This window comes from Melanerpes formicivorus, unplaced genomic scaffold (genome assembly GCF_026170545.1).
Source record: "Melanerpes formicivorus ecotype bairdi unplaced genomic scaffold, bMelFor1.0.p_v2 SCAF_29, whole genome shotgun sequence".
In the NCBI taxonomy this organism is placed as follows: Eukaryota; Metazoa; Chordata; class Aves; order Piciformes; family Picidae; genus Melanerpes; species Melanerpes formicivorus.
In genome coordinates, this window is record NW_027142381.1 from 7,978,369 (window position 1) to 8,255,358 (window position 276,990).

The following is a 276,990-nucleotide window of genomic DNA, read 5'->3' on the forward strand; positions in this document are numbered from 1 at the left end:
GTGGACAAAGGTTGAACCTAGCCTTAGAAACACAGCATGACTGACAAGGAGATCTGTGGAGCATGTGCCATCTCCAGAGAGGATTCAGTGACAGTTCCTTGGGTTGGAGGAAGACAGCTGGTGACAGCTGATGAGTTGATCCTTTTATCATGGTGGCTGTTAATGCTACTGTTCTTCCTTGGGTTCCATTGCCATGCATGTCGGTGCTGCAGCTGTGCTGATTGAGTGCAGAGGATGAAGTCACTCCCCTGTTAGTTCAGCCTCTTGTGGCTCCAGAGCCTGTGAAATGGGCCCACCTGACAGAGGCAAAGAGGAGAGTTTGGGGAGGGTTATCTCTGTTTTGCTCACTCTTTTGTAATGTAGTTGGTCACAGGTAATTCTACAACTCAGATTTCAGCCCTGCTCAGGCTACAGTGGCGTGCTTAGCAGCCTGCAAGCAAATGAATGCACATTGCATCCAGCTCTCAGGATTAGTTTCCCATCTGTCCATCTGCATCACAGCACAAAATTAGAAACCAGTCCTTCCACCATGCAGCTCTGCCCTGCATTTCCCCCAGCTGAGCCACTCAATACCCCAATTCCCAACTTTGTCATCTTCTCAACTCTTCTTCCCAACAAACAAAGCACACGTGAAAAGGAGCTGTGGAAATACAACCAAGCCCTGACTGAAAGCTGAGCTGAGCTTCCTGGCCTCTGCCCAGCTTTCCTGCCAGCCTCCTTGGCCTCACTGCTGCTGTTTTCTGTGGGAGAAAAGAGCCTGGAAAAGCTGCCCAGAAGCCTTAGCTGGCAAGGACGGAGCAGCTTTCCTCCCCTCAGCTGCAGGGTTTGTTACCCCTCTTTGGCATCCATAATGGTGTGCTGAGCTGAGTCAGGGCTGAGACAGGGACAGAGGAGTCTAAGGGCTGGAGTCAGCTGCCATCAGCAGCCTTTGTGCCTCAGGCCTTCTTTTATTGCCTCGTTTTTGAGGCCTTGGATGTACAAAGCCCCTTGTCCTCTCAGGGGAATAAAACTCCTCCCTTCCAGCCTTTACCTGCCTCTGTGGCACATTCAGGGGACAGGCTGTCTCTGCAGGAAGCAATGTGACCCTGCAAGGACCCTGGTGTGGTGGAGTCAAGACTGCCATAAATGGAAGACTGCACTGCTAAAGTTACCCCAAACAGTGAAGTGGAGGAAAGAGCCAACTTCTCCCTGAGGACTGCTGCCTTCCTCCTCAACAAACTTACTGCTGTGGTTTGCAGAGTTCTGGTGATGAGGTGGGGAGGGGGCCCAGACAGAATGGTGCTCCTGCTTTTCCTCCAGCCATGTGTCCCAGCACTACCTGGCTGCCTTTGGTAAATGTCTGACTATTGCCAGTTGCTGCTGCAGTCAGTGAGTGACTCCAGGGGGACCTTAGAGCTGCCTTCCAGTACTTGAAGGGATCCTGCAGGAAGGCTGCAGAGAGGCTTTTCATGAGGGTGTCTAGAGACAGGACAAGGGGGAGTAGTTTGAAGCTGAGGGAGAGAAAGTTTGGACTGGATCTGAGGAAGAAGTTCTTCAGTAGGAGGGTGGTGAGACTCTGGCACAGGCTGCCCAGGGAGGCTGTGGCTGCCTCCTGCCTGGGGGTATTGAAGGCCAGGCTGGATGAGGCTTTGAGCAGCTGAGTCTAGCTGAGAGGTGTCCCTGCCCATGGTGGGGAGGTTGCACTCTGAGGTCCCTTCCACCCTCAGCCATTGTAGGATTTCACAAATATTAATGATGTCTTCTCTGTCATACAGGCTCTGCTGCAGCAGCCAAAGCACAGCACCTTTGTCCAGGGTTGCCATGGGCTGTGAGCATCTTGAACACTCAGCATCTCCCTCCAACAGGAGACATAATGAAAGCAGCTCTCTGTGGAAACATAGGGATGGATGGCAGCAAACATAGGGATGGGAGGATAACAAGCCAGAAAAGCAAAGTGTTTAGGGAAAAGGGAATCCTAGTGGGGAAAGACAAACCAGCACACAGGCCAGGCCAGTATCCAAACTGTGGGAATCTTACGTGGCAGACAGGAATGTGTTAGAGGGTTTGTGCGTGCCCCAGGAGCTCGTCAGCCAGCGTTATCAGACAGGAAAGCCACTATCAAGCCCTGTCCTGATAAATGGTCTGAGAGGCCCAAAGAATCCCATCATGGAAGCTGGGGTAGTTTATGAAGTGTTTGTGGAATGCAGAGAGTGATAGTGGAGTACCTAGCAGCAGATGACACCCGAGGTATGAGCAAGAACATGCCGCTGCTGTCCTGACATGCCAGAAGCTCCCCAGATGCTTAGCCAAGGTGTTTCTGAGAACGACAACAGAAGCAGAGTGCAGTTAGCTGATGTGGGGGCACAGCACTGGCCCTTTGGGCTGGGCTTTTGCCTCTCTTCTGGCAGCTCCACAGGAGCTGCTCCCCAGCCACAGACTCGGTGCAAGCAGAGTCCCAGGGTGATGGAAGCTAAGCAAGAAGCTGTCACCTTCTCACAGCACTGCCCACCCTGCTGCCCTCAAATGTGGAGTCCAAAGGGCAATCACCACAGCAGCAAATTGTCATCCTCCCTCCCGGGGATTTGCTTGTGAGACCCTTGTCCTGGGTCACTCTCACAGCACACTAGAGCCCTGTCAGTCTCAGGGTTACTTCTCCCTTTTGCCCACCTCTGCCCCAGATTCAGAATTTCCTCTGGTGTCACCTCTGCCCCCCCAGCCTAGGCAAGCTGAGTGCTGTGGAAAGTAAAGGCTAATAATAAGCCCCGTTGTAAGGTGCTGTGCATGATGAAGGAGGTGCTGAGGAGAGGACGTGATTGAGGAACTGGTTTGGGTGAAGGGTCCACAGATTTTTTCCACCACTTCTGTAACAGAGTGTTTTGGGACAGGTGCTGACAAAAAAAAATGTCCCATCACTGAGGTCTCCCCCCTCAGCTGGCAGTCCCTGTGCAAGCTGGAGCCAGGCCAGAGCATTGGGTTACCTTCTGCCATGAAAAGCTAGAACTCTGCTCTGGAAAGTATTGGAACTGCCCGTGGAACGCCGGCAGACACACGATCGGGCAGGCGCTTCCTGAGGAGAGGGTGACCCAGCCTCACTGACACCTGAGAGCAGTATTGAGAAAACAAAGTTTGCAGCCATGGCAGCCGCTGCTGCCGCTGCTTAAATGTTACCCTTTCACAGGACTTGGCACCCTGATGTGCACCAGAGACTCTCAGTCCTCCTTGTGGGGAGTGACCACGGCCAGAGGAGCTGGAAGGCCTTGCAGAGAGTGGGGAACGGAGAGAGTGCTTCTGTTGCTGCCTGGGGCTGGTGTGACTGAGCACATCCCTGCAGGTGATGCCTTGTTTGGGTGCTCTGCTGCTGTCATTTCAGCCTTGTGCTGGTTCCTAGTGCCAAGCAAGGGCAACACAGGGAAGTTACCTGTCAGTCCTGTTAAACAGCTGAGGCCTCTTGGCTCTCTGCCCACACCAAGTGATTGTTGTCTCCAGCTGTTTAGAAACAAGCTTTGCAGATTAGAACTGACGACCAAGACAAGTCACTAAGGACATAACTGGTTTTAATCTTGAGAATATTTGTGCTCCTTTAGTTGCTGAAATGTTGTGATTTCACGTGGCATCAGGTTGTGAAACTCCATCAGAGCAGGGCATCATATGAGGAGTGGCTGAGGGAGCTGGGGCTGTTGAGTCTGGAGAGGAGAAGGCCAAGAGGAGATCTCCTTGCTCTCTACAATGGAGTTGGTTTCTTCTCCCACGTAACCAGCAATAGGATGAGAGGCAATGGGTTGAAGTTGTGCCAGGGGAGGTTTAGATTGGGCATTAGGAAAATCTTCTTTACTGAGGGTGGTGAGGGGTTGGAACAGGCTCCCCAGGGAGGTGGTGGAGTCCCCATGCCTGGAGGTGGTTCAGTGTTTGTGGTAGTTGGGCTACAGTTGATGATCTTAAAGGTCTTTTCCAGCCTTGATAATTCTGTGATTGGCTCTTCTGGATAATTTGGCAGTTCAGTACTAATTAATGCCCATTGGATCGCAGCCCACAGTGGGAAAATCTTGTGTGTGGTTGAGGGTGTGTGTGTGCACAAGCTTGTGTGCAGGAAGGGATGAGTGAGCCTCCAGCACGCGTGTCTGCTGGTGCTGGTGAGCACACCCCTGTCCCGCAGCCCCCCGTGCCCCTCAGGCCTTCACAGCCCTCGGGCAGCTACGACCAAACCACTGCCCCCGCCCCTTCTCGCTCCCTCTCCCACCGCTGCCTGATGAAATTACATCTCCCCGTTTGGAGGGGCAGAGGCTGCGCGGCCAGCCGCCCCTTTCCCCTTCTCCCCGGGCGCTCCACCCCGGGCTCTGCGGAGCTCTATTCTTCGCACCATGAGAGCGGGCCGGGGGCCAGCGGCGGCGGGGGCCACCCCGCACGGGGGCCGGCCTTAGGCACGCCGGGAGGCAGAGGGCGCCCTGGGGGTGCCGAGAGGGTGAGGCGGAGCGGAGCAGGCGGCCGCCGCTAGCGACTACCGATCGGCGCTCTCCCCGCAGCCACCATGGCCAGCGAGGTGGAGGATGCGGACAGCCGGGAGGCACAGACGGTCTGCGAGGCCCTGGGGCGCTACGAGGACAGGCTGCGGGGCGCCGTGCGGGAGATCCATGCGGACATGCAGGTGTTGAAGCAAGGCGTGGGCCGGCAGGTGGAGGAGGTGCTGCGCCTCGCCAGCCCCCTGGCGCGCAGCGTCTCCGAGCTGCAGCAGGAGAACCGGCGGCTGCGGGCGCAGCTGGAGCGCCTGTGCCGGCAGGTGGAGGCTCTGGTCCGCTCGGCCGGGCTGCCCCCGGAGTGGGCGGACGAGGCTGCGTGGAGCTCTCCGGAGCGGAGCTTCTCCAGCCACGCCAAGTTAGCGGCCGCTGGCCGAAGCCAAGTAAGTGCTGGGCACAAGCTGGGAGGCGGCGGGAGGTGGAGGCAAGAGTGTGCTTGAGCTTGATGGGCAATGCCGGGCTCTGCGCGGGCACGGGAGAGCGTTTAGTGACTCGGGGAGCTGCTTTGGCCGGGGGAGGGCAGTGAGCTTTTGGAAGGTGCTCTGAGAAAGGGACTTAGCCCTGATACCACCTCGAGATGCTCCTGATCATGGCTTGGTCAGACTGGGATCTTTTCAGAGTGGTAGCAACCAGTCAGTTCCCTGCGGTTAGGAGAAGCTGAGGCAGTCTTAGCTGTCAATATCCTTGTGTACATGAATATCTATGTATCCTTTCTGGAGCCGATTCAGGGGGCTCTGTGTGCCAGCAATGCCGTTTGCCAGTTGGCAGGCTCACAGAGGAGAACAGCTCAGCAGATGGCAGGCAGTAAGATGTTTTCCTAGCATAGTGACTTAGCATCCCACGGTGAGGCAGTTTTGCTGCCCCACAGGGATGCAGCCCATCCCTGAAAGGTGGCCATCCCACAAGCTGTCCTGGTCTCCATGACCTAAACTGGTACAAAGATGTGTCCTTGCCAGTGGTAAAGCTCTTCCTGCGGCTTAGTGGAGCCTCATAACTCGCTGCGTGGAAACCCCTGTTAGTGGGAAGCTCATCTGACACTTGAGACTTGTTTAATCTGTGTGAGGAGCTGAGAGCTGCAGTGCAATGCTTGACACCAGGAGGTGGCAACCAGACACTACACCACGATGCACTCACTTAAAACTGTGACACTAGGAACTTGGCTTCCCCAGGTGACAGCCTATTTCTTGTAATCTTGATTAAGCTCTTCTAAGAGGTCTTTAATTCTGTTGGAGAATGGGAAGGTGCTCTGTGGTGGAAAAATCAAAGCTTGGGAATGAAATTCCCTCAAAGTTAAAGCAGAGTGAATGAGCAGAGTCTGTACTGCATCCCAGCTCTCTTCATTCCTGCTGGCTCATGAATGGGGGCAGAGGGTGTCCCCAGCTAGGCAGGTGAAAAGGTAGAGCTGCTGCTCAGTGCATTGTGCCATGGCAAGTGCTCCCTCTTTGCCCATGTGGCGAAGGTGAGCAGCACACAGAGCCTTGAGATCCATTGCTTTCTGTTACCTGGAGCCATCCCACATGTTTGTGTTGGAAGGAACAGAGGCATCATGGAGAGGACAAGCTTCCATCGCAGCCTTTACTTCATCCCTGGTGAAAAGTCTTGGTTATGGCAACACCTAGCTTCAGGCATCTGTCTGTGTTACAGCACAGGATGAGCTTTTGTTTGGGATGGAAGCTTGCCACTATGCTTTGGGGGTTCAGAGAAGATCACTTAGTACTGACAGTTCTCCAGTGCCCTCCCAACAATTTTCTGCGGAAGGCTGGACAAATTCCCAAGCCAGCCTAGCTGACCCAGGAGGAATTTCAGTACTGAGAACCATGGGAGATGCAGACAGAAAGATGAGATGCAGTGAAAAGAGGAGTTTGTGGGTAAGGCACCGATCTGACTCTGCTCAAATGGCTACAGAGCAAGCTTTGGGTTCCCCCAGGGTCCCCTCGGTGGCTTGCAGCCCGTGGTTACATGACCAGAGCACTTGAAACAGAGAACGCTAATGGCACTGTGTGTGTGCTTGGAGAGAAACAAGCACCTGTGCTGAAGCTGCTGACACCTCTTGCCTGGCTTTAAGTGTGGGCAACAAATAATACTGACCTGGAAACACTTGCAAATCAATGTAGCCTTTTGCTTCTGAAAAGAGAAATTGGTTGGCTTCCTTTTTGCCACTTGATCAACGCAGTCTTTATCCCAACAAAAGGGATCAAGTGCAGGTCACATAGGCATGCATCCAGATGGGGCTTGAAACTCTCCACAGAAGGAGACTCCACAACCTCTCTGGGCAGCCTGCTCCAGTGCTCTGTGACCCAGTTCACAGTGAAGGAGTTCCTCCTCATGTTGAGGTGGAACCTCCTGTGCTGGAGTTTATATCCATTGCCCCTTGGCCTATCCCAGGGTGCAACTTCTATTCCCTTATGCTTCCTGCAAGTGTCCTTTTTGATCCTTGTCCAGATCCCTTCGTTGTTGTTGTTGGGTTTGTTGTACTTCACTGTAACAAAGCCCTGGACACCTGCTGAAGTGGCCAAGGTGGAGTATTTCTCTGGGGTCTATTTTTATCCAGCCTTGCAACAAAAATGGTTCTGTGGCAAGTTGGTTTTCTTTGGTGATTACTCCAAGTGCCAGAGCTTTCCTGATGGTGCTCCAGGCTTTCTCTTCAAGCTGCAGGGTCAGCTGCAGGTAGAGAACGTTTGTGTATGCTGATGGGCAGCAGCTCTCTAGTAGAGACTGAAGGTGTGAACATGGAGCAGCTCCTGCTGGCCTCTTGCAGCCTTGTTTGCATTTCCCACACACTTCTTTGTTCCTCATTTCATCAATCATCTCTTTCTGTGCGAGGAGCAGTGTCAGGTCCTTGCCTTGCAGCACTCAGCAGCGATTTTGCTGTTCACCAGAGCGAAGCTTCAGTTTCATCTGGCATGTGTGGCAAGAGAGGGAGGTTCCTCTCCCAGAGGAACAGCATCTCTAGAGCCAGTGATTTTCTCATGGCCCTTTTGCTAGCTGCTGCTGTTAGGGAAGACTTTGGATGACTGAGATCTCTCATTTGAGAGAGGGGAAGCTCCATTTGGCTGGCACTTTCCTACAGCTTGGCCTTGTTGCAGGCAAAAGCTTGAAGGTGCAACAGAAATGTACCTTAGAGTCTCAGGGAGGAAAAAAAGAGTTGTATTTTTTGTCTTCCTAATCTCATGATGGTTAAACTCCTCCTTTGTTTTCCTCTTCATGTGTGTCTCTTTAACTGCTGGGTTATGATGTTTGCCTGCTTCATAGCAGCTTCCAGTTCTGGAGCCCCCAAGGCCTGGCTTCCTTGCAGCGAGGGAGGAATTCCAAGCAGCCCTATAAGCACAGAGTTGTTACCATTCTACATTACATGGAGACTGCTGAGCCACGGAGAGATTGGTTCTAAGGGCAAGCCTGAGACATGCAAAACATTAGCCTTAAATTCCTTCTCTTTGGCTTCCCCACCTCCTCGTCCTGTTGCTCTCAGCTGAGTTGTACAAATGACACTTCTCATTATTGAGCACAGATTGGCATCCTCTGCTGTTGTCCAACCTGTGTAGCCAGCACTGGCAGAGGGATTGGCACCACACCTGCATGTGGCAGAAGGTTGGCATCTCCAAACCAAGTGGGATTTTAAAGTGCTGTAACCTGACAGCACTAAAGGCAGGGCAGAATCTCGTCCCAGATGCTGCCAGGGTTTTCCCCATCCTCCAGCATGGGGTCAGTCTCTGCCCCAGCACTGCTAGCCATAAAACAAAGCAGGGAAGCCAGTGCATTGTGTAAGGTGCTGCAGGATGCTACACAACCTCCACAGTGGCCTCCTTGTTGCACTGTTTTGCTCACCTCCAACCCCAGCTTATAAAATGGATCCATGGTTGCAGCCTGCACAGGTGGTTGGCACATTCAGGTCATAGTGGGTGACACAAACAGCTCTGACTGTGCCACAGGAGCACTGCAGCTCTGGATATGGGCAGTAATTGTTGACTGGGATCTCAATCACACCCTTAGGTCAGAAGGGACCTTCCCCAGCCTTCCTCTGGGATCAGAACTCATTTTGTGGGATGCTTTTACAATGCTTTATGGGAATGTCAATTCCTTTGTCCTGCAGCAAACAGAAACAAACAAAAGCAGAGCATGAAGTAGTCTCAATCAATCTCTCACTCTGTGTGTAGCCTTCTGTTTATCACCTTCACAGTGGGTGGTGATAAATGCATCCAACAACAAGGAAGACCCCTTCTAGATGCTAAGGTCCCTGAGGACAAGTCTGTGAACACTGATGCAAGCTCTGCATTGCCAGTGCTCAGTTTGCAGGTTTGCCTTTGGGACTGGGTGATTGTTCCCTCCTTGTGTGGTGGTCACTGGCACAGGGAAGCCCTGCCCCTGGCCTTGGGCAGCTGTTTCTGGATGCTCTTCCACCTTTTGCTGCTGTTTGACGTTCAGCTGCTGTGTCTGTTGTCTGTTCTGACAGAGTGTAGACCTGGATGACCACCACAAACCTGAGTTTAGAAGAGTGTTTAGCTCTTCCATCATTGAAAATGGGCATCAGTCTTCATCAGGTAGGAAAGAGAGCATGAAATGAAGCAGCACTCCCTGTAAAACACCTGCTGGTGGCAGTCACAGAGCCAGCCTCACGCGAGGGAAGCGCCAGGAGCTGCTGTGGTTTCAGCAAGGCCATCGGGCTGTGGCAATGTTTATCTCCTAATGAGGAGAGTCAGCTCACAGACCTGAACTCTCTTGTCCAGCTTGCACTGGAGTGTTCCATAAATTAGAGGCCATTACTGTCACATTATCTTGAGGCAGTAGTGATGATAAGGCCTTCTATTCTGAGTGGCATCTTAGCCTCGCATCCCAGAACACTCTGGAGATCATCTGTCCACTTCCATCACCTCCAGTGGAGGAAGGATTTGCTGTCTCCAGCTTAGGGAAGGCTGAGGCACGTGGCCTTTCAGAAACTCATGAAAAGAACAGGGATGCTGACTCCTAACCCACAGCAGGAGACTGGGGGCAGGAAGGAAGAGGAAGGAACTGAACAAATGCAGACGTAAGTGGATGAATCACAGAATGGTTTGGGTTGGAAGGGACATCCAGAGCTCATCCAGTCCTACTCCCCTGCAGTCAGCAGGCACATCCTCCACTACATCAGGTTGCCCAGAGCCCTGTCAAGCCTGACCTTGAATGTGTCCAGGGATGGAGCCTCAACCACCTCCCTGGGCAACCTGTTGCAGTGTCCCAGCAGCCTCCTGGTGCAGAACTTGTTCCTAGCATCCGAACTCAGTCTGCTCTGCTCTCATTTCAAACCATTGCCCCTGGTCCTGTCCCTGCAGGCCTTTGCAAACAGTTCCTCTGCAGCCCTCTTGTAGCCCCCTTCAGGTACTGGAAGACTGCTGTAAGGTGTCCCTGGAGCCTTCTCCAGGCTGAACACCCCCAGCTCCCTCAGCCTGGCCTCATGGCAGGGATGTTCCAGCCTCCTGATCATTTTTGTGGCCCTCCTCTGGACCCAGTCCATCAGGTCCGTGTCCCTTCCTGTGCTGAGGGCTCCAGCTGTCCTTGCTGATTCCTGTAAGAGAGGTCTGCTCACTGCAAGGGTCCCTCACACTGGGACTGGGTCTGCAGTGTGCTGTAAGGGGGAGCTAGGTTGGAACCATTCCAAAGATTGGTAAAATGAAGTTGTTGCATGGAGATTGCTTTGTGGCTCTGGCACAGAGCTGCCAATCGATTCACCTCCTCTCTCCTTGTCTTTTGATCCACTAGGTCAGGCCAAAGTCTCTCAGGAACTGACCTCTTTTCACAAGTCAGACTCTTCCCTCGAAGCCCATGCCCCTGCAGTCAGCTTACAGATGCCTCACCTTCCTGTTACTGCAGTCACCAGGACATCAGAGAGGTTTTCAGGAGAGGCCACAGGGGCAGCTAATGTGGCTGCTGGCCTGCTGGGACAGGGCAAGGACAGAAATGCAATGGCAGTGAAAACCTTCAGCCAGTCAGGTAACAGAGACAAAACCATTTGTTTGCTGAACCTCCCTGGGCAGCCTGTTCCAGAGCCTGCCCTGATGCATCTTGCTGCTCTTGTGTCTTCCTGCAGAGAACACTTCTGCCACCAAGTGTGCCTCAGCTGTGGGCTATGGGACGGGCAGTGGCAGCCAGCCCGGTGAAAGGTAAGGACCTTCTCTTGGCCTTTTGGTAGCCCCCTGTGGCCAGCATAGCCTCAAGGGAGAGGTGTGCTGCTGGCCTAGAGGACAGGTGAGTCCCAGATGCTGTATTTCCAGCTTTTGAAAGGCTGTAAGCTTTCCTGAGGGCTGACTGGAACAGAGCTGGGATAAAACTCCTGTGTGGAGCAGATCCAGGCAGCCCTGGCTGTGAATTCAGCATCGCTGCAGTAGGGGCAGTAAAATTCTCAGTGCCCAGGGTGGAGTTTTGTTAGGAGCAAGCTGCCAGGTCCTTGTACAACACTTTTTAAACTGCTCAGCTGTACTGAAAGTTGTACTTTGGGCTAATACTCTTGGAAACCAGCCCATGGCTGCAGTCAAGCATCCTTAGTGCGCCTAGCCGAGAGCTTGGTTTGCAGATGAATTCCATGCTGAGAAGTGAGGCTGTGTCTTTCAACACATCCTTTTTTCTCTGCTCTCTTTGCCCAGTGGCACTGACAGTCACTGTGATGTGAGCCCCAGCTCTCACTCCTCTCCTCCCACTGTGCATCGACAAGTGGAAAGGAGGAGGGAGCTGGTGCGGTCCCAGACGCTGCCGCGGATCACAGGAGCCCAGGGCAGGAAAGCTCTGTTTGAGAAGTTTGAGCACGACGGTGGCAGGTGAGTCACAGCCTCCAGCAAGGCTTTGCCAACGGGAAACTGATTGCTCAGTCCTCAGCAGCAGTGGGGAGCTGGCTGGGAGGACTTCCTCAATGTAGGATTTCGAGCTCCAGGACAGTATGAGGTCAGGCACAGCTTTGACAGAGTCAGCCCTGGAGATTCACAGCTACAGATTCCTCTGGCTGTGGAGTCCAGCTGAACAAGCAGGGGTCTTGGAGCAGGAAGGGCTGCTGTGAAAGCTGCCTTCTCCATCATCTTTAGAGACTGGGCATAACACAACCAAGAATGACAGAATGGCTCAGGTTGGAAGGGATCTCAGAGCTCATCTGCTCCAACCTCCCCACCATGCCCAGGGACACCTCTCAGCTAGACTCAGCTGCCCAAGGCCTCGTCCACCCTGGCCTTGAACAGCCCCAGGGAGGAGGCAGTCACAGCCTTCCTGGGCAGCCTGTTCCAGAGGCTCACCACCCTCCTAGTGAAGAACTTCTTCCTCAGATCCAGTCCAGATCTTCTCTCCCTCAGCTTCAATCTATTCCCCCTTGTCCTGTCTCTAGACACCCTCATGAGAAGTCCCTCTGCAGCCTTCCTGTAGGATACCTTTAGCTATTGGCAGGCAGCTCTAAAGTCCCCCTTGGAGTCTTTTCTCCAGGCTGAACACCCCCAGCTCCCTCAGCCTGTGCTCATAGCAGAGCTGCTGCATCCCTTGGATCATCTTTGTGGCCCTCCTCTGGACCTGCTCCTACATTTCTGTGTCCTTATGATGGGGACACCAGAACTGGATGCAGTATTCGAGGTGGGAAGGACCAAAAGCATAGACTGTTCCTTCTGGGTTATGATTTAAAGAGAACAGGCTTTGGAATCTTGCCTTTAGTGAAACAAAAAGGAGTTTTTGTTGTGGGACCAACGAATTGAAGTTTCAACAATGTGTTTCTCAAAACCCCACCTGGACAGGGCCTGACCTGGCCAAGGTTGCATAGATGTTGCTGACAAGCAGGTTGAAACTCTTCTAGAGTGTAGTTTCATCTGATCTCTCTTCATTTTCCAGAGGAAAAGGAGAATCCAGAGCCAAGCTGAAGAGGTCACAGAGCTTTGGGGTTGCCAGCGCCAGCAGCATCAAACAAATTCTGTTAGACTGGTGCCGCTCGAAAACCCTGGGATACAAGGTGAGGCCATGCCAGAGCCTTCAGCTCTCTTTATCCAGGAGAATGTGCAAGTAAAGCACCCTCAAAAAGTGAATGTCAGACATGCCAGACATTGACCTAACTTCCTCAAGGCCCTCAGGTTTGGTGCAGGTACCCCAAACGTGGTGGTGTGTGTGGGCAGCCCTTCGAGACAGCGGCAGCAGGAGGGAGGTCCTGGGTGTGTGTCAGAGCAGTGCATTGGTGCTGGGCTTTGTGATCACAGCCAGCTGCCCACCACTCCAGAGCTTTTTTCATGGGCTTGGCTAGGAGGCCTAAAGCAAGAGGTGACCCAGTGATGTGTTTCCTGTGCAAGAATCAGGTCGGAAAAGACCCTCAGGATCACCTGGAACCCAGAACCCTACTCTACAAGGGTCACCCCTAAACCATATCCCCAAGCACCACATCCAAACCACCTTCAAACACCTCCAGGTTGGTGACTCCACCACCTCCCTGGGCAGCACATTCCAGCCCCTGGGCACTCTTTCTGTGAAAACTTCTTTCCTCATGTCCAGAAGAGGTGTTTTTAAGAGAGGGTTTTCCTCCCTGCTCCCCCATGCTGCTCTAACGTGGCTTTTTTTTCACCCTGCCAGCACATTGACCTGCAGAACTTCTCCTCAAGCTGGAATGATGGGATGGCATTCTGTGCCCTTGTGCACTCCTTCTTTCCTGAAGCTTTTGATTACAACAAGCTTGACCCAGCTAACCGCAAGCAGAACTTCGAGCTGGCCTTCACCATGGCTGAGTGAGTATTGAAGTGCTCCTAGCCCAGTGCAGCTGGGGCAGCAGTGAGGAGTTCTGTAGCTTTCCTTGTAGATGCTGGATCAGTAGCTTAGCTCTGTCATGCCCCCCCCCAAATGATGATAAAGCTCTGCACAGGAGACTTGGCAGTCTAAAACTAAATCAGGATGTCCAAAGTGTGCCAGCAGTGAGCACTGGCAGCCCAGAGAGCCCAGCAGAGCCTGGGCTGCAGCAGGAGAAGTGTGGCCAGCAGGGCCAGGGAGGGGATTCTGCCCCTCTGCTCTGCTCTGCTGAGACCACAGCTGGAGCTCTGGGGCCAGTTCTGGAGCCTCTGTGCCAGGAAGGATCTGGAGGTGCTGGAAGGTGCTCAAAGAAGGGCCATGAAGATGAGCAGAGGGCTGGAGCTGCTCTGCTGTGAGCACAGACTGAGGGAGTTGGGGTTGTGCAGGCTGGAGAGGAGAAGGCTCTGAGGAGACCTAATTGTGGCTTTCCAGTATCTGAAGTGGGCTACAGGAAAGCTGGGGAGGGACTTTTGAGGGTGTCAGGGAGTGACAGGACTGGGGGGATGGAGCAGAACTAGAAATGGGGAGATTCAGATTGGATGTCAGGAAGAAGTTGTTCCCCATGAGGGTGGTGAGAGCCTGGCACAGGTTGCCCAGGGAGGTGGTGGAAGCCTCATCCCTGGAGGTGATTGCAGCCAGGCTGGAGGTGGCTGTGAGCAAGCTGCTGTGGTGTGAGGTGTCCCTGCCCATGGCAGGGGCTTGGAGCTGGCTGAGCCTTGAGGTCCCTTCCAACCCTGACAATTCTATGACTCAATGACTCTAAGTGCCTCAGTGATGCTGAAATCAGAGCAGCAAATCCGCCCTGGAAGCAGCTCCAGGCCTTGGATTTACCTCTTGATCCGCTGCTGCTCCCACAGGAAGATGGCTCACTGCGACCGCCTGATAGAAGTGGATGACATGCTGCTGATGGGCCACAGGCCAGACCCCATGTGTGTCTTCACCTACGTCCAGTCTCTCTACAACCACCTACGACACTTTGAGTGAGAGCTGCTGAGACCTCTCCAGCCAGCAGGGTCAAGTGCAGCGTCCTGGTGGGCAGAGTGGAGTTCTGCAAACCGAACAGTGCCGCTTCTTGCTTCTCACTATCCTTTGGCTTCCACCCGAGCTGCGTGGCTGGCTGAAGCGTTGCTGAGCAGTGCCACGAAGTGTTGATCACCTCAGCATGGCAGTAAGACAGAAACACCTTTGAAAAAGACAAAAAAAAAACACCCCAACCCTTAGGGAAAGGCAAAATGCTGTCGTTTTGGTGCTGGTAGTGGTTTGGATTGTTCATGTCCCTGTGTTTAAAGCCCACAGGAAGCTAATTTGCTGCTCATATATATCTGTTTTACTTCTTTGTTCCTAATGCAGTGACAGGGAACTGCTACAGAAGCCTTCCCTCTCACAATGCTGCTGAACCTCCAGAAGGTAGCACCTAGCTGGTTAGATGGTGTTGGGTGATGGGTTGGATTTGATGATCTCGAAGGCCTTTTCCAACCTGGTTCATTCTGTTCTGTTCTATTCAGGGCCACTTCTCTGTTGAGCACAGCACAAAAGAAACAAGAGATGGCCAAGTGAAATTCCAGTCAGCAAATAATAAGCTAGCAACAGTGCTCAAACTCAGCCAGTAGGGCAATACTGCCTCTCCCCCAGCCCTGCCCTTGCACTCCAGCACATCTGCTTGCAAAGCCATCAAACAGGCAGTGCTCTGTTCTCAGAGCAAACTAAGATCATGGGCTCTGACTGGCGGGGCACAAGCATGGTCAGAGCTAAAGTGACTTGCTTAGAGGCTCTGCTGGAGCCTCCACTGGCAGTCCTCAGTTTCTTCATCATGAAGAGCAGCAGCAGCTGGGGCTGGTCTGTGTGTGAGGCTGTGTGTATGCATGGTTTGGGTCTCCAGCAAAGTGGGTGGCTGGCAGAGCACAAACTCCTCTCACCTATTCAAATAAAAGCAAAGCTGGGGTGTGCTCTGACCTGGACTCCAGGTGGAAGCAGCTCTCCAGTGTGGACAGGAATAAATCTTTTAAGCCCTGCTCAGTGCTCATTGCTGACTACAAGGTGGACAGGCAGCGTGGAGGGTATGCAAGTCTTGAAGTGCCTCAACAAACTTCTGTTTTCAGCTGAGTTAGCCTTAAACCCAGAGTACAGGGACATCATTCTTGATTAACGAGACAGAAAGGCTTTGAGAAACCCACAGAGCTTAGTTTTCACAGTGAATGTTAAAACCAAAGCCACTGAGCCAGGATGGGTTTCAAACTGAGTATTTTTAAAGCCTTTTAAAAGTATTTTTTCCTCCCCCTAAGAATGAGGCTCACAGGAAATAGAAGCTGAAAGCCATGAGCCCTCTGCTCATGCTGGAGAATGATTTCATGACTTTGAACCTGCACTTGTAGATATTTATAAAGATGATTTTGGTTCTGTGTTGGTGACCCTTTATAATAAAAATCTGTCAAATGCTCCTCAGATTCACTGCTTCTCTTTAGAAACAAAGGAAATCAGGGGGGGGAAAGCCTTGCTGCAAAGGTTTTTGTTCCAGTCTTGATGCTCTGAGTTTCACTTTAAACAAAAAAGGTGCAGAAGATCAGCGGCATTTGGAAGAGGATTTTAGTTCAGCCCCTCCCTTTCTAGTGAGGTTTACTTCAGAACCCATGAACAGATCCAGCAGGTTGTTAGCAGTCTCAGGGGGGGAGAAAAAAACAACACAGCAAACCAAACACACACCAGAAGTGTACAAAAGGAACATAGGTTAAGTGATGAAAGCCTGGATCTGCTGTGTGGACAGGCTGAGGGAGCTGGGGTGGTTCAGCCTGGAGGAGACCCCAAGGGACACCAGAGCTGCCTTTCAGTACCTGAAGGGATCCTACAGGAATGCTGCAGAGGGACTTCTCCTGAGGGTGTCTAGAGAATGGTTTGAAGCTGAGGGAGAGTAGGGTGGGACTGGAGCTGAGGAAGAAGTTCTTCCGTGTGAGGGTGGTGAGACTCTGGAACAGGCTGCCCAGGGAGGCTGTGGCTGCCTCCTTGAGCAGCTGAGTCTAGTTGAGAGGTGTCCCTGCCCGTGGTGGGGAGGTTGGAGTAGATGAGCTCTGAGGCTGCTTCCAGCCTGAGCCACTCTGTGATTCGATGAAGCTGTGTTTGAAGTGGGGCTAGGCTGTTGCTTGGCACTGTTGAAATGGTTTGAAGGGCTTTTCAATACCCAATATAAACATCTGATATTTGGTCAAGCTAGCAGAATCCTTGCTATAGCTAATCTGAGCTTTCATGCAGGTGGACAGAGGCTGGGTGGGATGTGCATGTTTGTCACACAGCTGCTATTGCCTTCACTTACTGATTTGTCTAGAATGGCCTCAGTTCTGTGGAGGAAGTGTGCAGCTGTTGCTCCACCAACTGCACTGTAAGGAGAAACACTGTTCAGGGGTCAGAGACATTATACTGGTGTTATGAACTCACTGTCCTGGTGTCAGAAACACACTCTGCTGGTGTTTTGGCGAAGTGCTGGGAGTGTGGTGAGCAATCTGTCCGCAGCTGGCAAGCAGGATACACATTTGCATTCTGGCAGCAGAGTGCTTTTCACTGCCCAGCAGAGCCAAGTTCCACCCTAGCTGCAACAAGAGGGCAGTGCCGGCTGTGTGCATCTCGTTCCTTCACAGTCCCAGCTCGTGGCTGATTTTGCTGCGTGATGCAAGTGCCAGAGCCACAGGTAAGTGCTCGGCCGATTTAGGCTTAGTACCGAGTACTTAAATAAAGGTCTAGACAGCAACCATATTGCCAGTCCCCAGGGGGAGCCTGACATGCTCGCCAAGAGGATTTGCTCTCCTCCGGCCACATCTGTACTTTAGGATGTTGTATGGGGAAGGTGCTGCAGCCTTCCACATCCCCACCAGAGCTACTTGCGGCGAACACAGCGCAAGGCGCTGCCGACACCATGCCGCCGCTGCCGCCTTGCGCACGACGAGCCCGGGGGCACGGCCGACTGGCCGAGGCCACAGCCCATTGGCCCTGGAGACAGCCAGTCGGCCGAGACCACAGCCGATTGGCCAGAGAGACAGCCAATTGGCCGCGGCGGGTGGGCAGTTGGTGGGGGGCGCTGGCGGCAGGAGCCAGGCTGAGCCACGCCGGAGCAGGGCAAGGTGGAACCGTGACTGCCTCGGGGTCATTTCCCATCCCCCCGTGAACTGCTAAACGATGGCAGGAATTACCAAGCCTTTTCACTCTCATTCCTTTCTGAGTGCTCCTGCTCCTTGCCTCGGTTTTCCCGCTCTTCTTTGCTGAGCAGCACGCTGTTGGCAGCTTCAGGAAGGTTGCAGTGATTTAACCGCTGGAAACCTCCCAGTTCACTGCCTCAGTAGCAGCATGTGTGATGTCTCTGTAATCCATTCTGAGCAGTGTTCAGCCTCGGCATACTTTAGCTCTGCCTCGAGAATCAGGAGCCTGCTGAGTCTCTGTAGCCACAGCTTTCCATCCCCTGCAGCAGTTCACAGCTGTCATTCATTTTCCTTGCTTGCTTGGCACTTCATTCTCTGCTGCTGCTTCAATCTCTAGGGCCTTCTCCTTTCAGTTCCATCAGCCCTGTCTTCTGAAGCTTGTCTTTTTTCTTGGTTAACTCTGAACTACCTGCATCTTTCTCCAGCTGAACCCCTGTTTGCTGTTTATGTGGCAGCTGGCATGAGAGGCACTGTGGTTGTCAGTTTTTATCACCACTCAGAGACTTGTTTGAAATGAAAGATCATTAATTAGCTGCTTTCTAGCTGCCACTGCACAGCCAACAGTTGCAGTTGCTTCCCAGTTTTCTGTCTTGGCCCAGCTCAGCTTTTGACCAGCAAGTATCACTTTGCACTCTTCCTTGAACCATGTTGGGAGCTCTGAGACCCCCTGCTCTGATCTGAACTACAGCAGGGCTATACAGAGGGGGCATTACTGTACCATCTGATGGCTCCTTCATTTCATCTGTCTGTCTCTCAATTCCTTTTAGCCCAGAAAATAACATAGTTGTAACAGGAGCATATTGCTAAGGATATTTGATGGCTGATACTGGAGGTGCCTGGGTGCTTAACAAACCTTCCATTTGCTTTCACGATCCTTATGCATCTCTGCAACAAATGCCTCCGGCCAAAGCTGTGGGAACTCTCTCCATGGATGTACAAGGAGTAAGTTTTTCTTTCCAGACAGATCTTAACCGGGAATGGGAGAAAGGAAGCACAGCTGCCTTGTGTGTGCTGTGCTGTGCTGCGCTGCTTCCAGCCGGTGCAGCGGCAGCAGGCTGCGGGAGGCGCCGTTGCTGTTCCCATAGCAACCGGTTTGTTTACCTTCCGTGCTCTCCCGAGCCACCTCCTGCAGGGTTTAGTCGCACGTGTGACAAAAACCCACAAAACTCTGTGCTGCTGCTGCTGCTGCTGTGGAGCTTAAGGCTGGAAGACAGCTGGGAGCAAACACCACCACCCCTCAGTGAAGGAGACGAGGACGTGACACTGCCTGAGCTTGACCTTGGAGGCAGTCGAGGCTAGGAGCAGCATCAGCCAAGAGGTGTGTGAGGGAGAAAGGGATTGGTTTATGGGTACCTGTGCTGGAATATGGGCAAAGATGTGTGTGGCTGTGGAGCAGCTGCCTGCAGGAGACTATTTATCTTTTGTATGTGTTCATTTTTGCTCAGTGTGTCCACCCAGTGATCTCATCCTTCCTCACAGGGCTCCTGTTGCAACAGCCAATCTTGTACTCCCAGTTCCACTTTCAAGCCTTTTACTCTCTCTCCTCCTAGCTTCCCTTCCCAAATTCTTCTGTTTCTTCATTTTCCCACTGCAAAATCTCTCCCTCACACCTTAACAAAGCCTTGGGAAGCCTTGAGCAAGAAGTCTTTTCATGCCTTTGTAATTTTGCAGGTAAAAAGGGGCAAGCATTTTCCTCACCCTCAGGGACCTGCCTTCTCCTTTTGGTGCTTCTGCGGGCAAACAGATCATGCTGCTCCTCTTTTCAGGTTCCACCTTCCAAGAACTGAGCTGTGTAACATCCCAAATCTTCCCCAAACTCAATGGCCAGGCTGCTGCAAGCTCCACCCAAGTTTCACCCCTCAGAATGGGACCTTGCAAACCAGATGCAGCGTGCCAGCACCGAGTCTCAGAAGTGCAGGTCCGAGCGCACCGTCGCCGAGAGTCAGAGGCTGCTGGATGAAATAGAAAAGACAACTCAGAAAACCCAGAGTGATGTCAACAGGAAAATAGGTAACCCCCCCTCCCCCGCCGTGTTCTGCAGCTGCCCAGAGCTGTTACCTGAGACAGATGCTTCAGGTGGAACTGCCAGGAGGTGGTTTGTAAGCTGTGTGTTTAAGATGGAGTTAGAACAGCAGCTGGTGCTGAGCAGGAGCTGTGTCCCTGCCGTGCTCCCTGAGCTCGTGGAGAAAAGCAAAACAGTTCATCTGTTGGTTTGTTTCTTTGCTTTGGGCAGATTCTTTGCTTTGTAACAACTGAATTATTAATGCAAAGCACACAGGAAGCTATCCCAACCAAACAGCTGCAAAACTGTCTCCACACAGCAGCCCACAGCACTCCATGCACTCCACAGTTTTTATCCATAGGTAAGACCTGACCCACGGTGCTCTGGCAGGTAGGAGGAGTCTGCATTAATTCCTGCTTGCCACTTTGATTCTGCAGAACAGAGGCAGAAAGAAATAAAGTTCTGGAAGCAAGAATTAGATAACAAACTGGAACAAATTGTTCAGGAGACGGAGGTGCTGTTGACTTTCAAGACTAGGCTGGAGAAATCTTTGGAGAGCTGCAAAGAGCCACTCATGATTGCCCAAAAGTGTCTCCTGAACAGGTGAGATGACTGAGGAGCATTCAGAGACAAAACCAAATCAGTAAGGAACCTTTAACAAATAATTAAAGAGAGGCCTGCCCCTCTCTGCAGTGCAGCTTTAGCTCTGTAACACTGGGGAACCAAGGCCATGGAAGGAAACACTTCCCTTGTGGCAAGGAAGAGACTTCCCTTTAGGAAGCTGGACATGAATGCCTGCATTTGAACAGTGTAACTGATGGCCTCTCCTCCTCTTCTTCAGGCAGAGGCGAACTGGGATTGACTTGGTGCACGATGAAGTGGAACAGGAACTGGAGAAGGAAGTTGAACTCCTCCAGGAGGTTATTGCTTTGCTTGGACGTACATTGGAACAAACCAATGAGCAAATCAGGTGAGGAGGCAAAGAGCACAACTGATGAGATGACAGTAGGAGGACAGCCAGCCTGAGATGTTGTAGGGTCAGGCTGAGCACAGGTTTAAAGTAACTGTCACAGAATTCTGGACTGGCTCAGGTTGGAAGGGACCTCAGAGCTCATTTACTCCAACCTCCCCACCATGGGCAGGGACACCTCTCAGCTAGACTCAGCTGATCAAGGCCTCATCCAACCTAGCCTTGAACACCCCCAGGGAGGAGGCAGCCACAGCCTCCCTGGGCAGCCTATTCCAGAGTCTCACAACCCTTGTACTGAAGAACCTCTTCCTCAGCTGCAGTCTAACCCTGCTCTCCCTCAGCTTCAATCCATTCCCCCTTGGCCTATCTCTAGACACCCTCATGAAAAGTCTCTCTGCAGCCTTCCTGCAGGATCCCTTCAGGCATTGGAAGGCTCTAGACTTTTGGACTTTGCAACCAACAGCTCATACATGAAGAATTCCATCCTAGCCTTTGTGTTACCTCAGGCATTCCTGTTAGGGACAGCTGGGAGCCCCACACCTTGGCTCAGGGTCTGCTTGTTCCTCCTCCTAGACTAAACCGCTCAGAGAAATACAGCCTGGAAATGGATCTGAAGGACAAGTTCACAGCTTTGATGATTGATGATTACTGTGCTAACCTGACAAACAACACTCCCAACATCAGCTCCTGTGACAGTGCAATGAAAACAGAAGGAAAGTAAGTGATCATTTAGTTCAATGGTACTAAGAAACTTCTTCCTCAGCTCCAGTCTAACCCTGCTCTGCCTCAGCTTCAAACCATTCCCCCTTGGCCTGTCTCTGGGCACTCTTATGAAAAGTCCCTCTGCAGCCTTCCTGGAGGATCCCTTCAGGTACTGGAAGGTAGCTCTGAAGTTCCCCCTCCCAGAGTCTTTTCTTCTCCAGCCTGAGACCCTGAGCTCCCTCAGCCTGTCCCCACAGCAGAGCTGCTCCAGCCCTTGGATCATCCTCGGTAGCCTCCTCTGGACTCTCTCCAGCAGCTCTGTGTCCTCCTTGTGCTGGAGACACCAGAACTGGAGGCACTATTTGAAGTGGGGTCTCACAAGGGCAGACTCCCCTCTCTTGTCCTGCTGCCCACACTCCTCTTGATGCAGCCCAGCACATAGCTGCCTGCTGGGCTGCCTGAGAGCCCTGCTGGCTGGGGGTGAGCTTCTCACAATGAGGTGTTCTGAGCAATGTTGCTCAGGACCTGACTTTCCCCTGCTACAACTCCATCTTGCATTAGGAAAATTAGAACAAAGTTGCTCTGTGACTTGTTTCCACCTTCCCCTGGTCTGGAAGGTTTGCAACAGGAGAGGGTCTTTATTTTGTATCTGCAGCTCTCCCAGCAGCAGTGGCAGCCCCTGGGACCTGCAGTTACAGCAGGGCACAGCTCTTGGTTTCAGGGAGCGATGATCATAGAGCTGTGAAGTCAGAGGCCCTGATGGCAGCTGCCAGCTTCTCCTCTTGAATCTCTCTTCAGTTTTGTCAGCCCTGACGACTGGGTGGATTTCTCCAACGTCAATGTCGAGAAGGCTGAGAAGCAGAGGAGCAATTCCTTGGCCCTGAGGGCACTGATTGACAGCATCCTCTCACAGACGGCCAGCGACCTGCGCAAGCAGCGCGGGGCGGTGAGCGCTGCCTTGGCAAGCAGGGTGCAGGAGGTCAAGGCTGCGAAGCACCAGCTGGAGACACTGCTTGCAGAGGTAAGGGCTGGGCAGGGCTTGGGGCACCTAGCACTTTGCTTGGGCCTGTGGCTTAAGATGCTTTGCTTTAATCATAGAATCAATAAGGTTGGAAAAGACCTCAGAGATCATCAAGTCCAAGCTGTCACCCAGCACCTCCTGACAACTAAACCATGGCTCCAAGTGCCACATCCAAGCCCTTTCTGAACACCTCCAGGGATGGGCACTCCACCACCTCCCTGGGCAGCACATTCCAGTGGCCAATTACTCTTTCTGGGAAGAACTTTCTTCTCACCTCCAGCCTAAACCTCCCCTGGCATAGCTTGAGACTGTGTCCTCTTGTTCTGGTGCTGGGTGCGTGGGAGAAGAGACCAACCCCCACCTGGCTACAACCTCCCTTCAGGGAGTTGCAGACAGCAATAAGGTCTCCCCTGAGCCTCCTCTTCTCCAGGCTAAGCAACCCCAGCTCCCTCAGCCTCTCCTCACAGGGCTGTGCTCCAGACCTCTCCCCAGCCTCATTGCCCTTCTCTGGACACCTTCAAGTGTCCTTCTTAAATTGAGGGGCCCAGAACTGGACACATGAGTTCACCTTTGCAGCACTGGCAGCTTCTGCCTCATCTTGTTCCCTTCCCTACATCACTACAGAGCTGAATGTGTGGAGTCAGTCACTTGATGTAGGTGCTGCAGTAGGCAGCAGTGGAGTCAGGGTTTCTCTTGTGAGTTTTAGGCACGTGGGACTCCTGTGGAATTGTCACAAACTGTGATGAGAACTTAAGAGCATCAAGGGCAATGCTCTCAAAAGCTCCTCCATGACAGCTGAGTGTTAATATGAGAAATGAGTAGCTGAGCAGAAGTGTCCTGAACACTCAGAACGGTGCCAGCTGCTTTCCAGTGAAGGCATCACAATCCTGGCTGCCCTCTGTGAAATAGCCTTTGATGAAATAACCTCTCAGCAGCAGGAGTGGGGCTGTGATTGCTCTTGCTGCAACTGTTGAAGGTGCTGGATGAGACTGCCTCACAGGAGAGGAACATTGCAGCCTTGAGGAAAGCAATTGCTGACAAAGAGGCACCTGCTAAAGTGGCTCACAGCCGCCTGGAAGCCAGAAACCGCCGGCCCAACGTGGAGCTGTGCTATGACCCAGTGCAGCACAGGCTGACCAGGGAAGTCCAGGAGATCACACAAAACATTCAAAGGTAAGTGGAAATGATGGAGAAGTAGTTGTATAAATGACTGGGTTAATTGAAGGAGTCAAAGTAACACCAAGTCTCAGCTAGATATAGATTCATGGACTCACAGAATGGTTTGGGTTGGAAGGGATCTTAAAGATCATCTGGCTCCAGCCCCCTGCCATGGGCAGGGACACCTTCCACTGGACCAGGTTGCTCAAGGCCTCCTCCAACCCAGTCTTGAACACCTCCAGGGAGGAAGCATTCATGAACCCCCTGGGCAACCTCTTCCAGTGCCTCACCTCCCTCACTGTAAAGAATTTCTTCCTCATCTCCAGTCTGACTCTTCCCTCTTCCAGCTCAAAGCCATTGTCCCTTGTCCTGTCAATACAAGCCCTTATAAAGAGTCCCTTCCTGCCTTTCCTGTAGCCCTCTTCAAGTACTGGAATGCTGCTCTAAGGTCTCCCCAGAGCCTTCTCCCCAGCCCCAACTCTCTCAGCCTATCCCCACAGGGGAGGTGCTGCAGCCCTCTGATCATCTTCCTGGCCCCACTCTGGATGCACTTCAGCAGCTCCCTGTCCCTCTTCTGCTCTCCCTGAGAGGCTGGGAACTACTTTTCCTTTAAAGGCAGGCCTCTTGAAGGGAAGCTGTTGTCAGTCTGAATCCCTTTCCATCTCTTTATTTTTCTCTCAGAGAAAACAATCTGTCTGTGTGCTGTCAGCTAAAGCCTCTCTGTGTTTCCCCTGTTAGATTACAGGACACCCTGGCAGAGGCTGAGACGGTGTTGAAAGGCCTGAGCCGCCGCCAGCTTTCCTTGGAGGAGGAGATCCAGGTCAAGGAGAATTCCCTGTACATTGATGAAGTGCTCTGCATGCAGATGAGAGAGTCTGTTTGCATTAACAACTTCTGAAGGCAGCATGGGGGAGCTGGTGTGTGCTGCAACGAGCTAGCTCCTGCTGGAATCCTATTGACAAACCTCCAGAGTTAATTGGTTTGGCTCAATGCTGACCTGGTTCTAGTTGTGCAAAGTAATTAAAACCTAGCTGGTAATTACAGCTACCCCTTTCACAGCTCTCTGTGCTCTGAATTGGGTGGCAGTGTTGATCAGCTGGGGGGTAGGAAGGCTCTGCAAAGGGGCCTGGACAGGCTGGATCGATGGGCCAGGGTGAGTTGTATGAGGTTTAACAGGACCAAGTACCAATCATTTCCCCACCCCATGCCTCAGTTTCCCTCTTGGTAAGATGGAACCAGGGAGATGAGCTCCTTGGCAAGGTGTTGGAGGCTTTACCATGAGAAGTGGCTTTCTTTATACTAGAGAAGAGTGGAAAAGAGCTCATTGCTTCCTTGGGTTCTGCTGAAGAAAACCAAAGCAGGGGCAAGAACAAATGCTGCTGGAGGCACAGGAGAAGAGTTCTTCAGTCCAGCACTTTAATGCACAGAGTATAAAACTTTGCTGCACTGGCATCTCACTCTCAGAGGCACTGCTGCCAAGATTCAAATGCCTTCAGTGCCCTCCAAAAGGATCTGTTCCTTGCTTGCAGATGTCACTGGGTGTTCTCTCTGCCTGTGGTTTACTGCACTGTGTAGGTGGTGGCAAAATAATTGAGCTCTGAGTCAATCAGGTATTTGAATTTCCTGTAGATATCACCCAACAGCTGATCCTTCTCAGTGGTGTCTTGCTCAGCTGTGTAAATCTTGACCTGTGCATCAATGACAGTTGGGTCTCTTAGATATGTGGAACAGGCACAGCCCATTGCAGCTCATGACAAGAAGCAGCCTCTGTGACTAATGAGGGAGCCAGAGAAGGCAAATTCCATGGGCTTGAGTAAAATGCTGAGGTTTGACCCTCTTGTCACCCCCAACTGACTGAAAACATCATCTCCTGACAACTTTTGGGAAGAGCAAGGTTCCTTTTACTCCCAAGAAGTGATGCATCCCAGGGGTCTGCACAGATCTGGGAGGAGCTACTGAGTTCAGAACCTAGCACATCAAGCAGCATGACAGCATGGTTCACACCAACTGCAGCTATGGCTTGGCCCCACTTCAACACAGCACCCTCAAGAGTGAGATGTGTTTCTGCCATTTTGCAGTGCAGGGGGATCCAGCCCACCTGCCTCAAGTTAAGCAGAGGTGGAAGCACTGGGCTTGGGAGGTGACTGAGAACTAGAGGTGACAGAGGGCACTCAGCCCAGGAAGGACTTGCAGAATTGCTGAGGCTTTGCATTAAATTTCTGTGGTATTCTGTACATGGCCAAGTAGGTTGGAAGCTGAGTGGTTCCCAGGCTCACTATGATGCTAAATAGAGGGAAAGTTGTTCACCATTTCCATAAGTGACCATTCTATGGGCATGGGGATCTCACCTGTCTCTGGGGATCTCACCTGTCTCTGGGGATTGCAGAAAGGAAGGGAAGAGGAGTTCTGAAGCACAAAGTCTTACCTTTATGGTAGTCAAGCTGCATTTCCCTTCTGCACGGCTCTGCAGCAGCCTCTCCAGAAAGGTGACACTGAGAAATGCCCAGACCTTCAGGTATGACAGCCTCCTGCATGCTAAGGTGAGCTGTAGCAGCTCTTCATCCAGCAGCTCACAGTCATTGTTTAATTCCAGAGTCAGTTTCTTGAAAGGGAAGGAACACTCTTAGTGCTGCTGCAGACAGCCTGGAGCACAGGGACTGGAATTCAGCAGGGAGGAGCTTCCCCATTTGACCCAAAGAAGTCAACTAGACTCAGCTGCTCAAGGCCTCATCCAGCCTGACCTTCACCACCCCCAGGGAGGAGGCAGCCACAGCCTCCCTGGGCAGCCTGTTACAGAGCCTCACCACCCTCACACTGAAGAACTTCCTCAGCTCCAGTCTAGCCCTACTCTCCCTCAGCTTCCAACCATTCCCCCTTGTCCTGTCTCTAGAGACCCTCATGCAAAGACCCTCTGCAGCCTTCCTGTAGGATCCCTTCAGGTATTGGAAGGCTCTAAGGTCCCCTTGGAGTCTTCTCTTCTCTAGGCTGCACCACCAGAAAAAGCCTAAATCTTTCTTACAAGAAAAGATCTTTCCCTGCCTCACAAGTGCTTTCTGCTCACAGATGGCATTGCAGCCTCCAATGCTTTGGGTGTTTTAGCTTTCTGTGAGGGCAACTTAAGATCAGCCTGCCAGTGAGGACTAGCATAATGGGGACTGTAATCAGACAAGGCTAATTACCTGAACTAGACTACAGCTGGGAGAGCTCACTTAGGGAAATTACCCTTTGAACATTCCTGCTGCTGAGTGCTGCTATGCAGAAGGCCTTTAGGCTTAGCTGTGACCTTTGTTTCCCTTTTCACACCCAGCAGTGATTGATTTGCATTTTCCTACTTTTCTGCTCAAGAGCTGTGAAACATTTTTAAAGGCATAGCCTAAAGCTACCACAATTTGCTTAGCTTTGGGATGCTGCAGTAAGAGAGCACTGTGGAGCCCCTCACCTCCAGAACATGGCGGTAGGCTGGGAGGAGGCTGGTGAGGGTAGGTCTCATCAGCCACTCCGGGTCATTGGAATAGCAGCTCCGTAGGCTGATGCTCCTAACTGGGATGTCTACCAGCAGCATCCTGGCTAGGTGATCGTGCTTCAGGATTCTTTCACAGACAAAGTTCACAGTCAGTTTTGGGGCACTCTTGGCCAGCTTTGCCCAGGACATTCCCCAGACCGCTTGCCCGTGGGGCTCGCTGACGTGACATTTGATATTCAGGGTGCGGAGGGAACGAGCGCTGTGCTCCTGCAGTGTGTCCAGCAGCTCATCGGAGAGGCAGCTGTAATTGAGGGACAGGATGACCAGGCCCTGGAACTTGGACATGGTTTGGTGGAACAAGCTGCTCCTGTAGACATGAAGATGGTGGCTGAAGAAATCCTCGATGTTGAGCTTGCATATGATGCTTCGACTGGTCACACAGCTGAGAGAGTTCAGCAGCTCGCAGCCGTCCTCCGTGGTCGTTCTTGCTCCCTTTAAGTCAAGAGACTCCAGGTGCTTGCTCATTCTCTTCAGGAAGATGGCCAAGTGCTTGACCATCTGAGCCCTGGCCACGCCCCTCCAGAAGTAGCGGTCTAACTCCAGGTACCGGATGCTGAGGGACACCAGCTGATGGCTACACTTGCCCAAGTGCGAAAGAAGGTCTCTCATAACCACCTGAAACTTCTGGGTGAAGGCAGTGCTGTAAGGGTTTGGCAGCTTGATCTCGAGGTGCTCCAGATACCTGCCAAACTTCTTGGCGTAGAACAGCGCCCGCCGAACCTCCGCCACGTGCGCCCGCGAGGGGCGGCTGAGGAACGTGATGCGCCTGGACCTCCAGAGGCATGCTGAGTGCATCACCTGGCTCCATTTCACACAGACCAAGGCAGCCTGAGACCTGTCCCTGTCATCCAGCCAATAGAAAATATTCCTCAGACAGACATCAGGCAGATGAGCCCAGGAGCTCTGCTCAGGGTCACTGTTGTCATCCATGAACGCAGCTTTTCCACCTCTCCTCTGGGTGTTGAGCCAAACTTAGACGGCGACAGCGGGGGGCAGATTTCTTGCCATTCCCAACAGAACAGCTGCCAAGCAAATGGATCAGAGTTTGCCTCTTGACTTTCACAACCAGCAGCCCTTTCTTTGCCTCTGTACTCAAGCTGTCAGAGCCAAACAAGCTGCTGGCTCTAAACCACAGCCTAACCTATCTCAAAAGGACCAAAAAAAAAGAGTGAAGAACAATCACAGCATCAGCCCAGGGCACAGCTTTGAACTTTTTGGCCTTCAGTCTAGCCAAACAGCAAAATGCTAGCAAGAGCTAACAGAGCAGCCACAGCCTCTGGAAACCTTTGGCTAGCATCAGCTGTAGGTGATAATGGTTTGTGGTGTGCCTAGAAGCATCCTCTGCTTTGGGCTGCAGCCATTTGACCAGCACCCTCAGTGCAAAAGTAGTGCCTGTTCTCACCCTCCTGGGGTACTCTGCCTAACAGCCACCTGAGGTAGCATCCTGGCATTAAGGTACAATACCTGCTAGAGAGTAAGAAACACTGGGAGTTGTCCCATCATTTGGTTTGAGCAGGACAGTCAGTCATGCTGCAGTGGCCAGGCAGAAGGCTGGTGAGCCAGAAGAGCAACTGGGTATTGGTAGAACACATAAGCAAACAGCCACAACGCCAGGAGTTACCAGTTCCACTGCCAAGGCTCGACTCCCTCTGCACTTCAAACAGCTCTCATAGTCTGCCTCCAGAGTTCAGGACTTGATTTCCCTGCCTCTGAGCCCTCCCTCTGCAAGCGCAGTGGTTACCATGGAGCAAAAGAGGTAACACTTGTGACGTCGTGACAGATGACTTTATGCAAGAGCCGACAGCTATACTCACCCACGTTACAGGATGTGAACACCGAGAGGTGCCAGCACCGTCCTGTGACACACAGCTCTGAGGAGCTTTCCTAGAAAGCATAAGCCACTGGGGGGACTCAGGAGGTGTCCTGCAGTGTGACTGGCTCGGCCTCCCCATGCCTCCAGGCCAAATCTTAGCAGCGGAGGTCTCTCTAGCTCTGAAGTGGCAGCTCCAAGGTTAACCTGGCAAAGAGCAAGCAAGCCAAAAAAAACAACCCAACAACAGAATTTGCTGCAGCTGTTCCCAGAATGAATTGTCAGGTGGAAGTGCTTTAAAGACAAACGCTTTGCAGGTCATCTTTGCCTCCGGGGGAGGATGAGAAAACCCCCACCAAGGGAAGAAAGCTCTGCAGCCCCAACGAGCCACGCTGCCTGCACTTGGCCTTTCTTTGCTGCCTGGTTTGCCACGGGGAATGATATCCCAGACTGCTTCCAGGGCAAGCTGTGCAGTCCCACAGCTCTCCCAGCCAGGCCCTGGATCTCCAGGCCACAGGGGCACTAAACCGGCGGGGGGCAGGGAGGAGCTGCAGTGCTGCCGGGCTCGGGCACCAGGCGCCAGCAGCATCTCTACAGCAGGCTCAACTGCGCCGCGGGGATCGAAGGAGTGGCGCCTGTCCGTTATCGCGACAAGCTGCTGCCGCCGCCTGTCCGTTATCGCGATAAGCTGCTGCCGCCTGTCCGTTATCGCGACAAGCCGCCGCCGCCGCCTGTCCCCTCGTTGTCCCCCGCCCTAGGCGCCCCCCGCGGGCAGGGCAGCCCCGGCCGCGCCCTCGGCGCAGCGGCCTCACCTCACGCGCAGGCGCGAAGCCAAGTAACGGCGGCCGCGCGTGCAGCGGTGCAGCCAATAAGGATGGGCTATGGCAGCAGAGCAGCCAATGGGAGCGGACCGCGGCAGCGGCGCCAATCCGAGCAGCCGGGGTGGGCGGGGCGTTGTTTAAACGCGGCGGCGGTGGCAGCGGCGGCCGTGCGAGGAGGAGGTTTTCGGGTGCGGTGGCTGCGCCTGGTCCCGTTCGTCGTTGTGAGTACAAAGCTGAGCGGTCTGCCGCAGGGGGCTGGCTGTGGTTTATGCTTCCCGGCCGTGTGGGAGGCCTGAGCCGCTCTCTTCCGGCCTTGGCATCGTCTTGGGTACTTGTCTTAGCACCCGGCGGGCCAAGCAATGGTGCCGGTTGGGCTTGCCCGGTGCCGCCGTGTCAGCTCCCGCGGTGCAAAGCCGGTTGTGCTGGCCGGGCCCCAGCTGTACGTGCTCGGCTGTCGGTAGCTAGCACCAGGGAATGATAGCCGCGGGAGTGGAGCCCTGGCTGGCCAGCGGAAGTTGCTTGGGATGAGCTCCCGAGGCAGGGTCATGTCACTGCGACTGGCCCGGCAGCTGCCTGCTTTGCTGTGGCTTCCAGGGGATAAGCTGCGAGCTAGTAAGGGAAGAGACTAAAAGGATTTTAATGAGCCTTACTGCTTTCTGATATAAATAAGAACACTTGTGAGAAACGGAGAGACTTTGGGGCGGTCAGAAATAGTAAGGAATAACTCACAGGCTTTCCTGAAATGTATAATGATGGTAGAGACCCTCCAGCTTGCTTTTATGAATGGTAACCTGCAGTGAAGTATTGGTAGCATTAATCCACTCTTAGTTCAGATTGCTCAAATACATTTGCATTTTCAGTTGCTGTTTACAAGTCATTTTCTCGGGGTACCCTAGCCTCCCAGCCTTGAGCCTCACAGCTTTCTAGGTCTGATGTCCAGTGCTGGACATGCAGTATGACTTCTTCATGGGCATGCACAGACCTAAAGCTGTAGGCATCAGTTGCATTCTCCTTCAAGCAGAAGTGTGCTTAGCTCTGATTTAGTTGTTTCAGGCAGATGTCTTGTACAACAATTTCCATCTCTCCTCGTTCACCGTGCTCTGTGCCTTCCTCTTGTTCCAAGTGATTTAGGAATAAGGTTGACCAAGAATTGGAACAAGATGGCATCTGTGCTACAAAATGTCAAGGCCACGATGTCCTGGCGGAAACACCAGCTCCTGGGTGACTTTGATGAGAATGAGAGCCCTGTCCCTGACAAATTCAAGACCAGGGCTTCTCTGAGCTCTCTCAATACCATCCGCATGTCTCTAAGGAAGCGAGTACCACTGAAGCAAGTGGAGATGAATTTTCATGAGACCCCAACCTGGGAAAGCCTGGAGGCAAGACAGAAGTGCCAAACTCTTCAGACTCTCAGAAGAACAGCAAAAAATGCTTTTGGAACAGTGTCCCAGGTACTTTGGCTTTGTGGTGGAGCGAGCATGGGTAGTTTGCTTTTTTGCTTCAACTTCAGTGCTAAGATTTCTAGGCTCTGTACAGAAAACTGCGTTCCAGGGAGCCTGTCCCATGCACTTGCACACCATAGTGGTTGTCTCATAGCCTTAATGTCCATCCTGAATTATAGAAAGGCAAATTACAGCTCTGACAGAGCAGGAAGGAAAGTGAAAAGAAGAAATGTAAGACATGGCAATAAAGTCAAAGTTCTGCTGAAACTAAGTAAATGCTCTTCTCCTGCTGTATGTCATCATGTATGGCAAAGCAGCCTTCTCAAGGAGGAAGGTGGGTAGAGGCTGCCATTGCTTGTTAAGAATTTTCTGATGCATATGTGGTTCTTTGGATTATTTCAGTATGTTTCCTCCTTTTCCTGTGCCCATAGTATTTATTAGCATGTCCTTCATTGCAGTCAGTCCGAATCTGGACTGACAAAACCCACTAGATGGTATCAGGGTAGCAAACTTGAGCTTGCACTTTCCACCAAAGGGTGGAGACCTCTGATTGGAACTTGTATGTTAGGGAGCCTGGCTCTTTCCTGCACAGGAGCTGTGTTCCAGTGCCTGGTGAAGGAATGACTTCCCCAACACAAATGGGTACAGAGGTTGAGAAGCGTTCATGCTGGGTTAAAACTGGTATGAGTGTGAAAGCCAAGGGTTCAGCTCAATTTTGCCTTGTCTCTGGTTTCAAACTCCAGCCCAGGTGAGTTAATTTAGCATAACATGTATGTCTAATGCATCTTGCAGAAAATACAGAAGTCTTGTCAAAACCCACCGGACTCCAAGGTGACCTTTCCAGCTGAATCCACCAGCAGAAGCTGTGCAACCAATTCTGCCAAGAGAAGAAGCACCACACCTCGAGCTTCTTGCTGTAAGGAGTCAGCAGCCAGTTCCAAAGGCACCCCAAGATCCAGCAAAAGAGCCTTGCTTAGGCCAGTGAGGCTGTCAGAACGCAGAGGGTGCAAGGGTTTGTCATCCTGGTTTGGCAAAGATGCTGTCTCTCTCCGGAGATCGAGAAGAGCAGCAGCACTGAAGAGCCCTTATTCATCCCCTGCTCCTGGCAGCAGAAAGATGTAAGCCCCATTCCTTTGTAAACCTTATTCTGTTGGGGGTTTGGTTTGGTCTTTAGTAATGATCACTCTGTTTGCAGAGAGTTTGACTGTGAGCTGGAGCTGGTCTCCTCCAGGATGTGCAAGCTGAAGCACATCTCCCAGGCGTTTGATGATGCTGCTGTGCAAGAGGAGAGGTAAATGCTGCTGTCAGCTTTTAGCAACAGCTTACCTACCACTTGGACACTGCCAGTTGCAGGCTAAGTGATCCCTTTAACTCTGAATGTGGAATAGTTGCAGAACACTCTCAGCTGTGGTATGGCAGAGCCTTCAAGATACTTCTGCAGGTTAGATCTGCAGTGGGACTTGCACCTTCTAAAGCCTGCCAAATGCTCTCTGGTTTTAGGTCTCTTGCTATGGAAATGATTTTTCACAGCAAGAGCCTACCTTTGGCCTTGTGAGAACAGCATCTCCTTGTCTCTTGTGTAAAAGAGATGCCAATCCAGGCTGGCAAAGGGGGAAATCCCACTGCACTGATGCTGTCATTGGTGCCTGCACAGTTATAAGAAAAGCTTTTTATTAGGCAATATTATCTTGACAAACAATCCATGCTACCCATAACTCAACAATTCAGGGGATGCAGAAGCCTCTTGTTTAATCCAAGAGGTAGGCTGCTGTGTTTGTAAAAGTTCTGTCCCTCTCAATTAGACACTAAAGGTCAGAAGTGTTGTCACAGGGCAATTCCCTAAATCTCCTCCTCCCTTGGAACACTTGATGACTCTGTCAAACATTCAGTAATTAAAAGTCAAGCATCTACAATCCAGAGAGGGCTTAGCATTAAGTACTTTTACCTGTAGAGGGAAGGACTTAAAATCCTACATAATTCCAGAAAGCTCAGTTTTTACCAATGGGACCATTTCTAGCTAACTGGAGGTTAGATCTTGTGTGAAGTTAATGATCATATCCATTGAAAGGTCATTAAATCTCACTGCTAATATTCTCCCATCTGTTAGTGATATGACAGTTTCTCTCATTGGTAACTGAAGATAGTAACAACCAGGTAAAGTAGCTGTTCCCTTACCTTGTCTGTGCCTGCATGCATCTGTGAGGAGAAAACCTGCTGTTTGCAGAGGGAAGGGCTGCTTGCCTCAGGTTGCTTCAAGGTATTAAGTGGAACCACAGGGCTCTTCCCTCATATTCACTGTGTCTGGCTCTGCCACAGCAGATCACTGCAGCTGAAAACCTTCACCTCTACCTTCTGGATTAGTGAAACCTTGTGGGTTCACACTGAACCAGAAGTTTGGCTTCCATGCAAAGAGCAGCTTTTCTCACCCCAGACCAGAAAACTACTGGTACTAATGGTTTTGTTACTCCACCTCTCTTCTCACCCATTGCTAATGATGATGACAAAGCATGACAAGAACATTTTGCAGCCTTTCTTTCCCATCCCTAGCTCTGTCTTGGCAGTTAAGACAATGCCAGCACAGTAAGAGCAGCTGGGACCTGTATTGCTGGCAGTTTCAGACACAGCAATCAGTACCTAAATGGATGAGCACAGGAACTCTCTGCTCTAAGTTTCTAAACATCACTTCTAGAGTCAATTCATTGAACCATCATCAGACAAGTGCCTCTGTTACCTGCACTGAGATCTGTGTTGTGGCATTCATATCTTCACTCTGTGTTACAGTTACATTCTGAATGCTGTGTCCTGGTTTTGATTGCTGTAACAAGAGCAGTTTCAAATGCTTGAGTGAAGCTTTAAGCAGTGATGTGCACTGCTTCCACCTAAACAATTTGGACCACTTCTCCTGCAGCTGTAGGTGCAGACAATGTGCTCTGTCACCAGCTGGTTTGTAGGTTGCCTGCTGGAATAACCCAAACCCTTTTTTTGGGAGGTGCTCTTACAGTCCTGCATATGACTATTACAGTACCTAACTGTCATGAGTTTGTGTTAGCTCCCCTTTCATCTTTTCCATGATGAAACCAATCTTGATCTCTAGCTGTTTATAGTCACCAGTTCCATGTGCTAATGTTTTTCACTTTAATGGCTTAGATTTTATCACAAGAAATGCTCCTGTTGCTAAAGTACTGCAGTACTTCACTAGTACTGCCATTTATGCTCACTGAAGGTAAAGTATTTTCTGGCCAGTGTTCAGAACTGTTAGACCCTGGAAGTGTAGAGCCCCCAGACCTCTTCCTTGCTCCCATCTAGTATTTTCCCAGCAATTTGCATGACAAGCAGTTCATTAACTTCACTGACTTCATGCTGCTAATGGCAGTCTTGTTCTTCTGCAGGGACCATGCAGGATCAAACCACGGCTCTCTAATGGCACAGAACTCACAGCCTGCACATCCAGCTCAGAAACCTTCTCAAGCTGTCAGAAGCTGTGCAAGGAAACTCCATGGAGCACTTGGTACCTAGGCAGAGATAGCTGTAACTATATATGCTCATAAACTAACAATAAAGGAGAGCTCTGTGGAGCACTTGTAAAGGTGCACTCCCTACACTGAGCAAGCCATAACACTTCACAATCTTGCATGACAAAGCAGCTCAGGATTTCCCTTCCCTTGCTTTTTCTTTCCAGGTGAACAGGAGAATCAAAACTGTGTCTTTCATAGGGCAGGAAGTACTTTGAAGCTTATGTTGAACTGACCAGAGCAAGGGCCACAGACTCATGAAGGGTGATCATAGGTAGCATTTAGACTGGAATCCAATTGCCACAAGTATTAATACTCTGCATACTGCAAGTGCTGGTCCATTATGCTGAAAGCTTAGCATTTTATTATATATATATAAAGAAAGCAAAAGTTATGCATCATGTTTAACTGGAAGTCAATAAAGCAGCAGTGGTTTGGTAGAGTTCTGTCCCCAGCTGCCATTCCAAGGCTTCTGTGGACTCCTTCATGCCACAAGAGAGAAACCACATTAAGCCTCTATTAAGGATTGCTATTAGATTAGCCTAATTAATCCTAAGTAGTTAGGTTCCAGACAAATCATTGCAGCTTTACAGGAGTTCTTGCTGCTGCTTTAAACAGCATCTTGGCAGTGGAGTTAACCATGGGGTTTGTACTACAACAACTTTTAGTTCTGCACAGTAGCTTGAATTAATTCTTGGCATGTACTGACACCACTCCTGTAAAGCTTTCACTAGGATGCTGTCTTGTTCATAAATAGCTTTTATAGATGACTTGTGAGAGGGAGGGAGAGGTGGAGCTCTGTGAAGAGCCAACCTAAGTATTGTTGCAGGCATTCAGATGGATTAAACAGCCTCTATTTATGCTGCTCCCATTAGCTACTAGGATGTGTACACTGATGGCTTAATGCTTCCCCACATGGCTGGTAAGAAGACTCAGTGACACTGCTGGCTGAAAGGCAAGGAAGGTTTTATTTGACTAATCTGATTTTTAAAAACCAGCTCACATCAAAATCTGTACCAGGTGTAGAAATCTTACTCCTTGTTCCACGTTAAGAAATTCAGTATTGTACATTTTTGTTTGAATCTTTACAAGGCAGCCATAGGAAATATAAACATCTGTCACCAGATAGAACCTTCTCACTGACAAACAAGAGTTCAAAGTATGCACATCATAATAAAACTACAAACTGAAAGTAACAGCTACGGTTTTCAAGTTTCCTTGTAGGAATTCACTTGGAAGTGGACTGCTCCCTCCCCTCCCTCCCCTCCCTCCCTCCCCTCCCAGCAAATAGAAAAATAAATGATGCAGAAGGCCTGGGGTTCTGTGAGAGGACTGCCCCACACCAGTCCCCCCCTCCCTAACCTCATCTTTAAAGCTTGCAATCTGTAAAGGACATTTTTCAACAGTGTCATGTCTGGTGACCCCTCTCCCAGCATGTCACAGGAAGCCTGCACCTCTCTCTCTCTCTCTCCTCCTCCAGGAGTTCTGTGCCTCCTTTACAAATGAGAAATGAGCTGGCAGATGTCTTTCCTGTTCCCCCATCCCCCCCATGGTTATCTCCAGTTGATTGGAGCTTTTTGACATAAACACAACCAGAGGGTAAACACTAATCCTTTCCTCTTGGGCTTGAGCTACAACGAGGGAAAGGGGAAATATCAACACCTGACTTCAATTCCAGAGCCCATGACACAGGATTCTAGCTGCTCCACGACCTTCATTTCTGCAAACAAGAGCTCTTTTCACCCCCAAAAATGTGTTATTAGCTCCTTTTTTTCTTTCTTGTTGGGGGACCAAATTTAGGATCATCTCTGGGAACCTCTCTTTCCCCTTGAATGATTAAACAGCATGGAGTCTAATTCCCTTGTAAACCCCACAATTTCTGCTGAGGCTATCAGCACAGAGCAGGGGGAATCCCTGCTCTTACAGAAGCGAAGGGAGGGAAGTTGGGAAGTTTTGTGTTTAGGGGAAGTCTATCCTGTACCAGCTCTGGAGGAGGAAGGGAAGTGCCACTGCATGCCTGAAATGAACAATTCAAGGCAGATAGCTTGAGGTCAGCTACCACACTTCAAGTCCTAATCAGAAACATCATGAAATGGCAGTGTGCAAGCTCTCCTTTCCTCTCAGGCCAATGGGCTCGTTAAAAAGGTGTCCAGGCTCTGCTCATCCAGGACCTTTGAGGAGGTACTCACCTTTCTATAGCTTAGGTGCAGGGTGGTGGTGGGGGGAAAGCCTGGGGAAAACCCTCTCTGCTCAGTAACAATTGATAAACACTTTCAAAATGAAACTATTTACTGATTTTTAGGGATTATTACACATGAATTTTAACAAAGATTAGGAAACAAAATTAAGTAAGGAAAATACTTCTAATTTCCCCCCCCACCCTTGTAAATGTACTCCATGGTGCTGCAGGTTTAAGCATTGGAGCTTTGCTTAAGCACCCACAGCCAAGGAGTGCCCTAGCCTAAGGGCTGCAAACAACCAACAACCAAAAGGGACAATTTTGTTCATTAATCATGGCAAATAAAGGTTATTCTGCTGACGAGTGGAGCTTCCAGCTAAAGTGTCATGGTTCTGCTTATTTTAATAGTAGATTCAGGTAGGTAATCTTTTTCCCCCCTCTAGGTGATAGTTCCACTTCCAGAGAAGCACTTTAGCATTGACTTCCCCAGGTACTAGAGGAACAGGTGAACCATCCCCAGGTACTAGAGGACCAGGTGAACCATCCCCAGGTACTAGAGGACCAGGTGAAGTAACCTGTAAGAACTGAGCCTCCTTGTGTGTAAACAAACCCAACTGGCAGCTCTCATGAACCCCCAACGAAACACCAATTACCAAGGGCACTGTTTTATGCCTAACAAAACACTGAATAGATACAAAACCATGCCACAAAAAACCAAAACAAGGAGTTACTTTGGTCAAGCAAGAATCTGGTTTCCAAGAGCACTAAAGTGTATGCAAACACTCAACAAACAAACAGAATAATTAACAACTAACTGATCAGTCCAAAGGAAACAGATTTTGGCTCCACATCACTATTCAGATCTGTGCAATAGTCTGCACTTGGTTTGGGGTTTCTTTTTTTACACACAACAATATATTCAAACCCTAACTAGACAACAAAATTGAATCAACAGCCACTGGGGGAGTTGGTTTCATCGTGGTGGTGGTGGTGGTTTTGGTTTTTAACTGTAAAAACAATATTGGTGATACATTTGTTGTGAAAGCAGAACCAAAACTTCACTGAAGGAGGTGGGTTTGGTTTTCTTTAGTAACTACACACACACACACACACACACAATAGCAAAGCACAGTTGTGCCAGGTGTGTTTTCACAACATCTCAAGTCTACCACTTGTGTTAATCACAGCCACTTCTTTTTACAGTAGTTTAAAAGTGGATCCACAGCAACAGGGGAAAGGAAGTAAATGCTTCCACCTTTGCACTGCCTTAGCACCCACTGGAATAATGATGGTGTGGTTTACAGTTTCACTCAGGTTTCCTTCCTTCAGCAGGTTAAGAGAATGCATTTTTCTGTGACAGACTGGAGGCACTGAAGGTGCTGAAACTACTGCTTGAGTGTAACCTGTATGCCTTGGGCATCCACCTGCCTGACTTCTCTATCCCTTTTCCTTCTGTGCATGATTTAACACTTCTGGAGCCTTATAAAGCTTAAGCAAGAAGAGTGTGGGACTAAGCTTATCCTCAGCCTGCTTAGGAGGAGTGATAATCCTTCCATGAATGGTTGGACTTGATGCTCTTAGAGGTCTTTTCCTACCTGAATAACTCTCTTCTGTGAGAGTTACAAGCAAAACTGAAAGCCAGCTGCAAACTGCCTGCCCATGAACCACCACCTGCAGTTCCATGTGACTAAAGATTCTGACCAGAAGCAAAGGTTTTAAAGAGAAAAAAACACAACTGAAAAAATGATGCTGTAAACCCAGTGAGCCAGCAGGCAAACCACAGGAGCTCTCCTCAGCATAGGTGGGACAATGAAGAAAGAAAAAGCAAGCTAGTGGTTCAACATGCATGAGGAGCCCCAGCCATTGCCACTGAGTCTTGTGGGACAGGCAGCCTAGTTCTGAGATGGCTCAAATCTTGTTCATACTCTCAGCTCCAACAGAAGTTGTTTTGCCATTTTAGTGGCAATTGCCTGCTGCTTTCCCAGGCTGCCCAGGGAGATTGTGGATGCCCCCTCCCTTGGAGGTGTTCAAGGTTAGGTTGGATGAGACCTTGAGCAACCTGGTCGAGCCCTGCCCATGGCAGTGGGATCGAATCTAGCTGATCCTTGAGGTCCCTTCCAACCCAGACCAGTCTGAAGCTATGAAATGCATCTAGCCTGTGATGGTTTGGAAGATCAGCTGATTAGTAAGAAGCCTTAACCTCCAAATTAGTGCCAAAGTGCTCAGCTGGAGGCATGTGATCAGGAGATAAACCATTCTATCCCTGAGCAAGAAGTGATACTGGAGTTCTGCAAAGGCCACATGAGCTCTCACATCTGTAGGAAATCAAATCAGGGAAAGGATTTTCAGCTTGATTTCAGTTCCAGGGGTAGAAAGTTTGAAACATTACCTATCTAAATCATGCACACACACACACACACACACATTGTTTCACTACTATTAGCTCACAATATTCTTGAGAAGCCAGCACAGTGACTACTGCAAAGTGGACTCAGTAATAATAGACAAAAATCAGTTTTCATGACATTGTGTCTACAAGGGTAAAAGACAGACCTTAACAACTCAGGAGATTGCTCTAACCTTGTGCTCAGGTGCTGGTTCCTTTAACACAGTCACAGAATCACACACAGATCCCTCTTTGGAAAGGAAGGAAGCCTTTCTACTACAGCAACTTAAAAACAAACAGATCTTGGAGTCTCTTGGATCATAGAGGTAGACAGCTAAAGAAACATTAGCTTTGAACTTTGCAGCAGGAACAGTGATGAATGTCAGGAGATGTGCTACACAACACCCAGTGCTTAAAAAGAAGTTTGCAATCCACATTGCTTTCAGGTCCCCTCAGTAAACTAAATCATCTGCCTAGTGCCTTACAAGCCTTGGGGTCCCAGGCCTACTTAAACCCAGCAAGCAGGAGCGTGCTGCCAGTGAGCTGAGCGAAGGGAAATGCAGTTTGCCTTACCTGCACAACCTCCTAGCTGCAGAGGACAGGGGAAGAAATGGGACTCCATCCCTTGAGGCAGGCTGGATGGATCTCTGAGCAACCTCATCCAGTTGGGGATGTCCCTGCTTGCTGCAGGGGGCTTGGACTAGATGATCTTTGGAGGTCCCTTCCAAGGCAGTGCATTCTATGATCAGAATTAATACAAGTAACAGGGCCAAGACAGGCCACAGAATAATTCCTCTGAGTCTATGGGTTAGAGAACTAGGTGTGACACTACTGGGAAAATATTTGTAAACCTGAAGGCTGCCTCAATGGAGTTCCAGCCTGGAGAAGAGAAGGTGCTGGGGAGACCTTAGAGCAGCCTTCCAGTACCTGAAGGGGCCCTACAAGAAAGCTGGGGAGGGACTTTTTACAAGGGCCTGTGGTGAAAGGACAAGGGGAAAGGTTTGCAACTAGAGCAGGGTAGGCTTAGATTGGATATTAGGATGAAATTCTTTACAGTGAGGGTGGGGAGACACTAGAACAGGCTGCCCAGGGAGGTTGTAGTTGCCTCCTCTCTGGAAGCACTCAAGGCCAGGTTGGATGAGGTCTTGAGCAACCTGGGCTAGTAGAAGGTGTCCCTGCCCATGGCAGGGGGGTTGGAAGTGGATGATCTTTAAGGTCCCTTCCAACCCAAACCATTCTATGATATGATTCTGTGTGGATATCTTTGATTTAGCTTTTGTAGCTGGCTGGCTTGGCAACAGGGCACAAAGCCCCAGCCCCCTGTAGTCAGTGTGAGCTACCAGATGTTAACCTTTCCTGAATCTTCAGCAGAGATTCCCTTTTCCTCTAAAGGGCACATTGTAGAAGAAAAATTACTGCTGTGCCAAGAGCTCTTTCCAGAAGTTGAAACAGGTAACAGATAATCTTACCAAGCAATGCCTAAACACTTGAGCCAAAGCTCTCCCTTTACGAGCTGCTTTGCTGCCTTCTAAGGCAAAAGGCATCACTCTGCCCTTCAAAATGCACACTGAGCCTTTTGGGTGGACAGATTCAGGTTTACTTCTGCACTGTCTTCATAGCTTTCCACTGCATTTCTTGCCTTCTTTACACACCAGCCTTTGAAAGTCATCCATTTTACTGAACAGACTTGTGGAGAGGCTGCTTGTGGTCGAGCTGCACGTGAGGAAAACCTGGAAGGGGAAGGCACGACCCCAACTCCCTGAAATTAAAACCAAACACAAACCTGGAAAGAAAAAAAAATCTCCTATTGACCTCAGACTTCCTCAGTGTCAATAGTCTGGTTTTCACTTCGAAGGGAAAAGGTTTTTATGTGCACTTGTAACTTCACTGCAGGTTCTGAAAGACTTCAGCCAAGGTTCTCATGCTGAACGTGGTGCGGTGGAATTATCTGCGAGAAGAATCTGCAAACTGCTACGACGCTGAACTAACCACAACACTTTAGAAGTATTACCACAAAGGGAGAATTCCACACACTTTACTTCTGAGTAAGTGGATTGAGAGATCCAAGAGGAATATTACACAGGTAGGAAAACGTCTGCTTGGCACCTGGGATTTGGTGTGTCCGTTCTGTGAAGCTCAGAGGCTGTCCTTCTGAATGCTACGGCTTGTCTCTACACAGCAGTGGTTACAAAGCAGAAGGTAAACAATTTACTCTCAGGAATTCCCTCATTGCCTTTTCTCTCCTCCAGTGTAAAGTTTCTAGGTAGAACAATGAGGAAAAAAAGTGATTGCTCTGAAGTTTGTAGAGCCCTTAGTAAAAGGGTTCCCTTTAGCTTACTACCACCTTAGGAGTACCTGTCTCTTGGACTTGAGAGGGTCAGAGCCATCTCCTCACTGGTAGTCCCAACACACTGTGCACAGTCACCAAAGTTCCACAAAACAAATGTGATCTCTGTACACTTGCACATGACTCTGTATACAGCAACACCAACTGCCTCAGACTGTGGCAGACACGTTGATTTCTAACACGGTTGGGTTTCTCACGGTTTGGTTCTTAAGTGGAGCTCTCCCATTTACTCGACGTCCAGCACCTCACACAAACACGAGTGCCCACGTTGGGGGTCTGCTGACCAAGACTGCAAGCTGCAAAGGAAATCTGGGGCTTAAGGCACCCAAAAAGCATCTTGCTCCACAAATCCTGACCGCTCGTTATTGTAGTCCCCACCTCTGCTTCCCCTTGCAAGTGAAGTGGAAACAGATACCTCTCTTTCATGTCTAAAGTGCAAACCTCTGTAACCTATGGGACCTACTGTTTTGGGTGCAGCTAGGTAGCTGATATGAGACTCCTCCTTTTGAGGAAGGTCAGCCTGTTGCAGCTTTTTCTCTTATTGCACATTTTTCTTACATCTGTTGCAAAGAAAAAAAACAATAACCAAAGAGATTTCCTGTTGCTCTGATGCCATGGGTTCAGGTTTAGCTTTAACATTTCTCCATCAACACATCAAGGGGAACAGACTGCAAGCTCCCCACTTGCTGTAAGAAGGCAGATTCCAGAGCAGGGAAGACTCTGAGGTACAGGTTCCCCTCCACATCTCTTAGTTTCAAGCTGCCTCAACATTACCTTTGAGGCAGGCCTACGAGTTGGATGGGGTGCACCCAAGATCTATGTTCCCAAGCTTCCTAGGGGATAGACTCAAACTTGTGAACTCCACCTCGAACCCAGGCAATGGAAGGCAAGTGCCTGTCGTGATCTTTGTCTGATTCGGGCTGGCTCTGGGCGCGCTCTGGCTTGGGGTTGGCAGAAGGTGGCTCAGGCTGCTGCACAGACATAGTCCTGCGGAGGTGGTTCCGCTTGCGCAAGAACTCCGGCTGGGAGTGGAGGCCAAAGCTTCCCTTCCTCAGGATCATCCGAGAGCTGTTCTTCTTGGGTCGGGAGTGCAGACTGAACTCCAGCGAGGCCAGGTGGGCTGCGTACCCTTCACTGAGGAACTGAGACAGGCAGGAACGAAAGGGAGTGACAAATTGCGACTGCCTGGACCCTTGAGCTCAGCGAGGAATTCGATTCCTATCTTCAGCATCCCAGTTAGATACCTACAGAGCACTAAAGCTCCTCTCCCCTCGGTTTTGCTTTCCAGTGACCTGTTCCATTTTGTCATCCTGCAGTTTGTGATGCATGCACTTGCAGATACAACCTATGGCCACCCCATTCCCTTTACACTCCTCTCGGGATAGAATCATAGAATCAACAAGGTTGGAAAAGACCTCAAAGATCATCAAGTCCAACCTGTCACCCCATTCCCTTCCTACTCCTCTCAGGACCACCCCATTCCCTTCACCCCTCTCAGGACCACCCCATTCCCTTCACCCTCCTCTCAGGACCACCCCATTCCCTTCACCCTCCTCTCAGGACCACCCCATTCCCTTCACTATTCACCCTGCCAGCAAAGCTCTATCTGAAGCCAAACCTGCTCTTCTTCCTCTGGTCCTTCCCTTTTCGGGGTGAATGCATGTGCAAATACACACACACACACACCACCCCCCCTGCATCTCCTTATTCTCCCCAGGACTTCCTGGTTGAGCAAGAAGAGTCACTTACTTGACACTGTGCCTGGTATTTCTTGGTTGATCGTCCAACTATGTAGATCTGGGATGGTGCCAGGGCCAAGACATTGTACACAGAAATGTCCTTCATGGAGCCGTACGCGGCACAGATTTTGATGTGGCACTGAAACAAACATTACTCCTGAAGTGAGCTCTCCACTCAACACCTGCACTTACAAGGGTGGCACATGTTCTGCAATCAAGCAGCAGCCGAGTTCATTGCTAACAGCCTCATTCTGTAAGCCACAGGAAGCTCAATCTGCCTGCCTGCGTGGCAGCAAGGACTGCAGGTACGCACAGAGGAAAGAGCAAGCAGTTCATCTATCTGTCACGCCAGGAGGGCCCCTTTGGATGCTTCATCAGCATTCCTTGCTCCTTAAAAAGTGAGGAAGGAAGTAAGGAATGCCAAAAAGACTTTGTGATGGCCAGTGAGATTTACTGTCCCAAAGGAAGGGAGATCTTTAACCTTGTTCTCGGATCATAGGAGGTTAGGGGTTGGAAGGGACCTCTGGAGATCTTCCAGTCCAACCCCGCTGCCAGAGCACGGCCATGGAATCCAGCACAGGGTCCAGCACATAGAATCCATCCAGGTCACACAGGAACAAATCCAGACAGGGCTGGAAAGGCTCCAGAGAAGGAGACTCCACAACCTCTCTGGGGAACTGTTCCAGTGCTTGGTGACCCTCACAGTGAAGAAGTTCCTCCTCACATTGAGGTGGAACCTCCTGTGCTGGAGTTTATGTCCACTGCCTGTTGTCCTATCACGGGATGCAGCTGAGCAGAGCCTGTCCCTGTCCCCTCCCTCCTGACCCCCAGCCCTCAGATATTTATAAAGATTTACTAAATCCCCTGAAGGACATTCCCTGGGGCAAGGTTTCAAAGGCTACAAAGAGGTTTGTGGTACCTCCTGCATGAGATTCCGGAGGAAAATGGTCTTTTGTCGCAGGGGGTCGTGAACGAGGCCATCCGAGAAGAAGATCATCCCTTGTGGGAAGTTGTGCTGAGACAGCCACGAAACCACACGCTGCTTCTGCATGTCTGGGCGGCCAGTAATGTAGATAATCAGATAGCCCAGGTCCTGCCAGTGCCTGGCAGAAACAGCAGGGAGGTTATGGGGGTGCAGGAAGGGAAATGAGACTCGCAGGGTGGCTCAGCACTTCTCTGCCCAGCACAGACCCCAACAGAAGTCAGATGTTATCCTTCAACAAGTGGAAAGCAGCATAGCTAAGTCCCTGCTCCTACCCTAATAATTAAGTATTAATGTCTGCATCCTGAAGCAGATAGAGAGAAGCAAGAGCAATCCTTATCCAATGATAGATTAAATGTGAGAGCTATTTAAAAATGTTTTCAGAAGAGACATCAAGTCTGGGACTTCAAAAGCGTTAGTGAGAATTCCTCCTGCCTCTGCTCTAAGGAGTGGAAACTCTGGAATCATAGAATGGCTGGGGTTGGAACAGACCAGACCAGAACAGGCTGGAAGAGACCTTTGCTATCATTGAGTCCAACCTCTCACCCAGCACCATCTAATCAACTAAACCATGGCACCAAGCACCCCATCCAGTCTCCTCCTAAACACCTCCAGGGATGATGACTCCACCACCTCCCTGGGCAGCACATTCCAGTGGCCAATCACTCTCTGTGAAGAATTTTCTCCTCACCTCCAGCCTAAACCTCCCCTGGCACAGCTTGAGACTGTGTCCTCTTGTTCTGGTGCTGGGTGCCTGGGAGAAGAGACCAACCCCCACCTCGCTACAACCTCCCTTCAGGGAGTTGCAGAGAGCAATAAAGTCTCTCCTGAGCCTCCCCAGCTCCCTCAGCCTCTCCTCACAGGGCTGTGCTCCAGACCCCTCCCCAGCTTTGTTGCCCTTCTCTGGACACCTTCCAGCAGCTCAACATCTTTCCTAAACTGAGGAGCCCAGAGCTGGACACAGGACTCAAGGTGTGGTCTAACCAGTGTGGAGTACAGGGCAAAATGACTTCCCTGCTCCTGCTGGCCACACTGTTCCTGATCCAGGCCATGATGTCATTGGTCTTCTTGGCCACCTGGGCACACTCCTGGCTCATGTTCAGCCTACCATCAACCAGTACCCCCAGGTCCCTTTCTGCCTGGCCACTCTCCAGCCATTCTGACCCCAGCCTGTGTTCTTTCCTGTTAACATTCCACCAGGAAAGTCAGAGGTTTAAGAAGTGAAGAGTGCAAACCTCACTCACCTGACCACATCAACGGCCCCAGCTCGGACCTTGGGGTCGCTTCCCATAATTGAAACACTTGCTGCAAACGAACCATCGATGCTGAACACCACACACTCCATCCCCCGGGGCAGCACAGTCAGGTAGCTTGCAGCACTGGTCTGGTCCCCTCTGGACAGTCCAAGCAATCAATACATTTAAAAAGGGGAAAAATGTCAGAGCATATTCTAGTTGAGATCTGAAATTAGGTCTGTCTGGCCCTACAGCTTCAAAAGCTGCTGTCAAATAAGGCTCCAGGTTTCCATCTTATGCTGGGCAATTAAAACCTCAAGCTTTTAAGACACAGCTTTCCAAAGAGATGTGTGGAAGCTGACTTCAGTAAGAAATCAGATGTGTACAAACCCTAGAATGGCTCAGGTTGGAAGGGACCTCAGAGATCAACTCCAACCTCCCCAGTATGGGCAGGGAGACCTCTCAGCTAGACTCAGCTGTTCAAGGCATCATCCAGCCTGGCCTTGAACACCCCCAGGGAGGAGGCAGTCACAGCCTCCAAACCAGCCTGAAGTAACTAAACTGCTACTCAAATATGCTGTGTCTGTATATGCCTATAGATGCACTGAGGATCTGTGCTGCAGTAGGGATAAACTCCTTGTTCTGAGCACCTCCAGCCAGGCCAGTGAACAGAGGATTGCTGCTTCAGGTCTAAGCTGACAACACAGTGACAAGACCAGGAAAAGATAACTAACTGACCCAAATCCCTCTCCACCCCCCCTCCAACCTGAACACACCTTGGTGCCTTTTCTGATCACAACACACCCTCATCACAGCTCTAGTTGCAGCTTGGAGCTATTACCTGACCACCATTTTGATGGGATAGACACCAACTCTCAGCCTCTTCTCCTTGGGGATGCTGTAGGATATCCTGCCACTGCTGTTGGATATCTCTGTGTCAAAGTACACCCACCTACCCGAGGAGGGCTCGGTCATGATGAAGATATCCACCTGCAGAAACCACAAACAGCCACAGGCTAACCACTGGACTTGATGGTCTTAAAGGTCTTCTCCAATGCAGGCAACTCTGAGATTCTGTGGCAGACAGCATCCCCCCTTTTGCAAGGCCCTCCAAGTCTAGACCCTGTTACTATCTCCAGCTGTGGCTTGTACTCAAAGCTTCCAAGTGACTTGGCTAGTGACACACCTTCCCCTCCCTGTAAGGCTTTTCCCCCCTGGTTCTGTACATCTGTGCTACACTCCAAGTGTTTTCCAGTCAAAGCTGGTTTAGAAAACTCAGGAATTTCATAGACTGGCTCAGGTTGGAAGGGACCTGAGAAATCAACTACTCCAACCTCCCCACCATTGGCAGGGGCACCTCTCAACTAGACTCAGCTGCTCAAGAGCTCATCCAGCCTAGCCTTGAACACCCCAGGGAGGAGGCAGCCACAGCCTCCCTGGGCAGCCTATTCCAGGGTCTTCCCACCCTCACACTGAAAATCATCTTCCTCAGCTCCAGTCTAACCCTGCCCTCCCTCAGCTTCAGACCATTTCCCCATGTCCTATTGCTGGACACCCTTAGGATTTGATTCCTTGGACTTTACCTTTTCACCTGTTAAAGCTACCATGTCCAGAGGTCCATACATAAAGCGCCCAACTAGTACCTGAGGACCATCTTCTGCTGCAATGACATCATTGGCTCGGTGATTAGCAGTCACATTCTGAAAGAAGAGCAGGAGGTAAGGGGGCTGGTTTGCTTTGGTACCCAGGCTCCTGCCTCTATTATGTTATTAGGAGCAGTGCCACAGCAGCAGAGTCCTGGGCAATGCATCTGAGGTATGTCACAGAGCACCCAGCAACGCTGCTCCCACTTCATGTGTCCACTAATGGCAGGCTCCTGAACAGACTGAATGGCCAAGTAAGAGAGAGCATTTAAGGGACTTTCCCTTCAAGTGGTGCCACGGAGCTGCAGAACTACATGCAAGAGAGATGCATCTTCACTGACAGCTCTGACTAAAGTGGCATCTGAAGAATGCAGAAGATATTGTTCTCCTGGAGCTCTGGATTCACCTAGCATGTAAGAAAACAAAAGAACAACCTCTTTGCCTAACTGAAATGTAAAGCCTCTCTGTCATTTAAATCAAGATACTCTCTCCAAGCCCACAATGATCAGGAATCACAGCATGGCTTATGTTGGAAGGGAACTTAGGCATCATCTACTCCAACCTACCCCACCCCAGGCATGGATGCCTCTCAAGTTGTTCCTATTCCCTGCCTGTTAATTTGTTTGCCTCTGGATGGTGTTTTCAGCTCTTCAGTAGTATCTGGTTATGCTTTGGGAGATCAAACTCCATTTGAACTGCTGCCAACCCCCAGGTGCTGCTTGCCCCAGGGATTCACACTTACTCTCAGCTTGACGTGGGTCCTCTTGCGGAGCCATTTTTCCGGCGGGTTGGAAGGATTCAGTGTTGCTGGGTCCAGGTTGTCATTTTCCTTGAAACTGACATTTTCATACCTCATCACCTGAAATCACAGCAATTAGTTTAATCAAAGTCTGGCCTGGGGAGTCCTGCTAGGTGGGCAACCAAAAAAAAAAGGTGGGGGGAGGAGGAGAGGGGAAGTACAATGCTGCTGCAGCTGAGTAAGGGCTGCAGAGCCAGAAGCACAAAGAAAGCAGAAAGAGATGAGCCACACACTGACATGAATCATCCAAACTGCTTTGACCCTCTTGGCCAGCACTTCAAGCACTTCTTGCAAAGCTTTTCCACAGAGCCTGCCACATTCCTCCAGAGAAAAATGGTGAAAACATAAGGATGGTATCAAGTGACAGTCAGGGAGGGGGGAGAAGAAAACCCAACAACCCAGAGATCAATGACCTGTCTTAAAATGAAGGCCACAACATCTGTTGATTCCCAGTAGCTGGCATGGAAGAGGTGAGGCAGGGCCACAGTTGGAAAGGCTGTCAGCACATCTGGACAGTACAAGGCATAATCTATTCGTTTTGTTCCCCACCACTTTGCAGTAACTACAAAAGAAAGAATAAAGTCAATAAAATCAACCAAACCAGCAGCACACTTCTGCAAGATTTCCTCCTAACAAACCTCTTTCTGCCTGTGTTTAAGCCAGATGACTGAATGAAGCCTTCTGCTTTTCTACTCTTGGCATCTGAGTCTGTTAAAAGGCATTTACCAACCACCAGAAGCCCTGTTTTCCACTGACTGCATCATCACTTCAGTGTCTGCAATCCTACAAAGTTCTGTTGGGTCCAAGAAGCCACCTGGGGCCTGATTTCCATTGGATTCTGGTCCATGGAAAATGCAGAGTGAAAGAGCAGTGTTTGGCTGGTCCTGTTACAGGGGCAAATCCTTCCCAAAGAGTGCATAGAGCACTGACCACAGAATCATAGAATCAATAAGGCTGGAAAAGACCTCAGAGATCAAGTCCAACCTATTACCTAATACCTAACACCTCCTGACAGCTACACCATGGCACCAAGTGCCACATCCAAGCCTTTTTTGAGCACCTCCAGGGATGGAGACTCCACCACCTCCCTGGGCAGCACATCCCAATGCCAATTACTCTCTCAGTGAAGAATTTTCTCCTCACTTCCAGCCTAAACCTCCCCTGGCACAGCTTGAGACTGTGTCCTCTTGTTCTGGTGCTGGCTGCCTGGGAGAAGAGACCAACCCCCACCTGGCTACATCCTCCTTTCAGGTAGTTGTAGAGAGCAATAATCTATGACTGCAGCCCAGCAACAAGGCAGCTTCTAATCATGGGTAACAAACCTTACCTATCTATTCTCCTTCCTGACTGGAATAGGCTTCTAAACCCCTTCAGTATGAAACCCTCAATGACTATTTATGAGCAACACCTCAATGCAATCCCCTGACTTCACTTGTATTACACAGCCTCACAGGAGGTTAGGGATTGGAAGGGACCTCTGGAGATCTTTGAGTCCAACCCCACTGCCAGAACAGGGCCATAGAATCCAGCACAGGTCACACAGGAACACATCCAGACAGGGCTGGAAAGTTCTCCAGAGAAGGAGACTCCACAACCTCCCTGGGCAGCCTGTTCCAGTGCTCTGTGACCCTCACAGTGCAGAAGTTCCTCCTCATGTTGAGGTGGAACCTCTCAGTCTTCTCTTCTCCTTCCAAACAGCCCCAGTATTCCTCCTGCTACTTAATTACAAACAGAAGAGGAAGACAAATTGTAGTATCCAAAACTGCAGTGACTTAGGATTCTCCCCAAATGTCCAAGCTGGTTTTCCTTTTCCACAGGTAAGGCCACAAGGGGAAGGGTTTGGTGCCATAGCAGGCAGCACCTGGCAGCAGGCTGCACTCACTGTTGGTGAGGGATGCTGATGGCAAGCTTTCTGTTGACCCTGAGTTCTCACTGTTTGTGCTGGCCAAGCTCAACTTCCTTGTTTTCCCTTGTGGTTGATCAGCTGCATTTGGAGATCCAGGGCTCTCCTGAGAGAAAGGTAGGTTCAAAGAGCTGTTCTCAAGGAACAGAGCACTGTGGGCTTGGATAGCATCACCTGCAGGGTACAGAAATGAAAAGAAGACAAGGCAAGACAATGAGGTGAACAGCATGGCTCTGAAACACTACTGTGCCTGTGTTCATTTGTACCACAGAGCTAATTTTCCTGAACAGCACCAGATTTAAGAGCCATGGATGAAACTCCCACAAGGGTGAGGAGGACAGCTAGACCTGTGAGCTGTGCAAGGGAAGAAAGCTGTGCAAGCAAGAGAGCTATGAAAACAGGCTCTGTACCTAACTGGTGAGATCTTCCATCCCCCAGCGGGTATCTCTGGTATCGTGGGACACTGAATGGAGGCAGGAGATGGAATCTTTTCTCCAGCAGAGGTTCAAGTCTGCAGGCAGAAGGGTCAGCAGAGTGGAAGAAACTGTACACTTGGCTGCAGGCTGGGCGCACCTGGCATACTTGGGTGAGAATGAGACAGAGACAGAGACAGAGAGGTCAGGGCTGGCCCTTCACAATTCTCAAGGAGTCTATACAGCAGCATGGTTGAGTTGGTCTTCTGCAAGCTTCAGGCTAGCAGACATAGTATCAGTCAGGGTTGGAAGGGACCACAGGGATCAGCCAGTTCCAACCCCCCTGCCATGGGCAGGGACACCCCACACTAGATCAGCCTGGCCACAGCCTCATCCAGCCTGGGCTTAAACACCTCCAGGGACAGGGCCCCAACCACCTCCCTGGACAACCCATTCCAAGAAATGGAAACAACTTGTTTGCTACTTCAGATGTAAAAACACTTCACTGCAACAGAGCTGACAGAGACACCACAGTCAGAGCTGCACACCTGTAGCAGAGAGGAAGAGCAGACAGAGGAACAGACAGAGGGAAGGAAAAAAGAGTTGTAACTGTATTACTGAGTCTTAGCACAGACATTACTTCAGGTATCCTTCTCAAGGACAGGTCCTTCCTGAGGTGTAAGCTTGGTGGTGTATGCCATGGAGTACATGACTGGCAGCAGAGCAAGAGACACTGCTAGGGGAGGGGTGACACCCTCAGAACAGCCCTGACCACCTCAACACCTACATCCCATCTTTTAGAGGAAGAAACTTACCTCCCTAACCCCAACCTACCTCCCTAGTCTTCAACTAGGCTACTTTATTTACCTCCTTTTATCTGACTCACTTTGTTTAAAGGGTCACCAAGCCCCAAGGAAGATCTTACCATCCAGGCCAGGCAGAACAGTACTCCTCATGGCCAGCACCAAACCAAGCGGCGATCCAAAGAGGAAGAAATCAGACACCTCGAATTCAAATCGGCCCAAGTTGACCTCTGAGAGGCTGGGAGTCACAGGAGGGAAGTCTGCACCATCTTTCAGCACACTTGAGTGGATGCTGAGAGAAGAAAATGCACTGATTCAACAATAACTAAGAAGAAAAGAGGAGGGAAAAAAATCCATTCCCAAACCAGAGCTTAGAAAGCTCTAGATGCAGGCAACAGACCTTAAACTCTAGATAGCTAGTGTAGGATAGCAGCCACTTGTCTTGATTTCCAGGGCAGCTACTCAGTACATTTACCATCTCCAGCACGTAAGAGTGTTCCACAGTTGCCCTACAGAACACTCATCGGTAAGTGACACAAGGACTGAGATTGAGGTTTACCTCCCACCCCTTTGTAGCAGCTTATTCTGAAGTAACCCAACGGGAGCACCCAAAGCAATTACCTCACACTTTACAGAACAATAGAAAGCCTGTGAGGGGAGTCAGAGGAGTCTTTAGAAAGCAAAACATAAGAGGAACTCGGAATTATAAAGCATTCATCCATCCTGATTGCTGTGGGCTGCACTGAAGCAGCAGAACTGCTTGCATGCAGCTTGGCACAGTCAGGACTCTGGGAGTTGAATAAAGATTAAACGAGGGAGTCTCCACGTGTGAGTAAGTTCACACTTAACCCACTGTATCTATGCTTTCTCTGAGGTCAAAAAAACCAACCTCTCCACATGTGAGTAAGTTCATACTCAGCCCACTCCCCCTGTGGCTTTCTCCGAGGGGTCTGCAGGGACTTTAAGCAAAGCTCCAGGAAGTCAGCACAAACAATAAAAATCCTTCTGCTGCTGCAGTGCTGCCAGGCTCCATTCCAAGGCAAAGCTTAGTGCCTCTGCTCAGCCACCCAGCAGCAGTTACCTAGACAGGAAAGCATGATGCTGGGAGATGGTATCACAGTCGCAGGTGGACGAGTCACTCTGTTTCCTAGGCAACGGCTGCCCTGGCTTCTCATCCTCCACGCTGCCCAAGATGTCAATATTGCTTTTGCTCAGGGCTTTGCTGCCACCCAGGCTGGAGTCCTCTGCCAAGAGGGGATTATCCTTCAGAGAATGAACAGGGGGGAAAGGGAGATTTAGATAGCAACCAAACCAGAGCAGAGCTTCTATGAAATGGCTTCATTTATACCTCTGACCTCACTTCTTTACCAATAAATAACCAGGGCAGAAGGGGTTAGACTTTTTTGCAGCAGCAGATGAGGGAAGAGCTGAAGGCTAAATTTCCCTGTGCAGTGCAAAGCCTAAAAGCTGGAAGTTGATTAGAGGTAGGGAGGAGAAGTAACTCCAAAGCTTTACTCCTCACAGAATCACCAAGGCTGGGAGAGACCTCAAAGATCATCTAGTCCAACCTGTCACCACAGACCTCATGACTAAACCATGGCACCAAGTGCCACATCCAACCCCCTCTTGAACACCTCCAGGGATGGGGACTCCACCACCTCCCTGGGCAGCACATTCCTATGGCTAACGACTCTCTCAGTGAAGAACTTTCTCCTCACCTCAGCCTAAACTTCCCCTGGCACAGCTTGAGACTGTGTCCTCTCGTTCTGGTGCAGGTTGCCTGGGAGAATAGTATCATAGTATCAGTCAGGGTTGGAAGAGACCACAAGGATCATCTAGTTCCAACCCCTCTGCCATGGGCAGGGACACCCCACACTAGATCAGCCTGGCCACAGCCTCATCCAGCCTGGGCTTAAACACCTCCAGGGCCCCAACCACCTCCCTGGACAACACATTCCAGGGCTTCACCACTCTCATGGGGAAGAACTTCCTCCTCACCTCCAGCCTGAATCTCCCCACCTCCAGCTTCATTCCATTCCCCCTAGTCCTATCACTACCTGAGATCCTGAGCAGTCCCTCCCCAGCCTTCCTGTAGCCCCCTTCAGATACTGGAAGGCCACAATTAGATCACCTGGGAGCCTTCTCTTCTGCAGACTGAACAGCCCCAACTCCTTCAGTCTGTCCTCACAGGAGGATTTGCAGATAAAAGCCTTCAGTACTGGCTTCTGTGCATCACAAAACTCCAGCTGCAGAGCTCATTTTCAGACAGCATTTATATACATACATATGAGCAAACCCCTCCTGCTGTCCTGGCAATTTACCAATGCCTTAATTTTTCTCTGGTTGATATGGAGCTGATTCCTCCAGGAAATGAATCCAGAGAGTTTCAGCTGTGTGAACTTTTTTGCTCTCTTCACCTGGATGCTGCTGATGCTTCCTCTCCTGCTGCTGCCTCGACTCTCATCTGCTGGATTGGAATTGTAGCAGATGGCATCAAAGCCCAAAATTCCTCCAATGCAGTCACCAATGAGACACACCTGAGGAAATCAAAAGGGTTTTTTTTGGTGGGAGGAGCTGTAACAGGCATGTTAAAAGCAAACAAAAAGCATCACAGCACTTTCTTTGTACCTTTGGTTTTTCCACACCTCCATTCCTACTGCAGCTAAAAATGTAAAGCCTTCTTCTCCCACTTCCTTTTAACTACAGACATCCTATGCCAAGAATATCTGTCCCAGGTACTGGTTTTGGCCAGCTGAGAGTTCTGCCCAACAGACAAGGATCCTCACAGGTGCTTGCAGCCAGATTCCCAGTTGAAAAAGTCCAGCTCAGTGAGCCATCAGTCTCACAAAGACTTAAAGCACATTCAATCACAGAACTGTCAGTGTCAGATGGGACCCCAGGGATCATCCAGTTCCAACTCCACTGCTGTGGGCAGGGACACTCTCCACTAGATCAGGTTTGCTTCAGAGTCATACTGGGAGGAGGAGCTCAAGAGATTAAAAGCAGACTGGTACTCCCCTGTCAGGACAAGGGAACTGAGCCTTGAGGTGAGGTATTAAACAGAGAGATTCACTCTTGCTTCACATTGCCATAAACACACAAGCTCCCTTCAAAGCAGTTTGAGTGTGGGACAATACTGGAGACAGGATGAATGAAAGTGAGCCTGGGGTTGCCTCTGCACAATGCCTTCTCAGTGCCCAACAGGGGAGAGACTTCTGGAGTCCTGTGCCAACCTGGACTAATCAGTTGGTGGAAGATGCTGTACCTTCTCCAACAAGCATTTTGCCTCCTAAGCTCTTACTAACCACAGCTGCAACCCTTGGCAATGCATGAGAGCCTCAGCTGTGTGCTGTGTGTGCTGTGCTAAGCAGTGAGACAAACAATAATCTCTCTTACTGACCTCCCCTCACACTTGCTGTGGTTGATAGAAAAGCTGGGATGTCACTGACTGCTATTTCTTTCTTGCCTCCATCACAGCAGTAAAGAGAGTGAGAGTAAAGAAACGTAGAGGACAGCTGCTCAGAGCTGGCAGCAGCGTTGCAGATTGCCTGTGCAGCTTTGGGAATGCAGTGACATGTTTCTGCTGTGACCCACTCTCCAGGGAAGTCACCTGTAGGCTTCTTCCAGCTCACCTCTCACAGTGACAGCTCCTGCACTCCACCTTTACACTACCAACCCAGCACTTAGCACACAACTAAGGCTCTCATACATTACCAGGGGTCACAGCAATAGTTACTAAGAGCTTAGGGGGGCAAAATTCTTGTTGGAGAAGGTACAGTGTCTTCTACCAACTGATTAAATCCATCTTAGCACAGGATTCCAGAAGAGTCTCTCTCCTGTTGGGCACTGAGAAGGCATTTTGTACAGGCAATCCCAGGCTCACCTTCCTTCATCCTTTCTGCAGGACTGTCCCACACTCACAACTCAACCCCCCCAAGACAATGGCTTAAAAATGGCTTTGCTCTAAGGGAGTTTTCCTGTGATGGAAGGGAAAGCAGTCATACCTGTCCATTAAAGCCAGCCCCATCAGTGGATTGGAGAAACTCATTGTAAACTTGATTGGCTTTGCTGATCACCATGGCAACTGCATCCTGGTACTGAGGGGATGAAACAGCCAGCAAGGGCAAGGCAGCCAGTGGGATGTGGTCTTCACTGCTGCTGAGACAGCTCTCATCGTAGCTGTAGGGATTTAAGCTAGAGAAGGAGAGGCTGCCATCAGGAGAGGTACCAAGGAGCAGCACACAGCAGCACAGGATGAAGAGTTGTTAACACAAATGGGCTGGGCTAGAACAGTGGCACACCACAGCAAGGGGCATTCCCTCACAGGACCCAACTGCTCAGAACAACAACAACAACATCAAAGAGTTGCTGATGTATGTGAATGAGACCATGCCAGGAGGCAACTCCTGTACTTAAACACACTCGGGGCAGTTTTGCCACATACAAGTCAGACATAACTTAAGCAGCAGTTCTTAACAGATTGTTTGGGGGTTTGGTTTGTTTGCTTTTGTCCCTGTAACAACTTCCTACATCAAAGAACAGAATCCAGTCATCACAATGCAGTACTGTGTCCTACTGTGACCCTTCAGCTATTGGAAGCTCTAAGGTCCCCCTGGAGTCTTTTCTTCTCCAGGCTGAACACCCCCAGCTCCCTCAGCCTGTCCTCACAGCAGAGCTGCTCCAGCCCTTGGATCATCTTTGTGGACTCCTTTGGACCCACTCCAGCAGCTCTGTGTCCTTCTTATGCTGGGGACACCAGAGCTGGAGGCAGGACTGGAGGTGAGGTCTGAGCAGAGTGGAGTCAAGGGGCAGAATCCTCTCTCTTGCCCTGCTGCCTGCAGCTGCCTGCTGGGCTGCATGAGGGCACTGCTGGCTGCTGGGGAGCTTCTCCTCAACCAGTACAGCCAAGTCTCTGTCTTTAGAGCTCTTCTCAACCCATCTGCACCCAGCCTGCTGAAGCTGAGACAAATGGGTTAAATACCAGTGCTGGAGCTGAGAGAAGCACAGCTCTTGTTATCTGAATGCACTGGCAGGACACTGCAGGAGGTCTTTCCAAACCATCAGCTTGGAGCTACCATACTTGTACAAGGGCTGCAGGTGGAGAGGGGAAATCACAAGGAAGAAGCTGAAGTCACTGAGTGTAAAAGCCTTGCAGATAAACTCAGCAGTGTTAGAACCCAAAGCCTCCCCAGCACAGGCAGCAAGGCAGAACTGGTCATACGAGGTGGCTAAGAGGACCCCTGGCTCCCAGGGGAGCAGTGATGGATGGCACAGCGGCAGCTGCCAGCAGGGATAACCACGACTGCACCGTGGGCAGGCAGGGTGAGAGGCTACTCACCACCTTCTCATTCCACTGAAGTACTGCATGAAATTGGTCAGGAAAAATGCCACACCAACAGCTTGCACTGCAAGGAGCATGCAAGGGGCTGAGCACTCCACAACTCACCCAACAAAACATTTTACCACTTCATTTGATCATTCAGATGCTTATTTTCCTGCACAAGGCTTTGCTTCCTAAATGTAACTCTTTGATTTGTCCTTTTCCCCTGCTCCCCTTCCCCCCCCCCAGCTTGCAATTACTATTCACCAGTCTGCCTAATACTGTAATTCAGGAGCTCCAGTCCTGAGGTGTGACTCAATGTGTGCTCATCAAATCACATGCTATAAAAAGCTTAACAGTTGATCCACTCTGGGGTATTTTTCTCCCTGAAAAGACACAAGATGGCTCTCAAAGTCATCTAGCTGGAACAAGAATGTGCCTCGTTTTTTTTTAACCCTTGTTTGTCCTTAGCAACAAAGACAAGAGAGGAGTCATGCACTGTAAATGCACACAGGTTGCTGCACAAGTGACTTTGATTTACATGAGATACAGGAAGCTGAAAGTGGTAGGAGGAGGCCAAACAAAGCCATCTGAGATGTTTACTGGATGGAGTGACTTTGCCCTGAAGGATGCCTTAGCTCTAAACCCACTGTCTGCAAAGCAGGGAGAACTGCACAGGTGCATTGAGGGGAATCCCTCTGCCCTCTGCACACAGACCCAGCAGGATTCCAAACCTCTGCCAAGGTAAACAGAGGCTTCCCCTACCTTGGCATGCACCATGCCTGCACATTCAGAAAAGGGGAGGATACATCCAAATGGGAAAGAGAAATCTTGTGCTGCTGCTGCTTACTCAGTCATCTGGCTCACCCTTAATGAAACATTACAGTAATTAGAGGCACACTTCCTCCCCCACAGCTTGCTAAATGGAGTGTTTGCCACGAGTCTATGCTCCACAACTGCATCCTGGACTTCTGTCAGTGAAAGCTGCTGAGAGGGGAGAGCAGGCAATCAGCTCTCCTTCTGCCAGCCCCAAGCAGGTACCTGACAAGCAGCTCCACAGAAGAACATCCCACAGCAATGCCAAACTTATGTCAGAGCTGGGGATGACTCTACAGGACACCCAAACCCCCTGCTCGGCTGTGTGCAGCCTGGCTAGACGTCACGTGCTGGAACGAGAGGGAGTCAAGTGCCACGGAACAAGACTGGGAGCGCTGTTCATTGGGGCTGCCAGCAAAGCCAAGCATCACAAAATGCAAATCAACTCACTTGGAAACAAGAGAGAATGCTGCAGAACAGATTGCTGGGCAGGGCACGAGCCGGATCAAGATGTGGCCCAAAGCGGCAGGGAAATGGTCTTGGGTCACCTTCTCAAACACAGAACTGAAGGTGTTGATGTCTGCCAGCTTGCTGCTCTGGTCCCCACCTCCAGGGTCTAAGATGTTTCCCCCATGAAGGATCAAAATTAGCACATGAGTTTTGCAGTTCTGGTGTTGAACTCCTTCCTGTGAGGAGAAAGAAGAGGTAAGAAGGCAGGGAGCATTTCTCTGGGCAGTGCTGGTGCCTTTGGGGTCAACACTCACAAGCAGTTAGCAGGGATTGCTTTATTCCCACCCCTGCTGTGATTTCCTTCTATGACATCTGCTGTGACTGTGTATGTGTGCATGTGTGCAGTGTTCCATTCCACTTCATCCAAGTATGCCTGAACCTGGAAGACCAAACTCTGCTTTGCCAGAAAACCCTTGAGGCACAGATCACAGAATGTTAGGAGTGGGAAGGGACCTCCAGAGATCATCCAGTCCAACCCCCCTGCCAGAGCAGGATCACCCAGGGCAGGGCACACAGGAATGCATCCAGGCAGGTTTTGAATGTCTCCAGAGGAGGAGACTCCACAACCTCCCTGGGCAGCCTGCTCCAGGGCTCTGGCACCCTCACAGTGAAAGAGTTTTTCCCTTATGGTTTCTAGCTTCTAAGTGTCAGTGCTGGTGGGTTGGTGGAACTGACAGCTTCAAAACAGGGAGGTAAAGCTGAAGTGGGTCAGCACTGCTAAGGTCACTGTTACAAAAAGCCTCTCAGCTGGATTTGAACTGTATCCTTCACAGGAGGAGTCAAAGGGACTGAAATTAATTTGCTCCCCAGCAGTAGCTCAGCCATGACAAGAGGCTAATGAGAAGGACATCTGCAGGCAATCAAAGACTGCCATAATTTTCATGGGGCTGCAGGACTGGAATTCTTCACAAATGGAAAAGTTGTAATTTCCATGGCCTGTGTGAGGCCCTTACTCAGCTAAGGGGGAGGCACACCACCCTCTCAGGTCTGTCCTGCCTGTTAAAAGAAGCAAATCTCTTGCCATCAATGCTGCTGAACCTGCTGGGCAAAACCTGCAGCACCTCCCCTGAAGTCCTCAGCAGACTGAAGAACTTCTCTTCAGAGAGCTGGGTCCTATTTCCACCTAAGTTACTTAAGCAATGCCTAAAAAGCTTGTGATGCTGTTCAGTGAGTGCTGTTCAGTGACTGCATGTGCCCCTGCTGAGCAAAGGCAAGGCACAAAGCAGGTTTGCAAATCCTGAATGAAACCCAAGAGCCCTGCCACAGGTCTGCTCCTTGGAAATCAATCTCACCTCATTGTCCTCGTTTATTTCAATACTGCCTTGTGCTGGGAACCTTTGCTTCCTCAAAGAGCCTCTATATAATTCACCTGAAAGGACAGAAAAGAGACACAGCTGAACATGTAAATATTTGGCTCTTTTGCAGACATCTCTGGAGGTAAGGCAGGCTTCTGGTTTTGAGGCACACCAAGCTGCTCACAGGAAACCCTGTGGATAAACAGAACAGCAAGCAAGGTTTCTTGCAGCCCTCAGTATTAGAGGCTCCTCTATTCTTAACAGCAACATTTAGCATAGGATTCAGGTCCTCATACAAGAGGTATTAAGTGCCAGGACAGCTGCTTCTGGTCATCTGAGCCTTTCTGGAGCAGCAGATGTTTTGCACCATCTCTGCTCATCCCTGATGCCCTGGTATGCCTTAAGTGGCACTAAACACCTATTGATTGGTTCTCCAAAGACCACAGAATTCTGTGACTACCTGGCAAAGCTGCAGAGGGACCTGCAGCGCTCCACTACCAGGGTGCAAAGCAGGAGTAACAACCTGCAGAGGCATAATAAGGAAGAGACACTCCAGAGCACCACAGCGCCCTGCTGAGACCTTGTCACTCAGGATTGTGCATCCAGTGGACTCTTAAAAGCACAACAAGGAAAGGCTGACAAGGATTAACTTCAGAGCATGACCGAAGAGACCCCAAGACCCACTTGTGACTGCTTTTTGGGGCAGACTGGCTGGGCAGCAATCTGCTCTGTGTGGTGGAACATTGATGACATCAGCTTTAAGACCATGAGACTGTTCACTGCCCTTTGGAAGCCAAGTTTAGAAAGCATTTCTTTGCAGAGAGAGTAGCCAAACCCTGGACCAGACCTCCTGGAGGGGTGGTCAGTGCTCTCAGTGTTTAAGAAGCATTTGGACAATGCCCTTAAATATATGCTTTAACTTTTGGTCAGCCCTGAAGTGGTCAGGCACTTGGACAACATGATCACCCAGTACCTGAAGGATGGAGAGAGACTGTTTCAAAAGGCCTGCAGTCAGAGGATGAGGGACAATGGTTTGAAATTAAAGAAGAGGAGATTTAGATTGGATGTCAGGAACAAGTTCTGCACCATGAGGGTAGTGGAACACTGCAACAGCTTGCCCAGGGAGGTGGTTTGGGCCCCATCCCTGGAGATGTTCAAGGGGAGGCTGGACAGGGCTCTGGGTAACCTGATCCAGCTGAGGATGTCCCTGCTGTCAGCAGATGGGGTCGGACAGGATGACCTTTAGAGGTCCCATCCAACCCAGACCATTCTATGAGTTTATGATCTTTGTAGGTTCAACTGAAACTATTCTTCTCTGTTCTATGAAAGTTCTACAGGCAGCTCTGACAAAGCTTGCCCTCTGATCAATCTCCTCTGGTCCTGAAGACAAACAGGGAGGTGATACAACACTATCCACTTTTCTTCCTCCCCTCTCCCCCCCCGTGTTTCCTCAGTCATTGAAGAGAATTGCTACAGGATCCTTCTGGTCTCTTCATGATGCAGTCTCTTTCCTACAGCTGCATGTGTTAGTTACCTAGGAAACAGCTGCAGGAAGAAATTTGATTAGCACTGTTGTCAGCTTCATTGTTACATTTATACATGAGGATCAATCTCCTCCTTACACATTAAAGGAATGTTTCACCTTCCTGTCTCGTGTAGCACTCGTGAGGAGCCTGCTTCAGAGCAGAGGAGCAAAGCTTTGCACAAAGCAAACCGAAGCCCACTTAGGCTTCAGCTTACAGAGCTCTCAACTCAGCTCCTGGCACAATGACTTCTCAGGTGAAGAAAGGAGAGGCAAGAAGGAAAACATCAAACTTCTGATTAGCTGCCGTCTCCAAGAGGTGTTCTGCTGTGCTTAGTTTCCAAGCACAAGGACAGGGAAGTGACTGCTGGGCAGAGAGCACCGAAGGAAGAAACTCAGAACTCCTCCTCCTGCGCTCACAAATCTCTTCAGTTATCTCACAGGGCAATGCTCTAGCCAGAATACTTCCTAGGATTACTTCTGTGCTGTCCCTCTGGAAATCATCTTCTGAACTTTCAGAAAGCAGAGAGAGTGGTTTGCTCTTTCCTTAATGCATCAAACGCCAGGCTGCAGGAGTGTTCCTCGCCTCACACACACACACACACACATCATAGCCATGAGGATTCCAGACACTGTTTTAGCTGCAGGTTCTACTCTGTTGTGGCAGTAGCCCTGTCACAAAACTTGGCTTCCCTCAAGACTGTTTTCTCACTGTGGCTAAGAAAAAAAAGCATGACAGCAGCTTGAAGTGTTAAGGGTTAGAGGAGCAGTGACAAGCAGATCAGCCTGGGGAAGGATGCAGTATCCTCTTCTTTCAGACACACTGATGTGCACCATCCAACTGGCTCCAGAGCACTGCTAAAAGATCAGGCTGCAGTCACAGAAACCTAGAATGGCTCAGGTTGGAAGGGACCTCAGAGATCATCCACTCCAACCTCCCTGCCACGGGCACAAATGCCTCTCAACTAGACTCAGCTGCTCATGGACCCATCCAGCCTGGCTTTGAACACCCCCAAGGAGGAGGCTGCCACAACCTCCCTGGGCAGCCTGTGCCAGAGTCTCACCACCCTCACACTGAAGAACTTCATCCTCAGCTCCAGTCTAACCCTGCTCTCCCTCAGCTTCAAACCATTCCCCCTTGTCCTGTCTCTAGGAAAAGTCCCTCTGCAGCCTTCGTGGAGGATCCCTGCAGGTACTGGAAGGCAGCTCTAAGGTCCCCCTGGAGTCTTCTCCAGGCTGAACAACCCCAGCTCCCTCAGCCTGTCCTAATACAGTAGAGCTGCTTCATCCCTTGGATGTACCTTTAGGTTTTGGGAGGCAGCACACACTGTCCTGTTTAGAAACTCTGCAGCTAGGAGCAGAGTTTTAACCTGCACAGAATGAGGTGAGCCAAGTGTTGGGTGGGTTTTTTTGGCTGATTTGCAGCACCCTAAGTCAGGAATGACAAGGGCTGGATCTCCAGCACTGCCCTGCCCAAAGCAGCAAACCTGCCTGCATTCAAGGCAGTCCCACAGCAGGGGAGGCAGTGGGGCCTGGGGCATTTCAAGGGATTTGCTGATCAGGTTTTGGGTCTGCACAGGTTCAGCTTTGTTGTTTAAATACCAGAGACTTAAATAACTGTGAGACCTCCTCTGCCCTGATGACAATGTGAAAGCTAAGGCTATCCAGCAGCTAAAGCCCTGCAGGAGACCAAAATGGCCAGCATGACCTACTGGAGAGAATGACAGGAATTTAATTAGGCACTGAAATGGAGCTGATTACAGAGACATTATGTAGTTTACTGTTTACTGAAAGGGCTTTAATGAGGTAAAATAAAAACATGGGTTTGCTGGCCTGAACCTCTCTGATGGCACTATAAAGATTGTACAGATTTTTCCAGCTGCCATCACTGCACCAATTGCTGTGAGCTGTACCAGCCTGGAAATCACAGCAACAACCCCAAGGTACCCAGACCCCACACAGAGTCAGGAACCAGGGGGCTGGGAGAGCTGGTGATGCAGCCAGGAAAGGGCAGGGTGGTGGGGTAAGACTAAAAACTCTCTGCTCCTTTGTTTTGCCTTGGGTTTTAATCAGCCTGCAAGCCACAGGGTCCAGCAGACCTCTCAAATCTGGCACAAAGAGAGGAGATGGAGCAACTGGAGAAGGTGCTGAAATCTCATTCCTCAAGGCCAGCTCCTCTGTTGGCACCCAAATGAGCTGAGCAGTAGTGGGCAGGGGACAGCAGTGGCTAGCTCCAAATGCTGTCCTGCTGCCCAAGTTCACAAAAGCAAGGTCTCCAAACACACTGAGGGCTCTCAGGAACCCAGCCTTTGCTTGAATGCTCTCCTGGGAGCACAACCCTTCAAATCTCAACCCAGACACAACTGCTGAGCCACTCTCTGGGTCATAGCACTGGGCAGACTGAATTCTTCATGCTACCCAGTGAACCCAGCCCACTATCGGTGTGCCTCCTGCAAGCTGGCAGGCAGAATGCACCCCAAAGGAAAGGGTGATTTCCTCTCTCCCAGCCCCATGGGAAATGATGCCACTTCTTGCCATCTGCTGTCGCTGTAAGCTCAAATCAGTCATGAGAAATGTGTCCAGATGAAGGCTGCAGCACATGCTTCCTATGAACAAATGCTTCCTATTAACAAATGATAAAGAATATTGGAACACAGAGTAGAGGCAGTTTTGCAAACTGTGCTGCTCAGGGGAAAATGCTGGCACACAGGACCGAGCCCAGTCCTGCCCTGGAACTCACACAGTGCCTGTGTTAGCTTCCACACTCATTGAGTGAGTCTTGCACACCAGATCCTGTGCATGACTAATGGGAGTCAACTACTGTACACCAAGCACTGAACTAGAAGCAACACCCAGGCTTCAGTCAAGCATCTAGACTCCAAGTGTTCCTCAGCTCCAGTCCTCAGAGCAGGCCAGGTGAGCTGGGCAGAGCCTGGTTTCCACAGGGCATGTGCTGCAGAAACAGCAAACAGATGCTTCTCTGTGAACTCCACGAGGGCAACCAGCAATTGTTCCCAGAGAGAATTGTGATGAAAGAAAACACCCTAATTACACCACTCACTTCTCTAGGGCAATTTGCTCTCTTCAGTAGGCAATGCACAGAAAAGATCAACAGCACAGTGAGTCATGAATGCACTTCTGGAAGCAGGACCCCAGCAGCAGAAGAGCACTACCAGTGCCAGGCATGGTGCTGCTTTTCACTCCCTGCTGCTGCAACACCTCTTTCTTTCAGCAGAGATGGGACAAAGAAGCCCAGAGCACAAAGCACTGAAGGTTTCTATGCTCCAAATCATAGAACCAATGAGGTTGGAAAAGACCTCAAAGATCATCAAGTCCAACCTGTCACCCAAGACCTCATGGCCACTAAACCAAGCCATGTCCTGTCCTGTATGAGCCATCATGCAGAGCAGCAGCTTCACCCTCCAGCGCCCCAGCTCTGCCACTCCAGCCAATGCTCAGGCTCTGGCTAACAGATCAGTTGATGCTACAGGCACTTCCTTGGTACATTTGCACAACCCACACTAAAAAATGAATCCATTTAGAAGAAAAACTCCAAAGAATCGTGGTCCCTCCACACCCTTCTCAGCAGAGCAGCAGCCCCATGCTGGCTAACATTTCCATTCTATCTCCAGCTGCTGAACAGCCTCAGCACAACGAAAAGCGAGAAGAACTTCAGCTCACGTTGTTTGTCCTGGAGAAAGCCAGAAGAGGAAAATGCAGACTCTTCACCTGCAGAAGGGAAAAAGCACAACATGAACCCAGACTGCTTCAGAGCAACACCAAGCTCTTCATTTTTTTTTCCTGCTCTACTGCAGTAAATGTTTTGCAGCTGAAAACTGCTCTCATCAAAATGCTTAGCCTGGCAGCCAGGTTTAACTCTTCCTTTCAAGAAAGGCATCATAAGCAATCAAACTCCAGCCAGGAATCCATTTGGTCACCCATAGCATGAACCTACAGATAACTAAGAATCAGCAAGAGTTATCTAGCAACACAAAATAGATTCTTAATCCAAATGTTTAATAAGCAGTGGGGTTTGAGAATCTTTCTGACCTCCTATTCCCTCCCACAGTCCCCTTGTCCAAGGAAAGCTGCAGACACAAAAGGATTTTCTCAGATCTAAATACAAACCCCTAAGACACAGGGAACAGAAGAGCCTCTCATTAGTTTGTGCATAAAGGTCTCCCACAGCACTGAAGCCATTCCTGCCACGGAGTGTAAACACTTTGCCAGCATCACCCCAGCCCAGAAATGAGAGGCAATGGTCCCAGCCCACAGCCACCACCAGAGCTGGGGTGGGAACACAGGGCTCTGAATCCTTTGTCTAGATTCCTTCTTCAGAGGTCTAGGCAGAATTTACTCTTTCCCCTGGAGCCTACCAACCATCTGAGCAAACTCAAACCACGTGAGGAGATTGCACTTCCCTGCTCTCAGTCTGAGCAGACAGCAGACAAGGATGCTCTATGCACTTGGAAACAAAAAGCAGACTGGTCAAATGACAGGGACCAAGGAAGCTTGTGGCCCTCCCTGAGCAGCTGAACGAACCAGTCCATGTGTTGCAATCCTCTGCCTGCTGATTTTCTGCTGTTGAGGGAAAGCTTCTCCCCAGCACCTTACGACTACAGATCTTGCATGTGCTGCCCCTCACCTCCTGAACTAAAACTGCTGCCACACTGAACTCCACCAGGGTTAATGTGCAGTGAGTAACAGCAGGTTTCACTCCTCTGATGGATGCAGCAGTACAGAGTAAGAGCTCTGCCACAAGTCTCTATTTTTTGCTCCAGCTATCACAGCTGACAACTTGGCTTTTAGAGGGAATAAACCAGGAAAAGCAGCTGACAGGCGCTGCAATATACCACACAGAATCTGCTCTCCTCCATTCTGTGTGCTGACACTGCAAGCAAAGGGATCACCTGACTTTTGAGGAATGGAAATGGCATGAATGAATCACTTTCCAAACTTCACCCACAGCCTCTTGCACTTCCAGCTCCTCGCCAGGGCGATTCAGAGCCTTGTTCTGGCACCGAGCTTGGCTCACGCTTGTTACCTGCTTTCCTCACAGGGAGAGCAGCTGCTGAGGCCAAGAGGATCAGCACAGCAGAACAGAGCTGTGTGCCTTAGCACCTCTGAGATACTGAGGGCACCCTTCTTCCCCACACATCTCCTCCTCTGGAGGCTTTCAAGCCCCATCTGGATGCATTCCTGTGCGACTTGCACTGGATTCTATGGTCCTGCTCTGCCAGGGGGGTTGGACTCTTATCTCCAGAGGTCCCTTCCAACCCCTACCACCCTGTGATCTGTGATCCTGTGCCATCCAGTCTTGCAGCACTAACTAACTGCAGTGCCAGCAGGCTTTATGGTATGCATGACTTCCTCTCTTCTAGTCATCTGAATTCATTTAGTGACATCAACCACATTAGTGGAACAAATAAACTTCATGCTCCACTTCAGAAGGTGGCTCTTGCCCCAGCAAGAATACTCTGAAATTGAACTGCCAGGCAGGAAAAAAACCAACACACTTTTGTTAACAGCTCTTCCCAAAAACCTCTTTTGTTAACAGCTCTTCCAACCTGATCTAGTGGAAAGTGTCTGTGCCCACGGCAGGGGGGCTTGGAACTGGCTGAGCCTTGAGGTCCCTTCCAACCCTGACAATTGATTCTGTGGAATGCCACAGCAAGGTGTGAGCACAATTATGTCAGACTTGGGAAACTGGGAAACAGGGGAGAGGAAAGGAGGTAATATACCTCCAGATGGTGTGACCCTCTGGATGGGAAGAGCAGCCAGGGAAACTCTAGGCCCAAAGAAGCAGACAAGAACACACGCTGATTTCAGCAGGAGGACCGGATCTTAATTCAGACTGAAAAGGCAATGTGTGGAGGCACTGCAAGGGAAGCAGCACTCCCTGCAGCAAAACTCAGCTGAAAAAAGACATCTTAGTGGCTAGTTTAATCTTCCTACATTTTGCATGCATTTGCTGCTCTGTATTCTGGAACACACAGCATCACAAAATGAAATGAGAGCAGGCGCAGGACTCTGGTAACCTGCCCTGGTGTGAACTGCTACCAGGAGTGATTTGCAGGCATCCAGCTCACTGCTTCCCTCTGAAACCTGCTGCAAGAAGTAAATCTGCTCTTCAGAGAAGCCAGCTGACATGCTTTGGAATGCTGTTGACTGTCCCCAGTCTCCATCCTTTCCTTCCACTGTTCGCTCAGCGAAGCCAAATTTTCTGTTTGCCATTCTGCACATTATTAGGCAGTGGCAGATGCTACTGCCATGGATTTAACAGCAGTGTAAATATTACAGTTGGCTATGTACAAACACCCTTTAATTAATGATATGACTCTAGGAGAACATGGCAAGGAGGGGAAGATCATGTGTTAGTGCAGGGAAGGAAGAGAGCAGTTTGTTTACACAGAGCATTAACTGTGGATAAAATTAGGCAAGGCAGGCTTCACACTGCTGAGTAATTAAGCAGAGTATGACAGGGCAAATAGCAAAGCACAGCCAGGAAGACTGCACTGAGGTCTCAAACTTGGCATTGGGGAAATCCTGAACTCTTGGCCTTGCAAACTTTTGGGACATTTGGCCACTGCAGTTACAGAGAGCCTAGTCCTGACTTCCTGGTGTGTTGGGCTCCTGTCCCTTCAGTGAAAGGCTGAGAGGGACATCTGGTCTGTCAGCCAGCCAGTGCAACAGATCACCCTTTCCACATCCCAACTGCTGCCAGTAGCCCAGGGACCTCATGGCCCCCAAACCTGCTTGCATCGTCAGAGCTTGGAAATCCACTGCTCCTCAGGTTTCCAGGGTGCTCTTCATTCAGAACAAGCAGAAAGCTAAACAGACAAGAAAAAGTTAAGCCTCTGAGCAAGAGGAGAAGTCTCTCCAAAGCAAGGCAGCCTCCTTTTAAATCAAAGGGAATGGCTATGCTAAAACTGTGGCTGCCAGACAAACAAATGGAAGGAATAGTAGGAATGGAATGGAGAGAAGTAAGACAACACAGCCCTTAAGGAGCTGAGAGCTTGGACACCTTCTTCACAGTCACAGCATCACAGAATGTTAGGGGCTGGAAGGGAACTCGAAAGATTATCCAGTCCAACCCCCCTGCCAGAGCAGGATCACCTAGGGCAGGTCACACAGGAACACATCCAGGCAGGCTTTGCATATCTCCAGAGAGGGAGACTCCACAACCCCCTGAGCTGCCCCTGGGCACTCTCCAGACAATTAGTTTTTTTCTGCAAAGCAGTTTTTTATCTGTTCATACTGCTCTTGATGACTCTGCTTGCAGAGGAGACACAATCCAGAGTCAGAGGGTACCAGAGAGCTCAGCAGATCAAAAATCTCTGCCCAGTAACTGCAACACAGTGATAAGGACTTCCCTGAGAGACAGCAGCAGCAGCTCAGCATCAAGGCTTGAATGCAAGCTGGAGAAAGCAGCCAGGAAGCAGGAAAGGCTACAGAGACAACTCCATTTCAACACAGCTGCCAGTCCCACCCCGTGGCCAGCTCCACCACCTCCCTGGGCAGCCCATTCCAAGGCCTGAGAGGAATTTCTTCCTCACAGCCTAACCTGCTGAGGGTGCCTCAGTCTCACTGCCTGCTTCCCATGCAGCTGGGTTGCTGTTTGTGCTATTTTCTGTAATGAAAAGTTAATACATTTAAATGCTGCTGCCAGTTTTTCCCTGAAGACTTATTTCCACCTCTGATGAGAAAGGTTGTGCTGGTCAAGTGCTCTCAGTTGTACTTACTGAGCATCAATGATTGAATTATAATTGCCATTTATACCGTTCCTGAGGACCCTGTCTGTCTCATGCTGGAGCTGTAGCGTTAGTTAAGTAGAGCCCAGTGGCTCCTCTGCCATGCTCAGAGCATGCTGCATCTTCTCACACATCTTCATTTGTGGAAAGAGCCCATAATTAGCTGCTTTATCAATCAACCAATTTCTCAAAGCATGAAAAAGAATCAGCCCTTCACTCTCTGCTCAGGCACCTAGCAAAGCCACTCGCCTCAGAGGCTGAGTTGTAACCAAGCCCTCTGCAACCAAAGCAATGAACTCTTTGCTCTCCACAAGCTGTAAGGAATCCAACTTCAAGGACAAACCCCCAAACATTCCCTGAGTCAGCAGAGCATTATCCTCACAGCTTTCCACTGAAGAGTGAAGTACTGTGGGAAAGAAACCACGCAGGACATCCTTCTGGTTTCTCCACAAGGTTTGGAGAGAGAGAATCCATCCAGCTGTACCTGAACTTTGATTGCTTTTTTTACTGTGAGCAGCTGGGCTAAGGCTGAAACATCTTTCTCCTGTTGCACAGAGCCAGCACAGCCTTCCTGAAGTGCATGAGGTTCAACAAGGCAAAGTGCAGGGTCCTGCATCTGGGCCAGGCCAGCCCCAGGCACAAATCCAGGCTGGGTGCAGAGAGGGTTGAGAGTAGCTCTGAAGAAAGGGACTTGGAGGTGTTGGGTCCCTTCCAACCCAACTCATAGCTTCAGCAGTAACATTTCCTTGTCAACTTTCAACTCCTATCTAAGGCAAGCTAAACATTACCTTGGTTTTCTTCCAGCTTCCCAATTGTTTCTATCTGCTCAACAAGGTCATTTGAGTTCCACTGGCTCATGCCTATGAGAATGGCACTTTTTCCTTCCACCATCTCTTCTGTAGGAGAGAAAAGGAGAACAGAATTAAACTACAGTGATGAACAAGGCGGGGGGGGAAAAAAAGAAGAGAGATGGTGAGAAGTAGTAATTGAGAGAGAAATAAACACTCCTTGTGGTCCCTAATGGGAAGAGAGAACAAGTTAGCATATCCAGAACACTCCAGGAGAGCTTCTTGGCTTCCTGACATGCCCTGCACTCCTTTATACTGTGAAAGGACTGGCTGAGGATTTGCTTTCATTGAGCAATCACCTGAAGCCACAGCTTAATGAAGTTAGAACATTAGCCAATTGTGACATGATTATCAAATCACCTTTTGTTGGGGGTGGTGTTGTTTAACTTCAAGCAACATCAGGAGTCTGAATTCTGCCTTCCTTGGGAAAAAAAACACCAAAAGGAGCTTGTTGGGGGCTTTGTGTTTGTGTTCTTGTCCTTTTGTGGGAGGTTTCTTGAAGTTGTTGATGTTGGTTGTTACTTCAGAATGCTCAAAAGACAGAGCAGAGGGAGGACTGGACACACAAACCAGTTCAAGGCTTTTCAAGCAGGTTTTTGCCCCCTGTGCTATGCCAAGCTTTGCATTTTCATCCAGGGACACAGAGATGGAAAGGAATGGCACCAATGGCAGCAAGCCACAAAGCAGAGAACCACTTCTGTTATTGGGATCCCATCCAAATAAATATTGGGAGGGAGGCAGGAAAAGCTGAAGACAAAAACACAAGCTGTAGACAATCTCTCTCTTCAAACAAACCAACCCAACCCAACCAGGCCTGGCAACTGTAGGCAAACATTTTCCTTCAATGTAACACCTGTTTCTGAGCAGTCCTCCAACCTGAGCAAGTGCTGGCCCCTCACCCCTGAGCAATTCCACTTTAAAACACTCTTAAGCAGCAAAAAACTTCCAAGTACACAGATTTGGGCTTGAGCTCTTGTTCCCATCTAAACCTTCAGCGTGCCACAGTGCCTCTGAAACACAACTTGCTTGAGAAGAATGTGAGCCTCTGGGTCTAGGCAAAACACTCCCCCTCCTCTCAGGCTTGTTTGCCTCCAGCCCTCCTTGCTGAGGTGATGGCAGCAGGAGAGGTCTGAAGGACACAGAGGGTGACTGCACATCTAAAGGCAGCTGACTCACTCTAAAGCCCTGGACTCTTTCTGGGACTGTCACAGGACCTGCAGTCCTGCCTCACCCTGGGAAAGCCTTTTGTCTTTTTCCTTGCCCACCCTCCTCCAGCTCTCCTTCCATCCTTTGCCTGGTCAAACTGTGAAAAGCTTCTTTCTTTGTTCACACCCAGCTGGAAGTTCACATTGGTATGACATTTGATACACAGGGAAAAACATTTTCAGTGATCATCATTTTTACCCAAGGAAAATCTGCTAGCATCAAAGCAAAAAGGGAAATCCATCTAGTAAGGCTGAAGTGTCCAGCATGGGAGCATCAGCCAGGCCTGCTATGAGCTGAGAACTTCCTGCATGCTACATGGAAGGCAGGAAACAAAGGGAAGCTGAGCAAAAGAAAACAGTAAAATATTGCTTCTCCCTTCCTCTGTGGATTTCACTCAATTAAGTAGCCAGCCACGGCAGATGAATCAACAGTCAAAACATGTACAGCTGCTCCATCTCCAGCACAGGTGCCTGGTTCTCTGTTTACAAGGCTGGCAGCCAGAGAGCTTTGTTTGAAGAAGTGGAGTTTGACTCCAGCTGTTTCTCAGAATGCAAAAGCAGTTCACTGATGTTATGTTTTAATTGTGCCCACTGCTGTGCCCTCTGCCTCCTACTTAAGGCTGTTTCTGAAGTGCAAATTACACATGGGTAGATGGAGCCTCTGGGACAGGCTCCAAATTCTCCCATAAAGAAACACAGGACTCCAACTCCAGCTGCACCACACACAAAGTCCTTTCAGCTGCAAGAGTAGGAAGCTCTGATGAAGCACTGGGGATAAATAACAGAGAATGGGTGAGAAACAGAGGTAAGAAACATAACAGGAGATGTAACACTGGAGGCAGAAGGAGGGGATCAAGCTGTTTCACTTCTCCAGGAGATGAAAGCTGCAGTCTCTCTCCTGGACAGCACAAACTCCTGTGGTTTCTCTGCTACTATCTTTAATCCACTGATCATGTCAATTACTTTAGCCCACACAGATGCTTTCCTCTACCAAAGACAGGAGCTCCTGCATCACCCAGAGTCTTTCTGAGCACTGAAACATCTTCTGCCTCTTGCTGGTGTCTATGCTTTTCTGCACATTTATTTTCCTGATGTTTAAACACTTCACTATTCCTCAAAGGTTGTCTGGGAGAAAACAGAGATGGTACTAAATGAGGAGGAGCTGCAGACTCCCTCGAGGGTAGAGAAGCCTAACAGAGGCATCTGGAGAAACCAGAGTTGGGCAAGCACCGAGTGTAGGACATTTAATTCTCCACCTGGGGTATGGTGATCCTGGGCATACCTCCAGATGAGGGGATGAGAGGCTGGAGAGCAGCTCTGCAGAAGGGCTCTGGAGCTTTGGGTTGTTGGCAAATTAAGGGAGAGCCAACAGTGTCCCCTGGCAGCCAGAGCCAGAGGTGACAAAGACAAGGCTGCAAAAGACATCCCTTGTGCCTTTGCAAAGGGTTTAGTACACAGAAACACAGGACATCAGGGGTTGGAAGGGAGCTCAAAAGATCATCGAGTCCCACCCCCTGCCAGAGCAGGATCCCCAGGGCAGGTCACACAGGAACACATCCAGGTGGGTTCCGAATGTCTCCAGTGAAGGAGACTCCACAACCTCTCTGGGCAGCCTGCTCCAGGGCTCTGCCACCTCACCCAGTGGGAAGAGAACATCATCTCTCCTTCTCTTTGTGCCTAGATTCCTCCAATCCACATTTCAGTTTGATGCAGAGAAGAAGTTCTCTCCCTAGAAGTCTGTGATTAGAGGATTAACAGCTCCGTAGCAGATGCCATTCACGACCTATACAGAGCAGCCACTTTTTGTTCCAAGCAACAATCACACAAAGGATTGCTGCTGTCATCAGAACCCTTTCAGACTGCTCCTGATACCAAAAAAAAAGCCCTGCAGATGAAGAAGTTTGTAATGAAAGCTGAATGACAACCTCCATCAACAAGCTTTACACACAAACGCCAGGAGGATCGTGGCACTCCCTGCCAAGAGATTCCAAGTGTGATGCACAAAAGGGTATCCATCCTCTGGCCCTCCTCCTTCCAAACTCTGGGGATCATCCTGCCATAGAAGAGCTCAGAGCATTAGAAATGGAAAAAGAGTCTGGCACAGCCATTCTGATTTTTAAGTAGTTTCCAACCAACCAAAAAGCAACAACAACAAAGGGGGTAAGAGAATGGAGGCAGTAGACTGGGACAGGGCTTGTGTGGGATTCTCTCCTCTGTTCCAGGGGGAATGACACTCACTAAAAACCAAGGCAGGAAGCACACAGACACCCTGGCATTAAAAACATTCACAAACCATCTTCACATCTTCCTACAGTTCATGTACTCCACTGAGTGGTCATCAGCTCCCTCACACCTGGCTTGAAATCGCTGCCAAAGCCCCCTCTGGATGTGCTCCTGGGCATCCTGTGCTGGATTCTATGGTCCTGCTCTGGCAGGGGGGTTGAGCTCGATGATCTTTGGAGGTCCCTTCCAGCCCCTAACCTCCTGTGATCCTGTGAGAGGCTTTCACTCAGCACAACAGAGTTTTACATCTCCCTGCTGCCTTAGAGCACCAACAGCTGAGGAGCTTTCAGACCTCCCAAACTTCCACCTTAGTGCTTGAGTAGCATTCCTAAATCATCTTCAAGTTGCTCCCAGAGCATTTTAAAATGAAGTAAATTTAGTGGATCTATTTTCAGGAGAGGAAGGTGCAGCAAATTAAGAGCAGCTCTTAATTAGCAGAGAGCTGCCACAGCTCCTGTCATGAATAAGAATCCTGTGAAAGCTCACACAGATCCTGGCTTGAAGTCTCTTCCACAGACCCACTGGCTTCAGCTGTGTATGAACAGAGTAACACAGAAGACAGTGCCAAAAGGCTCAAATTAAGAAGGCTCATTTACAGCCTTAATTAATGTTAGGGGTTGGAAGGGACCTCAATGATCATTGAATCCAACCCTCCTGCCAGAGCAGGATCACCCCGGGCAGGTCACACAGGAGCACATCCAGGCAGGCTCTGAATGTCTCCAGAGAAGGAGGCTCCACAGCCTCTCTGGGCAGCCTGCTCCAGGGCTCTGGCACCCTCACAGTGAAAAAGTTTTCCCTTCTGTTCCTGTGGAACCTCTTCTGCTCCAGCTTGCACTCACTACCCCTTGTCCTATCACTGGGCATCCCTGAGCAGAGCCTGGCTCCAGCCCTGCACCTCTTTATCCCCAGCAATGAGGGCAGCCCTCAGGCTCCTCTGCTCCAAGCCCCAGCTGCCTCAGCCTGGCCTCACAGGCAGATGTTCCACTGCCTGCAGCAGCTTTGTGGCTCTGTGCTGGACTCTTTCAAGCAGTTCCCTGAGGTCCTTCTTGGACTGAAGGGCCCAGAACTGGATGCAATGCTCCAGATACAGCCTCACCAGGGCAGAACAGAGGGGAAGAAGAACTTCTCTCAGACAAGTTGTAAACAGCCAGCCCACAATCAGGCCAAGTTAGCTGAAATGTCACAAAGTGAGAACACAAAGACCACACCATCTACAATGATGCTCCTGAGTGGTCATGGTGAGCAGTGAAAGTGATGATTTATTGCCTGTGACTATGAAGTGAAACTCTCCAAATGAGGCTGAGAGCAGTTGCAGATGGCAATGTCTGCAGGATTGGCCCCAGCCTGTCGAGTACTAACATTCAGCCCCAAGCCCCTTCTGCTACTGCCAGTCCTGGGGCCCAGGCTCTGGGAGAGAGGCAGCACAGTGGCCACCACACCTCTCTCCCTACACTGACAGCTTTCCAGTGCCTAACAGATTCACCTCGCTGTGAGTATCTGCAATGCAGAACAGCATCTCCAACAGATTTCCATGCATGTCACAGGACACTCTGCTCTCCCTTTTCACTTCAGCTGCTTAGCAGAAGCGTGCAGCTCTGCTGCAGCCAAAGCCTCTTCCCCAAAGAGCAGAATTCCTTCTGACCCACAAAGCCAAGCCATGCTTGGAGACCTGATCATCAAGAATGTAAAAGGCTTTTGCTGTGCTGGGGCATTGAATGTTTAGTAGTTCTCTCAGTGCAAGGAGACCTCCACAGACTGAGGTGAACTTCAAAGGCATGGATTTTCAAGAGACATGACACAAACACCTTGGGATCTTGGGGTTTGCCTCCAAAACACGAGGTGACTAAGCTGCCACTCTTACAGTTAAAAACAGGCAAGTAAAATAGCTGCACACACAGGCCACACAGCCTCTCCCCCAAAACCTCAGGCACACATCCACATCAGCTGGCTACCTATGGCAATTTGCAGCACCAGTTGCTCCCTCTGATGTTAAACTCCCACAACAATGAAGCACCCATGTGGGGAGAAAGAAAGTCTAGGTGCAAGGATCATCCCAGCACCAGCTGCAGCATCTGTGTGCCCACGCACTGACAATGAAGATTACAAGGGACAAATCAGCTTACAACATCCAGTTTTCCCTTCCTCTCTGTGTGCAGACAGCTGGAACATCCCTGTGCTAAGCCTCTTTCAGACAAGGTAGTCATTTGCTTCAGAACAAGGAGAAAATAATCACTGTTCAGCAGTGTGTTTTGTTGTGCATGCACACAGCCAGAGCTCTCCCACACCTCTTCAAACAGAGCTGGCTTGCTAAATCCCAGCTCAGGAGTGCAGAGCTGAGTGGATTTCAGATGGGCATGAGCTGGCATTGTGACACCAGGCAACACACAGCCAAGCTTCGTGCTCAGCCTACCTACAGATTATTTTAAACCACTCTCATTTATTTACCTATCCAGGTCACTTGTTTACTCCTCTGTGGATTGCTTCTTGATCCTCAGATACAGAACTCCTCTACCCCAGCCAAGCAGTTATTACTGTAAGCCAAGCTGTGCAGGAGCAGGGGAGAAAACTGCTATCTCATAGAGTGGCTCAGGTTGGAAGGGACCTCAGAGATATCTGCACAAACCCTCCCACCATGGGCAGGGACACCTCTCACCTAGACTCAGCTGCTCAAAGCCTCATCCAGCCTGGCCTTGAACACCCCCAGGGCAGGAGGCAGCCACAGCCTCCCTGGGCAGCCCGTTCCAGAGTCTCACACCAAACCACTTCTTCCCCAGCTCCAATCTAAACCTTCATGCCTCAGACTTCCAAAAGGTTCTCCCCTGAACACAGACAACAAAGGAGGGGATTTTGTTCCCTGGAACGTGCTGGAGTGGTCTGCATTGTTTGTTTGGGTTTTAAATGCCCACAAGAGGAAACAACAAAACAAACCCTAACACAACAAACAAATCTACCACGGGACATCCATTCCAATTCAGTAATTAAGATCATCTGCATCTCTTTTCTGCACTTTTCTTCCCCTGCTTGATCGAGGCTCTTGCCTACTGGGGGGGGGGAAGGTGGCAATTAAAAAGTACATCAATCTAACTCTTGTGTAAGCAGCTGGCCTTTCAAGCTACAGGTTGTCATAAATTCTATAGCCACAACGGCTGGCAATTTGCAGACAGGAGCGTGGAGGGTAAGTGGTGCAACCACCAGATAAAGTCATCACCATTGTCAGAGCAACTGGCAGATAAGCTGGAGGTGAAGACCCTCAGATCCCAATCTGCCCTTTGGCTATCACACACTAAGGATCGGATCAATTGCGCCCCTGCAAAAGCAGCTGGGCTGGGAAAACGCTGCAAATTCATCCTCACAGAAGTAAAAGCTCCAGAGCTTCCAAACCTCTTAAGAGCACAGAGCTGATCCTCCCACACAAGCCGTTTTATTTTCACTGCCTGTCTCCTGCCCCCTGCATTATTAAAGCAGCTAAAAAGCTCCTGACGTAACTTCAAGCTGAAGCTCAGCCCGAGCAGGAAAACACCACGAGGCAGCCACCAAGCACCCCTGCAACAATTCCACTCACAAAGGGAATTAAAGCATGCTGAAATGTGGAGTTCAGTGCAAGACAGGAGACACTGAATGCCAGATACTGCCTCAACGCCAGCTGCCCTCTGCAACAGCGCCGTGCACCCCCAGACACCAAACCACCGTGCAGCAAGGAGGCTGAAGGCAATGCAGCCCTGCCAAAGGGCATTCACTTGCTCAGAAACAGGCCTCACAGCAGAGTGCTGGGAAGGGAGGGAGCTGCTCCCAGTACCATAAACAACAAGAGAGAGAAACTGAGTAAGAATCTCACCCATGCAAATATTTGTTCTTGCACTTAGATATCAGCAGAATGCTGCTGAGGGAGCTGCTGCTGAAGCAACCAACCAAACCCCAAGGTAGATCCAAACCCCAGGCAAGTTTCCCATGGAACAGTTGATCTTTGAAGGTTTCTTCCCACCCAAACACTTCTATGGCTCTATGAAAAGCAGAGGAATTCCCTTGCCCCCAGACATTTGTTGACACTTCTGCTTTTTACAGTAAACCTGATCCAAAGTGGAAAGCTCATCTGGTTCAGCTCCAGTTCAACCAGAAAGCTGGGGAGGGACTTCTGAAGGTGTCAGGGAGGGATAGGACTGGGGGGAATGGAGCAAAACTAGAAACGGGGAGATCCAGATTGGATGTGAGGAAGAAGTTGTTCCCCAGGAGGGTGGTGAGAGCCTGGCACAGGCTGCCCAGGGAGGTGGTGGAAGCCTCCTGCCTGGAGGTGTTTGCAGCCAGGCTGGAGGTGGCTGTGAGCAGCCTGCTGTGGTGTGAGGTGTCCCTGCCCACGGCAGGGGGTTGGGACTGGCTGATCCTTGAGGTCCCTTCCAACCCTGACAGTTCTGTGATTCTAACTCCTCCTGCTGTGGGCAGGGACATCTTGCACTACAACCACAGGGATTACTCTGGATTAATGAATCCAGTTTAGTACAAAAGCCAAAGCACACTCACCAAGTTTTTTCCAGCAAACATTACTCCTGAATCCCTGCTAACAGGACAACCTCAGGCCAGTTCAGCCTCACCTCAACAGCTTCCACTGTGGAAGAACTTATAGCTGCATTTCTCAGTAGCAGCAGAATTAATCCTCCTTTGTTGGATACTCTCTTCAGAAAGGCACATGAAACATGTCAGATAATTATTAGGTTTGGCACCTGCAGACAAAACTAAAGCCAGAGCCCTCCCTCCATCTCCCACTGCAAGTAGGAGGTTGTGTGCACACCAATTTTACTCCCACTTCCCAACACGTTGAGGAGCATGCCAGGATTCAGGGTCTCATCAGATGCTGGTGGGCACACTGCCCTTTGGATTCACCTGATGAAACCCAGGAGCACTCAGACATAGCTGCTTCCTGAACAAGCAGAAAGGGAAAGGTTTGCCAGAGTGGAAAACCTAAGCCACTGGTTTGAAAAGCTGGCCAGCAGGAACACAAACACAAACTTCACAGAATCAACCAGATTGGAAAGGACCTCAGAGCTCAAGTCCAACCTATTACCTAACACATCCTCACTAACTAAGCCATGGCTCCAAGTGCCTTTTTGAACACCTCCAGGGATGGGCACTCCACCACCTCCCTGGGCAGCACATCCCAAGGGCCAATTCCTCTTTCTGGGAAGAACTTTCTCCTCACCTCCAGCCTAAACCTCCCCTGGCACAGCTTGAGACTGTGTCCTCTTGTTCTGGTGCTGCTTGCCTGGGAGAAGAGACCAACCCCCACCTGGCTACAACCTCCCTTCAGGGAGTTGTAGAGAGCAATGAGGTCTCCCCTGAGCCTCCTCTTCTCCAGGCTTATGGTCCCCAGCAGGAATTGTCAACAGGAGCAGTCCAGCTGCAACATCAGACGCCTGATCTGCAGAGAACCTGGGGCCAAGAGGCCCCATGAAGCTCTGCAGTGCTGTGGTCATGCTGCTTCTGCTGCCAGACCCAGTTTATGGCAGCTCACTCACCCACCCCAGCACTCCATACACCTCCTGTAAGTTTAAGTCCACTCACAAATCCTTGAGAGAAGACTCGAAGGGCTGTGTTTTTCTTCTTTGGATCTCAGTCTGATGAGGACAAGGTTGTCAATTCATCCCCAAAAGGGCTTAGCTACTTGCTGCAGAACTGGGGAAAGAATAGAGGGAGAGGACAAAAAAACCCCCAAACCTGTACTGACCTCGGGCATCGAAGAATTCATCATCAGAGCTCTCCACGGAGTCTTTGAGGACGTTCTGCATGTGCCACTGAGCACCACTGAAGCGGCGGGGGGCAGCTGGAAACAGAGACACTGACATTAGCCCCAGGGAACACTCACCTCCGCGCCAGCCTTGGAGGAGAAAGCAACAGCAACAAACCATTAACCAACAGCTCGCAGAGACGGCTCAGGAGCATCACCTCGGTCAGCACACACACTTTAACCTCAGCACTCAGCCAGGGCTCTCAGGGCGGCACAAAAATCAAACCTCTTCCTGCCGCCTAGCAGAAGTGATGGCAGCAAGGTCTTGTGGCAGATGAGCCTGCAGGACTCCAGCTAATGCAGCCACTTGGAAAGAGAAATCCTTCCCTGTTGAATTCACCAGGCTGCTCGATTCCAGCACTCTCAACTGCACAGTTGCTACGACCTGAAGCAGCATTCCCCCAGGTCATGGCAGCAGCTCTCCTTTAGATTCAATTTCACTCCTAGAAGAAGTGCCATCCTATTTGGATCACAGATTTACCGACAAATTACTGAATTCTTACTCACTGAGCTGTTCCCATCAGACAGCTTCCTTTTGCTGAAGCCTGAGGCTTTCATTTGAAGCTTGCCATTTGAAGGCAGGAAGGCAAAGCCACATGAGAATAGGCACAGCCACAGATCTAGCCCTGACAGCTCAGGTGGTCCCAATGGGTTTTCATGCTCAGGTAACTTGTAATTAGCAAACCAGACCTGCCTAACTAGATCAGCTCTCCTTACATCCACAGCAACTCAACACTAGAAAGCAGTGGTGAAATATAGTCCTTACCTTACCAATAAAGCCTCCCCCAGACCAGTGGGGAACCAGAGTTCAAATCCACCACTGCAGCTCTTAGAGAAAGAATTCTCATGATCAGACAGAATAGTGTCTTGGCTTTATTCATTACTCCACATGATTACATCAGACCTGAAATCTGCTGTTCTGAGGCCCTATCCACAGAGGTATTCTCCTTCTCCCAGCAGTAAAAAAATCACCTCCCTCAGGGGAGGCATCCTACCACATTGCTCTGGGGGGAAACATGCCACTAGGTCACAGCCTTAGGTTCTCCTTCCACCCCACCAACAGGCTCTCCCTCCACCCCACCAACAGGTGGCCCAATCAGATACAGGCCATCCAGAGGGACCTTGGCAGGCTGGAGAGGTGGGCACAAGCCAACCTCATGAGGTTCAATAAGAGCAAGGGCAGGGTCCTGCATCTGGGTCGAGGCAATCCCAGGCACAAATCCAGGCTGGGCAGGGACTGGCTGGAGGATAGCCCTGAGGGGAGAGACTTGGGGGTGCTGGTGGACAAAAAGCTCAACAGGAGCTCTCAGTGTGCACTTGCAGCCCGCAAAGCCAATCAGATCCTGGGCTGCATCAGGAGAAGTGTGGCCAGCAGGGCAAGGGAGGTGATTCTCCCCCTCTACTCAGCCCTGGTGAGACCCCACCTGGAGTACTGTGTCCAGTTCTGGAGCCCCTATTACAAGAGGGATGTGGAGGTGCTGGAAGGTGTCCAGAGAAGGGCCACAAGGATGATCAGAGGGCTGGAGCACCTCTCCTATGAGGGCAGACTGAAGGAGTTGGGGCTGTGCAGTCTGCAGAAGAGAAAGCTCCCAGGTGACCTCATTGTGGCCTTCCAGTATCTGAAGGGGGCTACAGGAAGGCTGGGGAAGGACTTCTCAGGATCTCAGGGAGTGATAGGACTAGGGGGAATGGAATGAAGCTGGAGGTGGGGAGATTCAGGCTAGATGTGAGGAGGAGGTTCTTCACCATGAGAGTGGTGAAGCCCTGGAATGTGTTGTCCAGGGAGGTGGTCGAGGCCCTGTCCCTGGGGGTGTTTAAGCCCAGGCTGGATGAGGCTCTGTCCAGCCTGATCTAGTGTGGGGTGTCCCTGCCCATGGCAGGGGGGTTGGAACTAGATGATCCTTGTGGTCCCTTCCAACCCTGAATGAAACTATGAAACTATACAAGTGAAAGCTGGTTAAGAGGAAGCAGATTTTAGCTGTCCAAGAAGAGAGTGGAAAAAAAAAAAAGCCCCAACAACCCCAAGTAGATATTTGGATATTAATAGCTTTAAAAAAAGATCAAATCCAAATAAATGGCTAAGAAGTCAGCGTTCATTAGCAGAGCACAGCGTGTACTGGGAGCACATCCAGTGCTATTTGGAACCTACCAGAGAATGCATACAGATCAATTACATTTACTGCTACAGATTTCTGGAACATTTAATAGCCCTAACAAGAGAAGCTGCTGCTGCTGCTGCTGCTGCTGCTTTGGAAAGAGCTCTGGGTTGTTAGAAGTGGGAAAGGACTCATCTGAGGCATGGCTGGAAGATGCAGCTACTAGGAGGAGTATCTGACTGCACCTGCTGTCAAACCACATGCAAAACCAAAAGCCAGCATCTGCACCTCGAGGAAAGAGACTGGAGATGCTTCAGAGAAAGGAAGCAAATGCTGCTTTGGGAGGAGCAGAGCAACACTTTGCACAGAGCATTCCTAGAGGTGCAGCAGATGCGGTGCTACCAATCCACAGCCCGTGTGTCACGCACTGTCAAGCTCCCAAGCCTCAGTGGAACTCATCTCCACAGCAAAGGCATGGAAGATTTGACATCTGCCTCCAGAGGCTGTCAGGAAAGCAGAGAGTACAGATTGCTTTGGGTTTTCCAGCGTTTTAGAAGCCTAAAAGCACTGAAACAGGGGAAGAAACAAACGTTAGCAGTTCTGACTATCAGTGCCAGCACTGCATGGCCCACAGGCAAACCAGCTCTGAACTGTGAGGGCTTCACAAGGAAACAGCAGCTCCCCAGAGCAGAACTGCCAGTAGCCCAGCTGGAAATCACTGGAACTGCTGGTCCCAGAAGCAAAACTCATGCTTCCAGGGACTTTGGTGAAGGGAGAGCAGGGGGAAAGTCTCACAGACCTCCAGGCATAAGTTCTGGCTCCAAGAGAAGTCCTTGGGAGGATGAGTTCTGTTACACTGCACTAGGAATGCTTCTAGATTTAGAAACAGCTTCAACACAGGCACGCTCAGGAGCAGCAGCTCTGCATTAGCCTCACTGGGGCTGCTTCCTTCTGTGCCAAGAGATTAGCATTAGCCACCTTAATAGGACTCTATTAACATTTCTTGATTGCATTATACACTGCCACTGCCTGGACTCACTGATTTGATTCCCAGTGTCAACTGCTCCATATTTTATCGCATTATTTTGGTCCAGAGCACAAAAAGGACCAACACTGCTTCAAAAAGCAGCCTAACTCCTTGGCAGGGACATGTCAGGCTTCTGTGCCAGCAAACTTTATCACTGTTGACCAGCTCTCAGCAGCCAGATTTCAGCAGCTTTTGCGAGCAGGGTAGCAGCCTGCGCTTCATTTCAATTAGTCAGCATCACAGTCGCAGAGGACTCCATGCAGAAGTGCAGAGCCCTTAACAGAAACCCACCACACCACTCCCCTGCCAGTCCCATCAGTGGCACGGGAAGCACATGTTCCTTCAGGCTTTTGAGGCAACATGACACAGAGTAAGATACAAGAGGAGCATTCTGAAGTGGCAGGAGAGTTCACAGAACGCACAGCTGCTTTTCTTCCAGAAGCAGTTCCCTACCTAAACTGTTGTCTTTTGCACAGGACTGCAGGCTGCTACACTCCCCTGTCACAGAGGGAGCAGCTTCTGATGCTATCCATCCACAGATGAGGGAAAACATCTGAGATGACTTGGTCTTAGTCTGTAAATCCACACAAACAGAGCTAAGGAGTGTCACAGAACCACACAAGCTGGGGAGGGACCTTCAGAAATCACTGAGTCCAACCCCCCTGCCAGAGCAGGATCACCCAGGGCAGGTCACACAGGAACACATCCAGGTGGGGTTTGAAAGTCTCCAGAGGAGACTCCACAACCTCTCTGGGCAGCCTGCTCCAGGGCTCCAGCACCCTCACCATAAAGGTCTCCTCATGTTGAGGTGGAGCCTCCTGAGCTCCAGCTTTTACCTCTCATTCCTTCTCCTATCACTGGGCACCCCCAAAGAGAGCCTGGCATCTTCATCTTGGCACCCACCCCTCAGATATTTATAGACACTGATAAGATCCCCTCTCAGCCTTCTCCAGGGCTCTCAGTCTTTCTTCACAGCAGAGATGTTCAAGTCCCTTCCTCAGAGGTCTTAGTTGGACTCTCTCCAGCAGGTCTCTGTCTCTCTCGAACTGGGGAGCCCAGAACTGGACACAGCATTGCAGGTGTGGTCTCAGCAGGGCAGAGCAGAGGGGGAGCAGAACCTCCTTAGCCCTGCTGGCCACACTTTGCTTAATGCACCCCAGGATGCCACTGTCCCTCTTGGCAACGGGGGCACCTTGCTGTCCACTAGGAGAGGAGCCACAGGAAAGGTCCATCCCACTTTCACCCACAGACAGAGCAGAGCAGAGCTGAGCTGGGCTCATTTTCTCATGGCTTTATAAGCAGAGCCCAACAGCACAAACCCAAGTTCTCTCTCAAGGTGCTTTCTCTTAAGAGATGTGAGAAACCAGCAGCGCTGTGACAACCAAGCAGCACATGAGTGCACTTCATTCCATGTGATCTGTTTCTAAAAGAGAGGAGGAAAAAAACCCAACCAAACACAAGAGGAATTAAAGTGGCCTCATTGGTCTGGAGCCAACGTGCTCACAGCTGAGGAAATGGAAGCAGAAAGACAAGAAGTGAAGGAAGGCCTAAGAGGCTTAAGAAACAAAGATCTTCCTCTGACAACTGAGCAGCTAATGCTGCTGATTCCCAGCTTTCAAAGTGATCACTTCCCTGGGTCATTTTAAAAGGCTTGGTGCCCCAAACCCACTGACCCTGTAAGTCCCAAGCATGCTAGCCCAGAACTGCTCCCCACTGCCACCCAGTAATTCCACACACACACTGCTACCAGCACCAAAAATGCTGTTCCAGTATCACTTGCTGGGTAAAAACTGTGTTTAAAATGTCTGTCAGCTCAGGAGAAAGAAAAGGCTTCTGCCTGTTCCATCCCAGCAGGTGGCCTTACCTCTGGCTTGGAATAAAGCAGTGCTGGCCACAGTAGGCTCCAGAGCTTTCTGTGCACAGAAGTGTGTGCAGGGCACAGCAGTCCCTCCTGGGAAGCCTGCAGGAATGATGTCCCCCAGTGGCCAGCAGCCTTTGCCAAGACACAGGGCTCTGCCTTTGCTCCGAGGAGTGCAATATTAGCTTTGCAAACACAGCAGGAGGAGCAAGCCTGGTCCTGCTGTGTGACCATGCCACCTTTCTTCACTGGTTCTGCCTTCTCCTCAGCTTGAATTAGCTTTTACAAACGCTGATTGCAGCTGAAAAAGAAAACCATGGCTGGAGGCATCACTGTTGACTTCACCAGCAGGATCAGCACAAGCACTTGAAGAATGAAACAACAGAGTTGTTCCCAGAGGTGCATTTGGAAGAGGGCAGAACAGTAGGCACGGTCCAGAGGCATCAGTTTAAGGATCACTCCAGCAGCTCCTGAAGGCTCTCATCTCCTTAACAATGCATGACTCAATGGCTGCCTCCTCAGGCAAGCAGGTTGAGCTGAGTGCCAGTCATAGCAGTCCCTGGTGTGCCCTGGCAGTGCCACTGAAGCACCAGGCTATTCCAACAGCCCACCCAGGCTCAGGTGTGCTTGTGCTGGGCCTTCCAGGAAGGTGCATTCAAGCAGCCTAAGATAAAAATGGCTGTTTTCATTGGAGATGATTGCAGCAGTGGGTAAAAATAATCCAATACCATTCACAGTGCTGTCAAAATATTAGAGGTTTTTAAGCAGGCCCAGCAGTTCCCTACATCTCTTGGTTGGTAATAAGCAATTCCAATCAAGCTTAGACATAAGCACGTCACAGGAGACCATAAAAAAAGCATTCCTGAATCCTACTGCCACACCAACCCAGTTAGCAGAGACAAAATAGCACAGAGTGTTCTCAGAGCTACTGAAAACTCGGCCCTATAGATAGCAAAGCATGGAAGGCTGAATCAATCTCAATTAAAAAGTAAGCAGAAATAGACTTTGTGGGGAAGATCAAACCAGTGCCACTTGGTCTTAGAACTGTGACCATTTGGGAGTCAGGGATGGGTCTCCTAGCAAAATGCAGAAGCACAGAAGTCATTTGTCCCTTTGGAAAGAGATGCTGGGTAGAAAGGATGACCTTTGCTGCTGTTGGGAACTGCTGTTGCATAATAACAACAACCACCACCATAATGCTTCTTTCTGTTCTGCTGCTTTCAGAAGCTTCCTGCTCACCCATCAAGTGAGTTAACTGAGCTGCCCAACAGTGTCACCCACTGACTCCACTGGAGGCCAGAATTACCGACTGTTATCTCCCACTTGTGGTTGATCTCTTCTTTGGCAAATGTAAAATTGAAGATGTGCTTTAAAAAGATGTGAATTAAACTACCAGAGCCCCTCCTCAAACCCCCTCCTCAAACCCAGGAGGCTCAGCCCCTCCTCAAACCCCCTCCTCAAACCCAGGAGGCTCACCCCCTCCTCAAACCCCCTCCTCAAACCCAGGAGGCTCAGCCCCTCCTCAAACTCCCTCCTCAAACCCAGGAGGCTCAGCCCCTCCTCAAACCCCCTCCTCAAACCCAGGAGGCTCAGGGAAGACAAAGGGGGATGCTGATCCTCTCTCCAATTACTCCAGAGCAAAAAACAAACCTGAAGCACACTTTGAGCAAGCCCTTACCTGCAAACAGACCACCAAAAAACCCAGAACCCTCCATGCCATCATTGCTAGCAGTGCCACACAGAACCCAAGTCACACAATGCATCTGTAGCAGACTGGAACTGAAATTGAATTTAAATGCACTGGAGTGGAAGGGCCACAGGAGTGTGAGGCCAAAAGGGATGAGAAGAAAAATAGAAGTGGGAGGTGAGAGGGAGGTGGAGGAGAGAAAGCACACAAGGCCAAGGGGGACAGGGAAGAAAAAAGCAGAGTGCTAGGAGGGGTAAGTGGGAGGCCAGACAGATGGAGGAGAGGAGGAAAATAAAAAAGAGAACCTGATGGAGAGATGGAGGCTGAGAGTCAGAGGAAGCAGAGGCATGGGCTGAGCAGGAGGCAGCAGAAGACCAAGGGCCAAGAGCAGCATGCAAGGCCAGCTGGACAGGGTGACCCAAGTTGGTGCAGGTGGCTGGCTCAGAGCAGACAGCCAAGGGGGAGTGTGAAAGGCCACAGGAAAATGGGAAAACAGAGAGGGGAAGGGAGAGCCCCAAAGGAGAGAGCAGGGAGAGGCATCCAAACGGCTGAGCTGGTAGCTGCTTACAAGGGATGTGATCCTGTTTCCTCCTGTGCACCAGGGAGTGCAGGCACCTGACCCTGCAGCTGAGCCTGTGAAGACTGGAAAACCATGTCTGGAAAATGAAGATAACCAAGAGCTTCCCACCTGTTTGGTTCCCAGAACTTGACTGCAGAAGAGCTGGAGAAGCTTGGGACCTGGCATAGGAAAGAGGCAGAAAGCTGCAACATTTCCCTGACTGTTTGCAACAAGCCAGCAGATGATCAAAACACCTTCCACTCATGAACCTGAAGTGCTCAGCTGAGCCCTGCCCTGCTGAAATCTGTGCACACTTACAGGCTCATCCACTGCAGATGTAGAAGCACTGCTGGCACTTCAGAAAGGACAGAAGAGGAAGAATCAAAAGGGACAGAAGTGCCAGCTTTGAGGACAAGGACTAGGAAAAAGCTTCTGGTTTAAGAAGCAGCAAGATGAAAGGCAAGAAGTTAGAGGCATGTAAGTGGGAGAAAAGGAGAAGGGAGGCAAGGGCAATAAAGCAAGCAGGGCCTTAGAGCCAACAAAGTCACTAAATCTATCAGAGAAGCTGCAGCACTGAGATGTTCCAATGCTCCCCCTGGAAGCAGTCCTGGGCTGACAGAGGCAGTCTCCTGAGACAGGATTTCTAAGAGGTGGGAACAGAGTTGAGAGGTACAAAGGAAAAACTGAGAGGTGATGGAAAGAGTAAGAAGAACAAAGTGTCCCTCCTTGGAAAGAAAGCAGCTTGGGACAAGAAGCAGAGAGGAGAGGTTGGAGATGGCCAGTAAGATCGAGCAGATAGCAGGAAAAGCTGGAAAGGGGAAAGGGTCTGGAGGTCTCTCTATTCTCATTGTGGCTGCACCAGTCCCTCAATAAAGATGAAAATAAGAGCAAAGAGCACAGCTGACAAAGCCAGAGACACAGTTAAAGGCAGGAGAACGTCCAAAATGCAGGTTCCCTTGTCAAGAAGTGAAAGAGGCACAGTCCAGACCCTACTGTGGTTAGAAGCACCCAATGTAACCAACTCCTCTCCCCCATTCCTCCTCACTCCACGGCTCTCATCTCGTAGCAATTCAACAGTGACAAGTCCCTGGTTACCTACTCTGCACATCCTGCAGCTCACAGCTCTGCAGCAGATGGTAAGGACAGGCATTTATTTGCTAATTGAGTACAGGAAACAAATCAAGAAACTAAACTGTGCAAGCTTTTAAGCCTCTCTTTTTAAGGTGCTGGTGACATTTCCAGTCCTGTGCTTTATGGGATTACTGGTGAGATGGAGGAGGCTCAGCTTGGCTGTTCAACCAAATCCTAGATGCTGTATCTGTAAACATGGTGCCTCTTTTAGAGCTGCTCCTTGATGCTTCAGATGCCAGCTTCCACACAGCAGAAAGTAACTTCACCCTCCCCCTCAGCAGTATCATCACCTCCTCCCAAACCAGGGAAGATATGAATATTCTCTAACCTTTTCCTGCAATGACTGTAGGTGGACTTTCAGATGCATCACATCTGAAAGACTCTACTTTCACAGTGCAGGGGATTTTGGCTCCCTGAGCAGGCTCTGGCAGTTTTGAGTCACTGCTCTGTTAAAAAAAAAATAGATATATATATAATAAAAAATAATAATAATGAGGTAGGAGAAGAAAAGCAGAGAGCACACCAGCTCCAAAGTGCCATGGCAGACAGAGAGCTGCAGGTGCTGCTGGATGGCTTTGCAACCTACAAGCCTGCATTTTTTTCCCCATGCATTTCTGTGCTGGAACTCTTCCAAGCACTTAAAGACCTGGAGTCCGCTAGGTGAAATGTGGGCACTCAAACGACTCAAGCTGCCCACCTCTAAAAGCCTCTCAGAAGCACTCAACAGTGACCAAGCAGCAGATTTCGTGGCTACCACAAGGATGGTCTTTGTGCTAAGGCCACAGCCCCGGCAGGGGCTGCAGGGCAGGGTACCCCACAGGGTAAAGCAGCCCAAACTTCTCTGTAGTTGTTCATAAACTCAGCAGGGCTCAGTTTATAAAAGCAGCACATTGCCCCTGCTGCTAACCCAGATCTGTTTTGCCAGAGCTCCCTTGTGCATTATTCCTGCTTTCCTTTACAGTAAGAACTTGTGACAACACCACAAAGCTGGCATCAAAAGTCAGTATTTTTGTCTACCAAGGGGGCAGAAGCACATCTGAGGACCATCCTTGAAAATGCCTGCTCAGGGGTGGGTTTGAACAAACAAGCCAGGTATGCAGGCTACATAATCAATACCACTGGAAGTGATAGCTGTGCTCCCTTAGTTTCCTGTCAAAGGAGTGCAAACCAATGTCCAACACACACACACAAATGCATAAATTACTCCACACTGGAGCATTTCTTCATCTTCCAAAGATGGGAACCAGCCACTCAGTTCAACACTGTGTTTGCATCTTCTTTAGTTATTGATGGTCTCATACTCCTGAGAACTATGCCTCTGGGCTGCCACCAATCCATGCCTGTTTGGGGAGAATAACTAAAAGAAATGAACCTTTGTGTTTATCTTTAACATGACCATGCTGTCCTAAAGCTGTGCCAAGAGCTGGCACCAAACAGTAGGCAAGTTTCAGGTACAGAGCAGCAAGCAGGCTGGGCCTTCACCTTCAGAAGCAATGAGCTCTGTGTGCAGCCTGGAAGAGAACCACTTCTGCAACAGCAAGAGGAAGAGCATCCTGCGATTCTGTGACCTGTTCTGCTGCCTGGCACTGGTCATTCCTGCACAGAGTATGTACCACGCAGTACAGGGCTGCCACCGCCACCCAGTACCGGGCTGCCACTGCCACCAGGCGTGGGGCATCAAGGCTCTGCTGCTCAGAATCCTCACACCCCCTGGCGCCCGCTCCGGACTGCTCAGCCTCCAAGGAAAGCATGGGAAGCCGAAAGGCGCAGTGGAGGCTCCATCTGCCTCTGCCTTCCAGCAAGCCCTACCTGACAGGTACACGGGAGCCGGCGGCAACGAGCGCAGGCTCCACAAGGCGGCAGCCACTGAACTCCCCCCGAGCCGGGAGACCCTTCCCGACCCGGCACCGAGGGCTGGGAGACGGCCAGACAGCGGCCACCGGCGCGGAACTCCCGCACTGTCCCTGCAGCCGCGCACGGCACTCCCGCGACCACCGGCCCCGGCCGAGGCTAGCGGCGGGGCAGAGCGGACCCCGGTGGGGAAGAACGAGGAGCGCAAACGCACCTGTGTCTCGTTGGCTGAAGTTGCGTCCACCGCTGCTGCGCCGGGCGCGGGGGCTGCCCGCTGCGGCGGACACGAACCGGAGCTGCCCGCAAGGCCGCCAGTGGGCGGGGAACGAGCTGGAGCCTCGCCCCGCTGCTCCCGGGCTCCGCGTTCCCCCCAGGGCTGCCCCCTTCCGCCCTGCGCTCCCCCCGGGGCTGCCCCCTCCTGCCGTCCGGGCTCAGCACTCACCTGAGCGCGGAGCTTTCGCCATTTCGGGGCCGCCCGCTCCCAGCCGAACCTTCGCAGCCGCCTCAGGTGCTGGTCCGCGGGACCCTCCCGGCGCACCGGCCCCCCGCGCTCCACCACCCCATCTGCTCCTGGCGGCAGCCCCACACCGCCCACTCGCCTGCGGCGCCGATAGCGGCGGCCGGGAGACGCTGCCGCACCGCTCGGTCCCGCCGCGCAGCCCACCCGCCGCGGCGCAGCCGCCGTCGTTAAAGGCGTAGCGAGCGGCTCGGCGGAGAGCGGGGGCCGGGCTGGGCCGGTGATGGGGGTGCGGCTGTAGCTGCTCATGGCTGGCGAGGTCCGAGCAGTCCGCCGGTGAGAGGCCCAGGCTGCCCACAGGGGCTGGAGCGGGATCGTCCTCCCGTGCCTGCCAAGGAGGGGTTGAGGCTCCCGTGCCGTCGTGGTGCTCCTGGGGGCCATGGGCGTGGGGAGGCCAGAGCAGGAAAAGGGATGGGGGCTGCCGCCCGCCGCCCCGCGCCTGCCCGCCCCCCGGGCTCGACTCTAGCCCCCAGCAGCCCAGGGACCGAGTTCCCGCTGGGTGCCAGGGAGCTCACCGGGGGCACGCGGTTCAGTCGCTGCTGCTGCAGCACTACCCCTGCAAACCGCTCCCGCAAGTGTTCGCTCTGGATTTTAACTGCAGAAATGCTCTGGCTGTTGCCAGCTCCTGTGTCAGTGCAGCGGCCGAAGGGCTGCAGCGCTCTGCCTTCGCAAGCAGCGGCAGGCAAGCAGCTCACAGAGTGCCGAGAGCTGAACCAGGCACCTTGCGGGGCAGGACTTGCTGCCTCCCTCCTCAGGAGCCGCGCTAGCGGCATTTCTCTCACACCATCAAGGAAAGAAGTAGAGTAGCCCGTTCCTCCAGCTCCCCCGAGAATTGGGAAATTCACCTCAAGAAGTCTCTTACATGGCAGCTTGTCTTGTGGAAGCAAGGGGAGGAGGCAGGCAGAGCCTGGGAGAGCTTGCATGTCAGGATACCACGAAGTCAAAAGCCCAGTGAAAAAGAGTCTTGCCCAAGGAAGTACGAAATTAACCAAGTAAACAATGCAAGCAAGTCCTGAAGCAGCTTTCAGGCTCCGTGCCAAGACCAACCGGGTGGGTATACAAAACAACACAGGATTTGCTCCAAGTGTTGCCAAACAGTTCATCCCAGGAGTCACAGCAAATGCCCCCGGGAACAGAGCGAGTTAAGTGGTTTTGTCTGAGGCTGTGGTGGAATGGCCACAACTCCCAGCAATTCTCACCCCCAGAGCGCTGCAAGTAAGCTTCCCTCACCTTCCCTCAGCTATGGGCGGCAGTGCCAGGGGCTGGGAAGTTTGGCTTTGAGCTACGTGGTCTCTGCTCCTTCACTTGAAGTCCCCTTTAAAAGACTTGAGCACACCATTGCTTCCCCAAAGATGCTACAGTGTCACTACACCACCACATAAAGCAACCCTAGGGAAAGGATTCCACCACATGGTCATCCCTCAGGGCTCTTCTGCACCGGGCTAGCTGCAGCGACTGAGAAAAAACAACAAACCAAGGCTGTCCATTGACGTGGCTGCCCGAGCAGTCAGCTGCTGCTGCCTTTGAAGGCTGTTAAGAACCACGATGCCTTCCCCCAGGGAAAGAGATTCTTTTCCATTGTCCTGAATACTGCAAGCAGACGACTGCCAGTCCTTGGCAATGCGAACCTGCAGATTTGTATGGTTGTTTTTTCTCTTGCAAAAGTGTCAGAGATTGAAGCTAAATCCTTAGTCACAGAACTGGAAGGGACCTCAAGGATCATCCACTTCCAACCCCCCTGCTATGGGCAGGGACACCTCACACTACAGCAGGCTGCTCAGAGCTACATCCAACCTGGCCTTAACACCATCCATGGATGAGGCTTCCACCACCTCCCTGGGCAACCTGTGCCAGTCTCTCACCACCCTCATGGGGGAGAGCTCCTTCCTAAAGTCTAATCTCAATCTCCCCTCCTCCAGCTTGGATCCATTCCCCCCAGACCTATCACTCTCTGACACCCTAAAAAGTCCCTCCCCAGCTTCTCTGTAGCCTCCTTCAGATACTAGAAGGTCACAATAAGGTCTCCTCAGAGCCTTCTCTCCTCCAGACTGCACAGCCCCAACTCTCTCAGCCTGTCCTCACAGGAGAGGAGCTCCAGCCCTCTGCTCATGCTCGTGGCCCTTCTCTGGACACGTTCCATAAAGGCACACAGGGATTTTTTTTTCCATGTAGAAGCTCTACAAGAGTCACAGCCAAACAGAAATATACTAAGGGGGTGGTGGGGTTGGACTTGAAGATCTCCAGAGGTCCCTTCCAACCCCTAACACCCTGTGATCCTGTAAGGGCCTGAGCTGGGATGCCTTGCAAGGTTTTTATACACCCAAATAGCTGTTCAGAAAAGAATCTAATTCCAAGCACATCTACTCTTCATTCTGGGCACACTCTGACTGATAACCAAAGTTCTTTTCCTTACAACAGAGGAGAGAAACTCTTCTCAAGGCAGAGCCTCTGTGGAAGGACACTCCCCATCCTTAGCAGGCTTTCTGGTGTTGCAAGATGTCTAATTATAGAACTCAAACCTTGTTCAAAACATGGTCTGCGTGCTCATTCATGCAGGGAAAGATCTGCACAATAGGCAGTGCCCTGTGTCAGAGGCAAGGCAGAACCACCTGAGGATGGGAGCTCGGTGAACAACGCTTAGCGACACAATGCACCCCCCCGGGGAAACATCTGCCCACATGGTGATGCAAACCTGCTCTAACTGGGCCATTCGGGGAGCTTTTGTTTTGGTTAAGATTTGACAGGAGGAAAGGAGCAAGCTGGAACGGGAGGGCAACGTCTGACATGTCTAGGTCTCACTGCTCCACCTTTTCACTCGCAAAAAGCAGGAGAGGAGTGACAAAAGCCCACGCTGAGAGGAAAAGGAGAAAGAAGTAAGCAAACCTAAAGGTGCAGCTTTTATCTAGGTTGCTTCAGAAACACAGACGAAATCTAAGTTAATCAGCAATGAAACACAAAAGCTAACAGCTGCCCTGCTCTGCTGCCTTGCTCTTAGTCTTTCTGGTTAGAGATCTCATTCTTTCAATATGGAACAGCTCAGATCTTGTTCTCTCTTGCCCCTTTCTCTTGTCCAACCTAGCCCCAGGATAAAGAACACCACACCCTCCCCACACTCCACGATTTCTGACACTTGCTCTGCTTTGTGGAGCCCTTTCTGGGGTTTCCATTAAAACAAGAGGAGGATGGGGCCAGAATTGTGGGGTCAGAGGGTGCTAGAATTGTGGGGCTCAAAGGGTGCTAGAACTGTGGGGCTCAGAGGGTGCTAGATTGGGGGGGTCAGAGGGTGCAAGAATTGTGGGCGGTCAGAGGGTGCTAGAAAGGAGGTGGTGGAGTCACTGTCCCTGAAGGTGCTCAAAAAGGGCTTGGATGTGGCACTTGAAGCCATGGTTTAGTAGTCATGAGGTGTTGGGTGACAGGTTGGACCTGATGATCTTTGAGGTCTTTTCCAACTTTATTGATTCTATGAACTGTGGGGGGTCAGAGGGTGCTGGAACTGTGGGGGGTCAGAGGGTGCTAGAACTGTGGGCTCTCTCCCTTTCAGTGGATAAGCACAGGTCACCTCCTTTCCCTGTGACCCCGTCTCTCAGTTTGCAGCTTCCCCCTGTGAGTGGCCAGGGAGGGAGCCTGTTTTTCCTCTTAAAACATTGTTAGAATGGTTTTGGTGCGTTGCTAGGAAGCCTTCCCAGAGCCTGATTGCTGGTCCATAGCAGAGCAGAATGTTAGGAAAGATCAGCAGGAGCAAAGACGAATGCAAGATGTGTTGATGAGTATCAGCTTGATGCTAAATCCATCTTTCTTTCTTTCTTTCTTTTTTTTACTGAATGAGGGACTGAGTTACTTGACAAAATTCCAAACCCTGGATAGCTTGAGGAGAACAAAAATGAAATGCTAGAGGAGTAATCAGCGAGCACAGCTCTCTGGGTGCTGTAGACAGTCAGCTATTTTTAGTCCTCTGTTCCCTAACTGAAATGCTGAGGGGAGAGAGGAAGATTTTTTAGGAGCATCTATGGAGCATTCCTGCTCTGCAGTGCAGCAGCTGTTTGCACAGACAAACTCAACCTCAGTTCCCACTGCCTTCCTCACACACAGACCAGTCTCAGCTGGGGCAAGCTGTTCCTCCTGCTTCCTGGAGCCACAGCACCTGGGGACTTCTCAAGGAACATTAGTGGACTGCAGGTAATCTTTTTCCCCCCTCCTCCCTTGCCATAACCCAATCCATCCTGCCCTTTGACACAGGTGGGTGCATTAGGCAGACATTCATGGGTTTCATATCACAGAAGCACAGAATGGCAGGGCTTGGAAGGGACCTTCAGAGATCATCCAGCCCAAGCCCCTTGCCAGAGCAGGATCACCTAGGGCAGGGCACACAGGAAACGGTTTCCAGGCTCTAGAAATGGACTGAAATGTGGATTAGAGTTTATTGAGGCTCAGATTCAGAGACAAAATCATCAACAGCAGAAAACAGAAAGCAGAGAACAAAGTCCCTGGGCCTCAAAGGTCCCCTGGGCCCCAAATCCAGCACCAGCGAGGGCTGCTGGAGAGGCAAAGGGAGAGGTTTCAGACAGGCAACAAATCTGTTAGCTGCTGACCTTTCTTTCATGGGCTGCATGCATCTCTGGCCAGCCTTCATCTTAGGCAGCTGCTTCTGGTTTGCAGAGATTTCAGGAGACTGGAAGAACCACCTTGAGGAGCTGTCTGCATGGAACAGCCCAAGCTTGACCTTGAGCATCTCAGCATGGGTCCATCTGAACAATGCTACTGATGCTTCTGGAACTCTGGTGGACCTTTTGTTCTGTGCCAGCTCAAAAAGGGACACACAAAAAATCATCTCTACAGTGAGTTTTGAAGAGGAAGAAGAAAGCAAAAGAGGAGTCACAAAGAGGTTTATTAATAAGTGACACCAATGGTGCCACCTCCTGCTGATGCAGTGACTGTTGAGCTGGCACCCCCAGGGTGGGCAGAAATCCATGCTGGAAGAACAGAAGCAACCACTCTTATTTTTCTACCTCTTCTGAAGAAGTTTACTCATTCTCTGTCTCCCTCCCGCTCACCCAGCTCTCTTTGGGCTGACTTTTCCTCAACCTAACTGCTCAGACTGGCTGCAGAAGCAGGAGAGGGAAGCCAGAGGAATGAGGGTTGGGGTAAGGCAGCCACAGCCTTACCTTTAGTGTAATTGGTGTTAGTTTCACACTCAGAACAAGCTTCCTTTCCCAGCTGAAGGACAACAGAACCACAGAATGTTAGGGGCTAGAAGGAACCTCCAGAGATCATCCAGTCCAACCTCCTGCCAGAGCAGGATCTCCTAGGGCAGGTGACACAGGAGCACATCCAGGCAGGTTTTGAATGTCTGCAGAGAAGGAGGCTCCACAGCCTCTCTGGGCAGCCTGCTCCAGGGCTCTGGCACCCTCACAGTGAAGAAGTTTTTCCTTCTGTTCCTGTAGCACCTCCTCTGCTCCAGCTTGCCCCCACTGCCCCTTGTCCTGTCCTTGGACATCCCTGAGCAGAGCCTGGCTCCAGCCCTGCACATCTTTATCCCAGCAATGAGGGCAGCCCTCAGGCTCCTCTGCTCCAAGCCCCAGCTCCCTCAGCCTGGCCTCACAGGGAGATGTTCCACTGCCTGCAGCAGCTTTGTGGCTCTGTGCTGGACCCTAAGAATCTGTGTTAAACAGCTGAGAGTGACTGAGAGCTACTCAGACATCATTTGTCCTCTCTCTTTATTGCCATCCTTTCCTCCCCCCAGCCTAACAGTCTGGTGCAGTGTATTCCCCACAGTAAGTCTATCTACATGAGCCTCCAGAGAGCTGGCCTGCTCCAAAAACCTGAGCTCAGAGCAGGGCCCAGTCTCACTCCTCCACTTTGTAGCTTCCCCAGCCCCAGGAGGAAACCCACAAACTATTCCAGCAACACCTTCTACAGAGGGAGGTGGACACAGCAAGCACATGGCTCTGAGTGTTCCCGACCCTGGTTACCTTCTCAGGCAGGCTAAGAGCAGTGACACCAGAGCCCTGCAGCTGTGGCCAGTCTCACCCGCCTGGATCCTCTGCTCCTGCACACAGCTCTGGGCTCTTGCATTATTGTGGCCACTACAAGAGTGTTTGGTTTTGGTCCCTTGAGCCACAGCAGCAGCAGCCTCTCAGCATGTCCCTGTGTCAGGGTGACCTCCTCCTGTGTGTGCCTCTGACACAGCTGGCCTGAAAATACACATCTCCACTAGAGGAAAATGGGGCAAAGGGAAAGTGCTGTCTACAGGCTTGGTGCTGTGGGACCACATTCTGTGGGTTCTTAAAGCTGGAATTGCCCAGGGAGGTTGAGGATGCCTCTTCCCTGGGGGTGTTGAAGGCCAGGCTGGAGGAGGCCTTGAGCAGCTGAGTCTAGGTGAGAGGTGTCCCTGCCTGTGGTGGGGAGGTTGGAGCAGATGAGCTCTGAGGTCCCTTCCAACCTGAGCCATTCTAGGATTCTGTGAATCAGTTCTCAAAACAAACCCCAACCCCAGCCCTCATTTTTCCTGCAAGGATAGCAGTCCACAGAGAAAGAGGATGTGCAGCAAGTTAGCCTCCAGGAGCAACCAGAGGCAAAGCAGGGCCAAGAGGAGAAAGCAGTTTGGTTATGCTCTCACACTGACATTAATGGAAGCCAAATGAGGTAGAGCATTAGGAGAAGGAAAGCATCTCTCCAAAGCACTGGTAGAGCAAACACTGTTGCCATAAATACCTCACTCCCAGAAGCAGGTTGATTAAATTTCTGCAGTTAAATATTTACAGAGCAGATTGCATGGCTTTGGGAGCTGCAGGAGCTGCCTGTTGAATGCCAATGTGCAGTCCTGTCTTCAGGGTCTCCACACAGCTCTTCCAGCATCAGCTCTCACCTCCTGGCTCCACTGCTGCCTCCCTACATAGTTAGCTGCCAGGAAGGAGCACAGCTGCCCCAGGAGGAGGACAAGCCAGGAGCTGAGGGCACCGACAACACAGGTGGGAAGGGACTGCACCAGCAGGACACAGTCCCATGGCACCTGAGCAGCACTGCTGGTGACAGGTCACAGGTCCCTCCAACAGCCCAGGCAGCACCAGACCACACAAGGTAATGAGCTGGAGCCAAGGCCAAGTGAGTCTGGATGAGCAGGGGTTGGCGGGGAGCATAACTGTCCCTGGGGCACAGCTTTGGCAGGGACTAGACTGGCTACTAGGAGGGCTCTCAGCCAGGGGCAGGGGTCCCAGGCAGGCTCAGTCTGTTGGTGCACCCAGGCTATGGCACTGCTCTTGCACCAAACTGCTGTGCTAGGCTTCCACCTGCCATCAGCCAAGGCAAAGGACTTCCATTCTACTTCAGCTACATGTGATGCAGCCACTGGCACCTGCTGGGGCATCCACACCTCTACACAGCCACTCCATTCTCTCTTCCTCCTTTGCCTTATGGCTCCCACAGCTCTGACACTGAAGAATCAAGAAAATAAAGGCCTGCAAAGATCTTGCAATGAAATCTAAGTCCTGCTCCATGGAAGTGGATGCTCTGCAGCAACATCAGGTAGTTTGGGTTTGGATATCTAACCTGCTCCTGAAGACCTTCAGCAGTGAGAAGCAGAAGAGTCTCAAAAAAAAACCAACCCAAAGCAATCCAAATTGCCCTCAGCCTTCTGAGCCACAAGGGCACATGGCTGGCTCATGGGCATGCTGCCAGGTACTTCCTTGCATGCTGGGTGCTGGCTACTCCAAATGGATTCAGATGGAAGTGATCTTGAACTGCAACCATGCTCAGTCCTACAAACAAATGGTTTTCATTAAAAAATAGCATGAAAATGCTTTCCCAAGCATAGAAACACCTAGAGAGAGGCCCCAGGGCTGCACTTGGGCCACAACTACCCCAGGCAGTGCTACAGGCTGGGAGCAGAGTGGCTGGAGAGCAGCCAGGCAGAAAGGGACCTGGGGGTAGTGGCTGACAGCAGCTGAACATGAGCCAGCAGGTGGACAAGAAGGCCAAGGGCATCCTGGCCTGCAGCAGGAGCAGTGTGGCCAGCAGGAGCAGGGAGGTCATTGTGCCCTGTGCTCAGCACTGGTTAGGCCACACCTTGAGTCCAGTTCTGGGCCACTCAGTTTAGGAAGGACATTGAGAGACTTGTAGGTGTCCAGAGAAGGGCAACAAAGCTGGGGAGGGGTCTGGAGCACAGCCCTGTGAGGAGAGGCTGAGGGAGCTGGGGTTGCTTAGCCTGCAGAAGAGGAGGCTCAGGGGAGACCTTCTTGCTCTCTGCAACTCCCTGAAGGGAGGTTGGAGCCAGGTGGGGATTGGTCTCTTCTCCCAGGCAAGCAGCACCAGAACAAGAGGACACAGTCTCAAGCTGTGCCAGGGGAGGTTTAGGCTGGAGGTGAGGAGAAAGTTCTTCCCTGCAAGAGAGATTGGCCCTTGGGATGTGCTGCCCAGGGAGGTGGTGGAGTCCCCATCCCTGGAGGTGTTCAGAAAGGGCTTGGATGTGGCACCTGGAGCCATTTTAGTCATGAGGTGTTGGATGATAGTTTGGACTTGATGACCTCTGGAGTCTTTTCCAACCTTGTTGACTCTATGAGTCTTTTGGATTTAACCTTTGGGACTTCAGCTTTTGGCCATTATGGCTTTATTCTTTAACCTTTTGGACTTAAACCTCTCTTAACTTAGAAAGAAAGGAAGGAGAATGAAACCAAGCAACGACAGCAATCACCCATCAGCAGGAACCTTTCCATCATTCCCTTTGGTGGAAATCCCCAGGCAAAACCAAAGCAGTGAAGCAGGCTTCCAGGGGAAACACAAAACGAGGCAAGTTCTGATGAGAGGAAATAAAACTCATTCCAGAAGGTTAAAAAAAGGGTTCTGAAGTTTGAGCACCCCTGGAGAACAGAGATTGGCCAAAAGGAACCAGGGCTGCCAGGCTGGGGGCTGGGTTACCCCCAGAGCTCAACTCCCATTGCCTTGGAACCATAAGTACCATCAATAATTGCTCCTCAGTGCTCACCCAGAGCAGCACACTGCTTGCAGGGCCACAAAGCTGCTCCCTCAGCAGTGCCACTTGTGCATTTGGTTTGGCATTCTGGATTCCAGCAGGATCCTTAGGAGCCAGGAAGGGGGAGGTGGATCAAGAAGTGCTGAGATTTGAACATTTTAGACTAGTGGAAGGGGAAACAACAATAAATAAATGCAAAGGAAGCCAATCTCCATGATGTGCTTGTGCTGAAAGGTCTGAGCTGCCTGTGCATGGTGTGCTGGGGATGCTCAAAGAGAAGAGGAGCTACATGCACAGGCTGATGGTGAGAGCCCCAGCAGGCTCTTGGCCAACACTAAGTGTTTACATCTGCCTAATGCTCTGCCAGGAGGATCCATCCTTAGCACAGCCACACCTCCACAAGAGCTACTCCTAGCACATATGCTAAGCACAGTGGCCAGACAGCAGCTTTCTTACATGATGCTGAAAGCCCTAAACAGCAAACCAGAGAGCTTTGATCTGGGCTGTTCCCTCTTGGCTTTACAAAGATCAGTAATGCTTCACTCCTCTGACACCACTCTCAGCTACTGTCAATGAATGTCACTAAGAAGAGTAAACTAAAACTCACAGCTCCCTTATGAGGTAGTTAGGGGCAGATTCTCTCCATTTTACAGCAGAGAATTGAGCTGCAGTACAGCTAAGTCCATGGCACTGCTTGAACCCAGTCCTCCTCCCAGTATTTTGCTCTAGGAAGATCACACATAAAAAGCCATGAGTGAAGAGTACAAATGGAGGAGGATTCCTAGCAAAATACAGAAACTTTGCCTGCACCAGCTGACTTCATCCTGTTGAAACAGTGGCTTCAGAGAAGGTCCTGACAACTGCAGTCCAACGAGGTCTGAAAGGCTGAGATGAGCTCTTGCTGCTCTGAGCTCACTCCTTGGGCAGAATCTCACAGACTTTCACAAAAAGCATGACCAATGAGATCATCTGGCAAGACTCTTACACTGAGTTCTGTCAGGGAGGAGCAGAGCTGCCCCAGGAGGAGGCCAGGCCAGGAGCACTGGATCACAGGGCAGGCCTGAAAGCATTCACTGCGCCGGCTGCAGAAACTCTGACGTGAACACAGCCTCTGCATAGTCCTCACAAACATCCTGCAGCTCTGCTGCCACATCACAGAGGGCTTCTTCTGTCAGTTCATCTGCAAGACTAAGGGGAAGGAGGGGGAAAGAAAGGAGAAGGGTTCAGGAAGTCAGATTTCAAACCCTGTCCCTCGATCAGCTGCTAGCACTGCTCGGACTTGAAAGGCACCACCGATGCTTTTTCATTCCTTCTACCGGTGAGCCTAAGGCAAGATCTAAGTACCACAGAGCCCCAGAGTGGCTCAGGTTGGAAGGGACCTCAGAGATCATCTGCTCCTACCTTACCATGGCCTGGGATGCCTCTCAACTACACTCAGCTGCTCAAGGCCTCCTTCAGCCTAGCCCTGAACACCCCCAGGGAGGAGATATCCACAGCCTCTCTGGGCAGCCTGGTCCAGTCTCACCACCCTCCTACTGAAGAACTTCTTCCTCAGCTCCAGTCTAACCCTGCTCTCCCTCAGCTTCAAACCATTCCTGTCTGGACACCCACAGGAAAATTCCCTCTGCAGCCTTCCTGTAGGATCCCTTCAGGTTGGATGAGGCCTTGAGCAGCTGAGTCTAGCTGAGAGGCATCCCTGCCTGTGGCAGGGAGGTTGGAGCAGATGGCCTCTGAGGTCCCTTCCAACCTGAGCCATTCTATGGCTCTATTTGGAATTTAAATGTCCCCCTCCCCACTCCTTTCCTGAATCAGGACAGAGAAACCTGTTCATCAGCTGACACATGGACTCAAGCCCCACAGAGCCAGTGCAGATACCTCTCAGCGATCTGCCACGGATCAAAACTGCCAACTGCCTCGTGGCAAATCACTTTCAAGTGTTGCCTGTATCTGCTGCTGTACTCAGAGATGCTCCTGAGCATGGCCTTGGGCACAGAGAGAGCCACACAGCACTCCTGCCATTGGGAATTCCGAGTCCAAGGCTGCAGGATGTCAGTTCCAGTCTGCAGCTTCTCCTCTGCTTCTTCCTTTTCATCAATAGCACTGGAAATACAAAACAAGCAGTAAGCCACAGCTGAGTGTTCCAAGTGTCCTGGGGAAGGATCAGAAAACCTCTTCCAATAGTAACCATCATCATCTGCAATGAAAGCAGGCAGCTCCCAGGCCCCAGAGCTGAAGGTGGGGCTGAACATTCCACTTACTTGCTATCAAAAGGCTTCCCAAAGTAAATGTCCCTTTCTGGCTCTGTGTGCCCATTTGCTTTGGTCAGCTGCACTGGATGAGGAGAGGCAGGTCTCTGAGCTACTGATGCCAGCTGTTGTTCTAGAAGGAAGGAAATCACATGGAAAATTGTTACTTGGGATGAGAAACCCCAAAATTTCCTTGCAGGTAGGTCCTCAGAGAGGCTTTTGCTTCTTTTAAGAGGAAGCTCTTCCGGTAAGTAAGGTCTTGAAGGTGAGAAGCTCCTGGAATGCAAATGCAACCTAGGATTTGCAAGAGGTCAGTGTGCTAAAGGCTGAGCAGTTTAGGAAGTCTGCCTTAGGTACAAACAGTTTGGTGTCTCAGTGGATACTTCTAGAGGTGAGCTAGAAAACACCACTCTGAAGCTAGTGCAGTCTGTTCAGCTGGGCACTGAACCCAAGGCATGGCAAAAAATACCCAACAATGCCATCTCCTCTGCACAAAAAGTCATTCCATTTGGGTAGAAAGATGAATGCTAAGGAAAGACAAAGCCCTGGACAAGGGACATCATTCAAACTAGCATTTGATGGTTGGAAGCATGTGTTCCAGACTCCCATCCCTCAGCTGAGCTGCACCAGGAGTGCTTCCCACCCAAATGGAGCTCCAGTAAAGGCAAGGAGAAAATGGCAGCCACAAAGGTGATCCAAGGGCTGGAGCACCTCTGCCATGAGGACAGGCTGAGGGAGCTGGGGCTGTGCAGTCTGGAGAAGGCTCCAGGGGGACCTTAGAGCTGCCTTCCAATAGCTGAAGGGATCCTACAGGAAGGCTGCAGAGGGACTTCTCATGAGGGTGTCCAGAGGCAGGACAAGGAGGAATGGTTTGAAGCTGAGGGAGAGCAGGGTTAGGCTGGAGCTGAGGAAGAAGTTCTTCCATGTGAGGGTGGTGAGACTCTGGCACAGGCTGCCCAGGGAGGCTGTGGCTGCCTCCTCCCTGGGGGTGTTCAAGGCCAGGCTGGATAAAGCCTTGAGCAGCTGAGGCTAGCTGAGAGGTGTCCCTGCCCATGGTGGGGGAGGCTGGAGCAGATGATCTCTGAGGTCTCTCAGAGCTCTCAAGTTCCAACCTGAGCCCTTCTGTGCTTCTCCCCAGAGAGATCCTTCCCCCTTTCAAACACTGACTTTTATATCCTTGTTTTAGGAGCAGTGAAAGGAGCTCCTAGAGAAAAAAGAAGGTATCTGGAGGGTGCTACTTGATTAAACATAATTCAGTGGTTTGTTTTCAAACCATGTGAATCTAAAGACAGACATGAGAGGACAAAGAAAGTAGATCCAGCAGGGCCTTACCTGTTTGCCCCTCCTGGGCCCAGGCTGCGGGGTCGCTGTACACGATCTGGGTGAATCTGCGGCGCACAGCCTCCTGGGCCCTCTGGGGTGGAACAGGCAAAAGCAGTCAGCCAACACACACAGCTCTGCTGGGCCAGCCAGGCTTTGCTCCATGCAGCATGCAGACACTTAGAGAAATTACAGTGTCTGGAGACTACAAGAAACTGGGGCTAATGAGAGGGGAAAAAAGTCTTACTTCAATTTCTTCCATTCTTTGCAGCATTGCCTCCAGACTGTGAGTGTCAGCCACAGGCACAGCTTTGGTCTGGAGGCTCTCAGACTGCTCTGTACCCCACAGTTCCTGAGCAGCATCTCCCAAAAGATCATCCAGTAGCTTCTCACTCAGGTTATCTGCATTTGCTGTGACCTGCTAGTTAAAAAAAGAGACAACAACAATCAAACCCAAACAGCCCCACAGCCAATGCAAGCCAAATCCCAGAGTGGCTCAGGTTGGAAGGGACCTCAGAGATCATCTGCTGCAACCTCCCTGCCATGGGCAGGACACCTCTCAACTAGACTCAGCTGCTCAAGGCCTCCTCCAGCCTGGCCTTCAACACCCCAAGGAGGAGGTATCCACAGCCTCCCTGGGCAGCCTGTTCCAGAGTCTCACCACCCCCCTACTGAAGAACTTCTTCCTCAGCTCCAGTCTAACCCTGCTCTGCCTCAGCTTCAAACCATTCCCCCTTGTCCTGTCTCTAGACACCCTCAGGAAAAGTCCCTCTGCAGCCTTCCTGTAGGATCCCTTCAGGTACTGCAAGGCAGCTCTAATGTCCCCCCCCCCCCCCCCCCCAGAGTCTTCTCTTCTCCAGGCTGAACACCCCCAGCTCCTCAGCCTGTCCTCATGGCAGAGGTGTTCCAGCCCTTGGATGATCTTTGTAGCCTCCAACAGCTCTGTGTCCTTGCACAAATAAGAGCTGCATTAAGCTGAGAAAAAACCTGTGTGTTGCCCCTTGATTAAGATTTCACAGCTCTAAAGGCATCCCCCAAAGAGTGGCATGAGCTTGATCATACTACCTGTGTCCTGTCTACTAGAGGTTCTAAGTTCTCCTGTGCTGCCATCCCAACCTTGTCTGCACACTGGGCTGGGGCAGCACTTTGTGACCTACAGGGGAAAAAAAGAGAACAAGTGACAAATGGACTCTGAAACCTGATACAACATCAGGAACTCAAAACCCCAGACCCATTCATTGTACTTTTTGGGGTCTGGTGGGAGTGAGGAGAAGACCATATCAGATTTGACACTGATTATTAGATCCTCAGACTAAGTCATTAGCTTCATTCCTCTGCTTTCTCTCCTGCTAAGGTCAGTGAACAGCTTCATTCTTCCTGAGGTTTCAGCTTCAAGCCATGGTAGTCATCAGAAATAAAACAGTACCACAGAGGGTTGGAGATTGCACACTGACAGCTGAAGGATGACATCATGTGATCCTGAGTGCTAGTTCAGGAGGCTTGCAAAAAGCCTTGGAGGCAAGATTCCTGGTGACTCAAACTCCATGAGCCAGGAAAGGCTGTTCAGAAGCAGGGATCTTCAGCTATGTTTCTGCTGAACAGTGCTGAGAGGAGCTCCTCATCTTACCATGCACACTGCCCAGCACAGATCCAGCAGCTGGATCAGTGGTCAGGTCTCACACTGCCACCACCAGCAGCCCCAAAGCAAACTCAGCCTGGGGAGCCCTGCTCTGCAAGATGCTGAACACAGCTCAAACCAAACCCGCACTCTGTTCATGGGCAGGACAAGGACATCTTGTCCTTCTGGAACAGGAAGATAATCTTCATCTCCTTAATGCAGTGCTGTGCATCCCCACTCTGCATGCTGTGTCAGTGCCCTGCCCAGCACAGCTTGGCCTGGATCTCCCAGACAGCGCTGGGATCTGAGCCAGCCAAAAGCACAAAGCAGCAGCTCCTCCCAGGCCGGATGGGCGAGGAGGTGGGAAAAGAAGACAACCCCCAGGCAGTAAGCTGTGCTGTGCCAGCCCATTTCCCAGGGGAGACAGCAGCCTGCCCAGAGGGGGCAGGTGGTGAACGTACCGCTGGGGGGCCGCGGGCGCAGGGCGCGGGGGCACGCAGGGCGCTCTGCTCTCCTTAGCAGGCCGCTGGCTCTCCTTCAGCTGGAAGGCTATGGTGGGCTCCTGGAACCGGGCACGCCTGCCCCCAGCCTGCCCCGGCCTCCTCTGCAGAGATTTCAGCAGCCCCTTGAAATGCACAGAGTGAAAACAGACTGCAGCTGTTGAACTTGCAAAGCGTTTTGCATCCTGCTTCAGCGCTCCCCCGAAGGCCTGCCTGCTGCCTTTGCCGCCTGCCTGCTGCCTTTGCCGCCTGCCTGCTGCCTTTGCCGCCTGCCCCCTGCCTTTGCCGCCTGCCCCCTGCCTTTGCCGCCTGCCCGCCGCCTTTGCTGCCTGCCCCCTGCCTTTGCCGCCTGCCTGCTGCCTTTGCTGCCTGCCCACTGCCTTTGCCGCCTGCCCCCTGCCTTTGCCGCCTGCCCGCCGCCTTTGCTGCCTGCCCCCTGCCTTTGCCGCCTGCCTGCTGCCTTTGCGGCCTGCCCGCTGCCTTTGCCGCCTGCCCGCTGCCTTTGCCGCCTGCCCGCTGCCTTTGCCGCCTGCCTTTGCCCCCTGCCTTTGCCGCCTGCCCGCTGCCTTTGCCGCCTGCCCGCTGCCTTTGCCACCTGCCCGCTGCCTTTGCCACCTGCCCGCTGCCTTTGCCGCCTGCCTGCTGCCTGCCTGCTGCCTTTGCCGCCTGCCTGCCCGCTGCCTTTGCTGCCTTTGCCACCTGCTGCTGCCTTTGCGGCCTGCCCGCTGCCTTTGCCGCCTGCCCGCTGCCTTTGCCGCCTGCCCGCTGCCTTTGCCGCCTGCCTTTGCCCCCTGCCTTTGCCGCCTGCCCGCTGCCTTTGCCGCCTGCCCGCTGCCTTTGCCACCTGCCCGCTGCCTTTGCCACCTGCCCGCTGCCTTTGCCGCCTGCCTGCTGCCTGCCTGCTGCCTTTGCCGCCTGCCTGCCCGCTGCCTTTGCTGCCTTTGCCACCTGCTGCTGCCTTTGCCGCCTGCCCGCTGCCTTTGCCGCCTGCCCGCCGCCTTTGCCGCCTGCCCGCCGCCTTTGCTGCCTGCCCCCTGCCTTTGCCGCCTGCCCGCTGCCTTTGCCGCCTGCCCGCTGCCTTTGCCGCCTGCCCGCTGCCTTTGCTGCCTGCCCCCTGCCTTTGCCGCCTGCCTGCTGCCTGCCTGCTGCCTTTGCCGCCTGCCCGCTGCCTTTGCCGCCTGCCCGCTGCCTTTGCCGCCTGCCCGCCGCCTTTGCCGCCTGCCCGCTGCCTTTGCTGCACGGATGACACATGGGGAGGACTTACAACTGATCTGAAGGGAAGCAGAACTGTGCTTGCACAAAGCACGAGCTGAAGCCTGCAACCACTGTTTCTGCAAAGTTTCCATTTTTTCAGCGTTGCTTTTCATGGGGAGAAGAGGCAGAATCCCCTCTCCTGCCCTGCTGCCCACACGCCCCTGGATGCAGCCCAGCACACAGCTGCCTGCTGGGCTGCAGGAGGGCTCTGCTGGCTCCCAGTTTGCTTCTCAGTCACCAGCATCCCCAAGTCTCTCTCTTCAGGGCTGCCCTCAACACACTCTGCACCCAGCCTGGATTTGTGCCTGGGACTGGCCCGACCCAGATGCAGGCCCTTGCACTGGGACTTGTTGAACCTCATGCAGTTGACACTGGCTCACTTCTCAAGCCTGTCAAGATCCTTCTGGATGCCATCCCTGCCCTTCAGCAAGTCCCCTGCCCTACACAGCTTGGTGCCATCAGCAGACTCACTGAGGGTGCCCTCAGTGCCACTGCCCATGTGGCTGACAAGGATGTCTTACATTTATAACAGTATCACAGTATAACCAAGGTTGGAAATGGCCTCGAGGATCATCGAGTCCAACCTATCAACACAGACCCCATGACTAGACCATGGCACCAAGTGCCACATCCAAGGCCAAGGCCAAGTAAGAGCAAGCATCAATCCTTTTGCCACATCCATACCTGTGATTTGCTAGCTAAGCACATCCCTTCCTTCTTCAAAGGGCCACCTTCAAGGCTAGGATCCTTTTTTCCAGCTCCAGCTCTCACCAAGGCATCTTTGCTTCCTCGGGAAGTGGAGCTGGGGGGTCCTTTGCTCTCTGGAGTAGGGGGGTCCTTTCCTTCTGGGGATTTACTGTGCAATGGATGAGCACAACTGTTTGCCTTCTGAACTGCTGGAAGATTGGCAACATGTCAGTGCTGATCTCTATCAAAAAGAACAAACAAACCTTTAAGTGGAAAGGATTTAATAATGCAAAATACAAACCAGCCAAGAGGCTCCTGGCAGCTGCAGGTTTCCTAGGCTCTGGTCTGTGCTGCCCCTTTAAGAGGAGAAGTTTCTGTTCTCTTTTTGGAGATGGAAGCTGCTTTCTGGCTGGAAATGCCTCAGTGTTACTTGGAGATCTGCCCTGAGATGCTGCAACACATTTCTTCACCTTTTTGGGTGTTTGTTTCTTTTCCAGCAGTGACTCCAGATCCTGCACCACATATTTAGAACTGTAATCACTCTCTCAGTAAAACTGAGGTAATAATGAGAAGCAAATCCAGGAGATTCTAGGTAGCTGGAGCTTTTTTGTTGGCTTGGTTTTGGACTGACAGCTTGTTTATGCAAAAGCTTCATCCTACTATTAACCTAACTCTTACAGAGGAGGCTTGCATTTCAGTTTTGACAACTGACTCCAGCACATTAGCTGCTTACAGCCATTCAGAAAGAAATGGACACAAAGGCTGTGGACAAAAAGGTAGAGCAGAAGGCTCCCATAAGACAGGACACTTCTTCCCATGTGAAGTCCAAACTTGAACAAATCACAGAATGGTTTGGGGTGGAAGGGACCTCCAAAGGTCAGCTAGCCCAACCCCCCTGCAGTGAGCAGGGCCATCCCCAACTAGCTCATCATGAATTAGGAACATGACACACACATTTATGCATCAGAAAATATGGCCTCTAAAATAAGCCCCAACCCAACAGCAAGCAACTCTGCCACCTCCTGAGCACACAGGGGAGGTTGCAGCCTCACATTTCACTCCATCTTTTCTCCCTTAGCTAAAGCAAAATGGTTGTTTTTCCTTACCTCAACTTGCAGCAAGATATCTGTGATGACATCAGAAATGGAGGAGGCCCCTTCCAGCCTGGCAGAGCAGAGAGACAGCTGTCGAATCAGACTGCCCAGCTCCCTGTAGGGGGCAGGAACCTGCTGCTCTGCTTGATCTGCAAAATGATTGGCAAAGGTGTGCAAGGCTCTCACGGCTCCCCTGTGTGCTGCTGCCAGCCTGGACGCTGCTTGAGACTGGGGAGGTGACAAAGAAATGCTTTAATTGCTGTAGTGTCTAAGAATCTTGGTCCCATTCAAACAGCTCCTGCCAAACTGGTATGCTGAAACACTCAGGCTTGGGGTTATCCTGATGGGCATGAGGCCATTTGTGAGACAAAACAAGTGATCTGCTAAAGGAACTACAGAAGAGTACTCAAACCAAGTATCCTGCCAGCTTCAGATCACAGAGCCTGGGTTATTCTGATGTCTCTCCTACCTATGCCAACAGAGTACCTGCAGGCATGGGCTTGGGGCTAATGTGCAACAACTGCCAAACACAGAACAGTCTCCATCCAACATAAGTGATGGAAAAGCACAAGAGAAGGAGGGGACAATATTGGCCAAACAGGAGGCATGACCTCAGTGCTGTCTGTCTGAAAGATGCTGAGCAGGGAAGAAAGGAGGCTGATAAAACTGAGTGACATCAACAGGAAGTGAAAAACCCTCTAGTGCCAGTGTTATTCACAAAAGGAAGTGGGATGAAGAAGGAATTAGAAGGCAGATAACAGCAGAAAACCAACAGCCCTCCTCTTGGCTTCAGTGTAGACAGATAAGAACTGAAGAGAAGATGGAAGCAGCAATGGCAGTATGAGAGCAAAGGAGACACAGCCCTGTGAGGAGACAAAAGGTGCAAGATCCAAAGGAAACCTCCCTTCTGGAGAGGGCTGAAGTGTACCCTAGATAACCAAACTCAGGTAGAACTACATCTTACCTTTTTAGTATGTTTGATTTTATGAGCACTCAGTTTCTCTAAATCATCCTGAATTTCTTTCACCTGTTTATCAAGAGAGGAGGAGGGGAGAGGAAAGTGAGTCAGACTCAGCTCCATGTCTATAAATGAACGACTACCCTTCACTGCAACATCTGAGTGACAGTCCGAGCTTCCCAGCTGCGCTGCTTACCTTGTTGTCACGAGAGGATTAATCACACCATGCAGCTCTAAACTAGAATGCCATGGAAGTTAGAGACAGCCTGATGGTATTTCTCTGGTTTCAGTTCACTTCTCTCAAGCCCAGCCCCCCCTAGATCCCAGGCTCAAATGCCAGCTCCTACCTGCTGCTGGAGCACATACAGCATCCGTGCCGACCGCGCCGCTTGCTTCTGCCTTCTAGCACAAACTCTCTGCTCTTCATCAGGATCTAAAACTTCTCTCTCTCTGCCTAAGAAGCAAGAAATGTGAAGTTTTACACCTCCATTTAACATGGGAAAATCCCAGCTAAGCCATAACAGCAAACAACTGAGCCCCAGGCCTCTTCCAAGCAGAGCCAGCACACAACATATTTTGCCAGGCTCCCCTGAGCAGTGCTGTCAGGGAGTGGTTTTTATCTCCATGTCCTGCTGCTTTTGGGAAGCTGACTGAACATTCCTGTACTCAGTAGTACCACAGGACACCCCTCAGCTACAGAGCAGCCAGGCAGCAGGCACTGGGGGTGGCTGGGCTGCAGGCAGCCTTTGCATGACTTGGTTTGGACTTCTCTCTTCTTCCTCTCTCCTCCCCTTAGAAAACTCTTTTCATCTCAACCCCTACATTTCCTTGCCTTGAATCCTTCTGTTCTCTCCCCTGGCCCACTGAAGTGGAAATGAGCACAAGTGGCACTCTGCTGCCAAGAAGGGTTGGCCCACACCAGGGTATCAGAAAGCACATTGATCATGCTACTGCACAGCCATACATGGAGTCAGGCTTGGGGAGCTAAATGTTCCCAGCTGTTGCCCCCTTCCCATCACTGGTGAGAATGTGGTTCATGATACTGCTTCTTGCAGTCTCAGTCTCTAGCCAACAGGCCTACAGACACCAATATTTTCTCACCCATATTATTAAACAGCCTACCACTAATTCAGTGTCACTGCAGGCTGGATTGGAACTCACCAGGAGCTCTGAGTGGTTTAAAGTGGTCAACCCTTCTAGCTTTTACCTACTTCTCAAAGGAGCAGGTGGCTCTCAGCTAAAAAGGGATTCTAATCCAAGCAAAAGCCCCAAACCCCAAGGAGAAAAAATGAATGAACAAACTAGTGTGCATTTAGAGAAGATAATTAGTGTTCAGCCTTACACCTTTTTTAGTCAGCTCTTCAATTTTCTGGACACAGCTCCTCAATTCCTTATGCAGCTGTCGGACTTCCTGCATGTTTTTGTCTTCTTGCCTCTTTTCATTTGGCTTAGGGTCCTGCTTTGTGCCATGGGTGGGTGAAGAGCCCAAACCAGCTGGGATTAGCTTTCCCCCTTTGGGTGTGTAGATATAAACCTTAGCACCAGAGCCGGTAGTCTCCACTTTGGAAGGCTGGCTGAGTTTCTGCTGGTATTTCATCCAAGTTTGAGACTTCAGAGCACTTTTATTTTCTAGACTTTCAGCTACCTCAGTCTTCTGCTGTTGTAACTTCTGAGCCAACAAAGGTTTACTGCCTGCATCTCCAAACACTTGCTGTTTCACTTGCTCTTTGAGACGTCTTCGTTTTATGTCCCTTCTGGCTAGCTCAACAGCCAGTTTTAGTCTCTCTTCGGATACCACTGAAAACATGCTAGAGCTCCTCAGGCTGGGCTCTTTACTCCCAGCCAGATTTCTCTGCTCATTGGAGCCTTTCAGTTTTTCTATTATGACTGGAGGGGGGGTTGAGAATCGGAGAGCCAAGTTCTCTGGAGCTGCAGGAACGTCTCTGTTGAACTGCAGCTGTTGCAAAGGGGGGGAAGAAAGATAAAAAGCTGATGTCACACACAGGACTTCACACAGGTGAGGTACCTCTAGCCCATGACAGCAAGGAAAATGGATCTCCATTTTCATATCAGAACACATTCTGCCATGGTGGTACTTCTGCAGTGCATGCAGGGAATGCATCCACTCAGACAAATGCCAGTATCTAAAAGTGTTTACAATCAAGCATTTAAATCACCTTGAAAAGAGTTCCTGAAAGAAGTCAAGCAATACCTGGGTGTGTAAAACCTTTGCTTCATTCCTGTACTGCTGGGTAGTGGATGCAAACGTTCCATCAGGCATAGCTGGCTTGCTTGGTCCCATCCCATTGGCTTGATGCTGCCAAGGCAGTTGTTTGTCCTTTGCTTACAACTATGAAGACAAGAAGAACCATCCTTTATTTCTGCCTCTCAAAACCAGCCCCAGCTCTGATGCCAATGACAGACAGAGACCGAACCCGGGGAGGCACAAGGAGGCAGAAAGCACAGCCCGTGCACTTGTCCAGGCGGCACACGAAACGGAGAGCCCAGTCCCACGGCCACGGGGAGAAGTTCCAGTTCCCATCCTGCTGTTACAGCCCCTCACGGGAAGCCGGGGAGCACCGCGCCAGGCCGTGAGGCTCTCACTGCCCGGGGGAACTGAGCACCCTAAGGATGAGAAAACCGGCGAGAGAACCTCAGTCCGGCCGTGCCTGCCCGTGGGAGACTCGGCCGCGGTGCGGCCTCCCTCCAGCCGCCCGCAGCCACGGACCCACGGCCGCCGGCCCAGCCTCCCCCCGCGGCCCAGCCCTGCCGGCGGCAGCCCCCGCGGCCTGCCGGCTCCTCGCCTCGCCCTCACAGCAACCCTCACGGCAGCCCGGGAGGGCGAGCCCGGCACCTGCGAGCCAAGCCACCCGCTGCTGCCAGGGAAGGGCGAGCGGGCAGCCCGAGCCCGGTACCTGCGAGCCAAGCCACCCGCTGCTGCCAGGGAAGGGCGAGCGGGCAGCCCGAGCCCGGTACCTGCGAGCTAAGCCACCCGCTGCTGCCAGGGAAGGGCGAGCGGGCAGCCCCGGCCCGGTACCTGCGAGCTAAGCCACCCGCTGCTGCCAGGGAAGGGCGAGCGGGCAGCCCCGGCCCGGCACCTTGAGCCGAGCCCGCGCTCAGACCTACCGGGACGCTGCTGCAGGCCGCCCCTGGCAAACGCCGCCGCAGAGGCCGCCGGGAAGCGCGCGCGGCGGCGTGGAGCTACGGCACCCGACGCGGAACTACGGTGTCCGGCGTGGGACTTGCGGCGCCGGGGCGGAGCTGAGCCTTCCCGCCGCCGCCATGGGCTGGGAGGAGAAGCAGGTCCGCGGGTACTCCGAGTTCGTGCAGACGGCGCAGAGCTTCCACGGCCGGCCCATCTTCGCGCTCTTCTGCGGCGACAAGGATGCCGAGGGCAAGAGCTGGTGCCCGGACTGCGTGACGGGTGAGGCTCCGCTCCCCGCTGCGGGAGGTCGGGGGGCGGCTGGGCAGCGTCCGACCGGCTCGGCCGTCGCAGGGTCCCCAGTACCGGCGGAACGCCCTGCCCCGGGGTGTCCGGCGCCGTGCTGGCTGCCGTGCCCGCGGGTAGCGCCCGCTCTCGCCGTGTGCCGGGGGAAGCCGCATCTCGCCGCCCTCTCTAGGCTCTGTTACCGGGGGTGGTGACTGGGCTGGGCACGGTTCAGGTGCCGAGCTCTGGCTGCAGTTGCCGCGGTGGCAGTGCGGGAGCCGGCTGTAGCGGCCGCCTCGCTAGCGAGCTCTCCGCGCTGCACTCCCTGCGCTAGCCACGTTCCGCGGAACGGCATGCAGTGTAACGTGTTGTTCGGCTGAGGCCGGTGCGAAGCCCCAGGGAACAATGAAATGCAAATCCTAAGACTGTAAATTGTGAGATGCTCTATGCCGAGGGGCAGAAGAAAACATTGCACTGAACTTTCTGGATCGTGTGCTGGCAACTGCTTGCTGCTGTGCCGAGAGGTTTGGGGACAGGCAGGGGACAGTGATCTCCCTTGTTAAAGCAGCAATTGCCCTTTACTCAGAGCTGAGTACCTTCAGGGTTGAGCATACTGTGGGTAGTCAGGTGAAACAAAAGCAGACCAAACATTAACCAGCAGCCTTGCTGGTCAAAGCAGAGCCATGTGATTCTGTAGCAGCACAGCAAAAGTATTCACTACTGATAGATGTTTTTTTCAATCACTCCAGCTGAACCAGTTGTGAGGAATGAACTTCATAACATGCCTGATGGGTCTGTGTTTATCTACTGCCTAGTAGGAGAGAGAGCCTAGTAAGTAACTCTTTTACTGTCAGCCACTGATACATAACTTTGCTGTTCATGGAGGAGAGGTTAACTGAGCGGTTGGGCCTGCCTGATCTGCCCTTTCCTGTAAGGAATGAAACATGTTTTTGAGATTTGAGGTCTACATCATCCCAAATGTGATCTATCTGCATGCTTGTTCTGACCTGTGGGTTGGGATTCAAGGGCCTTTACCTTTGCCTCATCTCTGAAGGAATTTCAGCAAGTGAACTTCAACCTGAATCTCTACAAGCTGTGCTTAACCCCTCTTCTTCCTGAACAGCTGGAAAGATCCTAACAATGAATTCAGGAAGAACCTGAAACTAACTGCAGTGCCTACACTACTTAAATATGGAACAGTAAGTGATTTTTTGGTGTATTCTGGAACTCCAGCCATCCAGCAGCAGCTTGTGGCTGTAAATGAATTAGTTAAGCATTATTTGTGTGTTTTAAAAGAGCAGACAACTAGGAACAGCTCTTCTGCTCCCACTCAGGCACTCTGCCTGGCTCAGTTCCTCCTGAAGTAACCACTCTGCTGTCTAGTCTTGTCTCTTAGAAGCACATACTAAAGTACTTGGCACGTAGTGGTTGAGGGGAGGAGAAGATTCATAGCAACACATTGTTAGCTTTGCAACTTGCAGCTCCTCCAATCTTCCAAAACCCAAAGACAGAATATTCCAGGAGTGAAGCAAGTTCTCTGCTGCCTCCTGCTTCAGGCAGGCTGCAGCTCAAGCCTTAACTTGTGCACACGATTTAAATCAGCAGTTGCTTCAGGAGATGACTCTTGCAAAGCCACAAAAACCTCAGGCATTCTCCTCTCATTCTTACACTGCCAGCTCCACCCCACCACCCTTCCCCATTTGTTGGGAGCATGGCTGAGGCTAGTTTGCACACAGGGCTGCAGGCTGGAGAAGGTTTCTGAACTGCCCCTAAACATCTTTTCCTCTGCAGCCTCAGAAGCTGGTTGAAGAAGAATGTTTTAAAGCAGAGCTTGTGCGGATGCTGTTTACTGAAGACTAAAGGCATCAATGACTGACAGAGAGCTTCATCTCAACCCCCTGCAGTGTCCTCTCAAGGAATCCTCCACTTTGTTTGGTTTTCCCCCCTCTTTACACTCCCCTGGTTAATTATCTTGCCTAGATTGAGGTAAATGTCACTGCATTCCAGATGCAAACCTTCCACAGAGCCTTGCAGCAACAAAACTAATAAATGGACCTTTCACTTTCAAGCAAACTTCAGTTTGAACATAGTCTTTCTTTCCCAAGGAGCTCAGCTCCTATGTTATGAATTTGGAGCAGCCTCCAATTACTGAAAGGATTTTAGTGTTAAATTAATAGTGAATGTAACAAGACAATCTCCACATTTTGCCTGAATCTGAGCTCATAGAGCTGCTGAAGCTGTTGAGACAGACTTTTTTCAGTGCCAGTGTTTGTGAAACCCCCACCCTGAACACTGCATCCAGTTCTGGTGCCCACAGCATAAGAAGGACACTGAGCTGTTGGAGCCAGTCCAGGGGAGGGCCACAAATGTGATCCAAGGGCTGGAGCACCTCTGCTATGAGGACAGGCTGAGGGAGCTGGGGGTGTCTGGCAGCCTGGAAAAGTCTCAGGGGGGACCTTGGAGCTGCTTTCCAATAGCTGAAGGGATCCTACAGGAAGGCTGCAGAGGGACTTTTCATGAGGGTATCTAGAGACAGGACAAGGGGGAATGGTTTGATGCTGAGGCAGAGCAGGGTTAGACTGGAGCTGAGGAAGAAGTTCTTCAGTAGGAGGGTGGTGAGACTCTGGAATAGGCTGCCCAGAGAGGCTGTGGCTGCCTCCTCCCTGGGGGTGTTCAAGGCCAGGCTGGATGAGGCTTTGAGCAGCCAAGTCTAGTTGAGAGGTATCCATGCCCATGCTGGGAAGGTTGGAGTAGATGATCTCTGAGGTCCCTTCCAACCTGAGCCATGCTATGTTTAATAGTTATGTGTTCACAGAGTGTGGTAAGCTGAAGGCTGACAGCCTTGGGGTCACTGATGAGATGTTAGCACTACCTATGCTGACAAGGATATGAAACCTAACACAGATGCTACACAGATACAAATCTGAAATACCCCAGTTAAATCCCTGACAGCTGCCAGGATCTGAGTTCTTGCACTAGAAACTAGACAGGAATACATGGCAAAAGCTTCTGCAACACTGCACATAACCCTTTTTTCATAACCTGTATTGTTGTTTCCAGTAACTGGAGAGAAGCCTAAGAGCAGCCAAGATGTCACTGGCAGGAAACCAAGATTAAAGTTAAACTGACTTCAATTGAACAGATGCAGCTACAGCCTGTTCCCATCTGCCAAGTTTATTACTGCTTATCTCACCTGCAGACCCTGTCACACTTTTGATTCCTGTCTGTAGAACAGACTGTAAGGAGAACTCTCTGAGCCCAGCAGCAATCACCAGGCACACAGGAGTGAGAAGGGACAACTCTGCTGGGTTCCAATGCAGCAAATCCACTGTCTGAATTTTGTACATCAGCACTTCAGCTCTGCTCAGCTTGCAGTTGTAGAAAGCAGGGCAGGAGGGAGTTCTTAGCCACACTTTGAGGCACTTCATTCTCCAAGGAAACAGCCTCCCGAGAACAGGCTGAGTTACTTTTTGTTACTTCAGTAAGTAACAAAGCTCTGCTTCCTTTTCCCCAACCAAGAGCAATCACTAAGTACAGTAAGTCATGCTCAGTGCTACAAAATAAATGGCAGGAGCAGGTAGGTGTTCATCAGCCTTGTACCCTCATAAAACCTGATGAAAGAAAGAAACCCCCAAACCAAACCAAGACAAGAATTAAATGCATGGACAGCCAGGACCAAACCTACAGAAGAGTTCATTCCGGTCTCCTAAATACTTCAGCTGACACAAACTGCACCTTAGCATCACAGCCACAGCTTGTCATCACCCTTCCAAGCAGTTTTCATTTCACAGAGGCGTTGTTCTGCTGCTGCTGCTCTGCAAGGGCCTGCTGGAGGCGCATTCTCTTCCGTGAGTAGTGCTGCCAGTGCAGGATCTGCTGCTCGTCGATGAACTTAGCGCACTGAGCGTTCACCAGCTCCTTGCGGAAGTGCTCGTACTGCAGCAGCTCCAACATGTGCAGGCACTGAGGATACCTGCAGGAGAAGCACACACATCACCCCAAGGCTTTGCAAGGCACAGGGGAAAGTGGAGCCTGCAGTCATTCTGCATGGTTCAGTAGTCGTGAGGTGCTGGGTGACAGGTTGGACTCGATGACCTTTGAGGTCTTTTCCAACCTCATTGATTCTGTGGCTATTTTAGCTTCCCACCTCTGTGCTTTGCTCAAGAGTCAAAACACTCAGAACTCTGCCTATTCCACACTGTGACTTCAGTATTAGGCTGGGGTGAGGTCAGAGGTGGGGGTGGCACAAAAATGATCAAGGGCCTGGAGCAGCGCTGCTACACGGACAGGCTGAGGGAGCTGGGGGTGTTCAGCCTGGAGAAGAGAAGGCTCCAGACAAACCTAACAGCAGCCTTCCAGTACCCAGAGGTGGCTACAAGAAGGCTGCAAAGAAACTGTTTGCCATGGCCTGCAGGGACAGGGCCAGGGGCAATGGTTTGAAATGAGAGCAGAGCAGATTGAGATTGGATGCTAGGAACAAGTTCTGCACCAGGAGGCTGCTGGAACACTGCAACAGGTTGCCCAGGGAGGTAGTTGAGGCTCCATCCCTGGACACATTCAAGGTCAGGCTTGACAGGGCTCTGGGCAACCTGATGTAGTGGAGGATGTGCCTGCTGACTGCAGGGGAGTAGGACTGGATGAGCTCTGGATGTCCCTTCCAACCCAAACCATTCTGATTCTGAGGGGCAATGGATTGAAATAAGAGCAGAGCAGATTTAGGAACAAGTTCTGCAGCAGGAGGGTAGTGGAACACTGGAACAGGTTGCCCAGGGAGATAGTTGAGACCCCATCCCTGGAAATATTCAAGGTGAGGCTCAACAGGGCTCTGAGCAACCTGATCTAGTGGAGGATGTCCCTGCTGACTGCAGGGGGGTTGGAGTGGCTGAGCTTTGGAGGGCTATTCCTCAGGGAGCTACTCTGCAGTAGGGAAAGAAACAGAAAAGCAAACATCAAATCACCTCAATGCAGAAACCAAAGTGACTTTAAAACTTACTTCAGATATTTTGCATACTCAGGTTCTTTCCAATAAAGCAAATACTTCAGGTAGTTTACAAAAGCTTTGTCTTTGAAGTAGCCTCTTTGTGCAAGAACTGCAATAAAAAGTGACAAGCAAGGCACTGTCAGTCAGAGATGCAGGGAGAAAACCTGCCCTACCTGCAGCACACCCTCCCCAAAGCCACACAGAGAGTGGTAGTGAACAGTGCCACATCCAGCTGGAGGCCAGTCACCAGTGGTGTCCCCCAGGGATCAGTGCTGGGCCCTGTCCTCTTCAACATCTTCATCGATGATCTGGATGAAGGGGTAGAGTCAGTCATCAGCAAGTTTGCAGATGACACCAAGTTAGGGGCAGATGTTAAGTCAGTTAGAGGGTAGAAAGGCTCTGCAGAGGGACCTCGACTGACTGGTCAGATGGGCAGAGTCCAATGGGATGGCTTTCAACAAGTCCAAGTGCCAGGGGCTGCACTTTGGCCACGGCAATCCCATGCAGAGCTATAGGCTGGGGTTGGAGTGGCTGAGAGCTGCCAAACAGAGAGGGACCTGGGGGTGCTGATCGACAGCCACCTGAATATGAGCCAGTAGTATGCCCAGGTGGCCAGGAGGGCCAATAGCATCCTGGCCTGCATTAGGAATAGTGTGGCCAGCAGGAGCAGGGAGGTCATAGTGCCCCTGGACTCTGCTTTGGTTAGGCTGCACCTTGAGTCCTGTGTCCAGTTCTGGGCCCCTCAGTTTAAGAAGGACATTGAGAGACTTGAAGGTGTCCAGAGAAGGGCAACAAGGCTGGTGAGAGGCCTTGAGCACAGCCCTGTGAGGAGAGGCTGAGGGAGCTGGGATTGTTTAGCCTGGAGAAGAGGAGGCTCAGGGGTGACCTCATTGCTCTCTCCAACTACCTGAAGGGAGGTTGTAGCCAGGAAGGGGTTGGCCTCTTCTCCCAGGCAACCAGCACCAGAACAAGAGGACTGTGGCCGGTTGACGTTGCCCCCTTAAGAAAGGGAATATGGTGGACGGAAGTTGGTAAACGGAAGGAATAGTCTAAACTAATTTCATTGGACGAGTGGGAGGAAGCACTTCTGAGCTGGGACTATACTGGACATTTCCAGCACTTCTCAGTCAGTCTTGCTTCCGCCTCTTCTTCAGGCAACAGCTTTCTGTCCTGGGCTTTCTGCCAAGGCTTCGGCCTTGAGGCCGATAAGATACCAGGCCTGTATATTAACTCATTTCCAATTAACACAAAACTGCTTTTAACTTCTTTCTTTCGCTCTCTTTCTCTTTCTATCCCATTCTGGGGAAAGGGGGGGAGAGAGGGGAGAGCGGAGGTGGGGGACCCCTCTCTGCCGAGAGGGATTACTCTCATTTCTGTGTTACTCTGTTGTATATCTTTGTATATATTGTAGATATTGTAAATTTGTAAATAATCCCCTGCAAACCCTACATCGCTTTGTAAATATAGCTCCACTGCTTTGCTAATTCAGCTTGCGAGTTTTTTTTCCTTTTCCCTTCAATTTTTTTTCCCTTTTACTTTACAAGGGGGAAGGGAGGAGGCTTCTCAGCCTTACCCCTTCCATCCCACCACAAGGACACAGTCTCAAGCTGCGCCAGGGGAGGTTTAGACTCGAGGTGAGGAGGAAGTTCTTCACCAAGTGAGTCGTTGGCCATTGGGATGTGCTGCCCAGGGAGGTGGTTGAGTCATCGACCCTGGAGGCGTTCAAGGGGAGATTGGACGTGGCACTTGGTGCCATGGTCTAGGCATGGGGACGGTGTTGATAGGTTGGACTCGATGATCCTCGAGGTCCTTTCCAACCTAAGTGATACTGTGATACTTGGAGGTGGTGGAGTCCCCATCCCTGGAGGTGCTCAGGAGGGGATTGGACGTGGCACTTGGAGCCATGGTTTAGTCAGGAGGTGTTGGGTGACAGCTTGGACTCGATGCTCTTTGAGGCCTCTCCCAGCCTTGGTGATACTTCAGCCAAAACTTCTGCTTTGCATTCAGACGTTGATCGTTTACAGGGGGAAGCTACACTTCTGTGTCAACACCCTCGCCACAGGGGATTGTTTCCATCTCGGGGACACTGTGTAGGTTTCCTCCGACAGCACAGAGAGAGAGCAGCTTACGGCAGCAGGAGACCCTGGCCAGCGTCAGAGCGGGCAGGGCACTGCAGCAGAGCGCCTGAAACGGTGACTACTGCTGGTAGAATTCGGCTTTCCTCTCAAGGAATACCCTCAGCCAGAAGTTTGGAACTACAGGCTTGAATGGATTGATTTTTCTCTCCCCTGATAGCTTTTCCCCCCACCCCATTTCAACCATCAAAGCACTCCGCATTAGAACCTCCCCGTTTCACCCCGATTCGCTCACAGAGCTGCGCGCTGCAGAAGCCTCTTTCCCCCTTCTCGGCGGAGCTATTCGACGCTACCACGAACAACAACCACCCCGCGACGGCAGCCAGCCCTCGGGACCCCGAAACGCGCTTTCCAAGGACTTACAGTTGAGGTAATTTGGATTTGCCAGGCACTGGACGAACTCCAACTCCAGCTGGAAGCGGAGCCGGTTCCCGGTATCATCTGACAGGCGAAAAACAAACAGTGAGAAACGGCCCCACACAACGGGCCTGACCGCGCTCTCCTGAGCCAGGCAAACAGAGCGGGGCCCGCAGCGCCCGGCAGGCCGCGGCCAGCCCTCACCTGTCTCCATGGCGGCTGCCCGCGCTCCGCCGTCCGCCCGGGCACAAGATGGCGCCGAGGGCAGCGGCTGCCGGCGGACGGAAGCCGAGAGGAGCGCAGCGCTGAGGCACGCTGGGAGACGCCGGCGGCTGCCCGGCAACGCGCGCAGCCACGGAGCCTCGCTAGGCGCTGCCGCCCCCTAATGGGAGCGCGGCTGGGGGAGGAGGGGCGGAGACAGGCGGGGAGGCGGAGCCAGGCGGGGAGGCGGAGCCAGGCGGGGAGACGGAGCCAGGCGGGGAGGCGGAGACCGCCCGGTAGAGGCTGGTGCGGTGCCGGCAGCTCGCACGGAGCAGCGGCGGAGGCTCTGGTAGCAAAGAGAGGGGAGAGCAGGAGCCGGGCGCTGGCTTCTCCGCAGTATTCATTGAAGGTGTTCAGGAGGAGACTTGATGGGGTACTTGGTGCCATGGGTTAGCTGTTTGGGTGGGTTGGATTGGTTGATGGGTTGGACACGATGATCTTGAAGGTCTCTTCCAACCTGGTTTGGTTTATTCTAATATTCTAATAAAGTTTATTCGAATAAAGTTTATTCCCAGGGTAAAGAGAGCTCCCCGTGAGAGCTCCTTGGTGTGGTGACAGCAGAGCTCACTCCGTCCGCGTGGTTTGGTACCGACACAGTCATAGAAACACAGAATCACAGAGCGTTAGAGGTTGGAAGGGATCTCCAGCGATCACCGAGTCCAGCCCCCCCCGCCAAAAGCAGGATCCCCCAGGGCAGTCGGCACAGGACTGCATCCAAGCGGGTTTTGAAAGTCTCCAGGGAAGGAGACTCCACAACAGCCCCCGGGGAAAGGCTGAGCAGAAAGGAGCTGTAGCTGGAAAGAATACTCCGAGATTGCATTGGACAAAGATTCAAGCCTGGGCTTTGTTTTGTTTTCATAGCGACTTTACAATAAGTCAAGTAGATTTCAGTCAACCACTGCGCCTAGTTCTTCATTCATTAAAAAAACCCAACAATGTCAGCGTGAAACCGGTTGATAAACAGATGCAGGCTTGCATCAGCACCCTGGAGAGGAGCCCAGGTCCCGAGGCTGTGAATTTACTCCAGCAGCTGCAGTCCTGCCCGGTGTTACAGATTAAATTCTTTAGATCTTGGTTTACACAAAGGTCCTGATGGTTCAGCACTGCCAGGCCAGCTTAGGCTCACTGCTACAACAGTTGCTAACCACCTGTGCCACATACGCTGGGTACAGACTGAGCTGAAACCTGAGTCAGTCCTTTCCTTCCTTCCTTCCTTCCTTCCTTCCTTCCTTCCTTCCTTCCTTCCTTCCTTCCTTCCTTCCTTCCTTCCTTCCTTCCTTCCTTCCTTCCTTCCTTCCTTCCTTCCTTCCTTCCTTCCTTCCTTCCTTCCTTCCTTCCTTCCTTCCTTCCTTCCTTCCTTCCTTCCTTCCTTCCTTCCTTCCTTCCTTCCTTCCTTCCTTCCTTCCTTCCTTCCTTCCTTCCTTCCTTCCTTCCTTCCTTCCTTCCTTCCTTCCTTCCTTCCTTCCTTCCTTCCTTCCTTCCTTCCTTCCTTCCTTCCTTCCTTCCTTCCTTCCTTCCTTCCTTCCTTCCTTCCTTCCTTCCTTCCTTCCTTCCTTCCTTCCTTCCTTCCTTCCTTCCTTCCTTCCTTCCCTTCCTTCCTTCCTTCCTTCCTTCCTTCCTTCCTTCCTTCCTTCCTTCCTTCCTTCCTTCCTTCCTTCCTTCCTTCCTTCCTTCCTTCCTTCCTTCCTTCCTTCCTTCCTTCCTTCCTTCCTTCCTTCCTTCCTTCCTTCCTTCCTTCCTTCCTTCCTTCCTTCCTTCCTTCCTTCCTTCCTTCCTTCCTTCCTTCCTTCCTTCCTTCCTTCCTTCCTTCCTTCCTTCCTTCCTTCCTTCCTTCCTTCCTTCCTTCCTTCCTTCCTCCCTCCCTCCCTCCCTCCCTCCCTCCCTCCCTCCCTCCCTCCCTCCCTCCCTTTCCCTTCTTTCCCTTCCTTTCTCTCTTTCCTATTTCCAGCACCTGAGTTATCAATTTTCTATACTCTCTTTTCCTATGCAGTATATTCTTCCCCCACCCCCACCCCTTTGGGGAACTAAGTTACAAAAAACCCCATCTAGAAATGATTGATGCATAATTTGCCTTAATAAACCAGGGCTGCTTATTTTATGCAGGGTTTTAGTGGTTGTGGGATGCTGCCATTACTATATCAAAACATAACAAGTCACTCCCCAGTAAACACAGACTTTGGGCTAAAAGCAGAGATCAAACAGAACCCACGTGTCTGCATTGCTATTCTGGAATGTGCTTTCTCTCCCAAGACCAACTTCAGAGGAGAGACTCCTAAAAAAAGGGCTGGTCCCAGGAATAAATTGCTATGTAGGTTTGCCAGAGCTAGGTCAAACATCTCAATTTTTGGCCATCACAACTTGGAAGAAAATTGAACGTTGGGATGATTGTATAATAACTAAGAGCATTCTCTAGGAAAAGCTGGGAATTCTCTCTGCTTTTAAATAGCTCTTGAGTGAAACTTGCAGGGTCTGACTCTTAGCACATAGGACTTGCATTGAGATGGATAATGACATCCTAAAGGAATTTGTTTTGTCCCCCCCTCCCCATAGAATGCAACGCAGAATTCTGCAGACTGGAGAGTTATGGTTAAAGAGCAGAGAGCAGAGTATGCATTATGTTATATTTATAACAAGCCAGGACAAAGTCTGCAATTTTTTTACTCCAATGTTGTAATTGCAACTCAATAGAAACAAGAACATAGCTATCAGAGACTGAAACAATTGTTAGAATGTGTTTAATTAAAGGCCTGGCTGTTTACTGGCTTCTATTTTTTGAGGCTGAGAATCTGGCAGGTAATGTGCATTTCAAAAGCCAGCTTGTGACAGTCGTGGGGGAACAATTCTCTCTCCCCAGCCCAGGGAAACTTGGTGAAGTGGGGTGAAAAAAATAAAGGCTTACTGCAGAACCTGGGATGTGTACTTGGGCAGCTGTGGTGCTCAGCTACCTTCAGACAACCATTAGAAAGCAAATAGGCCTTGAAAAAATTAATGCCAAGTGTCAGAAGGTGGCTTAGGTCTTTCTTTGGTGAGTTGGTTAAAAATACAGCACTCTTCTGTTCTTAGGCCTCTTGCAAGGCAGAGGAATTCTAGGTGAGCCATTTGCCAGGAGCAATATGCACTGAACCCAGCTAAAGGGGTCTAGAAGGAGCATCTTCACCGAGATGCTGCTTTCCATTTGAAACTGCTTTCCATTTGAAACTGCTTTCCATTTGAAACCCTTTCTAAGGTGCTCTAAGGTCAGAATCCTGCAGCAAGCCAGGATGCATGGGGCCTGATCTGAAGGAGCTCTTACCCTGCTGAATCTCAAACAGGCCAGGAGCTCATCCCCCAGTATTGAAGGAATGTCAAACTTGGTGTTGATTTTGCCTCAACTTCTGTTGTTCCAAGAGGAGCTGAAGTGCCCTGTGCTCTGCTCCCACTCTCTTTCTTTTCAGATGAAAATTCCCTCTTCCCCAGTTGAAGAACTGTTTCAGTGCACCAAAAAGATCCTGATCCTGATTACTTTTTATTATTCTTTTCTTTTACTGCACAGCCAAGCCAAGATACAGAAGTCAAATAGATAACTTGCTCCAGAAATAATCCTTCTGTAATTGAAAGATTTTTTGCTAACTGTGGTGGAAAATTTGATCTTCAACTGGCTTGTTAAAATATTTGCTGAGACCCAACCCATGTTATTGTTCACAAAGAATAGTTCACAGATGAGGCTACAACAAACCAGTTTTAGGGGCTGGAACATTCAGTCCTTTCAAGAAATGGTTTGTCTACCAAAATAATGTTTTATGGACACTGTAATGAGGCTTCACATTCTGACCTGGAACAGCTTAAGAAAGCTCACTGGAAAGCTGTGTGCCAGACAGGGCCAGTGAGTGACTTCATGTGGGTAAATAAAGCACTGAAGTAAACATGGGAAGGAGAGCACCTTTTTTATCTTACAGAAGAAGCAGTCTCTTTCTTGTGACCTGAATCTACAGTCCACATTTACACCATAATGAATGGGCAGCTATTGACTTAGTGCTCCAGAAAATCCTAAATGGGGAGGGGAAAAAAAAGAAGGAGAAGAGAGTTTCAGGATAGTCAGCTCTATTTTTAAAGAGCCACCCAACATCTTATTAAGCAGCTCCTGATCAGCTCAGAGCAGCATTTTGCTTTGTGCCTCTGAATGCTGAGGGCTCTGCTCGCCTCTGCTCCCTCACAGCACAGAGACACCCCGCAGGGTTCCTGTCTGGGACAAGCAGGTTCTCCTTCAGCCTGCAAAGCTTGCAGCCATGCAAAAGCACAGGATAAGGAAGTTTACTTATCCCCACAGGATAAATAAGTTTATCATCTGCCACACTGCAATGCTAAAGCATGGATTAAATGAAAAAGCATTTGAGAGACATCTACCACACACACAAAAAAAAAGGTCAAGGAACTGTCTGAGGATAAATATGGTTTATTTTTTTCAGGCTTAAGTACAACAAATGCAGAGGAATTTAACAAGGGGGGAAAGCAGAGAACAATGGACTTAATAGACAAGAGGCCACACTCTGTCAGCATGGGCTAATTATTGCCTTGCACTGCAGATGGCTGCACAAATTCACAAGCCAAGCCCTCAAAATTACAAGCCTGCATTTAAAACTAAGCAATTCAGGCTGCAACAGGCAGTTGCCATTACTTATCTTTTGGGGTTTGAGGCTTCAGAGTCGATGTTCAAGGACTTCCCTCCCATGCTGCCACAGCTTTAGGCTAACTTATTGCTTCCAAGGAAAGTCAGGCTTCCTACCCGGCTCAGAGGTTGAACTTCAGGAATCAGAACAAGTTTCCTACAGCTGATTGAAGTCCCAGACTTGAGCAACTCATCTCAGCTTTGCCTCCATGCATGAGTTAGCAGGGTGTAATGCTAGCTAGTTTTGCAGGTTGATAAGGATGGAATACAGCAACTCAGACTGAAACAGAAAGGTTAAGCAGCTTGCTTAAAAGCTAAAGGAGGGCCAAAAAAAAGCCTTAAGAAAGCAGCTTCTGGCTTCTTGCTTTAAGCTCACACTGCCTGTCTTTAAGAGAGGAGGTACAGCATCTACCCCCAGTAACTCCAACTGGACAGCAACAGAGTTACATAGGAAATGTTAGATTCAAACTCTGAGCCCAGAATGAATCTTGGTAATGAATAAAGCAGCAAAGTTCCCTCCACCCTCCTCTGCAGTACCAATTGTTGATCATTTTCTCCCCTTTTCCTGCCATGGTTATTGAAATGCCTATGGCCTGACATTACTGCAAGGCAAGAGGGGCTTCTGTGTCAAGGGTTCACTGCAGGATTTTGGGCAGGACTGATGCAGAGATCCATTTTGTTTTCTGGGCTGATTTTCACCACCTGTCCAATTGCAACACATTGTCAGCAAATGCTTTGAGGTTTTTTTGGCCAGGTTGTTGTGCTTTCCACTGGCAACACATCTGAGCTGAGAAGCAAAGTCGAACTGAACCAAGGGCTGAGTTCAAGTGAGATCAGAACTCAGCTGCTATGAACCACCTGCTGCTCAGAGCTCAGTGGATGACACCAACAAAGAGGTGACCTGCACAATGTGGACCTGCTTCAGACTGAGGGCTTAGACAGAGCCTTGCAGTAGGCCAAAGGAGAACATTTTCAAACTTAAGAGAAAAGGAGATGAGTTCTGCATCCACAGTAAGCTTAAATCTATTTCTGCCTGGGTGTTTGGGCTTGGATTTTTTCAGTTTAGGTACTTCTGGGTCACACAGAGGCTGCTGAAAGCTTTTTCTTCTCTGTTGCACAGATCTGGATGTCCAGCACACAGGCAACAACTACCTTTGTGCTCCCTTTGTATGTTTTCCTGTCGCTGGGTGCTTCATGGACTCATTCACACACAGGTGACCGTTGCCAAGCAGCCAGCACTCTGCAGGGCTGCCTGCACGCAGCTCCAGGAACTGGCAGAGCAAACTCCGTGGAACAGCAGCCCAGCATCCTGCACTTTGGAGACGTTCAGCACTTGCAGAAACAGTAACAGCAGCTTGGTATTCTGAGAGAAGGAAGGAGAAGCCAAGGACATTCTACAGTGAACAGGAAGCAGGGAAGCATTAATTTAGCTCCTCACGGGCAGGGCTGCCTGTGCTCTGCCAGCTGGAAGCCGACCTGCCCATTCAGTGCTGGGCTGGCTGCCTGCACAGCACAGAGCAGGAGCTGTGCTCCATGTGCCTGAGCAACCTGCCCTGACTAAGCTGAAGATCCTCTGCTGGCTCTGGTGGGGCATCTTTTCAGGTGGGGGGTTGAGGGATTCCTCTATGCCACTACCTTGGGACCATCACAGCTTTTGCACCTAACCCAAAAGCCCCTTGAGAAGAAGGAAAATAAATGCCATGCAAGACCAGTGTCTGCCACACTTGCCCTGCAGGGCTGGGAGGGGCTAGAAGCAAGCTCCAGTCCTGGCACTGCCCATGGTAAATCACCCAGGGCACTGGAACAGGACGACATGCATGCTTGGTGCTGAAGAAAAGCCTGGTGGGGATTGTTACACTGGAGAGTTTGTACAAGATTAGCTCTTAAAAGCCAGTTGTGCTTCTTAGATTCTCCTCATCTTTTACCCTGAAAGGAGCAGGGCAGCTTGAGGTGTGTGCAGTGATTTGGTCCCACCTAAGCATTTCCAAAGGTGGAAACCTGAGTTAGGAAAAGGGAGGAACTGTTGATATATTTAGGTCTGGAGGTACTTAAAGCAGTATCCAAGCTCTCTGTGGTACCCTCCTGGAGCAATACCAAGCTAGAGTGGAAGGTAATGTGGCACAAACGATCCAGTGTGTTGCACAGGAAACAATCCACAAGAGAGGAGACAGGTCTAGTCAATTCTTTATTTGCCAGGCTCTAATTCTGCAACTCACCCACTTAAATTACATACAAATCAGTCATAAAAGTGCCTCAGAAAGAAACATTTGCTCTTAACAGGAGAGAGGGGGCACATCAAACAAACCCTTCAGCCCACCTGTGGGTTCCCCCTGTCAACCATCAGGCTGTGACCACTGAGGAAAACCACTTTTGTTCTGTACAGCAACGGAGGGAAGCTCTTCCCTAGTGGAGATGAGGGCACTTCCTCCCCTTTGAGAACGTTTCAGAACATTCCTTCCTGCAGATGGGACAGGAAGTGTCTGCTCAGCTCTGAGGTGAAACAGGTTTGAGAGGAGTTTTGATCTGCACGGACCGAGGCAAGCTGAGTGCTGCCCACCCGTGCGAGCTCCGCCGTGTGCTGCAGCAGTGAAGAGCAAGCACCGCGAAGTACCTGGCGGTGGTGAAGTGTCCTCACACTGTGAGGTCCACCAGAAGGCAGGAAGAGTCCCTTTCCCAAGTGCATTTAGACCCCTACAGATGCAAATCAACATGAAGTGGTGACTGCCAAAGCACAGAAGGTGCTGAACTGTTCCTGGTGTCTGTTTCTTCAAACAAAGACTGTGATAAGCTTCAGGTGGTGAGAAAATGTCTGTGGCCTAAGCCACTTCTTGGCACCAGAACTGCCCTTTGCTGTAGATAGACTCTGCAAGTGGGACAGCGTTTATCCACATGCTCCACCACCCCCTGGAAGAGGTCTGAGGCTGCACCACAACGCAGCCAGCTGGGTAGACAAAGTGCCAGTGGTGGCACCCTGGAAGAACAATCAGTGGAGGCTTCATATGGTGCCCAGCACCTTGAAAGAGCACAGAAGATAAAGGCATGAAAATCAAATAAACCTTGATGTAGTTTCCTGCTCAGAAAAGCACCTGGTGGATAAAGAACTTTCCTCACTCCTAAAGACAAAAAATGGAGTATTGCTCCAGTTCTGTCAAGAACATTCCCGTTCAGAACAGGACTGCTCAACATCCTACACACACTGCTGGGCCAGAGGCCACATCTTCTGCCCAGAATTCTCTGATTCTACACCTGCTGCTACCTTGCACCCTTACCATGAGGTGGGGAATCACCCTGGGTGCAGAATTTGAGCCTTACATCCTCATGACACCCTTGTGAGGTAGACAGGCATCATGGCATCGTCCTCAGGGGAGACTGAGGCATAAAGAGGTGACCTGCCTTGTGTCAGGCTCCACAGCAGGGCTGGGAGCAGGACTTGGCTTGTGGCTGCAGGTCTCTCCACCTCCCACCCACCTTCATCTCCAAGGCTGAAGGAAAAGCATCCACACACCACTGACCAACACACCTAGTCCAGCCCCAGTCCTTCTGCAGGCTGCTTCTGCTTTGGAAATGACACAAACATCCCAAAGTGCAAGCATTCCAAAGAGCACCAGACAGCTCCCACTGCTGTCAGCCAGCACAAGCCCCAATATCTGGGCCCCCAAAGTTTTAGAAGCCCTTCAGTTAGAGCCTTTCTCATGCTTTGTCTCCACTCCAGAATCTCAGAGCTGTTTAAAGAGGCACATCTGGGGCTAAGCCAGGAAATTTCACAACGGGTGTGAAGTCCTACAGGTCAGCAGCCACTTCCAGGCTGGCACTAACAAAACACTGGTTGGCACGTGAGGCCACATCCAGTGGCTGAGAGAGGGAAAGCCTTCTGGCCCTGCCAGTGCCACAGTGCAAGAAAGACAAAGCCAGCCTTTACTCAACACTGCCTGAGACATCAGGAGCCATGAAACTATGCTACCTCAGCCCTCAGTAAGGGTGTCTGGATGCAGTGAGACTGGGGAGTGAAAACAAAGCAATGGGAAATGCGTTGGATGTTGACTTAGAAGGATTACACCACATGGGTGAGGCCTGACTAAAACATAACGTGACACAACAATGGGACACAGCACAGCACAACACAGCAAAGCACAGCACAGCACAACACAGCAAAGCACAGCACAGCACAACACAGCACAACAGCACAACAAAGAATAACACAACAGAACACAACAAAGAACAACACAGCAGAACAAAGCACAGCACAGCACAACAAAACACAACAAGGAACACATCAGAGCACAACAAAACAGCAGAGCACAACAAAACACAGCAGAGCACAACAAGGAGCACAACAAGGAACAGCAGAGCACAACAAGGAACAGCAGAACACAACAAAACACAGCAGAGCACAACAAGGAGCACAACAAGGAACAGCAGAGCACAACAAGGAACAGCAGAACACAACAAGGAACACAGCAGAGCACAACAAAACAGCAGAGCACAACAAGGAACAGCAGAACACAACAAGGAACAGCAGAACACAACAAGGAACACAGCAGAGCACAACAAAACACAGCAGGGCACAACAAGGAACACAGCAGAACACAACAAAACAGCAGAGCACAACAAGGAACAGCAGAGCACAACAAGGAACACAGCAGAACACAACAAGGAACACAGCAGAGCACAGTTGGTCTCTTCTCCCAGGCAACCAGCACCAGAACAAGGGGACACAGTCTCAAGCTGCGCCAGGGGAGGTTTAGATTCGAGGTGAGGAGGAAGTTCTTCACCGAGTGAGTCATTCGTCATTGGAATGTGCTGCCCAGGGAGGTGGTGGAGTCACCATCCCTGGAGGCGTTCAAGAGGAGATTGGACGTGGCACTTGGTGCCATGGTCTAGTCATGGGGTCTGTGTTGAAAGGTTGGACTTGATGATCCTCGAGGTCCTTTCCAACCTAAGTTATACTGTGACAACAAAGAACACAGCAGAACACAACAAAACACAGCAGAGCACAACAAGGAACACAGCAGAGCACAACAAAACACAACAGAGCACAATAAAACACAGCAGAGCACAACAAGGAACACAGCAGAACAAAACACAACAAAGCCCAAGACACAACACAGCACAACAAAACACAACACAGCACAGCCTGCCCCTTCTTTCACTAGACAAGTGGCAACAGGGATTCCCCTGACCAGAGGGCAGAAGTAGCACTTAATGACTTTCAGCCCCTGCTGGAGGGCAGTGTCCAGTGGTGCTGGCTCCCAGCAGACCCCAGTGACAGGGCAGTTGCAACCATTCCACAGAGCAGCCTGCCCTCTCTTTATTGAATGTTTGGTAAGCTCTCAACCTCCACCTCGACGGCAGGTACAGCAGATCACTTGGTCACACTCATGATCCAGACACATGATCCTTAGGGTTGTGTAATTAAACAGCACTTCTGGCTCCAGCACTGCTGGGATGAACTGGAGCTGGTTCTTGCCTGACCTGAGGTGTGGCTCCCAGAAGGTAGCAACCACCTGACACCAGATCTGAAGCGGTGGTGAGACTTTAGATAGAGCTTTGGGCAATAAGGAGTAGTAGTAAGGGTCCTTTCCTTCTTTCACACGTGCAATCTTCACTGCTCACTGGTTAGTTGTGCTGTTTGCCCAGGCTGGGAACGTGTCCAGCTCAAACATAGGTCTTCCCCATGTGTTGATGGCCAGTGTGACACAGAAGACTCCAATGATGTTCATCACTATTCCAGATCTAACCTGTGAGGACGAAAGTCCAAACCAACAACAATAACCAAAGAGCAGCACAGCCAATTGCAGCAAGGCCTATTTGTGCATACACAAGAGAGGGCCATGGCCAAATAGCTGCCAGGAAGAGCCACTGTGGCCCCTGCCCTGTGCTCTCACTCAGGCAGCACACAGCAGGGCCCTGCTGTGCGCTGGACACTGCTATTTAACCAGCCCAGGAGCTTTAAGCCATGTACAAGTAGCTCTTATTAGTTAAAGCACAGCTTCTGCCCCTTCAAGCCTCTAGTTAGGAAGCCAATAATGTCTGGGTGCTGGGCACTGTGTGGTCTGGCAGGCAAACAGAGGACCAGAGCCTAGGGCAACTGATTGCTGCCTTCTGCCTTCAGCTCCAGTGGAAACAAGGCTTCAGCTGCACTTGCCAAAGCCCCAGAAGACTGCAAAGCACTGACTGCATTTTAACCCTTCAGTGTTTAACAGACTCCTGAGCTGTCTTAAAAGACTTTGAAAGACTTGTCAGTTTGTAACTTCAGCTTCATGAAGGCCATGGAGAGCTCCAGGCAATCATCCTCTTACCATATCCAGGACACGAATGTGGCCGTAGGAGAACACGATGGCGTTTGGTGGTGTGGCAACAGGCAGCATGAAGGCAAAGGAGGCACTGAGAGTCCCAGGCAGCATCACATACAAAGGATGGATCTTGACAGAGGCAGCCTGCAATCACAGTATCACTCTGGAGGTGTTGCACAGGCAAAGCACCAAGAACTTTTCCCCAGGGCACTCAGGCACTGGCTCTCTTCCCCTCCTGGTCCTTCACAAGCAGCCACACGTGCTTCAAGATAGCTTTGCCCTCCTTTCCTGTCCCACCACACTTTAAGATGCTGTTGGATTCCCTCTCACTCTGTGTTTTGCTCTATGGTATAATTTAGAGTTCTGGTCAAATTTATTCCTTGACCTTGGGACCACATTTTTTTTCCCCCAGGGTAACATAAGGACAGCATCACAATTACCAGGGCCTCACACAAGCTCTGTGGGACTCAGAACTGAAGTGCCAATTGAAGCCACTAATAGCTCAGCACCTTGATTGGGATAATTGGATGAAAACAGCCTAGAATCAAGCAGTTTCCATGTTAATAACAAAAATAACTTATGTTTGCCTCCCCCCATCATGCTACAATTTCCACTCTGCTCAGAACCACCAGCAGGACTTGCCAGGTTTTCTTTCCTAGGCTTTAAAGTTGTTCTGGCCTCCTGGGGAAAAATGACAGATTCCTAACCATGAAGCTTGCCACTCTCCCTGCTCCAAGCATAAATCCATGAGGATCCAAGAAACCATTCAAAGGCATCGATGGCAGGTGCTGGACTTTGGGTTGCTTTGGTGGGGGTTGTGTGTGTTTTTCCAGCCCTGAGGGGATGGCTTCAGTATAAAATGACCCAGAAGTAGCTGATGTTTGTTGATCTGTATGAAGAAAAGAGGCTCTGCCTTCACTTTCTCCAGGGCTGAGGGACACCTCACAGAAGGTCTGTGCTCAGAGAGGGTCCCTGTGGAGAGGCAACCTGGACCAGCTTCTTCTCCTGGAAAGCTGGTGCTCAGGCTTCAGACATATGGGCAGGGCAGGGTGGGGAAGGCTGCATTCCCACTCTCTGTTTACATGGGATGCTAAGCAGGTGTCAGGGGACAGCAGCTAAGCCCAGGACCCATTATGGCACTGCCAGATGGACTGTTTCAGAGCTGGCTTTCAGATTAACATCGGAGCAGCAATCGAGACAATAACATCAAGACATTGCTTTGCCACTGGAGACTGCCAGGCTAACTCTGACCCCACAGCTGAGAGGGGAAGGGGGTGGAGGCAGCCTTACCATGGAGGAAAAGACAGGGAGGAAGAGGGTGGCTGTGGCGACGTTGCTGGTGCACTCGGTGAAGACAGCTATGATCAGGGAGAGCACTGTTGCAATGGCCCACGGTGGGATGGACCCTAGGGGAGTCATCTGATGACCCAGCCAAGCTGAGAGCCCAGAGTTCTGACAAGAAAACAACAACTGTTTTTCAGGGAGGCTCAGGACCCCGAGCTCACGAGCAGGGCACTCCTGTTACCTGTAACATTCCTAGCAAGTGAGGCTGGGTGGCTCCTGAATTATACCAACACCGTCCAGGAAATGCAATCACCTGTCATGAGCACCAGAAGAGATTCCTTGCCAGCCAGCCATTGGTCTGAGTCCCACTGCACTGATTGTGCTGGAAGCCAGACACCTGCTCACACTGCTCCCACAATGATGGGATTGGGCTGAACAGAAGCAGTCGCTGCTGTGGTGAGGTGACTGCAAATCCCTAGCATGTCCCTCAGGAGCCCTCTGCCATCCATTTGTGATGTTTCTGCTGTATCAGTACTCTGTTCTAGGAAGACAGGCAGCAGTTGGCTCAATCTGCTCACAAACCTTTTGATGCAATGGCTTCTGATGCTCTGGAGCCTCAATAATGTATCCCTGATGAATGCAGATGAATGGAAGGCCCTAGAGTTTTCATTTGCCCCATGGTTTAAAACCATCTAGCCACCAAACTTAAATGTGAGCACAAATTCTCTCAGAGCACAGCAATGTTGATAACTAATTTACTTAAGGGGCTACAAGAAAGCTGGGGAGGGACTTTTGAGGGTGTCAGGGAGGGATAGGACTGGGGAGGGATGGAGCAGAGCTAGAAGTGGGGAGATTCAGATTGGATGTCAGGAAGAAGTTGTTCCCCATGAGGGTGGTGAGAGCCTGGCACAGGTTGCCCAGGGAGGTGGTGGAAGCCTCATCCCTGGAGGTGATTGCAGCCAGGCTGGAGGTGGCTGTGAGCAACCTGCTGTGGTGTGAGGTGTCCCTGCCCATGGCAGGGGGTTGGAACTGGCTGAGCCTTGAGGTCCCTTCCAACCCTGACAATTCTGTGATTCTAAGTCTTGCTCTGATTTAGATGCATCTTAGCAGTTATGAAGCAAACAGTATGGTCTACCTCAAGTTTCTTTCCTCTTTTGGGGGTTCAGCTGCCTTGCTGTGAATTCCTGAGCACAGGCTCCAACCATGGACTTGTGGAATGCATCATCTTGCCTGTCAAAAGCCACTGACATGAGGGTCAAGAAACCTCACTGCACACCGATTTGGAAGGTGGCTACCCCCAGTGATATTCTTCCTGACCACTTCAGTAGCAGTTTGGTTTAAATCCTTTAAACAAACCCCAGGTGGTACTGAAAATCTTCCAAGTCTTATCTATATTTCTGTTTTTTTCTAGCCAGGGCTGGGATTGTGATAGCAGAAAAAAAACCAACCACCAGGCTGCTTTTCTGGCCTGCCCAGCCAGTGAAGGTCCCAAACTACTCAGCAGGTAAGGCAAACTGAAGGAATTCAGCCAGAGCACACAAACTCCTGCAAAAAGAGAGGCACAAACATTTACCTGCCCTCCCAGTTCTTGCTAGTTTGGATCTGCCTCCAGACCTGGACATCCCTACTGGGTTTGGCTTTGGGTGCATGCCCAGTAAGCAACACAGGACTAGATAACAAACCAGGGAAGTTCGCCTTTGAGTCAGGGAAAAACAGATGTCAGGACATACTGCACTTGCATCAGCCAAAGCAAAACCTCCTCCCAGCAGCAGCACAATGCTCCAGGGCATCTTCCTCTGAACCACATTCCAGTCTAGCAGCGGGGCTGATAAAAATGGCTTTTTTAGATCTGAAGTGAGAAATGAAAAGCAGAACATGTTTTAGGTGAGAGAAGACATCCTGTCTCCTGCTCTACAAGCTAGCAGGGAAAGACCCAACAGGCAGATGCATGCTACTGAGAAACCTGCATGGGCTGAGGGTGACAAACAGGAGCAGGGACTGTTAGCTGTTCCTGCCGTGTTAGCTGGAGCTGGCTGTTTCGCAAGGTTACAATTCCTCTCTCAAATACCTTCTTCTGTCTGTTCAGGGTCAGATATGCTTGGATTCCAGCCCATGAATTTGGGTTTGTCAGCAGGAAGGATAAACAGCAGCAGGGCAATAAACACAGCAGGAGCAGAATCAGTGATATACCTAAAGAAGAAGAAAGAATGTAGCTTAGAAAAGAGGCATCTCTCTCCTGGAAGATGGCTGCCTTCCAGCACTGCAGTCACTGCTCTCTGGCATCCTCTCTGGGGTCTGTTCATTAGCAAGATGGGTCATTAGTTCATGACCGAGGTCTCTCAGCCCTGCCACAGCACAAACGCCAGGAGCACAAGAGACTGGCTGCAGTTAGGCATCCACAACCAGCCACAGATGACAGCAGCTCCAGGCAGCAGGGCTGCCTCTCTGTGGCAAAGGCAAAACTCAAACCAGTTGTACCTTAAAGAAGGATGTGTAAAGAGCTGGCTTGATAGCCCCATCCTGCATCTGGTGTTCTAAGCCACTCAGAGTGCCCAATCAATTCCCCAGTGAGTGCTAAGCCATTGCATTGAGGTGATACTGCCAACATTCCAGTGACACCACAAGCATGGAGCTCATGCAGACAAACCACTAACAGGTACTTCAGTGTGACTGAGACCAGCATTAATGAATTTCCTCCTCCTTTAGGAGGTTCAGCTTGCTCCATGTCCCAGTCCCCAGCCTCCACTGCAGCACAAGCTGTCAAACAACAGCTCAGGTGGTGATCTCAGGCACAAGAGACAGGACAGAGCCCAGCAAACACCTGAATTGAGGCCAGACTGGGGTGGGGGACCCCACACTCAAAATGGGAATCTGATTCACAGTCAAGAAGGCACAGGATGAAAAGAAAAGATCCATATACAAACTTACTTTTCTCCTTCTGGGAAGAGGCTGCTAGCCCAGCCTTTGACAAAGCCTGGGTGCCTGGAAAACCACAAGAGGACCAGCAGGACAAACATCAGGAGGACATTGAATTCAGCATAAGTGATGGGACCTAATTTCTTCATTTCTGCCTTCAGCACATTGTATGCAGCTTTTTCTTTGGCAGTTCTCTCTGTCCCACAGCCCCAGCTCTTTTTAAAGCTTTGAGAAAAAGGGAGAGGAAAACACTGTGAGAATTAACATACCAGAGGGCTTGAGAGACATGCTTGATACTCTGAAGCTGTCACTCCTGGGGCAGACACAGACTCCAGCAGAGGTCAGGAACAAAGAAGTGACAACAGTGTCAAAATATTTCATGGGGAAGATGCCAGTTCTCACAGAGGAATGGAGTCTGTGAATGGAGCCTGTCGAATTTGGAACAACCTGGGATGAAAAAACCTCCAGTTCTGATTGAAGGGGAGCAAACCAGCTCTTGCCAGCTCTCCTGGGGCTGAAATCCACAGATGTGAGATTGACAAATAAATTAAACAAGCAATTCTGTCTGAGCCTGAAGAATGTAAAAAGCTTTTGCCTTGGTGCAAGCCCCACGAAAGCAGAAAGTTTCCAGACCTCAAAAGTTGTTGTGAAACGGAGCTGCTCCCTGCTGCAAAAGCAGGAACTTGCCAGTGCATTTGTCTAGGTTTCCCAGCAGGCTGCTCTGCAGCAGCTGAGGGCTTTACACAGTGTCATGTACTTGAACCACTCACTTGAGTCCCATGAAGGAGCACTGTAACCAAAGCCAAGCCAGCACCAACATCAGAACCATGTTAGGGAATGCAAAGCCAAACCAGGAAGCAAAGTTCACAACATCATTGTTGTTGGGGTACAACCTGCAAAGAGAAAGGCTTCCTGTGTGAATGCCCAAACACCTCCCTCTAAGATGTGACACAAAACTGGGACAACCCCTGCAAGCACTCACAGGCAGCACCCACAGCCTAACCCTCTAGGAAGGCAGCTTGGATTTCAGGGCAGAACTTAACTGATTTAACTCCAGTGCATAGAGGAGCTCATGGTGGTATTTTAGGGTTCTGTAAGGCAAGCACTGCTGAAAAATATCCCACACATTCTAGGTGCCTTTCACTTCCAATATGCCTGCTCATTTATCCCAGGACAGGACACTCACTTTTTCCTCCTCCCTCTTTGCAGTAAGAGAGCAAGAATTGCCTCTCCTGAAGTCCAAGCTGCTGGCTTAAAAGAATGAGCTCAGTGTTTTAAGAGCAGCAATTTTTGTTCTTCCCTGTGTCCATCAATTGTGGCTGGAGGGAAAAACATCAACAGCAGATTTCCAGCTGGCTGTTAAACCCAACAGGCTGAGGTACTCCCACCAGAAGGAAGCAATGTTGAGGACTGTTGTGGAGTCTGCAAAATTTCCACTTAAACCAATTCCTAAACTCAGCTTAGCCAAGGGCATGTTGTGGATAACTCATTTCCTTTCCTTTCCTTCCCAACAGCATCTGTAGTTTCCACAGCCACAGCATGGAGGATTAATATTGCAGGAGAGGCTATTTCAGCTCTCTCTGCTGTGTGTAGGAGGAGTTCATCATTCTCTGATGAGAAGGGGAAGCAGAAAGATCAGTACCTCATGATCAACCAGCTGTTGGCTGATTAGCAGCAAGTACTTCCAAGTTTCTCAGGAGAACTATAACACCAGCACATAGCTGCCTAAATAAGGCTGCAGCAAAAAATGAGGCCAGTTACTTCCCAGACATTCCTCACTCTCAGTTCATGGGCTGGTGAGTCACTGCTTAGAGCTTGCAACTGAAACCTTCATTTAAGACTGGACACTTGGTCACAGAAACGGTTAAACAGTAATCTCTGCCATGAGGATAGGCTGAGGGAGCTGGGGGTGTTCAGCCTGCAGAAGAGAAAAGAGAAGGCTCTGGGAGGGACCTCAGAGCTGCCTTCCAATAGCTGAAGGGATCCTACAGGAAGGCTGCAGAGAGACTTTCCCTGAGGGTGTCTAGAGATAGGACAAGGGGGAATGGTTTGAAGCTGAGGCAGAGCAGGGTTATACTGGAGCTGAGGAAGAAGTTCTTCCATGTGAGGGTGGTGAGACTCTGGCACAGGCTGCCCAGAGAGGCTGTGGCTGCCTCCTCCCTGGGGGTGTTCAAGGCCAGGCTGGATGTGACCTTGAGCAGCTGAGTCTAGTTGAGAGGTGTCCCTGCCCATGGTGGGGAGGCTGGAGCAGATGATCTCCGAGGTCCCTCCCAACCTAAGCCATTCCAGGATGCTGTGAGTGTGCACAGGCAGCTGCAGCAGCAGCAATGACTCACTGGTTCATCTGCCCTTTCAGCACCATGTTGGGTCCTGTGCCGGTGAGCGTCGCGGTGCCCCCGATGCTGGCAGCGTAGCAGACACAGAGAGTCATCCCCTTACAGATGCGCTTCCTCATTCTCTTCTCCTCAGAAGATCTGGGGTCATCAGGGACCTGTCCATTGCTTACAGCTGGACACAAAGAGCATGACTTGGCTGGGGTCAGGTTAGGGAGGCAAAGAGCTCAGGGCAGGGTCTGCAGGCTCAGTGCTTCCAGTTTGTGCATGGCCATTTCTTTCTCAGAGGTGTCCCTAAACACTCTGGACTCCTGCTCACGAGGAACTGAAGAGAGAGGATCTGCACCATCCATTGTCCATACCAGTGCCACAGTTTCTGAGCAGTAATTTGCTGTTTCACAGAGAGGCTTACCACCAGCCAGATATTGTAGTCACTGGAACCATTCCAATACCACAACAAGAACCCAACCAGCTTTAACAGCTGTGACTATGGGCAGTAAAAAACCCCCACCCAAACCCCAAATTCTTGTCTTGCATAACTGTTCAGATCAATACATGATGTCAGTTTACATTAACCATGTCATTTTGCTGCTGTGTCTGCTGCTTAACAACCTAAGCTTGAAGTCTGGCTGGACTAACGGAGCAGGACAATGCATTTATGGCAACTGCAAACCAGCTCAGCAACACCAAAGGGTGCGTTGTTGTGTGCATGTACAACTTGCACTGGGGGGTAAAAGAAATCCTTGTTCCTTGGAAAAGGCACAGAGAACTCCTAGGTCAGGGAGTTCAGTGTGTAACAAGTTCAGCAGGATCAGCTCACTGCTGACTGGGTCCCTTACCATGCACTGAGGTGGGATCTGCTGCATTCTTTTCCTCCAGCTCAATCACCGTGTTTGTCTGCCCAGCTCCTTGTTCCATCATGGTCACATCATACTCTGTGTTGTCCATTTGATCCAGGACAGCCTGGACAATGGGAACCATCATAGCAGTGGTGGCTGTGTTACTTATCCACATGGACAGGAAGGCAGTGACTATCATAAACCCCAGCATGAGGCTGAAAAGAGAGACAGGCAGAGGAGAAAGGAGGAAAGCAAGCGGATGCTGCTAGGCTTTGTGGTCACTGCAACCCAGAGAGCAGAGCCCAGGCAGGGACGTGTATGGCACCCAGAAACACAAAGCAGGGCCGGGTTCCCTTCCAGGACAGCTCTGCCACCTTCACTGGGGGAGTCCCAGAAAGCCCTTTAGCTCTTTAGCCTGTGCATGATGAAATCTGTCATCATTTTGTCCCCAGTGGCAAGTGTCTAGAATTCAGCCACATGCTGGTTTTGGCTGAAGGACAAATAAACTCTTTCTGCTGCCAGACTTTACTTCTGGAAACTGTGCAACTGCAGCTGAAGAGGTTTCTGAAGGTTCCCTTCCCTGCTGACAGTTAAACACTGTCCCTAGGCCTCTGCTAAACTGTCAGAGGCAAGGAAGAAGAAAGGTAAAGCTCTTACAGTGCAGGTTTCACCCCAAGGATCAGCAGGACCCTCAGTGCAATCCTTTTGTGAAGATTCCAGTGCTCCACAGAAATTGCAACGATCAGCCCTCCCAAGAAGAGCATGTTTGTGTCATTCAGGTACTGCAGGCACACCTGGAAGGTAGAGAAGGTAGGTCAGGGCCCCCCACTGCTGCCTCTCCTCCATTCACTATTACATTTTGCCTTCCATCCTCGCAGAGCTGCAGCTGCAGCCTCAGAGCTACCTGCACCCTCCCAAACCCTTTATCTCCTGTTCCAGTGCTGAGCTATCTAGAGCAAGGGCCCTCTGTGCATCATGAACCTTTCTTTTGCACCCTCGGGAGTGACAGCAGTTTGCTAAAGCACCGTTAAGGGCTCAAAGTACTTTGCAGATGCTAGAAATGCTGAGCTCCAGACCAGACATCTGAGCACCTTTAGCAAGCACACCTGCTCTTACCAGCTTCTTGACCAGCAGTGAAGCTGAGCTACAGAACCTGAATACAGCCTTTGGACCACACAGCAGCCAGAATGAGCTTTGGAGGGGGCACTTGCTGGCATCATGCTCCCTACCCCGTCAGAATTATGCCTTGTGCATCTTCCACAGGACACATCAGTACTGCTGTCTCATGGGAAGGCACTGGAGGGATGCTATCCACCAGGATCCACCCCTAGAAAGAGCTCTTCCCCTTTACCACCTCAAACCCTACACCCTTTCATTCTGGGCAAAAGGATGATAGGTTGGACTCGATGATCTTAAAGGTCATTTCCAACCTGGTTAATTCTATTCTATTCTATTCTATTCTATTCTATTCTATTCTATTCTATTCTATTCTATTCTATTCTATTCTATTCTATTCTATTCTATTCTATTCTATTCTATTCTATTCTATTCTATTCTATTCTATTCTATTCTTCCCATTCCATTCCATTCCATTCCATTCCATTCCATTCCATTCCATTCCATTCCATTCCATCCTATCCTATCCTATCCTATCCTATCCTATCCTATCCTATCCTATCCTATCCTATCCTATCCTATCCTATCCTATCCTATCTTATCCACCCACACAGGAGCCCTGAACATTGCTCAACATGTTCCAAACCAGCCCCACAGAACCAGAGCACTTCCCTGGTTGGCCAAACACTGATGGGGAAGCAGAGGAATCGACATCCCTGTATCAGACTGAGCAAGTTCCTTACTGATTTAGAGCTCTGGACTCCAAGCAGAGGGAAAAACACCACAGGCATGAGGGAGGTGACGGCCAGCGGGATGACTTCAGTGCACCAGAACACAGCCATGATGATGATGACGTATGCACATTTAGCCTCCTGCAGCAGAGGGGGAGACACATGTAGGCACAGAGAACTGATTTTAAAGACAATCTACACATTGGCAGCTCTTACAACGGGCCAAGGCACTCCATTATTGTTATAGAAATGGGCAGATTCAGATTGGATGTTAGGAAGGAGCTCTTCCCCATGAGGGTGGTGAGAGAATGGCACAGGCTGCCCAGGGAGGTGGTGGAAGCCTCATCCCTGGAGGATTTTAAGGCCAGGCTGGATGTGGCTGTGAGCAACCTGATCTAGTGTGAGGAGTCCCTGCCCATGAACCTAAGATAATCCTTGAGATCCCTTTGAACCCTGACAACTCTGATTCTGTGATCTGTAACTTAACAAGTTGTGCTGAAATAGGCAGCAGAGGCACGAGGGTTTGAACTTGGTTCTTTTAAACCTTCTTCTGAAGGCACTTGGATGAAAAGCTCTTCTTAACCACAGTGTTTGTTCTGCTGCACACACACCCCCAGAATGCAGGGTGTGAGAAAAACAAACCCTCCACAACTAGCTGAGGACCCAGCGTGGATCTCCCCCTTGGCAGCTGAGGTGAGCAGGGACTTTTAGCAGCGCCAGGAACGGAGGCAAGGATTTTTAACAAGGTTTGTAGGTTTTGGTCTTTCCATTTCAACTTCATGATTTTCTCAAGGATGGCCAAAATTTCCCACTGTGGATGATTAACTTGCCTGAAGTCCTCAAGTCTTTGAAGTGTGTCCAACAGCACATTTGAGCCCATACCACTGAGTAATTGAAAGCTTCTTAACTTTTTAAAGTAACAAAGTACAACTTTTTACCTTTTCTTTTCTCCCCCTGGTGACTAAATAGCTTAGAGAGACTTAATTCCCCAAATCCTCCTGTGGTTACCCACTGAGGGGACTCCCTACCTCAGAGCTGTGGCCACAGGGCTTTCGAGGCTGTTGACCAGGCACCTCAGCAACCTCACCTTCCTCGCTTGGTGCTTTCAAAAGGGTTAGGAGAAGCAAGCATTCATTAGCCAGCAGTAAACAGGGTTTTAAAGCTGAGGCCAGAGTTCTGTCCTCCAGAGCTTGCTCCTATTTAGAGCCTGTGTTTATAGGACTTTATTCTAACACAACAAATGGGACTCTATTGCAAAAATAAATGGTGTTAGAGTGACCTTTAAAAATTGCCATGAGGTGACATTTATAAAGGGGGGGTGGGGGGGGTGGGGAGGGGAGGTGTTTTCCTTCCATTTTGTGGAGAAGCTTAAGAACCAGAAAACAGCTTTTTGAAATGTAATTTTAATTCATTTCTTCCCCCCCCCCCCCCCTTTCAGGTTTCCTGCAGCTTAACTACAGCACAAGTCCTAAAGACAAGTGTTTCTTCTGAAACCAGAAGGCATTGGATCCTGTTTTCAGCCTCTTCCCCTTAACAAACAGGAGGCACAATCTGCGCTGTACCACAATAACTGAGTGCAAACCCCACTGTGGCTAAGCTGCTGCCAGATTAAAAAGGGAGAGATGACCTTAAGTGGGTAAAACTCCCAGCACAGAAGGCCCCCTGGTTTGTGTGGAGTGGAGGGTAAATAATTTATGTGAGGTTCAAAAATACAACCATGCTTATCAATTAACTCCACCAAGCACAGCCAATTCAAACAATCCAGAATCGAGTGTACATCTGGTTCTGTACCCCTGGAGCTATCTGTGGCCCAGTAGGAACAGTCACAGAATGTTTCTTTAGTGTCTCCCTGCACAGGAGACAACAAACAGGCAAATGAGAGCTGATGCAAATGCTGCTCTCCTGTTGTGAAATCCTGTAATCTCCCAGCTGGGACTGGTGACACAATATCCATACAGATACTGGAAAAGTAAAGACATGCTTATTCCCTGGTAAGGAAATTGGCTTTCCTAGTATTGATCAAATGATTGCCAAACAGCCAGGAACACCAAGGCAGGGCTGGTTATTCCTTAGCCAGGCCAGAAGGGTTGGCAATTCTCTTTCTAAGCGTGCTGCTTCTGCACTTCTAAACACACTGAGCAACGCAGGTCTCTGAGAAGGGCTGAGTGCAGCCTTCCAACAGCTCTAAACCTCCAGCAGGCTAACTGAGCTTTCACATTTTGCCATGAAGGCTACAGGACACTAAAGATTGAGTTCCTCACTGAGTTATTCCAATCTTAGGCTGTTGTAACTCCACTGAAAGCAAAGGGGTTGTGCCATCCCCATCACTGGGGTAAGATGGGTGTGAATTGGAGGATGCTGCCTTTGAAGCCTTGTTATGGTCACTGCATAACACACAACACAGGGCTTCTGAGCGGAGAGCACCACTCAGCAACGCTCCTTTCAAGTACCTCTGAGCCCCAGCAGCAGTCACCTGGAGAACTCACAAGTCCTGTACACTGCCATCACTATTAGACAATGCAAGGCACGATCCTGAGCGAGGTCAGTTATGCAGATGTTTGTCTTTGGCCACAAAAGAATCGCAGCTAATTTGCAAGACGGGTTGGGTCCACGGGAGTCCTGGGTCCTGGCAGTGGCACAAGCCTCAGGATGAACAGAGACTGGCACAGAAGTCTCTGCAAGTTCAGCTGCCTAGCACCAGAGTCTGAAGAGCATCTGGGAGTGAAACCTGCAACACAGGCTCCTGAGATGTGGGGCTGAGGAGCTAACTGAGCTGCCCAGGAAAGTTTCAGGGACCAGAGGGCAGGAAGGATCTGCTGCAGTCCGCTGTGGAGCAGCAGAACTGCCTTGGCAGGGGTCGGGCACTGCCTACTCAGGTGGCAAAGGAGATGCAGTGACGAGGGCAGACCTGGTGGCCAGTGTCGCACTGGGTGTCTGCGGCGTAGACTTGCCTGAGGTGCCCCGAAATCCTGGGCAGTGCCCTGTGCGGCTGGCAGGACAGGAGCTGGAGGGCAGAGGGGTGGACTGCTGAGGGGCAGCAGGGCTGGGGGGCTCTTTCCCGCGGGGGTCCCGCAGGCACTTACCCGCGTCCCTACCGCGACCGGCAGCGGCAGCAGCAGCAGCGGCGTGAGGAAGAGGATGGCGAAGGAGCGGTATCTCAGCAGGGGCCGCAGGCACGTCGGGGCCATCTTCTGCGGGGACACAGGGTCAGGGCGCCAGCAGGAGCAGCGCCCGCCGCTGCCGCCTTAAGTAGCGGGCGGCGGGGCAGCGGCGGGAGGGACGCGGCGGGGGGCGACACGACCCACCCGCCCGCCCTGCCGGGGGCCGGCCGCTCCCGCCCCGCCGGGACACCGGGCCCGCCCGCGCCCTCCTGGGGCAGCGGGCTCCGTCCCGCCGGGTAGCGGTGCCAGCGCGGAGCAGCGGCGAGGGAACCGCGGGGCTGGTGCCAGCCCCGCGCCCGGCCCTGCCGGACCCTCCCTCCCTGCCCGCGGCCGGCAGCAGCCCTGCGGGACGCGGTGCCCCAGTCCCTGCCCAACACCTGGGAGATGCCCTCAGCCTGATCCAGGCCAAACAGAATCCGCCCGCCCGCTCCGTCGGACGGGCGCCGGGCCATAGCTTGGCACAGGCACATCCACTCGTGCGCTCCTGCAGACTCTCCATGGGAGAGGAGAGCTGCGTGAGGGCCATGTCTGGGGGTACCACACCAGCTGCGAGGAGGTGTTAAGAAAGATCTCCCTGCTCATAACGGCCACAGAAGCTGCCGGTCAGCACAAATTCTCATAACACAGACTGCATGCAGGAGCCGAAGTGCTTCTCCCAGGTGCTGGACTTCCAGGCGGTGCTGATGATGCCGGCGGGGGGTCACCTCTCACTCCTTTACGCAGTGATGGGGGAGGACTGAGCTGCTTTAGGGGAACGGAGAGTTAAAACCACAGCGGGGGACGCTGCAAAGCAGAGGTCTGTGCAGGCATGCATGGCTGTCTTCCACTGCCCATCTGTCAGGGATCGTGTCTCTGTGAGCTGGGTTAAAAATAACCCAGAAAGGTTAACTTGAAAGTGGTTTTGTTAGTGTCCTTTGCAGTGATCTGGTCTGCTTGAAAGTGGTTCTGTTAATGTCCCTTGCAATGATCTGGTCTACACTGGAGCCACAGGACCAGAAGCGATGGTACTGCTGAGCAGGTGGAAAGCACTACCAAGGTGGCAGAAAGGAGCAACTGGTGGGACTGGAAACTAGACTGAAGACAACTGGTTTGTGGTTGTTTTATGCTCTGCTTCTGAGGTGTCAGCAACCACCTGAAAGGCAGCACAGATCATATCTCGACAGTTTGAGCCTGCATGCTGTCAGCACAGTCTTTACCAAGCAGTTTCTCACTGAAATAGAGAATTTCAGATTCCACAGCGAGTAACAAGGGAGCTGTGACTACAGCTTGCACTGTTCGTCCTCTGCTGACCAGGGGAACTTGAGTGACAGAAGTTCAAAACAAGACACCAATGTTACTGCTCTATTTGTAAAAGCAGTGAATGTCCACTGAGGAACATAGAAGCCAACCGGATCTGGGCAGACTCCAAATCTCCAAACCTTTCGCAGCAGTCCCTCTGGGTAACTTAACCAACACAGAGGAAGCTTCACCCCAGAGCAGAGCCTGGCAGAAAGAGGGGAGCTGGCCAAAACTTGCATTCCTGTGGCCAGCCTCCAATGAAGAAAAAAAAATGGTCAACAAAGGAAAGGGACCACAAGAGAATGCAAAGAGTTGACTCTAAAGGAGTTGTGCTGAGGTTCACTTTGATAGCCCAGTGCAAAGATGATTTGCTGGCTCCCTTGTTTAAATGAGATGCAGTGTAGAAAGGAGACAACACACGGCTTGAACGTGTGTGGATAGCTTCAGATGGACTAATCCTCTGAAAAGAGACTTGCTTGCTGTACCTGGGAATGAGATCAGTCACTCTTGTGGGTAATTTAATTAGCCAGCCCACGCCTCAGTGTCCTCCTTTGGCAGACACAAAGGAAGGAGTCAATATTTCCTTATTGTGCAGAATGATTGCAAACTCACCTTCAGTGTGTCATGCAGAGTGCCTTGTGTAACACAGAACAAAAGAAAAGGGATTCAAAGACAAGAACAAGCACCTGGAGAATAGAAAACCAGGCTGAAGGATAGTGGAGTACCCTCCTCTGGTGTTTATATAGCAACTGCCAGGCAGAAGGGTGTACCTTTGGGCAGGGAAGGAGAGGGATGTGAGAAACAATGTTCTCTAGGCTTTCTAGGAACAGCTGACTGGGTCAGGGATGAGAAGATGGTGCAGGCTTCCCTGAAGATTACAGAGCAGAAAGGAAGGAGTGAAGGAGGAAAACAGGGAAGTGGCAATAACTTACAGAAAGGAAGGAGTGAAGGAGGAAAACAGGGAGGTGGCAATACCTTACAGAAAGGAAGGAGTGAAGGAGGAAAATAGGGAGGTGGCAATACCTTACAGAAAGGGAGGAGTGAAGGAGGAAAACAGGGAGGTGCCAATACCTTACAGAAAGGAAGGAGTGAAGGAGGAAAACAGGGAGGTGCCAATACCTTACAGAAAGGAAGGAGTGAAGGAGGAAAACAGGGAGGTGCCAATACCTTACAGAAAGGAAGGAGTGAGGGAGGAAAACAGGGAGGTGCCAATACCTTACAGAAAGGAAGGAGTGAAGGAGGAAAACAGGGAGGTGCCAATACCTTACAGAAAGGAAGGAGTGAAGGAGGAAAACAGGGAGGTGGCAACACCTTACAGGAGAGAGGGAGAGACCTAGGAACCACACTGAGTCCAGATTTGAAAGAAAGAAATTCTGTGTAAATCTTCATCTGAGACCCAGGTCCCAAACTAAGCAACTGTAATCTTTTAATGAATGAAGGCCAGCACTGACAAACTGCATTTGAAACTTTGACTGAAGCAAAACCTGAGCAAAATCTTCAGCAGGACCACGGAAATGAGCAACTTCTATTTCTTCACCTTTTGCTCTTGTTTTAGCAGAAGTAGGTTCCTTTTCTGGAGGTGTGCTTCAGAAAGAGAGCAGATTTGTTTATTGGGGTGCATGTGAAATATCTGTGAATGAAAAATGTCTCTGCTGGCTCTGCTGAGGAGCACTCAAACCAGTGGCAGCTACAGTTCTTGTGGAAGCCTGCTAGGAATTCGGCTAAAGCCAGGCAACTGCTGAGCAGCAAGAGCAAAGAGCTGCACTGAACTGAACCAGTAAGCTGAAAAGGTCAATTTTGACCTTGGTACTGAAGCCATCCTACCACTGCACACTTCATGTTTAAGATGCCTCCATCACTATTATTTTAGAAACCACTGGAGGTTCACATGTGTCAGTTCATGCTCCACTCTAAGAACTGGGAGGCCAAGAAGCTGACTGAATCCAGATGTTAGCACCACACATCAGTGCAAACAGCCACAGCGTGGGCAGGAGGAAAGAGACTGAGGACAAGAGAGATTCAGATTCACCTACACTCAGATAAGGAGGTGGAAAAGCTGTGCAATGCCTTGTCAAGGTGCAGGAAGGGAAGAGCATGACTGGGTGAAATGAGGGAAGAGAGCAGGTTGCAGGTTGCCAGGACTGGGCACTGCTCTACACGGGATCAGCAGGCAGGAACCAAGAGGCACAGAGGAGCATGCTGGATCTGGCAAGCCTTCCAGCTGTTCCCTCAGCCTGTGCTTACGCCTCAGATACATTTGGCACTAGCTGGATGTGAGGGTGCTGCAGGAATGGCAGCTCTTTCACACCACTTGCCCTGGAACTTCCTCTTCGCTGTGCCAAGAAGGCAGACAAAGCTTTGGCTGCTTGCTCTACAGAAGTAGTCCGACAGCCCGGCAAAAGGAAGCTGCAGAGAGCCCGCGGTGCTTGCAAAACCTCCAGCAGGAGGAGTTTTAGACGGTTCAAAGAGAGCATTCAAAAACCTCCCACAGCCTGAAATTTAGCTCAGGCTAATTGAGCACTAACTGCAGGTCTTCACGAAAGAAAGAGGAAAAAAGAGAATCCTTTCCTCCAGTCAGTAGCAGAGACCTCAGCAGTATTTACAGGGATGGATGGAAGCTGTGTGGTTTCACCACCTTCTTTAAGGACAGTAGGTAAAAGGAGCCTTTGGTTGCAGAGACTGTTCAGAAGAGGGAGACTGGAGCAGCCTTTTGGGCTACATTTTGATACCTTGATGTTGAAAAAAAGTCTGCTGCTCTTGTTCTTCTTGGTAATAAGTTTCAAATTGGCTCACAAAGGAACTCAGATCTTTGTGTTGCAAATGGACTTGGGCATGGGTGGTGACAGGAAGTGGATCCAGAAGCTGAATCAGGTCTCTTGATACCTGAATCTCCTTGTAGGTTTACTAGACACCACTGCTCTCACATTTGCTGCTGGGACACCCTGTGAACACCCTAATGAGCATCCTAATGAACACAGGCATTTTAAAACATATGGAGCACCAAGACTATGATGCAGTAATAGAGCCAAGCCCACCTCATGGCTCACTAGGATAGAATAGAATTAACCAGGTTGGAAGAGACCTTTGAGATCATCGAGTCCAAACTATCACCCAACACCATCTAATCAGCTAAACCATGGCACCAAGTGCCTCATCCAGGCTCCTCCTAAACACCTCCAGAGATGGTGACTCCACCACCTCCCTGGGCAGCACATTCCAATGGCCAATCTCTCTTTCTATGAAGAACTTCTTCCTAACATCCAGCCCAAACCTCCCCTGGCACAGCTTGAGACTGTGTCCTCTCTGCTCTGGTGCTGGTTGCCTGAGAGAAGAGACCAACCCCCACCTGGCTACAACCTCCCTTCAGGTAGTTGTAGACAGCACTGCCACTCACCTGCCCTGGCTTTCCTGCATGGTGGCTCTGGGGCTCAGTTGAGTCTAATAAAGAAGGCAGAGTGTTGTTTTGGTTTGCTGAGTCAGTGAGCAGAATCAGTTGAATGAAATGTCTGGGGAGCACCAGAGCCAGCTCAGGAGGCTGGGCCACGTATGGATCCTGGCGCAGCCACACCTTTCAGGGCAGCAGGTCCATAGATGAGCTTGACAGCGCTGTCACAGCACAGGCAGAGCCCTGCAGCCTGCCCTTTTGTACTTCAGATACCAGAGGCAGTGATGCGAGCCCCTGGAAAGAGCCCTGCTCAAAAGTGGGACGCTGCTGCAGACCGGTGAACAAAGGCTGACCTGCATTGTTTGGGTTAGTGGACAGGGACTGGCAATCAAGGTACCTCCTGGGAGGTAGGAATTCCAGTCCAGGTGGAAAAACTGGGGGTGGGGAATATTTTAGCTTAGTTTAGGTCATTTCTAAGAAGTAGCTTTTCTGATAGATCTCACTGACTCCAAACCAATCACCCCACTTCTGCTGTTGCTGGATGGGAATGGTCTGTGGCAAGGAGGATTCACAGGTAGCAGCTGATCCATTTAATTACAGATATGCAGACTTGCTGCCTCTAATTGAAGTGCTGCCCAAGCACACAAGTATAGTGTGTTTGCCTGTTTAAGAGCAGCCCATTTGACCTAGATAACTACTATTCTCTCAAGACAAAACCTCCCCTCAGATTCTTTTTAAGGCTCTTTCATCTTGCAGGCTCTGTGCAACACCCAGAGGTACAGAATGTCTTAGCACAATTCCATTAAACCAGGGCTGTAAGATCAACCCTGCCTGATGCTGAGGAACAGAAATGAAAGCAACCAACTCTGAGACATTCCAGGGCTTAGCAGGAGAAGAAGTGTCTTCTACCTAGGCTTTTGAAAAGCACATTTTAAACCCAACCAGCTCAAGACTTACCTCTCCGTGATGCTTGACTTAAAAAAGATGCCTGGAAGAGCTCTTGCACAGAAGGGTTTGCACAGAATTTAAATGGAAAGGAAATCCTTTTTCCCCCCCAGTCAGTGCTTTCCAGCCACTGCCAGCTCCCTGTGCTGCTTTAGGAGTATCTCTCAACTGAGTTCCCAGTGGAGCATCTGATATTTTTCCAAGAAAAGCTTTTGAGGCTCTGAACGAGCAGTCCTTTCTCTGCAGTCCTTTCTCTGCAGTCCCTTCTGTGCAGTCCCTTCTGTGCAGTCCCTGTGCCCAACAACTTGCTGCATAAAAGCCCTCATTATGAATTTTGAGTCAGGGGATTTCTCAGCAAATGTGTGTTGCTGGAGCAGGCTTTCTTGACCCAGAATTGCTATTTCCTGTACAGTTTGCATGAAGCCCTAAAAGCACATTCAAATGCTGTGCAGGCCAACGACTACAAAAGAAAGTGGGGAGGGGGGAAACAAAAAAAACCAACCCCAAACAGCAAAACAAAACCAAAAGAAGAAAGAAAAATCACATTAAAAATGTTTTATTCTGAACTGGCAACTCTGTAACCTCTCCCATTGCTGCCATCTCATTAACATATTTGTTCAAAAGCCTTTTCTCTGCTTCATTACATAATTTGTGTTGCAAAATCCAGATAACCACTCATTATTCCCAGGTCTAAATAATGGCTTATTTAGCCTCCTTTCCCCCCACCCACCCCCTCCTTCTTCTTCTTCTTCTTCTTTTCCTTTTCCCAGAGAAAAAAGAATGTGGAATGGAAGAGGCTTGGTTGGATGGGAAATGATCCAGACCAATTTCTGAGCTGCATCTGCTGTGCATGGCTCTACAATGCATCATGCAGATGCTACTGAATGGTTGTTCCCAACACCTCAGCGATGTAGAGGAACTGATATTGTCATCTCTATTTTACAGACTAGGAAGGTCAGCTCATATTGTCCTCACCTCCAGCATCTCATTCATAGCATCATCAGTCAGGGTTGGAAGGGACCACAAGGATCAGCTAGTTCCAAACCCCCTGCCATGGGCAGGGACACCCCACACTAGATCAGCCTGGCCACAGCCTCAGCCAGCCTAGGCTTAAACACCCCCAGGGCTGGGGCCTCAACCACCTCCCTGGACAACCCATTCCAGGGCTTCACCACTCTCATGGGGAAGAACTTCCTCCTCACCTCCAGCCTGAATCTCCCCACCTCCAGCTTCATTCCATTCCCCCTAGTCCTATCACTGCCTGAGATCCTGAGCAGTCCCTCCCCAGCTTTCTTGTAGCCCCCTGCAGATACTGGAAGGCCACAATGAGGTCACCTCAGAGCCTTCTCTTCTCCAGACTGAACAGCCCCAACTCCTTCAGTCTGTCCTCAAAGGAGAGGTGCTCCAGCCCTCTGCTTATCCTCCTGACCCTTCTCTGGACACCTTCCAGCACCTCCAGATCCCTCTTGTCATAGGGGCTCCAGAACTGGAGGCAGGACTCCAGGTGGGGTCTCCCCAGAGCTGAGCAGAGGGGGAGAATCACCTCCCTTGCCCTGCTGGCCACACTTCTCCTGCTGCAGCCCAGGCTCTGGTTGGCTTTCTGGGCTGCAAGTGCACACTGAGAGCTCCTGTTGAGCTTCTCCTCCCCCAGCACCCCCAAGTCCCTCTCCTCAGGGCTGCTTTCCAGTCAGTTCCACACCAGGCAGGGTCTACAACACCAGTGAGGAGCCACCTGGGTCATGCTGCTGTGTGCGGTCAGTTATCACAGTATCACAGTATCCCTTAGGTTGGAAAGGACCTCGAGGATCATCGAGTCCAACCTATCAACACAGACCCCATGCCTAGACCATGGCACCAAGTGCCACGTCCAATCTCCCCTTGAACGCCTCCAGGGACGGTGACTCAACCACCTTCCTGGGCAGCACATTCCAATGCCGAATGACTCGCTCGGTGAAGAACTTCCTCCTCACCTCGAGTCTAAACCTCCCCTGGCGCAGCTTGAGACTGTGTCCTCTTGTTCTGGTGCTGGTTGCCTGGGAGAAGAGGCCAACCCCTTCCTGGCTACAACCACCCTTCAGGTAGTTGTAGAGGGCAATGAGGTCACCCCTGAGCCTCCTCTTCTCCAGGCTAAGCAACCCCAGCTCCCTCAGCCTCTCCTCACAGGGCTGTGCTCAAGGCCTCTCCCCAGCCTTGTTGCCCTTCTCTGGACAACTTCAAGTCTCTCAATGTCCTTCTTAAACTGAGGGGCCCAGAACTGGACACAGGACTCAAGGTGTGGCCTAACCAAAGCAGAGTACAGGGGCACTATGACCTCCCTGCTCCTGCTGGCCACACTATTCCTAATGCAGGCCAGGATGCTATTGGCCCTCCTGGCCACCTGGGCACACTGTTGGCTCATATTCAGGTGGCTGTCGATCAGCACCCCCAGGTCCCTCTCTGTCTGGGAGCTCTCAGCCACTCCGACCCCAGCCTGTAGCTCTGCATGGGATTGCCGTAGCCAAAGTGCAGCACTCGGCACTTGGACTTGTTGAATGCAACAGCAGCAGGTACAAGAAATGGCAGAGCCTTCCAGCAGAGAGTTCTAAAGGCATTGGCATCCACATGCAACTGTGGAGTTCTGTTCTGTTTGTCTCTCTGTCCAGGCTTGAGGAGCAATCTGAGAGCTAGATGAAGAGCAGCCTCATTCATGGAGAGCTGAGGTGAGGCTGCAGGCATTGGAACAGGCTGCCCGGGGAGGTGGTGGTGTCACCACCCCTGGAGGTGTTGAAGGAATGTTTGGACATGGAATTTTGAAGCATGGTTTAATGGCCATGGTGGTGTTGGGCTGCTGGTTGGGACTTGATGCTCTTAGAGGTCTTTTCCAGCCCAAACAATTCCATGATTCCATCTGCACCTCCTCTAAAGTTCTGTGTATAAAGTGTAGAGCTGGATGACCCCCAGCTGAAGCCCAGCCACAGGTAGAGCTTGCTGCACCGGGGGCCTCTGCTGCTGTGGGTCAGTCCCAGCCATGAGAGGATATCCCCAAAGAGGCAGAGCTGGGTAGTGCAGGCTGGAGGTTTGGCCTGGCACATGCCTGGGTACCCTGCAGGGGTCTGAGGCTCAGGAGGGAGACAGTGGAGCCGGGGAGCCTGCTGGGGTGTTATAGTTGATGTGATTTATATGATGGATGATTTACATGGTTCTATGATATTACATGAGAAATACTTGTTGAAAAAAAAAAGGAGTTTTCCAGAGAATTCCAGGAAAGAGGAGGCTGGACAAGCCCCCAGGGGCCGGGCAAGATGCTACGAAAGTCGTGTTTACACCATCCCACTGCCTTGCAAGTGCTATATATCTGGAGTTACTGTGTTCTTGCCTCTCTCCTGTTTTCCCTCTCCTGCTCCTTCTGAGCTGTGCCTTCACTCCCCTGGCGCTGGCCATTGTTTGGGTTCCTGCAGCGGGGGAGGTAAGGCAGGGTGGCCTTCGGGCTGCGGTGTACAGGGAGGGCTGTACAGGGGGGTTGTGCAGGGGGGTTGCACAGGGGGCTTTGCACAGGGGGGTTGCACAGGGGGGTTTGCACAGGGGGCTTTGCACAGGGGGGTTGCACAGGGGGGTTTGCACAGGGGAGTTTGCACAGGGGGGTTGCACAGGGGGAGTTGCACAGGGGGGTTTGCACAGGGGGGTTTGCACAGGGGGGTTGCACAGGGGGAGTTGCACAGGGGGGGTTGCACAGGGGGGTTTGCACAGGGGGGTTGTACAGGGAGGTTGTAAGGGAGGGTTGTGCAGGGGGGTTGTATAGGGAGGTTGTAAGGGGGAGGTTACACAGGGGGGTTTGCACAGGGGGGCTGCACAGGGGGGATTGTACAGGGAGGTTGTAAGGGGGGTTTACACAGGGGGGTTGTACCGGGAGGTTGTACAGGGGAGTTGCACAGGGAGGTTGTAAGGGGAGGTTACACAGGGGGGTTGTACAGGGAGGTTTTAAGGGAGGCTTGCACAGGGGGGTTCTACAGGGAGGGTTGCACAAGGGGGTCATACAAGGAGCAACCATACACCACAACAAGAGGACACAGGCAGGTTGCACAGGCAACCAGCACCAGAACAAGAGGACATAGTCTCAAGCTGTGCCAGGAGAGGTTTAGGCTGGAGATGAGGAGAAAGTTCTTCCCAGAAAGAGTTGTTGGCCGTTGGAGTGTGCTGCCCAGGGAGGTGGTGGAGTCCCCATCCCTGGTGGGGATTGGATGTGGCACTTGAAGCCATCGTTTAGTTAGGAGGTGTTGGGTGATAGATTGGACTTGATGATCTCTGAGGTCTTTTCCAACTTTATTGATTGCATGATTCTATGAGATTGTTCAGGAGGGCTGTACAGGAGGGTTGTACAGGGGGGTAGTGAGGGGGATTGCACAGTGGGGTCTGGGCTATTGTGTACAGGGGGGGTAGCTGGGCTGCTGTCACGAAAATCCAGAACCACAGCACTGTCACAGCTGCTAGGAAGCAAATTCACCCAGGCCCAAGCAAAGCCCAGGACGCTCCTCTAAAGACTCCTCTGCGCTTGGAACTTGCGTTAAACCCTGCCGCTGGTGTGGCAGAGCTGCTGGTGTGGCAGTGCTGCTGGTGCGGCAGAGCTGCTGGGGTGGAGGTGCTGCTGGTGCGGAGGTGCCGCTGGTGTGGCAGTGCCGCTGGTGTGGCAGTGCTGCTGGGGTGGCAGTGCCGCTGGTGTGGCAGTGCTGCTGGGGTGGCAGTGCTGCTGGGGTGGCAGTGCTGCTGGTGTGGCAGTGCTGCTGGGGTGGCAGTGCTGCTGGTGCGGCAGAGCTGCTGGTGTGGCAGTGCTGCTGGGGTGGCAGTGCTGCTGGGGTGGCAGTGCTGCTGGTGTGGCAGTGCTGCTGGTGTGGCAGTGCTGCTCGTGTGGAGGTGCCGCTGGTGTGGCAGTGCTGCTGGGGTGGCAGTGCTGCTGGTGTGGAGGTGCCGCTGGTGTGGCAGTGCTGCTGGGGTGGCAGTGCTGCTCGTGTGGCAGTGCCGCTGGGGTGGCAGTGCTGCTGGGGTGGCAGTGCTGCTGGGGTGGCAGTGCTGCTCGTGTGGAGGTGCCGCTGGTGTGGCAGTGCTGCTGGTGTGGCAGTGCTGCTGGGGTGGCAGTGCTGCTGGGGTGGCAGTGCCGCTGGGGTGGCAGTGCTGCTGGGGTGGCAGTGCTGCTCGTGTGGAGGTGCCGCTGGGGTGGCAGTGCTGCTGGGGTGGCAGTGCCGCTGGGGTGGCAGTGCTGCTGGGGTGGCAGTGCTGCTCGTGTGGAGGTGCCGCTGGTGTGGCAGTGCCGCTGGGGTGGCAGTGCTGCTGCGGTGGCAGAGCTGCTGGGGTGGCGGTGCTGCTGGGGTGGCGGTGCCGCTGGGGTGGCAGTGCCGCTGGGGTGGCAGTGCTGCTGGGGTGGCAGTGCTGCTGGGGTGGAGGTGCCGCTGGTGTGGCAGTGCCGCTGGTTCTCCTTTAAAGAGCTGCTGCAGGCTGGACAGCTGGCTGGGTGGAGTTACAGCCACAGAGGCTTTCGCTTTCGATTCTCTTTGCTCTCTCTCTGCTCATAGCACGAAGGCCATCCTGCAGAGGAAAGCAAGAAAAAATAATGGCAGAAGACAGCAGGTTCTGCAGAAATTGGTAAGATCCAATCCTTTCTCCCTCTCCATCCCTGCAAGGGGTGGGGATTGCAAGAGTTTTCCAGGATTCCCCTTAATGCCCCTTCTCCTGTTAACAGGGGGGGAAGAGGGAGGACCCCAGGGCTTGAGGGGTGTGTGCTAGCCATTCACAGTGCTCAGCACGAGTATTTTGTGCAGGTTTTCATGTTTCCAGGCTGCTGCTTTCCAGCTGATTTTCTGTGGGGAGCTTTCTTCCACAGGGCTCTCCTGTGCTGCCTGCTCTCTTGTTGCCTAGGTTCAGGGTGGGTAAATGTTGCAGAATCACAGAATGGCTTAGGCTGGAAGGGACCTCAGAGATCATCTGCTCCAACCGCCCCAGGGACACCTCCCAACTTGAATCAGCTGCTCAAGGCCTCATCCAGCCTGGCCTTGAACACCCCCAGGGGGGAGGCAGCCACAACCTCCCTGGGCAGCCTGGCCTTGAGCACCCACAGGGAGGAGGCATCCACTCGTCCCTGGGCAGCCTGTTCCAGAGTCTCACCTCCCTCACACTGAAGAACTGCTTCCTAAGATCCAGTCTGAGCCTCCTCTCCCTCAGCTTCAAACCATTCCTCCTTGTCCTGTCTCTACACACCCTCAGGAAAAGTCTCTCTGCAGCCTTCCTGTAGGATCCCTTCAGCTATTGGCAGGCAGCTCTGAGGTCCCCCCTGGAGTCTTCTCCATGCTGAACACCCCCAGCTCCCTCAGCCTGTGCTCATAGCAGAGCTGCTCCAGCCCTTGGATCATCTTTGTTGTAGAGGAATCAGTGCATGGATCATGCTGAACGCAGCAGCTGCCTCAGTTTCCCCCCACAGCTGACGTTTCATTCTGGTGCTCTATTTGCAGTTAAGTGACAGAATTTTACTTTTTCCAGGAAAATTTGGCATCTCTCAGAGAATAGGAGGCTGGAAGGGGCCATAAGGATAGTGTAGCTTGGTGTGTCTTAAGTAGTAGCTAGGCCATTGGGCAAATTATATGAATGGAGACTCTGAAGCCCTGCAATTAACACAAAAGAGTCAAACTTAGAAAGGTTAAATATGAGCCTAGCCTCAACTTTACTTGGTTGCAAAGAAAACCCAATGCTTAGCCTTGCACAAAGCAAGCCTGTGCATTATGTTCTAAAAGGGTTGGGGGGATGCTGGGCAGCTGAGCCAACCTGACCAGAGAGATGTGCCTTCCCTCCTGCACAGGAATAAACACTGCATGGGAGGGAGGAGCGCAGGGTGGGGCTGGCTTTGCCTTCTGAGGTGGCTGTTCAAAGTGCAGGAAGTGCTGGGAGGACACAGCCAGGCTCTGCTCTGTGATACCCAGTGACAGGACAAGGGGCAGTGGGGGCAACCTGGAGCAGAGGAGGTTCCACAGGAACAGAAGGAAAAACTTTCACTGTGAGGGTGACAGAGCTCTGGAGCAGGCTGCCCAGAGGGGTTGTGGAGTCTCCTGCTCTGGAGACATTCAAAACCAGCCTGGTTGTGTTCCTGTGTGACCTGCTCTGGCAGTGGGGCTGGACTGGATGAGCTTTCAAGGTCCATTCCAATCCCAGCATTCTGTGACAGACTGGTTGGGCATAGCTATGCCTATGGTAAGCCAGTACCAGAACAAGAGGACACAGTCTCAGGCTGCACCAGGGGAGGTTTAGGTTGGATGTTAGGAAGAAGAGAGTGATTGCCCTTTGGAATGTGCTGTCTGGGGAGGTGGTGGAGTCACCATCACTGGAGGTGTTCAGGAGGAGACTTGATGGGGTGCTTGGTGCCATGGGTTAGTTGTTTAGGTGGTGTTGGATTGGTTGATAGGTTGGATGCGATGATCTTGAAGGTCTCTTCCAACCTGGTCTGGTCTGGTTTATTCTATTCTATTCTATTCTATTCTATTCTATTCTATTCTATTCTATTCTATTCTATTCTATTCTATTCTATTCTAGTGGTGTGCAGTGTGTCAGTTGCTTCATTTATGTTGTGTCTTCCCCTCTCCACCAAGTATTGACTGTCTTGATCTTGACCTACTCATTTTTCCTGTGCCACTGTGTGTGTGGTGGGGTGGTGGAGAGTGAGGAGCTGTGTGGGTGCTTGGCTGCTGACCAGGGCTGGCACAGGACAGCAGCTCATTGACTCTTCTCTCTTTGCCATTTGTGTGCTGGGTAGTAAACGAGATGTGGCTGCTACCAATTTCTCCCTCCATGAGGCCCACTGCCTGAGATTTCTTGCTCTCTGCCCAGAGTGTGATGAACCAGTTGCCTATAAGGATATGGCAGACCATCAAGCAGAGGCACACAAGCAGGTGAGTGGTGCTACACAAACAGCAGAAAGCTCTGTCAGCTCTGAAGTAGCGCATTGGTGGTTCTGTGCTCTCTATTAACTAGGTTTGAAGTTCTCTAGTTGTTGGGCTAGAGAATCTGCAAGAGCCTGGTGTGACCCTTCAGGCCTGGTTGCAGCAGCTTTTGATCCTACTGCACACTCAGCTTGAGGGAATAAAAGGTCCACTGTGGTGTCCTCAGCAGATCAGGCATGGATGTATGCTCCTGGTGCTTGTGAACTGGCCAGAGCATGCAATTGAAATGATTTGATTAGAGGAAGACAGACAGTACCTGATCTGCCAGCAGCCTTGCTTGTACCTTCCCAGCAAGAGAGATTGGCCATTGGGATGTGCTGCCCAGGGGGTGGTGGAGTCACCACCACTGGAGGTGTTTAGGAAGAGCCTGGATGAGGCACTTGGTGCCATGGTTTAGTTGATCAGATGGTGTTGGGTGATAGGTTGGACTTGGTGATCTCAAAGGTCTTTTCCAACCTGGTCTATTCTATTCTATTCTATTCTATTCTATTCTATTCTATTCTATTCTATTCTATTCTATTCTATTCTATTCTATTCTATTCTATTCTATTCTATTCTATTCTATTCTACAAAGGGTGGCAGCAATGCACTTATTTAAGGCACCCCTGAAGTGGCAGAGTGAATTTCTCAGCTCTTCACACAGTGAGCACTTGTAGCATGGCATGAAGAGGCTGGAGGCACTGAGTTGGAGCCTGAACACACAGCCATGGCTTTTTATTCTGCCTTACTGGGTTCATTGCTTTAGCAATTCCACTGATTTCAGGTATTGAACAGCACACAGAAAGCTAACTTTATTTCACACCACACTTTGCCATTCCCATGGGCACCTTTGACAACTGGATCCTCACACAGACTTGACAGCTTCCTGCAGAATCATCCATCAGACATCTGTTTTCCTCACAGTCTTATCAACACAGCTCAGGCCTGACAGAGAAACAAAAATTCACCAGCAGCTTGTTTGCTGATTGGGATTAAAATGGCAGGAAGCTCCTCTCAGAAGCTTGCAGTTCCTTTGACATATGAAAGCATTAACCAACCTTCTGTGGTCCCCACCAACTGCTGGCTGTTCTGCTTGCAGGTCACATGTGATCTTTGTCACCAAAGTGTGCAGCAGTACCAGCTGGAGCATCATGAGGTATGTATGGAGGGCAGAACTTTCTGCCTTGGAGGCTGACTCCTGTGACCAGCCCCCAGGAGTCACACTAATGGTTTCACCAGCAAAAACATGTAAATGGATTCTCTCTTGGACCATGAGGAAACTTCCACCCCTCAGCAGCTGCAGGGTTTTGGCATGCCTTTCCTTCTTTGTGAATTAAGTATGTCCCATAGTGGTTGCCTGCCCAATTGGCAGGGACAATCTGCTCCAGAAGATAAACCTAATACTTTCTCTTCCTTTTCACCTCAAGCTGATGTTCCTTGAGGGCTTCTCAAAGGTATTTCCACCCTGCCCCCCACCACTCATATTTTACCTGCTTTTCCTAAGGAATGGTTGTACAAAGCCAGAGTCAAGGAGGAGACAACACAAGAGAGCTGGCAGAGGCTGGGCAGAGCAGCCTGTCCACGCCAGCTGTGGCCTCACCATTGCAAGGAACCAAAGCAGTGAAGGCACAGCAGGCTTCTGCTGCTGCTGGAAGCTGAAGTGCTTGAGTATGCTAGGTGGCCTTGTGCTCTGTTGCTAACCTGTACTGACACACAGCATCTTCACTGCTCTTGATTGCCATTTTGCCTTAGACTGGCTAAATCATCTGGAATTAAAGATAGCCTAACCAGGCAAACCCCTAATACAGGGAGGCCTGAATTTGGTTGTGCAGATACCCCTCAAGGAGAGCATTCTTCCCTCAAGTGAAGTCAATCTGCCCCTCTACTCAGCACTGGTAAAGCCACAGCTTGAGTCCTGTGTCCAGTTCTGGGCTCCTCAGTTGAAGAAGGACATTGAGACTCTTGAAGGTATCCAGAGAAGGGCAACAAAGCTGGGGAGGGGTCTGGAGCACAGCCCTGGGAGGAGAGGCTGAGGGAGCTGGGGTTGCTTAGCCTGCAGAAGAGGAGGCTCAGGGGAGACCTTCTTGCTCTCTCCAACTCCCTGAAGGGAGGTTGTAGCCAGGTGGGAGTTGGTCTCTTCTCCCAGGTAAGCAGCACCAGAACAAGAGGACACAGTCTCAAGCTGTACCAGGAGAGGTTTAGGCTGGAGGTGAGGAGAAAGTTCTTCCCAGCAAGAGAAGTTTGCCATTGGGATGTGCTGCCCAGGGAGGTGGTGGAGTCCCCATCCCTGGAGGTGTTCAAAAAAGGCTTGGATGTGGCACTTGGAACCAGGAGGTGTTGGGTGATAGTTAGTAGGTTGGACTTGCTGATCTCTGAGGTCTTTTCCAGCCTGGTTGATTCTATGATTCTCCAGCAGTCACTCACTGCTCTCACCCAATGCCTTCTTCCAGTATTGGTAGCAAACCTGCAGTGATGTCCTGTGTTCCTGTGCAGAGCAAGGAGTGCCTCAAACGAGCAGTGAGGTGCAGAATCTGTGAGCTGGAGCTGCCCTTTGACAAGCTGGAGGAGCACCTGGAGTCCTGTGCCAGCCGCACGGAGTCTTGCAGGGCCTGTAACAAGTTCATCATGTACAGAGACCACAGCAAGCACAGAGAGGTCTGTCCAGACACTGACCTCTCCTATCAGGGGGATGTGGACCTTCAAGCCAGGGGAGCATCTGCCAAGGCAACATTTATTGGCCCCACTGGTAAGCAAAACTCCTCCTCATGGACTGGGTCAGCCAGTTTGGGAAAGATGTTGAGCTGCTGGAAGGTGTCCAGAGAAGGGCAACAAAGCTGGGGAGGGGTCTAGAGCACAGCCCTGTGAGGAGAGGCTGAGGGAGCTGGGGTTGCTTAGCCTGGAGAAGAGGAGGCTCAGGGGAGACCTTCTTGCTCTCTCCAACTCCCTGAAGGGAGGTTGTAGCCAGGTGGGGGTTGGTCTCTTCTCCCAGGCAAGCAGCACCAGAACAAGAGGACACAGTCTCAAGCTGTGCCAGGGGAGGTTTAGGCTGGAGGTGAGGAGGAAGTTCTTCACAAAAAGAGAGATTGGCCCTTGGGATGTGCTGCCCAGGGAGGTGGTGGAGTCACCATCACTGGAAGCATTTAGGAAGAGCCTGGATGAGGCCCTTGGTGCCATGGTTTAGTTGGTCAGATGGTGTTGGGTGAGAGGTTGGACTCGATGATCTCAAAGGTCTTTTCCAGCCTGGTTAATTCTGTTCTATTCTATTCTCACGCTGTTAAATCTCAGTGAAAATTCTCCTGCTTTCTCTACAGTTCTCAGTGAGCCAGGCTGGAGGGGATTGTTCTTTAACCAGCTGCAGTGTTGCTTTCTATTACACTGGTTATTGTAAAGCTAGGGGTGGGTGCACTGATCAGTAGCTCCTTGCCCATGTGCTTTTCTGCCTCCCTTATGTCCTGGAAGTGAAATTCTCTCTGTCAGAAAACAAGCAGAACTTCCTCTTTCTGTTTGCCACACAGCAGAAAATACAATGCAGCTTCCCCTCCTGCTTGCTACAGCGATGCATGCCTTGAGTTCTTGCAGCTCTTGAAGCTTTGTTTGGCCTAAGGTATTGGACAGCATATATCAAAGCAAACAAACAAAGAAATATCATGACCCCTGTCAATGATTCCAGAAAGCACCAGGCATCAGCAGGTACAGTGGTTGGCAAAACAAACTGCTGAGAGCGAGGATTAGCTAGGATAGGCCAGGAGTGAAGCATCAGGAGCCACAAAACACGGGGCTGAATTGGAAGGCTGGTGGATTGGTTTTGATTGGTGGCAAAAGCTAAGTGTCATCAGGGCTGTAATTCCTTCCTGGCCAGTGGAATCAGAGTTGTGTGCTCCCCTAGAGCCAGTGACCCTCAGTGGATCTGAGCTGCCTGTCTAGAGGTTGCTGTCAGCACTGGGTTAATCTCCATTTCCTTTCCTTCTGAAGGCACTGGTGGCAGTCTCTGTCAGAAGTGCAACGAGGCATTTCCAGATGACCAGTACTCCCAGCACCTGGTAAGCACCTCTGAAAGGGAACAACAGCCTGGTCTGTGAAAAGCTACACTCTAGGGAAGGAAGTGCAGCATGTCTTGCATCTTCAGACAATGGTTTGATGCCACAAGGCATTCAGCTGAAGCATTATTGTGAGGGGTCTGCTGTCCCTCCCCATGACCCCTGTTTGTTGCACACTAGGCTGCAGTGCCAATCTTCACCCCGTTGTGCATGCTCTCTTTTAACAGGATAAATGCAGTGCAGCCCAGAAGCTGACAGAAGTTGCTGGGGACCAGGCAACTTCAAAACTCAGCAGTGATCCACCAAAGCCTCCCTCTTCCTCCCCTAAGAATGCAACGGTGTGGAAAGATGTCCGCCCCAAAACGAAACAAAGGGACCAGCCAGTGACCTCCAAAACCTTGCTTAAACCCCTGGAGAGCAAAGGGATTGGCTTTCCCATTCCCACATCACCTCAAGCTCTTGGAGACATCCAGTCTTTTGACATGCTGAAGACCTGTGCCCATTGCAACATTCTTCTGCCACTTCCAACCCTTCAGAAACACGAGGTGAGAAGTGACACGTTGGACCTGGCCTCCTGCATGCAAAGGGCCCTGCCTGCAGGGTCAGTAGTTTGCTCTGCACCACCTGGGGTCCCATTTCTGGATTCCACAGCTTGAAACGCTGGCCATAGGTCCATTCCCTCTGTAAAGCATGGAATTTATTCATTCCATTGACTGTTCATGCTGCATCTACTCAAATAGGATCCATTGCCTATAGTGTGCTGAGTAAGATCAGTAGAACTACCCTGAAGGGAGGTTGTAGCCTGGTGGGGGTTGGTCTCTTTCCCAGGCACCCAGCACCAGAACAAGAGGACACAGTTTCAAGCTGTGCCAGGGGAGGTTTAGGCTGGAGGTGAGGAAGAAGTTCTTCACAGAAAGAGAGATTGGCCACTGGGATGTGCTGCCCAGGGAGGTGGTGGAGTCACCATCCCTAGAGGTGTTTAGGAGGAGACTGGGTAGGGTGCTTGGTGCCATGGTTTAGTTGATTAGCTCAAAGGTCTCTTCCAACCTGTTCTGTTCTGTTCTGTTCTATTCTATTCTATTCTATTCTATTCTATTCTATTCTATTCTATTCTATTCTATTCTATTCTATTCTATTCTATTCTATTCTATCAGAACCACGACTGCAGCTGCTGATTTCAAGCTCAAACCCTGGAAAATCTTCAGCAACTGTCTTGATTTGCTGAGTGAGGGCTGACATTGTTCCTGCTAAGCAAATAGTATGATTGAATTTCAGCTGCATCAGAGGCAGAGCTCTGGATGACTTTCTGTCACAACAAACAGGCCCAGTTGCCTCCCTGCTGAATACCAGTGCCTGGAGAATAGGATGTTTGAGTTCCTTGTTGTGCCTGTTGCTTGTTTTTCTAGATCAAATGTCTACGTTTGACATCTTTGAAGACGCTGGGATGAGCCAAACACCAAGCCCTGGAGGGAAAGGTAATACAGAGGATTCCAGCCATTTAGAACAACATTAATCTCTGAGGATCATTCTACAGTGGGTTAAGAGGCACAATGAGATATTTTGCTCTAGAAAAGCTAATACTCAGCTATCACAAAGCTCTTTAGATTCCAGCACGTGGTGGGTTCCCCTCAGCACTGCTTCAGAGCCAATAAGCTTCCACTCTCTCGACTCAAACTCACACCTATTGTGCCTCTCAGGCAGGGCAGTACCTTCCCTACCTTCAGCAGGGATCTGCACAGGAGTTCACAGAGCATGTGTATGCTTCAACACCAAATGGAGACTGGAAAAGAGTAGTTTCAGAAGCCAGGAAATCAAATGGATTGTTTTCCTCTATTAAAATTTGCTTGTTCAGGACACTGATGTGATTATGCCAGACAACAGCTGCAGGTGAGCTTGCACTGGTCCATAGGCAGTCTCCCTCCTCACCCTGTCCCAGAGAGGCTGTGAATCTCAACTCTTCCCTCTTTGCTAACATCTCCTTCTCAGTCCCTAAGCAGTATAATTTCCTCTCAGTCCTCTTAATTAAGTGAAACTGAAAGCAATTGTTCTCAGTCTGTCCTTCCTCTGCTTTGCTCGGTAAATGAGGTATTCCTCCTCCCTGCAAAACTTGCCTCTCCTAGTAAATTAAAGAGAGGACAGCACCAAAGTGAGAAATAAAGGGTTTGTGTAGTTTTGAATTACAGGACTCCAGTCTTGAAATAAAAGTAAGCACATGGTAATTACCCAGATTATTTGACTTGCTCTGTGGGTTAGTTGTATTGTTCAATAGAGTGATGACATAGCAAGGCTGTAAAACTGAGACTTTTAAACCACTCATAACTGAGCTCTGTCTGTTTTGCAGGAGGCTTTCTCCAGCCCTCATGATTCAATCTGGAAATGGAGGCACATTTCTCAGACTGAAGCTTCTCAGCTCAGCTTTGACATGAGGCCACTGGAAGTGTGGTAGCTGTCTGGACAAATAAAAGTGACTTGCTACTCTGGACAAAGAACAAAGAGCGTCTCAGGTTTTTATTCCCTGTCAAGAGAGGCATTTAAAAGGTTTCACCAGAAGACTGCAGAAGTGATGGGGGCCCAACAGCTGTTGTCATTTCAAATATTTGTGTGTAAGCTCGCCTTAGGAATGTTCTTTGCCCACCCACAGCTTATTTGAAAGTGTTTGTTCTGAGGGAAGAGGAGGAAAGAAGGAATCCAGAATTCTTTGCCATGTTGAGCGAGCACCACCAGTTCCCCTTGCCCTCGTTGCAAGCTGAGACCTTGGTGTTTTTCAGGGCATGGCCCAGAGAAGAGAAAAAACATTAGATCCCGCTCTCCTTCACCTCAGTGAAGACCAAAGCTAGGGCCAGCACAAACATCTTAGTCTTGGGAGAGAGCAGGCACATCCAAGGGGAACTGAGGGTGTTCATCTTCTGATACACAGATGGAAAATGAGAGAGCCCAGTGGTGGGAGAGTTCAACGTGAAGAGTCAGTGGATGTCAGTGTCTGTGAGCATTTGTGAGGCAGCCTTTCCTGCCTGACGTCTCCCATCAATAAACACTACAACACATTAGCAGTGTTACTGCTAGGTGCTATTTTCCCCTCATCCACCTCCATCAGTGCTCCAGCCTGGAAGCTGCTGGCTGAGCCCAGCACACATCTGCTGTGACCTGTAATTTGAGTAGCATCTTACTCCTCAGATCCAAACTTGTTATCAGCAGCAGGAGCACACATGGGATGGGAAGGCAGGCAGAGTTCACAAACCCTCTCAGTGAATCAGCACCGGCCCAGGCATTTATGTGTGTTCTGGGCTTATCTATAAGGGCAAGACTGAGCTGAAATGCACCAATGGATGGTCCAAGAGCAGATCCTTCCAGCCTCGTAAGCCCTGGGCCGGTGCCAGTGTTGTGAGCGGCCAGCGGCTGGGCATGCGGCTTGACAAGCGTTAGCCACTTCTGAGGTCCCTTAACAAAGCTGGGAGCAGAGCGCAGGGGCAGCTTTGTCCTCGCAGCCCTTTCTGGGCTGGGAGCCCTCCTGGCAGGTTCACAGGGCAGCGTTTCCACTCCGCTGAGGAGCCGCGGGGCTGGGTTCCAAAGCTGTGCTGCAGTGGCACCCTGTGGGTGTTGGTGGCACCGGCCTAAGCCGGACCCGGGCACGGCCGAGCCTTGGGCTCCTGAGGGAGAAGAAAGGGCACGGAGTGGCACCTGCAGGCTGCCCAGCAGCTGTGGGTAATTGGTGCCGCGAGGCTCCTTCCCTCCAGTAATCAATCACCTGAGGCTGCCAGCTGCGCGGGGGGCATTGGCACCCGCACAGCCCAGGGGCTCGAGCCCCCTGAGGGCTTCCTGTGGCACGCTGTGGGCTGCAAGCCGGAGAGCCTGCTGCAAGCCGGAGAGCCTGCTGCAAGCCGGAGAGCCTGCTGCAAGCCGGAGAGCCTGCTGCAAGCCGGAGAGCCTGCTGCAAGCCGCAGAGCCTGCTGCAAGCCGCAGAGCCTGCTGCAAGCCGCAGAGCCTGCTGCAAGCCGCAGAGCCTGCTGCAAGCCGCAGAGCCTGCTGCAAGCCGCGGAGCCTGCTGCAAGCCGCGGAGCCTGCTGCCAGGGCTTTGACTCGGCGAGGGGAGAGCTGCAGAAATAGAAGCCAGAAGGAAACACCTCTGGAGGCGCCTGAAAATGCCTGGAAACGATCTGCCTCCTTCCTCCTTGCAGGGTGAGCAAAAGGCTGTTAGAGCTGCGCTGGTGTCGCCCTGCTCTTGGCAGGGCTGTGCTCACCCTGCCCAGCATGGTGCCCTCTCTTCCCCAGCCCTGTGAGCAACTTGGGGCCAAAGCAAGGCTGCTGGTGTTTGCAACAGAGCATCCTGGGGCCAAAGCAGCGCTGCAGTGGCACCCTGTGGGTGTTGGTGGCACCGGCCTGAGCCGGACCCGGGCACGGCCGAGCCTTGGGCTCCTGAGGGAGAAGAAAGGGCACGGAGTGGCACCTGCAGGCTGCCCAGCAGGCCGTGGGTAATTGGTGCCGCGAGCCTCCTTCCCTCCAGTAATCAACCACCTGAGGCTGCCAGCTGCGCGGGGGGCACTGGCACCCGCACGGCCCAGGGGCTCGAGCCCCCTGAGGGCTTCCTGTGGCACTCTGCGGGCTGCAAGCCGCAGAGCCTGCTGCAAGGGCTTTGACTCGGCGAGGGGAGAGCTGCAGAAAATAGAAGCCAGAAGGAAACACCGCTGGAGGAGCCTGAAAATGCCTGGAAACGATCTGGCTCCTTCCTCCTTGCAGGGTGAGCAAAAGGCTGTTAGAGCTGCGCTGGTGTCGCCCTGCTCCTGGCGGGGCTGTGCTCACCCTGCCTAGCATGGTGCCCTCTCTTCCCCAGCCCTGTGAGCAACTTGGGGCCAAAGCAAGGCTGCTGGTGTTTGCAACAGAGCATCCTGGGGCCAGAGCAGTGCTGCAGTGGCACCCTGTGGGTGTTGGTGGCACCGGCCTGAGCCGGACCCGGGCACGGCCGAGCCTTGGGCTCCTGAGGGAGAAGAAAGGGCATGGAGTGGCACCTGCAGGCCGTGGGTAATTGGTGCCGCGAGCCTCCTTCCCTCCAGTAATCAACCACCTGAGGCTGCCAGCTGTGCCCAGCCCTGTGAGGAACCTGGGGCCAACGCAAGGCTGCTCACGTTTGCAGCCCGACATCCTGGGGTCAAAACAAGGCTGCTCACGTTTGCAGCATGACCTCTTTCTACGCGGCTGAGCTCCAGAGGGAGGGTGAAGGATGCTGGTCACTCGCAGAGACAAAGGACTTCATGCAGATCAGACAAAGGACTTCACTTACTGCAGGTTTGAGGGCCCGTATGCACATGTGGGTAGGCTAGCCCGAAACTAAGCTTCCTTTCTCTCTCCTTGGACTCAAAATTCCTTGGACTCAAAATTGCAATCCAGTTCGACGTAGACGTGGAAGTGGTTTTGGTCGCTAGATGGCAATGAAGGCTCAATGTAAATTTCCCTGGTCCAAAGGAAAGTTTCTGAGAGCTTTGCCGGGATTCGGCCTGGGAGAAATGGCTGGAAGGTACTAGAGAAACCGGGAAAGCAAGTGTGGAAAACCAGGAAAGCAAGTGTGGAGAAACCAGGAAAAGGAGTGTGCAGTCCTGCTGGGGGGTAAGTAGAATTTCTTTTATTATTGTCTGTTTCTTTAAAAAAGAGAAAAAAAGAAGTTGGAAGAAGTTCTTCAGTACAAGGGAGGTGAGGCTCTGGGACAGGCTGCCCAGAGAGGCTGTGGCTGCCTCCTCCCCCGGGGGTGCTCAAAGCCAGGCTGGAGGAGACCTTGAGCAGCTGAGTTTGTTGAGAGGTGTCCCAGCCTGTGGCAGGGAGGTTGGAGCAGGTGGGCTCTGAGGTCCCTTCCAGCCTGAGCCGTTCAAGGATTCTGATTGTGGGATTAGAAGGGTAATTGTGAGTAAGAAAAGGCTGCTCAGCCTCACCAGGACAGGTGCTTGGGAAATATGGCAGCATAGTCCTGAGCTGCTGCTGCTGTTTCAAACACCCTGGGATCTCAGCGTTTTGCCCAGAAGCTTAAGGTCCATTTTCATTCTTCAGCAGTGGCAGGAGGCAGTCCATTCCTCTATGGCTATCCTTCCCCAATAAAAGCTTACCTCCATGCCTCTCCACAAGTGTTTTGTTCTTGAAACAAACTTTTGTCATAGTGAAAGCTTTAATACAAACCTGTGAGACACCTGAGTGAAGGAAGCACAGCTTGGGGCTGTCCATTTCCTAGGTGCTGCGTGCCGGTGGCCTCTCCTCCACAGCACTGGTTTGGCCACACCTTGAGTCCTGTGTTCAGTTCTGAGCTCCTCAATTTAAGAAGGATATTGAGACACTTGAAAGTGTCCAGAGAAGGGCAACGAGGCTGGGGAGGGGTCTGGAGCACAGCCCTGTGAGGAGAGGCTGAGGGAGCTGGGGTTGCTTAGCCTGCAGAAGTTAGGAAGAAGCTCTTCCCAGCAAGAGGAATTGGCCATTGGGATGCCCTGCCCAGGGAGGTGGTGGAGTCACCATCCCTGGAGGTGTTTAGAAGGAGACTGGATGAGGCTCTTGGTGCCATGGTTTAGTTGATCAGATGGTGTTGGGTGATAGGTTGGACTTGATGGTCTCAAAGGTCTTTTCCAACCTGGTCTGGTCGATTCTATTCTATTCTAAGAAGAGGAGGCTCAGGGGAGACCTTATTGCTGTCTACAACTCCCTGAAAGGAGGTTGTAGCCAGGAGGGGGTTGGTCTCTTCTCCCAGGCAACCAGCACCAGAACAAGAGGACACAGTCTCCAGCTGTGCCAGGGGAGGTTTAGGCTGGAGGTGAGGAGAAAGTTCTTCCCAGAAAGAGAGATTGGCCCTTGGGATGTGCTGCCCAGGGAGGTGGTGGAGTCCCCATCCCTGGAGGTGTTCAAAAAAGGCTTGGATGTGGCACTTGGTGCCATGGTTTAGTTGATCAGATGGTGTTGGGTGACAGGTTGGACTTGATGACCTCTGAGGCCTTTTCCAACCTTATTGATTCTATGATTCATTTTGCTTAAAGGTTAAAATCAGGAGGAGGTTTGTGTGTACAAAAAAGAAGATTGCCAAGCCAGCTGGCATCCCCTGCTCCCATGCACTGTTCTGAGTTGAAGGCAGTGTTATGGGAAGCAGAAGGAACTAAATGAAGACATTAAACTGACAATATGCCCTGCAGTGAGATGATGGGGAGAAGCTGAATGATCTATTTTTGGGCCCCCTTTTTTTGGAGACATCTCAGAAGCAGCATCGCAGGCAGGAAGGGCAAAATCCCAGCAGCATTCTCCTCCTCTTGTGGAATTTCACAATCCTCAGTGCCAGGGATGTGTCACAAGAGGTGGCAGCCCGGTGCTGCTTGCTGGCAGGTGCAGGGCTCGGCCAGGTTCACAGGTGCCCGCAGCTCTGTGGGGCTGGTCCTGGCTGGGCTCCAGGGTGTCCTGCAGAGATGGGGATGTATAGAAGGGATGAGAGGGGAGCATGTGCTGCTTTGGTGTTGCTGGAGAGAGAGGGGGTTTGTGGTGAGCAGGTCTGAGTTCTGTCTGGGAGAGGGGTCTTGGTGTTGCTAGCATAAAGCAGGCTGGAAGCTTTCAGACAGGGGAAATGAAATGCAGTCTTAGGGGCTAGATGACCTCTGTTATCTCTGTCTCTGCCTCTCTTTCTATGATCTGTGCTATCAGAGATTTATTACCACGACTGTGTGAGCTGAAAAGTCACAGATTCAGCTGCTTGAACCATCCCTGAAGCTAGAGACAGCAGTGGTAGTTTGACTGCTGGTGCCTGTGGTCGTACCTCCTTTTAACCTCGGTGCACTTCTGGGCATCTCTGTGCTGTGCATCCAGAGCAGTGGTGTGGTGACAGGTCTGTACATGAGCACTGTGTGGAAATGAGCTTATAAGGATGGCAGTGAAGTGCTGCAGCTGGCATCAATTCCATCCAGCCCCCTAGCAAGTTGTGACGGGGGAGGGCAGGAGCAAATAGAGGCTGCTGAGAGACTAGGCTGGGTGCTGCAGTTAGCATGAGCAATCTGAATCAGCTTTCACTATTTTCACGCCTGTGCCACAAATATGAGTGGGCTAAGGTAGGTAGGTATCTCCTTGCAGCAATGGCAAACCTTTCAGAGGCAGCAGAGCAGGAGGAAATTCATCCCTGGGCTATGGAAGTCAGCGTCCTGCAAGCACGTGAGACCCCAGCAAGCTGCGTGTCCAAGCTGCTGTCAGGACAAGGTTCGTGCCAGCTGGTGCTGCCTGGGCATCTCTCTGCTCTTCTCTGTCTTCCAACAGAAAAGGACCATTTCTTTTTCTTCCCATGAAATGCATGCTGCTACTCCCACAGGCCTGCACAAGATATCAAAAGCTGCACCGGAGGCAGTGCTAGGAAATGAGATTTTATGCTTTGTGTTACTCAGAGATCACAGAGTGGGAGGACAGGGTTCTAACATCATAAACTGCTGTATCAGATTTTGTCTGGGGCACAGTTCCCTCTAGGACCTCTAGACACCTCAGAGGAGGAGGGTGGTGAATGAACTTGCTTCTAGAAGTTCATTTGCTATGCCCCAAATAACTTTTTTCCTACCAAATGCAATGAAAGTTTCATCTCTTGTCTTGATTCTTAGTTTGTTCTGCCTTTACCAGCCTTAAGTTTCTTGTCCCTAAGGCCTGAACTTCTTCAAAGGTGATTGTTGCTGTAATAGGTCAGATTACACTGTGCCAGAGGGGATTTTCCACCGAAGCCCTTTGCCTTGGTGCACAGCTAGGAGCCCAGTTGCCAGCACTCAGCACACCGAATGTGCTTTCCAGGAATGGGGAATACACTTATTGTAGTGCCTGGTAAATGGGGGAGCTGGCAGGGGTGCTAGAGGAGACCCTGAGCAGAGGTGAAAGTGAGGACTGAAAAGTGCTCTTTTGAAAGTAACTTGTCATGGCTAGCAAGAGTGGCTGGTACACAGAGAAGCCTTGAGCTAGTTCTCCTCTTGGCCTGTCCTACAGATAGACTAGAATAGAATAAACCAGGTTGGAAGAGACCTTGATGTTGTTGCAGCTGTATAGAGATTGTCTTGAAGCAGCATTGAAAGAAATCTTTCCTGTGGGGAAAGGCTTCACAAAAAGGGCTCTCTGGATCATCCAGCACCTGGTTATTAGACACCTGAGATAGCTTGGCTCTCTGAGGCCCTGAATACCCAGAGCACATGGATGCTCCCCTATGGCTGGTGCCAGCCCCTAGGGTGGTCCTTGCCCACCGCTCTTTGGGGATGACTTTGATGTGGCCTCAAGGGTGCTGGTGGAGAGGCAGCAAGCTGGCTTACAGAGCTGGTTGTGGTGCCAAGCAGCAGCGTGTGCTGCATGAACACTCTTGGGTTTCTCTTGTGATGCAACTAAACTCATTCTACTTAATAACCCATTAGCTCAGAGAGCATCAGCAGTCTTTGCCTTTCCTTCTAATGACTGAGCTCTTTAAGGTGAGCTTGGAAGGAAAACCCCTTACTCAAATTAGAGGCAGAGGCTCAGCTGAAGTGCCTGGCTCGGTGTGAGAGCAGGGAGCTGGTTTCACTGCAGTGCAGCCCCAGGCAGTGAGGATGGCAGGGATGAGTGGTGGGACCCTGCTGCACCCAGGCTGGCGTATCTCTGTCTGCTCTCCCATGTGTTGGTGGAAGGTTCAGCTGCTCCATGTCAGCAGGGGTGTTTGACTTGCTGGTGCATGCTGCTGGCTCTGTGCTGAGCTGGAATCCTCAGAAGGGGTTTGATATCCTGCTCTCTGTGGTACTTTCTGCATCAAAGGGAGCAAGCTGTTCCAACTGCTTCAGTAAGACAGCAGCAACACAACGTCGAGAGGATTGTTTAATATCTCAGGGTTTTCAGAGAGAGTAGCAGCAAATCAAAGGGCAGGAATCAGTTCTCTGGAAGCAGAATTCTTTTCCCCAAACTTCACTGAGGAGAGAATAGCTTTCAAAAACCTGTGGCAGAAGGCACTTCGTTTTAGATACCGTTTCGACTTCCTCGAATGACTTCCTCAACCACTGATGCAGAGTGGGAAAACCCAGCCCCCCCGCCCCCTATTTGCTGAGATTTCAGAGCCTGTAGGCATGCATTTCCAGGCTGAAGAGGGCAATGCAGTGGGACTGGAGACCAAGCTGCCTCCACAGTTGCATTCATTTATTTATTTAGGTCTTGCAACACCAAGCAGCTAAATAGGAAACGCACATCAGAAGCCATGAAAATGAATCCCACGTTGAGTATTTGTGCTGGGGAAGCAATAAACTGCACTAAAACCTGATGAATGGCACACACACTTTTGTTTAAGCCTTGGCTTTTTCATGGCATTAACAAAGAGAAGAATGGATGGAAGTATGCAAAGAACTTCACAGGGACATTCAAGTGAACAATCTCAGGTTGCTTATCCTCCGCGGAGGTTTTGTGCTCGGGCGTCGGGGGCGATGTTAAAGCCCATCAGACGTGGCTGCTGGAGACACTGGGAGGAGATTTAATTCCTCAAAAGCCCGAGTTTTCACTCTGTCTCCCTGTTGAGAGCTTGAACTTTTAAAGTGTTGGAATAAATCTGCTTTATGTTGCTTTGAGGCCGTGCTTTTATGCCTGCAGATTTCATTAGAGGCTGTGTAATTGGATCGCCTTCCGTTGGCGTGGAGGCTTCCTTTAAAGAAGGCAAAGAGATGGTGTAAACTGGGAGGAGCAGAACCTTGTGCTGAGTAAACTCCACCAAAAGAGGATTGTCTAGATAGGGGGGGTGGGCTGGAAACGCCTCTGCCATGAGGGCAGGCTGAGGGAGCTGGGGGTGTTCAGCCTGGAGAAGAGAAGACTCCAGGGGGGACCTTAGAGCTGCCTTGCAGTACCTGCAGGGATCCTACAGGAAGGCTGCAGAGAGACTTTTCCTGAGGGTGTCTGGAGACAGGCCAAGGGGGAATGGTTTGAAGCTGAGGCAGAGCAGGGTTAGACTGGAGCTGAGGAAGAAGTTCTTCAGTAGGAGGGTGGTGAGACACTGAAATAGGCTGCTCTGGGAAGTGCCACCACAGCTTTCTGGCCTTCAGATGGATGGGCATGGATGGGGATGGATGCAGGGAGTCCCAGTCAGGGAGAAGGAAGAGTCCTAACCATAGAGGTACTACAGAAACCTCATCATAGGCTTCTCACCTTCTTGTCAGCTTGCTTTTCCCTTGCTAACAATGACTCCTGGGCTTTCTCTTCTGCCTGATGCTCAAGCTGCGCTCCTCTTTACATCACCATAGTTAATTTATAGGCTCAGAGGCGAGAGCTGGTGTTTATTATGGAGATGACTTCCTTGAACAAGCTCCCTGAAATAACCTCCAAGGATTTGTAAGGAACCTTCCACTTGGTAATTAATTATGCAAACCTACTTTTAACATATCTTTAGGTAATCAGAACAAAAGACGACACTTGTCTTTGTTAATCATCATGAAAATTTACTGATGAATATTGTAATGATGCACATTACTGTGGCTGCTGTCACTCATGGCTGGGGTGCCTTCAGGCAGCATTTTTCTCCTATTGTTAGTGTAACAAGGGGCTAATGAGAAGGGCTGAAGTTAGGCCTGCTGCAGTTTAATCTCAGGAAAGGTTCTTTGCTCCTTCACATCAGAATTGGAAGCTCAGTGCAGCAGCAGCTGGGGAGGTGGGTACAGTGCCCTCCCTTCTCCCAGAACAGCCCTCAGGGGCTGTGTACAGCAATGTTAGCAGGGAAAAGCCCTGATGCCCACTCAGGGCAGGCTTTGGTGAAGGAGCAGTCTGCAGCCTGTGGGCTAGAGCCTGGCCACGGTAGGAGTGCAATCATGAGGCCACTGATGCTGCTTTGATATCTTCTATCCCTTGGATAAAAGCAAAGGGTGTTCAAAGGTCAGGTTGTCTTTAAAGTGATGAAGTCACAATTCTGAAGGTGCCCTGGGCAGTTCTTGAGAGCTGGATGAGTGTGGCAGTTAATTATGGACTCAAAGTCAGCTTTCTAGCACTTAATAGAATACAGAATTAGCCAGGTTGGAAAAGACCTTCAAGATCATCAAGTCCAACCTACCACCCAGCACCATCTAATCAATGAATCCATGGCACCAAGTGCCTCATCCAGGCTCTTCTTAAACACTTCCAGGCATGGTGTCTCCACCACCTCCCTGGGCAGCACATCCCAGTGGCAAATCTCTCTTTCTGGGTAGAATTTATTCCTAACACCCAGCCTAAACCTCCCCTGGGATAGCTTGAGACTGTGTCCTCTTGTTCTGGTGCTGGTTACCTGGGAGGAGAGACCAACCCCCATCTGTCTACAACCTCCCTTCAGGGAGTTGTAGATGGCAAGAAGGTCTCCCCTGAGCCTCCTCTTCTCCAGGCTAAGCAACCCCAGGTCCCTCCCAACTCCTTCAGGTGGCTTGTCCTTCTGCAAAAGCAGCTGATCCATCAGGATGAGCCAGCTCAGCCTTTGTCCCTCTTGTTTTGCTCCAACAGACAGCTGATAAAGAAGATTTCCATTAAAGGAATGAAGTTGAAAAGTTCACCTCAGAGTTGCCCTTTAGAGCACAAAGAATGTCTTTGCATTCCCATAGCTTGACTCTCCCATTCTCCACCACACTGCACAGTCCAGAATGGAACTGAGGGAAAATACTCATGCCTGAGTCCCAGACTTGAAAGCTGGGGGATGGAGAAATGGCCTAAATCTCCCTCAGACTGCTTTGAAGTCTTTGTTTTAGGTCTCCCTCAGTTCCCCAGGTATTTAAAGCCGTGGAGTCAGCCACGCAGAGAAAGCTGGTAGGCACACCAGGGCTGATGCTTGTCCTTGATTCCAGAGCCCGACCTGGAGGACTTTGATCTCTGCAAGCAAACCTGCTGGCTGCAGGTACTGCTGCCACCCTGCACACATCACTTTGCTGTCGTGAAATTAGAAGCTGCAGCCGTGGTGCTGCTTCAGCTTTGTAGTTTGCCCTTTTAATTTCGTCTGTTGCCATGGCAGCAGCGAGTGATTGCAATCACTGCTGTTTACATTGCAGTCCAAGCCACATCAATAGAGATCTTGGAAGCCAAACAATAACAATCTGACTTAACTGTACACTGCATTTGTTGTTGTACATAATAGGCTGTTCTCAATAATCAGGATTCATTGAAATCTTTTGTTCCTGAAGCACTTGGAAAATTCCTTTAACTCAAGTGTTGTCAAATGATGATTTATTTTCAATACTTGCTCTTCACACAGCTGGACAATATTTCTTTGGCAACTCTTTCCTGAGTAGAGCCTTGAAAACAATTATCTTAATGCCCTTCTAGTTTTGAGGGCAGGCTACTCTCTCTCTCTCTCTCTCTCTTTTTTTCCCCCTAACCTTGTGGTATCCTAGGGCTAAATTCACATATTTTAATGAGCTGTTCCCTCGCTTTCTCCCATGCTTTGTCTCTCCTACAGATGGTGCAGGCTATTTAAGAGGGGTTCCCTTCACTTTGTGCATAGGGAAAGGCTTCTACCAAGTGGCTTCTGTGAGCTACAACATGACCAAGCTAATGATGATTGCTGATTTTGAACATGGCCTGCTGGGCTCTGGAGTTGAGTATAAAGGAGGGAGAGAGGAAGTGGGCACCTGAGCACGTCCAGTGCCCTGTGGGGGCATCCAGAGTGGGGCAGCTGCTTGTGCACCTGCTGGTGCTCACCCCACAGCATCACACTGCCCCCAAGCTCATCCTGGGGACCTCAGCACTGCCACTTGGAAGGGGGTTAGCAAAGATCACAGAATGGTTGGGCTTGGAAGGGACCTCCAGAGATCATGGAGTCCAAACCCCCTGCCAAAGCAGGAACACATCCAGGTGGGTTTGGAAAGCCTGAAATGAAGGAGACTCCACAACCTCTCTGGGCAGCCTGCTCCAGTGCTCTGTCACCCTCACCATACAGAAGTGCCTCCTGGTGCTGAGGGGGAGTCTCCTGGCTTCCAGCTTGTACCTGTTGTTCCTTGCCCTGTCACTGAGCACCACCAAAACCAGGCTGGCACCTTCATCTTGACACCCACCCCTCAGAAGTGTATAGACATGGTTATCAATGTCCCCTCTCAGCCTTCTCTTCCCCAGACTAGACAGCCCCAGCTCTCAGTTTCTTCATAGGAGGAGTGTTTAAGTCCCTTCACCATCCTCATAGCTCTCTGCCAGACTCTCTCCAGTAGATCCCTGTCTCTTGAACTGGGGAGCCCAAAACTGGACACAGCATTGGAGGTGTGACCTCAGTAGGGCAGAGGAGACAGGGAGAGGAACCTCACCAGTCCTGCTGTCTGATCATATCAAAGCCTGTGAGCTCCTGAAGCTGAGAGGCTTCCTGCTCTTGGTTTTGGCCGGGAGAGGAGGACTCCTGGCTCCAGCAGCAGAGGCAGCAGCTGCCCGGCTGGCACCGCTGGGGCAGTGGTCCTGGGATGCAGCAGGCCACAGCCAGGTGTGGGGAAGCTCTGGGTGCTGCTCCTCCAGCCTGGTGCCTGCAGGGCTGGACTCACCTGCTGGGTGGTGTCTTCTCTTGGGAAAAGCTGCATCTAGGCTGCCTCAAGAGAAGGCCACTAAGGCAATTTGCTGTTCAAATGACCCAATGCACATTGGGCATATTGAAGAGGGGGGGAAAAAAGCCATTTCCTAGTGACTAAATCTCATTAAAAAAGCAATTTTCTAATCAATTACAATGCAATTTAGCTGCTAACTGTTTAATTATCAAAAAAAGGGGCTATTTTGTTCTCTGTTCCTATATTTATGGAGCCTGCTTTAAAATCTCATCTTCAGGGCAGCTGTTTGGAGGAATCCGAGCGCTCTATTGATGCAATTATCAAGTTCAACTTTTCACTTCCCTCTGTTGTATTAGCTCAAGGAAATATTGTTTGCACAGGAGCTTTTGAAACAGGAGATTCATTGATTTCTATGGGAGCTTGAATCTTTACTGTTATTTTCATGCACTATAAAAATTGTATTATCTTATGGAGGTTTTATTAGAGGAACATTATTTCTTTCCTCTCCCTCTCTCTCTCTCTTAAAGTCCTCTGCAAGAGTTTCAGTCCTGTTAACATATGCTGAAAATAGAGCCAAGTTCCCTTGGAAAGGGAGACTTCTGCCTCCAAAGAGGTGAAATGCAAGAGCTGGGAGGCTGGTGCCTGGTTGTGACTCCCTGCCTTCACCCTGGGGAAGGATGTATTTGTGGCTCAGTTCTGAGAGCAGGAAGGCAGCAAAGCAGCAATGCTGCCATTTGTTACAAGCCTTGCAACACTTGATGCTTCTTCCTAAAGCTCCAGCTCCCAGCCTTCTCTGAGGCTTTCATCATTCCTCTTCCTTATGCTGCTTCCAGGCTTTGTGGTTTAAAGCACATCTCAAACCTACAAGATGTTCAGCCCTCAACGGTGGATGCAAATGAAGCACTGCAAACCTACTGCTTGCTCACAGCTTTGTTTTAATCTGCTCCAAGGGTAGATCCTGCATGGGTGTAGCTCATGCTGTCCTCTGATGCTCTCCTGAGGCCTCTGAAGGCGCTCAGCAAGCATTTTTCCATTTGTCTCCACATGGTGCAGTTGGATCCATGGAAGCACATGGCAGAACCGAAGGGGTTTGGCCCTTGTCTCCCAGCCTGTCACAGGGGCAGGGAAGCTGTGGGGCAGTGGGGTGTCACATTCAGCTGCACCTTACCTCTGCTCGAAGATAAGACCAGCAAAGCATTTGTGCAGCATTGGCAGATCCCTCCAGCTGCCAGCCCCCAGCACCTCCCCTGCTCTTTCTCCTCATCACCACCTCCTCACCTGAGCATGCTCGGGGCTGCTGGTCCTGTGGCCTTGCTGACGCTGCTGTCAGCTGGGGAGCTGGGCAGAGATGACAAAGCTCCTTGCTGCTGTTACTCAGCCAGGGCCGGGCCTGGATGCTGCCTCCAGCTTGGCTTTGGGCGGTGGCACCGATGGTCTGGTGTCCGGGGATGCTGGTGCAGGAGCAGAGGAGGGAACTGGCTTGGGGCTTGGCTGCTGCGTGTGTGGCTCAATGCATAACCTAGCCAGGGCTGTTGTGTGCCCTGCTCTGAACGGCAGGAATGGAACTGAGAGGTGAGGGAGTGGAGAGGACTCTTAATTAGTAGCTAATTAACCAGGCATTGACTCTTAATTAGGCGCTAATTAGCCAGGCACCTCTCTGAGGTGTCACCGGCGTCACAATGGAGCTCAATGGTGGTGCCGGCTGGATGGCTTCGTTTTGTTTCCTCGCTTTTAGATTACCGCAGGAAAGTGGTTAGGGGAAACTCCTAAACAGGTGAAGACCATCGGTGTATGGCCCTCACCTGGCTGATGTCTGTGTGCCCTGGTGAATCCCCTGTCAATGTTTAAAGTTGAGGTGCAGAAATAATACCAGACAGGTGAGGGGTCTGGAGCAGAACCCTGTGAGGAGAGGCTGAGGGAGCTGGGGTTGCTTAGCCTGGAGAAGAGGAGGCTCAGGGGAGACCTTCTTGCTCTCTCCAACTCCCTGAAGGGAGGTTGGATCCAGGTGGGGGTTGGTCTCTTCTCCCAGGCAAGCAGCACCAGAACAAGAGGACACAGTCTCAAGCTGTGCCGGGGAGGTTTAGGCTGGAGGTGAGGAAGAAATTCTTCCTAGCAAGAGAGATTGGCCCTGGGGATGTGCTGCCCAGGGAGGTGGTGGAGTCACCATGCCTGGAAGCATTTAGGAAAAGCCTGGATGAGGCACTTGGTGCCATGGTTTAGTTGATCAGATGGTGTTGGGTGATAGGTTGGACTTGATGATCTCAAAGGTCTTTTCCATCCTGGTTAGTTTTGTTCTGTTCTGTTTTGTTCTATTATTCTATTATTCTATTATTATTATTATTCTATTATTCTATTCTATTACTCTATTCTATTCTATTCATTATGAATCTGCTACTGATGTAAGCAAATTTCCAATGCCCTGTGGTGGGGTTGGTAATTAATTACCCAGTTACAGCTCAGCAGTTTCCCCCATCTCACTCAGGACAAAATGTAGACACTTACATGTTTTTGTCTGAGGGGCAGCTGTTTGCCCTCTTCCCTGCATGTGTGGTTGTTGTTTATTTGCAGTGTGTCTGTGCCTGGAAGGTTCTGTTTGTGAGCACAGTGCTATGGCACATGTAATTATTTATTGATTTAAGTGGAATGATTAATGAGTGGGCTTTAGCAGCCCGGATTACTGCCGTGCATAAACGGTACTGGGGCAATCAGAGTGGTCTGATTGCTTTGTGAGCAGGGTGAGACTTAACACATGCACACACCTCGCAGGCTCAGCCTGAGGATGCCACTCAGGACCTCACCGATCACCAGTACAGCCCAGGAGCCTGTGAAACCCCATGCCTGCTGCAGGGCTTCGGGCAAGTGAGAGACATGCAGGAGCCTTTCGAAGGGTGAGCACGTTCCCTAACCAATCTCATTGGCTGAAGTTTAGGTATTGACTGGGAAGGCAGAAAGCCTTTGGTGCCAGTCCTATAAAGGCTTTTTGCTCAGTGTTCAGATTTGGGTGAGTCAGCCACATGTGTGTGGGGGATGAGTCCTGTGCTTACTGCAGGGGATGCAAAGATGGAGCCTCCTGTGTTTGCCCTTGCAGCCCAGAGGCACAGCTGTTGGTGCTGCTTCCCTTTGCAGCCACTGCACCCCTCCTCATGCAGGGGTGGTTTGCAGGCTCAGACTGGCTCAGAGGAACAATCAGCTCCTCCTCAAGCCTCTGCTTTGCAGATGGCAGGGGGGAGTCCAGAGCATGCCCAAGGCAGGCAGAAGCTGTTGCCCACCCTGTGGGTGCCAGGTGCCCATTGTCTGAGCCTCTGCAGCCTGCTGGTGGCAGGGTCATGCTCCCCAGAAGCAGCCACCCAGCACCAAAGGGTGGATTTGTTTATCCTGTCCTGTGCCATTCCTGTTGGAGTGCCAACAAGTGTAGGAGATGAAATGAGTCCAGCAAATGAATTTCAACTGTGAAATGAGACTTTTATTCCTGCTAAGCCCATCCATCCAGATTACAGAGCTGTGGATTGAAATGGTTTGTTCCAGTCCCCCCTGCTACCAAAAGCCTGCTTAAATAAAAGAAGGTTGCTGAATAATTCAGATAAATATTATTCAATAATTGATAAACTTTGTAATAAAAAGTGAAGCATAAGCCAGCAAAACCTCAATGTGCTTCTCTGTTCTCTGTCAGCTGGTTCTGCAGGGAGAAGGCTGTGTCTGTGTGGAGGCTTTTGGGTTGTGGTTGTTTTTCCTCTCTCAGCTGGCCTAGCAGGATGCAGGGACTGGAGATGAAGCCATGGCTGACAGAGGCACATGGGGATTTACTCCATCTCTGCAGGACAATTACCATGAAGGCCAAGTGTCATGGCCCTCAGCATGGGCAGGCAGCTCCAGGGCCTTATTTGGGACCAGCTTCCCTCTACACTTCTGCAGAACTGAGCCTGTGTTTTGGAGAGCTGAATAAAAGAGTGTAGATGAGGATGCAGAGATGGCTTTGCCTATGAGAGGCAGCTCAGCAAAGTGTTGTCCTCCACGGTGAGGCTGTCCCTGACTGCCTCTCTCTGTCTCCTGCAGCACAGCTCTGCAGTGAAGGTTTGAGTGGCTCAGAATGCAGCCCTGGCCCCTGCACCGTGGCTGATCTCTGCCTTAGCTCTCAGGCAGAGCCAGCTCAAAGAGAGAGGTCCCTGCATGGTTTAGATCATGTTGGCTCTCTTGAAGGTGCTGTCATTCCAAGATAAATTTGCTTCCAGCTGTGGTGGAGACCGTTTCAGAATGAGGACTTTCATAGAAGGATCTTGTGCCTCAGTCTCATGTTTTTCAGTGCTGTGTGCTTGGTGTCCTGGCTGGTGTTGGGTGACAGGTTGGACTTGGTGATCCCAAAGGTCTTTTCCAGCCTGGGTAATTCTTTGTTCTGGCTGGCCCCATGTGTGAGGGGCTTACTGTTCTGGAGGCACAGCAGAAGCAAGGGGCCTCCCCTACTCTCCCTCAGCATCCAACCATTCCCTCTGGTCCTATTGCTAGACAGCATCATGAAAAGTCCCTCTGCTGCCTTCCTGTAGGATCCCTTCAGCTATTGGAAGGCAGCTCTAAGGTCTCCCTGGGGTCTTCTCTTCTCCAGGCTGAACAACCCCAGCTCCCTCAGTGTGTCCTCATGGCAGAGGTGCTCCAGCCCTTAACACAAGCTTGCAGAGATCCCCTTGTGAGTGGGCATGATGAGCTGAGGTGCCATGCTGCTCAGGTGGGTAATTTGTGCAGTAATGCCACACCTGAGCTGGATTCAGAAACCCCATGATTACTTTGTCTGTAGTTTGAGATGACTTTGATAAACTTGCTCATTTTGTGCTAGCAGTTTGGAGAAGACAGGACCCATTTGTTTATGAGACCTACCATAAATAAGCAGCAAGACAAGGCCTGGATTTATGGCTTCAGATTGTCACTGGGTTCTGCTGAGGAAAAAGAAGTATTCTGAAAGGTCTTGCATCTGGGCTGGGCCAATCCCAGGCACAAATCCAGGGTGCAGAGCGAGTTGAGAGTAGCTCTGAAGAAAGAGGCTTGGGGGTGGTGGTTGCTGAGCAGCTCTCCAGGAGCCAGCAGTGCCCTCATGCAGCCCAGCAGGCAGCTGAGTGCTGGGCTGCAGCAAGTGGACTGTGGGCAGCAGGGCAAGAGAGGGAATTCTGCACCTTGACTCTGCTCTGCTGAGACCTCACCTCAGATACTGCCTCCAGTTCTGGTGTCCCTGGCTTAAGAAGGACACAGAGCTGCTGGAGTGAGTGCAGAGGAGGCCACAGAGATGGTCCAAGAACACCTTTGCTGTGAGGATAGGCTGAGGGGGCTGGGGTTGTTCAGCCTGGAGAAAATACTGGGGAGGACCTTATGGGCAGCCTGTTCCAATGCCTCACCACTCAGTAAAGAAGTTTGTCCTCATGTCCACTCTAAACCTCTCTTGGCACAACTTAAACCCACTGCCTCTTGTCCTGTCATGTGCATGTGTGCTGCATCTAGCTGTGAGGCTTGGGGTCTTGCAGAGGTCTATCCTGCAGTGTCAAGGAGGATTGCTGTCTCTGGGTGGTAATGAGCAGGTGATGACTGCAGCTTCCCAAAGTGTGCAGCCAGTTCAGTGTGCAAGGCACAGCCAGAGCTGTCTGCAGGGGAGATGAAAGTGAATATTGATGGCTTGGATCATGACCAAACACATGTTCTGAGGAAGGCAATAATGAGCCCTTGGCTTACATGGGGCAGATACTTGGCTCAATGTTTGTGCTCCTGGGGGGCTGACCTTAGCAGAAGGGGCACCCCTTGTCCCATGACCCATGCTGGTCCCATGACCCATGCTGGTCCCATGCCCCTTCTACACTCAGCAACAGGTACATTTAATCTACCTGAACTGAAACTGGGATCTTACTTTGTAACATACCAGGAGGAGTTAGTGTCCACTACCTGCTGCCCTATCCCAAGTCTTTAAAGCCTCCTTCATGGGTGTCTGTGCAATTACAGCCTGCTGGGGAGCTAAGAAGGGAAGAAGCTGACAAATAGGCTGTGATCTGTGACTTAGATGAATGAAGAAGTAGAGCCTTGCTCCTTTAATTTCATCCTTGATGCATTTTAATGAGGGCATAACTTGCAGTAAAAAGTGTGCTCTGTGACCAAAAGCCTGCCCTGGCTTCCCTGGGAAGGGGAGGTTTTGGAGCAGGTGATTTGTGACTGGCAGGAGTGTGTGCTGCATCTTTATGGTGGCACCCCAGCACCAGTGGCATCCCAGGGACAGAGGGTGTGGGGGACCCCCTGGGTGCTGGTACAGCACAGGCTGGCTGCTGGCAGGGCAGCAGCTGGATGGTTGTGGCTGTGGAGGTGCTGGGGTGGATGCTGGTGCCAGGTGAAGTGGAGATGCTTGGAATGGTGTGGGTTAGTCACACTCCTGGTCAGGATGATGCCTTGAATAGGTGCTTCTGGAGGGTGTTTTCTGCTGTGCATGAGAGCTCCACTCTGTGCTGTACCTCAAAGCCACACAGAATGCAGAATTAACCAGGTTGGAAAAGATCATCGAGTCCAAGCCTTCAGCCAGCACCATCTAATCAACTGAACCATGGCACCAAGTGCAGAACAAGAGAATTTCCCTGCTTCTGTGCTGCCAGCTCTGAGTCCTCACAGATTGTTTGTGCTGCTTTGTGAGTCCCTGTGGGTGGGAGTGACGGAGCAGCTGCTTTGGGGCATTGATCCAACGTGGCACAAAACACCTGAGCTCCTCATTGGAGCCTGTGGACCTCCTGTGGTGGTGCTGGATGTGTACAGGGTCTGGTTTCAGCTCTTGCTCTGGTCTGTGAGGAGACACTTTGCTTGCAGTCACACCTTACAGTGTTTTTGAGGCTTTCAGTAGGCAGAGACTTGCCAAATGGATTTCAGAGCAGGTGGTGTGTTGGGAGGAGGGCTTGAGCAGGACAGGGGGACCAGGGAAGGAGGGCTTGAGCAGGACAGGGGAACCAGAGAGCTGCTTCAGGGCTGCTGGGGTGGGATCTGGCTGATGACAGGTTCACGTCTGCAGGCTGCACCTGAATTGAGGCCGCCTGGGTCTGGCAATGTGGTTAGCAAGTCCAGTGGGAAGATGGGCAGGTGGTGAACCTGATCCAGTAGAATCAGAGAATCAATAAGGTTGGAAAAGATCTCAAAGGCCATCAAGTCCAGCCTGTCACCCAAGACCTCATGACTCATTACCACATCCAATCCCCTCTTGAACACCTACAGGGATGGTGACTCCACCACCTCCCTGGGCAGCACATCCCAATGGCTAACAACTCTCTCTGGGAAGAATTTTCTCCTCACCTCGAGTCTAAACTTCAGCTGTCCAAACTGCAGTCTAAACTGCAGCTTGAGACAGTGTCCTCTCATTCTGACTTTCAGTTTCTTGCTGACAAGGACCCTAGGGATGTGCTCTCTGGGCCAGGGGGACAGTGGGGTCTGGCCCACCTCACAAGCGCCTTGTCCACCTTCCCCAGAGTGTGTCAGAGGAGGACGCAGCCGAGTCCTGAGCAGCTGTGGTGGTGCTCAGAGGATTGCCAGGCAGAGAAGAATCAGCAAAAGGGGACTCTGGAAACATCCTTTGAAAGTGAGCAGGGAGGGGAATCTGCTCAGAACAAATGGCTGCAAAACTTTATAACCTTCCTTGGCGGCTGAACAAAAGCTATTACAGCCTGGTGGTTACTGGATATTACAAAGGTTATTTCCAAGCACTTGGCTAGCACCCGGGGAGAAAATATATGCCTTGTGGTTACCAGCATCTGAGTGCTTCCTTTCAGAGGATGTATGGCCCTGGTGTAATGAATACAGCAGTCATCAGGTGCTGGGAGAAAAGGACAAATATTATTGTTATGATTAAACTGTGAAGGTTAAATGAATCATTTGGGAGGGCTGAGGCGTGCTGATATTAGACCCGCTGGGGAGCACAGTGGGAGGAAAATGCCTGTGTGAATTCTCTCCCTCTGCCTTCTGGGTAGTGCTGTCTTCCCCCAGCAGAAGCTCTGGTTTGTGCTTTTTGATACTTTCTCACCCCTTGAAGTGAAAACCCTGCTGCTGGGCGCCTGCTCCTCTGCAGGCTGGCATCACCCCTGCTAGAGATAGGAAATGACAGAAGGATGTGGGCTGGAAGGGACCTCCAAAGCTCACCCAGTCCAACCCCTCTGCAGTCAGCAGGGACCCTCACTGTCAGTGGAAGTGTTTAGGAAGAGCCTGGACGAGGCACTTGGTGCCATGGTTTAGCTGGTCAGCTGGTGTTGGGTGATGGGCTGGACTCGGGGATCTCGAAGCTCTTTTCCAACCTGCTTGATTCTGGATTCTGTATCCAGAGCCTTTTTAAATCCTGTCTGCTCTTTATGCAGGAAATGCAGCCAGACATTTATTTATGATTATATTCTTTTATTTAAGAGAAGCAAACCATTAAGAAGCTCAGGTTTCCCTTCTGGCTTTGCTGTGACATTTCATACAGCAGATAATTGCAGAGGAGATAAAGCCACCTGGCCTTTTGGAGTGGAGGTAATTTGCATACAGGTCAAGAAATACCAATGTTCATTGTTTAGCTTCCCGCTGAAGTGCTTAAATTCCATCCAGGCAAGTCCAAAACCAAGGCTGAAAGCACAAAGGACAGAGCTGATCCCTGGCTGCAGGCTCAATTAAACCAGAGTGGCCTTTGGGGAATTTGGGCCAGTGAGAAATAGCCCTCCTGGATTTTGGTTTCTTTCAAATGATGCCTTGGAGAAGAGGAAAGGAATTCTCTCAGTGACTGCAGAGGCAATCAGGGCTGCTCCAAACACCTCTGATGCTGCTTGCAGAATCAATTGCCATGGTGTCCAGGGTTCTGCTTGCTGTGTTGTTTGGCTCTTCCACAGGGATCCAGAGGATCACCTGAGGGAGCTGGGGGTGTTCAGCCAGCAGAAGAGAAGGCTCCAGGGGGACCTTAGAGCTGCCTTGCAGTACCTGAAGCAACCCTCCAGGAAGGCTGCAGAGAGACTTTTCCTGAGGGTGTCTAGAGACAGGACAAGAGGAAATGGTTTGAAGCTGAGGGAGAGCAGGGTTAGATTGGAGCTGAGGAAGAAGTTCTTCAGTAGGGGGGTGGTGAGACTCTGGCACAGGCTGCCCAGGGAGGCTGTGGATACCTCCTCCCTGGGGGTGTTTGAGGCCAGGCTGGATGAGGCCTTGAGCAGCTGAATCTGGCTGAGAGGTGTCCCTGCCCATGGCAGGAGGTTGGAGCAGATGATGCCTGAGGTCCCTTCCAACCTGAGCCATTCTGGGATTCTGTGACGTGGGCACTGGGAGCCCTGGGAGCGCTGCAGCATGAAGAGGTGCAGCTGGAGATGCTGGGCAGGGATCCCATGTGATCCAACATGTCCTGTGGGGTTCCAGGTCATGCTTTCATCATAAAGCAGCTGGGATGCCTGGTAGGGACCCAGATGAGACTTCACATTGTCGGGTGCCTAAGGCTTGTGTCTAAATGAGATGCCAAGGTGTGAACTCGGGCGTGTCCCTCACCGCAGGAGCGAGCGCAGACAGGACCTGTTGTGATTTCTATTTCAAGCTGCTGGGAAATTCCCATTTCCTGAAATGGATCTGTTCTGGGCAGAGCAGAGGGTGGCCTACACTCCCAAGCTCATTATCAGTTCTTTGGTGAAAGGATTCCTTTGTGTGTGGAGGTTTTGTTACGTTTCAAGGTTCTAGGTGCAAAGAAGCTAAGAGGCAAACAGAGAGGAAAGGAAATCTGTGCCTGCTGCACACAGCACCGGTGGTGATAAACTGCCAGAGCAAATGCTGCCTGCAGCAGGTGAAGCCTCTCCTCTCCTGGTGCAGCCTTTGGGTGGCCTCCACACTGCTCACACCTTGGGCACCAGGAGGAGCCCAGCCTAAGCCCTGGGACTGTGGCGGTCGGTAGGATTCCCGGCCGCTGCAGGAGGCTGCTGGCTTCCAATCTGCTCTCCCATATGTTCTGACACTTCTGCAGTTCTCCCATCTGGTTCTGGGAAATGTGAAGGCATTTAATGATCTTTTCTAGGGTTATTAAACCAACAGCTGTTGTCATTAATAGAGGACATTCTTTACAGCAGTGTGCAAATTCCAGTGATAAATCCAGCCCTGCCATCCTGTATTTCTTCACAACGCATCCAGCAGGAAGCTGGGGTTGTGCATACAGGGAGGGCTGAAACTCTTACTTGGTGACAGAGCTTTGGCATAAAAACAAGGCTTCCCCCTGCCTTCCTCTTGTTCCCCATTGCTTCTGCTGTGAAACACATTTTGTGCTGGGTGAGATAGGAATCCCAGAGTGGCTTAGGTTGGAAGGGACCTCAGAGATCATCAACTCCAACCTCTCCACCATGGGCAGGGACACCTCTCAACTAGCCTTGGCTGCTCAAGGCCATGAACACCCCCAGGGAGGAGGCATCCACGACCTCCCTGGGCAGCCTGGGCAACTGGAAAAGCTGTGTAAACTTTTTTGCCTTTCAGACATGAAGAATTCACCCTGGAAGTGGAGATTGCCTTTGAAAGGTGCCTGGGCTTGACAAAGTTTTAAGTGTCATGCCTCCAGCATTTTTCACTTCCAAGGTGACAGTAATTGAAAGATGGATTCCTGTAATATTGGCATTTCTAATTTGGCTGAGAAAAGGTCAAGTTCTTTGTGGAATCTTGTTTGAAGTGGTAGAATGGCAGGGAAATGTCACGTTGTCTTTCTGAGAGCATCGCTGGTGCTTTGATTAACAACATGTTCAATCTGTCACACAGAATAAATCCCAAATGCCACCAATAGGTCAGTAAGAGCCTAGTCCAGAGTGCCTGAGAGTTGAGTGGAAAGATTTCCCTTGCTTCCACCAGTGCAGGGATCTGCTCTGGCTGAAGCACTGAGGGGGAAAAAAAAAGCAAGCTGTGTAATTATCCAGAAGTGCAGCATTTAAGCCTGAGGGAGTCAGGAGCCAGTCCCTGTGGTTCAGGAGTTAGAGAGGGAGCCTCTGAGGGAAGCCCCCAGCAGGGTGAGGTGCCATGCTGCCAGAGATCCTGCACCCTTGCTGCCAGAATCCCTGCACCCTTGCTGCCAGAATCCCTGCACCCTTGCTGCCAGAGTCCCTGCACCCTTGCTGCCAGAGATCCTGCACCCTTGCTGCCAGAGGTCCTGCACCCTTGCTGCCAGAGATCCTGCACCCTTGCTACCAGAATCCCTGCACCCTTGCTGCCAGAGATCCTGCACCCTTGCTGCCAGAGATCCTGCACCCTTGCTGCCAGAGATCCTGCACCCTTGCTGCCAGAATCCCTGCACCCTTGCTGCCAGAATCCCTGCACCCTTGCTGCCAGAGATCCTGCACCCTTGCTGCCAGAGATCCTGCATCCACCCTTAGGGGCTTCCTGCCCGAGCCAGCACAGCTGTAACTGGGCCCAGCTTACATCAGCCACAGGATCTCTCCCCTGGATGCCTTTTCCTTTGTGTTGCTGATTCCCTTCTTGCTCCACTTTCACTGCTGGATGCTCCACTTCCACTTTTTACATTCCTAGCAGCCGGAGTGACCCAGGTGCAGGGGGCTTGTCTGTGGTTCAGGAACACACTGAACTGGGCAGAACTTTGATCTGGGAAACAAATTCTGACCTGCAGCTCACCCATCTGGAAACATCGGAGTAGACCACAGTTGAAATGCATCCCCCAAATCACCTGACAAATATCTTAATTAGAGCTTTTAAAGAAAAGTAATCCCCTGAACGAGCTGCTGACGGCAAGAACACTTCTTCAGAAGTGTCTCGGTGGTAGGAGGTTAATCTCTCCGCTGCTCTGATGCATGACTTCTTAAATGGGGGGCACATAAATATGGATCATTACATGCATCTAGTAGGGAGCTCTGGAAAAGGACGGCATGCAAATATTTCTTCGGGCTGAGGGACAAAGGGCCCCTTTCCGCTGCTCACTGCTGAGGGATGGATGCAGCATCAGCCTCCCCGGTGAGCAGCAGCACAGGGCAGGACAATTAGGAAGAAATATGCGCCCGCAGTGGAGGAAAAATTGGAGTTTAAGAGGGCTGGAGGAAGGATGCTGAAGCCTGACTAATAAAGTCCCCGGACTGCTGCAGCCATGCATCTGAACGCTCAAATGTTCAGACCCACTTGGAGCAGCTTTTGGCCAAAGCACCTGCCGCCTCGGAATAAATGGAGGGATCGTTTCCTGTCCTCGCAGCGAGCTTGATCTACTGCCTCAGCTTCTGTGCTCTGGACCAGAGGGATGCCAGCCCGTGGCTTTAGCAGCCAGTGCTGCAGGAGTAAACTCCATTAACAACCATTAGTGACTAATTTTTATCTAAGCACTGCCACTGTTATTGCTGGACCTTTTCACTCCTTTCTGCTGCCTCTAAACATTGGAGCAAAGGCAGGAGTAAATAATGCATGGCTGCTGCTTTCCTGTTAATAGCAATTTTGTGCTAAAATGCAAGGGGTTAGGGGTAGGAGAAATGAAAAATCCAGGGAAAAGTGGCTTGCCATGTATGGGTTGGACTGGTTGTGGAGCCTCCATCTCTGGAGACATTCAGAACCCACCTGCATGTGTTCCTGTGTGGCCTGCCCTGTGTGATCCTGCTCTGGCAAGGGGTTGGACTGGATGATGGAATTCAATGGAATGGAATGGATGATGGAATGGAATGGAATGGATGATGGAATGGAATGGAATGGATGATGGAATAGAATGGAATAGAATGGAATGGATAACAGAATGGAATGGAATGGATGATGAAATGGAATGGAATGGATGATGGGATGGGATGGAATAGAATGGATGATGGGATGGATGATGGAATGGAGTATGGAATGCAATGGAGAATGGAATGGATGATGGGATGGAATGGATGATGGAATGGATGATGGAATGGGATGGAATGGATGATGGAATGGAATGGATGATGGAATGGATGATGGAATGGATGATGGAATGGAATGGATGATGGAATGGATGATGGGATGGAATGGAATGGATGATGGGATGGATGATGGAATGGATGATGGAATGGAATGGAATGGATGATGGAATGGGATGGAATGGAGAATGGAATGGAATGGATGATGGGATGGAATGGAATGGAATGGATGATGGGATGGATGATGGAATGGATGATGGAATGGAATGGATGATGGAATGGAATGGAATAGAATAGAATAATAGAATAATAGAATAATAAAGACCTCTGAGATCACCCAGTCCAACCTATCACCCAACACCATCTAATCAACTCAACCATGGCACCAAGTGCCTCATCCAGTCACCTTTGGAGCTCCCTTCCAACCCCTCACATTCTGTGCCTCTGTGAAAACAAAGGCATGGCTGTAGCTCCATTTTAATTTTGGGCTTGTGAATTAGAGCTTTGCCGCAGCTCTGCGTGGGGTAAATGACACTTTTCCACTCCATCCAGCAAATGTGAGCCAGCATGGAGTGCTCCACATAATTACCAGGGGGGTGATCATCTCTTTACCAAGATAATATGCAAGTGACAGAAATCCAGCCTGTAACTGAGAGCAGAAAGTGGGGTGTGGGAGAGGTTCTGCTGCTTGGTACGGTGAGTAAGCTCAAATTGCACATGCAGCTTCAAAAAGACAATTTGCAGCACATTAGTAGCACTCAGTGGGGTATCCAGATCCTCCTTTGTGTGGGATTTCCAGGATTTGGAGGGGTTTGGGGGGGGGGGGGAAAGTCTCTTGACACATTCAGATTTGAGAAGGGCCATGAGGATGAGCAGAGGGCTGGAGCTCCTCTCCTACAAGGACAGACTGAAGGAGTTGGGGTTGTTCAGTCTGGAGAAGAGAAGGCTCTGAGGTGACTTCATTGTGGCCTTCCAGGATCTGAAGGGGGCTACAAGAAGGCTGGGGAGGGACTGCTCAGGATCTCAGGCAGTGATAGGACTAGGGGGAATGGAATGAAGCTGAAGGTGGGGAGATTCAGGCTGGAGGTGAGGAGGAAGTTCTTCCCCATGAGAGTGGTGAAGCCCTGGAATGGGTTGTCCAGGGTGGTTGGGGCCCCATCCCTGGAGGTGTTTAAGGCCAGGCTGGATGAGGCTCTGGCCAGGCTGACCTAGTGTGGGGTGTCCCTGCCCATGGCAGGGGGGTTGGAACTAGATGATCCTTGTGGTCCCTTCCAACCCTGACTGATTCTATGATTTGGTTTTGATGTGTTCAGATTTGACTTGTTCCTTGTTTATTATAATACAGAGGAAAATGAAGAGGGAGGTTTTCCTTCCTCCCCCTTCCTGTAGTTCTGAAAGTGTCCAAACATGTCACTTTTGGAGCTCTTTCACTGTTCCCCCTACACTAAACTGCAGTAAGAGCTTGGCACATATGCAGTGCATTAGAGGTTTTTGCTGGAGCTGGACTTTCAGCAGTGCTCTCATTCCTGCTCAGGAGCTTTTGGGCATTTGTGGCAAGTGGGTGAGCAGATAGAAGGTGCAGTTTCTGACCCAGATAACTTCTTCACAGAATCACAGGACAGTTAGGGGTTGGAAGGGACCTCCAGTGATCATCCAGTCCAGCCCTGCTGCCAGAGCAGGATCACCCAGGGAAGGTCATACAGGAACACATCCAGGCAGGTCTTGAATGTCTCCATTGCTGGCCACAGTAATGGCCAGAGGTTTTCCTGCTGGACTGCTGCACAGCTCTTATCCTGCTGTCGCCCTGCTGATGGGCTGGAGGACAGCTGAGAAGCAGAACAGGTTCTGATGCTGTGCAAGCAGCGGCAGCTGAAGCAGCCCTGGGTTATCAGCATCGTGCTGGTCCCAAACCCACAGCAGCAGTTGGTTTTATGGTTGCCAGTTATCCATGCCTTAAAGATCCAGAGGGAATAATGAGCAAGATCTTCCATACTTCCTGTAGGGGCCTTTCTGTGACTTGGGCAGAGCCTGAAGCAGCTAGTGGTGGTGAAAGATGCTGTGTTAACTGCTGCTAGCACACTGGATTTGGGGGCTGCTAGCACACTGAATTTGGGGGCTGCTAGCACACTGAATTTGGGGGCTGCTAGCACACTGAATTTGGGGGCTGCTAACACACTGAATTTGGGGGCTGCTAGCACACTGAATTTGGGGGCTGCTAGCACACTGAATTTGGGGGCTGCTAGCACACTGAATTTGGGGGCTACAATCCTGCATCTTCTGATGCTGAACACTTACTGAATTCAGTTACTTCTGAGGTCTGACTTTCCAGGAGACCCTGCCTGCACCATGCAAGATGATGTGACCTCTTGCCTCCCCCTTCTTGTGAACTGGTCTCCTCAGGAGGGAAGAGTGCTGGTCCTAAAATAACAGTGGCTGAACAATAGGAAGTGGCTTCAGTTTTGATCCTCAAAAGCAAGGAGACACTGGGCAGGGTGTCCTTTGCTTTCAGCATTCATATGCTCACTAAAAATTTGCTTTCAAGGCTGAGCTTTTAGCTGTGGACCTATCTGCAGCTCTGTCATACAGAAGTGTCAAAGCCTCAGAGCAGATAGTGCCAATGTTATCTCAGCACAGGCAAAACAGCTGCATGCACAAGCACAGCCAACAGTCAGTTTTCCACAGGGAATTCCCTGTGCCCCTACATAGCTGACAACAGGGAATTAGCTCCAGTGGGCAAGCCACAGTTGCTCTAGGAGGCACAGGGCTGTTAGACTCTGATTTGGCTTTGATAGATGGAAGGTGGGCTCCTCTAGCAGCTCAACATGTTTTGTGTACTCTCTAGGCAGGGAAAGCAGCAAGAGCTTTGACCAGCGTGGGGTAACCTAGCAACAGGCTAACACCTCTGAATCCCTCACTTTTTCCTCTTTAGCATCACACCTGCTTAATGAGCCCTTCTGGGGCTGACATTTTATGCTTCTTGTGTATTACCTCTTTATAAAGCTTCTTTGACACCTGAGTGCTCTGATGCCTTAGCTCCACCAGAGCCACCCTCCCATGGGTTTAATGCAGGCAGCGTGGTGCCTGGCACCTGAGCTTGCCTTATAGGAAGCAGCTTCCCTTTTCTGGCTCCAGAGAAGTGGTCTGGGCTTGGACGAACCTGCAGCTTGGAATCTTGCTGTGAAACAGCCTTGCCAGCTGCTTCCTTTAATGAAGTGCTATGAGGTATTTATGTGTTGGGGTTGTACCAGGATGAGCTTTTGCAGGCAATTGGCTGTGATAAGCAAAGCTTCTTTGAAGCCGATCAATTTCATTGCTGTTTGCCCCGGAGGCTCCTTGTGAGGAGCACAGGGACTGCTGAAGCTGTCACTGCCGTTTGGTGACACTAAAATGCAGTGGTAGGACAAAAGAAAGTGGCCAGAGACGTCGGTCCCCTGCCTCTGAGGCTTTCACACATGCAGGGTGATGGTGGCAATGCCACCAGCTGGGCAGGCTGGCACCCCTCTGTGCCCTGCAAGCCTGTGAGAGAGGAGCTTGCTCCACAGGCTGTGGCACAGTTGGGAACTGGGTCCAGATTTCAGCAAGGATAGTGAGAAAGATGAAGAGATCAGGCAGGAGGAGGCCTAGGTTACTGCTCTGGCTTTGAACAAGGATTTGCAGCAGCTGAGCTCTGAGTGCTGGCTGGGCAGGGGTGCCACAAATGGCTCCTGTCTGAGCTGCTGGCCTGCAGCTGTCTGTTGACATCAGAGTCTTGGCTCAGTGAGCAGTGGGGTGCACGAAGTTTGAATGAAAACAAGTGAGGAAGAGTCATTGGATGTAGAAGTATCAGAAGGAATGGATCTCAGGTTCCTGCCCCAGGAAGATTCTTCACTGTAATCTGTGGCTCAGGCCTCAGTCAGTAATCACAAAGTGGTCTGGACGTGGAACAGAGCTGCTTTTGCCTCTTCTATTATGCACAGATGTCTAGATCCATTTCACACCCTGCTATGAGCCAGGTGCTAAATTGCCTTTGGCTGCCTGCATCGGCCTGAGGGCTTCTTGTGGCCATCCCTAACCTAATGAAACATTTACACTCAATTAAAGGAGAGTTGTGTAGCCACATCACCAGAAGTTGCTGCTGCTTCCACCAAAATCCTGCTTCTGTATTATTTAGGAGAGTTTTAAAACGCATTCCACGATATTCAGGCATTTAGGTGGCAAGCAAAGCTCTTGAAATATGTATAAGCCAAGGGAGAGAACGTGAGAGGCCATTGCCCTGCCAGCTGGTGCTCCTGCAGGCCTTGGGAGCCAGCAGGAAACCTGCAGCCAAGGTGGCAATGACAAAACTCCCCAAGTAGCCAGCTGAGCTCCATGTGCCTTCAACCTCTGAACCTCACAACAGCACTGAATGATTGTGGCTGTGCAATTAGGCTTTTCCCAGCAGCAGTCTTGAGGCTTTTCTGGCTGGGAAGGCAGCTTGGCTCAGCAGCCCCTGGCATGCTCTGGAGGCACTGGGCTCCAGCACCTCTTCCTCCAGTGTGTGCTGGGAGCCTTGCGTGGTCCTTATCCAGGTGTCTGTGTTGTGTGGCACCTGCTCTGGCTGTGCAGAGATGCCTGCAGCTGAACTGGCTCCTTCCCTCCTCTCAGACCCAGAGCACCCAGCCAGGTAATGAGTCTTAGAGGAGCTCAGGCTTTTCAACAAGTAGTGTGAGAAAAGCTGCCTGGGATGTTGTCAGGAAAAGTATCAGTTTGCTGGCGTTTAGTCTTTTAAAGCTGCTTTAAAGCCTTGCGGGGCTTTCCCTGTGCCCTGAAATGCTTCATGTTGCCCTTGCTGAGCTGGGCAGAGTGCTGTCAGCCACTTCCCCGGAGGCAGAGAGGCAGAGCTTGCAATGAAAGCCCTGCTCTACAGGAGGCTTTACAAGGATTTGCATGGGAAAAGAGCTGCAAACGAAAAGCAAATGAAAGGAACAATTGTATCTGGGAAGCAAGCTGGCCAGCCACGGGAAAGGCTGTGAGGGTGTCGGGAGGGCAGATGTCTTGGATGGGGATCTTCACCCCGTTTGCTGGTCTGTGTTTAGCAATTTGCCTGGGAATGGAGCTCCCTGCACCTGTGCTACCACAGGGCATGGAAGGTCTGCCAGGCTGGAGCTGGGACCACAGAGGTGATAAGGGCTCCCTGCTTGTTTCTAGCATCTAGGCTGTGAGGTCTGCAGCATGCACAGCTGTGCATCTGGGTAACCCCTTCACATCTCTGATTCAGAGCTCCTGGCTGGCAGCAGAGTGTTTGCCTGAGCATCTCTCTTGTGCTGGGCAGCCCCTGAATGGAGAGGTTGTAGGTGTGTTGCCTCACACCATGAGGATTTCATAGGCACTGGTATTTGCTGTGGTTCCTGCTGAGTGTTTGCTTAGCTACAGCTGCAGGAGCCCTGGGGGGGGGGAGCCTGAGCCTCGGGGAGGCTGGTGCTGAGCAGAGCAGTGCTGCTGGAGGCTGGCTAGGCCAGAAGGAAGGCAGGCAGGCAGAGGAAATTCTTAGCCACTGGCTGGCTTCTGCAGCTGGAGCTGCTCAGTAGTGAAAAGACAGCTGATTATTATCTTGTCTTCTGTGGATAAAAACTATTGCAGCACATTAACTTGTACCTGCACAGCCAACCTCATGCAGCTGCTGTGTTCATGACTTGGCAGGTAAGCAGCACAAGGACTACAAATGGTTCTGGTGGGTGCTGGCTGAGCAGAGGAGCTCTGCTCCAATGACTCTTTGAAAGGGTCCCTGAGCACAGGGCCTGGGAGAGGCAGCCAGTGAGGGTTGGTCACAGAGGAGTGTAAGAGAAGGGAGAAGGTGGCAGTGCAGAGTACAGCAGCCTGAAGGGGAGGGAGTCTGAAAGGCTTTATCAACAGGGCTCAGAGAGCAGGACCCCTGGCCCTGCCCCCAGCAGTGCAGTGAGCAGGGGCTGTGTCTGCACAGCCTTTTCTGCAGGCTCCTTGGCAGGAAGGAACTCTTGGTGAAAGAAGTGAAGCACAGTGAAATGGGTTAAAAAAGAGACAGTACAAGATGGAGGGAGGTGAGATACCTGCTGAAGGCAGGGAGGATGCTCCCACCAGTGTCACATACAAGCCAGGTCTCCTCCAGATCACTTAGCAGACAGATGGCTGGCTCTGGATGGGCTCTGAAGGGTGTGCTAAGGCAGCTGTGCTGTTAGCTCAAATGACAGAGGCTTGTTTCTCTAATCTGTGTTAGCTTCACTGCTGCTGACAAGGTTTTAGCAGCAATGATACCTACCAGACTCACTGCCACCTTCCCCAGCAGACTGTAGAGATTTTTCCAGTGGTTTGCAGTTTCCCCATGTTTTCTGTTTCCTGTGACTGCACAGAGCTAAGAGATGCTCCCACAGGTTGTAGAATCATGGAGTGGTTTGGGTTGGAAAGGACCTCCAAAGCTCATCCAGTCCAACCCCTCTGCAGTCAGCAGGGACATCCTCCACTAGACCAGGTTGCTCAGAGTCTTGTCAAGCCTGACCTTAAACATCTCCAGGCATGGGGCCTCAGCTGCCTCCTTGGGCAGCCTGTTGCAGTGTTCCAGCACCTCATGATGCAGAACTTGCTCTCCTCTGCTCTTCTCTAATTTCAAACCATTGCCCTCCTCCTATCACTGCAGGCCTTTGGAAACAGTTCCTCTGCAGCCTTCTTGTAGCCCCCTTCAGGTACTGGAAGGCTGCTTTGAGTTCTCCCCAGAGCCTTCTCTTCTCCAGGCTGAGCAACCCCAGCTCTCTCAGCCTGTCCTTGTAGGAGAGCATCATTTTTGTGGCCCTCTCCATCAGGTCCATGTCTCTCTGGTACTGAGGGCTCCAGAGCTGGATGCAGTACCCCAGGTGAGGGCTTTCCTGAGCAAAGTGGCAGATACCTACCTAGTTTTGAGTGCTAAGCCACATTTATCTCCAGAGTATAATTCAATTGCTCTTTAAATCCCCATACAAATGCTGCTCAAATGTTAACTGTTAAGGAAAAGCTGCAAATAAGTAAGCAAGCTCTCATTAGAGTGTTTAACATGTTGCAGGATGCTTTATTTGCCTATTAAGTGTGAGAGGCTTAACAGTGCTTCCCTTTAATACACCTCAAAGAGAGTTAAACGAGCCCATGCATCAGCTGGTAAGATCTGAACAGATCAAGCAGTGCACAGAGGTAGTTGAATCATCTTTATTTTGACCAATGCACATTTAGGGATCCTCCAAACAGCACTTCTGAGCACTGAATTTGTTTAGAAGTGATTTCATCTTTAGCTCTTCAGCCAGGAGGGATGGGTTTGGGCTGGTTAGAGCCTTGGCTGTCCTACTGTGGCCCTTTCCTGTGCCTAGAGATCTGTCTGGTGGTACAGAGAAACCTTTCTCCAGGAAAAGATGTAGATGTGGCTATTTTCTCAGGAGGACAAAGGACCAGAGAGGTTTCTGGTGCTGTCACAGGCATTACCTACAGTGGCAGTGATGCTGCCCTGGTAAATGAAGCCCCATAGCATGCCTGGTGCTTTGCTGCCTACAGCTGTGTGCCAAACCTGCAGTCCCATGAAGAGATGAACTGAAGCTGCCTGCTAAAAGCAACCAGTGTGGTACCACAGCCTCCAGTGTGATCTTAACCACCTGTGACAAGCTGAAGCCCCTCTCTGGTGTCTGTGGCATCAGGATCATCCCTGGCTGCTCAAAGCTGTCATTTACCCCTCTCAGCTTCTCTGCTTGCATCTTATGTGGTGAGGGAGAAGAGGAGGCTCAGGGGAGACCTTCTTGCTCTCTCCAACTCCCTGAAGGGGGGTTGTAGCCAGGAGGGGGTTGGTCTCTTCTCTCAGGCAAGCAGCACCAGAACAAGAGGACACAGTCTCAAGCTGTGCCGGGGAGGTTTAGGCTGGAGGTGAGGAGAAAGTTCTTCACTGAGAGACTTGTTAGCCATTGGGATGTGCTGCCCAGGGAGGTGGTGGAGTCCCCATCCCTGGAGGTGTTCAAGAGGGGATTGGATGTGGCACTTGGAGCCATGGTTTAGTTAGTCAGGAGGTGTTGGGTGACAGGTTGGACTTGATGATCTTTGAGGTCTCTTCCAACCTTGGTGACTCTGTGAGGGGAATGCACATGGCCTGGTTTTGTGGAGGGCAACTGAGGCATGGAGTGGGAGAGCAAAGTACAGCACAGCCTTGTACTGTACAGGGCAGCCTTGTACTGTACAGGGAGTCTGGAGAACCTCCAGAGTGGTTGTCAGTGTGTGAGAAGACTGCAGTGAGGTTTCAGCAGGGAGGAGTAGGGGTCTGTCATGCCTTCCAGTGCTGCCTTCCAGTGCTGTCAGCTGTGGGAGTTGTCCTCTTTCAAGTGCCTAATGGAGATGCATTTCAGTACATCTGTAATGCAGCTGAAGATGCCAAAATGAAACTCCTCCAAGCTGCTGCTTTAAAGTGCTGTCCCAGCTCTGCTGTGGTGCAGAGAGAGAAGAAAAGGCTATGCAGAACTACTGCCTGTTGCTAACATCACAATGCTGTTTGCAGATCAAGGCAAAGCAATACAGCAGCTTCCTTGCTTTTAATAATGCAGTGTGACAGCAGCTTCATCCTCTCCCAACACAGCAAAGAGCTTTCCATAACGAAACCTTGCAGCCACATGGCACCACTGCTTCACAGTGTCATCCCTGGGGGGTGGGGTGATCATGGAATCATAGAATAGACCAGGTTGGAAAAGACTTCACAGATCATCAAGTCCAATCTATCACCCAACACCTCCTGACAACTAAACCATGGCTCCAAGTGCCACATCCAATCCCCTCTTGAACACCTCCAGGGATGAGGACTCCACCACCTCCCTGGGCAGCACATCCCAAGGGCAAATCTCTCCTTCTGGGAAGAACTTTCTCCTCACCTCCAGTCTAACCTTCCCCTGGCACAGCTTGAGACTGTGTCCTCTTGTTCTGGTGCTGCTTGCCTGGGAGAAGAGACCAACCCCCACCTGGCTCCAACCTCCCTTCAGGGAGTTGCAGAGAGCAAGAAGGTCTCCCCTGAGCCTCCTCTTCTCCAGGCTAAGCAACCCCAGCTCCCTCAGCCTCTCCTCCCAGGGCTGTGCTCCAGACCCCTCCCCAGCTTTGTTGCCCTTCTCTGGACACCTTCAAGTGTCTCAATGTCCTTCTGAAACTGAGGAGCCCAGAACTGGACACAGGACTCAAGGTGTGACCTAAGCAGTGCTGAGCACAGGGCAGAATGACCTCCCTGCTCCTGCTGGCCACACTGCCCCTGCTGCAGGCCAGGATGCCCTTGGAGCTGCCCCAGCTTGAGGTTTTTTTTTCTTACTATTTTAGAGTTTTTTAATCTTTTTTTGTTGTCTGGAGCTGAGCCTCCCCAGGGTTAGCAAATTCCGGAGTGCTGAACAAGCAGAGGGAGCTGCAGTTGCTTAATGCCTTCAGGGCCCCCAGGGCACGAAGGGAAGCCCATTGAAAGAGGAGGTTTCTAAAGAGCTGTTGAATCCTGCTCTACTCAGAAGCTTCTTTCTCGATGCTTTTGGCTCTTATATCTCTCTTATTAGAACATTTTTCCTCGTGGTGCTGTCAGCTTTCTAACCCCCACCAAGGACTCTGTTCTGTTCTGCTCTGAGGATAATGTTCTAGACATGGGCTGTTGCACTTTAATGGCAGAGAGGCTGTGAGTGCCATGTCTGAGTATCTGAAACAGCAATCCAGCTCTCTGCCACTCTTCCAAGCCTGGGTGTCAGGAGGTGATGCTGCCTGCTTTCCTCTCTTGTCCTTGCCTTTCTTCCACAAAGGCTGAGCAGGCTGGGGAAGGCTCTTAGTTGTTCCATGCCTCTGTTCCTGCCTATAGAACAGGAGCAAGGCTTGATGCACCTTGTGGGTAAGCATTCTGCTGTGCTTTGGTAGGCTGCAGGCCCCCATTTTCTCTCTGTGCACTATCTAGAGAGTGATCAGGGAACTCTGGCAGCAACTGGAATTTTCCTGGCTTTCAGCACAGATGGATTGAGGCCAAAGATGCCTGTCTGCACAAGTTCATCTATCATGCACTCAGTGCAATAAATCCATAGTTCAGGTTTGAGACAGCTCCCAGTGTCAGCTCAGTATTGATTCAGCTGCTAACTTTATTGCCAAAGCAGTGACATTAGGAGGAACCTTTGGGCTGGAGTTTTGTAGGACTTGAAGGATGCGAGGCCAGACCTCCACAGCTGTGTGCAGGGTCTGAGGGGCAAGGGGGGGGACTCACAGGAATTCCCAGGCCTCCTGGGTTAGACACCAGCTGCTGAGAGCTGGGCATGTCATCATTAGAATCATAGAATAGAATGGAATAGAATGGAATAGAATGGAATAGAATAGAATAGAATAGAATAGAATAGAATAGAATAGAATAGAATAGAATAGAATAGAACTAACCAGGTTGGAAAAGACCTTTGAGATCATCGAGTCCAACCTCTCACCCAACACCTCCTGACTAACTAAACCATGGCTCCAAGTGCCTCACCCAGGCTCTTCCTAAACACTTCCAGGGATGGGGACTCCACCACCTCCCTGGGCAGCACATCCCAAGGGCCAATTCCTCTTTCTGGGAAGAACTTTCTCCTCACCTCCAGCCTGAACCTCCCCTGGCACAGCTTGAGACTGTGTCCTTTTGTTCTGGTGCTGCTTGCTTGGGAGAAGAGACCAACCCCCACCTGGCTACAACCTCCCTTCAGGGAGTTGGAGAGAGCAAGAAGGTCTCCCCTGAGCCTCCTCTTCTGCAGACTAAGCAACCCCAGCTCCCTCAGCCTCTCCTCCCAGGGCTGTGCTCCAAATCAACAAGGTTGGAAAAGACCTCAAAGATCATCAAGTCCAACCTATCACCCAACACCTCCTGACAACTAAACCCTGGCTCCAAGGGCCACATCCAGTCCCTTTTTGAACACCTGCAGGGATGGTGACTCCAGCACCTCCCTGGGCAGCACATCCCAAGGACCAATCTCTCTTTCTCCTCACCTGGAGCCTCATGAGCATGAGTGTTGGAAAAGCTTTGGGGCACAAAGAACTGCAGTTGGAAATGATTTAGGGAACCTGCTTCCCACTGACTTCTAAAGGAGTTTAGAGCCTGTCCTGCACTTTGTCATGGCAGGTCTTCTGATTTAGCCTTTACCTATCCCATTATTGCATATCTGCACAGCAGAGCCTGGGGGCTCCAGAGAAGGACACACACACAGAGCCATCAAAAGATGAGCCCCTGCCTGAGGGAGCTTCCTACCACTCAGACCAAATTTCCTCCCCTGGCACTTGGTATTTCCATCTGTTAGTGTTTAACAAATTGGATGAAACAGCCTGGTTCAGAAGGAGTTATTGCCTGACAAGTGAAATGAGCTGGCTTTAGATGGTGCACCCCTGGTGACACCTCTGGTGACGCTGGGTCTGGGATTTGAAGCCTCATGTGTGGCTTGCATGAAGTGTGTGATGATCTCCTGGCTGCTTTGAAGTGCAGTGGTGTGTGCAGGCAGGGAGAGCTGTTGGCACAGCAGGGACAGACTGGGTGAGGAGTGGCACAGCAGGGCTCTGAGCAGCAGGCTGCAGGCTGTGGCTCCTGCAAAGCTCTTGGAAATCTCTGGATCTTGGGCAAGCAGGGCTTTGTGGTGATGGAACTGCTCTCACTGAGGACAGACTCTCACCCCCCTAGAAGCTGTTTCATCTGAGAGCTGGCAGAGGTCTGAGCACAGGCTGGCAGTGGTGATATTTACTGGTGCAATGGTGCCATGGGAGGAGCAGTGTTCTCCCAGAGAAGCTGGTGCTTGCTGGAGAGTGCTCTGTGAGATCTTGCAGGAAACTGCTCCTAGGGAGCCGTGGAAACAAGGTTCAGCCCATGGCTAGAAAAGCTGGGCCAGGGCATGCCTTAAGAGCAAGCAGCCTGAGTGTTCAGCTGCAGTGTGGTGCAGGAAATGCAGTCCCTGGAAGGCTCACTAGCAGCAGCAGCACATTGCAGTGGCTGTGACTGAGAGAGCTGCTCTCATACATCAGCATCTTTAATTCAGTAATTAAAGGTATTGGCTTTGCTTAATTCTGCAATCTGGGAGCTGTGGATCAATAATGGGCTGCTGGTGGTGGATGCTGACTTCTGCTCAGGTGGAGTCTTTTTGCCTTTAAAGCCACTTGCTCCAAAACCTGGGCTCAGATTAAATCTGCTGCAGGGACATGCTGCTTGGTTGGCATGATGAGCAGTATGACACTCCGTGGTCTGGGCTATAGCCAGTTCATAGAGTCATAGAATCAACCAGGCTGGAAGAGACCTTTGTGGTCAGCAAGTCCAACCTATCACCCAACACCTCCTGACAACTAAACCATGGCTCCAAGTGCCACATCCAAGCCTTTTTTTAACACCTTCAGGTATGGTTTCTCCACCACCTCCCTGGGCAGCACATCCCAATGGGCAACCACTCTCTCTGTGTAGAATTTCTTCCTAACCTCCAGCCTAAACCTCCCCTGGCACAGATTGAGACTGTGTCCTCTTGTTCTGGTGCTGCTTGCCTGGGAGAAGAGACCAACCCCCACCTGGATCCAACCTCCCTTCAGGGAGCTGTAGAGAGCAAGAAGGTCTCCCCTGAGCCTCCTCTTCTCCAGGCTAAGCAACCCCAGCTCCCTCAGCCTCTCCTCACAGGGCTGTGCTCCAGACCCCTCCCCAGCTTTGTTGCCCTTCTCTGGACACCTTCAAGTCTCTCAATGTCCTTCTTAAACTGAGGAGCCCAGAGCTGGACACAGGACTCAAGGTGTGGCTGAGCACAGGGCAGAATGACCTCCCTGCTCCTGCTGGCCACACTGCTCCTGCTGCAGGCCAGGATGCCCTTGGCCTTCTTGGCCGCCTGGGCACACTGCTGGCTCACGTTCAGCTGCTGTCCACCACTACCCCCAGCTGCCTTTCCTCACTTTTGGGCTGCTGTTTTACTCTTGAGCAGCCTCCTGTGCTCTTGCTTGGCAGCATTACTTCAGGCCAGCTAACCTTATCTCCAACACTTTATCTCCTGATAAAGCACCAGGACTGATTTACAGAAATCCCTCTTCTGAAGCCCATCCATCCTTGGTCGTCCCTTAAAGCACAGTGATTGCAGATGCAACAGACAAGCTGGCTCCACAGCCTGGAGATGCTGACTAGAGATAACCCAGCTGTCAATTCCAAATGTTCATCTTGCAGGGCTTAGAGCTTGGGCACTGCTGGAGCTCTCTTTTTCCCCAGGACGAAACGAGCTTGCTGCTTCGGACTTCTGTTTGCTCTCCTTGTTTTCCTGATGCTCGTCCTCTGCCAGCCTTCCCAGGATGAGGTTCAGCAGCCACAGCTTACAAATTTAATTGATCATTAGGATGTCCCTGAGGATGTGTCAGCTGCTGTGGCTGCACAAAATGTCAGCTGTGGAATAGAGTCGTTAGAAAGGCTATAGTGAATCATTCATCTTGGTCAGCAGCACTGCCTGAAAGGTGGAGGCAGGGAGGAAGGAATGCCTGGTTTGATTGTGGCTTCCATTCCTGAAAGCTCAGGTCTTGGTTTTTTCCATGGCTGGAGGACAGGGGAGTGTGTGTGTGTGTGTGTGTGTGTGTGTGTGTGTGTGTGTGTGTGTGTGTGTGTGTGCATTGGTGTTTGTCTGCTAGAGGCAGGCACTCAGCTGTGCTTAGGGTTTCAGACCCCAGCCCATAACCTCAGCCAGCTCCCCAGCAGGAATTCTGAGGCCTTTCTTTCCATACCCCCAATCCCTGCCTATTGCAGTGAGTCACCTCAGCCCTGCTCCTGGATTCTTGAGCTCACAGCAGCAGAGCCAGAATCATTTCCTGCCTTGGTGTGGGGTTTTTTTTTGCCAGTTTTGTTTCCTCTGAATCTGATCCCTGAGAGAAACAAATTAAAATGTCTCAGCTGGGCAAGACAAAGTGTGAAAGAGCTGCACAGACTGGAGGGATGTTAGGAAATATTTCTGCACTGAAAGAGCTCTCAAACCTTGGAAGGGTCTGCCCAGAGCAGTGTTTGCAGAGTCACCATCCCTGGAGGGGTTCAAGCACCACGTGCACCTGCTGCTTAGGGACATCTAAGTGCTGGGTCAAGGCTTGGACTGGCTGAGCTTGGAGGTCTCTTCCAGCTGGATGTGTTCTGTGGTTGTGTGGCTGTGGTGAAGGAGTTGAAGTGTGGTTTCTTCTTCCCTTCCTCCTCCTCCTGTGTCCCCAGAGCCTGGCTATCGTGGCTGTGCTTTGAGTCACTCTCCAAATGCTTGAAATTTGGAGAATCTGGAGAAGGATTTGGGTCAGGCAGCTGCTTTGGAGAGACATTGACTCGATCTGGCAGTTCACTGATGGCATAGAACATTTTTGTAAGGAGGAAGGATAACTCAGAGGGCTGGGAAATGGAGACATTAAAAGCCCAGGCTCCACCTCAGAGCCCAGTTTTCACCGAGCCCTTTAAATGAGGGACACAAATGAGGGACACTCTGAGAAGTGCTCAGTGCCCTCCTGCTGTGTTAATTGACTTGAAAATCTGAAGGCTTGACTTTTCTCTGCTGAGCATCGAGTGGTTCTGAAGTCCCAATTTTCCCTTTACCCTTTGAAGCCCCGGGGAACGAAATCAAACAGCCCTGCAAATCTTCACATCTTCCTCCTCCTTTAAGCAGGCCTTGAGCTCTGGGGTGAGCTGAGGCAAAGACCACTCAGACCTGCTCAACACAGCTTGTTTCCTGGTGCTGCCACTGCCACAGCTCCTGACTGTGCTGGGTGCCTCGTCAGGGAAAGCAGAGCTCACGTCCAGCTCACATCTCTGTAAGCAGGGGATGCTGCTGCTTGCAGTGATGTTTAGACCACATCAACAGGTTGCAGCATGCTTAATGGGATGAGGCTCCGTGGGAGGAGGTGATGGGGGATGCTGAGATGGCTCCAGGCTTCCCATAGCTTTATTTTCAGGCCACTAACTGATGATTTGAGGTTGCTGTCAGCATAAGCAGACAGCAGCTGAATTTGTCTCAGACACTAAATATCTACAGTCAAGTGCACACTTTATACAGCTGGCTGTGGCTGAGTTTCCTTCTGTCCCTCAGTTCTAGTCAGCAGGCTTCCTCTGGTCCAAGGCAGGCAGGGCAGAGCCTCTGCATGCAGAACCAACCCAGTAATTAATGCAGGAGCTGTGTGGAGTGAGCTCCCTGGGACTGGACACCTCAGCAAAGCCCAGGGAGCTCCTTGGACCCTCAGTGGCTTCACTGGTCTTTGATTCAGACTAGAAGCAACCTTTAGGCCTGGAAATGTTATCTGTTGCCTCCTACATGGCTACTTGACTGATGCTTAGGTCTGATCCTCACCCAGTCTGTCTCTCAGTGACCTCTGCAGAGCCTGCAGATAGTCTGAGGGCATCATTTGCATTTGAGCAGTGATTTCCAAGCATGGCTTTGTGTGTGTGTGTCTGAGGGACTGTTTGGTTCTGCAGGGAGTTTCTGCTGAGGTTTCTTTGGTCGCAGAGGCAGCTCAATGGTGAGATGTGCCCAAGGGAATCAGCAGCTCTTTCCACTGACAGACATCTGTGCTTTGCACACCTGCATCCAAGTCCTTAATTCATTTTCTCTTTGTTAGTTTCTGTGTTTTGCTTTGCTTTGTTGTGCTTTGCTTTGCTTTGCTTTGCTTTGCTATGTTTGCTTTTGCTTTGCTTTTGCTTTGCTTTTGCTTTGCTTCTTCCTGTTTTACTCCTGGCATTAGAGTCACCTCTGGAGCACTGCAGATTAGATGAATCTTAGTAAGGAGTGGCTCCTGCAACTGCATCTTGTGCTGCAAAAAGTGAGTTCAAAGACAGGAGGCACATTAGTGCATATTCCAAGCAGCAAATGTCTCCTCCAACCGTAGCATGAGCTAGAGACAGGAGGCAGAGCGATAAATCTTGCCCTTTGAGCAGGCAGTCAGTGGGGCATACCCATCCCCATTTTGCTTCACAGATTGAAAATCCTAACTCTCTGAGAGTCTGCTAAGGGCTTGCACCTCCTAATTTGAACATTATGTCCTTTTTATTACTGAAGAAGGCTCCACAGTGTGGGTATTATAATCACATAATGCCTGGTGTGCCCCATTATGAGACTCAGATGGCCACTGTGGGATAATTCACACCTTGCTGGGACTTGGAGCTGAAGTCTAATGTGCAAGTTTCTGCTGTGAGGTCTGGGGAGGGATGCCACATCGAGCTCTTGTGCCTACTGAGGAGGGGGAGAGGCTGCACTCCAGCAGCAGACCTTGAACAGGATGCCTCCTTTCTTTAAGTGCTTCACTCAGCTCTTGTTTACTGACCATGGGAGAAGAGGCAACAGGGTCTGCCTTTGTCTGTGCTGTGTTGCATGGACTACCCCTTAACACACAATGGGGGATAGTGAGACCTCTCCTGGCTTAGTGTCCGTGTGGGGGCTGATTTCTAAGCACCCTGAGAGGGGGATCTTGGCAAAAAAATACAACATACTGCAAGCTACACCTGCTGGGCAGTGCAGAGGTACAACATCACTCACTACAAGGGTTTGTGTTTTACCAGGACACTAGGGGCAAAAAGCTGACTGCAACAGGAGTGATTTCCTTTCCTTGTACCTTGTGCTTTCAAACTGGAGCTCTGAACTTCCTCCAGTGCCTGGGGCAGGACACACTCCTGAATGCAGCCAGCCCTGCCTGCACGGCAGGCTCTGCAATCAAGGGTAATGCCTTTAATTGGCTCTGCACTAGGCAGCAGGTGCCTTGCTATGAAAGATGGACAGAACTGGACCTCGACCCCTTAGACCTCTGGAGTGCCCCCAGGCTGTGATAAGTGGTGAGTTCAAACCTGGCAGCCAGATAAATAGCTGGAGTGAAAGCTCTTGGTCTGAAATGAATGGTTATAAAGTAAGAGTTGCTATTCATGTGCTCCCACTGATATAATTAACCAGAGTGCAGTGCTGAGGTCTGACCCAGAAAGGTTACTCCCCAGAAGGGTTTCCAGGGAGGCACTCTGTGCTGCAGCAGCAGATGCCTGCTCTCTGAGGGCATCCTCACACCACAGCTCCTGGCAAGTGTGTTCAGTGGATGTGAGGCTGCTCATGACAGGTGGGGAGAGAGCAGATTCAGATGGAAAATGCTTTTGATTTGCTCAATTTCTCCTGCTCTCACCTACAGATTATTCTTGAGTGGTGTCAGCTCTAACAGCACTGTGACTTTGGGCAGGGAGGCAAGCCAGGGGTGTTAGGTGGGCTGTTTCCTGCAAACTGGCATTGTTCAGGATGTGAGGTTACCCTGAGTCTATCAGCACCTTCCCCCTCCTGTCTTGACTGAGCCATCCAAACTGGGCTGACTTGTTTCCTCAATGTCACCTGAACGTGAGGGCTTTGCTGTGTGTGGCCTCCAGGGGCAGGTAAGCTCTGGCTTTGCTCTGCTCTGCTGAGACCTCACCTGGAGTACTGTGTACAGGTCTGCAGCCCTCAGTACAGGAAGGACATGGACCTGATGGAGCAGCTCCAGAGGAGGGCCACAAAAATGATCAGGAGGTTGGAGCACCTTGGGTGCCAGGACAGGCTGAGGGAACTGGGGGTGTTCAGCCTGCAGAAGAGAAGGCTCTGGGGAGAACTTAAAGCTGCCTTCCAGTACCTGAAGGGGGCCAACATGAAGGATGGAGAGAGCCTGTTTACCAGGGCCTGCAGTGGCAGGACAAGGTGCAATGGCTTCAAACTAGACTAGATTTAGATTGGATGGTAGGAACAAGTTCTTTACTATGAGGTTGGTGGAAGGGAGGTGGTTGAGGCCCCATCCCTGGAGATATTCAAGGTGAGGCTTGACAGGGCTCTGAGCAACCTGTTCTAGTTGGAGATGGACTCGATGATCTTTGAGGTCTCTGCCAACCTTAGTGATACTGTGATGTCCCTGCTGACTGCAGGGAGGTTGGGCTGGAGGAGCTTTGGAGGTCCCTTCCAGCCCAGCCCATTCTTTGATTCTATGACTGCCAGCCCAAGGGTGTGTGCTCAATATCCCCTTGCAGCACTGGGCTAAGCTGTGTCAGACCCCTACCAGGTGAATCTTGGCCTTGCTTCTGGTAAACATGACTGACAGCTAATCTTCACCTTAATTAATAACAAAGGGGGCTGTTTGCAGAAGTGATCTCATTGTCCTTCTGCAGTTTCCTGTCCCAGAGACAATCAGTGCCATTGATTGTAATGCTAGATTCAATTACTTTGGAAACCTCATTAGCATGTTCATTCCTAGCTGCTTCTCACCTTCCTTTTCCATCAAAGCATGGCCTTGAGTTTTAGTAGCTGCTGGAGGCTGGAGAAGCTGAAAGACACATTACAGGAGAACTTCTGTTCCAGAAAGGCAGTGAGGAGGGACCTGTTTGTCAGGAATTCACAACAAACCCAACAGAGGTCTTAGTTCAGCAGAACCACTGGCACTGGAAGAGGCTGACACAGGCACGTGTAGGAAATGCCCCCCTCTGCTGTGCAAGGCCATGGGCTCACCAGCAGTGATGTAAAACCACAGCAACCTAGAGAGTGAGGACCAAAATTGGCTCTTCAGAGCAAGAGGACACAGTCTCAAGCTGCACCAAGGGAAGTTTAGGCTCAAGGTGAGGAGAAAGTTCTTCACAGTGAGAGTTGTTAGCCATTGGGATGTGCTGCCCAGGGAGGTGGTGGAGTCCCCATCCCTGGAGGTGTTCAAGAGGGGACTGGATGTGGCACTTGGAGCCATGGTCTAGTCATGAGGTGTTGGGTGACAGGTTGGACTCGATGATCTTTGAGGTCTTTTCCAACCTGGCTGATTCTGTGGTTCTCACAGCCAGGTTCTCACTCCTTTTTTCAAGCTGAATTTAATACTGCTTGGTAGCAGTCCACAGGGGAGCAGCCATATGCCTGACAAAGCAAAGTGCATCTCAGAAGCTCCTTGGCCATGGTGGTTGGCACATGAAGGAACTTAATAAACTTCTCTCTGATGTTGCCATCTTGAGTTTCTCATCAGGCATTCTGAGAGGCATTTCAGAGGCATGGATGGCTGTGCCTACAGACTCTCACGTAGCCCTCTGGAGCACGGGAGATAAGTTCCTCTCTCCATGTTTGATGTCATTCTCACTCATTTCTCTGCTGTGGGCTGCCACACCAGAGTGAAGTGATGTTAGTGCTCTGTCCCTTTGTTTGATCCAGTCTCCTTTTGATGGTTCAAAGCAGGAGCAGCCTTTGAGTATTATCTCGGCAAGCAGCGGGCAGAGGGTCGGGCAGGCCGGCCTCGGGGAGCGCTGCCCGGTCCTCGGGAGGCTCATCTGGGGTTAATTTGGAGGGTAGGCTTTTGTGGCACTTCAGGAGACACTGGAGAGCTTCATAACAATGCTCTGTGCAGGGACCAACAATGGCTCCCAACAAAACCTGGCCAGGCTCAAGCAGAGATGGGGCAGCAGCCCTCCCCTCGGGGAGCGCTTTGATTTTCCTCCCTTTTCCTGACAGAAGTGAAGAGTGTGAAGGAAAACAGTCGAACCAGAGGCTGCTTTCTACCCATCCTGGGCACTGAACAGCAGCACTCTTGGGTTTCCTTCCTTCCTGTAGGCACCTGCTCCAGTTTCAGCTGGGTTACTTTCTCTCTTCTTTCCCCCCACTGCTTCCCGTCCCCGTGAGAAGTTTGGGGTGGTTTGCCTCATGCTTGCCCACCACCTGCTCTGACTACTTTGCAGCTCATCTGCTTCTCTCAGGAACAGATCACTGCTGTGGTTTCACACGTCCCAGCTCCAGAAGGTGATGCAAACAGTCAGTGTTTGTGTAAGGTGGTAGCTGGCCTCTCCTCAAAGCAGTTTTGCATTTTGCTCTGCTTGCCTGAGCTCTCTGCCAAAACTGGGGAGAGGAGTTGGCCCCAGAGTCAGGGCTCAAACACCAGCCTGCTCTGCAGCCACTGGTGACTGCAGCAGCCTGGTAAAGCTTTCTGGCTAGGAGGAGCAAACATCTGGATGAGTTCCTGTGTGACCTGGTGCAGGTTTAGAATAGAATTGACCAGGTTGGAAAAGACCTCAGAGATTATTAAGTCAACCTATCACCCAACAACATCTAATCAACTCAACCACGGCACCAAGTGCCTCATCCAGGCTGCTCCTAAACACCTGCAGGGATGGGGACTCCACCACCTCCCTGGGCAGCACATTCCAATGGCTAACAACTCTCTCAGGGAAGAACTTTCTCCTCACCTCCAGCCTAAACTTCCCCTGGCACAGCTTGAGACTGTGTCCTCTTGTTCTGCTGCTGCTTGCCTGGGAGAAGAGAGCAACCCCCACCTGGCTACAACCTCCCTTCAGGGAGTCGGAGAGCGCAAGAAGGTCTCCCCTGAGCCTCCTCTTCTGCAGGCTAAGCAACCCCAGCTCCCTCAGCCTCTCCTCCCAGGGCTGTGCTCCAGACCCCTCCCCAGCTTTGTTGCCTTTCTCTGGACACCTTCCAGCATCTCAACATCTTTCCTAACCTGAGGAGCCCAGAGCTGGACACAGGACTCCAGGTGTGGCCTCACCAGTGGTCCTGCTTTAGCAGGGGGGGTTGGACTGGATGATCTCTTGGGGTCCCTTCCAGCCCCTAGCATTCTGTGATTCTGTGATCTGAACTGCTGTAGATATTGTAAGCAGAGCCTGGTTGACTTTCTGCTGAGCCACAGAAGAAGAGCTCCAAATCAGGGGTCAGGCAACTTAACTCTCTGCAGCTTATATACATTCAAATAGCTTTTGTATTAGTATTGGGACCACGAAGAAAAGGGAAGAAGAATGCAGCATCCCTGCAGCTGGAGTGCTGCTATCAGAGGAGCATGTCCTTCCACTGGAGGGGAAACAGCGTCCTGGAAGGAACAAAGGGCTCAAGATGCAGTGTGTTCAAACGTCAGGCAGTAGATGGACATCTGAAAAAGCTAAAAGGCATCACTGCAAGCAGGTGCTTGGAAGTCAGTGTAATATCTACAGGGCTACTGCTATATTTAGTGCTGCTCTGCAGCTCTGTTCCCTTCCATGAATCACCACATATGGCTTGGAGCAGTACAGAGGAGCGTGCTGGAGCTAAGGATACCTTAGGGCTTTCATTGACTTGGCCAGCAACACCTCCTTGAGAGTAGCTGCTGGTACTGTGAGTTAAAAAGAAATCAAATATTCCTGAAATCTGGTTTTAATCACACAGCCAGCAGAGGTTGGATCAATACAAGCACGTACCTCTAAATGCATTTGAATCAGGCCATGTATTATTCATGTCTAAAGCAGGTTTCTTCTTGCACGTCGTGGTGAAGGAGCAAATCAGTTGCTCCGTCTGCAGCATGGGGAGGTGTAAACATCTCTGACTACCTTCCCAGCTCCCCTGCTGTGTCTGGACCCTGAGGAACAATGTCCTGGCCCGACTGATACTGACACCAGAGCCCTTGCTGACTTGAGGACATGTGGACTGATCCCAGCTTTAGGTGAGGAAAGGTTCAGTAAAGCCATCCAGCTTTGTGTGACTCTGGCAGAAACCCAGCTGGGAGAACAGCTTCCCCCTGGTAGCTTGCCCCTTGCTGGAGCTCACAGCTTTGGCACCCAGCCTGAATTCAGCAGGGCTGTTGGGATTCATGGAATAGAGGCCAGGAGTCTGGGCTTTTAACTTTGTGTTGTCTCCTGTGTCTGTCTGCAGCAGGTGGTGCCTCAGCTTTGAGCTGCAAATGTGGTGCCAGTAGTCTTTGGTCCCAAACTAAGACTGGATTTTAGGTGATGGCAGCAAGGCAGACCAGATGTAAACCAGAGCATGGCACTGATGGTAGGCACAGGCTCAGAGGGACTAGATGCTGCTGTTCTGCCCAGCTATGGGGCAGATGAGGAGGTTCTGGGGCAAGGACCCTACCATACCCAGGCTGCAGACAAGAGGTCCCTTTGTACTGCAGGAACAACATGGGCTGACAGCAGCTGGCTTCAACGCTATCACACACAGCTCCTGAAGCTGGCAGGCCCTGGATGGCTTCCTCTTGTCATGCCCAGCATGTTGTGCAGGCCTGGCAGGACTGAGGCTCGGGCTCTGAGTGGTTTCCTTGCTTTTATTCCATCTCCTGCTTGTTACCTCCCTTCCTCGGTCACGCAGGTAGCTTCTGTGACACGCAGCTGCGCCCTGCTCACGCAGAGCTAACCAGCACCAAAGGTTGCCAGACCACTGTCCTCCAGCTCCTTGTGCTAACACATCTTCTGCATTTGCACTGCAGTGGTCTGCTGGCATCTTGGGCAAACCAGCTCATCCTTATTCACAAGTCTGCCTGATTTCTAGGATACAATAGCTGCAGCTGCCAGATTTTTGTTTCACCCCCCAGGGTCACAGCCTACAGAAACTGCTTTTATATTCCCTGCTCCTTTTCTTACAGAGCTTTCCTGGGCATTTTCCTTGTCCTATTTTTCAAGTGAAAAGCCTCAGACCCTTTTACCAGGTGCAGTGGCAAGTTGCAGGGATAGTGTTTTACTCAGTGATTAAGCCACTAACCTTGAATTTCATCCCAGATTTCAGCACTGAACCTTAAAGAACAAATTGATGTTTCAGCAAGCTCCTCAAATGATAGGAAATGACATTCTGATAGTCTCTTTAACACAGCAGATTTTCACTGAGGAGTTAATCTTCAGGCTGGAATGTTTGCAAAGTGCTGACTTCAGGTGTTCCATATTGCAGTAGGTACAAAGCCTGCACTGCCAGGCTGATTGCTTCCAGCAGCTGGAGTGGGCAGGGGGCACAATTTCACCCTCTTGTTGCGTGCATTCTGGTCAGACCTCTGAAGGGGCACTGTGAGCTGTGCCAGCAGGCAGCTGAGCCTGGGAGCACACCATGACTGTAGCTGCAGGGCCACCAAAGGGTCACCATCAGCAGCCAGCACACACACAGGCAGCCAGTGGCCCAGGGGGGCTGCAGTCCTCAGCCCCACTTGTGTGCTCATTGTGCAAAGGACTTTTCAGTGGCAGGGGAGGGGATCTGCAGGGTGGCCTTTGAGCTCACCCAGGGGGCTTAGGGCAATACATTTCCCTCAGCACCAGTGGTGTCTTACACAGGGTGCCCTCAGCTCTGTGCAGCTCCCAGTGCTGGTGGGTGTGAGGCTGCAGTGCTTGGACATGACTGGGGACGTGTGTGGAAAGAGCCTGGAGCAGCTTCCAGCGAGCAAATGGATGATTCATGTGGGAGATGGCTCTGCCTAGTGCAGGTGGCTCTCCTGGTGAATGTCTTTAAGCAGAACACAAAGCAGCTCTGCACTTCATTTGAGAGATTTTGGCTCCTGCTCATCCAAAGGAGCTTTTGGAAAGATTTGAAGCTTCCTCTTGGCTTGACTTTCCTCTGTACCCAGGTTAGCATGGGGACTCACATTGATTCCAAGGAGAGCAAAGCTAATCCGGTGTTGAATGCTCTTTAAAAACCCCTCACTGCTGCAGGAATTCCTTTCATGAGCTTTCTGCTGGCTTCAAGGCAGCAGAAAAAGGACACTGACCAATTTCAATCTATTTCCTCTCCCCCCAACCTGAAAACTGTTGAAAGAGCAAGCTGGCAGTATCAGGGTGGGCTTGGGGCAGGAATTAAGTTAGCTTCACTTGAGAAACTTTCCTCACCTTGCAGCTCTCTGGGCTGATAGCTCCAAAGGCTTTTCATTCCTTCACATTTTTTTTCCCCATGGCAAAAGCAATCCTCTGAGTATTTCCCCCTGTAATTAGGGTTTATCATTCACTGCTCAGTGCTCTGGCTCTGCTTCTTCCCCCAAAGCAAGCCTTTGTTTATCATCCTGCAATAGATAATTATTCTAGCATGTTCCCATGGGAATATTCAGGCAGGGTTGAGGTTGGGTGGGTTTTTTTCATCACAGTAATAGCAGCCAGCTACTTGTGGCCACTAAAAGTTAGGGCAAGCCTTGTACTCTCCTGCACATCAGGGACCAAGTTTCTTCAGCTGTCTGCTCTGCACCCTTGGCAAATGGCCTGTCAGCATTTGACAGGCAGCAGCAGCATAACCTGGTGGTTTGTTTACCCTCACAACTTTCATTCCTCTTCCTCTTTCTCCCATTAGCATTGTATGAATGAATTGTTTCCACAGGCAGGCAGCTTGTTATTAATATCAGGTGAACCAATTACTGACACAGGAGCCAGTAGAGCTGCTTGAGTGTGGAGAGATAATGAAGGCTGGCATTTCAAACCCAGTGACCTCATTTATCTCAGCTGCAGTGGTTTATAATGGGCAAAAACCCAGGCCCCAGCCTCAGGAGATACTTGTCACCCTCCTAAACACAGCACTTAAAAGGAAGGCATCATCCTCCTGTGCCCCATCACCGCTCCTCGGGTCTCATTGGCAGGCTGGAAACAAAGGCAAACCTCTAGAGCTGGTTGTGAGTAAAATTGCCACCACCTGCTGAAGTGAAATGAAGCTGCCTGGTGCTGTCGAGTGTGCATTCAAATTTCTCCCCTGCTTGAAAGGAGAAATCATCAGGAACTTTTCAAATCCACTCCTTCCTCTACCAAGAAATGGGTGCCTGAGTACCTGCCTGCAGAATAATCCTTTTAGCATGTTCTGAACCTGCTGGCCATTAAAAGATGTCTTTAGATCTCTCCTGCCTTTGCCTGGGTAACATTGCCGGGCTTGGCATTACTTGTAGCAAATGTGCCAGTGATTAGCATGAGGGAGAAGTGGGACAGCTCCTCTTGCATTCACTTTGCAATCTGAACAGAAAGCAGCTCATTTCAGCAAGGGCCACGTCTCATCCTTCTTCCTGCTCTGAAAACTGCTGCTTGGGAAGATGTGGTCAAAAAAAAACCACCCTCCAAACCTTGACAATTAGAGCAGCTCCTCTTCGGATGCCATCGTGTAAGTAAAACCATGGCCTCAGCACCTCAGCCCTCGAATCAGGAGGGAAATTACAAGGGACAAATACTTGCAGGCTGGGTGCTGCTAACATGCTTTGTTTAACAAGCCTCCTTCCTTCCCTCCTATCTGACCAAATCTGTCTGCTGCAGACTCCTGGGGAAGCAGAAGCAATTGGAATAAAAAATGGCACAGATTAGGGGTCGGAGCCTCGGAACTTTCACTTGCATTTGACAAAGCATCATTAGGAAAGTAAGAAAAATATGCAAAGCCAGAAGGGGGAATGAATCAGCTTCCCGTGGCTGGGAGGAAATGCACTGCTGCCTTTGAGCAGGGCTCTTTACTTCTTGTTTGGTTCCCTTCTGACCTGCATTCCAAAACACCGCGAGAGGTCTCAGGAGGCATCTCGGAGCTATAAACACTTAATTGCTTGGCTGGCTGCAAATAGCATAAGGCAAGGATTTGTTTTCTTGATCAAGCCCTATGGCTCAAGACATGTCTTTTAGGAATAAGAAGTTATCCTGGAAAACTTGTTAGCTGTTTTCTAGTACCTTGGGGGCCCAGGAAGGTGTACGATGGAAGCTCTCCAGCACATAAAACTCAAGGGCTCTCGACACAGAAGACTAAAGGCCCTTTTGCCTTGCACTACATCAAAGGTATCACATCTGATTGTACCTCCTTGAAAGCATCCTCCTGGGAGAAGCTGCAGCTCCATGAATATATATACACACAGTAAACACTGCTTCAGCCCCAGACCTCATCATAATAGGATTGGACTCCTCTGGCAACGGGAACTTTTAAAACTTTCAAATGGAAATGGAATTGAAAAGCTTTGAGAAAGTGGAATGTAATTTATTTACTCAATAATGGGGGGGAAATGGCTGGGTTTATACTGAGTGCCTGCCATGCAGCTCTAGTGCTAGCTGTCTTAAAATATTGCATCAGAGGGGGAGCAGCCAGATGGCAGGAGCTGCAGGAGAGCTGCTCTGAGGAGAGCAGCAGCCGAGCGGCGCTGAGCCTGGTGGCTGCAGGACGGCTGCCAGAGCTGCCTGGGTTGCATCCCCAGCCTGTGGGAACCTTCCCAGGTGGGCTCAGGCTGTCGAGGGAGGTGTGTGCCCTTGCCAGCTTGGGCTGCTGGGATGGAGAGCTCAGCTTTCACCCTCTGTAGCTCATTAGCTCACTTGTCCAAGGTCACCATGGAAATGAGACAAACCCCCAAAGTGTGGTGCTGGCTCCTACCTGGGGTGAGCCACGGCCACGAGCCTGACCCCACCGTGGGCAAGGAGCCTGTGGGGAAATGAACCCAAAGCAGCCCCAAAGCAGTGTCTGTCCCCACCTGAACATGCCTCTAAAACGTTTTCTGCTGCACAGGTTCATGAGCAAGGGCTGGTGGCACCACCCTAAGCATTGTAGGGAGTTATGGGCTGCTCAGGAGTGGTGCAATGGGCCACAAACCACAGCAATGACTTGAGAAAACCAGTTTATGAATGTGAAGCAGGAATGGGATGATCAAATTGTCAAATGGCTGTAATTCACCTCAGTGTAATTTGGGGAATAAATTATGGTAAGCTTTGGATATGTACAATTTTCCCCTTGAATTCCAGCGTGTTCAGGCTTGCATTCATTTTTTATTAGCAGAGAATATTTCACCTTCTGGCTCCAGCTCAGAGCCAAGGGGTAGGGGAAAAAAAAATAAAGGCTGCATTTGTACGTCAGCAGAGGAGAAATTGGACAGCTCCTTTTTATTTTCCTGGCTGATGAAGTGAAGTTTGCCCCTGCTGCCGTGCTAAAATATTGTCCTCAGTGAAAGCAGGTGGCACAAATAAACAGAGTTTCCATTTGCCCAGCCCCTGTGCTCAGCACTGGTCATAGCATCATAGCATCATAGTATCAGTCAGGGTTGGAAGGGACCACAAGGATCATCGAGTTCCAACCCCCCTGCCATGGGCAGGGACACCCCACACTAGATCAGGCTGGCCTTGAGTCCTCTCTCCAATTCTGGGCTCCTCAGGTTAGGAAAGATGTTGAGATGCTGGAAGGTGTCCAGAGAAGGGCAACAAAGCTGGGGAGGGGTCTGGAGCACAGCCCTGGGAGGAGAGGCTGAGGGAGCTGGGGTTGCTTAGCCTGGAGAAGAGGAGGCTCAGGGGAGACCTTCTTGCTCTCTCCAACTCCCTGAAGGGAGGTTGCAGCCAGGTGGGGGTTGGGCTCTTCTCCCAGGCACCCAGCACCAGAACAAGAGGACACAGTCTCAAGCTGTGCCAGGGGAGGTTCAGGTTGGATGTTAGGAAGAAATTCTACACAGAGAGAGTGATTGGCCATTGGGATGTGCTGCTGGGGAGGTGGTGGAGTCCCCATCCCTGGAGGTGTTCAGGAGAAGACTTGATAGGGTGCTTGGTGCCATGGTTTAGTTGATTAGGTGGTGTTGGGTCATAGGCTGGACTCAATGATCTCAAAGGTCTCTTCCTACCTGCTCTGCTCCTATTCTATTCTATTCTATTCTATTCTATTCTATTCTATTCTATTCTATTCTATTCTATTCTATTCTATTCTATTCTATTCTATTCTATTCTATTCTATTCTATTCTATTCCATTCCATTCCATTCCATTCCATTCCATTCCATTCATTAGGCTGGATGTTAGGAAGAAGTTCTTCCCAGCAAGAGAGATTGGCCCTTGGAATGTGCTGCCCAGGGAGGTGGTGGAGTCCCCATCCCTGGAGGTGTTCAGGAAGAGACTGGATGGGGTGCTTGGTGCCATGGTTGAGTTGATTAGATGGTGTTGGGTCAGACTCAATGATCTCAAAGTTCTCTTCCAACCTGGTCTGGTCTATTCTAAAATGCAGAAGCTATTCCCCCCCTCCCCCCCAGACTGTGATGCCTGAAGTTACAGATGTTAGATGTTTCAGTATATTGTGGCTCATGTTTTGACAGCCCCTTGCAAGCTTTTAACTGCTGTGCAGAAGGCTTCCTACCACTTACTTATTTTTTTAAGTCCCTGGCAATGAGAATGAATTCTTTCTTGATGTTTTATTTTTGGTGCTACAGTAAGTGTTTCTTTGCAGTGTAATTGGGTTTAATTTCCATGTTGATTCTCATGTGGATTTCAGGCACTTAATTATAGCCTAAAGGTTTTTTAAAACCATTGACCTACAAGTTCTTGATTAACACAAATATCATCCTGAAGAGATATCTAAAGAATTCGCCATGGAGGAGCTGCCCTTGCTGGCTGCCTAGTGGAGAACCTCAACCTCTCGTGCAGCTGAAGCTGAGGTGATGCTCGGCTGGGTCTTGCTGTCTGAGCCCTGCCCAAGGGAGCAGGGGCTTTGCTCCAGGCAGCAGCTGTCTGCCTGGCCGTGTCTGTAGTCTGCAAGGGCCTCTCAGCAGGGGGAATACCCCAAAACACCTGCAAGATCTTTCTCCTGCTGCCTCTCCTGCTCTGCTGGTGAGCCTGCCTGCATTCACATCAACCTTTCCTACACCGTCTGGGTGGCTTGGCCATGGATGGCTTGGGTCTGGTAGGGAGCAAGTGCTCTCTGATCTGTGGGGCAGCTGCCTGTGAGCTGAGGATGGTGGCTGCAGGGGCTCTGCCCTGGTGGGGTGACCCACAGCACCTGGGGGTTCGTGCATGGGTGCTGCATCCACTGTGAGGGTCTGCCAGGCAGGAGAGTGGTGGAGTGACTCGAGGTGAGGAGGAAGTTCTTCACGGAGCGAGTCATTCATCATTGGAATGGGTTGCCCAGGGAGGTGGTTGAGTCATCGACCCTGGAGGTGTTCAAGGGGAGATTGGACGTGGCACTTGGTGCCATGGTCTAGGCATGGGGTCTGTGTTGATAGGTTGGACTCGATGATCCTCGAGGTCCTTTCCAACCTAAGCGATACTGTGATACTGTGAGTACTGCAGTCCCTCCACAGGAGCAGGGTCCAGACCCACCAGCTGCTGTGCTTGGTCTGCTCTTTCCCTGCTGAGCAAGGCTTTGCAAAGTCGCTGCAGAGGGGAGATCTGAGCTCAGTAGAACAAGGGCAGGGCTGAGCAATTATTCCTCTGTTTAAAGGATTCGGTGCAGGTATCAGCATTTACCTAGAAGAAGATGACCTGACCGTGAGCAGGGAAGGTGCAGTGACAGAAGGGATGAAGCATAACTCAGAAAGCAATTAAAAAAGAGAATCAAATCCAAATTCCAAGTGACATAGTAATAAACAGTGTGAAATGGCAAGATGTGTCCCACTCCACTCCCCACAAGCAAAGGCTGTAACAACATTACAGGGCTCCTTTTAATTCCATTTTCTTGAAGGGCTGTGGCACGGTGATTAATCAGTGAGGTGCTAAATGAATTTCCATTTCAGATGAAGCCTGCCAAGGGAAGCCTTGCTGGCTGCATGTGTTAGGGGAAGCATTGTTCAGGAGGGCTTAATTCAGTTGTGTGTAAAGGTCCAACAGTTATTAAGATACATTCCAATTAGCTGTGGTGAAAAAATCAGTCAGAATTAGGTATTCACTGAGTCTTCTCTCCTGCTAAAGAGAGCCTGTCTCATGGAAACATTCCCTTCCCACCTCACTTTCTGCCCCCAGTGAAGCTTAGCCCTGCTGAGGCTGTTTTGCTTCGGGATGGAGACGCTTCCCACCACGGCTCCTCCCCAGGGCTGGTTCCCAGAGGGGCCCTGGGCTGGGGCTCATCCCTCCCGCTGCTGCTAACGACCAGCTCCGGCCGAGTGCTGACGGGGCTGGCACTTGAGCTTTGCACGCCAGAATTTTCCCTTCAGCTCTCTGTGGCAGGAACAGTTCTGGAGGAATTAAATGACTGGCTGGATCATAGAGACAGCAAATTACAGCCCTGTGCTTCTGAAGAATGATTGCATGGCTGCTGTATGACAGGATCCTGCCTTTTCCTTCCAGTGGAGTTAATGCACCTTGAGGCTGTTTATTTGCATTGCTTACCTGGCCATGAAGACAGCCAAGAGAAAACAGAGTTCAGCAGAAAAGCTGTGAAACCAATCCATCATTAGCTCCCCATAGTGGCAGGAAGGTCACTCTGTGGCCGTGCAAGGCTCTTCTGATCTTCTGCTGTCCATTGAGAGACATGAATCCAGTTGTTGAAATTGTCTCATTAATCCTTCATACAACTTCCCTCACTGAAGTGAGCAAGGTCTCACTGCCACAGCAGGTGGAATGGCCAGACTGGAGCTGTGGTCAGGGCAAGCTGGTGCAAACGTCCCAGAGCTGGGGCAGATCTTGCCAGACATCCTTTGAGTGTGAAAACTGAGCGTGGTGCCTGCAGCCTGCCCTCACCCTGGGCAGAAGGCACAGCCAACATGACTGCTTGCTTGTTAGATTGCTGTTAGTGAGCATCAGAGATGCTCCTTCCTTCTGCAAGCACTTTGGCAGCCCTCAGGTGATCCGTGGTGGAGGAGCAGCAGTTGGCTGCAGTGTGGAGGAGCTGCAGTTGGCTGCAGTGTGGAAGAGCTTTGTTTTAAACTTCACTAGGATGGGAATGTGCTGAAGCAAAGCAGTGGCACAGTTCCTCCTGTACCTGCAGGGACCAAGGGCCTCTGCTGCTCACTGCAGGCTGTGTCCTCACCTCTCTCATATCTCTTAGGGGTCCCCTCTCATTTTCAGTCTGATCTTGATGCCTTGGTGACCACCTGGGTAAAGTATTTTGACTTTACATTAAATATAATTTGATTCTCCCCTTCTTTATGTTCCTTTGGTTGCTTTTTTGTCTTCAATACCATGGACTGGGTGGCTCAGGTGCAAGCCTGTGCTTGGCTGAAGGACAACCATAACTCAGCAGCCATTTAATGCATGAGGGATGCCTTCTCATACACAAGACTAAAAGGAACTCAAGTGGCATTGATGTTGGTTGACAATTTCTCCTTGTTCTCCTCCCTGTTTGTTCATAAGTGGTAATTCCAATAAGGCTTCAGAGCTGCCCAGTGTTTTATTAAAACAGCCCTGCTAAAAGCCAGCCTTGGTCAAGTGCAGATGCACTTCCCACAGGCAGATGAAATGGAAACGTGGGCACTTTGTAAGCCATCCAGGATGGAAGGGCTGCAGGGAGCCTGGCTAGCTGGAGGGGTTTGGAGCACAAGGCTTGGTGATGGAGACCCTGGTCTCTTCAGGGGGGCAGAGTGGGTGCAGCTGGGCTGCTTTGCCTGGTTTCCCCAGCTCTGAGGCTGCTCCTGCAGGGTTTGGGAAGGAGGAGAAGGTTCTTCCTCCGGCCATCCAGAGCTGCCAGAAAGCCCTCACCACACGAGCTGCCACCTAATCAGCCCTTCAGTTTGTGACCTCTTGCTCCACACTTGTGGGGAGAGAGAGGAGCAGCCTGGCTGGAGATTACTCCTGAGGGTTTTTCTGTGTCAGAAAGAAGCAGATGGGGAGTTGGAAGAGACCTCCCTTGGTGCTTAGGGCTTGCCTTTTCAGTAGTGCACCCTCAGCCTGTGGGGCTAGCACCCCTTCCTGCTCTGCAGTGTATCAGGCACAGGGAAACACTTCCACTGCTCTTAATGAGTCAAGTCAGGCAGATAAAACACCTTGTGAGATACTGAGTATGAGCAAGCTGAAGTATAACTCCTCCATCTGTGGGTAGTGTGAGACAGGGAGGAGGGTAGGGTGGCTGCATGAGGACAAACAGACTGGAGGTTGTCTTGGAGAGCTTCAGAGTCAGCAGACGGCAACTAATCTGTCATGTGTGAAGATTTGCAGTCAGTTTCTGAGCTGGGGAATCATCACTACAGTAGCAAAACAGGTTGGACCCTCAGCTACTGGAAGCTGAGGAAAGTTTTACTGCATCTTTGTGGCCGAGAACCTGGCCTGATCTTAACACATCTCCCATGCCCCTGGCCAGGGAGCTGCTGGGCAGCTGCAAATCCCACTGCAGCCGGGGGGGTGCTGACCCTCAGCAGGCTTTAAACTCAGGCTGGCATCCTTTCGAGGGCTTGGGGGAGATGCTTTAGGTGCAGTCCATGATTGTGTGATTAACACTGAAAATGAGAGTCTATTTAACACTGAAAATGAGAGTCTATTGGTAGCAAGGGAATGGCCAGGGAGAAACCAACCACGTGGTTAAAAGGCACGTTGTCAAGAGTGAAGTCAGAAGTCTTCATGTTTCACACCAAAGTCTGCTTGCTCTTTGTACTGTAATGAAGGGATGTGAAATGTCTTGCCATTGAACCCCCAGCAGTTTCAGAGCTGCAATATGCTTTCCCCCCCCCCCCATCCTGACCCAGAATTGGCCACTTTGAACCCGTGCAACACTCTGAGATATGGAAAGTCTGCTCCCTGTGCAGCTTTATTCGTATTACTCTTTTTTTACAGGCTAAGTTTTCTTTCCAGGGGTTTCAGTTGTAATTGTTTCATCACCTCCTGAATCCTGTACCATTCTGTGAGCCACTCAGATGTTCTTTTGTGTCAGATATGCAACTTCTCAGGTAGAAGGAGAGCTCATGAATGCATTGCCTCCTCCCACCACCCCAACAGTTAATGCTGGGAGCAAAAATCCCCCTTCCTGCTGCTCTTTGGCTGGCAGGTAATGCCCCTGATGTGATTAGAACCCTTTCTCATTTAAGCTGCTTGTAGCTCTGGACTGCACAAAGTCAGGAGACTCTGTCTCCATTGAACTGCTGGGTGGGATGGCACAGCAGTGGGGGTGTGAGCTGACTGTGGAGCCAGCATGCACCTCGCTGTGCCATCCAGAAGATAATTCAGAGTGGTTTAGAAGGAGGGGAAGAAAATGCATCCATCTGAGCTCTAACTCTGCTCCCCTCGAGGCAGTTTTGGATGTAGGAAGGGCCATAGGAAGCAAGGAAGGAATGCAGATACCCACCCAGACAACTGCTAACGAACCCCAAGCAGCTGAAATCTTTCTTCTCCTTCACTGCAGGGGCAGCCTCTCCATAAAGCACTGCCTCAGGCCTTCCCAACTGAAGGAGCAAGTGCACTCTGAGCTCATGACAATGCCTTGGAGGGCTTGCAGGAAAGAAATAAGACTTGGAGAAAGGAATGGTTTTAGACAAGGCTTTGCTTCATGTTTTGCCAGCACTTGCCTCCCTCTCATTCATTTTAGTTCTCTTTGCAGTTGTCAGGCTTTCCTCTTGGGTTCTCTGTTTGAGTCCTGCTGTTGATTCTCTACCTGTGGCATCAGGCAGACAAAGTGCTTAGAAATGGTGTGCAGCAGCTGAACTACAGCAGGAAGAAAGGAGGAACAAGATGTGATCTAGAGATACCATGAGAGATACCATGAGAGATCAGAGTTATCTAGCTAGCAAAGGGGAGCAGGCTGCCAGAAGTGATTTATGGTGGACTGCATCCTTTCCTCAAAGCTTTTCAAGTACTTGGACTTTGGGAGCAGGTTCTTCCCTAATCAAGGCACAGGTGTGATAAATGTTGGTGGAACAGGATTTGGGACCTGGTGACCTGCAAGATGTTAATCAGATGAAGATTTGAGTTGTGAGTTCGTGAGGGCCCTGTCATTAGCCCTTCGTTTCCTGTGTGCTCAGCACTTCTCTCCCTGAGCAGGCCTGGGGAGGGGTGGGTTCTGCATCACAAACTGGTGCATGTGGCATGGGATAGAAGAATGGCTCCACTTGTAATGCTGAAATTGTGACTCTTCCTGCTGCACCGAGTTGGCTCTGCCCCCCACACTTCTCTCCCCAGGACCTGGCACGATGTACTCTTGTCCTACACCCCTCTCTTTCATCTTCTGTAAGTGCCAGGGTTTAGCTGTGCATTTTCCCCTCCCATACCTGAAAACCAATTGAATTCCATTTCATTGCATGCTATGCTCAGCAGCAGTTACTTTCAGCCTTCTATTTTAAATTGATATTTATTTATTTCTTTTTTTAAATCAAAGCAATCAGAAAGAAATTCTCAGAGTTTTATTACAGCAGGAATGTGCCTTTGGAAAGCCAGGCAAGACTAACTTCTCCTGAATTAGTTTAAGCATGCCCCGAGGCAACCCAAGAGGAGAGTGATTCTCAAGGCACTGGAGTACTGCCACACTTCCTCCCTCAGAACTCTGCAAGAAAATACATCTTCCTTCCCTAGAGCATTATTCACTTACTGCATGGGCTTGATGAGCCGATTGACTATCAACATGCACAGGAAGGAGTCACAGCTTCAGCGTTGCAGGTTCTGCCTCCACCTATCAAACTGCGAAAGGAGCAAAGAATCCCAAAGAGGGGGAAACAACCCAACAACCTCCCAGTGCAAGACTGTTTGGTAGCTGCTTTATTGCGTTCCGTCACTCGCCTTAACCTGAACACGATGGAAGGAGCCCAACCGAGTGGCATGAGTCAGAGCCCGCTTCAGCAGGTTTGGCTCCGTGCGCCGGGCTGCCCAGCCCTCTCCTTCTCCCCTCCGCCGGCACAAGTGGCTTCCAGCGCAGCCTTCCACCGGCCGGTCCCGGCCACCGGCCGCCCCCAGCTCTAAACGGCTTTGGGCTTCTCCCCCTCCCTCGCCTCCCGTTTGTGGCAGCGCCCTGCGAGGATGCTGCAGCGTGGCAGCAGGTCCCGGGGCTCCCGCACCCTCGAGGCTCTTCACCCCTCCAGCACCGGGGAGGCAAACCAGCCTGCCCCGCTCTGACACCCCCGAACAACTTGGGGGGAAGGTGGAGGGAGAAAAGAAGAGGGGGAGAGAGGTAAAGAAAGAGGGGAGTCCCTCCGTCCCCTCATCTTCCCCTCCTCCACCGCCGCACCAGCGTAAACGAGATGCCCTCCCCGCCCAGGGACAGACTCTGCCACTCCATGCAGGGTGGGCTGGAGAGCGACGGCACTGAGCTCCCGGCAGAGAAGGACTCAGAGCAGCTCTCTTCACTGCGGGGTGAGGGAGGGGGGCACCGTTTGCCTGGCACCCTCAGAGGGGCGGGGGAACCCAGCCGCATCCTCAGCCGCCTAGCAGACCCCTCCCCTGCAGAACGGCTCTCTTCCCCTTCCCACCCCAACGTTCGCCCCCAGGAACGGGCGGGAGAACCCCGCTCACCTCCACCCGGCGACCACCCCCACTGGGGCATCTCCACTAAGCAGAGGCCAACTCAAACAGCATCGCTTAGAGCGGTCCCGGCGTGGCCAGCCAGCCCGCTCGGACGGGGCGGGCAGGGCTGGGGCTGCCGTTCCCACGCCATCCTCCGCGGGAAATGTAGTCCGCGGACCGGGAGCTACATTTCCCCGAGGGTCATGCGCGGGGACCGGCTCCGCTTGGCGCTGTCCCCTGCCCCCACCCCTTTGACGGCCGCGGCAGAATCCAGCGGGACCTTAGAGCTGCCTTCCAATAGCTGAGGGCATCCTACAGGAAGGCTGCAGAGGGACTTCTCATAAGGGAGTCTAGGGACAGGACAAGGGAAAATGGTTTGAAGCTGAGGGAGAACAGGGTTGGACTGGAGCTGAGGAAGAAGTTCTTCAGTAGGAGGGTGGTGAGACTCTGCAACAGGTTTCCCAGGGAGGCTGTGGATTCCTCCTCCCTGGAGGTGTTCAAGGCCAGGCTGGATGAGCAGCTGTCTAGTTGAGAGGTGTCCCTGCCTGTGACAGGGAGGTTGGAGCAGATGATCTCTGGGGTCCCTTCCAACTTGAGCCATTCTATGATGCTATGATTCTGTGATGATAGGCTTCTCTGATTCATAGCAAGCTGTATTTCATTCACACCTCATCTCAGGTATGACTCTGACAGCTCATTGGAAGGGGGGGGCGCTGGCTTTGCCGTGAATTGGCAGTGGAGCTGTCCCACTGCTGAGGCTGAGGTTTCCCAGCTCTTGTGGAAGGAAGCTGAAGTCCTGGAAACAGACTGCAAGTATGATGAGAGAATCCAGAATTGTGCATTCCAGCCCTAACCCTGCAGAGGTTGCAGCTGTCAGAACTCATCATGGCAGCTCGAACATAATTATTATCAATGTAATCTATTTAGTGCCCCAGGACGTTTGCCCTGCTAGGCAGTGAAGTGGCCCTGAGGACATGCTGGAGACAGCATTTTGGTGCCACTCTTTCTCAGATATTGTTCCACAGAATCAAGATCCCTGCCACTCAAAGCTGCGCTTCTGGGAAGATGCTGAGGGCATAAGCTCCCTAAATTAAGCTGCAGCCTTGGTACCCACTCGTGGCAAACTCCCCTCCTCTCTGCGTGCATTCTGGATGCCTTCCTCTCCACCGAGCCCCCTGGCTGCGGGCAGAGGCTCCTGTGTGGAGCTGTGCTCCTCAGGAGCCAGTTCCTAGCAGGTTTTTCTGAGCAGGCTGGGCTCAGGCTGCAGACAGCACACACGAGAGCGGTTTTAATTATAGCCAAAAAATGAAGTGCTGGAGCTGATGCTGGGGAAAGCATCACACAAGAAAGCTTTGAGGCTGCAGTCCATATTTAGTTGGAGTATTATTGCTGCCATTGATTTTCAATTAATATTCAGTATTGACCATTACTATAAAGATGACAGCAACATACTGTAGCAGATTTATGGAGGGGGTTCTTAACAAGCAATTGATTTTTCTTCTCCCCTGCCTGTGGAGCTGTTTCCATTAATAAGGCACACAGGAAAATATTCCTTAAGAATCTGCTCCTCCCCAGTTCAGGGAGACCCTGTGTGAGAACCTGTTTGCTCTGGAGGTGTCTTCTGCAGTGCAAAAAGCTGTCTGTCATCTTTTCCTAAGGGTGAAACAGTTGGGCCCTGCAGCCTGAGGTTGCTTCTGTGTAGTGAGGGCTTGAGCTTCCTTTTGGCTACTGCCTCTCTCGGAATGGAATGGGATGGAATGGAATGGAATGGAATGGAATAGGGTGGATAGGATAGGATAGGATAGGATAGGATAGGATAGGATAGGATAGGATAGGATAGGATAGGATAGACCAGACCAGGTTGGAAGAGACCTTCAAGATCCTCGAGTCCAACCTATCACCCAGCACCACCTAATCAACCAAACCATGGCACCAAGCACCCCATCAATTCTCCTCCTAAACACCTCCCGTGATGGTGACTCCACCACCTCCCCAGGCAGCACATTCCAATGGGCAATCACTTCACTCTCTCTGTGAAGAACTTCCTCCTAACATCCAGTCTAAACCTCCCCTGGTGCAGCTTGAGGCTGTGTCCTCTAAAATAGTGCTGAGAAGCTTTCCCTGCCTGGAGTACATCCTTACCGTCTAGGTGGGAAATTGCCAGCAGCTGTATTGACAGAAGGCAGAGGATAGCTGGCAGATTTAGGGAGTTTCAAGTAAGGAAACTTCACCTGCTGCTCAGAGAAGAAATGGCTCAGGAGCCATGGAAGGCTCTGCTTGGTTACAGGAAACAGAACTGGCAGTATGAGTGTCCCCAGATGGTTTAAATCCAGTAACAGGAATAAGAAATAAACCCAGACAGCCACAGCAGCAAAACCCACAACCAATAATGGCAACATCGATTGAAGTTTAACGTGGGGTCAAGAGGAAGATGTTTCTTGTCCTACAGGAAGGCTGCAGAGGGACTTCTCATGAGGGTGTCCCGAGGCAGGACAAGGGGGAATGGTTTGAAGCTGAGGCAGAGCAGGGTTAGGCTGGAGCTGAGGGAGAAGTTCTTCAGTAGGAGGGTGGTGAGGCTCTGGAATAGGCTGCCCAGGGAGGCTGTGGATGTCTCCTCCTTGGGAGACATCCTTGAGCAGATGAGTTTATTTGAGAGGCATCCCTGCCCCATGGCAGGGAGGTTGCAGCAGATGATCTCCAAGGTCCCTTCCAACCTATTTATTTTTCTTTTCTTTGGCTTGTCCATCTTGCTGAGCATTCCTCTGCCTGGCAGCTGCAGCCTGCATGCTGGGGGCTCTCAGCACGGTGCTGCCCTCCACCAAAGTGCGGCATTGGTTTTGCCTCAATGCAGAAAGTCCAGCCTTCACACTCCAGATCTGCCATCCTTGAGCTGCCTGGCATTGCAGGCTAGGGGTTTGCTTTCCACACCCAGAGGAGTGTAAGACTTGCCCAGCACCCAGGTGACATAAGAGCAGGTATTAACCACTGCTTCTGAGTTCCAGGCTAGGGCTGCGTGCCCAGGGGCTGCTGCTGCTGCCGTGCGCTTCGGCAGTCAGCCTCTTCAGGTACCCACCGAGCAGCTCGAGAACCATTTGAGCCAAAGCCCACTGGTGCTAGCAGCAAAGTGTTTTCAGGAGCATGCTGTAACTCCCTGAAACTCCTCTGCCTGCTCCCTGTTGCCACTCTGCTGCTCTGCTGTGAAGGCAGCCTGCAAGGTGACACCGCAGCGGCAGAGAACTTCATGTAGAAAACTGCATGGGCAAGGCTTAGGCTGCATTTGCTTCCTTTAATGGATGCCCAGCGTGGGGCAGAGCATTGAAACGTTTCCATGCACTCCCTTCTAAAAAGCAGATCAAACTTTTAAGCTGTCAGCAGTAATGGGCCAGGAATGATCTAGGTGGCCTGCGCCGGGGGATGACAAGGAAATGGCTGCGCTCCCGGCCCTCCGCCCCGCCGCCGCTCTCTTAAGTGCATGTACTTCTTACATTAAAAGCAGCAGGGATATTACAGGAGAAATGAATTTGCCACCATTTCATTTCCTTTTGGAAACACACTGCCTCATTTGGCTCCCAAGCCTTTCGCCCTACTCTGCTGACCTCTGCAAAAGCTCTGCTGAATTCCTCTGTTCCAGGATCTTAAAGGAAAGGTTCGAGCGGCTCGGTGGCTGCAGCGGTGCCAGCACCGTGTGTGCTGGCAGGGGCTGGCCTCTGCTGGGCTTGCTGAAGCCAAAGTCTTGCTCTTACTTGCCCAAAGCCAATCACCCCAGGGGAGGAGTGCTCCCTGCAATTGAACAGGTACATAGGATCACAGAATCATGAAACGGTTTGGGTCAGGAGGGGTCTCCAAAGCTCATCCAATCCGAGCCCCCTGCGGTCACCAGGGACATCCTCATCTAGATCAGGTTGCTCAGAGCCTTATCAAGCCTGACCTTGAATATCCCCAAGGATGGGGCCCCAACTGTCTCTCTGGGCAATCTATTGCAGTGTTCTGCCACCCTCATGGTAAAGAACTTCCTCCTAATGTCCAACCCAAACCTCCTCTTCTCTAATTCCAAACCATTGCCCTCATCCTACCACTGCAGGCCTTTGGAAACAGTCCCTCTGCAGCCTTCTTGCAGCCCCCCTCAGCTACTGGAAGGATGCTGTTAAGTGTCCCTGATCTCTTTTCCAGGCTGAACCAGCCCAGCTGCCTCAGCCTGTCCTCCTTTCCACGCCATGATAATGTTAATACATCTTAAGAGATGGCCTATTAATGTTGCACTAAATTATGTATCTTACCACATTACCACAGCATTAACTCTTCCTGAAATGCTGGGAATCATTTTTGGGTTAGTGTCTGAAGCAGCCCAGAAATTGCTTTGACAGGCTGTGTGAGTGCTGCTGTGCTGGGCATTGTATTCATTAGAGAAGCTGTTTGCTGGGAGGAAAACATGCTGAATTAAATGCTTGAAGAGGAAAGCCTCTTCCTGTAAAGGGCAGAAGCAATACCACTCTGAAGTGATCCCAGCTATCTGCACAGGGGGTTCTGGTGGCCTTGCTAGACTCAGGCCAACAAAGAAACCAAGGTGGAAAGCCCTCACAGCACACCATCCCCCAGCAGCAGCCCTGGAAGCCTGCATGCCCTGTCTCAGTGTCACAGTCATAAAACACTGGGTGGCAAATGAAAATCAGAGATCACAGAATGTTAGGGGTTGGAAGGGACCTCCAGAGATCATCCAGTCCAAGCCCCCTGCCAGAGAAGCATCACCTGGGGCAGGACACACAGGAATGTACCTGGAAAGGGCTTTGAATGTCTCCAGAGGAGATTCCACAACCTCTCTGGGCAGCCTGCTGCAGGGCTGTGGCACCCTCACAGTGAAAAACTTTTCCCTTATGTTCATGTGAATCCTCCTCTGCTCCCACTGCACCTCCCTTGCACCCCCTCCCCCAGCTGGGAGAAGGTGAAGTGTCCCAGGGCTCCCCATTGAAGGCTGAGAGCTCAGCCTGAGGTGGCTGTAGGAAGGATGCAGGTGGTTGCAGTGGGTGTTGGAACAGGGGATGCTGGGGTTCTGTAGGGTGTCTCAGGAAAAAGAAGCAGATGCTGTCTAGGGCTAACGCTGCAAAACCCCAATCATTACTGAGAAAGGTCAGAGAGAGAGAAACTCAAAGCTGTTTAAGGTGAACAAGTGTAAGGGGAGCTCTCGTGTGCTGGTCCCTGGGTGATGATCCTGTCCTGCTTCTGGGCTGGGCTCCCCCAGCATGCTCTCATCCTCCAGACAAAAGGCTGTGGTGGCCTCCTGCCATTTGCCCTTGCAACACCTCCGTTTCTCAGCCTGCCATAACTGGTGCTGCTGGAGAGCTAATAAAAAGCTCTTCCAGCCTGGGCTGTGATTTGGGAGACATCCAAGCTTTCCTCTTCCGAGGAGATAAAGTTGGGACAGGAATATAATGTGCTTTGTCATGTTTAAATTTAGCCGGCAACAATGACTGAGAAAAAAGGCAAGTGTAACATCTTTAACTGCATTGTCAGCCCTATTCATCCCGGTTCTGATTGTCTGTGAGCAGCAGGACCCTCAGCTCTGCTGAAAGGCACCAGCAGGTCTCTGCTGTTTCCAAAGCCTCCCGAGCAGGAGCAGCGCTCAGGGTCCCGGGGCAAGGACATCAGCGCTGCCGTAGCTGAGGATGCTCTGCCTTAGCCTGGGGGGCTGGGGGAAGGTGCTGTGAGTGCTCTCTCTCCTCTGTCGCTGTAGGAAGCAGTGCCAAGCTCGCAGACTAATGAGCTGGGCACGGCACTGCGGGGCTCGGGAGCAACCACCGGGAGAGGAGAGAAGGTGAGGAGGCTGGAAGAGGCAGCGTGGGGTTGTGCTGTCTGAGGGCTACTCCTGTTCCCATCTCTGTGGGTGGGCAAAGAGCCTTCATGAAAAGACATTTCTGTTTAATTTACACCTAACTAACCTGACAAATAGCTTGCTGCTCTCCCCCAGCACACCAAGGTTTCTCAGGCACTGCCTAGCATTTAAGATGCTTGCCCAGCACCAAGTACCTGTTGGCGTGGTGAAGAGGCTTGGATGAACCCTCTGCACGGGTTGTACCAACCCTGGGGGTGTCAGGAGCACCAGAGCTCGCTGGAGAAAGTCATCATGATGAAGGAAGCTTGAGCTGCTTTCAGAATTGGAGGGGATCATGATTAGCACGAGGGTTAGCATGGAGTTTGAGGGGCAAAGCCTCCCACCATTGCTCCTGGGGAGCAGTAGCTTGGTGCCAGCTCCTGGTGAATCGTTTGTTAATCACAGGTGCTAGGACCTGGCCTGTGCAGCCTCGAATCATAGAATCAACAAGCTTGAGAAAGACCTCAGAGATCATCAAGTCCAACCTCTTACCTAATGGGGCAGCTTAGCAGCCCTGCAGCTCTGGGAGGTTTGCCACTCGCTGTTCTGAGTCCTGTGATGTTTGTACCTCTCACAATCACTCTGGATAGCTCTGTGCTGCTTGATAGCTCTGTGCTGTGACAGTGGCCTTGTTCTTTCCCCCTGATGATGAGTTTATGTCTCCTGTTCCCTCAGCTCTGACACGGGCAATGTCTGACCTCACACGGAGCTGGCATCTTCCAGGTGATGTCTGCTTGTGTCAGTCAGGAGGCTGCAGCTCAGCTCACACAGTTCTGCTCTGTTACTCACCCCTGGCTTGCAGGGAGGATGCTTGCTTCCTTCTGTGCTTTGCTCTGGGCAATTGTCATTCTGCAGCTCAACAGCTCGGAATTTATTCAGCCCAGTTAGATATTATCAGTTTGGTTTTATGTGTGTGGAGAGGCAGAGCCAAGGCGAGAAAGGGAGGAGGAAAAAAACCCTACTGCTCTTGTAGGGCTTACAGTGGGATTTACACCAAAGCATGAAATACTTCATGTAAATATTTCAGGACTCTTATCTCTGCAGAGATTCATCTTGGAAATGCTCCCAGGGGAAGCAAGGGCAGCTGCTTCTCAGCCTCTTCCTCACCTCCCCTTCCTACATCAAGGGCTGCAGTGGGTTCCTGTGGCCCTGGCTGCACCTCTGGAGGCTTTCAGATGTGCTGCACCGCATGGGGCTGAGCAGGAGCTGGGGTTAGAAGAGCTGAGCAGTACCCATGGCCAGGCAGGAGATGGTGGCTGGGCCAAGGGTGATGGTGGCTCCCCGTGCAGGGCTTCCCAGCCTGCCACGCTCAGCAGTGGCTGTGCTGTTGAGCTTCTGCCCTCACACACCTTACCGTGGGGCCTCCTGGTATGTGCTGATCTTCAGGAGCACCTGCCCTGGCTAGCTGGCTCAAAGCCCCTGCCTGTGGGCCTTGGAGGTGCTCTGTGGTTCAAGGTGCTGCCAGCCTGGCTGGCACAGCCCACAGTCAGCTTTCAGCAGGAGACTCAGCACAGCAGGGAGCGACCCGTGGTGGGCTGGAACACTCACTCACTTCCTCTGCTCTCCAGGGCAGCTTTCTGCTACCTGAGATGTTGGATATCTCTCCAACCCCCAAGGGGTTATTTGTGATGGGACTATCGAGAAGGAAACCTCTGAGGAGCTGCCAGTGGTGGCTGGGCTCTCCTCCACTGCTGGATCCCTGGAGGCTGAAGGATCAGTGAGGTCTTTAAACAGCTCCTTAGCTGCGACTGTGGCATCGCTGCTGTCTGAATTGACATGTCACCTCCGGGCCTGCAATTTGAAAGGAAGCTTTAGCATTTGAAGAGGGCCTGGTGAAAGCACCTGTGCATGGAAATTCCACCTCGGGGGGGCTGACAGGCCCTGATTTATTCATGAGATTAATAACGTTGTCTGGGCTGTGCCAGTCACACCTCCCAGAATTCATGGCCCATGGATGTCTTCCTTCATGCTTCATAAGAGGAGAAAAATGAGCCCTGTAATATGAGGAATTTTTCAAGGATTTAGCCAGCACTGAGAGCTCCAAGGCCTCTCCATTCCATAAGAAACTTTGGAGAGAGAAGTGTTTGGGGGGGGGGGGGGAACTGCAAGGGAATCTGGCAGCTCAGGGGCTTCATCGGTTTGGTGCAAGAATTCCATTTGCAAACAAAAGGGGAGGGGGGAAAAAAGTAGGACTGAAAGGATAACTGAAGGCAGATTGAGCAGGAAGCTGCAGCACGGGGAGCTGAGGTGTGGATGTGTTCCTGCAGGGCTGCAGCTTAGCAGGGGATTGAGCAGGGAATGGTTCCACTCAGGGGGCCCTTGGCAGGGTTCTGAGCCCTGGCGTTGGATGTGGTGTGGTCAGGTCACATCCCTGCCCCCATGGATGTGTCAGAGCTGAAGGCAAAGCTCGGTGCAGAGGTGTTGGGGCTGTTCAGTCTGGAGAAGAGGAGGCTCTGAGGTGACCTCATTGTGGCCTTCCAGGATCTGAAGGGGGCTCCAGGAAGGCTGGGGAGGGACTGCTCAGGATCTCAGGGAGTGATAGGACTAGGGGGAATGGAATGAAGCTGGAGGTGGGGAGATTCAGGCTGGAGGTGAGGAGGAAGTTCTTCCCCATGAGAGTGGTGAAGCCCTGGAATGGGTTGTCCAGGGAGGTGGTTGGGGCCCCGTTCCTGGAGGTGTTTAAGCCCAGGCTGGATGAGGCTCTGGGCAGCCTGATCTAGTGTGGGGTGTCCCTGCCCATGGGCCCCTCAATTTAAGAAGGACATTGAGAGACTTAAAGGTGTCCAGAGAAGGAAAATGAGGCTGGGGAGGGGTCTGGAGCACAGCCCTGGGAGGAGAGGCTGAGGGAGCTGGGGTTGCTTAGCCTGGAGAGGAGGAGGCTCAGGGGAGACCTTCTTGCTCTCTCCAACTCCCTGAAGGGAGGTTGGAGCCAGGTGGGGGTTGGTCTCTTCTCTCAGACAAGCAGCACCAGAACAAGAGGACACAGTCTCAAGCTGTGCCAGGGGAAGGTTAGACTGGAAGTGAGGAGAAAGTTCTTCCCAGCAACAGAGATTGGCCCTTGGGATGTGCTGCCCAGGGGGGTGGTGGAGTCACCTTGAACCTGGAGGTGTTCAAGAGGGGGTTGGATGTGGCACTTGGAGCCATGGTCTGGTAGTCATGAGGTGTTGGGTGACAGGTTGGACTTGCTGATCTCTGAGGTCTTTTCCAGCCTGGTTGATTCTGTGATTCCATGTGCCAGTGGTGGAGATGCTCAGGCAGTGCTGTTGCTGACATCCCAGTGATCCATCATGGCGATTTCCAGGGGAGGAAGGCTCCTTTCGGGCTACTCCTGGGCTGTTCTGTTGTCTTAAGACTCAGCTGGCCACGCTGAGGCACTTCACAGCACTCCATTTGCTAAAGAGGAGGCAAACAAAAAGCCAGCCAAACATCAGGCAGCCGGTGTTTGATAAACACAACCTCCTTCCCCCCCAGAGCGGCTCAGAGAGGTAAACACTGCAATGCGGGCGGGGAGGATTAGCAGGATGAAGCACATGTTTAGTAAACACTTACAAGTGTTTGGAGAAGTTAGAGGCTGCTTGAGGCAGAGGTTTACCTGACCTCTTTTCCTGGTTACCTCCTCTGGAAGCCACACTTAATGAGTTTGCAGAGCTCCTCGGGGCAGTGGCCTGGTTGGCTCCTCCAGCCTCAGCAGCACCTCCCCACCCTGCTCCCCAGCAGCAGAGCAAACTCCTCTTAAAGAGCTATTTTTGCAAAACATGAATATCACATAAGAAGAAAATTGATAGCTGAAATAAAGGCTGATAGCTGCAATATTTTATATTTATATACACTGCTTGCAGGAGATCTGGGGGAGAAGCCACAAAGCCCCAAAGAGAGAGAGAGAGAGGGGAAGAAAGCAGGCAGAGCAGTTTACTGAAAGATGGATAGGCTCCCAGTGTTTGCAGCACTATCAGTTATTTATAATGCTTTTCATCCATTACACTGAGAGCTGGCTCGTTGAAAAGCAGCTTGCCTTCTGGAGAGCACAGCCATTTGCAAGATGGAATGAAGCTCAGGCAGCGGCAGAGAAATCTTCTTGCCTAGCAAACAGAGAGGAGAGGCTGAGGAGAGAGAGGAGAGGCTGAGGAGAGGCTGAGGAGAGGGAGGAGAGGGAGGAGGGGCTGAGGAGAGAGAGGAGAGGCTGAGGAGAGGCTGATGAGAGAGAGGAGAGGTTGAGGAGAGGCTGAGGAGAGGGAGGAGGGGCTGAGGAGAGAGAGGAGAGGTTGAGGAGAGGCTGAGGAGAGAGGGGAGAGGCTGAGGAGAGGCTGAGGAGAGGGAGGAGAGGCTGAGGATAGAGAGGAGAGGCTGAGGAGAGGGAGAAGAGGCTGCGGAGAGGCTGAGGAGAGACTGAGGAGAGAGAGGAGAGACTGAGGAGGGAGAGGAGAGGCTGCGGAGAGAGAGGGGAGGGAGGAGAGGCTGAGGAGAGGAGAGGGAAGAGAGGCTGAGGAGAGAGAGGAGAGGCTGAGGAGAGGCTGATGAGAGAGAGGAGAGGTTGAGGAGAGGCTGAGGAGAGGGAGGAGAGGCTGAGGAGAGGGAGGAGAGGCTGAGGAGAGAGAGGAGAGGTTGAGGAGAGGCTGAGGAGAGGTTGAGGAGAGGCTGAGGAGAGAGAGGAGAGGCTGAGGAGAGGCTGAGGATAGAGAGGAGAGGCTGAGGAGAGGGAGAAGAGGCTGAGGAGAGACTGAGGAGAGAGAGGAGAGACTGAGGAGGGAGAGGAGAGGCTGCGGAGAGAGAGGAGAGGGAGGAGAGGCTGAGGAGAGGAGAGGGAAGAGAGGCTGAGGAGAGAGAGGAGAGGCTGAGGAGAGGGAGGAGAGGCTGATGGAGCTGGGGTTGCTTAGCCCAGAGAGAAGGAGGCTCAAAGGAGACCTTATTGCTGTCTACAACTACCTGAAGGTGGGGGTTGGTCTCTTCTCCCAGGCAAGCAGCACCAGAACAAGAGGACACAGTCTCAAGCTGTGCCAGGGGAGGTTTAGGCTGGATGTTAGGAAGTTCTTCCCAGCAAGAGAGATTGGCCATTGAAATGTGCTGCCCAGGGAGGTGGGGGAGTCACCATCACTGGAGGTGTTTAGGAAGAGCCTGGATGAGGCACTTGGAGACATGGTTTAGTTGACTAGATGGTGTTGGGTGATAGGTTGGACTTCATGATCTTTGAGGCATTTTCCAACCTGGTCTATGCTATTCTATTCTATTCTATTCTATTCTATTCTATTCTATTCTATTCTATTCTATTCTATTCTATTCTATTCTATTCTATTCTATTCCATCCCATCCCATCCCATCCCATCCCATCCCATCCCATCCCATTCCATTCCATTCCATTCCATTTTATGAAAGGAGAAGTGCTTGGCTGGGAAAAAAACCCCAACCAACCAGTGTCTGGTGACATGCTCAGAACTTGTGTCTGATAGCTGAGTCTTGGCTCTGGGCATCCTCATCCCCTCTGCTCTGCAGGATTGGTCATGCCCCAGCCCATGCTGGCCCAATATGGAGCTGACTGTGCTGCCCTGCACAGCTCTGTGCCACCCCCCAGCCTGTTAGCCTGCAAGTGCATCATCCCCTGGCTGTGCTGGCACAGGAGCTGTCTCCTGCAAGCCTTGACTCATTCTGTTTTAAACACAGTATTACCATAATCCCAGCTTGCTCTCTTTTCCTCAATGTCATTGCACTAGGGAGAGCCTAAACAGACTTCAATCCACCATAAATGTCCAGCTGGCCTCCAGGTCTGCTGGCACAGCAGGGCAGCAGGCATGGGAGGAGTGTCTGAGTGGCACAAGGGAAAGGCTTCTTCCAGCCCTTTGCCAAAGCAGGTGCCACCCAGAGATCCCTGTGGCACAGCTGGACTAGATGAGCTTTGGAGGTCCCTTCCAACCCCAACCACTCTGATTCCACAATTCTCTGACTGTCTCAGCCCCTGCCCCCTGGCTGCAGGCTGGGTGTTGCCCTGGCAGCCACCCCCTTTCTGGGGCTGGAGGGCAGGAGAGGACAGTGTCCACACAGTGAGAGCAGGGCTCAAGAGTCAGAGGTCCTGCAGCTCTGCTCCAGCACAGCCTGGTGCCAGTCTGGTCTGCTGGGCCTCCTGCAGCCATGAGCTTGCCCTTCACTTCATCTTTATTCAACATATGTGCTTAACTCATGTCATGACTTCAAAGAGGCTGAAGAACAATAGGAACAGTTAGCTCTGGGGCTGAAATGCCTGGAATATAAACCTTCTCCTTACCACTCCTGCTCTTTCTCTTCCTCCTGTCTCTGGTGCACAGACACAGCCTGCATGCTCTGAGTGGATGCTGAGCGTGGGGCATTTATCTGCTTTCCCCCATCAGCCAGTTTTCTTTGGGTGGCTAATGCAGCTTCCTCAAGCTAAAGCCATCCAGGTTGTTTTCCCCTTCAGAAGAATCTCTCTCCTCTTGTTGCTAGGCTGGGCACATGAATCTTAGGCTGCTGGGCACGTGTGCTCCATCCCTTGCTGCTCACAGGAAAGAGAAGATTTTTCTCCAGGTCCCTCTCTGCCTGGCTGCTCTCAGCCACTCTGACCCCAGCCTGTAGCACTACCTGGGGTTGTTGTGGCCAATGTGTAGGGCCTGGCACTTAGATGTGTTGAATCTCCTGCCCTTGGACTCTGCCCATCTGCCCTGGAAATCCTGCATGAATCTAGCAGGAATCAGTGGAGTCATCTTACTGGGCTTGAAATAGAGCTGTGTCTGTTTTCCCTTCTTAAAACCAAATAACCCCTACTGAGACACTCACATCTGAACCAAACACTGCTTTGGGCTTGTTTGGGGTTAGTTTTTTGGCTTTGACCTTAAGTAGAGCTTAGTCTAATGCTTGGAAGCAGCAGAGGCCATATTCCTGGGGCTACTGTAGCTGTCAGGTTTGAGAGTTTAATGAAGTGCAGCAGAGTCATAAAAGCCACTCAGAAACCTGATGGTAAAGTGTACAGAGGGAAGAACCAAGAGCAAGCCACTGCCATGTCTGTTAACCTTCTGTGCATGCTCTGAATAGCTGCTGTCCCCCAGCTGAAGCACTGCTTGGTGCTTTACCAAGGGCAGCTGTGGTGAGGAGCTGATGGGTTGGGAGCTTGCAGGAAGTACAGCTGGGGACACTCAGGGTGGAGCTGGGGTGGCAAGCCAGACAAAAGCCTGAGGTTCAGGAGCCTCAGGGTGCTGCTAGCACTTGGTGCAGCCACTGTTAGCCTGGCCTGGCAAGGTGGTGAGGCTCCCCTCCCCTAGCACACAGCTGGAGCTGGGGTCACCTGGCTGTCCCCTGTGCTCCTGAGTGCTGTGGGAGCAGCGTGGGTGCTGCTCCTCTCTCCCAGCACCCCGAGGCAGCCTGCAACTGCTTTAGCAGTGCTGTAAACAGGGAGATTAAATGGAATTGCTTAAAGCTCATTTTGTATTTTAATTAAGTGTGTATTAATTTGACTTAGTTACTGAGCACTGACTGCTTTATGTGTTCCTGATTTAATGAGCTAATGGCATGGGGATAAATAATACATGATGGAGTAGTTCTTCCCGGTGTTAAATTTCTCCCTTTTACAACACTTTTAATACATCCCTGCACAAGTCAATTAAATCCACTGTTCCTTCCTGATTGCAGTGATTAGTGGGCTCCTGCACATCGTCAGACCTAACAGAGGAGTCACTGTGGCAAAGAGGCAGCCACTGAAAGCCAGCTCAGGTGAAAGCATGTCCCAGCAGGATCTAGGAGGGCTTGGAGCTCAGTGGTTTGTGCAAACATTGGTTTGGTAAACTGAAGGCTCAAGATCAAGCTCTTAGGTTTTGACTTTGTGCCTCAGAAAGCTAAAAAGCTGAATCATAGAATCAAGCAGGCTGGAAAAGAGCTCAGAGATCATCAAGCCCAACCTAGTACCTAATACCTAACACCTCCTGACAACTACACCACGACTCCAAGTGCCACATCCAAGCCCTTCTTGAACACCTCCAGGGATGGGGACTCCACCACCTCCCTGGGCAGCACATCCCAATGGCCAATCTCTCTTGCTGGGAAGAACTTTCTCCTCACCTCCAGCCTAAACCTCCCCTGGCACAGCTTGAGACTGTGTCCTCTTGTTCGGGTGCTGGTTGCCTGAGAGAAGAGACCAACCCCCACCTGGATACAACCTCCCTTCAGGCAGTTCTCCCCTGAGCCTCCTCTTCTCCAGGCTAAGCAACCCCAGCTCCCTCAGCCTCTCCTCCCAGGGCTGTGCTCCAGACCCCTCCCCAGCTTTGTTGCCCTTCTCTGGACACCTTCAAGTGTCTCAGTGTCCTAGAGCTCAGCCTGCTGGGGCTGTCTCCTTGTATGCCAACACAAGGAGAAGAACCATGCTCCTTCTGTAATTTTGAACTGAAACCACCCGAGGCTGCTTGGTTTCCTGAGGAGAAGGCACAACCCAGGAAGAACAAGGGGTGGGGGAGCTTGACTGGATCCCCCTTGCAGTTCACTTCAGGCTCTGACAGTTTGCTGCAGCCCAGCCCCACCAGAACCAATTTCCATCCTACACCTTTCCCTCCAGCACACACTACTTTTTCTCCAGGCAAACCCCTGTGGGTTTCAGTGGTTGTCCCAAGAGAGTTTGGCACTGTAAGACCTGAGGTGTCTCCTGGTGGTGGGCAGCACCCACCCTGCTGAGGTGCTTTCGTTGTGGCCACCTCACCCTGGACCTGTGCTCACAACACAAGGTGTGTGCACTCAGCAGGGGAAGCCAGCACTGAAAAAATCACTTCAAAATCCGTTAAAACAGAGGATTTGCCTCATTACCAGGAGCCCAGTCCTGGCTGCAGCATGAGGCAGCCAAGCTGTGTCAGAAATCTCTGAGGTCTGGAGACCTGCTGTGTGAGTGTCCAGAAAACCAGCTCTAAGTGCTGGAATTGTCTTCATTTCTCCCCAGCTGGTTGTGGTGAGCAGTCTGTCAGCAAGCCTTGGTGGATGCTGGGCAGGAGTGCTGTGCATGACATTGCCTCATGGCTGAGAAGGAAGCCTGAGGCCCCAGCCTGTTGAGCCTGAGTCCTCCTAGGAAGTTCTGCATTTTGTATTTGGTTGGGGTTTGGTTTTTGCTGTGATTGGGAGTCAGGCAAGCCTGGGTGCAGCAGAAGCTCAGTGACATATGGTATGTTCAAAGCCAGGGGCTGGGGACTGCTGCTGAGAGAGATGCTGCTGATGAAGCTGGAAGTGACACACACCTCAGGTCCCCTAAGAGAGGGAGAGTGTTTCTCTCTCTGCTGCTGCTTGGCAGCTGTGGTGCCTGACCTGAGCCTCCAAGCCTGTGGGGACTAAAAGCACACCGTGACTGTGAGCTGTAGCTGGGTTTCCTCTGGAAATCAGAGGCTGATTGATTCTCAGCTGGCTTGTTCAGGATGGGTGCCAGGATTTCAGGGAGGCACTGGTGCAGGGGAGGGTGGCTCTCCTCTCTGCTGTTAACACTTGGTGCTTGGGTCTGGACCTGGTGCTGGTTGCAGAGGGCTGCAGCACACCACGAAAAATCTCATGCATCAGTTTGTCAGGAGGGCTGCTTCGAAGCAGGGTTAAGAGTTACTCATTTGGAAAGTCAGACATTTCTTCTCTGGGGCATAGCAGCACAACCTGTTGTTGATAGCTGTGGTAATGCTGATAAGAGAGATAAAGAGGTGAGCCAGGAGGAGCATGGAGCAGAGGACAGCGAGCTCCTGGCAGTGCCAGGATGGGACCCTGCCACCAAGCTGCTCACCTTGCTGTCTGCCCTGCCTTAATCACAGTCCCATCAGCTCCAGCAGGGAGTGAGAGGGGAGAAGAACAAATAAGAGGAGATAAATGGATGCTGCAGGCAAATGGAGACAGGGGAGGAAGGGATGTTTAATTCCACTCTGAACAGCTGGCGAGGGGCTCAGCTCTAAAGACTGCTGCAAGACAGAGAGCCTGCTGGCAAGCATCATTCCATCTTCCTGTCACCTTTTGGGGGGAACTTCCTGCATTTTCCAACTTGGACTGAGAATCTGAAGGCATTCATTAGAACTTAGAATGGCATGGAAAATGGGTGTTTCTTTCCCAAGTCTGCTAACTCTGCTGGGGGAATTTGCCTGGCCCTGGTGTTTTAGGAGGCTGGAAGGCTCCTCACAACTGTGGGTCACAGTTCAGTGCAGAGGATAGGATAGGATAGGATAGGATAGGATAGGATAGGATAGGATAGGATAGGATAGGATAGGATAGGATAGGATAGGATAGGATAGACCAGGTTGGAAAAGACCTTCAAGATCATCACATCCAACCTATCACCCAACACCATCTGATCAACTCAACTATGGCACCAAGTGCCTCATCCAGGCTCTCCTTAAGCACTTCCAGGCATGGTGACTCCACCACCTCCCTGGGCAGCACATTCCAATGGGCAAGCTCTCTTGCTGGGAAGAATTTCTTCCTCACCTCCAGCCTAAACCTCCCCTGGCACAGCTTGAGGCTCTATCCTCTTGTTCTGGTGCTGGCTGCCTGGGAGAAGAGACCAACCCCCACCTGGCTACAACCTCCCTTCAGGGAGTTGGAGAGAGCAAGAAGGTCTCCCCTGAGCCTCCTCCTCTCCAGGCTAAGCAACCCCAGCTCCCTCAGCCTCTCCTCCCAGGGCTGTGCTCCAGACCCCTCCCCAGCTTTGCTGCCCTTGAAGTGAGCAGGCAGCTCATCCTTGCTGACACAGGAATGCAAAGGAACACTCAAAATACTGAGACCTGCTCTCACCCTGAGGTTGAAATCCTTTCTTGCCAGCTTGCCTCTGGAAAAGCTTTTCCCCAGCAGGCTGCTGTGTGTCCACCACTGCCCCTGGGGGAGCAGCATGACCACGCTTCTGTACCTCACCTCTCATGGCAGCAGCCATGCTGTTGGGTTTGTTTCTCTGCTCTGACAAGCCATTAGGCTTTGACAGCTGATAGGAAATGTATCCTCCCTTTTCCCTGTTAAGATGGAGGCTTCTTTTATCCAGATGAATTAGTGCTGTAGCAACCAACTGAAGCTCCTCCTGGGCTAGTGGCAGAGGCCGAAGGAACAGCTGAGGCTCCTCAGAACTCACCAAGCTTCCTCACCCAGGAATTAGTCACTTTGGCTCTGGTGGTGGCCCATGGGGCTCAACAGGCTCCTTCAGGTCTAGATGGCCATTATGATTCTCTCCTGTGGAGTGTCTCTTTGCTGTGAAGAGCACCTGGAACACACAGCAAGCACTATTAACAGCGGAGGGAAGCCTGAGCTCGAGATGAAGGCTGAACTGTGCCCACTGGCTTACCACAGCTCTTGGCCCATGTGGTGGAGAACATGTTTGAGATCTGAGACCATGGGGCAGCAGCAGAGGATCAAGTGGTGGGGAGCTCCTCTGAAGCTAAGTCAACACTATAAATCAAACTGCAGGAGGACCATGATTTAATTCATTCAGAGTGAGGAGATTAATTACAGCACTATTCAATATTTGATTCAATTAGCCCCCACAGCATTTAAACATTGTGGTTTTTCACACAATGTTTGCTCATTAATTAGAATAGCTAAATGTTCAAATTAATTAGAAGTGTGTGTGGGTTGGTGGTGAGAAAGAAACCCCCCCCCCCCCACACACACACACACACTTCCCTTCCTGGGGTGCTCCCAGCCTTTGCAGCGCTGAGCAATCGCAGCTGGTACCTGCTGCAGGCAGAGCTCTGCTGCCTGAGCCAGCTCAGACCTGGCTCTGTCTGCCACCCAGCTCCTGGGGCACCCTGCTCCCTGCTGCTCATTACTGAGATTAAACACCCTCTGGAGTTAAACCTGGGTGTTCATGAGCCCGAAGCAGTGTGCAGGCAGGAGCTGCCAGCTGTGCCCTCGCCCTGAACCCTCCCTGCTGCCCCTTGCCTGGCAGGGAGCTGCTGTGAGGCCTCTCTGCACAGCACAGCACAGCACAGCACAGCACAGCAGCCTTGGTGAGGATCCCAGCAGTGTCCTGGGTGCTTTGACTTCTGGTGGTGTTGGAAATCAGGGAAGTTCATCATCTCCCAGTTGTCTTCATCTCAACAGATGGGCAGGGCTGGGCTTTGAGTGATGTAAAGACTCCACAGTGCCCTAGAGGAGCACAGAAATGGGATTAAATGCCACTTACATCCATTATTACCCACAGGACAAATGAGGGCTGTGTGCATAAGGTCAAGTGCTGGTAGTTATGCTAGCAGACATTTTGCCCCATCATTTCTTTTAGGGAGGGAGATACTAGTCTGTCTCCAGAGATGAGGAGCTCCCAGCCTTCTGAGATGCCCTGTGGCACAGAGCACTCACACTGACCACAGCTGGCAAGCACTGCAGGTGACACAAATAAATGTCAAGCAGAAAGCTTGAATTAAGACAAAGGTTCTTAAACACCTCCCATGTGTTGTTGTAGGAAGCAAAGAGGATTACTGCAGACTCGGTGCCAGGCTCTTCAAATGTAATTTTCTGTGTAAGGAGGTAAGTGTGGAAATCTCAGTGATGGATGCCTTGCCCACAGCCCAGGGGATGAGCCATTTCCCCCTGCAGAAGGCAAATGCAGGAGGTGGAAAACAGTTCCCCACTTTCATTGCACCATTTGTCATTCTCACCAGGCCCTGCACCAGGAGCTAATTAAGACTTGCATCCATTCTGTCCAAGCAGATGATCAAGAGGCTTGGGCTGGAGTGGATTTCGTGATCCACAGCACTCCATGCCTGTTACAGAGATGGAAGGGGAAAAGCCTCTTCATTTCTTTCCCCTTTGTTGTGTGCCTTTGCCTCTGCCTCCCCATGGCTGTCAGTGCAGCAACAGGACAGCCAGGGCAGCCCTCCCCGAGGGCTCAGGTCCCTGTGCAGCTTCTCTGCAAGTCTTGTCCCCAGGACTGCACCACCACCTGATGGACACCCTGTGAGGTGGAGTGGAGTGGAGTGGAGTGGAGTGGAATGGAATGGAATGGAATGGAATGGAATGGAATGGAATGGAATGGAATAGAATAGAATAGAATAGAATAGAATAGAATAGAATAGAATAGAATAGAATAGAATAGAATAGAATAGAATTAACCAGGTTGGAAAAGACCTTCAAGATCATCAAGTCTAACCTGTCACCCAACACCATCTAATCAACTCAGCCATGGCACCAAGTGCCTCATCCAGGCTCTTCCTAAACACCTCCAGGGATGGGGACTCCACCACCTCCCTGGGCAGCACATTCCCATGGCCAATCTCTCTTTCTGGGAAGAATTTCTTCCTCACATCCAGCCTAAACCACCCCTGGCACAGCTTGAGACTGTGTCCTCTTGTTCTGGTGCTGCTTGCCTGGGAGAAGAGACCAACCCCCACCTGGCTACAACCTCCCTTCAGGGAGTTGGAGAGAGCAAGAAGGTCTCCCCTGAGCCTCCTCTTCTGCAGGCTAAGCAACCCCAGCTCCCTCAGCCTCTCCTCCCAGGGCTGTGCTCCAGACCCCTCCCCAGCCTTGTTGCCCTTCTCTGGACACCTTCCAGCATCTCAACATCTTTCCTAAACTGAGGAGCCCAGAGCTGGGTACAGGACTCAAGGTGTGGCCTAACCAGTGCTAAATATAGGGCAGAATGACCTCCCTGCTCCTGCTGGCCACACTGTTCCTGATGCAGGCCAGGATACCACTGGCCTTCTTGGCCCCCTGGGCACACTGCTGGCTTATGTTCAGCCTACTGTCAACCAGTACCCCCAGGTCCCTTTCTGCCTGACCACTCTCCAGCCACTCTGCCCCCAGCCTGCACCCCTCGGGCAAAAGCATTATGGTTCTGTGTCCCCAGATGAATAACCACCATATGGAACTGCTTCCCATACCAACGAGTTCCCTGGAAGAGCTCTCAGAGCTGGTGTGAGTCTGAGGAAATAAAGCCTGAAGTTCAGAGCCCATTTGAATTGGAAATGTCTTTCCTGAGCCGCTGAGGACGGCAGGAAGCAGCAGCCTCGCTGAAGCTCCTTCCGAACCTTTTACGTCCCCTGGGTGCTGTGGCTTCCCCAGTGCCCCTCCTGCCACTCCTGCTGTTTGTAATCCAGCACCGGGAGGACTCGCAGCCCCTTGGCTGCGTTTGGTGCTTTACTCTCTGCTGTGTGTGCTCCTACAGGAGAGGCTTCGCTGTCCAGCAGGCGGCTGGAGCCCCGGGAAGGAGGCTGATCTGCAGGCGGTGTGTGAGCTGACTCCCTGCCAGCTGCACGCTGAAAAACTAAGGGGAAAAAAAGAGAAATAAAAAGAAAAAGGATTTAAAAAAAGCCTTTTGAAAAGGCAGAGGAGAGCAGACAAGAGCAAGGTTTGCCAGGCAAGGCGTTTCCTGTGCCCCACTGCTCCCTTCCCTCCCACCACCAAGCGCTGACCCTGGCTGCGTGCCGCCAAGGTGTTGGGATTTCAGCAGAGTGAGTTATTGCCACAGCGTTTGGGCCTTTCTGCTCCACTAATTTGGCTTGCATCCTCTATGTTGGTCATCTGCCCTACATTTGAGAAAGCAGAGTGGTGTCCCACATTTCATCTGCATTGGGTCGAAAGGGTCTGCACTGCTGCTCTCCGCCGCTCCCACGGCAGGCATCTCGTCTCGCTGTGCTCCATTAAGCAGCTAGGCTGAGGGACAGGCACTGAACGACAGCAGGCTAGAATCTGCTTCATTTTCACTCACATTTGTTAATTGCTACTTACATCTAGTAGCATTCCCAGGCATCCCTTGACCAGTTCTGCCAGCAGCCTGTGGAACCGCATTCAGGTGCTGCCGTTGGGTCCTCAGAGGCAATCACAGCATCAGTCCCCACCAGTCTGCTCAGAAACTGCTTCTCTTGGACACCTCTGGCAAAGCTGGCTGGTGAGGTTTGTCCTGAAGAATGTGTCCTACAGTGACAGTAAAGAGGGCAAGTATTTTGAGCCCTGCCTGTACTGGGGATTTCTGCAGTGAGAGAGTGGAGCTCACAAACCAGGGCAAGGACAACCTCTGCTTGCACTCCCTTCCCACACTCCCACATCCTGCAGAGCTCAGGAGCATGCCTAAAGAAATGTAAGCCCTCAGTTTCAGAAGGACATTGAGAGACTTGGACCAGTCCAGAGAAGGGCAACAAAGCTGGGGAGGGGTCTGGAGCACAGCCCTGGGAGGAGAGGCTGAGGGAGCTGGGGTTGCTTAGCCTGCAGAAGAGGAGGCTCAGGGGAGACCTTCTTGCTCTCTGCAACTCCCTGAAGGGAGGTTGTAGCCAGGTGGGGATTGGTCTCTTCTCCTAGGCAGGCAAGCAGCACCTGAACAAGAGGACAGAGTCTCAAGCTGTGCCAGGGGAGGCTTAGGCTGGGGGTTAGGAAGAAATTCTACACAGAGAGAGTGATTGGCCCTTGGGATGTGCTGCCCAGGGAGGTGGTGGAGTCCCCATCCCTGGAGGTGTTTAGGAGGAGACTGGATGGGGTGCTTGGTGCCATGGGTTAGTTGATTAGATGGTGCTGGGTGATGGGTTGGATGTGATGATCTCAAAGGTCTCTTCCAACCTGGTTAATTCTATTCTATTCTATTCTATTCTATTCTATTCTATTCTATTCTATTCTATTCTATTCTATTCTATTCTATTCCATTCCATCCCATTCCATTCCATTCCATTCCATTCTATTCTATTCTATTCTATTCTATTCTATTCTATTCTATTCTATTCTATTCTATTCTATTCTATTCTATTCTATTCCATTCCATTCCATTCCATTCCATTCCATTCCATTCCATTCCATTCCATTCCATTCCATTCCATCACTCCCTGACACCCTAACAAGTCCTGGGGACAGGCACCCAGCAGGGTCCAGCACTCAGAGCTTGGTGGTCCCATGCTGTCTCGTGGTGCCTTTGTGGGAGCCCTGCTCTGTCTTGGGCTCTTGTCTGCATTCATCAGGTGCCTGTGCTCATTATCTGTCTATCAAGGGGTTTAAGAGTGTTAGATATTATTTTAAGGGCATCTCTCTGAGAAATAATTACTTCACTGCGCCCATAATCCAGTTTGTATTTGACATGTCACTTCTAATAACTGCCAGAATTTGTCTCTTTCCTACCAGAGTCCTTATTTGTCACATTTCCAACAAAGAGCCCATCTCTTTTCATTAAAAACCCAGGCTTTTCAGCTCAGTGATTTAAAAATAGGAAATAAGATGAGGGAAGGAACAAATAGAGGCTGTGCTGCTGCTGGGCTCTGCTCAGTGGGTGAGCTGCTCCCGAAGGGGAGGAAGAGCAGTGCCTGGTCGCTCCCCAGAGGAATGAGCTGCAGGGGAGGAGTCCCTGGCACTGGGGGTGTATGTGGGCACCAGGGGGACCTGTTGGAGCTGGCAGGAGGGAGAGGTCTCCTCATCCACGTGGCTCACCCACCCTTGCCTGCTTTATCTTGACAAACGGGATGGGGGTGGAGGGGAAGAGCTCCTGGGTGAGCAGTCAAACCCCACTGGCAGACCCTGAGCTTCAGAATCCAGCTCAGCCTCTCTCTGCACAGCTCCTGGGGCACCTCTAGGCTCATGGTTACCCAGGGATGGTTGGGATGAGCTGCATCAGCTGCCCTGGCCATCACACCAAACCCAGGACGTGCCTGGGGCTTGGGGGCTGCCCTAGCTCCAACCGGGGCCAGTGCAGGGGCTGGTGCCACTCATCAGCCCACTCCTAGAGGGGAGCAGTGCTGGCAGCATGCTGGTGACAGCAGCTCCAGAGCTCTGCACCCACCTCAGGAGGCTGACCAGGTCAGGCAGGCAGCCAGATTTGTGCTTTCTGAACACAAGTTTCCCAAGTATGAGGCAAAAAGCCTGTGGAAGAGGCTGGCTTGGTGCTGCTTTTGCCTTTGTTCACAGAGGTCATGCTCAAAGGAGTCAGAAGGCTGCTGATGTGAGGGGGAGGAGGGAAAGGCACCCATGAGTAAGCCATTCCCCTTCTGCACTGCTGGATCATGCACTTGGCCAAAGCAGGTGTCATGGAACAGCATCCAGCTCACTTTGTGCAGTCACAGCTTTCAGCTTCCTTGCTCCTTCTGGGGATGGGGAGGACTTGCCAGCCCATTCTGTAGGAGTGGCTAGAAATGACTCCAAACTAAAGATCATTTCAGAACAAAGGGGGAAAAACCAACCAAACAACCCAAACCCAAACCTGCACAAAACCTCAGCTCAAACTTCAGAGGCAGAACTCTGGACCCGACACAAAAGCTCCAATTAGAGAGCGAGACCCAGCATCTGCAGAGCAGAAGTGCCACAGCAGCAGGATGGTTTTCAGACAAAAGAAGGGGTTTTTCCCTGAGCTCTCCCCCCTGGCACCAGCAGGTCTGGGCATCCCTGGGGCTGTGCAGCCCTTCAGCCAGCAGGCAGTGATGGATCTGTGGCGGTAGTGGAAGCGGCAGCGACACTGCGGCCAGTTGGAAGTGTGTCTGTCAAAGCTGCAAGGGCTTAAGGAGAAGTGCTGGGTGTGGGAAGCTGCCCCAGCTGCTGCCCAGGCAGGGTCTGCCTCAGAACTCACCAGTGCTGAGCTTTCATCAGTTTAAGAAGGACATTGAGACACTAGAAAGTGTCCAGAGAGGGGCAATGAGGCTGGGGAGGGGTCTGGAGCACAGCCCTGGGAGGAGAGGCTGAGGGAGCTGGGGTTGCTTAGCCTGCAGAAGAGGAGGCTCAGGGGAGACCTCATTGCTCTCTCCAACTCCCTGAAGGGAGGTTGTAGCCAGGTGGGGGTTGGTCTCTTCTCCCAGACAAGCAGCACCAGAACAAGAGGACACAGTCTCAAGCTGTGCCAGGGGAGGTTTAGGCTGGAGGTTAGGAAGAAATTCTTCCCAGAAAGAGAGATTGGCCCTTGGGATGTGCTGCCAGGGAGGTGGTGGAGTCACCATCCCTGGAGGTGTCTAAAAAGAGCCTGGATGAGGCCCTTGGTGCCATGGTTGAGTTGATCAGCTGGTGCTGGGTGAGAGGTTGGACTCGGTGGTCTCGGAGGTCTTTTCCCACCTGGTTGATTCTGTATCTCAGTTAATAGGGAGAGATGCTGGCCAGGAGAGAGCTCTGGTTTGGGCTGGGCTGTGCCTATGCAGCTCTCTCTCTCAAGAATGGGCTCATGAGCTCCAAGGTGGGCACAGGGGAGTGCAAGGGCCCCTGGATGCCCTTAAGGTTGGCCTGCCTAGGATTTATTCTTGCCTGCCTGAATCCCTCTTCAATGCCCATTCCTCTCCTCTCCCATTTCCAATGAAATGAAAGGTCTGATGTAAAGTGGAAAAGGAATTGCTTTAAAACCTGCTCTGCTGAAAGAGACCAAAGGTGCTGCTACTCAATTTTTGTCATTCTGACACCTCAGTAAGTGTTGCAATGCACAGCAGCCAGGGGCTGGCACCCTGGGGCTTGCTGGAGGCTGCCAGCAGAAGGCAGGAGGCTGCAGGGGGGGAGCAGAGCTCCAGCATCTCTTTCTGTCCCACTTTTTGCAGTAAATGCTTCCCCCACCTCCCTCAGTTCAACAGAATCAGTGAAAGCAAGGAGACAAAGCCCAGAGCAGCCCTTTGTGTGTTCCTTTTCTCCCCCTCTCAGTGAATAATTCCTTGCTCCTTCCAGGTCTGTGTTTTACTAATTCTAAGCCCACCTACAGCTGGGAACTTACTGCCAGGTCTGAGGGGCTGCACAGGTCTGGGGGGCTGCACAGGTCTGGGGGCCTGCACAGGTCTGAGGGGCTGCACAGGTCTGAGGGGCTGCACAGGTCTGGGGGCCTGCACAGGTCTGGGGGCCTGCACAGGTCTGAGGGGCTGCACAGGTCTGGGGGCCTGCACAGGTCTGGGGGCCTGCACAGGTCTGAGGGGCTGCACAGGTCTGAGGGATGTTCTCCCTGCTCCCTGCTGCTGCTGCTGCAGAGGCTGTGGCTGGCTGCAGCATCCCCAGCCTTCCCTGGCTTTTGAGATGTGTTCAGGTGGTTTAGGGCAGCCAATTTGGGTGCTCAGGCTGGTGGGAGCAGGGCATGCACCCAGCCCTCGGGCTCAGGAGCTTTTAGCAGCCAGCCACCTCCCTGCCCCTGTGTTTCTGCTGGGCTGGGGGCAGCGGGCAGGCCGACAGGCTGGCTTGCTGACTCCTGCAGAGGAGCTGGTGGTGCTGCTGCCAGCCTGCCAGCAAGGAGCCACTTCTGCCCCTGCCAGCACTGCTCCTGTGGTGGGCCTGGATCTGCAGCCAGGCTGGAGCAGGATGGCTGCCGAGGGGCCTGTGTGTGCACATCCCTGGGGTGAAGCAGAGACTTGGCCCAAGTTGGGGGCTCCCAGCCTGTGAGGCCTGGGGGAAGCTGGGGATGGCTCAGTTGGGTATCATGGGATGCACTTTAAATGTCATGTAGCTGGCTGCTGCCTGTTTAATTTCTCTGTCTTTGGTGTTTGGGGCCAGCTTCTCCCTGTGCAAACCAGCCCAGCATCAATTCCTTCCTTCAGTGGGACACAACTGGCAGCATTTCAGAGCAGGACCTGCGCTTGCAGGGCCCTGCTGACCTTCTCCTGAGTGTGTATATATTTGTTTAAATGATTTGTCTACTGAGAGAGAGATGGCAGCTGGGGGAAATGAGTTGTTAGCACATTAACCTTTCGAGCACTTAAGCCCAGCCTAAGTGATTATTAGATCAACTTTGACAGAATATTGGCTATTTCCACAGTTTATCTTGCAGCTACTCTAATGCAGCGTTTCAGGTCTTCCCTGGAGCACCACCAACATCCCAGCATCCCAACCAAACCCTTGGCTTTCTCCCTCTGGCTTTAGAAATTCTAGCTCTGAGACCAGTGCTGGTCCTCAGCCACCACCTGAGGATGTGTTGAAAAGCTTCCTGGCTCCAGCAGCCACAGGTGCTGCCTGCCACATGCACCCAAATGCCTTCCTGAAGCTGCCAATCCCCTACCCTGGGTGTGCTGCTGGCCTGGCTGCTCCCTGTGCTGTGTTCTGGGCAAGCAGCAACCAGCATGGGGGTGTCTGTCTGTGTGTGCCACAGAGGTGTCTGTGTGCCATGGGGGTCTCTGTGTGCCATGGGGATGTCTGTGTGTGCCATGGGGGTGTCTGTGTGCGCCATGGGGATGTTTGTGTGTGTCATAGGGGTGTCTGTGTGTGTTATGAGGGTGAATGTGTGCCATGGGGATGTCTGTGTGTGCCATAGGGGTGACTGTGTGCCATGGGGATGTCTGTGTGTGCTATGAGGGTGTCTGTGTGCACCATGGGGGTGTTTGTGTGTGTTATGAGGGTGTCTGTGTGCCATGGGGATGTCTGTGTGTGCCACAGAGGTGTCTGTGTGCCATGGGGGTGTCTGTGTGTCATGGGGATGTCTGTGTGCACCATGGGGATGTCTGTGTGCCATGGATGTGTCTGTGTACATTATGGGCACGTCTGTGTGTGCCACAGGGGTGTCTGTGTGCACCATGGGGGTGTCTGTGTGTGCCATGGGGGTCTCTGTGTGCCATAGGGGTGTCTGTGTGCCACGGGGATGTCTGTGTGTACCATAGGGGTGTCTGTGTGCCATGGATGTGTCTGTGTGCATTATGGGCACGTCTGTGTGTGCCACAGGGGTGTCTGTGTGTCGTGGGGGTCTCTGTGTATGCCTTGGAGGTGTCTGTGTGCCATGGTACTGCACAGAAAGCAGGATCTCTGCCTGGCAGGGCTGCATATCTGCAGGGCAGGGGCACCCACAGCGCTGGGGGCTCCCCCCAGCAGCCCCCTGCCCCCCAGCTCAGGCAGCATCCCTGGCTGGCTGTGCTGCTGGTCGCTGTTTCCTCTGTCGGGCTGAAAGCTGCTCAGTCCTTTGTGTTCTTCTCCCTGGGAATGAGCTACCTGCAATCAAGTCACCTTTAGCCTTCTTTTCAATAAATGAAGCAGGCTGAGCTCTTTAATCACACACTGTGGAGCATATCCTGCAGACCTCAATAAGTTTTTTTTCCAGGCCACTTCTGAGCTCCCTCCAGTGTCTCAACCATTAGCAAGCCTGAGCCTTTCAAAGTGTCTGAGCATCCTCTGAGAGCCCCACTCACATTTCCTGAGCCCTGCCTGGCGTTTAGGGGATGGGAGAAAAAAAATCTAAGAGAGTGAAAAGAAAGGAAAGGGCCAGACTTGTGCAGAGATTACATTAGCTGAGACATCTGGATGAGCATCGTTGCTGGGAGCCATTTCCATACTACTGCTTCTGGTGTCTGAGGAGCAAATAGCCTCTCATTTAATTTAGCCTGTAATAAAACCTCCTATTGATTTTAATAAAATTGAAGAGGATCGTTTTGAATGGAATCCCTCAGGCAGCTGCTCCGTGGAAGCTGACTCCTCTGCCTCTCCTGGCACACGTGGGCTGGGATCCGTCTCTGCCAGCCCCGAGCTGGGGCTTTGCTTCCCGCAGGCCGGGCACCGGCTTTGAACAGAGGGTGGAGAAGCCCCAAGGCGCTTGGAGAGCTCAGCGCCGAGCCCAGCCCCACCGCCGTGCTCCAGCACCGCCCCGGGGACAGCGCTGCGCTGCTTTTCCCCCTGTCCTCCTTGAGCCGACAGCATCTGGCTGACACAGGGTGATGAAGGTGCAGGCTACCCGCCAGACCCTGAGCCTTCATCACTCGCCTGGAACAGTGAGGAGCACTGGGAGAGACTGGGCGGCTCTGGGGCTCCCTTCCCTAGGCGGCACCACTGGGCAGGGACTGGCTGGAAAGCAGCCCTGAGGAGAGAGACTTGGGGGTGCTGGTGGACAAAAAGCTCAACAGGAGCTCTCAGTGTGCACTTGCAGCCCGCAAAGCCAATCAGATCCTGGGCTGCAGCAGGAGAAGTGTGGCCAGCAGGTCGAGGGAGGTGATCCTCCCCCTCTGCTCAGCCCTGGTGAGACCCCACCTGGAGTACTGCCTCCAGTTCTGGAGCCCCTATGACAAGAGGGATCTGGAGGTGCTGGAAGGTGTGCAGAGCAGGGCCAGGAGGATGATCAGAGGGCTGGAGCACCTCTCCTGTGAGGACAGACTGCAGGAGTTGGGGCTGTTCAGTCTGCAGAAGAGAAGGCTCTGAGGTGACCTCATTGTAGCCTTCCAGTATCTGAAGGGGGCCTACAGGAAGGCTGGGGAAGGACTGCTCAGGATCTCAGGCAGTGATAGGACTAGGGGGAATGGAATGAAGCTGGAGGTGGGGAGATTCAGGCTGGATGTGAGGAGGAGGTTCTTCCCCATGAGAGTGGTGAAGCCCTGGAATGGGTTGTCCAGGGAGGTGGTCGAGGCCCCGTCCCTGGGGGTGTTTAAGCCCAGGCTGGATGAGGCTCTGTCCAGCCTGATGTAGTGTGGGGTGTCCCTGCCCATGGCAGGGGGGTTGGAACTAGATGATCCTTGTGGTCCCTTCCAACCCTGAATGAAACTGTGAAACTATGAAAACTATGAAACTATCTGCCTGGCTCCACAAACAGCCCCGAAGGGAAGGCTGAGCCTGGACCAGCTGCCAGGTGGCTGCCCCGGGGCAGGACAGGAACCTCCCTTGAGGGACATGCCCCGGGCAGAGGCTGCACCCTGCGCTGCTGCCCAGGCTCAAAGCTGCTGTTGAAACCCAGGGAGCCTCCCAGGCTTTAGTTGTTGTTGTTATTTGGTGACCTGCTGTGGGCTTTGCAGATCTTTAGCAGCTGCTGCACTCCCCACAGGCGCAGATCCCATCGAGGTGATTTTTCTGGCGGTGAGTTGAGTTCTGTGTGAGAGCTTTCAGAGCTGAGACTGAGAAAGGAAATCTGCTGAGTGAAAAAGAAAGAAAACACCCAACAGCAGCACAATTAATAACTCACCTTGGTGTTGAAGTCTCACTTTGCAATGGACTTCCCTAAGATGAACTGCTGAGCAGAATTAGGCTTTCATTGTTGGATGAATATTCAATATGCTTTTAGTGCCACTTCCTTCCCCTTCCCCAGACCAAAGTTGAGACAGCTCCAATCAGTTTTGTTTCTAAATGGGAAGAGGAAGAAAATGCAATGCAACAAGAGGAGTCCTGCACACTGGCCACAGCAACCCCAGGCAGTGCTGCAGGCTGGGGCCAGAGTGGCTGAGAGCAGCCAGGCAGAGAGGGAGCTGGGGGTGCTGATTGACAGTAGGCTGAACATGAGCCAGCAGTGTGCCCAGGAGGCCAAGAAGGCCAAGGGCATCCTGGCCTGCATCAGGAGCAGTGTGGCCAGCAGGAGCAGGGAGGTCATTCTGCCCTGTGCACAGCACCGGTTAGGCCACACCTTGAGTCCTGTGTCCAGTTCTGGGCTCCTCAGGTTAGGAAAGATGTTGAGATGCTGGAAGGTGTCCAGAGAAGGGCAACAAAGCTGGGGAGGGGTCTGGAGCACAGCCCTGGGAGGAGAGGCTGAGGGAGCTGGGGTTGCTTAGCCTGGAGAAGAGGAGGCTCAGGGGAGACCTTCTTGCTCTCTCCAACTCCCTGAAGGGAGGCTGTAGCCAGGTGGGGGTTGGTCTCTTCTCTCAGGCAGCCAGCAGCAGAACAAGAGGACACAGTCTCAAGCTGTGCCAGGGGACGTCTAGGCTGGAGGTGAGGAAGAAATTCTTCCCAGAAAGAGAGATTGGCCCTTGGGATGTGCTGCCCAGGGAGGTGGTGGAGTCACCATCCCTGGAGGTGTTTAGGAGGAGACTGGATGGGGTGCTTGGTGCCATGGTTGAGTTGATTAGATGGTGTTGGGTGATAGGTTGGACTCGATGATAGCAAAGGTCTTTTCCAACCTGGTTGATTCTATTCTATTCTATTCTATTCTATTCTATTCTATTCTATTCTATTCTATTCTATTCTATTCTATTCTATTCTATTCTATTCTATTCTATCCTATCCTATCCTATCCTACCCTACCCTACCCTACCCTACCCTACCCTATCCTATTCTCTCTGCAGGCAGAATGTGCATCCATTCCTGAGCTGGTGTTAACCTGCACCCCTGGAGGTCCTCCTTGTTGTGTGAGCTGAGGGAGATGGGAATTGTGGTTTGGGAGGAGGTGTCTCTGGCTCCCCAGGGAACCCAGCAGCTTTGGCCTGCTGCTGAAAGGAACCTCCAACAGAACAAGCCACAATAATCCTTTTGATGGCTAATCTCCAGACTCAAGCACTTCCCAACCTGCTCTGTCCCCAGGAAGCCTGCAGCACATTCTCTAGGGAGCCTTTTATCTCCAAGCAATGAGCTGCAGGGAGGGAACTGAACCCGGGGATTTTGTGTCCCCTTTCCTCTTCCCTGCCCCACCTCCCTGGTGGAGTGGTGCTGGCCTTGCAGGAGGTGCAGCAGCTCTCCTCTAGTCCTACCCAGCCTAGAGCCAAGGGCAAATGCCACCTACAGCCCAAGCTGCTGGTGCCCCCCACACCGCTGCCCAGGCAGGCCGGGGCTGGGAGCGTGGTGTGTGGCCACCCGGGAGAGCATCTGCATCGGCCTGGGGTGATCCAGGAAAGACACACCCCCCAAACCCATCCCTTGGGGCTTCTGCCAAGGCTAGCTGCTGCACAGGGTGTGCTATTTTCTTGCTCTCTTGCTGTCTTAAGGGAAATAAGGAATTATTTTCCCATTATATTTATCCAGTCAATAAGAGGCGAGCCGAACGGTGAAGCAGCAGCCTGGAGGAAATTGCCTTGTCACAGCATGTGAGGATCTGGTGAGAGCATCACATTAGCCCTGCTAGCAATTGCAGTGCTGTTCCTGTTTTGTCCTGCTTCCTAGCTGGCTGCCTTTCTCCCTTCATCTGTTAATTATGGAAAAGTACATCACAGAAACTGAGGCAGCGATCCCATAGGGCATTGGAACAGCTCCCTCGCCTAGGACAGGGAATTAGGTCAATTGGCTTCTCTGGGACTGTATTTATATCTTCCCTAACCTTAACAGTTCCACCCTTGAGGCTTTATATTGGAAATGATGTACTTGGCACCCTCATCTCCTTTCCACCTACCACACTGCCTCCCTCACCTCTGAAAACAATACTTTGCATTTAAGGCTGCAGGTAACGGAGGAGGTGGTGTGGAGGTGGGACTAAACCTCAGGCTCATCAAGAATGGTCTTGTCTCCTAGTGAGATGAGATACTCAAATGCTGATCTGGAGGGAGAAGCCCCAGGATGGCCTCTGACTGTGGTACCCCAGCCAAATGCTGCAGAAACCAAAGGGCTGTGCTCCTGACAGGAGAGAGGAACACCTCTGAGAAAGGGGGGAGCAGGGTCCTGGTGCTGCAGGAGATGGGTTCAGACACTGCTCAGTCATTGTCAGCTAGGCTTGAACCACTAAAAGGCAAGAGCCAAGATGTCTCTGAGCTGCCAGAGGAGCAGCTCCATTTGCTTTGTTTGCTGCTTTAAACTAGAAAGAAAACACAAAGGAAGGTAAATGCACAGGGAACCAAATGGGACCCCTGCTCTGATGGGTCACAGGCCAGGGCTGCAGTCCAACCTGCCCCTGCTGCTGCTCTCTTTTCCTTTAAAAGAAAAAGGGTTTGTGAAGGAGGATGAAGAGGTTAGGCTGTAAGGTGACCCACCAGCCAGCACAGCCACAGAAGCCTTTCCTCAAGACCTCAGGCCGAAAACCTGAGAATTTGCAGCTCCCTCTCATCTGCACTGACCTGCTCCTGCACAGCCCCTGAGCCTGAGCACCCTCCTGAGCAAACCCTCTGCAGCTGGTGGGGTGGACACCCACCCTCATCTGGGCAGCGAGTCAACAGCTCCTGCTAATGAAGCTGCAGGCTTCTGAGTCAGGTTTTGATCCCCTGGGTCTGTGGTGTTGTGGTGTTTGTCAGAAAGCTGAGCACTGAGCAGGTGAGGTGGGCACGTCCCTGGTCCCTGGCCTGGGGCATGAATCAGGGAGGGGACAAGGCTCAGTCTCTGGGGGTTAGTTTGCAGAGCAGATGGAGGCTGTGGAGTGCAGGTGACATTGAAAGACTCCTCTGAGAATCTCCTCCCTGTTCAGCTGGATGTGTGCACAGGGGTGGGCTGATTCTGCACCTGTGGGTGTCCCACGACTTCAAAAGGCAGGGGTGGAGATGCTGCCTCACTGAGCTCCTTGGAGACACCTTTCAGAGGCCTGCAGTCACTGGGTGGGACTGCCAGGGGTTTGAAAAGCCTCATTCACTACCTGCATATTGCACATCAGTGGGGGCATGAGAAATACAGAAAGTCTGGGACTGGGAGGTGAAGTCCAAGACCCACAGCTACCCAGGTGGTCCTCTCTCTTCCAGAGTCAGTCTCAGCACAGTGAGATACCTGCAGACTAAGAGCAGCAGACCATGCTTGTGGCTGTGGGTGGGAAGCTTACAGCATGGAGTGGCTATGTTTGTTCTTTTCCTTTGGAAACCAGCTCCTTGGGGCTGGTGGGCATGGGGAATGTGACTGGAAAGGAGCAGCAGCACAGGGGGAATAGAGGTGGGCACCCTGCGCCAGGCCCAGCAGGAAGGGGAGCTTCCATCCCATGGAAAGAGTCTTTGAGGGGAAAATAACATATGTGGGACAGAGAGAGATAGAGAGGTGTGATTGAGAATGGTGAACTGGGGTCACACAGGAGGCAGATGACTAAAAAGAGACAATTCTGCTCCAGTGAAAAGCAGAGTGTGACTGATGGCACAGGTCCTGCTGCCTCGGGATCCCAGGAGCCAGGGCTGCCAGGAAGGGAAGGAGGCTTCCAGGGAAGCAAGGCTGCATTGAATCACAGAATCATAGAATCAATAAGGTTGGAAGAGACCTCAAAGACCATCAAGGCCAACCTGTCACCCAAGACCTCATGACAGCTAAACCATGGCACCAAGTGCCACGTCCAATCCGCTCTTGAACACCTCTTGAGCACTGAAGTGCTCTCAGGAAATGCTCCAGAGGGGCTGACTCTTCCCCATGGAGAAGTGCTCTGCTGGGAGGGCTTCACTGAGTCCTGCTCAGTGAGTGCTGGCAGGGCCACTGCAGCTGTGATGGCAGAAGGGACAGCAGAGCCCTGTGCTGGGCAGCGGAGCAGGGGTGGGCACAGTGCCTCTGCTCCGGGCTCTGTGCAGTGCTTCCAGGTAGCCCTGAAGGTTGCTCCTCTCAATGGCTTCCAGCTCTGTGGCTTATTCAATCCATGTGTGTGTTTATTTCTCTGCTGGACACACTTATCATAGTACCATAGTATCAGTCAGGGTTGGAAGGGACCACAAGGATCATCTAGTTCCACCCCCCCTGCCATGGGCAGGGACACCCCACACTGGATCAGGCTTCATCTGGCAGAAGGATGAGTTGGCTCTTTTGAATGTGGCTTTGTGGTGCAGTGACCCTGAGGGGGGATGCAGGGGGGACCCTGTGAGAAACCCAGAGCCACCCAGGCTCCTTCCCATTTGTCTTATTCATGGAAGGCAATTTCCTTCCTTTGCTTTATGTAATTGTCCTGTCCTCAATCTAATATTCCAGGTTTATGAGGAACAACAAATCAATAGCCTCTCTTGGGTTTTTTTTCCCCCCTTTTTTTTTTGGGGGGGGGAACTGCTGCTGAATTAATTGCTGGTGGCTGCCTGCATGCTACAATCGTGTTAGATGTCAGCAGTAATTAATTTTTAAAGGAAATTGGGTTTGCTCATTTTTTTGTCCCCTTTGACCAGCAGCTCAGATCCTGTCTTTGCTGCATATTCATCTGGAGGGACTTGAGGCTGCTCCCTGCAGGGGCATAATCCTGACTGATGGGGTGAGGAGCCAGCCCAGCTCATAGGGGAAAGGGGAAGGTGACATCTGCACTGCAGCTCCAGGGACTCTCGCAGCATTTTCACATTAAAGATGTTACTTTGGCTGCTGGGAAAGTGAAGATGCTTGCAGAAAGCTGAGACAGAGATAGATATCCCTTTGGAAAAAGAGGAACCATCTTCACCAATGGAGAGAAAAAAACACCCCAACACAGCCCTGCAAGGTCCCCTCCTGCTGCTCCCCAGACACATTTGCTGCTTTGTCAGCTCTACTGTGAGGGAAAATCAAACCTCAGTTTTTCTCTCAGCTCTCAGTGCAAGTTTCCAGCTGATAAACAGGAAGGAAACAGCTTCCCTCTCCTCTTCTTTCCTGACTGGTGGTAACACCTAGTGCTTAGTGCCTGTTTTCTGCCTTGAAGGTCAAGTGTGGAAGCTCAGACATGTCTCACTGCCTCTCACCTGCCAGGCCAGCTCAAGCAACCTCCATCTGCTTGTTCGACCTCCCTGGCTCCAGGGCTCTTCACCATGGCCCTTTCTTCACACTGCTGCTCAGAGCCTTCCCCTCTCCCCCCGTGTGTAACAGAGACAGTGCAGCTCTTCACTGCTCTGAGCTCTCATCCAGGGTCTCTGGAGGGTACAGGAGTGATGTGTGGCTGTCCCTTCACCCACCGGTGACCTGCAGCCACCCTGGCACTGGATGCTGCAGCTCCCTGGTGCAGAGCAGGGCGAGGGCTGCCGGGAGGCAGAGGGAGGTTGTGCTCCCCAGCCAGCAACGAGAGGGGTTTGAGAGTGCCAGGATGTAATTAAACAAACTGGAACTGAGCCAGGCCAGCAGCATCAGCACAGTGTCAAACCCTCCAGAGTTCCAGGGGCTCCCAGGTCGCTGCCGTTGTGCCAGCTTTGCAGCTTAACAAATGACACCAGCAGCCCAGGGGGCACCAGCACAGCACCAGAGCGAGCCCTGGGCCAGGGCAGCAGTCCTGAGCCGGCCTCTCCGTGAGCACATGCTGCAGCCCCTCAGGCTTTAGGCAGCAGGGGAAGAGAAGGGAGCCTCGATCCACCAGAATGCTTTAAAAATGACCCCCCCAGTTCTAGTGAAACCTCAGCTCCCTTTGTTGTTCCAGGGACTGAAGCAGTCTCTTAATCTGACAGGCTTCTTCCTCTCCTCCTTGCCTCAGGGTTATTGCTGCAAAAATCACTTGCATTTCTCGTTCCAGGAACAGATTCCAGTGCCACCAGCACTGATTTGCTACGCTGAGCTGAGAATTAAGAGGTCATTTGCCAGTGATGTTGACTGTAGTCAGTCCCCTTTCCCTCCTCTGCTTGGTCCTCTGAGGGGTGAGCTCCTGCTTTGCAGCTCTCAAAGAGCTGGTGGGGGGCAAAGGCAGAGCCTGGGGAGAGTTCAGCTTTGCCTTCCTGCTTCTCCCACTGTTGCTTTTTGGATCTTTTTCCCCACCCTGACCTCTTAATGCATTCAGCATCTCTGGCCCAGCCCAGGAGGTGAGGGGATGTCAGCTGGGCTGGCAGGTGCAGCTCCTGAGGCTCTGGGAATGGGAACCACCTGCTGCTGGAGGAGGAGCTGCAGAGCTCTCAGCTCCTGCAGGGCTCCAGAAAGTTCACTTCCCCATTATAGCTCCTTGTCAAACATGGGAGGAGGGGAAGAAAAAGTGCCCAGAATGGAAAGGTTTTGTGTTGCAGCAGCCTCTTCTCTTGTCACAAGAGCTTCTCCAGCCTGCCTGAAAAGCGTTTGAGGTGCTGAGGGGCTGGGGGTTGGGCACATGGGAGTGAGGTGAGCATGAGTCCTTCTGCTCTGAGCTGTGGAGAATTTGTAGCAAAGGCAAACCGAGACAAGTTTGTGCCCAGGACTGCTGCTCAGGTATCAGACTGGGCTGTGTGAGGTGCTCCAGTATGCTCTGGGCCAGGGGTGCTGGGGGGCAGCTATGGACCCGCCTCAACCACGGCGTAGCTGTGACCGTCCTGAGCATGGTGGCTTCTCCCCTGTGCAGTGTGGTGCTAGAAGATGTTGTGCCTTCGAATGCCTGCCCCCAGCTCTGTGCTTGGCAAGGGGGCAGAGGGAAGAGGCTTCTCCTCAGGTGTGTGCTGTGGGTGCAGCTGCACCAGGAGCTGTGGGCACAGCTGCACCAGGAGCTGTGGGCGCAGCGCTGGGCAGAGAGGAGCCGCAGCTCAGGGCTGCGTGTGTGAGAACCTCGGCTGGAGCCCTGCCTTCAACACAAAGTGTTTTGGACAGAGGAGGAAGGGAAGGAGGAGGAGGAGGACAGAGCCATGCCAACTCTTCTGACCTCTTGCTTACAAACGTTTGGAGGTGCAGCATCCAAGCAGGCTGGCAGAATATCTGTCGATAAATCTCCAGCCTGGCAGTTACAGTTTCTATCCCGTGCTGGAAAAAGGATTACAGTATTTACTGCAGGGACAGGAAGATTGATTCCCACTTGGAAAATCTGCCAGATTTCTTGATTTAGAGAGCTGATGATTGGTGGAGTGCTTAGACTTGATTTATATCAAGCTTGCTTGCTTGCTTGCTTGCTTCCTCTCTTTCGTTCCCCTGCTCGTTCTTTTTTGCCTCAACGTGAGGCAGTCTTGCTCTGAACGAGCCTTTGTTTGACAAAGAATTGTTTTCTTTGGATGTTTCTGCTGTTCAGGTCAAAAGTCTCTCCTCTAGTACCTGCTTGCTTGCAGTAGCTAATGTGCCTAAACTTCACTTGCATGAAGCCTAAACAAAGTCGCCGTGCATCAGGGTGAGAGCCACTCTGCCTCTCTGTGCCGTGTGGGAGGGCTTGGTCCTTCCTGAGGACCTCATCTGGAGTCTTCAGTGTTATTGAGCAGCTTAGGTCACTTCCATACCTCCTCCTGAGCCAGTCTGAACCCCCCACATTAGCAAATTAGGAGGCAGGTTAGTCAGCTGGCACACTGAGACTCGGGGGTCTCCTATGGCAAAGGCTGCCCTGGGCCATGCCTGCTGTCCCTGCAGTGCCCAGGGAGCAGCTGCCCACCTGCACCCTCCTCTTGGTACCCTGGGGATGCCCTGCTGTGGTAAGGAGGAGGAAGGCAGTGGAGAGGGTGAGTTTGAAAGGCAACTACAGCATTGCTCACCTCCACAGGGCTCTTAATCCTGCTCAGGAACTCCACATTCAGCTGAATAATTTAAAACAGAGGCAAGGAAGCAAATAAAATGAACCCATCAGAGGCAAAGGAAGTTAAAAGGGTAATTGATGCCCTGTCGTTATCACTCGAGCAAGCACCTTCCATCACGGCAGCAGTGCTGGGCGCTGCTCTAGCACAAACAGTCCTCTGTCATTCACTACACCACCAGCCCCTTGCTTCGCCTGCTTTGCTGTCTGGCCAGGCCAGCCAGGCTCTCACTGCTCCCAGGAGCTCAGCCCAGTACCCCAAATCTTTGCCAGCTGGGCCCCCTGGGTGTTCTCTCTCCTCCCCCTCCCCTGTTTTCAGGCAGTCTCGTTTCCAGCGATGGGTAAGATGTGTAACTTCCCAAAACTGCTCCACCAGATGAAATGATCATTAACCAAATGCCAGGCAAGGAGCAGCAGCAGCAGCAGCTCTTCTGCTGTGTAATATCAGCAATTAGTGGTATTGATGAGGGATGCTCAGTGATTAGCACAGTTGCCTTCGTGTCAACCCCAAGTGATGCAATTAATTAGCAGAGAAAAAGAGGAGGGAAAGGAGGATTAAAATTATAGAACATCTGCAGGAAGGCATCCATTCAATTTGGTTGTTGGGGTTTTTTTCCTCCCCCCTTCCCATTCTGCAGAGGGATGCTTTGTGCATGAGCAGTTCAAATGCTTGGGGTAAACTCTCCCAGGCTGTGCTGCCTTGCACTGCTCCCTACACTTTGACTCTTGCACTGAGGTGAAGTCTGAGCCATCCCAGCCCCACAGGGCAGGAGCTCCCCTCCCACAGACTCTCCAACCCAACCTTTTAATCTGAACCATGGGGATGCCTCTTCCCCCTATGGAAAGTTCCTACCCAGAGAGTTCTGCAGCAGATTGTCCAGACCTTTAACAGACAAGTTCATAACACCTGGCCCAGCCAAGGGCAGTGCTACAGGCTGGGGTCAGAGTGGCTGGAGAGCAGCCAGGGAGAAAGGGACCTGGGGGTAGTGCTTGACAGCAGCTGAACATGAGCCAGCAGTGTGCCCAGGGGGCCAAGAAGGCCAATGGCATCCTGGCCTGCATCAGGAAGAGTGTGGCCAGCAGGAGCAGGGAGGTCATTCTGCCCTGTGCTCAGCACTGGTTAGGCCTCACCTTGAGTCCTGTGTCCAGTTCTGGGCTCCTCAGGTTAGGAAAGATGTTGAGCTGCTGGAAGGTGTCCAGAGAAGGGCAACAAAGCTGGGGAGGGGCCTGGAGCACAGCCCTGTGAGGAGAGGCTGAGGGAGCTGGGGTTGCTTAGCCTGCAGCAGAGGAGGCTCAGGGGAGACCTTCTTGCTCTCTCCAATTCCCTGAAGGGAGGCTGTAGCCAGGTGGGGGTTGGTCTCTTCTCCCAAGCAAGCAGCACCAGAACAAGAGGACACAGTCTCAAGCTGTGCCAGGGGAGGTTTAGTCTGGAGGTGAGGAAGAAATTCTTCCCAGCAAGAGAGATTGGCCCTTGGAATGTGCTGCCCAGGGAGGTGGTGGAGTCCCCATCCCTGGAGGTGTTTAGGAGGAGCCTGGGTGAGGCACTTGGTGCCATAGCTTAGTTGATCAGATGGTTCTGGGTGATAGGTTGGACTTGGTGATCTCAAAGGTCTTTTCCCACCTGGCTGATTCTCTAAGACAGATCACAGATCCATGATCCCTCCAGGTCCTGCTCTTGTTTCCAGGACCCTGGGCAAGGTCTGTCTCCCACCAAGCGATGTCTGATCAGCCAGACCATGAACACACACATGCAGTAAAATGCTTACACAAGCTCCTCCACCAGGTCCCCCTTAGCACCTGACATCTGCATCCATGCTTGGAAGGGAAGTTCTGCTTCATTCTCCTCTGGGGCTGAGCAGCAGCAGTCAAAGTGAGTAATAGTTGAAGGTGCATAATCCTGAGCTAATTACAGCGGGATCGAATCGCAGGTGAGGCATTAAATTGATCTGGGGGGGGGGGGATCTCTTTGCAAGTATCTAGTATTGATGAAAAGGTCATTACACATTTGCAGGGAAGTCTCTCCTGTGCAATGGGTTAAATCAAGGCCACTGCCATGCTGGTGCCTCCAGGGCTGGAGCGAAGTCAGGGTCTGCAGCAGGCTAAGGCCGAGCGGCGCAGGCACCGGTTTCGCCCTCCATGCTTCATGCAGCTTTCAGCTAATTAGGAGACATCTGGATTTTTCTCTTATTAAATCTTTACTGCTCTTTTTAACAATAAATGGATATATAATTAACACAGGCAATCTTCTTACATCCATATTAGGCTGCTTACTCGAGACAATTGCAGTTTTTAATTGGAGGTGTTGCTAAGTGCCTCCAGCTCTTACCGCGGCGCTTGTGGCTCCTCGCTGCACGTGTCAGACCTGAGGCAGAGCAGGGCCCTCAGGATCTTCCTCAGCTGGAGAGTGAGCTCTGAATCCAGGCCAATCCAGCTCATTTTCAGTGTCTCTGCATGGCTGCCCTGTCAATGCCCCAGCTGTTTGCAGCTGGCTTCCTCCTTTTCTGCAGGAGTGGCCGGGGGTGGGCAGTGAACCCTGCACCAGGCAGGTGTTGGGTGGCACCATGGGCACCTCCTGGCAGGTGAGATCCTTCTGAGGCCCTTGTGACTGCATCAGCCAGCTTCAGTGGCTCCTCTCACTTCTCCAGCAAGCCCCTACCCCAGAGTCCTGAGAGCAGAAGTCTTGGCATCATCTTTGCCCTGGAGCAGTTTGCTTTTACCTTTCTCCTTGGTATCGGAATCTGCCTCACTCCATCTTCATTACCTTGACAGGAACTCTGACTTGGTTGACCTTGTGTTGACTGAAATCCTCTCTTCTTGCTTTTTTTTCCCTTGCTATCTCATTAAGCCTTGAGACAACTCCTGCCAAGAGCAGCTTGGATCCCAGGCAGTCCTGTCAAAATCCCTTCACAGCAGAGCATCACCATGCAGGGGGCTGGATGCTGAGGTGCGGTGCAGGGCAGGCAATGCAACCCAAGAGGGTTTGGGTGGCAGGGGCATGGGCAACTGCAGCAGCCAGTCCTGAGATGTGGTCACCTGTGCAGGTGGGAGTCTCATGGGACTGAAATACAGATGTTGGTGAATCAATGTCTTAATTAAGACCAAACAGTGATGTGGTTTGCAGTACTCCATCATCATGCAGAAAGGAAAGTGCCTGGGGTACCTTGTGGGAATGCTTTCAAACAGGGGCAGCAAGGCAGTGCCTCTCCCCACTGTGGCCCAAGATGTGTTGGCAGGGAAGGGACAGGTGATGGTCTGGCAGCAGGGCCACCACCATGCTTCTCCTTCAGCCCAGGGGTGGCCTGGGGGACAGGACAAGCTGGCAGTAGGGCAGGGTTCCTCTGCATCCCCTGCCACAGAGTCTGTTGGTCCTGATTTGGAGGCATCCCAGTGACTTTCTAGTCTTGAAAATTGTCCCCCCAAGAGATCCATGGATCGGGACTTGGTCCCAAGGCAGTCTCCAAACTCTCCCTGTGGCTCAGTTCCTACACCACCAGCAGTAGCCCCGACTTGGAGTGTCCTGGGGTGCTCTGAGCAGGCAGAGGGAGTGAAGTGTCAGGAGAAAACAGGAACCACTGAAACAAAGCAAGGAACTGCAAAGCAGGTGAAGGAGCTCAAGGTCGTTTCTTGTTTTCTTTTGTATTCATTACTCAGGCAAGCAAAAGGAAACTTTTTTTTGGGTACAGCTGCTGTCACTGTTGCTATCCTTTCCTCCCCCCCCCCCCCCCCCCATCATCTTCTCCTTGATGAATACGTTCAGATTATGTGCCAGAAATAAAAATCAGCCATCGTGTTCGTGAAAGTAGAGGTCAGGAGAACATCTGCCTTCCTTCCCTGCTCTGTTCTGCACTTAGCAGCGTAACAATCAAACCCAGGAAACATCTGCTTTGGGAATAACTTCGGCAGGGGTGGAGCCAGGCTCTGCTGAGTCAGAGCATCCCGTGGTAGCTTCTCATCACGGCCGTTTGTTGTCTTCGCTGCCGCGCTGCCCTTCGCATTTCCCTGCTCAAGCTCTTTGCTTCCCTGCAAGACCAGGAGAAGCTCCCAGCCCGCAGCCCGGCCAGCCGAGGCGGTGCTCAGAGACAGGAGTGCCAGAGGGCGGTGGTGGCCGTGGCAGGAGTCCTTGTCCCGCAGCCCCCAGCGTGCCCAGCCGCTGAGGCTCCACCAGCCCAGCCCCTGCCGCCCGAGCCGGAGCTCCGGAGCCGGAGTGTGCCTGGCTTGCAGCCGGCTGAAACGTGAGAACCTTGGAGCAGGCGATCGAAGTAATCCTCCTGCTTTTCACAGCCTCTTACTCCTCTCTTCCCTGTAGGCGAATGTGCTGAATCACCTGGTGGTGCCTGTGCTGGGGTGGCAGCCAGGACCCCAGCTCCCTGAGTACTCCTTAATGCCTTCCTTCGTCGCCACGGGGATCAGCCGGCTTTAGCCTCACCCCGGGATGAAGGTGATCCACTGAAGACCCTTCCCAGGCAAGGGGCTGGTAGAGGGGGTGGTTAACTTCCCCAGAGGGGCAGGCTTTCAGCTACACTCCGGGTTTTTGTTCCAATAACGTGGATCTTGCTGCACGGTTATTGATTGGTTTACTTTAAGCTCTGAACGGCTCCCTTTACTGACTCATGCAATCCTTTACCACATCCAGTAGCACCAGCCACCGTTTGGAAACATCTTTCCCATTCCTACGTGGCTTGGGCAAATCAGATTTACTTTTGTCACTGGAAAATGTGAGAAGGACCCAGCCAGAGCAACAGTTTCTCCTCCTTCTGTGGCAAGAGCAAGCTCAGGCTATAGTTCTCAGTGTGAAAAGTCAGGCTTCCAAAATCCTCACTAGACACTGAGCATCTCCATGCCAGAAGACATCTGGAGAGCCTAGCAGCTCCCTCCTCACAGTCAAGCCTGCAGCTAAGGCACACACAACAGCCTCAGCTCTGCACTGCCTGCCTTCCTCCTTCCTCATCCTGCCTTATTTGCTGCTCTGCCTCTTTCAGCAGCTCTGAGGTGACAGAAGCCTGTCTGGGACTTGCAGTGTTCCTTCCACAGGGAATTTTGTGGGTTTTTTTTTTCTTCATGATGGCCACGACTGGAACGCTTCAGCCCCAATTCCTCTTGCTGCTGTGGTTGTAATTAACGTCATTTACTTTGCAGAGTATCAGAGCTCTGCAGTAAACATGCCCAGAGAGATTTGTCCTGAATAACAGTGCTTTATGAGAGATAATCCTTAGCTACTGGGCTCAAACAACTTTTCAGAGCTGGAAACCTCTCACAGAGAAGCCAATTGTGAATATTAAAAGGGATTTGGAGGAGGAGGAGGAGGCAAAAAAATTACATTTTCAAATATTGCAGCGAGTTGGAGACTTAACCCAGCAGCAGCAGCGAATCCCTGCCCGGGCTCACAACCTCATTTGGGTTTGAGTTAAAAGGCTCTTGGCTGCATTTTAATTGTGTGCATAATATTATTGATATTTAGCAATTGTTTCTGTCACCTTCCACCTCAATCAGCATTGCAAAACGCAGCTTGAACTAACTGGAAAGTAATTTCCTGGCTAATATTCCCTCTCATCTCCGGAGAGGAGCTGATAGAAGGGCGAGCAAAGCACGGATCAAACGGTGCCTGGCTCACAGATCTGCTCTTTCTGCGGGCTCCATGGCAGCTCCTGTTGCAGTGAGAGTTGTTTCATCCCTCCTAATGAGCGGATGGATGCTGAATTTTCCGAGCCGAGCAGCTCTTCTCAGCAGTGCCGGCAGGACAGGCGGCGTGACTCGTAATGCAACACGAGAGGCTTGCGGGAAGCGGCAGGGCGCTGACCCAGGTGCTGGAGGACCTGTGCTGGGCTTTGGCCACGCTGCAGTGCTGAGCTCCTGTGGCCAGCTCCTGTGACTGCTGGCCATAGGCAGGGCTGTGAGCTCCTGCTCTCCACCAAGGGAAGGAAACAACGAGTTTTCTCTCAGCCCCTCCTTTGACAGCCCAGACAGACTCCATTTTCCTCCCATTAAAACACATAAACCCTCAATGAAACACCTCTGAGATCTACCCACGGTGCTGCCCAGCAGCTCAGGAGCCCATTGTCCTGTAAGCAGCACACCCACGGCTTGGGCTCTTCCTCTAGCACAGGCAGGGCCCTTCCTGAAGCAGCCCCAGAGTGTGTGAGCTCCTGCAGACACAGGTGGTGGTACCACTGGTGAAAAGGTTCTTCCCTCTTGTCCTCACCTGGACTCAAACATGCTGCCCCTCCCCTGGAAGGCTCCTGCTCTGCTGCAGAGGCAAGAGCTGAGGTGAAGAGCTCCAGCTCTGCCTGCCTTGCAGCAGCTGCATGCAGCAGGTTTTGTACTCGATGCAGTAATTGTGCTGCCTGCTGGAATTCCCACTTGCCATTGATTTAATTGCTTGGTTGTGAGATGTTAATTGTTTATTGACATTGTTCAGCTCCATGCTGGGGTTAGACAAAGCTTCAGACTGAGCTGTGCTGGGGGCTGAAGTCTCAGATGAGTGTTTGCTCTGCAGGCTAGGAGGAGGTTGTCCTCATCACTTCTCATCTGAGCTCACTTGGGGTGCTGGGTGGATGCCCAGCTGGCTCAGTGCTGACGAAGAGCAGTGAGCAGAAAAGGCTCTGTGTGAAATCTGTGTGACTGGGCCTGGCTCTGTGAAGTCTGTGTGCACCATGGTGCACCCTCAGTGCAGACACTGACCCTGATCCATGCCTGTGGGCAGTGGAGGCTGGAGGCAGTGCAGAATTTTCCCTAGGGGAGGCTGCCTGGGCTGGCTCTGTGCAGCCCTGGCTGTCACTCTGGTTCAGGCTTTTGGCATCTGGTGCTGTAGGTGCTGTTTGTCCTGCCAAGCTGTGCTTGTGGTTATCAGGCATTGAAGACATCCAGCAGAGATGGTTCAGGGTTAACCCTTGTCCAGTTGTCAAAGGCTTTGCTCATTGCATCAGTTGATGGAGTCATAGCCACACCAGGAATGGCTCTTGTGGCTTGTAACTAAGTAGATGTGGCTGTGAGGGTTTCACTCCTCTGACACAGCACCAGCCAGCACTATGCCCGTGGTCAGGGCTGAGCTCTGCAGGGCCAGCCAAGGACCCAATTTCCAATAGGAGGAGCAGGTTTCCTTCAGTGAGCTTTGAGTCAAGCTCTAACATCCCATCCTCAGTCAGAGGTAGGAAGGGAGGCCATTTGGCGAGGGGAAGCAGGGCTCTGTGTTCTAACAGCTTCATGCCAGGTAGATAAAATTTGCTTGGCTGTTCTAATTTAGGTGTGCACAGCATGAGAACCTGGAGCCTGTGCCTGGCCAGCTCCTGATTATGCTGCAGCAAGGAAGCTTTAATTTAACCTTTTGCTATTCTGGATGCCTCAGAAGGACTCTTTCTGCCGGGTCCTGAAGTCATTTCCACAGCACTAAATTTCCCTAACAAGCCTGCACTCTAGCCAGGAGCTGTGAGCTTTGGTTCCCCCTGGTTTTTAATCAGATGCATCACTACAAGTCAATAGCCTGTCAAGTGCTGCTCAGCCAAAGCAGCCCATGGGCTCTGCTGGGGACAGGCATCCATGGGGTGCTCAGGGACAGCTCCTCCTGGGAACAGGCATCCACGGGGTGCTCGGAGACAGCTCTGAGCCCGGTCCTCTGCGGAAGGGAGCGGCTGCTGCCAGCGGGTGCTGGGCTCTTAGGGCAGCCTCTGCTCCCTCCTGCTCGTCAGAATTTCCAAAGCATTCCATTTGCATTCCTGCCAGTGGATGCTGAAATGTCTGAACTCCCTGAGGAGCTCAGAAAGAGGCTTTCTGGTACTGACTGTGCACAGCAAGCCTTGCGGTAAAAGCCCAGATCTGTCCAAAGCTGTTTTCCACCCCCTTTCCCTTCTCATTCTAATTAAAAGGTGTGAGGAGAGGATTCCTCCCCGATATCACTCAGGGCTTTCAAAACAACTTCTTGAGCTGATTGCTTGCATGAGGATTGTGAGATGAATTCCCTGAAGCCAGCAGTAGGAGCTATGAAGTGGGCACAGGACGAGCGAGCAGTTGTTTGTGGTTGCCAACAAAGCAGTGCTCCTGATATTTGTTACCAGGAGGGATGCTCCTGTGTTCAGGAGGTGCTGTTCAGCTGCATCTGTGATCCCAGCTGCTTTCCCTCCTTCCTCTTGCTTCTCCCAGAAGACTGAAGCAAAGGGTCAGCAGACAGACGGACAGACTGCCCCTGTGAGCTGCGCCTGTGTCAGGAGGGGTTGTGGGCCCCCGGTTCAGCAGCAGGATTGTGCAGAGGGTCTAATTATAAATCCTTTGGTAATTAAACCAGCAGCTGTTATAATTAAAAGGCTCCTCATTAAGTCACTGGTAATTGAAGCTTAAGGTGGGCTCCCAGAGAACTGACAGCAGCGCAGGACTTCCGAAGCAAGAAGCAGCACTGGGGAGGAGGCAAAGGCTCCTCAGCTGAAGATGAAATGATTCAGTTTCCTTTTTCCCAGTAGAAATGTTTATAAAGGCTTCCACGGAAAAGCCACAGCAGCAGTGTCAGAGCCTTGGACTCGTACAGGTCTTGCAGGAGCAGCCAGCCACTGCAGCCTCTCTTGGGCACTGACCCAGGGGAAACCCACGCAGAGGCTTCCTCTGCCCCCAGCCCCCACCAGCCCTGACACAACGGCACAGCCTGATGGCACCCAGGGCAATGTCAGCTTGGAAAGCCACTCAACCATAAGCATCCCCAGGGGGCCAGCAGCCACCAAAACAATCGAATCCCCCAAGTGCATCCAAGACCAGGCAGCCTTGGATGCCGTGGAAGGAACAAAAGCCCTAACAAAGCACCAGGGAGATGCCCCCCGGGGCCGTCCTGTGCCAGGTGCACAGCACTGCAAGGAGCCAGAGCAAGGTCCTGAGCAGCCACAGAGGCTTCTTCCTGAGCAAGGTCCTGAGCAGCCACAGAGGCTTCTTCCTGAGCAAGGTCCTGAGCAGCCACAGAGGCTTCTTCCTGAGCAAGGTCCTGAGCAGCCACAGAGGCTTCTTTAAGCTCCTTCTCCACTTTGCAGCTATTTGCCTCTTATTTATTTTATTATATAGCTTTTTTTTTCCCCCTCTCCTGCTGCTGATTACACATTTTGCAGGAAGACATCACCAAAGGGATTTTGCACCAATATCCATGGAAACAATAGAATGTTTCCATCCAACAGACACATTAATTCCTTTCCAAGCTGTTATTAGCTGTTCCTGCCAAAGGGGTTTAGAGCAGCATTAAGAAAAGCAAAACAACGAAGCAAAAGCTGTGGAACAGGATGACTGTGACAGCAGTTATGGGGAGGGGGATTTTATTATCACTTTTTCTTCCCCTCCCCCCAAGATATTTTCACAGTGTCACCAAGGTTGGAAGAGACCTCGAGGATCATCAAGTCCAACCTGCCACCACAGACCTCATGACTAGACCATGGCACCAAGTGCCACATCCAATCCCCTCTTGAACACCTCCAGGGATGGGGACTCCACCACCTCCCTGGGCAGCACATTCCAATGATGAATGACTCTCTCAGTGAAGAACTTTGAGCCTAAACCTCCCCTGGCACAGCTTGAGACTGTGTCCCCTTGTTCTGGTGCTGCTTGCCTAGGAGAAGAGCCCAACCCCCACCTGGCTACAACCTGCCTTCAGGGAGTTGGAGAGAGCAAGAAGGTCTCCCCTGAGCCTCCTCTTCTCCAGGCTAAGCAACCCCAGCTCCCTCAGCCTCTCCTCCCAGGGCTGTGCTCCAGACCCCTCCCCAGCCTCCCTGCCCTTCTCTGGACACCTCTCTCAATGTCCTTCTTAAACTGAGGAGCCCAGAACTGGACACAGGACTCAAGGTGTGGCCTAACCAATGCAGAGTACAGGGCACAATGGCTTCCCTGCTCCTGCTGGCCACACTATTCCTGATGCAGGCCAGGATGCCCTTGGCCTTCTTGGCCACCTGGGCACACTGCTGGCTCATGTTCAGCCTACTGTCAATCAGCACCCCCAGCTCCCTCTCTATTTAGCAGCTCTCAGCCACTCTGCCCCCAGCCTGTAGCTCTGCCTGGGGTTGTTGTGGCCAAAGTGCAGCCCCTGGCACTTGGACTTGTTGAATGCCATCCTGTTGGACTCTGCCCATCTGTCCAGTTGGTCAAGGTCCCTCTGCAGAGCCCTTCTGCCCCCTAACTGACCAACATCTGCTCCTAACTTGGTGTCATCTGCAAATTTGCTGATGACTGGCTCAATCCCCTCATCCAGATCATCAATGAAGATGTTAAAGAGGATGAGGCCCAGCACTGGTCCCTGGGGGACACCACTGGTGCCTGGCTGCCAGCTGGATGTGGCACCATTCACCACCACTCACCCATTGTGTGATGCTCCAAGAGCAAGACTCTTTTCCTTGCTGGAAGGATCAAGACAGTGCCATCCAACTGCATGCTAACGTGGCTGCAAGTCCACAGGAGCCTTAAGAAGCTCTCATAAAAGTCAAAGCTGAGTCAAGGCTGGGCACAGGAGGATGCTGTCAAGCTGCCAGGGACAGTAACCAGCCCTCAGCTCCTGCAGGAAACAGGGGAGGCTGAGATGGCAGAGACAGGATTATGGCAGAGTTGTAATATGGTGATCATTACTGATTCCTGGAGCATTCATCATTGTTAGATGAATCCTAATGAACTCATCCTGCATTAATGTAAATGTAAAATGCAAATCCATGCAAATTCCTCTGTAACTCAGCAGCGGTTTACTGGGCCCTTGAACTTCTTCAGCAGCTTCCCCTCAGCTCAGGTCCTTCTCTGAGAGATTTCAGCTATTACTGAAGAAGATAAGTGGTGGCCATTTGGCTATTGGGCACCTCGTGGGACTAGAAGGAGGCAACAGTCAGTTGCTGTGAGTGATTATGAAGAAGAGAGACTTCTCAAGCCAGAGATTAGAAGGGAGCACCATGAGGACCCTGCACAATCCCAGTGTCAATTAAAGGCCTTTTCTTTCCTTTCACTGCTCAGGAGCTGTGTCAGATCTGGGCTGCCTTAATTAAAGGTCCATTTTATTGTTTCCCCCACTTCCTTGAGCTATTGATGTGACTTTGAGCTGCACTGTTTGCAGGAGGAGGAGGAGGCAGAAACTCTTTGAGAGTGGTGAAGCCCTGGAATGGGTTGTCCAGGGAGGTGGTTGAGGCCCTGTCCCTGGAGATGTTTAAGAGCAGGCTGGATGAGGCTCTGGCCAGGCTGATCTAGTGTGGGGTGTCCCTGCCCATGGCAGGGGGGTTGGAACTAGATGATCCTTGTGGTCCCTTCCAACCCTGACTGAGTCTATGATACTATGAACTGTTCTAGCTTTGCAAACCTGTTGTCTGATGTTCCTCATTTTCCTGGGCTGCTGGGAGATGCTGCCACAGAGGGGAGGGGGTTCCAGAGGGGAGGGGGCTCGGTGGTGACTTTTCTGCTCTCATTTCTGGGGACACCTCCTTTGTGTTCCTTTGGATTTTACCCACACTTGCAGTTTTACCCAGCTCTGCCTGGTTGAGACCTCCAGCAACCATCCTGGTTTAGCCAAAATTCTCAGGCATCTGCATCTCCCAGCTGCCCAGGAAGAGGAGGAGCACTGGGAAACAAGCTTGCAAAGCCGGAAGGGTTCCCAAAGAGCTTCTGCTGCCTCCTCCTCCAAGCAGTGCAGCTGAAAGTCACATCAATAGCTCAAGGAAGTGGGGGAAACAGGAAAATGGACTTTTAATTACAGAAAGCCTGCACTGAGAGTGGTGCCTGGAGAGTTTTCTGTTCCTCCCCTTCCACAGAGGTCCGTGGGACACTTCAGCAGACAGTGGACTTGTGCTTTCCACCGCTCGGTGGGACTTAGCTCTTAAGAACGGCCTGGATTTGTCTAATTGAAATTCGAAGGGGGGGGGGGGAGGTAATGTTTTGTTCTTAATTGGAAGAATCGACTTCAAGATTGTGGAAACGCTTCTGAAATGGAAATTGCAGCTCCCGCCCTGCGGTAGAGGTGCGCGGAGAACCCCCTGGCGTTCCTCGCCTGATTTAAGATCACTTTCCCGGTGAAACTCTTCCTGCTGCTTTCATCTCTCGAAACAGCAGAGCCCCACCTGCCCTGGGGCTTTACCGCAGCCTGCTCCGTTCCTCCAGCCCCTTATACAGGGGGGGGGGGGGGGGGGGCAGAGGGAGAAGCTGTCAGTTTTTTTTCCCCTCGTGGTAATTTGCGAGGCTGTAATAGTGCTGTAATTAATTATTCACTGTCCTCGCCACCAAAAAGCAGCAGAGAACAAAGGAAGGAACCATTTCCTTTCAGGAGGCAACGTCTTGGAAATCAAACCAGCTTACAGCACACAGGAGACACCTGCCTGATTATCATAATTAATTTAATTACAAGTATTTGCTCACTTTGGAAAGGATGAAGAGCACTAAATACTGGATGTCTCCTCCTTTAACAAAACATCAGCACATGAAAGGAAGACGTTTGGAGAGCAGATCAGTTTCCATTCGAGCAGCAGCCTTCAGACGGAGTGTGATGAATTCACCTCCTGCAGCTTCCACCGCATCGCTTTCAATTAGTGTTAGAAGCAAGACAGAGGGCTGGACGTGTGCAAGCGCCTCTGTCTCAGCTGTGGAAGGCTTCCATGAGCAGCTGAAGCGGGGTAGAGCTGAATATGTCAAGTGACTGGGAGCCACGTTCAGCACAAAGAGAATTTTCTGTGTGGAATGAGCAGAACTGCGATTTGCAGGAGAGTTTGAGAGGGGAAGAGTTTCTTTCTTTTCCTCTGTTCTGGTGGAAAAAAACCCAACCCAACCCCAAAGATCTTTTGCATGACCAGGCCAAAGTGCCTTCCATTAGAGAAATGCACCTTACAACTTCTTCCCAGCCCGGCAGATTCTCTGCTTTCTTCTGCTGGGAGGCCCTGGGCCAGGCACTGCTCCTGCTTGTCCCTCCCCTTGTGCCAGCAGGGTGACAGAACGGCAGTGGGACTGCTCCTTACTGAGGCTTCACTTTAATGGCCTTTTAATTGATGTGAGGTTCTTGCTCTGCCTCAGGAAGAGCAGAGCTGGGAAGTGGTGAGCTAAGAAAGAAGCGAGGCCAATGTAAATGAGAGGCAGGGAAGGGCAGCACTGCTGCACGGCTCCGCTGGCACAGTGCTTCTGTGCCGTGACCCCACAACGCGGGGAGCACAGCTTTGCTCCCAGTGACAGCAGCCCTGCAGTGGGTCAGGAGACAAAAGGATCTCATGTGGCTGGTGTATTGATCTCTCCAAGCAGAAATCCGTGGAGGTATTTCTCCTCTTGATTGCTCCAGGGCTGGCAGGAAAGGAGATGCTGGGATTCTCCTTGCTTCTTGCCACAGCACATACCCGAGGCTGGTTTTCTGCCTTCCTTTCTTCCCACTTTAAACGTTCTGCCCACTGGGTAAAGTCTGGAAAGGAATCTTTAGCCCTTAATATTGGGCAAGATAATTTCTTGATAGGGTGTTTGGTTGCATGGTTTAGTTGTTTAGGTGGGTTGGATAATAGCTTGGTCGTGATGCTCTCGAAGGCCTCTTCCAACCTGGTTTATTCTATTCTATTCTGCTCATGTAGGTGAGCAGTGAAAGGCTTGAGTTACCCTGGGCCTCCCTCTGAGCTCGGGCACACGTTTGCAGCAGCGAAGTGATGAAGCAAAATGGTTGTTCTGTGTGGCTGGACACAGCTTCACCTGCTCTGTCCTCTTCCAGGCTGAAGGTCTGTGTGTCCTCTCCTCAGGTCATGCAAGTTGCAAAGTTCTGGCAGCTGTTTTCTGCAGGGGGTGCCGCGTTTCCTAGTGGAGTGCCATTGCCGTATGGTAAACGTTCGCAGCGAGGGGCTTCCAGGTCTGCCCCGCTCTGATGGATCAGCACTTTCCTCCTCGTTACTCTCCTTCCAGCTTTTGTTCAAATGTTCTCCCCTGGTAATTGAATATGTAAAACTCCAACCTTGTGAGCAGCCAGGGATCAATGAGGGCTGATGTGGGAGCGCAGCAAATATATGAGCTAATGGCTCAGCTTTTATCGAGCCCATTTAACACGCGGCGACAAGGGGCCCGGCGCTCCCCTCGCCGGCGCCCAAGGTGTAAATCTGTCCCCGGCCCCAGCAAGATGAGCCTGCCTTGAGCTCTGGCCAGCAGGGTGGTTTGTGTGCCTGGCTTGAAGAGTCTGCTGAATCAGGGCCTCGTCTCACTGAATCCACTGTCTGGTGCAGAAGGGGTGAGAGGGCAGCAGCAGAGGCGGCTGGAGGGAGCTGGCTGCTCACGGCGCCCTTGGCTGCGCTGCCGCAGGGGAGCAGGGCTTCACCCAGCACCTCTCACCACACATCACAGAATCAACAAGGTTGGAAAAGACCTTTGAGATCATCAAGTCCAACCTGTCACCCAACACCTCCTGACTAACTAAACCATGGCTCCAAGTGCCACATCCAAGCCTTTTTTGAACACCTCCAGGGATGGGGACTCCACCACCTCCCTGGGCCCCACATCCCAATGGCCAATCTCTCTTGCTGGGAAGAATTTCTTCCTCACCTCCAGCCTAAACCTCCCCTGGCACAGCTTGAGACTCTGTCCTCTTGTTCTGGTGCTGCTTGCCTAGGAGAAGAGACCAACCCCCACCTGGCTACAACCTCCCTTCAGGGAGTTTGAGAGAGCAATGAGGTCTCCCCTGAGCCTCCTCTTCTCCAGGCTAAGCAACCCCAGCTCCCCCAGCCTCTCCTCACAGGGCTGTGCTTGAGGCCTCTCCCCAGCCTCATATGCTCAACCCTTCTGTCCTGAGGGGCTTGGTGCCACACCATCACCCTCCTAGGAGATGGAACACCCAGTAGCTCCCTGCTGACTGCAGTGGGACATGAGGTGGGACAGGAGCAGGTGAGGCCATCTCCATGGTGCTGCAAAAACCAGAGCCCTCCAAGCCCAGGGGTGAGGAGTAGGGAGCCCAGACCCCCCTCCTGTGGGGCCAGGCCAGGCCAGCCCAGCTCTGCCCACAGAAGGTCTGTGCTGAGGAAAACTCCTTCCCTGCATCCATGCTTTTTCCTGAGGTGGCACTGAGGGGAGCTGTCATTTAATATTCAGGTTTGAGCTATGAGTTTGTTCTCTTTTCCACCACCTGCACACTCGCCAGAGCTGGAGTCCCACCTGACACTGCTCACACTGTGAGGTTCTGGAAGCCACTCTTTAGTAATAATCAAACACCAGCCTTTATTCCCCAACCCCCAGGGGGGCAGCCATGCTTCCAGCATGTTCCTGGGCATGCCTGGCCCCTCTCAGCAGCAAGAACAGGGAGGCCACAGCCTTGTTACTTGTGAGTGGTGGTAGCACCTTCCCCGGGCATGGGACCTGGGCTCTGAGACCTGTGGCACCACAGGCACTTCACAGCTTGATTTAGTGAGAGCAAAGGTGGTCTGGCACCTTATGGGCACCAGCAGCAGCAGGCTTCTCTAGGCTGACTGAGGGCAGTGCTAGACAACAAAGGTTTACAGTCATTCTCAGGAGGGTTTTGGGTTCTCTCCAGGCTTTGCCAGCCCCTTTCCCAGCCACCAAATCAAACCTGATCTTCACGGTGCTCATGTGTCTGAATGCAGGACTCTTCCAGTTTAACAGGGTCCTCAATCATGCAGAAATATTTCTGCTGTGAAGGAGACACTCCTCTTCCCCCTTCTGTGCACTCCTAGAGCATATGTGCAGGGCTTGGTGCCTGAGCAGCGCTGCTGACACCAGCTCCAGGGGTGAGCATGCAGCATAAGGGGGGAAGGAAATGCAGCACATGCATAAAGAAGGACAAATTCCTCAGGAAGCCAAGCTCCTGCTGAGCTCCTCTTGGACAAATAGCAGCATCTGTTCTCTTAACTAACTCCAGTTCAGTTCTCCTCTTCCCACCCTGCCTGAGCCAGTATTTAATGGCTATTAAAGCAGTGTGCATGATGCTGAGCATGTGAATGAGAGTTTGGCACAAGCTCTATCAGGATACTATTTTTATGTGGATTTCTAACTCAACTCTCCAATTGGTAGCATTTTCATTATGATTTTGGGTGGGTTTCTTGTTGTGTTGATTGAATAGAACCACAGAGCTGTCAGGGCTGGAAGGGACCTCAATGCTCAGCCAGTCCCAACCCCCTGCCATGGGCAGGGACACCTCACACCACAGCAGGTTGCTCACAGCCACCTCCAGCCTGGCTGCAAACACCTCCAGGCAGGAGGCTTCCACCACCTCCCTGGGCAGCCTGTGCCAGGCTCTCACCACCCTCATGGGGAACAACTTCTTCCTCACATCCAATGCATCTAAGAGAGGTGGAGAGCACAAGAGACTATGATCAGCCAGGTCCTTTGTGCAGGTTTTAAGCAGCAGAGTGTTGCTGTCCTTTCCTGGGGGTGTGTTACACTGCAGCTTCACCTTTGCTCTTGTTTTGCCTCCCCAGCTACCCTTATGCAGATGCCAGAGGACACATTTCCTGCCAAGCTGATCCCAGGCTCTGCTCAAGCCACCAGAATCCTGAAGCACCACTGCCCACTGCCTAACCTTAGCCAGCACTGAGGCTCCTCAAAGAGAAGATCACTTTGGGTGCATCAAAACCAAGCTGAGGATGCCAGGCTTGCATTTTCTCCATTCAAGAGGCATCAGTCATGGTGAGCTGAGTAATGTTTTCATTTTCCAAGCCTGCAATTACTGTGTGGCAGTGAAGATCTGGGCATGGGGAATGCACAGCCTGAGTTGTTTGGTGTGTAGAGGGGATTGTGAGAGACAAGAGGCTCATAGCAGAGATGCAGGGGATTGGGGAAGCCTGCCTCCTGGTTTTATGCACAAGAAGTGGGAAATTACAGGCTTTGGGACTGCAGAAATGTTGAATGACAAGTGGGTTTCACTGGGAGGTGCTGAGAAATGCTTCACATGAAAGGTTCTTGCTCTCCATCACTCAGCATGGCTGAGGGTTTCCAGGGGAGCATCCCCCCAGCTCTCCACAGGGGTTGCTCATCCACCTCTTCAGCAGGCAGGTCTCGGCTGGTGTCACCTGGCAGAGCTGCCCTGATTTTGGTGACACCATGTGCCTGCTGAATGCTGACACTGAAATGCTGGCCTTGCCCTGCTCACTCAGGCTGGTCCCCATTGCAGAGGAACATCCATGAGAAACATGGCAAGGGGACACAAGAGCCCCCCCAGGAGAGCTGGGGGACTGCTGGCCCAGGTCTTGCCTGACCTGCTGCTTGGCTGTGCAGAGGTACAGGAGCACTGTACTGCTCCATCCTGCTTGGAGAGAGGTCCTGCACCAGTGTAGTGTGGCTTTGTCTGTCACCATCCTTCCCCTCAAAGAACTGGATGTTTGGATCTTGCCTGACCTGCTGCTTGGCTGTGCAGAGATGCAGGAGCACTGTACTGCTCCATCCTGCCTGCAGAGAGGTCCTGCACCAGTGCAGTGTGGCTCTCTTTGTCTGTCACCATCCTTCCCCTCAAGGAAATGGATGTTTGGATCTTGCCTGACCTGCTGCTTGGCTGTGCAGAGGTACAGGAGCACTGTACTGCTCCATCCTGCCTGCAGAGAGGTCCTGCACCAGTGCAGTGTGGCTCTCTTTGTCTGTCATCATCCTTTCCCTCAAGGAAGTGGATGTTTGGATCTTGCCTGACCTGCTGCTTGGCTGTGTAGAGGTACAGGAGCACTGTACTGCTCCATCCTGCCTGCAGAGAGGTCCTGCACCAGTGCAGTGTGGCTCTCTTTGTCTGTCATCATCCTTTCCCTCAAGGAAGTGGATGTTTGGATCTTGCCTGACCTGCTGCTTGGCTGTGTAGAGGTACAGGAGCACTGTACTGCTCCATCCTGCCTGCAGAGAGGTCCTGCACCAGTGCAGTGTGGCTCTCTTTGTCTGTCACCATCCTTCCCCTCCAGGCAGTGGGAGGATGTTCGAATGGGTTCCGGGTGTTGCCAAATTAGAGGCAAATGTGCTGCTCAAGCCCTGCCTCTCCCGAAGGAGGCCGGATCCTCAGCTGCTGCAGGCACCCTTTGAAATGACACACGTGGAAGCAGCCCCCCAAACCTCATCTGCCTTCCTTCCCTCATGCCTGGAAACCTAGAATTATAATCAGCACTGAATTGCAGCTGGGATTGTCTTCCAGGATTGCCTTAGATCCCTGCTGCCGCTTTTGAATGCTCATTCTCTGCTTCCTTTATTTCAGAGGATGTGGCCTGTGGGGCTCAGACACATTCCTGTAGCTGCAGGCTGAATAGCACCACCTTTAATCTGGCTTAATAGGGACTTCCTTCCCTCCTCTGATCCCATGGAAACAGGAGCTGTGCCGGATGAGATCACACGTGAGCGTTAGCCTAATTTCGCTGGGTGTCAGAGCGGTGATCTCATCAGAGCTTGCCACTGGCACTGATTTGAGGAAAGGGCACAGGCTCTGAAGCTGAGATGTGCAACCTTTAGAAATCCTTCAGCTGCTGGGGAAGGTATCTGGAATGCAAATCGCTGGGCATTATGCTCCCAAACGTTCCAATAACTTCCGAAGTGCCGCCCGGTCTGGCTGGCAGCATTGAGGTCGCTCCTGCCCCTCCTCCTCCCCCTGCTCCTCTCTCTCTGGGGCTCCAGATAGGAAAGGCTGCTTGTAAGGGAGAGATGAACGCTGTCAGTATGCAAATGGCCTTCCTTCCCCAGGTGAGGAATGGAAGACAATCTCCACAAGTAATTTTAGCTCTAAGCTACCTCTTTATGGTGGGTCCTGCATCAGCCTGCATCAAGTGGATGTGTAAATATCCCTTCCACCCCAGGGCGAAATCTTGGCCAAGGCTCTGACAGGATGCACAGGGAGCAGGTCATAGTATCAGTCAGTCAGGGTTGGAAGGGACCACAAGGATCATCCAGTTCCAACCCCCCTGCCATGGGCAGGGACACCCCACACTAGAT

General features: G+C 51.5%; 10 protein-coding genes across 22 annotated transcripts; 5 read left to right on the forward strand and 5 right to left on the reverse strand.

Moving 5' to 3' along the window:
* Positions 1 to 4,341: 4,341 nt before the first annotated feature.
* Positions 4,342 to 15,688, forward strand: SMTNL2 (smoothelin like 2). Its single transcript, XM_068154861.1, has 8 exons — positions 4,342 to 4,873; positions 8,941 to 9,028; positions 10,224 to 10,454; positions 10,552 to 10,624; positions 11,105 to 11,275; positions 12,321 to 12,438; positions 13,047 to 13,198; positions 14,114 to 15,688. The coding sequence occupies exons 1-8, from the start codon at positions 4,505 to 4,507 to the stop codon at positions 14,238 to 14,240; spliced, it is 1,329 nt and encodes a 442-aa protein (XP_068010962.1). The 5' UTR covers positions 4,342 to 4,504; the 3' UTR covers positions 14,241 to 15,688.
* Positions 15,689 to 18,590: 2,902 nt separating this feature from the next.
* TEKT1 (tektin 1) lies at positions 18,591 to 24,297 on the forward strand. Its single transcript, XM_068155024.1, has 8 exons — positions 18,591 to 18,755; positions 19,204 to 19,447; positions 19,877 to 20,042; positions 20,281 to 20,409; positions 20,983 to 21,126; positions 21,910 to 22,132; positions 23,109 to 23,305; positions 24,029 to 24,297. Exons 2-8 carry the CDS (start codon positions 19,258 to 19,260, stop codon positions 24,186 to 24,188), a joined length of 1,209 nt encoding a protein of 402 aa, XP_068011125.1. The 5' UTR covers positions 18,591 to 18,755; positions 19,204 to 19,257; the 3' UTR covers positions 24,189 to 24,297.
* Positions 24,298 to 24,702: 405 nt separating this feature from the next.
* On the reverse strand, positions 24,703 to 27,779 carry FBXO39 (F-box protein 39). Its single transcript, XM_068155025.1, has 3 exons — positions 26,730 to 27,779; positions 25,716 to 25,892; positions 24,703 to 24,978 (listed from the first exon to the last, which is right to left on the reverse strand). Exons 1-3 carry the CDS (start codon positions 27,741 to 27,743, stop codon positions 24,850 to 24,852), a joined length of 1,320 nt encoding a protein of 439 aa, XP_068011126.1. The 5' UTR covers positions 27,744 to 27,779; the 3' UTR covers positions 24,703 to 24,849.
* Positions 27,780 to 29,599: 1,820 nt separating this feature from the next.
* PIMREG (PICALM interacting mitotic regulator) lies at positions 29,600 to 35,682 on the forward strand. 2 transcript variants are annotated; one of them, XM_068154870.1, is made up of 6 exons: positions 29,600 to 29,665; positions 30,568 to 30,895; positions 31,679 to 32,004; positions 32,082 to 32,177; positions 32,994 to 33,040; positions 34,276 to 34,360. In XM_068154870.1, the coding sequence occupies exons 2-5, from the start codon at positions 30,605 to 30,607 to the stop codon at positions 33,022 to 33,024; spliced, it is 744 nt and encodes a 247-aa protein (XP_068010971.1). In that variant the 5' UTR covers positions 29,600 to 29,665; positions 30,568 to 30,604; the 3' UTR covers positions 33,025 to 33,040; positions 34,276 to 34,360. The 2 variants fall into 2 exon arrangements, with proteins under 2 accessions (XP_068010971.1, XP_068010970.1); XM_068154869.1 differs by lacking the exon at positions 32,994 to 33,040 and having other exon boundaries at positions 34,276 to 35,682.
* Positions 35,683 to 35,896: 214 nt separating this feature from the next.
* PITPNM3 (PITPNM family member 3) lies at positions 35,897 to 88,954 on the reverse strand. 3 transcript variants are annotated; one of them, XR_010989372.1, is made up of 20 exons: positions 78,094 to 78,211; positions 68,830 to 68,937; positions 63,972 to 64,019; positions 58,766 to 58,842; positions 57,414 to 57,649; positions 54,832 to 55,021; positions 53,245 to 53,364; positions 51,909 to 52,090; positions 50,950 to 51,119; positions 50,022 to 50,192; positions 49,591 to 49,785; positions 48,122 to 48,270; positions 47,652 to 47,768; positions 46,850 to 46,966; positions 46,108 to 46,256; positions 45,276 to 45,425; positions 43,969 to 44,152; positions 43,060 to 43,188; positions 39,891 to 42,452; positions 35,897 to 39,814 (listed from the first exon to the last, which is right to left on the reverse strand). XR_010989372.1 is itself a non-coding variant. In XM_068154862.1 (20 exons), the coding sequence occupies exons 1-20, from the start codon at positions 88,824 to 88,826 to the stop codon at positions 42,144 to 42,146; spliced, it is 2,919 nt and encodes a 972-aa protein (XP_068010963.1). In that variant the 5' UTR covers positions 88,827 to 88,954; the 3' UTR covers positions 35,897 to 42,143. The 3 variants fall into 3 exon arrangements, 2 of the variants coding, with proteins under 2 accessions (XP_068010963.1, XP_068010964.1); XM_068154862.1 differs by adding an exon at positions 88,805 to 88,954 and having other exon boundaries at positions 35,897 to 42,452; positions 78,094 to 78,189; XM_068154863.1 differs by lacking the exon at positions 63,972 to 64,019 and adding an exon at positions 88,805 to 88,954 and having other exon boundaries at positions 35,897 to 42,452; positions 78,094 to 78,189.
* Positions 88,955 to 97,157: 8,203 nt separating this feature from the next.
* KIAA0753 (KIAA0753 ortholog) lies at positions 97,158 to 110,680 on the reverse strand. Of its 5 annotated transcripts, none has more exons than XM_068154868.1 (15): positions 110,648 to 110,680; positions 109,734 to 109,871; positions 108,866 to 109,478; positions 107,869 to 107,975; positions 107,528 to 107,590; positions 106,576 to 106,791; positions 105,771 to 105,981; positions 105,467 to 105,678; positions 103,490 to 103,653; positions 102,476 to 102,563; positions 101,658 to 101,828; positions 101,423 to 101,504; positions 100,103 to 100,223; positions 99,720 to 99,944; positions 97,158 to 99,032 (listed from the first exon to the last, which is right to left on the reverse strand). In XM_068154868.1, the coding sequence occupies exons 2-15, from the start codon at positions 109,821 to 109,823 to the stop codon at positions 98,915 to 98,917; spliced, it is 2,481 nt and encodes an 826-aa protein (XP_068010969.1). In that variant the 5' UTR covers positions 109,824 to 109,871; positions 110,648 to 110,680; the 3' UTR covers positions 97,158 to 98,914. The 5 variants fall into 5 exon arrangements, with proteins under 5 accessions (XP_068010969.1, XP_068010968.1, XP_068010965.1 ...); XM_068154867.1 differs by having other exon boundaries at positions 97,159 to 99,032; positions 101,658 to 101,831; positions 105,467 to 105,675; XM_068154864.1 differs by having other exon boundaries at positions 97,159 to 99,032; positions 101,658 to 101,831.
* An 83-nt stretch (positions 110,681 to 110,763) lies between these two features.
* TXNDC17 (thioredoxin domain containing 17) lies at positions 110,764 to 113,021 on the forward strand. The gene is made up of 4 exons (XM_068154873.1): positions 110,764 to 110,945; positions 111,698 to 111,779; positions 112,072 to 112,147; positions 112,740 to 113,021. The coding sequence occupies exons 1-4, from the start codon at positions 110,804 to 110,806 to the stop codon at positions 112,806 to 112,808; spliced, it is 369 nt and encodes a 122-aa protein (XP_068010974.1). The 5' UTR covers positions 110,764 to 110,803; the 3' UTR covers positions 112,809 to 113,021.
* Positions 113,022 to 114,106: 1,085 nt separating this feature from the next.
* MED31 (mediator complex subunit 31) lies at positions 114,107 to 118,798 on the reverse strand. The gene is made up of 4 exons (XM_068154872.1): positions 118,626 to 118,798; positions 118,428 to 118,505; positions 115,942 to 116,038; positions 114,107 to 114,921 (listed from the first exon to the last, which is right to left on the reverse strand). Exons 1-4 carry the CDS (start codon positions 118,633 to 118,635, stop codon positions 114,729 to 114,731), a joined length of 378 nt encoding a protein of 125 aa, XP_068010973.1. The 5' UTR covers positions 118,636 to 118,798; the 3' UTR covers positions 114,107 to 114,728.
* A 6,695-nt stretch (positions 118,799 to 125,493) lies between these two features.
* SLC13A5 (solute carrier family 13 member 5) lies at positions 125,494 to 147,775 on the reverse strand. Of its 4 annotated transcripts, none has more exons than XM_068154874.1 (13): positions 147,621 to 147,775; positions 141,923 to 142,030; positions 138,852 to 138,980; positions 137,650 to 137,786; positions 136,993 to 137,207; positions 136,157 to 136,328; positions 134,591 to 134,713; positions 133,833 to 134,045; positions 132,973 to 133,094; positions 132,635 to 132,753; positions 130,911 to 131,072; positions 129,627 to 129,764; positions 125,494 to 129,065 (listed from the first exon to the last, which is right to left on the reverse strand). In XM_068154874.1, the coding sequence occupies exons 2-13, from the start codon at positions 142,025 to 142,027 to the stop codon at positions 128,937 to 128,939; spliced, it is 1,764 nt and encodes a 587-aa protein (XP_068010975.1). In that variant the 5' UTR covers positions 142,028 to 142,030; positions 147,621 to 147,775; the 3' UTR covers positions 125,494 to 128,936. The 4 variants fall into 4 exon arrangements, with proteins under 4 accessions (XP_068010975.1, XP_068010976.1, XP_068010978.1 ...); XM_068154875.1 differs by lacking the exon at positions 147,621 to 147,775 and adding an exon at positions 146,673 to 146,733; XM_068154877.1 differs by lacking the exon at positions 147,621 to 147,775 and having other exon boundaries at positions 132,644 to 132,753; positions 141,923 to 142,065.
* Positions 147,776 to 150,957: 3,182 nt separating this feature from the next.
* XAF1 (XIAP associated factor 1) lies at positions 150,958 to 162,609 on the forward strand. 3 transcript variants are annotated; one of them, XM_068154879.1, is made up of 9 exons: positions 150,958 to 151,053; positions 153,152 to 153,221; positions 155,377 to 155,512; positions 156,642 to 156,698; positions 158,036 to 158,288; positions 159,515 to 159,582; positions 159,807 to 160,124; positions 160,986 to 161,054; positions 161,921 to 162,609. In XM_068154879.1, exons 2-8 carry the CDS (start codon positions 153,190 to 153,192, stop codon positions 161,025 to 161,027), a joined length of 906 nt encoding a protein of 301 aa, XP_068010980.1. In that variant the 5' UTR covers positions 150,958 to 151,053; positions 153,152 to 153,189; the 3' UTR covers positions 161,028 to 161,054; positions 161,921 to 162,609. The 3 variants fall into 3 exon arrangements, with proteins under 3 accessions (XP_068010980.1, XP_068010981.1, XP_068010983.1); XM_068154880.1 differs by lacking the exon at positions 156,642 to 156,698; XM_068154882.1 differs by lacking the exons at positions 150,958 to 151,053; positions 153,152 to 153,221 and adding an exon at positions 153,927 to 154,083.
* Positions 162,610 to 276,990: the final 114,381 nt, after the last annotated feature.

Coding starts and splice junctions, on each gene's coding strand:
- PIMREG (XM_068154869.1), top strand. CDS start 30,605: ATGGCATCTGTGCTACAAAATGTCAAGGCCACGATGTCCTGGCGGAAA. Junction 30,896..31,678: donor CTTTTGGAACAGTGTCCCAG/GTACTTTGGCTT, acceptor TGCATCTTGCAG/AAAATACAGAAGTCTTGTCA. Junction 32,005..32,081: donor GCTCCTGGCAGCAGAAAGAT/GTAAGCCCCATT, acceptor CTCTGTTTGCAG/AGAGTTTGACTGTGAGCTGG.
- SLC13A5 (XM_068154874.1), bottom strand. CDS start 142,027: ATGGCCCCGACGTGCCTGCGGCCCCTGCTGAGATACCGCTCCTTCGCC. Junction 137,208..137,649: donor CTTGGGGTGAAACCTGCACT/GTAAGAGCTTTA, acceptor CTCTCTTTTCAG/CCTCATGCTGGGGTTTATGA. Junction 133,095..133,832: donor CTCTTCCCAGAAGGAGAAAA/GTAAGTTTGTAT, acceptor CTTCTTCTTTAG/GTATATCACTGATTCTGCTC.
- MED31 (XM_068154872.1), bottom strand. Junction 116,039..118,427: donor AAATCCAAATTACCTCAACT/GTAAGTCCTTGG, acceptor TTTTTATTGCAG/TTCTTGCACAAAGAGGCTAC. Junction 114,922..115,941: donor GAGTATGCAAAATATCTGAA/GTAAGTTTTAAA, acceptor CTTCTCCTGCAG/GTATCCTCAGTGCCTGCACA.
- TEKT1 (XM_068155024.1), top strand. CDS start 19,258: ATGGCCAGGCTGCTGCAAGCTCCACCCAAGTTTCACCCCTCAGAATGG. Junction 21,127..21,909: donor GCAATGAAAACAGAAGGAAA/GTAAGTGATCAT, acceptor ATCTCTCTTCAG/TTTTGTCAGCCCTGACGACT. Junction 22,133..23,108: donor TGGAGACACTGCTTGCAGAG/GTAAGGGCTGGG, acceptor CAACTGTTGAAG/GTGCTGGATGAGACTGCCTC.
- PITPNM3 (XM_068154862.1), bottom strand. CDS start 88,826: ATGGCGAAAGCTCCGCGCTCAG. Junction 55,022..57,413: donor GCATTCTCTCTTGTTTCCAA/GTGAGTTGATTT, acceptor CTCCTTCTCTAG/CTTAAATCCCTACAGCTACG. Junction 53,365..54,831: donor GGGCTGGCTTTAATGGACAG/GTATGACTGCTT, acceptor TGATTTCCTCAG/GTGTGTCTCATTGGTGACTG.
- SMTNL2 (XM_068154861.1), top strand. CDS start 4,505: ATGGCCAGCGAGGTGGAGGATGCGGACAGCCGGGAGGCACAGACGGTC. Junction 12,439..13,046: donor CGAAAACCCTGGGATACAAG/GTGAGGCCATGC, acceptor TCACCCTGCCAG/CACATTGACCTGCAGAACTT. Junction 13,199..14,113: donor CTGGCCTTCACCATGGCTGA/GTGAGTATTGAA, acceptor CTGCTCCCACAG/GAAGATGGCTCACTGCGACC.
- KIAA0753 (XM_068154864.1), bottom strand. CDS start 109,823: ATGGGACCAAGCAAGCCAGCTATGCCTGATGGAACGTTTGCATCCACT. Junction 107,976..108,865: donor TGAAGAGCTGACTAAAAAAG/GTGTAAGGCTGA, acceptor CTTGCTTCTTAG/GCAGAGAGAGAGAAGTTTTA. Junction 105,679..105,770: donor TGCCAGGAGCCTCTTGGCTG/GTTTGTATTTTG, acceptor CCAATCTTCCAG/CAGTTCAGAAGGCAAACAGT.
- TXNDC17 (XM_068154873.1), top strand. CDS start 110,804: ATGGGCTGGGAGGAGAAGCAGGTCCGCGGGTACTCCGAGTTCGTGCAG. Junction 111,780..112,071: donor CTAGTAGGAGAGAGAGCCTA/GTAAGTAACTCT, acceptor CTTCCTGAACAG/CTGGAAAGATCCTAACAATG. Junction 112,148..112,739: donor CACTACTTAAATATGGAACA/GTAAGTGATTTT, acceptor TTTCCTCTGCAG/CCTCAGAAGCTGGTTGAAGA.
- FBXO39 (XM_068155025.1), bottom strand. CDS start 27,743: ATGGATGACAACAGTGACCCTGAGCAGAGCTCCTGGGCTCATCTGCCT. Junction 25,893..26,729: donor CCTACCGCCATGTTCTGGAG/GTGAGGGGCTCC, acceptor TTCCCTTTCAAG/AAACTGACTCTGGAATTAAA. Junction 24,979..25,715: donor GCAGCTTGACTACCATAAAG/GTAAGACTTTGT, acceptor ATTGATGCACAG/GTCAAGATTTACACAGCTGA.
- XAF1 (XM_068154879.1), top strand. CDS start 153,190: ATGGCAGAAGACAGCAGGTTCTGCAGAAATTG. Junction 158,289..159,514: donor AACATTTATTGGCCCCACTG/GTAAGCAAAACT, acceptor TTCCTTCTGAAG/GCACTGGTGGCAGTCTCTGT. Junction 159,583..159,806: donor ACCAGTACTCCCAGCACCTG/GTAAGCACCTCT, acceptor CTCTTTTAACAG/GATAAATGCAGTGCAGCCCA.